A 243,793-nucleotide genomic window follows, 5' to 3' on the forward strand; every position below is an offset into this window, starting at 1 on the left:
TTAATTTCTGTGTGTTCACCATTAGATAAACTTACCTTGCTTCATTCTTTATTTTACTCCATGTGTAGCATAGACTGCATTGTTATTGAAACAAACAAAAAAGACAGCTTACATTAATTTCATATTAGAAAGAAAAGGAAGAAGATAAGATGGTAAATGGTAATGTTTCAAATACTGGCTAAACATGTTAATTAAGGTAGATGGTCATCAAAATTGTGGGTTATTTATGATTTTGAAATCTTGTGAGTTTGTTTTCCTGTGCAAAAATACATCACTTTCATGTTTGTTAATATTCTCTTATAAATGTTTTAAACGGAAATTGCAGGGTCTTTAAGGTAATTGTTTATTGCTGACATTTTTTATTGTTGTTTTCAACTCTGGGCATGCTAGTTTTCTGTGACTGTCTCAAGTCCCTCAGAAACCTTTTTTTACACCATATTAAAATGATAGAATTGCTCAATTCTGAGGCACAAGTTCATAATTTGTCTATATCATACTTAAAGTGAAGAAATCATTTGTAAATGCGTTATTTTTTTGCCATTAGTCAAAACAGTCAAATATGTTAGAGATGCTGAACACTGGAGCAGTGGAGGGAAGTTTTTTTTGCTCTTTTTTGCTTTATACTGCAGTGTAACAGACTCCAAAAAATATATTAAAGCCAAGAGGCTTTAACTTTATAAAAAGATTATATAATGACTTGGCTTTTAAAATGGAGATAAAATCTTTTATATCATCTTCTTTTGCCAAAGGGATGATATCCATTAGCTGCTCAAACCCTTTGTATTAAAAAGCTTTTAAAGATGGTTTTCCTCCTACCAGATCAGGCAGTTAATAGAAGGGCTAGAGCCCTGAAAGGCCTGGAAGGAAAGCAAAGAGTATGTGTTTCCCTCTGAGTGATTGTAGAGAAAGGCCTCAAAGAAACCACAGGTAGTTTGGGGTTTGGAATTATCCCTTCCTGGCATTCACAGCCCACCCCTAGCTCCTTCTGGTGCCGCAGGACAATATCATCCTCAGAAAGACACAGGTTTCAAGCTTGGCTTGGAAGAAGAAAACAGTGCCTTTTTTTCTCTGTGTGTTTGGAAACTAATTCTTGACACAAATATTAAAATGACATGGCAAGTCCTGTTTTATGAGGTTTTGAATAGACAATAAAATAACATATAACTTATATGGATATTCAAGATGGAGTGAGGAAGTTAGGTCCTTTATTATGGATGAAAGTTATAATATTAAAAAGCTTTAAGCTGTATTGATAATCAAGCCTCAACAAGCTGAAGTTAATTTGTTGTTTCTTTTCATAGCTTTAAGAAAGCAAAAATATGACTAGATGAAGGAGGAGTTTGTTATTTTCTCCTCCATCAAAAAAAAATGTTGAATCGAAAGCATTCATCTTCTCTAGGGAAAACAAGGTGTTTTGATCCTTTTTAGTAAGTATTTTTACTCAGACATAATGAAATTCAACAGTCATTTACTATGTGCCTACTGTATGTGTGATCTTGGGCAAGTTATTTAACCTTTCTATGCCTCAGCAATAAAATTGAGATAATAGTACATACACCCTATAGTTTTTGAGAGATTTCACTGAGTGCATCCTTGTGAAGCCTTCCAAAGAGAGTCTGACCTCTTAAATCAATTTTACTTTTTACTGGCTCTCTCATAGTTCACCAACTAGCAGTAGAGATACAAACAAATTATGAGACAATGTGATAAGTGCTGTAAGGGAGACATGTGAGATAAGTGTTAAAGAAACACAGACAAGCAATTAACTCTGTGAAGATGGCAGAAGGAAGGTAAGATAGAAAAAATGGCAACTGAACTCAGTCTTGAAGGATAATTTTAATTTCATCTGCTTGACAAAGTTAGGAAATCCATTCCAGACAGAGGAAATAATAAAATGAGCAAAAGACAGAGAGATTTGAAGGCTCATGATGTGTTCAAATCAGAGAAGTCTAATGTGGTATGGTGGGGCCTGGGAGGGGAGGGCCAACATGGCACAGAGATTAAAAAGCACAAGACTTGAAAGTTTAAGTCCTTGTTCTGTCTCTTACCAGGTTTATGATCTGAACAAGTTAATTAGCTTTTGAGTCTCAGTTTGTTTATCTATAAATGAGTGAGTAATAGCAATCACTACTTTTAAAGATTTGCTTGAAGATTAAATGACCCCAAAATAATAACTAAGTACTTAGTATGTGCCAAAGACTATTCTGGACACTTTTCATATATGAATTTATTTGGTTATCACAATAAGTAGTTGCTATTATTAAGCATATTTTACAAGCAAAGAAACTGAAGCATAGAGAAGCACCTGTACTAGAAGCAAGTGAAACATGGATGTGAGCCCTGAGCGCAGTACCCAGCCCAGAGCCAACAGTCAATAACGTCGGCTATTGTTACTGCTGCTGATTTTAACAAAGTAACTAAAGAAGGTTAGAGACTAATGGGTGTGAAGTGGCCGAGCAGACACAGAGCCCAGCCTGCAGACCTAAGCTCCACCTTGCTCTTCTCCCACTGAGAATCTAAAGGAAGCAAAGAATAGCAGTGAGTTGACTAATATGCCTCTCCCTTTTCACGTGGGATCATGTTACCACAGAAAGAGGAGAATCCATCTGATCTTCACATGATTTTTTAGAAGGGCAATAGTCAAATTTTACAAGTGGGCTCTACTCGTACCACATGGAGGATTTTACCTAGATCTGGCTCATATTCTTCCATGCTGACTCAGGGTTATCACACCCCATGAAAAATGGAGATTTTACATGATGGTTACCACAGGCTGGGCAACATCCTTTTGGAGTCTCTTGTTAAGTCTCCCCTTCAAAGGCCCACCTTTCAGTGTCACCATTCCCAGTCATGTCCCAGCTGTTTACACGTACTTGCCTACACTGAAATCTCTCCAGAGCCTTCTATAACACTAGTAGTCAAAGCTATACATAGTAAAAGGATGATTAATGAAGAATATAATAGTAGAATTACCTCATGAGTCCTGTTTGCTTGGTATTCTTATATCCACATGGTCCTTACACTTCTAACTATTGACTCATAATCGGTTGTTTATGTACCTGGTTATCCTTCACTGAATTTTGTAAAGCTGATGTTCTGCCCATTTGAACCTCCCTGCATTCATCCCAATTGAGCTTTATTCTTTTTATTTGACCTCTTACTTTACCAGTAATTGTACCAAGGTGATTCACCTTCTAAAGAGGTAGATAGCTCTAAAAAGGTAGATGGCTGCCACCATCCATCCGCACCAATTTGGCGATGTTTGTGATCTTAGTAAATATAGTTTCTATTTAATTAGCCTGTGCAGCATGGAAAAGGGTGCCAGCCTGGCTGTCAGGAGCTGAGCTGCTGACCAGCTGCAGGCCCTGGTCAATTCACCTGACCTCTTAGTTCCCTCAGTGAAGGGGTTGATCTCTTAAAGTCCCCCAGCTTGGAAAAATCTAGTTTGTCCATCTGGATCACTGATGACCTCAGGACATTAATGACATGGTTATTTCTAACAAGCATAGCTTGCCATTGTTGACACTGGTCTGCTGAAATCCACTTCCTTTGTACACTATTTCAACTAACTAGGTTCCTACCTAAGCAGTTATAGGCCCAAGCTGATTCCAGCTTTTTGATATCAGCACTAGAGAATATCTATAGCATATTCAAATACTTTCACTGGACTTCTGGTTTATTCATGTGCTAACTCTAATAGTAGCACTTTTAATTTTAATCAGGCAGACTTTATGCTCTCCTTCCATTTCAAATCACCAAATTATGGATATTTGTGCCCTGTTATTCCTTTTTATGTTCTATTTTCAATTATAAATCATGGATTTCTTCTAGAGGGCACCAAATTTGTTTCAAGTTCATATTTCAAATATGTAGAAACATAAAATTAGGGAAAATATCTTAGTACCTCCATGGTTTGGAATTACAGAATGATCTGTCTCTGAACAGACGGATAGGCACTTAATAAGCACATACTGTGTACAAGGAGTTGTAATGGGTGTTTAATAAATCTTTTAATTGAATTTGGTATTGGCTGAAGTTTTGGTGTTAAAATCTTGTAAAATGAACACAAATTTAGTTTTCTTTTTGTAGTTTTTGCTGCACCTCACATGCATGAAGAAAGTGGCTTTCAAATTCAACCTAGTATAAAAGTGTTTTCCTATTATTTTAAATCACACTCTAGGGTTAGATGTAAATGTCCATAATTAATGGTACATCTTTTATTTACAATTTCTGATTTATAGTAATAAGACTAATTATCATAAAATATTCTTTTTTATATATTTGGAGTCTGGTAGCTTGTTAGCTTTTAAGAGCATGAACTAGAAAAGATATTATTCTTACGATAGTAACTTTTTAGGTACTAATAAAGAACTTGGCTGGTAGCATGGGAAAATATTCATGCATCCTAGAATTCATAATTCAAGGAAGCAAATGTTCCCATTTTTACATGATCCTCATGCACCCACAGTACACTGGGAATTCTGTTCAATTATTGCATCAGTGCTTTTAGATTTGATACCACTCAGTTCCCTGATGCAGAAAGAACCTGTGTTCTGCTCTGTGGTGCTATTGTTTGTTATGCTTGGAAGGTCTTGAGCATTTTCTAGAGCAGAGCTCCAGTGCTTTGTACTTCCACCATGGGCATGAAAACTGTCATTTTCAGAAAGAAAAAATGAGAGAGAAAGACATTTTCTACTGTATTGAGTTTGGCTGAAAAATATTTGCTCTCATAATTTTAAGACCAACTTAAATTGTATGTACATGATAAAACATCTCATAATATTCAACAAAGCACCATTCTACTTTTAAGCAACTAAATTATACTTACATTGATAATCATGATCAATTATAGAGTGTTCATTATTATGAACAGGGGGAAATATAACAGAAATTGCTGACCCAACTTCCTGCTTAGATGTTCCTCTATGGCAGAAGATAGGAAACATAGTTAAATATATTTTACCATTCATAGCAGAAACCAAGATGGAGCAGGACACATGTATGTAATCACCAAAGTGAAGCCATATATGAAATGAGAGAAAACAGATTGTTCCAGTGATGCGAACAAATTGCACTAGGGAAAAAAAAATCGTTAGTAGATTAGTAGGAGAGGTTGAAAAATTTAAGTGTAAAGGAAGAAAGAATGGGGTTAATATTTTAAGTGGTTTAAAATTTGACCTCTAAATTTGACTGTTTAAGAACTTTCAGTGTCTCTCTACTGTTTACATAAAATCAAATTCAAAGCCCATTATCAGGACCTTTATGGCAAAGCTCTGTTCTCATCTATCCACAGTCTTTCATTTTTTGTATTTTCCATCCTTATCAACACCACACAAACACACAAAGCCACCACCCCTAACATACAGGCACACACTTCTTTTCCCCAAGGCTATTCAACTCAAACCATAGGCCACATTAATTTCTCAGTTCTCTACATGCCTACACTATATGTAATCTGTGCATGGTTTTACTTGATATGGTGGTGTTTTCTAATTGCTTCGTATTTTTCTCATAAGATCATAAGCTCATGGACCTTGTTATCTACCTATTTTCTACCCCCCACAAAGTACCCTAGCTTACTAGTAGGTGATAACTAAATGGTTAAAAAGTAGAAATGCTATTTACATATGAAAGAAGAACAAAAATATTAATCTTAGAAATTTTTTATTAGAAATCTTGTTGCCCTTGGTCCAGTTGAGATGTTAACATATATATTATAACCAAAACAAGCAGAAATAAAGAGAGGGAGAGAATCTGTAATCAAAATCTCGATAAGCCTGCCCTGTCCTTTGTATATGAATATACTGCTGATCATTTAAGGACAAATGAACTTCAAATTTTTCTTTAGTGGTGATGAAATTTGAATTATTCACACTTTCTCACTTGGCTTCCTTGTAATCAGTTTCAGACAAATGGCCTACAGAATCAGAAAGGCTAAGGGCCATTTATAATAGCTCTGCAGTTTTCACATAAACATGCTAAGCAATATTGAAGCTGTATGTCCAAATTTTAAAGATATTTTTTCACATTGGATAATATTCATAGGTGGGCACATTGTATTAATCAAGGATATCTCCTATGCTTCAATAAGAACTCAAATTAGACTCAAGTAGACTACTCATCACGACTTCAAAAATACCATCATTTAGAAATCAGTTTAACTGTAGTGGAATTTTTTTTAAAAGCATGCTAATGCATTTTATATGACTAAGAAAAGATCAAAAACAAGATTTAGGTTTATCAAGTATAAATGAAAATTATTTTCCCACTAATTAAAATAAATTTGTAAAATGTATTCTACAGTAACCCAATTTTTATCAGATGATTCAATGCAGTGATTGAAAAATCCCTCTGAAATGCCATTAAGAATATGACCCTATAATTTTGTGTTCCATTTTTTTATGTGCTAAGAATATTAACCTAATAGAAACTGAATTTTTAATGTATATTCAAGAATACTTTAGAATAATTTTGCTTCGTTTCAAATATATTATAGGCTATTAACAACAGAATAAATGCTGTTGAGTTTGGTGTATGAAGGAACTTACTATTTTATTAAATTATTGTTATCATGATCATACTAATATTAAATTAAAATAAACAGGGACAGTTTGGCTGTCAGTTGGATACAGGAGTAAGAAAGCCTTGAAATCTAATTAGTTCATCCAAGTATAGAATACTCTGGGTATTTATCAGTGATAAATAAAACTGAATAGCTAAATTTCTTGGTTTTACAGTATCTAAAGGAAAAAGAAAAAATTGGACTTATGTTTACATAAGCCCATTTCTATAATTCACGCCTTTTTTAAAAACACCCAAACCTTTAATTCAAAGGTTCTCTTGAGAGCTAAATATGAGTAAGAGCAGAGACAGATACTTACAACCCTTTATTTTATTAACCCAGAAAAACTAAAATAATGTCTCTATTCAGCTAACTGAACTTGGCTTGTGGTTTATTTCTTAAAGGGGGATCATAAAGAGGATTGTTAATTATTGTAAATCAATTTTCAAGAGCATTCATTCATTCATTCATTCAATAATATGCACCACCTACTATGTCCCGCTGTACATATTCCATGCAATAATACAGAATCATAAAACACAGACACAGTATCTGCTTCACATAGAACAGTTTTTATAAATATGTAAGATTGTACACGTTTTGTTAATCTGGACAGCTGATTATAGTTCTCTTAAAGTATTTATGTCTTCCAGTTTCTCAACTCCAAAAGAATTGTACCAATTAAAAACTATTGCCATAACAAATGTTCTCACCCTCCCATTTAAATCTGAATGATTAAAGAAAATAAAATCATGCCACATACCTGAAAACAGCTTATTTCCCAAATAAGGAAAGTAAATGCTACATCCTACAAAAAAGGATTGAATCCTGGGTACCTTAACTTCAGTAAAACATCACTCATATCATAAAACTGCATTTCACAGATAACAGGTAGTGAAGGATAACAAATAACACCACTGGGGGAGTGAAACCATTAGTTTCTAAGCTTATAGTGGTTCCCAACAGGTGGGTATATGGTTTTATGCAGTGATTTAGTGAAGTCATTTTGATGGCCAGTTCCCTAGGCTTCCTGTTAAAAGTCAAGTTTCAGCACATAGCAAGAGTATTCTTCAGGGCTGTGTGATTTGGCATATGCTATACTTAGTAGGAAGGAAATGAATTATTATTGATTTGATTAGCATGTTTTTTAAATTGCAATGAGGTTGCCAAAAATAAAAGCACAGATTTCTTTTTTAACTTTGAAGTATCTACCCTGAAGCCACCTTTTTCAAAAATAAGGTAGTGCTGGACAAGCCTCCAAGAGGAACTAACCTGTGGCAGGACTGGATTCTCTGAGAATAGTATTACGGCACAACACGACAGCCCTGGAGAAGTGAGGATGACCTACTGGTAGCTTCGGTCCTATTTGATAGTCGAATGAGTTTTCATTTTTGAAACTTCAACAAGCCAACACTGCAGTGGGAGTAAGATGAGGGAAAAATGGGCTCATGGGAAAGCAGAAGAAATTTACAAACACCTATCATTTCTCTAGGGCTAGCTCTACCTCTTCACAATTCATCTGCCATCCTTTCATAAAAGGGCTAAAGGCTAATACTAACCTGACTCCATCATGTCAATGCCAAACATATAAGCAATAATAGGAAATGCCTCTTATAAAAGTCAAGAGATTTAAATGACTGTTTTGAATGACCATGACCAATACAGACATCTCTCTATTGGTTTTGCTTTTTTCAAAATTGAGAAACTTCTATTTTGCACGATTTTGTATTGCTTTCATGTTGAATTTTATATGATTTCAACACTGTTAGTGAATTTTGAAAAATTCAGATGCAATGATACTGCTTTCACTTTAAATGAAAAATGCAATTTCCTATTTCCCTTTCCTTGTCATCATTGTACAGATTTGAAATTGTTAGGTGCTTCCTCTTTGTAAAGGATATGTCATAAAATTAGATTTTCAAGCTTACCGTGGTAAAAGGAATTTGAAATAAGTGCAACTGTGAGCAGATGCCCACAGAAGGGCAGATCAGGGAAACCAAGGCTGCCTACCCTACACTGCCCTCAGGAACTCAGTGACTCAGTCTCACACACCAACCAAAGTACAAAAGAGCATATGCAAAACAAAGGTCGTGATTCCCGCTGATGAAATAAATGGCACCATGGGATAAGTAATACAAATAGCTGTTTTTCAGTCTCTGGAAATAAAAAGGCATTTCTAAGGCATAAATGCCACATCAGGGATGAGTTAATAGGAAAATGGAGTCTGAAAGGCTCTGAAGAGGACAGACCTAATCTTGTCTAAGCTTATGAGTCTGATGAATATTCCTAGGCAATAATATCACAACAGATTGAATTCTTATTATAGCACATCACATTGTCTCAGTGAAATAAAAGGAATTACAAAGTCACTGGATAGAGTGAGATTTCAGAGGAGCAGGCACCGTTTTGTTGGTCATCCTGAAAGCCTTCTCTCAAAGTGTCTATGTCTTCCAGTTTCTATATGTTATCAGTTGACAACAAGTCACTGGTTTGTTTATTATCACAAAACAAAAAATTTTTATGGAAAAAATGCCAGTTAACCTAGGTACTTTGTGGACAAAAATATGTATGCATTATTTGTACTTTTTACTTCTAAATTAACTATACTAGAATAGGTTAGAGATAACTAGAATATGTCATTCTAAGTATCATAATAAGACAAAAAAGTAGAGTTCTATCTAAGATTCACAAGACCTGACTCCTAATTCTGATGCTGCACTCACCTACTAAGTGACCCGGCCTATGTAATCCAATCTTTCTGGACCTCTGTTTCATCATTATCAAAACAACCTGAGGCAATCTCTTTCTGCTTTGACACTCAGACACTTTCTTCCACTATTTCAACTATGCTTTTTTATTTTACTAAGACTGCCATGATGAAATTTTACCTCATATATGCTGCATCGTTTCTTTCAACTAGATTAAAGAAAAATGGATCCATATAATAACAGCAAACCTTACTTCCATAAATAATGCATAAGTGGTCTCAAAGAAATTATGGACGTTCTAAATGTGTGTAAAGGATCTACCCTACACACATAAAGCCCTCCATCTGTGGAAAGAAACTCACACAAATGATAAAATGAATGAAGAGAAAATATTTTTGATATTAGGAAGTAAGACAATGAATCATGTCATTTTAATACTTTTAAGGAGAGAGGTACAGAATGACTGAAATAACAAATTAGGTGGATGGGATGTGTGAGAGATCCAGATTCAGTTCCTGTGGGGAATTGGGAAGTGGAAGCCAGTTATTATTTATAGTTATAGGAACCAAGTAGTGACAGAAATGAATAGTGTGCAATGAAAGCTCAAGAGAATTTAGATAACTTAAAAATCATTGCAACTTTATAAGGGACTTGCAACTCAAAATTAATCCTCTATGGTGAAAAGTTACGTTACTGATTCAGTCATAAGAGAGCAGAACTATTGCAGGTAAGGCGTCAGCTTATAATATGGACAACTACTGGTTAAGACTAATCATAAACAAAGTAGATAACCATCTATAGTGTATAATTTGAGGAGCCACTAGATTCTTTCCTCCAAAATAATTTTTTCCACTTACCTAGCCTGAAATTCCTGCCCTTCAAGAGAAGTGGCTCCCAGAGGACACTGTTAAATTGTCCATGTGTGCCACTGGAGGCTTGAGGAGGCTCCATATGCCATCCACCCTCTCCCAAATTTCCAAGAGACCTTGTTCTATTAATTACTACCACTCCACTCCTGGAACTTGAACCTCTCTCTATCCCTTTCTGCTTGGCTTTCATAGTATCATGAGCAACTGGCTTTCCTCCTGCTTCCCTAGCCAGGCCTTTTCAGTCTCCTGTTCAGGTTCCACATTTTCTCATATGTTGTTGTTGATGTTTCAGGTGCTATCCTAGGCCATTCTTGCCTCTCCCTTGACACTCTCTCCTTGGAAAATCTCATACCATAAATAGCACTGATAATCAACAGTATTAGGGCCACTATTAGCTGTTTGAGCACCTTTGTACAGACTAGAAAATGATACTCCCCTTGCTTTCGTCTGTCAGATAGCTGTTATAATAAATATACAGCACAATATATGATATTAAAGGTATCAACTTAGATATGGCACCTTTCTGTCATGCACAACTCATACAAATGTGTGGGTATGATTCCCAAATATACAACTCTAGCTTCAAATATAACAATAGCTAACCTTATTTAGGACTTACTATGTGCCATGCACTTAGTATGGTCTGAGTACTGAACACATGTTAGCTCATTTAATCCTCATAAAAACCCTGTAAGGTTGGTACTATTATTATCTCCATTGTACAGATGAGGAAACTGAGGTACAAAAAAATTAAGAAATTTCTCCAAGGTAATGGAGCTTGTATGTGGTAGAGACCATATCTGAACCTGGGCAAATCTGCATACAGAGCCCTGATGTCTAACCATTTTACAATACTGTTTACTGAAGAATTCTTGTTTGACATCTCTTGGGTACCTCATACTCAACATGTACTGAGCTCATCATACCTTATTCAAATTTGCTCTCCCTCCTGAAGTCTCTGGATATTGGTCTTGCTTTCATTGTCTTTCTCACCTTTGATTATCAATCTAGCTCTATGCTAGCTTCCTACTGATAACCCATAAATCAGAAGACTGGAAAGGAAGCTTTGCACTAGAATGTAAATCCGATGACTTACAGAATTCCTCTTTTTCACCGCTATATCCTCCATGCGAAGAAAAGCTGTTGGCACACAATAGATGTTTAATAAATATTTCTGGAATAACTGGATTTAAATCTGAGTTTGCCTTTAACTTTTTTTACTTGCTTTTCAGTTGACCCTTCCAAGTACCAGCCAGATACCTGCCTTGTGGCACATAAGTACACAGTTCTTAGGACAACCAGTCAGAATCCCTCACAGAGGCTGGGGCCCTTTAGTCTCTTCAACTCATCATCCTGAAACCCAGCATAGTGCCTTCCACAACATATATATGTGTGTATGTGTGTGTGTGTGTGTGTATGTATGTATACATGTATATACATATATATGTATATGTGGATGTATATATGTGTGTGTATATATGTATGTGTGTGTATGTGTGTGTGTATATAGAAGGAATAAATGGATGCATGCATATTGAAGATTTCCTCTACTTCTCTGGCTCAATCAATTTCATTGTTCACCTGAATCACTGAAGAAGCTTTCTAACTGGATGGACTATTTCCAATATTGTCCTACTTCTAGACCATTTTCTGTACTTCAGCCAAAAATGAGCTTTCTAAAAATCAAACTTGGTAATGCCTCTGCCTTATTTAAAACCCCTGAATGGCTCCCTAATGCTCTTAGGATAAAGTTTGAACTCCTTGATGTATCTTATAAAGTCACTTGTAACCACTTGTGCTCTTCTAATACCTTATATATTTTCAATCCCTGTTTATACTCTATTCTCCAGGCACACTGACTGTTTTCTGTTACCATGAACAGTCATGCCCTGTCTTTACCCAGAACTCTTATACTTTGCTGGAACTTGTTCCAGCTCTTTGGCCTGGAACAGTGATTTCCAATCACCCCTTTCTCTTGGTTAAGTTGTTTCTTTCAGGAAGCCATCCCTGACCCCTCAAGTCTGGATTAGGTGCACATCCTATATGCTTCCCCTGCCATAGTAACCTTCGGCACATAGTGCTTTGATTATCCATTTGCTTCCCCATCTTCTCCTCTTGACTGTAAGATCAATGGAACAAGTATTGCATCCATCTAATTCACCATTGACATCCACAGAAGCTACTACAGTGCCTGGCATCTGGCAAGTCATCAGAATATATTGGCTGGATAAATAGCCTCTAACTTTTTTCCATCAGCTCAGAACTGTTTATCAAATTAATTCATTACCATGGTGGATGGCGTAAGAATCCAGACCTGAAAGGAGAAAATCAGGGAAAAAGAAGTTTCAGAAGGAGAGAGTGAGCATTAGTTTAAAAACAAAAAGTTCTTGATTAAAAGTAGAGTCAGTCAGAAGAATTTAGTCACAGGAATGGAAGTATAGCATAGGGAATATGGCTCATAATATTGTAATATCTTTTTATGGTGACAGATGGTAACTACACTTATCATGGTAAGCATTTAATAATGTATGTAATTGATGAATTACCAAATTGTTGATCTGAAACCGATACAATATTATATATAAATATATTCCAACAAATAAAAGATTTTTTAAAAAGTAGAGTCAATCAGGCAGTAGTGAAGAGGACCAGTTCAGGGGGTCAGTGGCCATAGGATGTGCCTCTAGTAACCATAGCAGGACAGAGAAGCCTGAGAGGTGCTGGGGACTTGAAGTCAAGCATGCCCATGAGAGGTGAGAGACTTTGGGGCCAGACCTAGCCGTCAGTTCTGGGATGAAGTCCAACTCTGAGATGAAGGAAAGGAAGACAACAGCCAATAATAGATAACTGTTAAATGAATAAATAACTGGGTGGGAGAAGGAGTGCAAATTTCCACCAGTTCTTTGAGTAATGTACCTGGCTTCTGGGAGACCAATGAGAGAGTAACCCTGTGTTCTCATGGAAAAGCTAACCAGACAGTGAAGAAGTCAAGGGTATAGCATGAACTTGCTGTCTTGCATCCTCTCTCCAGAGGATCTCTCTCCATATGGTGTTAAACTATTTAGGGCTATTATCTCATTAAATCCTCTGTGAAGTAGGCACTGTTATACATTTGGTTCTGTAGATAAGAAAACTGAGGCTCAGAGAAGAAAATAACTTGCCAGTGATGAATGGTGTCAGGATTCAAACATATGTTTGTGTGCCTCCCAAGTTCAATGTTTCTTGGTTTATTGCTACATAGCAAACACTATATTGGTACTTATTCTCTGCCAGATTAATTACATCAGTCATGTAATTTAGACCTCCCTACAACTCTAGAGGTAGAAACTGAGACTTAGAAAAGAATTTTGCCTAATGTCAACCAGGTAAGTTGAAGTTGGATTTTAAATCTAGGTTTGCCTGTCTTCAAAGCCTCAATGCTTATGCTCAGCACTGTTACCCCATTCTGGAAAATTAATCTTTACAGGACAGGAGTCCTGGGTTAGGACCATGTAATTAGTAAGGGTGAGTTGGATAGAGTCTCTCAGTACTAAGCTAGAAGAGAAGGGCTTTAATCCTTCCTGCAGCCACCGTAGGACATAACTGGTACTACTTGGAGCCAATCAGGTCAGGATGAGGGGTGGATGGATTGGGGGAGAGGTCTATCAAGAGAAATGAGGTGGAGGCTAGGCAATCTGAACAGATCCTGCCCAGAGAACCAAATGGGTCCAGGGATGCAGTTGAAAACTAGGCAGGTTGGATATCAGGCCAAGTATGAGTGGCTGCTGATAGAAATAATAATGGGAAAAGAAAGGATGTGGAGAAAGCAATACAAAACCATCTCAACCACTAAAAGTTTGGCTGGCAAAAGCTCTGGCAACAAACCAAAAAACATTTCCACATTTATACCTGTTTCTCTTTCTGCAATGTTGTGAATAGACAGAATTTTCCCTGCTATGAAATAATACAGAGCATTTCTTTTAAATAATATGGACACGGTCATTTACAAAAAAGAAAAACCCCATATGAAGAGACTGGAAGCATGATTTTTTTAACTCCAGGAAAATATCCACAATATGAAATGATCTAAAAAGGATCAGCTGTGTGGTGACTGTGATAGGTTTTCTCTCTCTCAACTTGCCTTGTTTTCTCCATTTGTAATGCAATTGGATTATATGAGAAATAATAATGACTCTTAATTAGAAGATTTAAATAAGGCTGCAAATATTTTTCCTTTCTAATGTGCTAATTGACAAAGAATAAAAGTCTATGTGGAAACTCATGGGGAGAATCTGCCAAATAAGGAAGAGCTTTTTTCAATGCAAAAGTACTGAAAGGCAGTAAAGTTTTTTGTTTGCTTGTTTTTTTCACAAGTTCACATGGCAAAGGGGAGAAAGTCAACAGATGATATTTTTAACCTTTTCCTTGTTAAGAGTTTGGCAACATAGTGTGATGGCAAAAGTGATAGATTTGAAGTCAGGAATCCAGAGCTGGATTGTGGGTGTACCACTACTTAGCCACGTAACTTCGGGCAAATCTCTTCCCTTCTTTAGGTTTCTTTTACCTTATATGTAAAAATACGGCTTTGAGAGAGAGGATTTCTAAGGTCCCTTTCAATTCTGAGATGCGGCGATGCTAATAACCTAATTGATTCTAACAACTCCAATATGTTACGTGTTTGAGTATTGAAATCCTGCTTGCGAGCCTAGGTATGCTACAGTAGCAGTTGCAGTAGTAACGCGTGTCACAAGAATTCCCAGCTGATGCCCATTCACCCCTTCCTTCGATCCCTAGTCCTTAGCTGTTTCAAAACAAGCAATAATGCTAGAATGGAAGTAGAAGCCAAATTCCCCATGGCACCTTGAGAGGAATCCTGTAACACCTGCTTCTCTATTCTGTTCATTAAATAAAAAAATTAAATCTCCCATGTCCATCTGGCACCATTCAAAGATTGCCAACCCAGCGTCATTCATGGGTACTAAATTCACTGACTCTTATCTAAAACAAATTTTATGCTTTCTGCTCATAGGCTCAGCACAAATGGAGTTAGGAGTTTTTGCCATAACTAGTTGGTGACATTTAATTCCAATGAACCAACCACAAATTCCCTATAACTAATTTTGTCCCCTGCTCTTCAAAACAGTTTACAGAAAGAGCAATCTAAATTCTGGGAAAATTAAGACAATCCTACCAGTGCTTACAGTTATTTTAAAATGGCTAATAATTTGAAATCTGTTAAATGACTCTGTTAGAAAAATAAACTTTCAAAAATAAAACTGGAAATGATTATTCAACTGGATGCATATAAATGTACATTATAAACTACCAATTCTATAAAATAATGGCCAATTAATTTTTTTAATAAAAAATGACTACGACTTATATACAATCTCAGAAACCTCCATAATTAAAGAGGCAATAGGGAAACAGGAAAACACTGCATATTCATTCCAATAGAAATTGTAACATAAGTATGTATAATCAACCTAATGAGCTGGTGATATGTTTCTGCAACTACTATCACTTGAAAATTAAATTTTCTATTCATTTTTAAAGCATTATTAAATATTCATTTGGGTTCTTTTCTCCAATATTTTCTGAAAAGTAAAAGTGAAAAAAACTCACTAAACTTTTTGATGATTTTAACTTGTGTAAAATTCTGTGGTGCCCCTGTGTAACCTGAGGTTTAGATGTCCTATATAAACTATATTTCTATCACATGAAAAAGGAAATCTTTTCTTGAAAGTTTTATAATCTCAACCCCCTGGAAAAACAGGTTAGGATGCCTATGAAGATTTTTCGAGAGAGAGTCCTGAGAAGCTCTTCTCCTTTCCCAAGGAGATGTCCAGTCCTGAGCAGAACCAAGACATCAGTGTGAGAGAAGTTACATTACCCTTGCTCTAAGCTTCTCAGCAGACATTGTTCCTGTGCTTAGTACTAAAGATAGCTGCTCCTCAGCAGTAATACCCTGGAGAGATGGAAGACAGAAAACACACTGCAATGTCGGTAAGTTATATAAGAATGGCTTAAAGGAGACAGCATTTCGTGCCCTCCCCACTCTACTTGCAGTGCTTCATGAAACTCAGAAGCTCATTTCTATCTCCCCAGGTAAATTACTGTCCAAATGTAAGTTTGGGGACAAAATGGTAGAGGAGACATGGGTAAGCCTGATTCATAGTTATGAATGGTTAGCATTAGAAAAAAGAATTTAGCATTATAGAAGAGTTCATACAAAACTTTTCATATGAAAGCTTTCATAAATGAAAATTATCCTACGTCTCCCTAAATAGAAACACCCACTATTGATTAAGCACTATAGGCCAGGCACTGTGCTATGTGCATTACATACACTATTTCGCTTAAAACTCCCAACCGCTCTACAAAATAACTGCTATTATCACCTCTTTAAAGATAAGGAAATTGAGGCCAAAAGAGGTTAAGCAATTTACTCAAAATCACCAGGGATAAATGGTAGAACTGGAATTCAAATTCAGGTTTATCTGATTCAAAAGCACACCCTCTATTGCTCAATAACAAAATGTCTTATCTAGTCAACATGTATGGCTCAAGACTATGAAAAAAAATCAAAGCAAATTCAATTGTAGGTTCTCTAGTTCCATCTTTCGACTCACTTAGGCAGCAAGAATAAAAAAGGATTAGAAGACAGGAAAGGAACTAAGATTAAACTGGGAGAGGCTACACTTGCAATTCCTAGACATACCTCAGAGAAGATGTGTCTAGTTAATGCATCTAGTACATTAGATAGAGTGGCCATTGCTCATTTGTTCGTCTTTTTAAGGAGAACAGAATGTTTGGCATGAATCTCTTGCTATGTTTCTGAGTGACAGGATTTTATTCATCGTTTCATTTTTGAGTTTACAGAACAGAGAAGTCAAGAATTTAACCTCCTGGTTTTGTAGTTGCATGTCTCAGAATTATGTGAGTGTATCTCGTCTTGTAGATAGGACAAAGGCAAAAAATGCCTACACTGCATATACTCTGGGGAACAGTAAATAGTATTCACAGTAAATCTACAAAATTTATCACAGACATAAACATGAAAATGGTGGCTTTGGCAGCTTTGTATACCTTTACTCATCTACATATATACAGAGAAAGAAACAGACCTGTTTTCTCATTTATCCTCACAACTTCCCTTTAAATTAGGAAATACCTTACACTAAGAAAAACTAAAGCACACTGCTTATAAAAAAATTGAACTTCATGTATTTGATTTCCTAGAGTTTTTATTTTTCTTTTGTTTTGGTTTTTGTTAGGTTTGGTTTTGGAAGATTATGCTATCATCTCAAAAAGACGAGGTTGCTATACTAAGATTTCTATGTCAAGATCTCCAGATATCTGCATAAATAATTAAACATACAGCTAGGTATCTGGCTATAATTATATAATAGTCATTTTTTAAATTATTTATTGACTCAATGTTATTTGTTTTATATCTATTACATGCAGGCAACATAGGAGATGGAAAGATAGTAACATTGTCTGCCCTAAAGAAGCTTAGAATCTACAAATACAGGACAAGTGAATGTATGCATTATAATAATGAAATAACTATTGTGGAATACCATAAGGTGTGGGGGGAGATCACTATCAGCTAGGTGATAAAAAATGGAAGTGCAGCATTTGAGTTGGATCTTGGAAGGTGGAAATTACTTGACATAGGCAAGATGGGGAGTGAAAAATAGCAACATTCAGAAACATGAAATAAAAGCAAAATGAAGTTGGGAATTTGTAATGCCTGTTTGGGGAATGGCATATATTCTACTTGAACTGTAGCCTAAGATATAAATAGAAAATATTCCCAGGAGACTTAATTTGGGTTCACTTTTGAAGGCTTGCATTGGCCGACTGCATAAACAATTAGGAGGAACACAAGAGTGGAATTATTTCTAAAAGGAATGCAATGAATTTCCATTTTTACACACTGATGGCATTAAGTCATAGAGGCTGAACCTCACCAAAGTGGAAGAAGAGATTATTTGATTAGAGAGGACAATAGAACAGAAGAATTTCTATGAAAATGCCATAATGGCTATGCAACAGCAAGTGCCTAGCTGAGATCAGATAGTATGAATGAATATTGGATCCCACAGCACTATTTTGTCACTTTATCCAGCAAAGTTAGGATGGAGAGATGGGCAATGTGAGTGACTTATTGTTGGAAATGGATATGTCAGAAAGTCAAGATGACAAAGATTTTTAGGAAATCTAAATGTTTAGGAATTCTAAATTTCCTACAGAAGATACACACCAAGAGGTCCAGCCTGGTTATGAAGACAAGTTAATACACAGGATCAGTGGTGTGGCAGGAGACTGATAAGTCCAGGGCTTAGAGACCACAAAAGGGAGGAACAGGAAGAATAGGCATGAGGGAGGAGAAAAAGTGGCTGTAGGCAGTTGGAGGAAGATTCAGAGACAAGACACTGGTCACAGAACATTATTCACGAAAATGCATTTCAAAGTATGTTTATGCCAATCATTAGGATAAAGGTGCCAGGTTTTATTTAAAGTGAAAAAAAAAAGAAGAAATAGAAAAGATAGAAGGGGTTTTTCAAGACTTAGTGGAAGAAACTAGTAGAGAAATGAGGAGGGAAGGCAAGAGGGTTGAGGTGGTGTGGGAAGGGCCAGAATGAATCAGTACACATTGCACAAGAGACAAAGGCGGGTGCACGGTGCGCCACAGAGCGGGAGGAAGCTGAAAGACCCAAGCAGGGAGCTGCAGCAAAGTTAAGATTTTTGTAATTAATGGGTTTGGAGACTTAAGTAGGCTTGGTGGACCAACTGAAATGTGGGTATATTATTTTGCTAGGGCTGCTGTACCACAACCTGGGACTCTTAAAAAACATAAATGTATTGTCTCACAGCTCTGGAGGCTGGAAGGTCAAGATCAATGTGTATGCAGGGTTGGTCCTTTCCAAGGGCTGTGAGGGGCAATGTGTTCCATGCTTCTCACCTAGCTTCTGGTGGTTTTTTGGCAGTCTTTGGCATTCATTGGCTAGTAGAAACTTTAAACTGGTATCTGTCTTCATCTTCACATGGTGTTCTCTTGTGTGTGTCTGTGTGTGTGTGTGTGTTCAAATTTCCCCACTTTATAAAGACATCAGCCTTATTGAATCAGGTGCCTATCCTATTCCAGCATGACTCCATCCTAACTACTTACATCTATGTCTCAATTTACAAATAAAGTCATGTTCTGAGGTTAGGACTTCAACATAAGAGTTTTGGGAGAATACAGTTCAACCCATAACAGTGGACTTAGCAAAATGTTGATGGAATTGGAACTGAGAGATCCAGGCTCCCTCAAGGCTATGTTTGGTCTTGCTATCTTTGCAGTTCCCAGCAGTGGGGAGGAAGCATCCAGTAAAAAGGCCAGCATCTGCATGTTCAGCCTCATGCAGACAAAGTCTTTGTATAATTGACTGCGGTATTTGCTTTTTGTCTGGATGCTTAGACATTCATATAATCATTAACACAACCTGTGTGCATATAACTGTCTGCTAAAATGACTGCATGCAAGTCATTCAAGTACAAGTTTAGAAGTGGGAATAATGCAAAGGATGGCAAATTTGTAATATGATAATCCATAAGATAGGCATTACCATTCTGTCCTGAATTCCCATGGTGTTCTCTGCAAAGCTGAAAGAGGAGTTCAGCCTCAGGCCATAAGACAATCAATATAAGGTTGATGAACCACAATTAAAACATGTCAAGATCTAAAAGCTATTGAAGACAAATGGTCTTTCATTGAAGATGTTTCTCAGAGACAGAATAAATGATGGCCCTGGGAGACCAGAAATCAGTTCTAAAAAGGTCTTAGGCTAATAATCCTTCAGGAAAAGCTGACAACATTCAAAATACCAAGGATTTTAGCAGCCCAGAAAAATATTCATCTTTAATGGCTTCCGTTTTCCAAGGAATCCCTCAAAAGTAAGATCTAAGAATTTAATGATAAGAAAACTTGCCTTTTACTGTTTCAAAAAATAATACAGAGACTAAAGTGAAACATTTATTTAAAATGTCATGACCTATGAAACTGTTGAAGGCATACATGGAGGATGACATGAAAGATTTTACTTTGATTTTTTAATTTTCACTTTTTAAATGACTCCAATTTAGCATTCAGAGAAAGAGATTAAGTCCAAACAAAATGGACCCAAACTACTCCACCACTCGTTTCTCACCTGGCTAACACCTATTTATCTCTGGGTCAGAGCTGACTTCCTGCTGCCACCCATACCCCCAATTTAAAAAAGGTCCCTGGAACTTTTCCTTAAAAATAGAGTTCCACTTGCATATGTATTTATGAAAATTGTTTAGTTTCTGGCTCTCCACACTAGATTCTAAACTTCACCAGAGCAGGGATGATGTCTTTCTTGCCCTGCACTGTACCCCCAGTCTGACTAGGTATAGGACATTTGTTAAATAAATGGATGAATAAAGACATTATGGTAGAAGAACTAAAGAGTAAACAATATTTACTGTAAATTGTCTAACTTCTTCTGATAACAGAGTGAGGATAATAGCTTTTTATAGTATTATGTAGACTTTTTCCTACATCTCTTGTCATTTCCAGGCCTTCAGTTCCCCCCAGGAGGGGTCCATACTAGGAGGGCCCTTTGACAACATCACCACTTGCTCACCAGATACAAGGGATCTCACACAGCCAATTGCAGACTTTTCATAAAAGCCCAAAATGCTGCAATACCTGTTAGAGGAACAAAAAGGAAGAGTAAATCTCTTTTCCCAGATCTTAGGTACCTAAGAATTTTAAAACAGGCTGCCCAATATTTCTATCTAGAAAGAACACAGAGACAATGTTCACCACTTCCAATAATGAAAAGAAAGTTTTTCCTCCACTACTTAGAAATACAAACTAGAAAAATGATCTCTTAGCAGATTCATGCAATTCTTGTCTGGATAGATTTTTGACTAATGAAATGTCTTCCTCTGCAATTGAAATGAATTATTCATTTCCTGTGGAAACATCCCACACTTCAAATTGCATACATTGTGAATTTCAAAAATTAATTTCCTCAAAAAAGAGTTTTTTTTATACATACACATTTTTTGTGAAATTTGGAAACTTAGGAAAACATTTTTATGTATCATGGTCCTGCTTTACTCTCTCCCTAGGTACCAGGAAAACTACTTTCCCAGTTGTGAGGAGAAAAACAACTATTTAAGGGAAACAACTGTTTTAGAGTGAGCAGACCCCATGAAGGCATATAGGACCTTGTCATGCAAAGGGAGAAAAGCGAGAGGAGGGAGTGCAAGCACTGATCTGATACATATAATGGTATAAACAGTATTAACCAAATACCTATGGCAATATTTGCATTCAAATAATGAACAAGTTAGTTGTAATTATAAGTGAATCGTATTTGATAAAACACTTATAAGATTCTCTAATATTTCAGAGTAACATTTACAATGTATATTTCATTTAATGTTAAAAAGTTTTAGGACAGGTTATAATAAAAATAAACCATAAGTACACAGGTAATAATAAAAATATGATATTAAATATGAAAGTATGAGCAATTGTAAATTATGAGAAGATACTTTCAGAATATTGGTTAAAAAATAAGATAATTACTAAGAATTGAGTGTTGAATTGGACTCTGAGCTTCCTCGTAGACAAAGCAAAAATAGAAACTTAATTTGTTGTCTAGCTCTCCTTGATTAAAAATCTTATGTATTGCACTGGAGGAAAAATATCTTTCTCTTCCTAAATTCTAGGAGAAATTTTCTGCATGTCTTCTTATTTTATAAACAGAATATTAAATAATAACATAATGTGCTCTTTTAAAATGCTTCTGAAAAACATAAAAATGTTCTTCATTGACTATTTTCTATTTTACCTTTTATATAAGCTGGATATTAAATCATAATTCATTGAAGGCATTTCTAAGGGTAGTTAAGGTAATGCAATCCAAATACTTACTTTTGAGCCACCTCAGGGATAGAATTGAAAGACCATGGAAAAATGTTATTCAAACTGTTTTAGATCAAGGAAAACTCCCTTCCTTATACCTTACTCAGAAGCCAGATGAAAGAAAGATCAATTTAGAGGGGTTGAAAAAGGGACAGGGGAAGTTTGGGACTCTGCATTTCGATTACCTCTCTTTTCCCCTTCCCATCCAGTCTCTGGCCAGCTCCATAATTCATGTAAACCTCCTCAGAGCACTTATTACAAATTATTGCCCTAGAAAAAAATAAATGGTTAATTGGTCCTTTGACTATCTCTCAAATAGAGCTATATCAGCTAGCCTTTGACAGGTTCTAAACAGCAGTCAATTTAAGCTTAGGCTTTGTGGAGGGAGTCTAGAGGATAGGTACACTGTGTTGTTGCAAAAGGCAAATTCACATGCAAGATAACACAGAATAGAAGAGCAAGGTGTCCCACTGGAGATGATTACCAAGAGGCTGCCCAAGAGAAGTGTGTTTCTACAGAGTCCCCCATTACTATAACGAAATAAATCAGAATCAAAACAATTTCCATGAGTTTGTGAAGGGGTTCAAAAAAATCCTACTTAAAAAAAATATATATATATATATGCATTTCTTTTTCTCAAAGTTTATATTTCTAATTACTGCTGAAAATTTAGAAAACTCAGAGGACACAAAGAAAAAATAAAAATGCTCTATAACCTTACTTCCCAGAGAAAACCAATGATAACATTTTATTTTACTTCCTTTTTATCTTTCTTGTGTGCACTGATACATACTTTGAAAAAAAGATGCCCCGAATATACATCTTACTAACCTATTATTTTTACATACTATATCATCAGTGTATTTTTACTTTATTAAATATTTTCCCACAGTATCATTTCTCATGGGCTTGTGGTAACTGTATGAGTGAAATGCCTTTGCCAATATCCAACAGCTGGCCATCTGTTTTAGAGTGAGCAGACCCCATGAAGGCATATAGAACCTTGTCATACAAAGGGAGAAAAGCAAGACGTTACCTATACAATTTCTGTATTATCTATTGTGCTGAAGTGCCATCCTTAGAAATATATCTTTTCTTACATTCATGACTAATTTTTCAGAAATGGAATTTCTGAGTCAAGCCACATTTAAGTCTTCTGTTATTTACCCACAAAACAAAACAGTTGCTCTCTGGAGCTAGAATGTTTATTCAGAACTGTCCTGGGTTGGACTGAAGTGGCTAGGGATTTATACTTCCATACTGATCAGTTGCTGGACGTGGGCCACCCGAGGAAAGGATGTGGATGAGACCTTCTTCCACTAAGACAGTTTCTGGATTCCTGCAGCAAGACAGCCCCAGCAGCTGGATCAATTAGTGCTTCACTTAACGAGGATCTGGGCCATACATAGTGTCCATCACACTAATATCACCAATATTTTACAAGGGTGCCTAGTTTCTCTCACTTTGATGCCACTTCCTATCATTAGTTATTTCATCTTCGCTATTTTAAAGGTGAATAATGGTGTCCTGTTTGTTGGTGATTTGTTTCTGTTTTTGTGACTTGCCTATTCATGATGTTTGCCCATTTTTCTACTAGAGTGATCTGCCAAGAGGAAAGATGATTTGTCTTTTTTTATCTCTTTTATGTACTAAGAACACTAAACCTCCCATAAACAATGCAAATATTCTTTTTCAGTCTATGATATTTATATTCAGCTTCTAATGGTATTTGACAGCAGAAGCATTTAGTTTATATGGCCAAATATTTTTGTTTTCTTTATGATTTCTGACTTCGGAATCATACTTAGGAAGGCCTTCTCCACCCAAGAGTATATTAATATTGATCTTTATTTTTACTAGTAATTATATATGTATGTATATACATATTTATTTATTTGCATATAAATACATACTGTTAATTTTTCTGGAAATTCTTGGTATATATAAGATAAGGAAATTATTTTTTCCCAAATAGTCAACTGTTCCAACACCATTTATGAATTATTTATCTTTTCCCTGATGTTTTGAAAAGCCATCTTTATCCTGTTCTAAATTCTTACATTAATATCCAATGGATTTTTAATCTATTTTCAGGGCCATCATTGGAAAATGATTCATGCAAAAATATTCTCCAATGTGTCATGCTGCATAGGATGGTGCTATGTATAAACATTCTAGCCAAAGTTTCCTCCCCTTTCTAAAAAAAGAACAAGTTGATATAAAAAATTTAAATGAAGTATCAACAGGAACGTAATTTCCAGTTTTGAATGATACCTTTTAATTATACCCAGCAACTGCTTTACCTATAGAATGCCAATATTATTTGGAATCCTTATGCACCACTTAGGCACATTTTGTTCAAATAGCTTTGATGATTCTTTCTCTATTACTCCAAACCCATGAGATTAAATCCTATTAAAAGTAGTTCACATTAGCGTCATAAAGAAGATAATCCTATTTGGCCTACATACAGTTCATTTCTTTCTTTCTTTTTAAACAGTGCAACTTAGTTGTGTGTGTCTTTTCACTAAAAGAGAAAAAAAACAGAAAAAATAAAGGGCCTCATCTAGAAAACAGTCTCCATTGCTCTCTCTGCCTTTACGTCAGGCATTCATAAGTGTGATTTTCATTGCAGCCCATCTCTGCACAATAAATTGATAATACAATAGAAACTAGACATCACTTAATAAAAAAATTCAGCTACTGAGATTCTGTCCTGTGAAGAGTATCACACTGTGCCTTTTCCCTAAATAACGATGCTCAGTCTTATACACTGGAACACTTCAGTTTGGAGGGAAGAAAATGAGTCTGGTTTGACTTCAGATCTTGGGTCGCCTGGAAGAGTTACCTATCTTTCAAATGTCTTGTGGTCCCTCAGTGAAATGAGAAATTATTCTGGCCCACTGTACTAAAATATTAACTCTGTAGTTGGTTCAATATTAGTGCTCTTTCCCAAATAAAACTTAATTCCCAATGCAATAAATTCTTCAAGATGAAATAAAAAGCAATGCCTCAGATATCCTTGCTTAGTACTTTCCCTTCTGTGAAAATGTGCAGGATAATCATGTCCATATTCCCAAGTATATTATACCAGCTTCATGACTACATTATCACATACAAAGAATACATATCTGAAATATGGCAAAATCTCTACAAAATATACTGTAGTTATCCAGGGGTGGGAAAGAGTGGAGAGGAGGAGGAGGAAGAGGAGAAAATAGGATCAAATACTTTCAAATAAACTGAAATATCTTTATTTTGCATCACAGAAGTGTAGTGCTAGCAAAGACACTAGACAAGATGATCAACTCTGAGCTCAGACATCTTCTCTTCCCATTCCTTACCCTCCAGAAGCCCCCCAAATTTACCTCCACCACACATCCTTGTTTTCTCTGCTTTTGTATCAAAAGGAAGAAGGCTTCTGCTACAAAAAAACCACCTTTCTCTTAAGCTCTCCACAGTACCTCAGCATGGGATCGTGCTCCAACAATTAGTGTCTCCTTCCCCACCTTCCCTCTCAGTACACCCCTGCTTTTGACCTATAGTACTCATGCCCTCACTCCCAGTTTATCACATGTTATTTCTCTCCTTCAAGATTCTCGAAAGAATTGTCTGTATTTGGACTTCATTTTCTCACCTACTTTTTCTTCTGTTCACTAAAATCTGTCTTCTGTCTTTAGCACACCATTGAAACTGTTCTTGCTAGAGATCTAATTGCCAAGTCCGATATATTATTTCCAGCCCTTGCTTTAGTTGTTCTCTCCATGCCATTCAATACTGGGAACTACATCCTTCCTGCCACTTTTTCCAGCCAATCTATAATGGTTCTTGCCCCTGATTTCTTGGCCTTGCTCACCGTTCAGCTGCTTTGGATGACTCTTCTTCCACTTCCCCTTTACTCAGCAGTGTCACTGAGGTTCTGTACCAGGTACTATTTTGTCCTATACACCTTCTTGGGAGGTCCCATCTATCCCATGATTTCAGCCAAATATACACTTATAAATCTCAGATCTCAATATTCAATCCAGATCTATTTCTTAAGGCTTAACCTACCAAATAGCTCCATTCAAAAGTCTCATTATTTCCAAACATAACTGCAAGAGAATTAATTACCTGTCCATTTGAGGCTACACAAAAATGTAGCCAACTTTGCTGTTTTAACTCCAGAAGTTACAGGGTTCAAAATATATGCATATAATTCATGTTATTTAATTAATAATGCTAATGTATATATACTGCAACTAGAAGAAATGCTTCATCTACTCTGAAGAAGAGATTATTTTTTACTCCTCCCTAATATTATACAATTACTTTGACTTAAGGGAAACAGAACATAAGAAACAAATGTGGAATACATAAAATTTAATAATTCAAGATACTTTTCTTTCAGAAGCATTAGGTAAGAACTCTCATTTGCATATTTTTCCAATTGCTATTTTCATCTTTCTTAAATTGGTAGGGTCACCTACCCTACCCTTGATAATAATACACTATGTCTTTAATCTGCATGAGCATAAATGCTTGAATTAGTTAAATGTCACCAGAAGACCAGATTCTATCTTGTGGATAATAGGGCTTGAGATAACTTCTTTATCTAAAAATAACCAAACACAGTAGTAGAGTTTGCTGCAACAAAAATTTATATACAATGTTCCATAAATATATCATGCAGTAGTCTAAGACGTTGATCATATCTTCTTGATATAAATGAAGGCTTGATAAGTAATTTCTAGGCAACATTATTTAGGTCAAACAGAAATAGTACTAGCAGAAAGATGCTGGAAACAGTCCAGTTAAGAAATGCAGATTTTAAATGTAAGCATTATTCTCAGTGAATCAATTGAAACTTTTACTATACAACTGTTCTGATTTTTCTACTAGAACCTTACTGTAATATCTGCTGTCCTATGTCAGCAAATTTTGATGGCTGTTCCTTCAAAATATGCACAGAGGAACACTACTCCTTGCCCCTTCCTTCACTACCACCCTAGAACAGCCACCATAATCTCCTTCTGAGATAGACTATTTCAATAGCTTGCTGAATAATTTCTCTATTGGAACTCTTGCCACCCATTCAGGATATCCTCCACACAGCAGCTAGAGTATCTTTGGAAAACATAAATAAAATCACATCACTCTTCTGCTCAAAACTTAAAATGGAATCCAAAACCCTTATAATAGCCTACAGACTCTATACATTCTGCACCCCTCCACCTTCCCACCCTATGCCACCTCCAGAACCTCATCTCCTACCACGCTCTCCCTAGATACCTGGATTCCAGCCTCACTGACTTATGTGCTGCTCCTGAAGCACACCAAGGACATGGGCTCCTAAGGACCTTGGCCATGCCTAGAATTCTTCTTCCTCAGATATAGCTAAACCTTCTCTATACTTCCCACATCTTTCTGCAAACCTAGGTTGAAATCCCAGTACCACCTACCACTACTTCTGTGACTCTGTGAATACTATCTTTTCTCCTATCACAGTCTGTCTTTATTTTTATTTTTTGGAGAAATAGAAATAATGCGAAGTACTCTGGCCTTTGCTCTTGTGTCTCTCTTTGCCCAATAACCACTGTGCCCAGATTTTTGCTCATGTCTAGTTCATCTCCTTCAGATCTCTGTGTATTTTGTTTCCTTACCAGAAACATTCTCTGATTATGCCATATAGAGTAGCATATTCAACACTCTTTCTGTCCTCCATCTCCTTTTGCCTTACTGATTTTTTTTCAAAGCATTTCTTGTCACCTTCCCTATACATAATTACTCAGTTGTTTATGATCTGTCTTCCCTCACTGAAACAAGCTCCTTTTTGATGAAGACTCACCTGTTCTGTTCATTGCTGTACCACAGCACCTAGAATTGTGCCTGGCAAATACTCAGAACTTAACAAATGGATATTTGTTAAATAAATTAAAGAATGAATAAACATGTATTTCACTTAAGATGAATTCATTCTAAAAATTAATGAGAAAGATTATGACTGAAATACTACGTGGATTTCAATAGGACCCAAGTTTTGCTTTTATTGTACAATATATATCTGAAGAGTAGTAGCCTTTACTTCTACTTGATTCATATAATGTATGTTCACAAGATAAACTAGGGGTATAGCAAAATAAGTACCAATCTATATAATTCAGACCCTCAGAGTAATTACAAAGTGGTTCAGAAATACATATTTTTATCATCTACATAATGAAGTTATGTAACAACCTTCTGAAACCTCTACTCCATCTGTGTGTGAGCAGTTTAGGACATTAAATCTAAAGGGAAGGATGTCTGGTATGATTATAAAAGCCAGGCTGGTGTGCAGGGATCTGCATTTATTGGCTCAAAGACTAAAACTATCATAGTTCCTGAGCTAAGATCAGTTTTATTTCTTGTCAGTATATATATATATTCATTATTTTCCATTAAGAAGACCTAACAGCTTATATATCTTTAAGTAAGAGACTCATTTTAATGAACTCTTTTTTTCCATATTTGAATGGTCCTACAATATATGTTTGCAACAAAAGCCAAATGAAATTTAATCATCTCCAAGATTATTTGCAGACTTTTATGTTGGGGACTCTACTTTATATTATATATATCCTTCTTTGAATTAGAAGATAAAACTCTTTCTTAAGAGACCATTTCCTTGGCTTAAACAATATGAATTCCCCAGATGCTTTCTCTAGTAGCAGATCTATAAAGCTAAAATTAAATAGTATAAAAATGGCCAACTTAATTAGATTGTTAAAATACATAACTTCAAAACTAGATATCCTGGGGAAAATGCTAAAAATTCTTTAATATTGAAAATAGACACCTTGGAGATTAGCCAAACTTATTAACAAATGTATGTTAAATTTTGCCACATTAATTTTTCTAGTCAATGTGATTATTTAAAATATTTATAATATATTGCAAGACTGAAAGAGCAACTTGGGATTGGATATTTTACAGTAGACTTAATCTTTAAAGGAAATATAAGAAAGAAAAATTATTTTTGGATTCATATAAAGTAGTTGCAACTCTATGTTACATTAATATATACATGTTTCTGACTTGCTATGTCTGTGTATAAAGTTGGCTTTTACAATGTGAATCCATTGTCAAACAAATCACTTTCATGCTGAAGATTATGTAAAGAAAATATATCAAGCCCAAATTAAATAAAACTTTATTCCATTCTTTCCCTCTAGGAATATCAGAATTCATTTAACTACCCATGTGTCCTAATGAAATCTTATGTTGCACACATAATGCAGGTGAGCCAAGCAGCGCTCCCAATTTGATCAGCTCTCACACAGCACAACAAACTACCAGGGTAGTGCCGCAGAGAGCCCTGCAGATCGCCGTACAGCCCTGGCTCTTTAGTCAACCGCATGGCTTGATTCTGTTTCCTCATGTAGAACACCTGGGAAGTAAACCAGAGGCTTTCCAGGATCTCTCCCAGCTTTAAGTTGGTTTCTTTTCCCTTAAAACAAATCTCTCTAAAACGGTCAGGAACAGAGAGTCCATTCCATCAACAATTATTTCAACAATCACATTTTTCTAAAACTACAGAAGAGAATTTCAGAGCTAGTAAGATCTACAGTTGGATTGTCGAAGTGGGGGGTTGATATTGCTGCCCACCCCTTGCTTCCAGAGTGTTTGCAGAAGTTTTCTTTACAAAATCTGATCAAAATCTGATCATGTCATTACTCTACTTAAAAGCTTTTGCTTCTCTACTTGCTCACCAGCTGATTTGGACTTCTTTAGACTTAGCGCTATAGAAAAAAATCCACATAATTTTATTGGTCTATTGAACCATTGTTGCCCCATTTCCTACCATGCTTCTCATTTTCCTTATACACCCCAGAAGACAATATCCTAAAAAGCTCTACACATCTGCACATACTATTCCTCCACCTCCAGTGTCCTTATTCCCCCTTTCTCTTAGAAAACCCCTACCTCTGGGGATGCCCTTTACTGAGGACTTACAGCTATTTATTTGTATTTCTATCATAGCCTTTACTACGTTGTATTATAACTTCTCTGCTAAAGTCTGTCTTACTCACTAAACTATTTCTTTTTATTGCAAGTATCTTACTTGTTTTTATGTTGCCAGTGCCTAGTACCATGTCTGGCACGTAGTAGGTTTTTCATAAATATTTGCTTTATGTGGAAGTGTACATAGGTTTAAGCAAAGAACAATTCCATGAACTAGGTCCAGCCTCAGTTGCTGCCTGATGTCACTATAGTGACTTAAAAAGTCACGAAAATGTCTCCATAATACATGATACTCTCCCTGATAGCAAGTATAAGGGTGAAAAGATATCCCTTGGATAAGTTCATCAGTCAGAGAAGAATCAGCATTATCTTTCCTTACGCATTTTTTTAAATAGCACAAATAGCAGGTAATGACAGAAATTCATTCAAAAACAATTTTGTTCATTCTCCGTGGATGAAACAACTCTACAGATAATGCTTAGTAATAGAAATACGGAAAATTTGAGAGATCAGTTTTCAAAAAAAAGAAAAACTGCTCAGGACATCCTTTGTCACTTGCAAGCTCCTTTAAGCCTCACCATTTGTTTGCTGATGATGAGGCGAAAGTGTAACAGAAATGGATCTCTCCCCAAAATCAATAAGTTCAACTCAAGTAAGGACTGACCTGGGCTGGAAAAAAAGTGACTTTAAACCTGTGTGTTGAAATTTATTGATACAAACTGTTACTTATTGAAGTAGTAGGAGCATCTCCAATCTTTTTTTTTTACTTTGTTTTTATTCCCCCCCTCCCTTTAAATGCAAAGCACCTATCTATTTTAATGATTAGTCTCTTACTAACAAAGAGTTCTTGTCCTAAAATGGCTCTCCAAAATAAAAAAATGGATTCATAGAAAGCCCAGAAATAAATCCATGGATATATAGTTAACTAATCTTCAACAAGGGTGTCAAGAACACAAAATGGGGAAAGGATAATTTCTTCAATAAATGGTGTTGAGAAAACTGGATATCCACATGATATTCAATGAAATTGCACCCTATCTCACACCATATCTGAAAATCAACATAAAATGGCTTAAAAACAAACCTGAAACTATAAAACCACTAGAAAAAAATGGGAAAATCTTGACATTAGTCTGGACAATGATTTTTTTGAATATGATACCCAAAGCACAGGCAACAAAACCAAAAGTAGACAAATGAAAATACATCAAACTGTAAAGCTTCTGTAGCTCTCAGCCTTGAGCCATCTTCTTAGAAACCTCAGGCCTTGAGAGCCACCTGTGGGGAGAAGTGAACGTGCAAGCTGAAGTGCAGAAGAAGGTGAAGCAGAGGTTCTAGTAAACCGCTAGCTTCTGCACACATGGAAGCTGCAGGAACAGAAATATGGAAAGAAAACTGGAGCACTGGAGTGCTGGGAGAAATTGTTGGACTACATGTTAATATCTAGAACTTGTCTCATTGAGTCTAGAATATGTATCACCAATTGAGCAACATAACCACCTCTGAAAAACTTTCCTCATACAAAAAGTCCTTTTCGGTCACTTGCTCTGAGCCTGTGACATCTGACAACTGGGCTAGTTCTGTTCTCAGTTGTGGTTGAATATAACACAATAAATCTTCTGCTCTCTTTGCTGAAGGAAAAAAAACAACCAATCAATTGATTAAAAGCTTCCCATAGCAAAGGAAATGATCAACAGAGTGAAAGGGCAACCTATAAAATGGAAGAAAATATTTGCAAACCATATATCTGATGGTAGCTTAATACCAAAGTGTATAAGGAACTCATACAACTCAACAGCAAAAAACCCACAAATAACTCGATAAATAAATGGCACAGGGCCTTAATATATTTTTCAAAAAATAAAAGTAAATAAATAAATAAAAACAACCAACAGGTGAAAATGTGCTCAACATTACTAAACATCAGGGAAATACAAATCAAAACCACAATAAGATATCACTTCATTCCTGTTAGAATCGCTGTTATCTGAAAAAAGATAACAGGGATTGGCAAGGATGTAGAGGAAAGGTAAACCTTGTATGCTGTTGATAAATTAATATAACCTTTATGGAAAACAGTATGGAGGTTTATCAGAAAATTAAAAATACTTATACCTTATGATCCAGCAATATCCAAAGGAAATGAAATCAGAATCTTAAAGAGATATCTGCACTCCTACACTCATTTCAGCATTATTAACAATAGCCAAGATATGAAGACAACCTAAATGTCCATCAGTGAATGAATAAAGAAAATGTGGTATATACATGCAGTGAAATATTATTCAGCCTTAAAAACAGAAGGAAATCCTGCTATTTGCAACAAGATGGGTGAGCCTGGAGGACATTATGCTAAGTGAAATAAGCCAGATGCAGAAAGACAAATACATAATCTCATTTATATGGTGAATGTAAAATAGTCCATCTCGTGGAAGCAGAGAGTAGAATGGAGGTTACAAGTGAGTAGGGAAAAGGGAAAATGGGAAGATGTTGGTGAAGGGGTACAAAGTTTCAGTTATGTAAGACGAATAAATTCTGAAGATCTAATGCACAAGAATGTGACTATAGTTAATAGTTTTATTGTACACTTGAAGTTTGCTAAGAGGGTAGATTTTAAGTGTTCTCAACATAAAAAAATAAAGAAAAGAAAATGGTAACCATCTGAGGTGATAGATGTGTTAGTTATCTTGATTGTTGTGATAATTTCACAATGTCTGTGTATATCAAATCATCAAATTGTACCCCTTAAATATATACAATTTTTAATTGTCAAATATACTTCAATAAAAAAAGCCAAAATGGATTATTGATCAAAGCTGCTTGGTCATTTCCTATGCAGACAGAAGAATAATGTATATTATAAGAGTTTGCCTTTAGTCTTTTCAATATTTGATTCAATTCAACATACCAAAATAAAGGCTAGCAAATATTTTCTTAGAAAAAGTCCCTATGTGGACTGTATGTGTTATAATGAATATAATATAATGTATATCTAATAACTTATATCTATTGAGCACATACCATGCACCAGGCCTAAGCTGCTCACCATGTAATATTTCAATTAATAATAACAATCCTCTAGGTAGGAATTACAATTTCCATTTTTCAGTTGAGGAAACTGAGGTACAGAGAGACTACATAATTTTTCACACCACTAGTTAGGATCAGAGCTACATTACAAATCAGACAAATCTAACCCCTGAACCAATATCAGCAATCACCCCGCCCCACTGTACTATGTATCTTCTATATAAGAGCAATTTTTAAAAATGAACAACTTTAATTGGTGTTTTTTTCCTGATAATAAATAAATCTTCTTCATTATAGACTATATTTGCAATCAAAAAAGTAAAATTATGTTTAAAAAGACAGTACATAGACCCCAAAGAGGTTGACACAGTATAAGTTGTAATGGTGGCAATGGAATTAACTGTGGAACTTCAGGAATCACAGAAAAAGCGCAGACCTCATCAAAATTTGCAACTGGTGCTCCGTTCTGTAGATTATGCTCTTCTTAATAAAAAAGTATTCAATATGATGTGGAGCATCTTTTCATGTGCCTATTGGCCAGACTGGTGGTTACCATGGGGGAGGGGTTGGGGTGGATGGGTGGGAAGGGTGAGTGGGATAAAAGGGAGGAAAAATCTCAATCATAATATGAGTTGGTCACAGGGATGGAAGTGCAGCATGGAGAAAATAGGTAGTGGTTCTGTAACATCTTCCTATGTTGATAGATAGTAACTGCACTAGTTGGGGGTGAGGATTTAATAATGGTGTAACTCTTGAACCACACTGTGTTGTATACTTTTAAAACCAAAATAATATTATGTATCAACTTAATAAATCAACTACTTCAATTAAAAAAAAACAAAACAGTCAATACGATCTGATATTTTATGCATAGGCCCAGCTCCAATACTAAAAAAATAGGACATCAGCGGTCAGAAATACCTCTCAATAGTTATTGTTCTCTGCTATGATTCACACGATAAATGCTTAACATAATGGAAGGCACTGTTGTGCCAGCAAGGCATGTAATGACTATTTCTGGTAGGCTTCTCAATTGCTTTATTTTTTTAAGGAAAACACGGAAGAAATCAGGAGCCTCAAGAATGCTCAGAGCTTTTCTTGTATCTTTGGGTAAATGCATTTTTGACTTTACATAATATGTCTTGGATAGAATGAATATGAAAAAAGCTAATGCCACGACTAAGAAAAAGATACTAGAATTGTTCTAATGACATCTTTATCCATTTTTATTCAGATATATTGTGTATCAAAATTACATAGGAATTCCTAAGCTTTTCCTAAAAGTTCTTAATATATCAGTCTATGTGAAATATGGATCAACCATAGAATGCTAGAAGGCCTCCATTAAGCACTAGAAAATTAAAAGGGCAAACCTTAAAAATTCTAAAAGACTTCATATCCACCACATAATTCACATTATAATATCAACTGTGTGTTCATATTGACCCCAACATCTTAGGTAAGTATCTTGGCCAAAAAAGTATAGAAGATTTATATGTGTATTATATGATTCAAAATACTAAAATAGAAAACTATACACTTATATATTCTTCCATCTTACAATATAATGCTGAAGGCCATAACATCCATCTTATTAACATCTAGCAAGTTATAGGTGCAAAATAAATATTACTAACAGATTTTCCAAAAGTGACATTTTCATTATTCCCTATCACAAAGGTTAAAATAAGACAACTGAAATTTGCATGTGTGATATCTTCAATAATCTGAAAATAGACTGAAATTGATTGAATACATATAAATGACATGAAGTAAAGCATCTATGTTTCTAAACTAAATTAGGATGAAATCTACATCTAAATCTATCTAATACATTACATTCTAGAAATGAAATAGTGGGCATGCAGTGATAAATGATGTCAGAATCTCTAGGCCCCATTTTTTAAAAATCCAAAGTTCAAATAGACCTTTAATCAGAATCAAAGTAGACTAAAAATCAAATGTGACAGATTTCAGTCCTTAGTCATGATTAAAGCCATTAGCATACTTTACAGAAAAAATTTCACATGCCAAGAAAATAACCCCATAGGATTTTTATTGGTATCTTTTGATTTATCTAAAATCAATGCAGTGAGCTTCATCAATTATATTGTTTTGCCAGGATAATTACTTGCAGAATGTGTCTCATCTTCAGAGAGCTTGCCATTTAACTTTTATCAATATCATCACACCTATGATGGAGAATTTAATTCTTGATATACCCAAAAATAGTTATATAGAAATAAGTATTTTTTAAATTTCTTCTTTCTTCTTTGTAAGTATTACAAACTAATGCCAAAATATTGCAGACTGTATGTTATTTCTGAGCCTTTCCTGCTTATATTTTCTGGAATTCATGTAAAAGAAGTTCTTAATCTTTTAGAAATCATGAATCTATTTAGAATCTGATGACGGCATATTTTCTTTTTACAAAAATGTGCAATTCATGTTTTCATCAAATTGCAGGGCATTTCAGAGAGGATGTATGAAATGAGTTGGACTTCTCAAAAGAAAAATGGATTAGTGAGTTTACTGAATGGGACCTTAGAAGATTTGGGGGGGTGATTATATATATGGCCTTGGAAGTGGAATTTATCTGTCTATTGAGAAGCATATCTCATTTCCATAGCTGAATGTTTTTATAGCAACGAAAAGAGCTTCCACGGGCTTATTCACCCCTTTGATGAGTTGTCTTCTCCAGATCTCTCAGCACTGACAGTTCACATGGCTCAGTGCCTCCAGTGCAAGTAAAACAATTCTTCCCCCACACCCATTCATTTATTAAACAGACTTTTTCGAGTGCCTGTTATATGTTGGGATTCCTACCAGAACACTACACTGAGGACACAGACACAACCAAGAAATACAAAGTTACCAACTCTCATGAAGCTTGCATTCTAGGCGAAAGGATGAGGGAGGATAAGATACTTCTTACTTGTAGATTATAACTTATTTTTTGCATATCAGTGGTAGAAATTTCCATGTATCTGCCCAAAACGGAGTTGCTACATTATCTGCTGTGGCTACCATTGGGTCTAAGGTCACAGGTGACAAAATAATCTTTTAAAATGTAAATCTGGTTGTTATTACCCACTTCCCTACTTTAAACTCTTAATGACTTCTTATCGCATTTAAAATAAGATACAAATTCCTTTTAATTGATATGCAAGCTCCTGTGTGAGCGGCACCCCACCCACCTATCTGACTTCATCATCTTACCCTTAGTATACTTTAGCCATGCTTGTCATATTTACGTTCCTTGAACAAGCCAAGCATGCTTTATCTCAGAGGCTTTTACTTTAATGTTCCTTCTGCTAGGTTCTCTGCTCCAAGCTTTCCACAGCTGGCTCTTCTTCATCCTTTGAAATTTCATATCCCTGTCACATTCAGTCAGTATCCCTCACCTCAGTGACTCATCACCTGGCCTTCTTTTATAGTCTTCATCCTCCCTACCACCATTTGAAATGATCTTGGTTATCCTCCCTCCTCAGTTCTCCTACAATGCAAGCTTCATGAGAGTTGGTAACTTCGTATTTCTTGTCCAAAACTAAACATGTTAAAAACTGGGTCCACAGGCAAATAATATAAGGAATTGCAAATACACATGTAATTGTTTTGTTATTCCACAACAGTAATTAAAGAGTTATGTGAGGAAATGGTGATTTCCCACATTAAGTGCCTGTTCATAGACATTGAACAAATACTAGTGTGTTGATATTTAAAACTTTTAGTGAGGTAATGAGCTTGCTTCTTGTTTGTTAAATTATCTCATCAATTTGGATTGACAGCAATGTATTTCTAAATGGTTTCCATTTTGTTTTAGTAACACTCAAAAATAGTAAAACCAGTCTCAGAAAAGAATATCGATGGGAATGAAAGAAAAGATTTTGAGGCAATTTTGGCAAGCTAGGTATATTAATTTTTAACTTTTATACAAAATGAGGCAAGTAATACATTTTCAAAATTCATCTTCAATCCTGCATCATAGCCAGGTCTAATGTTACCCTATGAAAGTATAGTTAAAGCCCAAACTGATCTATTCCTTGCTCAGTGGGTATAGACCTATCTTATGAGTCCTTTGATCGTGAACTGGGATGTCACAGAAATGTCAAATGTCTATAAAAAATTCTAAACCTGTACTTTAATTTCTGCACTTTTCTCATCACAGAATAGTTACAGACAGTTCTTAGACCCACACCAGTTTGTGAACTGTACTATAGTTTGGGGAACCTCTAGACTACCCCTTTTATGAGCAAAAGAAAGCTGTATGTTTTCAAAATCATTAAGTTCACTGTTGAGGGATGCTTCTACTCATCATTGTTGTAGATGGCAAATATTAGAAATAGCAATAAAACTCAGCATTAACTTAGAGGGATTGCTTTCCAGATGAAAGAGGATTTGGGGAAGTTTATGTGTCTGACTATCCGGCACTATTTCTGATGTCTGGGATTTCTTCTAATACAGAGTTTCCCACAAAGATCATCTATTTACAAGTAATCAGGTCACTTTCTTGCTTTGCAACCCTCAAAATATATATATACTTTATGTGCATCGCTTCCCACTCAGCATTCAGTGATGCCAAGTTGGTAGCTGAAAGCAGCCTTGGAGAAAGTATTCACACCATGGAAATCAGCAAACGCTACTAAGCAAAGCTTTTTTTGCCCCAAAGAGCTGGTTATTAAACATTTCCTAGTACATCACTGGTTGTAATTAATGTTAATTTCAAATGCCTTCAGAATAAAAAGAATTGACAAAATGACATGCAGAACCTGAAATATTTCAAGTATTGTTTTCAAGATGGTCTCATTTATGGTCTTTAGCATGAGATTAAGAACAACAAAAATTTCTTAGTTATATGAAATACTATTATTCAGTATGAATTTATATCACTGTTCCTGCTTGTTCATATAGACGCACATGCACCAAATCAAAAGGAGGAGTAACAATAGGCAGACGAGAAGAATAAAAGTGTATGTGTGTTTACGCATGCAAAAATGTTTGCAAAAGTGATTTAATAGCACTCTTTATAGTGGCCAGAAGATGCTAGCAAAACTCTAATTTCTTCTGAACAACAGCAAAAACTAGAGCTGGTGAAAAACCTTCTGAAACATTAGGAAAAGCAAAGCCTCTGTACTGACTAAAAATTATATTATTGAAAATAATAATAACATTATTATTTCCAATAGTTGTATTGGAGGCAGAACTCATGGCTCACTTCTATAAACAGGAGACTGTGCTAAAATAACTTAAATCCATTGCTGAGAAATTATATTATTTTCAAACAAAATCATTTTAAAGGAAATGAGGATAGAAGTAAGGATGTAATAAATGTTTGGCGAATGGGTAGATAAATGGCTACCAAATGAACATTTGAAGAAATGAACAAGCTGCCTCACTGATTAGCGTGTGGTTCCAAAGAAGTTAAGGGCAGGTTAGGTCACTGATCTGTGATCCTGGACTGAACACTCTGTCTGACTGTTGGCCTTGAAAACAAAAACCTAAAGCCACAGGAAAAAGTCAGCAGATTCAATGACTCACCTTCCTAGGCATCCTAATTCAATGCCCACGAATCTTGGGGGCAGTGGGGCAGTAGCCCCAGCTTTTGACACCAGAGGTTTCATAAATTATTAACATCTATCTCATTTACCTTCACTGATTCTCCTAATCAAGCAAAAGTGCAGTGAAAACCAAATTGGAAATAAGAATAATTTCAAACTTCAAGATAAAGTGTTTCTCAAATACCGTGAAAGATGTTTAGAGCAAAAAATGTTTATTATGTTGGCCTCATCCTCATCTTGCAATATTATGTGTTCAAAAGAAGTTTTCTTAAAGACTGCTACATTTTCCCTTGAATAGTCATCATTTTTTATGCTATTTGAATCTGAACTAATTTTCACAGCACAGCAAAAATAAGATCTTATGGAGAGATAAATGCTACTTAAAATAATGAAATAGAGAATTAAGGAGATATTCTTATCATAATACAGCTACCCTTCTCATTTTGTAAGGGTTTTCTTATATTGAAAGAGATCTGTTTAGTAACTAGGAATTAAAAGTCCTCTGCTTTTTAATTTATTTGAAGGGATAATCTTTCTGTTCTGTTTCTTGCTGTCTTTGTCTGTTCACGGAGGAAAAAGGCCACATCGCAGTGATGCTCACAAGTTACATTCTGAAGCCCGCTGTGTACTTGACAGCTGCGGACCTCTAGTTGCTTCAGTGATAGCTTAGTAGCCCATGGTTTCACCAGCTATCTACAGCTTCCCTAAACATTTCTAACTTTCAAAGATGAAATAAAACATGTCAATATTAACTTCAACAATATTCATTTAGCAACTTTATAATTAAAATGAAAGAATGTGCCAAACTCCAATGTAAACACAGAAAAAAAACAAGATGCCCTCTCCATTTCCTGATCTTTTTACTACTGATTCACAAATTTTTTAAATTGAAAATTATAATGACAAAAATGGTAGCCTTCTTGGAATGCTCAAAAGACTGCATAATTGTAATCAGTAGGATAATAACCTCTTCATTTGAGATGGTTTTCTTGTCATAGGATTAGAGCACACTTGCCAGAAAGCAGTAACAGAAGATAAGATGAAAGATTAATAAAGATGCTTTGTGTTCAAGTTTCAAGAGGCATGCTCCCCAGCAGAATTATATATTCATAAGTCATAAACTTTTATCTATTTCTTTACATTTTGGGAACTAATAAAGGAAATTTCATCATATGTAATAAACAATAGCTGTATTTTTTCCTACTTTGTCACATATAATCCCCACATGAAGAATGAACTATTATTCCCATTTTATGGATGAAGTAATGGGGGAAGGAAACAAAGGAAATTAAAAATTTATCCAATGCCACACAGCTTATATATAGTAGAGATGCCACATCAAACCTTAATTAAAAACCCGCATTCTTCATTACCATGATATGCTGCTTCCTCTAATAACTGTCAGCGAGTTTTAAAACTAATTGTTTTTCTCAAGTGCCTTAAGAATCAATTAGATATGAAGTGTTTGATACATATAGAGATCATAGTTCATATGTATAATGATAATTTATATGAATATAGTCATTTACACATTGTTGCACATTCTCCTTGTATAAAATCCTGAGTTTCCAATCTGTGTTATTTTAAAACTGCCTTGAAGATAATATACCCAGACTAATATTTTGGTTAAAACCACAATGTAAGCCCATGACTTGTTTCTGGGAATCTATGCCGCCCCAACTCTACCCATTTCACTAAACTCTAACCAGTGACCATCCATAATTATGAGAGTAATCTTGAAGGACTAAGCAGCAGCTTCCAATTTTGAGCCCTAAGCAGAGGAGTTGTGGAAAGTTTATTGTGACCTCATTCTTCAATTCCCAAGATCTCAAAATTTTACTATAGATGGATAATTGTCAGCCCAATTCATGTGAATTTGGCCATTTCAAGAACAGGAAGAAAAATAAAAATTTCTCATCACTTCCCACAAAAGGGTCAGGAAAGATCAAGCATTCATCTCTCTATCCCATCTTCAACAAACATGTATATTACTTTAATGTTCCTTACAAACAGGAGAATTTGTCTTAACATTATTCTTTGCATATAAGGAAATGCAAATAGCAAATACTTAGAGGGAGATATTATTAGTCTGATATGCCAGTCTAATTGCATAAGCATCAGCAAATCCTGACAGATATATTTTCTTGGTGTGTTTACTACTTTGTACCCTATATGTAATATATTGTAATAAAATGATCCTGGTCAACCTTTAAATTCAGCTGTAAATGATCAGTGAAACCAATTACATACATGTAGGTCAATCACAAAGAACTGAGTGGACCATCAACTTAGAATCTAATCGATTACATTGTACTTGGCTTTATTTGAAATAGCCAATAGGATACAAAAATATCATATCAGCAATTCATTATTTATTAGATAATCCAAAGTAAAAACCAAATTTATATTATCATGTTCAAGTTGCTTGTTTGCAACTAGATTTGTCAACTAATTTGAAAATACTTTTAATCTAATAAAAACATCTTCTATCAAGTAATTCATGCATCTTGTAAAAAATTCAGACAATACAAAGGTACATAAATTAAAGTTAAAGTCATTTTATAATATTAACTTTGTTTCTAGTTTTCTAGGCAAATCTTACTTTGCCCTTGTAAATTGGCATTTCTAGAATACCTTTCCAAGTTCCTAAGCAATCATATAATCTCAAAGTTATAAATGGAAAAGTCAATAAGTTTTGGTCTTTAGGCAAAAGCAGTGCTTGTGGAGAAAGAGAAAAAAAACAAATTCCCCTATCACTCAACAGAAAGTACATATTATTTACTCTTGCGTGTCTAATACATGATTATTATTTTTAAATCCAGTTATTACTCTGTGGTGTTAACAAAAATTGCAATTTTTTCCCATGATCACCCATTTAATTTTTATTTTTAAATTAATTTACCTGTAAGAAAATAACTGTTACAATAAAACAGAGAAGGCATGTGCTCCAATTTACATAAGTTACTGGACTTAGTTTCAAGGGACTTTATAATAGATCTCTGTCAATGGTTCTCAAACTTTAAGTGTGGGTCAGAATCACCTAACGGGCTTGTCAAAACACAGATTGCTGGGGTCCCACCTCTAGACTTTCTGAATTAATAGATCTGAACTGAGAAAGGAGAATTTGTTCCTAGGCACTTCTGGTGGGCTAGGCCAGGGAAGACATTTTGAGAACAGCTAATCTATATAAAAGCAAACATCATGTCAGATCTCATCTTTCTGAGTTACTGTCATTGAATCTTTATTTTAAAGGACAAGTTGGTGCTATGTATACAGTAGGTTTCAATAAATTCAGCTGACTGATCTAAACTCAGAGATAAAATAAATTGGATTTCATATCTACCACCTATTAAATAATCCATTTTTTCTGCTAATTTTCCAATTGAGAAAATCTTGCCTAGGTTTCAGAGAGCACAGGCACATAAAATGGTCTTTGAATACTAAATCTTTACACCTGTTTTCTTTCCCATGCACTTTTATTTTATTTACTCATAATGACAATCACAGTCATCCCCGATACAGCCAATATAATTGTAAAATGAAATGTGTTTACTGAAATATCAATGAAATTGTTGACTCCAGGAATGTTTTTAGAACAGTGTTTTGGTAATAGAGAATGATTTTTTGGAACAAAAGAGATCACAGCTTGATTTTTTTAGTTTCAGTACAACATTAAGCTCATGTTGTTAAAATCTGCAATGTGTCTGTTAGTTTGTTTTGATGTTTATCTTTCACTCTGCACAATTAATTTAAACAAGATGTTTCTTCTGTTTGCAACCCTGCAGTGATATGTTTAAGTCCTTTCCCATAGTTTCACCAGTTCTACCAAATTGTGAATGCTAGTCAAAATATCAAGGGAACTGGAAGGAAATAATGATTTTTCCTTTTCCTTCATCAGTTATGGTATTCAGATGACTCCCCCTGGTGGCAAATGTATCATGGAATGCTAATTTTTTTCAAGAAATATATACATTTCTCTTCATAAAAAGTCAATGATTCCCTCCTGTCTGGTTTTCTTCTCTATCTTACTGATGCTACCTAAAATCTCATGTAACTATTGGAAGCTGTCAAAACTGATCAGTTCATCAATACAGAGATAGACTCTGTCAAAAATCAGCCTGGAAAATAGAGTCAAATAGTTTATGCAGCCTTTTAACAATCAAACCAAAATACAAAAATACTAAAACAATTAATTAAAGAAATTAATTCCCAAACTCAGTCTCAAAACCTTGAAACATAATCCGTTTGTAGTAACACATAAATTTAGTATCTAAGAAAACCTAAGTATCTGCATCCAGAAAACACCCTTAAGAGCTTCGTACTATTGTAACATAGAGCCATTCATAAATGCATTTGAACTCTACCACTCGGTGTGTGGGTAACCTAGACAGGTTACCCAGCCTAATATATGGTTTTCATATCCACAAAACAGAATACTGTCTACTTCAGAAACCCCTCGTTGGGATTAAACAAGACAATGTATTTAAAGACCTCACATTGTGCCTGACATTTAGTAAGATACTAGCTATTATTATAGTTATTATTTTTAATTAACAAATTGAAGCAAAGGAAATTAGAAAATTGAGACCTCAATCTTATTTGCATTTGAAAGTTTTTAGAGCAACTGCCTCAGATGGAGAGGCGAGGCTCAGGTCAGACCGAGCTCCCAAAAGTGAAGAATGGCACTCAGGAGTCACCTTACCTACTGATAGTCAAGTGAAAGCACACACAGCAGAAATGAAGCTAATTTGTTATATACGACTGTGTATTTTGGTATACTAACATACCACATCGAATTGCAGTGGTGGAATATCAGAGAGCCCCTCCCCCTCACATTCAAACTTGCCTATATTTCTAAGGCTCAAGTTAATATACCAATGCTTATTTCTGAGCTAAGAAATAATGTGGATTGATGAGAAACAAAATCTTTCTTCTCAAGGAAGAAAATGCTTTCAGTACCTTTTACATTTACTGTAAGAGAAGAAGGCTAGTGGAAATAATTTCATATCTCCTGGCAAGAGTTTCTTGCATTTGTTTAACATTATTGGCCTATATAACATGAAAAATTGATTGTGACTTAAATGATACTTGTGTGCACTTTTGTTTGAACAGTTTGATCAATTAAAGCAAGTTATTTTTCTTCATTCCTGTGATTGTTGCTTTGTGCTTGTGTTACTAATTTTGTGACTGTGAATTATACATACATATAGCCATAGACGTGTATGTTTAAGGATTTTGTTGCTGAGGTTAATTGTTGCAAATCTCGTTTATGAAGACAGACATTTTGCACTGTTATGACTTACCACTCCTTCCCAGAAGTGATGCTAATATAGATTGATCAGGGACAAGAGCACCATAGTGGGCTGTAGTTCTAAGGACATGGTCTGTCTTTCATCGGGGTTTCTGTTTCTTGAGAATCTCATTGTGTCTCTGGATAACTTCCGGTGCAGCTAAGTTAAGAGGAACCAAAGCTGCCCTTTGCCCCCATCACCATCTTGAGCTCTTGTATTGCTCCTTCCTCTAGCACTGGCTTTTCTTTTTTTCCAATCAGAAAAGAACAGTGTAAGATTTGAGTATGAATTTAAGAGAAAAAGCAAAGAAAACTACATGGTTTGCTTTGTCTCCTGCCCATTTAAGGCCAAAATGTCAGACAGTAATAAAAGTTGATTTGCTGACCAGGTTTCTGTACAGATACTCCCCCTTGATGAACTTGTGTGGAGGACTGGAAGGCAATCTGGGTCTCTAGATACATCTTACAGTTCTGTATAGGTAGTTTCTCCTATGGATGCTTGCAGAGAAAATACCAGATATGACAGATTACGAGGGGGAAAGGAAGAGAGAATAGGTGGAAATAGAATTCTGTGTTTTCAAATCAATATATGCAAATTAGTTAATACTATAAAACGACTTCACAGTAATTCAGTCAGCTTCCCAGAGTTAATTATTTCTGGATCAACCTAAAATTGATAGCCAGTCCACCAGCCAAAAAAATATGAGAAAGAACATTATAAAGGATGACTTACCTCTTTTACATTCAGTAACAGGATTGTTTCTGATTCCTCCTGTTCAATGCACCACACATTTATTCACCAAGTCTTCTTGCCTTGTCTGTCTTCAAAACACTTCTCAAATATATTATCTATAGAAATTATCATCAGCAAGTGCTCCCTGTCCTGCACTCTGGATCCTGTTTCAACTATACCATTTGACAACTTCCCACATCTACTCTCCCCTCTTGTGCATCAGTCAGAGCCCCAGAAGAAAACAGATGGTACACTCACACTATGTAATTGGAGAGGACTTTAATAATGGGAATACTTGAAAAGGTATTAGCAGGGCTGAAGGAAACTATAAGAGAAATGCAGGGCCTTGGGAACCAGCATCCCTGGGCCAGAAGAGGTAAGAGCAGCAAATTGTTACCAGGTCCAGTGAGGACAGCTGTATGGAGAGGGCTGCCAGACCCTAGCTGGCACCTCTGCCAGAGGGATGCAGCCACGCTGCACTGCCCAGGTCGGCATCCGGGGGCATCAGTATCTCAACTGCATTCTTCTCCTTCCCTCTGGTCACCTACAGATGTCTCCTACTGGCCACATCTCTAACTGAAAGCTGGAGTGCAAAGTTGATGTATCCCATGTGGGGCGGCAGCAGCAAGAGAAGGAGAGAGGGGATCTAGAAATGCAGCAAAGACTTCAGGGACATCCTGCCATACCATAATTTTACTACAGGTGGTCATCCTCTCCTGCCTAGATTATTGCACCGTCTTCCTAATTGGATTCCTTGCCTCCAGTCTGACCTCCTTCCAGTCCATTCTTTCCTCTGGACAGGGCGATCTTTCTAAAAGTACAAATCTGGTGATGTCACTTCTTACTTAAAGCTATTCAATGGCTCGTCATTTTTCTTGGAACAAATTTCAAACTCCTTAAGATGTGCTTTATGAGACCTTTGACAATCTAATCCTTGAATATCTTTCCAGTTTCATTATCACTATTTCCCTGGTCACACAACCCAAAAGTAATACTGGTCTTCTAATATGCCATGCTCACCTTCAGATCTGTCATCATGATGATCCTTTTGCTTAAGTGCCTTTTGCAAATCTCTGCTGATTTAGCACCTTAAAAGTAACTTCCAAATGTTCCCTCCTGTAGGAAGCTTTCTCCATCCTCCCAGAATTAGGTTATGCACCTTCCTGGCACAGGTCCATCTGCTCCAGGCATGGCACTAATACATTTTAATTACCTATTTCCCCCTAGAGAATATAGGTTACTTGATTATAAAGGATTATATTGTTCATCATTGTCACCACCCCCCAGCATCAACCAGGCCTACATCATGTGGGACCCATGAAATTTTTACTGAATGAATAAACAAACTAAAAGAAAAAAATCCAATCTTTTTATCATGATTTTCAGACTTTCCATAATCTGACTGACATTACCTAATTAACCTCAGGTCATATTACACTATTTTCTTCAACATCTGTTACCTTCCCATCATAAAGTCATCTGTCCAATCATTTTTCCTCCATAGGAAGGAAGTCGAAGATCTCCTTTCCTTCTTTATCCCGCCTCTCCTAAAAACAGCTTAGAATGTAGGCATTGCATTCCATCTCCCTTAGACTGCAGAGGGTAGAGCACTAAGAAGGATTGAAAGATTGCACAAATGTGAAGAAGGCTCTCTGGGGCTTTTTCCCTTCCAAGACACTGGAAAGGCAAGGCAGGGCCCTTACCTGCTCCTCCATTTCCATGCAGATAGGAAGATGGGCTTGGAAGTATTTCCCTTCCTCCAAACCACACCTGGGCATTGAAGCACATTCTCAGTCTCTTGTTTCTCACTGTTATACCAGCTCATAAACCATACTGGAGTTCTAGGTACCTTAGAATTCAGTCTCCCAGGGACTAGCTCACTGGATATTGAGGTTTAATGTTAAAGCCTCAGCTTATAATCAAGGTTAGCCTACCTTGCTTCCTTTATATAAATTTCTGTTGGGGGAGAGAGTAGAAGATGGCAGTGTGAGTGAGGTGGCAGAAATCTCCTCCCCAAGCTATATATATTTTGAAAATACAGGAAATACAACTATTCCTAAAAGATAGACCAGAAGATACAGTACAACAGCCAGGCCACATCTACATCTGTGAGAACTCAGCATCTCACAAAAAGGGTAAGATACAAAGCTGTGACCTGGTGGACCTGAGCACTCCCCATACCCCAGCTCACCGGCAGGAGGGAAAGAGTCAGAGTGGGGAGGGAGTGGAAGCACAGGACTGCTAATAACCAGCCCTAGTAATCTCCACTGGGAGCACAGCCACACATTGCATGGTGTACTGGATATCAGAGAAATGGAAAAGTAAAATCCAAGATGGAGACTGTGAGCTGGTCTCCACGCTGGCTCCCCTGGGACAAAAGAAAAGTGGGTGCTTTAAAAGTCTTAAAGGGACAAGGGTCTAACAGATGGACAAATTCGTGCCAGCACACTCAGCCCAGCAGGCTGGGAACCTTAAGGAACTTCAGGCACCCTAACCCCCTGGGTGGCAGTGCAGCCCCAAAGCCCCTCACCGTGATAAACAGCCTGCCTTTCATTCCCCCACTGCCAGCAATGCAAACAAACTTGCTGACCCACCATTGCTGTGGAACAGCTGGAGAGCAGAGTTGCCCACAGCAACCACACAGTCTTCTCCCAGCGCGCAGCTAACCAAGCCAGACACAGAGGCTGTCCCCAGCACACAGCCACCTGGCACAGGCAGAGGAAGCCAAGAAAAACTCTGGAGGGAATGAAGGGGCACTGTTCCTGCAGGAGAAAGACACCCAGCACACCTGCAGCCCCCAGCAGTGCACTAGGCCATCCAGAGAACCACCCTGCCCACGGCAGCTCAGGGAATTAACTCAGAGACTGCTTCCTGTGGGCAAGTAACAGACACAGGCAGTGGAGAAGGGCAATGTGACCAGCAAGCAGGAAGGGACTTTGTTCTCCCAGCTGACAAACACGCCACCTGCCAGCAACCACTTTTATCACCATGAAAAGGCAGAAGAATCTGGTACAGTCAAGAATCACTCAAACAATGTGTGAGAGAGGCCCTGGTGAGACAGATATAACCAATCTTCCTGCAAAACAATTCAAAATGAAAGTCATAACCATGCTGATGGAGCTGCAGAGAAATATGCAAGAGCTAAGGGATGAAGTCCAGAGGGAGATAACAGAAATGAAACAATCAATAGAAGGACTTAAGAGCTGACTGGATGAGGTGCAAGAAACTGTTAATAGAATAGAAATCAGAGAACATAAACACAGAGAAACTGAGACAGAGAGAGATAAAAGGAATGAAAGAATATTAAGAAAACTGTGTGACCAATCCAAATGAATCAATATTCGCATTATAGGGGTACCAGAAGAAGAGAGAGAGAAAAAGGGACAGAAAGTGTCTTTGAAGAAATAATTGCTGAAAACTTCCCCAATCGGGGGAAGGAAATAGTCTCCCAGACCATGGAAGCCCACAGATCTCCCAACAGAAGGGACCCAAGGAGGACAACACCAAGACATATAAAAATTAAAATGGCAAAGATCAAAGACAAGGACAGAGTATTAAAGACAGCCAGAGAGAGAAAAAAAATAACCTACAAAGGAAAACCCATCAGGCTATCATCAGACTTCTCAACAGAAACCTTACAGGCCAGAAGAGAATGGCATGATATATTTAATGCAATGAAACAGAAGGGCCTTGAACCAAGAATACTGTATCCAGCAAGCTTATCATTTAAATTTGAAGGAAGGATTAAACAATTTCCAGACAAGCAAAAGTTGAGGGAATTTGCCTCCCACAAACCACCTCTACAGGGTATTTTAAAGGGACTGCTAAGGCTAAATATATGTCACCAGAGAAAACAAAATCACAGCAAAGAAAGCAGACCAGCCAAATACTAATTAAAGGCAAAAAATAAAATCAGCTATCCACAAACACAGTCAAGGGAAACACAAAAGAGTACAGAATAAAACACTTAACATATAAAGAGAGGAGAAAGAAGAATAAGAAGGGAGAGAATTAAAGAATCATCAGACTGTGTTTATAATAGCATAATAAATGAGTTAAGGTTAAACGGTTAGATAGTGAAGAGGCTATCCTTGAACCTTTGGTAACCAAGAATCCAAAGCCTGCAATGGCAATAAGTACATATCAATCAATAATCACCCTAAATGTAAATGGACTGAATGCACCAATCAAAAGACACAGAGTAATAGAATGGATAAAAAAGCAAGACCCATCTGTATGCTGCTTAGAAGAGACAACCCTCAAACCCAAAGACATACAGAGACTAAAAGTGAATGGATGGGAAAAGATATTTCATGCAAACAATAGGGAGAAAAAGGCAGGTGTTGCAGTTCTTGTATCAGTCAAAATAGACTTTCAAAATTGAGAAAGTAATAAGAGATAAAGAAGGACCTTACATGATGATACAGGGATCAGTCCAACAAGAGGATATAACCATTATAAATATCTATGTACCCAATACAGGAGCACCAACATATGTGAAACAAATACTGACAGAATTAAAGGAGGAAACAGAATGCAATGCACTCATTCTAGGAGACTTCAACACACCACTCACTTCAAAGGACAGATCAACCAGACAGAAAATAAGTAAGGACACAGAGGCACTGAATAACACACTAGAACAGATGGACCTAACAGAAAGCTACAGAACTCTATACCCAAAGGCAGCAGGATACAATTCTTCTCAAGTGCAAATGGAACATTTTCCAGAATAGACCACATACTATGCCACAAAAAGAGCCTCAGTAAATTCAAAAACATTGAAATTCTACCAACCAACTTCTCAGATCACAAAGGTATAAAACTAGAAATAAATTGTACAAAGAAAACAAAAAGGCTCACAAACACATGGAGGCTTAACAGCATGCTCATAAATAATCAGTGGATCAATGACCAAATTAAAACAGAGATCAAGCAATATATGGAAACAAATGACAACAACAGCACAATGCTCCAACTTCTGTGGGACAAAGTGAAGGCAGTTCTAAGAGGAAAGTATATAGCAATCCAGGCCTATTTAAAGAAGGCAGAACAATCTCAAATGAATAGTCTAATATCACAATTATTGAAACTGGGAAAAGAAGAACAAATGAGGCCCAAAGTCAGCAGAAGGGGGGACATAATAAAGATCAGAGAAGAAATAAATAAAATTGAGAAGAATGAAACAATAGAAAAAAATCAATGAAACCAAAAGCTGGTTCTTTGAGAAAATAAACCCCTAGCCAGACTTATTAAGAGAAAAAGGGGATCTACACACATAAACAGAATCAGAAATGAGAAAGGAAAAATTACGATGGACACCACCACAGAAATACAAAGAATTATTAGAGAATACTATGAAAATCTACATGCTAACAAGCTAGATGACCTAGAAGTGGACAACTTTCTAGAAAAATACAACCTTCCAAGACTGACCAAGGAAGAAACAGAAAACCTAAACAGACCAATTACCAGCAATGAAATTGAATTGGTGATCGATTCAATTACCAAATGAGAGAGACTACTTCCAAACTCATTCTATGAAGCCAGCATCACTCTAAGACCAAAACCAGGCAAAGACCCCATCAAAAAAGAAAATTACAGACCAATATACCTGATGAACACAGATGCAAAAATACTCAACAAAATATTAGCAAACCAAATTCAAAAATATATCAAGAGGATCATACAACATGATCAAGTGGGATTAGTCTCAGGGATGCAAGGATGGTACAACATTCGAAAATCCATCAACATCATCCATCACATCATCAAAAATAAGGACAAAAACCACATGATCATCTCCATAGATGTAGAAAACGCATTCGACAAAATTCAACCTCCATTCGTGATAATCTCTCAACTAAATGAGTATAGAAGGCAAGTATGTCAACATAATAAAGGCCATATATGACAAACCCATAGCCAACATCATACTTAACAGTGAGAAGCTGAAAGCTTTTCACCTAAGATTGGGAATGAGACAAGGATGCCCACTCTCTCCACTTTTATTCAACATAGTACTGGAGGTCCTAGCCATGACAATTAGACAAAACAAGGAAATAAAAGGCATCCAGATTGGTAAGGAAGAAATCAAACTGTCCCTGTTTGCAGACGACATGATATTGTACATAAAAAACTCTAAAGAATCCACCCCAAAACTACCAGAACTAATATATGAATTCAGCAAAGTTGCAGGATACAAAATTAATACACAGAAATCTCTAGCTTTCCTATACACTAACACTGAACTAGCAGAAAGAGAAATCAGGAAAACAATTCCATTCACAATAGCATCAAAAAGAATAAAATACCTAGGAATAAACCTAACCAAGGAAGTGAAAGACCTATACCCTGAAAACTACAAGATACTCTTATGAGAAATTAAAGAGGACACTAATAAATGGAAATTCATCCCATGTTCTTGGTAGGAAGAATTAATATAGTCAAAATGGCCATCTACAGATTCAATGCAATCACTATCAAAATACCAACAGCATTCTTCAATGAACTGGAACAAATAGTTCTAAAATTCATATTGAACCACAAAAGACCCCAAATAGCCAAAGCAATCTTGAAAAGGAAAAATAAAGCAGGGGGGATCTTGCTTCCTAACTTCAAGCACTGCTACGAAGTCACAGTAATCAAAACAATTTGGTACTGGCACAAGAACAGACCCACAGACCAGTGGAACAGAATAGAGAGTCCAGATATTAACCCAAACATATATAGTCAAATAAGATACAATAAAGGGGCCATGGATATACAGTGGGGAAATGACAGCCTCTTCAACAGCTGGTGTTGGCAAAACTGGACAGCTACATGTAAGAGAATGAAACTGGATCATTGTCTAACCCCATACATAAAAGTAAACTTGAAATGGATCAAAGACCTGAATGTAAGTCATGAAACCATAAAACCCTTAGAAAAAAACAAAAATAGGCAAAAATCTCTTGAACATAAACATGAGCAATTTCTTCATGAACATATCTCCCCGGTCAAGGAAAACAAAAGCAAAAATGAATAGATGGGACTATATCAAGCTGAAAAGCTTCTGTATAGCAAAGGACACCATCAGTAGAACAAAAAGGCATCCTACAGTATGGGAGAATATATTCATAAATGACATATCTGGTAAAAGGTTGACATCCAAAATATATAAAGAGCTCATGCACCTCAACAAACAGAAGGCAAATAAACCAATTAAAAGATGGGCAGAGGAGCTGAACAGACACTTCTCCAAAGAAATTCAGATGGCCAACAGGCCCATGAAAAGATGTTCCACATCGCTAATCATCGGAGAAATGCAAATTAAAATCACAATGAGATATCACTTCACACCAATTAGGATGGCCAACATCCAAAAGACAAACAATAACACATGTTGGTGAGGATGTGGAGAAAGGGGAACCCTCCTACACTGCTGGTGGGAATGTAAATTAGTTCAACCATTGTGGAATGCAGTATGGAGGTTCCTCAAAAAACTCAAAATAGAAATACCATTTGACCCAGAAATTCCACTCCTAGGAATTTGCCCTAAGAATGCAGCAGCCCAGTTTGAAAAAGACATATGCACCCCTATGTTTACTGCAGCACTATTTACAATAGCCAAGAAATGGAAGCAACCTAAGTGTCCATCACTAGACGAGTGGATAAAAAGATGTGGTACATATACACAATGGAATATTACTCAGCCATAAGAAGAAAATAAATCCTACCATTTGCAACAGTATGGCTGGAGCTAAAGGGTATTATGCTCAGTGAAATAAGCCTGGTGGAGAAAGACAAGTATCAAATGATTTCACTCATCTGTGAAGTATAAAAACAAAGAATAAACTAAAGGAACAAAACAGCAGCAGACTCACTGAACTCAAGAAGGGACTAGTGGTTACCAAAGGGAGAGAGACTGGGGAGAATGGGTGGGAAGGGAGGGGTAAGTGGGGAAAAGGGGCATTACGATTAGCACACATGGTGTGGGTGGGACGGCACAGGGAGAGCAATGTGACACAGAGAAGACAAGAAGTGATTCTATAGCATCTTACTATGCTGATGGACAGTTATTGTAATGGGGTATGTGGTGGGGACTTGATAATGAGGGGTGTCTAGTAACCATAATGTTGCTCATGTAATTGTACATTAATGATACCAAAATTAGAAAATTTTTAAAAATTCTGTTGGGTAATATTAAAGGTCAGGTATTTCAATTGGGGTAAGATTCAGATGTTTCTGTGTTCTTAAAGTCTTTAAAGTTGTTACTGTTTCACTTTTCTTTCATTTAAATTAGTTTTAAAATACTATATGCACATGTAAAAATTCAAAAGCCTATAGTGAGAAAAGTAAGTGTCCTTCTTTCCCAGGCTCATCTCCAGGGAATTAGCAGAAGTGTCTAATGATTATATTTTACTATGATAGTAATATCACCTCTCAATCTCAGAATTGGGCTATCATCAGAATTGGATGGCAGATAACGTGGAAAGATGTGCAGGTGGCCAAAGACACATTATCACAGGTAGTGAGTGTCCAACTTTGATTTACGGGAATCTTCAATCTCTCTAACCCTGGAAATGGGGCATGAGGCTGACAGAGCACAGAGATAAGCAGGATGCAAAGAGAGCTTGGGCAGTCCCAAGACAAAAGGCAGAAAAACTAACCCTGAACCACTACCAGCCAACTACTCCTTAGATCAGGAAAATAATTGTTTCCAGACTACTGCTGGAAGCTCAGATAAGTTTCAGAGAATAGAAAATCACGGTAGAACATTACAGAAATAGGCATTTCTGCACTAAAATATGGTTTCTATTGTATTTCATTTTTCACATGTATTTGCCATATCAATTCAACTATGAACACACTGAAGTTAAGTCCAAGGTTGTCCCTATATCTGTACTCAATAATAAATAATAAATTTATCTAATTTCCTTGTACTGACCACTCTGTTGAACTATGTGAGAATTTTATATATCAAAAGGAAGTTTATCTTTTCAACTGAAGTTTATCTCCTGAAGTGGAATACTTCCCCAAAAAATGTTTCTGAAAATTAAAATGAAATTATTTTTTCCGTATATACACATTCTGCCTCCAAACTGACAAAAACATTCAGATTACTTTGAACTCAAGCACCAGAATTAAACAGAATCCCCCATTTTAACCTTAGATCAAAATGCCAACAGTATGATTGACTGTTTAGAGGAGAAGATAATCAATTTTGGCAAGTCCAGTGTGATTAAAATCTGATGGTTCTTCACAGTTTTGTATTTCTTTTCCAGGGTTTTTATGTGTTTTGTGATTGGATACACCAGAACCATCTGATATACCAACCTCAGTGGAACCAATTGCACCACACACAAAAATCCTCCCATTAAGCCTGAAATAACTGCCAGGTGTGCTGCCTCCTTCAGAGAACATGAGCTTTAATGTCTAAGTTATTAAGAGTTGTACTTAATGAAACAGCTCTGTTACTATAACCCATTACTTCCCTGACCTCCTCTCCTATTCCTCTCCCCTCTGGTCCATTCCATTCCAGCCTCAAATAGGCCAGATGTGCCTCAAAAAGGCCTTTAAGGCTTTTGAACTGCCTTTGCCCTCCCCCTTGGACACTCTACCGTCAGATACCGACGTGGTTTAGTCCCACATCTTCACTTCCTTCACCTCCACCTTCGCTGACCCCAGGGCATCTTTTATGGCACTACCCCAATTTGTATTTATGCACTACTTTTTTTTTTTTTTTTTTGTCTAACTGAAAGTTCTTTGAAGGCAGGGACTTTGTTTTGTTCCCACTGTCTATTTAACAAATAGCCATTCAGTACCAACTATGTGCCAAGCACCATTTTAAGAGACACTGTTGTGAAAAGAGTTTACATTATAGAGGAATGCAAGCAAGACTGACAATAAGTAAAATAATGGTATTTCAGATGGAAACCAAGAAGAAAATAGAAAAAAATAGAACAGGAGGATGCAATGAACAGTGACTACGGCTTGGCAGACTGACTTCACTTGGCCTGTCATGGAGGACCTCTCTAAGGAGGTAGCCCTGAGGTGAGACAGGAAAATGATGGAGACGATCATGCAAGGCCTGGTGGCTGAGCACTCCAGGAGGAGGAAACAGAAAGGGCAATTTTGACATAAAGGGCTGTAAAGAAGTCCACTGTGTCTAGGGGCTTGTGGATGACTTGGATGAGATGAAACGGGACTGGCAGGCTGGAGGCAGATCATACAGAGCACTATAGATCACGCTAAAGCATCAGGTTACTTTGCCACCTACGAGCAGAATAAATTACAGGACAGCAAGAGCCGAAGAAGCAGGGAGGTTTGCCCTGGCAGCTCTAAGGATGACACTGACTTGTATGAGCTCTAGATAGAGACAAGTAGCAGAAATGGAAATACAGAGGTGGAATGGCTGAGCCTTGCGAGGGACTGATGTGAGCTGTGAGGGAAGGGCAGGGATTGGGGTGACTCCTGACGCTGGGCTGGATCTGTTTGGTGAATGGATGGCATTTCTATTTACTGAAGCATTTATTCAATGCTGTGGCACATAAAATGTGCTCAGTGGTTATTGAATATATCAATCAATACTGAGGTTCGGGTTGACATTTTGTTTGAATAAAACAGATCCTCTGTTGAAAACAGTTTGGAAACTACTGAAATTAGAGTGATTGGAGGTACACATGCAGTTTTCATCTCATTTGGGTGAGTTGGAGCTGATGGCTCCACTATTACAATTTCCCTTGGCAGCACCCCACAGATGGAATGGCAGTGGGTGCACACATACACAGAGCTGGCTTCTGGTGTGGCCAGGGCAATGCTCGGTGTGAGATGGGGGGTTCCAGAGAGGTTTGAAGATGACCCCCCTATGAAGCTGGGGCAGTTTGGCTGTGAATGAGTTCTCAGCTGTGAGACCAGTAGTTTGGTCAAATAAGGTAGCTGAATCAGAGTTTGGACAGAGTCACCAAAGGTTAGGTGGGTTGGCACAAGACAGAATTCAGAGTTGAGGGCCTTTGGTAATGGGCTCACTTAGCCAGTGCAGGACCACAGGCTAGAATAAAGTCAGGCAACCCCCTCCAGAATTGTCAAAACTAGAAAAACAGAGTAAGCAGAAGTTTGAATTTCATCCAGGGAAGATGAAATCATTTAAATTGTGTAAATCCTTTTTTAAAAGCTACTTTGAAGTTTTCTAGGTGTGCCAAGTTTATAGGAAATCAGTCCCTGGCAATTGGGTGGGGCGTGAGAGAGTGGCACAAGACAAGATCCTTTGCTGAGGGTCTTGTAAATCACATCACAGAAGCAGTTATCTTCTTTAAGTACAGGCAAGGCCACCCTTAGGTTTGATTGGCTGAATAAAGTAATGATGTTTTGAAGAGATTATCTGCCTTGCAGAACTGCTAGGTAGCCAAGGTGAAGCAAACCAAAGCAAATGCTGTGTCTTCTGACCAATACTGGAACGTTAAGGTTACTCAGATCTGGGTAATCTAGAAACTGCTGTTGCTCACACAGTCCAGGCAACTATCAGGAATCAGCAGTAGCCTCACAGCTGCCCAGCATAAAGACCCACTGGGGTATCTGCAGTTGAAGGTTAGACGTCCACTGATGTGGCCTCTCAGAAAGCTAGAGCTCCATATCAGCAAGATGATGAGGCTTGATTGATCAGTGCTGCTAACGGGTATACAATCTAGTTGTGGTATTCATAGTCTCAGCTTCATAGAATTGAGGTAATTTCCTCCCAAGGAAAGCTTTTGCAATTTTCTTATGGGATAGTTTTAACCTAATACCCTCAGTGGTTAAAATCATAGTAGTTAAAAGTTACTGGGTTTCTAACAAGCTATTCCCAACATATGCATACTTTGTTTTCTGTTCTTTTCCATGGATAGTCCCAGATTGAGAGTGAAATTGGATGGAGCAGAAGAAATTCAAATTTCTTCTTCAGATTTGTTTTCTGAGATAATAGCAGACAGTATTTTTAAAACCAATGGAATTTTCATTGAAAATATGCTATCATTTTCTGATAACTGTAAGAGTTAACAGTGCTGAATTAAAATTCACTCTCATATTCACTATGTGAATTTAGGCAAGTTACCTCATTTCCTTAAGTCTCCATTTCCTTGCCCACAAAATAGAGATAATAATTGTGATTACCAAATGAGAAAATGCAAGAATAAGGCAACACTTGTTTGGGAGATAAATATTTTCCACCAATTTATTATTGTTATTAAATGTTTTAAGAATTGGTTTTATCTGCCAATGAAATTATTGTGCATGTGGGTATTTCATTTGCTGGACTAAACTTAAGCAAAGCTTAAGCAAAGACAAAGCATAAGCAATGACAAACATTTTAAATGATTTTTCAACTTATTTTCTCTTACCCTTTGAGTCAAATCTAATTTGTCCAACAGAAGCCCTTATAAAATGAAGTGGTATATTCCTGCCAATTCCAAATGTCCAATCTTTTAAAGATCCTAACATGCATATATATATATTTTACTGTAATCTTTGAATTTTTCAGGGTTATTAATTAAAACGTGGCTTTTTTGGTAAGTTAGTTCTTTGTATTTACAGAAGGAAAGGAAATGCTACTCTGCTGTTTTATTGATTGAAACATCTGGGTAAAATCCTAATCTTACTGCTAAAATTGTCTTAAAGAACAATGATAAACTTACATTAAACTCTGGTGTTTAACCAGTATTCATTGCTACCCTGCTATGTGCAAAGCCCTAAATATAAAATAATTAAGTTGCTAAGAAGCAAGAGAAGCAGCTGCATTTTCTGTACAGGTTGTCTTTACCAGAAGCTGGTAGATCTTGAGAGAAAGCTGTTTTAACCGTTCAGAGAGCTTCCTCAATCTCTATATAAACTGTAAAGTAAGGAGAGTGAATTCGTAAATATGTATTGAGAACATATCACTAAAAAAAGCTAGTCTACATTTAAATCTAACAATAAAATATTTTGTAATAAATAAAATGTGAGTTTTATTTTTGGTTTAACCATTAAGGATGTGTTAAGCACTACCTTTGACCACACCTAATCAAGATTAAGTAATTCTCTGCCACAAACATTAGAAAACACAGAACAGGCTCCTCAGCAATAGGGTAAGTTCGAAAGATTCGATGGTAGTAAAGGAAATGGGTTGTGTTTGTCCTTTGGGACATGGAGAAAATTTATTTTTTATATATTTTTTTCTAAGTAGACGAAGGGGAAAAAGCCAACAAATAGTATATAAAACTGTAGCATTGAGTATTATAATGAAAATGAAATTTTAAATAGCATAAAAATTTATTCAATTAAATCCCAAACCTCTTTTTATTAATCAGTCTTCCTTTCCACAAAACATCTTATTCCTTATGCTGAATTATTTACAATATAGATGAGTAGTTTTATCTGTAAAGAAATGTGATATATTTAATGATTTTGTAGATTTTTATATATACATACATCATAATCAAAATGTGCCACTTTTATTAGAAAGCAGTAAGCTAGCAAGTTAGCCTGCCACAAGTAACACACTATCTACTTGAAAGTTAATGAGTTAGCCTTCCACAGTTTCAATGGATACTGGTAGAAGGCATGGCCCCTGGATCACAGACAAAGGATAGTTCTTTACTCAGGGCAGTAGCAATAGCTAGAGTATCAGCCTTTATACCAATGCACAGAGCCCAAATCCCCACAGGACTGTATGATAAGAGAGGAACCCTGAGCCTAGGGAACCCAAATCTTTTATAATGGGCAGTGAGAGTGCCTGCCTATGGCTCCAGACAGAGATACTATCTCTTATGTTACAAGGCTGCAAGCAACCCTAGCCTTTTTTCTAGAGGGAAACAATAAGTCTATATTTTCTCTTAACTTATAAACATCCTTGAAAAGATAGTTGAGGACAAAGGGCAATCAGTGCCTTGTTTTGCAAGACATGCAGAAATGAAAGAGACTTATGGAGTATTTTCTCAACAATTCCAAGCAGTGATTTCTGGGGAAAGAGTTTGAAGAGAGAGAGAAAGAATCCCCTTCAGTGATTTCCCTAGTGCTGAGGGAGGTGACTTTGTGAGAGTTTACCAGGGACTTTGGTGAGAGTTTAGTTTGGGTTGAATTTCTACCACCACTTGTGGACTGACAAGAAAAAAACATCCCTTCTCCTATTCTTCCTTTTTCCCCTGTCCCAGTCTCTCACTTTTCTAAGATGTTTTATAGTTGCTGTCTTGGAATATTGAGCTCTGACTTGGAAATCAATTATGTTGGAAATAATTTATTAGGGCAGTCAGATTGCCTGACTATTTCTTTCACTGCCTCCAATCCCAGTCTCCCCAAAGGCCCTATTAACCCATAATGTATCTGATTTATAGAACATTCAGTTTCAACTGCATTGTGAATTAAATAAACTTGGCTGGCTAGCTGGAGACCATAACCACCACTTACAGAGTCTCTAGTGTGGGAAAATATGTTTTATTAATGAGTGCATTTAACAAATGACTTTATGGGCCATGTCTCTTATTAGATTGCATCTTTGTGTTTAATAATCAAGTTTTTAGAACATTATTAAAAGATGTTTATTTTTGTAACTGTCTCTGAAAGATGGTACTATTTTGTGGCAGCAAAAAATTATCTTAAGCCAAAAATTCCGAGAGAAAAAGTAGATGTAGTCTCTAATAGGAGATTAAATCTAAGGGTATATGAGACAATATGCTCTTTCAGATTATCATATTCTTTTCCTAGAGAAGTGTGATGGCCAAAAAGCAGGCAGTAAAAGAAAAAAAATTAATGGTATTTCATAAAACCCTTGAAAAACAGAGTCTGTAAAGTATCAGGAAGAGAAATCCAAGGAATTTCTCTCTCACCCTGGAAAAGGAGTGTATCTTTGAGGACCTCTCTGAGCATTCCCAGTTTAGATTCAAATTCTCTTGTGTTATGGGGCTCTTGCTGTGCAATAGGACATTACCATTTGACATCAAAATATTCTCTCTGATACTCCACTTACAAAGTTAACTTCTGCTTAACTTCACCCCATTACACATGGCCACAGAATATTTTCTTATGTGCATTCTCTGTTTAGAATTTATCAAACATTTTTATCATTTTGTCATTTTTATATCAACTTTAAGATTTTATGCTTCTTTTTTTTCTCATTAAAAATTACCCAGTTAGTTATGTTTTTCCCATCTGGAGAGACTGAAAGCAGAGTAGCAAAGCCAAGTGTGATCTTCCTAAGTTGCAGCGAAAGGGGAAATCACTATTTCTGTGCTCTAACAGATTGTTAATTTTTTTTGTTTATCAAAGTGAGGAGTTTTTTGTAATTTTGCTATCTTTAACTGTCCTTTACTTTTGCTGTTCTCATAGGATCTTGCTTCATGTTGATCAGGAGGAAAAAATATCCTTTGGTTCTTTTGTAATTATGGTTCTCCATCTCTTCATTTATCTATATTATTGTTGAATTTACCTCTAGTTTTTTATAGTTCTGGGGTATATTCTTGAAATTTTACAAAATGTTGTTTTAAAATATGAAATTAATACACTAGGAATTTTTATTATTATATGAAAGCTTGTAGTCATCAACACCAACAACTGATAAGTTTAAATGACTATTATCTCCTTCAACATGACTGCCTTAGGAATGTCTACTTTTATTCCATCAATCTTGCCATTTTTAAAAACAATTTTTGAGATTCCTTCTGTGGATTTATCTTTGGAAACTGCTGTTTTGTTTTAAATGAACTGAGAAATAAGAAATCTTCATCCTTGAAGGGTGAGCTTTAATTTTTGGTTAGGGATAATTGTTGTCTATAGTCTGACAAATGGTTTGATGATCAGACTGGGAGACCAATTGGGAGAAAAAGTATCTGACTATAAGGAATGAGGATAATATTCTTGTCAGACTAAACTGGCTCTGAAGACAGCTTCGAAAAGGACTTGTAGAAAGTTTTTGAGCTTAGTCAGGAGCAGCTGACTGCCCATATGTCTGGCTCCTGTGTGGATTCCTGCCAGCCAGTGAGACCAATGCATCACACAAGTCCTGGGTGGGCTACTGTCCTGGTAGGCCATTTTACTCTGAGGGACAATGGGAGTCAGTGAAGGGTTGTAAGCAGACTGAGTGTCATACACTATTTTAAAAGGGTCACTCTGGATACTATATTGAAAAGATCCTGAAAAGGTAAGTGTAGAAGTTGGAGCTGACAATATAAGTTTAATTAGGAAGCTACTGCAGAAATCCAGGCAAGGGATGATGGTGGCTTGAGCAAAGATAGAAAATGAGAAGATAGAAAGTGAGAATATAGTTCGAAATTATGGCAGTAGTTATTTCCCAATATTGGTCCAGATTGGGTCTCAGCCAGGAGCCATTTTTCCCTAGGCCATTTGGCAATGTCTGGAGCCATCTTTGATTGTCAGGACTAAAGGTATGCTACTAATTTAGTGAGTAGAGGCCAGGGTTGTAGCTCAGCATCCCACATTGCACAGGACAGCTTCCACAGCAAAGAATTATCTAGTCCAAAATGTCAGTTCTGCTGAGATTGAGAAACCCTGCTCTGGTTGCACTTTCAGCATTACCCCAAGTTTCCCTACTGTATGCTTTAGGAGAGCTTTAAGAATTTTGACACCAAGCTAAAACTACTGTTCAGATGGCCACAGAAGAGGACAGACTGTAGCAAAATCCATTCTGCTAATGGACTGCATGCCTAAATAAGAAAGAAACCTCCCAGTGGGTCTGTTCTAGAAATAAGTAGTAAGTCTTTTTAGAAGTGGATTCATTAGCCAATGCATCCAGATGGAGGACAACTAAAACCAGGACCCAGCATCCAGCCTCTACAGGAGTCACTGAAGTCTACATTTATCAGAGTTCCTTCTCATTTTCCTGGCAGAGAAGGAGCAAAAAATAGGGACATATCTTCATTTCATGAGCCCAGGTGGAGCCTGTCCTACCAAGTGTCCCAGGCCCATTATGCCAGAGAACAAAATCTGTTGTCCATCATAGCAGGGAACCATTGGACAGGTTTGCCTTTTTAAGGATTCATCTTAAATAAAAGAATTGGGTGTTCTCACTCTCCATACACATAGCAATTCTATTGTATGTTTCAAATAATGACAACTTGGAACAGTACTCTATGAATATAAGATTCCTTTTACTTTTAGAAACATTTAGTTTGAGAAAAGGATCACAAATGAATAAATTAATCCCAATTCTAGGAAATAGAGCTACTAGGTTGAAGCTAATATCAGAGTAATGTGAGTGTTTCTACTGTCAACACATTAGAAAGGACAAAGCCACAAGATTCCTGCCCTGGCTGAGTAGACAACAAAATTATACAGGCCATTATTCTTATCCATGTATTTATTATTCAAGTTCTCAAACTTACAAGGTCTCATAGGCAAGCAAAAGTACTACGATGCAAAAATATTTACTAAGGAACTACCACCCATAAAATTAGTTCATACTCAAAAATTTTTTCCAGGTTTATACTAGCTTTTATCCTAGGCATCATTTTTATATCTTTGCCATTTTCTTACCAAAAAATGTGACATGTTATAATTATCAGGAAAACTGATAATCTTACAAAAGGTCAAAGCCTTCATGAGGTCTATAAAACTGAAGTTAGAAGACAGTTAAAATATTGAAAAATAAAGATCTGATGACAAAGCAAATCCCTCAAGAGCGGCTTTGAAGAAGCCTTTGAATATTTTGCAAAGCTAACTTTATGAGCATGCCACAAAAGTCAAATGAGAAGTGAAGGGTGCCCTATTGTATTATTCTATAACTCTGTTGGGAAAATTAACCCCTCAAAAAGGCTTTGATCTTTTTTTGTGTGTGCATCCTAAAAATCAGCACAATCATATGCAAATTCTAACCTAGATGTTCATTAGGAAATAAAATAAGCTTATTTTTATAATTTAAAGACTAGCATCTTAGCTTTTTTCTTCAACATAAAAATACATAAGCATTTCCCCCAAAGTTCCCTTACTCCTTGCCATTCCCAGCACTCACATTACAAACTCAGTTTTTAATTAAAGCTACACTTGGCTACTCTCCGCTTATTAGAGTCTGACATGTGTCTTCTACCTCAAGACTAGTACAACTTCCTTTTCTGCTTGGTGGTAAGCTGGCTGGATCAGTCACTGCCAGTAGTTGGGTACTTAACTCCAAAGAGCTTCAGAGACACCTGGCCCAAACTTCAAAGTATCTCACGAAGCCCCAGAACCCACTGAAACATCCTATCAGGTTAAGTTAGAAACAAGCCCTATTTGGAAACCTTACAACCTAAAGAAATAAGTGGTTCTTCTCAGAGATCTAGGGAACCCTAAGTCCAGAGAAGCCCCCCAAAGTGATAAAACAGCTTAAGGCTAAACATTCCAACCATATATGTCCGAGCGTTAGATGACTCTAGTTTGGTCTATAACTGGTCAGCTGTCCTGTTTCCAGAGCCAAACAAAACTCCAGAAGAGATTCTTCTTCTTTTGAACTTTATAAATTGGCTTGGTTCCAGAATGGCTTCATTCTAATTCCTTGACTGGCCTAGCTCCTGCAAATCTCCATTTCACAGATGGGGAAACTCAGGTTTAGAAGGATTCAGTAATTTTTTCAAGGTCACACACCTAGTAAAGTGGCAAAGCTGAGATGTGAACCATGGCAGTCTGATACCAGAGACTACCCATGTCACCATTCTGCAGAATTGACTCTATTGACATGAGATTATCAGGGGAAAACAGAAAAGACTAGTACTCCAGCACACCACTAAAAGAGAGATTCAGTAATAATGACAGTCTGGTGGTGAGACTTGGGTCACGCCAAGCACAACTGCCTGTAGCAGCTACCTGTGAAAATGAACACAGCTATATAGAAATTAACAAATGTAAATCCCTGGAAATTCCTTCCAAAACAAAGGCTCCCCAAAATCTTGCATAAAGAAAACAATGTGGTCTGTCTGGTGTTTAAATCTAGATTAAAATTTAAAGTAAGCAAACGAAAAAACCTTGTTACTGATCCTAACTCTTCCATTAAGTATTGAGCCTTGGGAGTATCATGAAATCTCCATGCCTCTGTATGACCATCTTAAATATATAGAAACATAAGTAATAATACTTGGCTACTTCCTCTCAGTGACATTCTGAGTACAAATCAGTGAGATTTTATTATCAATATTCTTTAAGACCAAAAAGGTCATAATTCCAATGTGACCTTCCTTTCACTAACTTTTAGCCACTCCTGCTATTTCTACACTCATGTGTATTATGCTCAAAACTTCCTTGATCACTACAAGTCATTTCTTGTACTTTGCATTATGTGCATGTACAGTTACATAAAGAAATGTATCCTTCATTACTCACCCATCACTAAATTGGTTTTATCATTAGATTAGTGAAAAGATTCCATCAAGGAGCCCATCCATGGAAAACTAGATCATTTCCTTAAAAACAGATACAACTGCTATTGTATTATATCAAGGACAGACTCTGTTGTATCATTTTTAATATAATAGAATAACCATTAAGGGTTTTTTTTCTCTTGTTATTTCTCCTATATTTGTGTGGCTTCGTCTGAATATAAGTTTTGGAGATATATGTGTGTGTGTGTGTGTGTGTGTGTGTGCATTTTTTTTACTTGTGTCTTATTTTCCTTATAGGTATTTCTTTTGTTGATAATACACTAAACATCACTTATAATCTTTACTTAGCCCCATTTCTTCATTACTATTTTTAAAAACTATTTATATATATATATATGAGTGTGTGTGTGTGTGTGTGTGTATATATATATATATATATATATATACACACACATTTGAAGTTCTCTTTTAGGAACTATTTTAATTTCATAGCTTCAAGTGACTACCTACAACTTCAATATTTTTATCACATATAAGCAAATCATGCTTTTACCAGTTAAAATTTCTAAGATTTAGGCTCTCCTCTTGCTCTACGCTCTACAAAAGTTCCATTATAGTGGTGGTTCTCAAAGTGTGGTCCCAGGACCAGAGGCATCAACGTCCTCTGGGAATGACTTAGAAATGCACATGTTTGCTCTCCTCACCCCCACCAAAACCTACTACATCAGAAAGTGTAGGGGTGGGGTCCAGCAACCTGTGTATAAATAAGCCTTCCATGTGATTCTAATGTTCAAGAGCCATTTCATCACAGAGGTTATTTTTAAGGTCCTTGAGAGCATGAATTGTGCCTTTTATATCACTCCCATGAGTGTCTGGTACTATGCCTTGCACATAATAGGTACTTAGTAAATATTCCTTGCATGACTGAATCCATTGTTTAGTCAATCATTTCTAGGGTGAATTTGGCATTGTCTTTCCTGATCTCTATGTTTCACGTTTGCCATCCATGAAATTGAGGTAATACTATAAAGAGGCAGTAAGTGTGAACTGAACCTGACTTTCACTGGACTCTGTCACTGTCTTCTCAGCACAGTACTCTCGTGGTACCCAGTGTTACTTTTAAGTTCATGATCAGTAGTTTCTCAGGATACTTAGAAGTAACCGCGTGTCAAGTAGAGAGAGCAAAAAGAAACTGCAGGATACTGAAACTGCAGGGTGACGCACTTCTATCATCATGGATATCATCTAATTTCCCTCCATAATACAAGAGGAAGTCTGTTATCAGACAAGCATTTAGCAGTTTTTGCTGCATTGTACTCAAAATATAAAGCCAGGAAGATTAACCATAATATCTGAAACTATAGGTATAATTCTATGCTCCAGAAGTAGTATATGCTAGACCTGAGAACTGTATAAGGGACATAGTTGTTAGGGCTTTTTTCCCCTCAGATAATAGAATATCTTCATGAAGCTAAGGAAAAATACTGTATGTCTGTATTTCATGAAGTATTTAAGGATAATGACAGGTTTGCTGAAATTATATAATCAGCCATTCCTAAATTGGCTCTGTTTTAATTGAGGTTTACTTGAAAATCCTCAGAGACAGACAAAAGATACATCTTCAGTTTTGTGATGATGTCAGGTTATTCTCCCGGCTGCTCTTCCAAACACCTGGGCTAACACCTATGTAAATCAGTTACTGCTAATGTGTGCATATTAATGAAGGTCAAGCTTAATGCTTCCCATAGCTTTTATTTTTTTAACTCATTTCCTCTTTTTGACAGTATTATTACCAACAGATTCTTATCCTTTTCAGACCCAAACATAACACTAAAGAATAGACACCTCCTCCCTTACACTTCTAATGCCTCATCTCTTATTTTAAGATCCTCTTGATTGCTGTTTCTAGTATTTTTGTCTGATGTGTTTTAAAAAGCCTTCTGTACTACAAGAAGCTTGGGTTTTCAGGTATTTTACTTTTTTTTTCAGAAAATTTGGGTTTCAATCCTTTAGCTACTATTAAAATCAACCACTGCTCATTGAACAGCAATTTCCACATCTGTAAAGGAAAGATGATAGCTTAGGAAAAGCTATCTTTAAAAAGTTAGTTGTTGTGGCTGCTATTTAAAAAAAGCCAAAGCAACCAACCAGAAAATAACAAGCGTTGACAAGTCTGTGGAAAAATTGAAACCCTTGTGCCCTGCTGGTGGGAATGTAAAATGGTGTAGACACCATGGAAAAGAGTATGGTAGTTCCTCAAAAAATAAAAAATAAAACTACTACATGAGCCAGCAATTGCACTTCTGAATATACACCCAAAAGAATTAAAAGCAGTGTCTCAAGAGATTTTTGTACATCCATATTCATAACAGCATTATTCACAATAGTCAAAAGTGGAAACAACCCAAGTATCCATCAGTAGATGAATGGTGTCTTGCCAATGGGTTTCAACTCTGGACAAGTTCACTATGGATTCAGTGAGACCAAAGAAATGACAGTGGAATGTTCTTGGGGTGAAAGGGTTTATACCCACCTTTCTTCCCATGGTGGCAGGTCAATCACTAGAATCCCATCCACTCAGAGTGAGTCTGCATGCAGCAAGCTGGTCTCTGCCTCTGGGCCTCTCTACCCCTGCAGCTATCTCAGTCTCTGTCCTCGGTGCTGCCACCACTCCAGTCTCATCTCTGCTCTCCTGCAGCCTTGCAGCCATGCCACTGCGTTGCCCAGGGCACTGGGCAGAGCTCTTTATATAGAGTCAATAATGATGTATTGGCCACACATGTGTAGGGAGCTAGCCAACCAGGGAAAGGTGAGAATCTTGGCCATAGGAATCTTCACTTTATCCACAAATGGATAAACAAAATGTGATATATACATACAATGGAATATTATTCAGCCTTTACAAAGAAGTAAATTCTGACACATGCTACATATAGCTAAACCTTGAGGATATTATGCTAAGTGAAATAAGTCAGTCACAAAAATACAAACACTGTATGATTTCACTTATATGAGGCATCAGGAGCAATTGAATAAAAACAGAAAGTAGAATAGTTGTTGCCAGGTGTTGGGGAGGAGAAAATGGAGAGTTCTTTAGTGGGTATAAAATTTCAATTTTGCAAGATGAAAAAGTTCTGGAGACTGGTTGCACAACGTGAATAAACTTAACACTGCTGAACTGTATGCTTCAAAATAGTTAAGAAATTAAAACAATAATGTGATATCACTATATACCTATTAGAATGGCCACAATCTGAGCACTGATGTGGGGAAAATTTAAGTTCCTATGGCCAGGATCCTCACCTGACCCTAAACTACTTGATGATGTAACTGGCCTGCTCCTAGGCCACTGCCTCCACACCTGTAGGCAATAAGCTGTTATTGACTGAGTCACCAGACAAAAAGCTCTGCCCAGTGCTCTGGGTGGAGGCAGAAACAAAGGAGGATTACACACCCTCAGATTGTTGGGGTGCAGATGAAATTCTAGTCCTCAACCTATCACCAGGAGAACAAAGCCAGGTAATAAACCCTTTTACCCCAAGAACACTGCATTGTCATTCCTCCGTCTCACTGAATCCATAATGAACTTGCCTTGGGCTTAAACTCATGGGCAAGACAGCTGACAACACCAAATGCTGATGAGTATGTGAAGCAATAGGACTTCTTATACATTGTATGGGAATGAAAAATGGTATAGCCACTTTGGAAGACTGCTTGGCAGTGTCTTACAAAACTAATATACATACTCTTACCATATGATCCAGCAATCATACCCCTTGGTATTACCCAAAAGAACTGAAAACTTATGTCCACAAAGAAACCTGCACACAGATATTTATAGCAGCTTTATTCACAGTTGTCCAAACCTAGAAGCAACCAAAATGTCCTTCAGTAGGTGCATGGATAAACTGGTATATCCAGACAATGGAATATTATGCAGTGCTAAACAGAAATGAACTATCAAGCCATGAAAAGACATGGAAGAACCTTAAATGCATAATGCTATGTAAAGGAGCTAACCTGAAAAGACTACACACTGTGTAGCTCTAAATGTATGACATTCTGGAAAAGACAAACCTATGGAGACAGTAACAAAGTCAATAGTTTCCAACTGCTTTGGGGAGGGAGGAATGCATAGGTGAAACACAGCATTTTCTAGGGAAATGAATCTATTCTGTATGGTACTATAGTAGTAGATACACTTCATTACAAATGACATTATAAATAGAATGTACAACACCAATAGTGAACCCTAACGTAAGCTATAGACTTTGGGTGATAATGGAGTATCACTGTAGATTCATCAGTAGAACTCTGGGGCTAGGAGTGGGCATGCTGGTACATGGGGAAGGCTGTGCCTCTGGGAGGGAGGGGTACATGGGTAATTTCCATACCTTCCTCTCAATTCTGCTGTGAGCCTAAAATTCCTCTAAAAAAGTAAGTCTTTAAATTGAAAAAAAATAGTTTTGAGAAATTTTATGTTCTGTGCATTTGTCACAAAAATAAAGATCAGTTGCTTTATAAAATCTAACTTTGTGAAAGACAAGATTTTGGTTTTTATTTTTGGGTTTTTTTTTCTCTCTTCTTGCCCTCTTGTCCATAAAGAGAAAACCGAAGTAGTAAATCAGGCTGGTTCTCTTTCCTTCACAGGTTAGCTAAATTGTAAAGGAGGCCAAATTTCTGTTTATCCACATACCACTACCTGCCACCACCACAGCGAGCAGCACCTTCCCTGTGTTGGCCCCATTCTCAGAGAGGAGGGATTTCCACCCGCTAGGCCAGCCCTCTCCTCACTGTTCCATATACTCTGAATACAAACACTTTATGCTCGGAAACTTCACCATCTCCATTTCTCATCTCTCTTATCCAGTAAAAGAAATTCTCTGACTGATGACAAACCAGCTAAACTGCCATACTGGTTTACACTAAGTTTTGATTATTGATTATGACTTATCTCCTGAATAATTTCCATTTATTGCATTCAGCATTTAATACCCAAATTATTCATAAGCCTGACATGAGAGTCCCAGGCACTGTATTTTATCTGACAAATGGAGGGACCAAGCAGTATTTTTAGCACCTTTCAAATCATATCAGGTGATTAACTCCTACTCTGCTGTGCAAAGAGCTGCCTTTGCTCTTTCAACTCTGCTCATGCAGTTGTTCATTCTGTAACCATTTACTAAGCCTGCATGGAATACAGGGTACTGACGAAGGCTCTTCAAGCCTGTCCTCAAAGTGAAATGCCTACAAAGACACAGAAAGAAGAAACTCACTACCACAGTGATAATCAAAATAAAAGCCAGTCTAACTCCAGTATGTGGGAAAGAGTAAAACTAAGCCTAAAGCAGAGAGAACTTGACAGAGATGTCTGCTCAGGATAAACACATAGTATTTCCTACCTTCAGTCTGTGAAGATGTCCTGAGAAAAAGGCAAGGAGTAATGAATAGTGCATTGCTTTTCAATGAATAGGCACAGATCCTAATATAGAGTCCAGAATACAGTAAAGATTTTACACAAGTAACTGTGATTCCTGATAAAAATTATTCCACATTTAATGTTGCTTTTGTCTCCACTTGGTCTGATTCTTCAGGCTTCTGCAAAGTTCATATATCCCTGGGTTTAAAATATAGTGCTATAACTGAACAGGTTTTAATTTCTCCATTTTTATGCTTATTTAATGCTCATTTAATCCTTTAAAATAAAATGATAATACATTTAACATATCGTTGCCAAATTTACATAGATAATTGCCTCACTTACGCATTCTCCTTTTGGATAACAGTGTTTCATGGCTGACTCACATCAAGTTTAATGTATGCTAATACTCCCAGAGCTTACACAGTTATTTTCTAATATCACCACGGAATATTCTACTCTTTTGCTGATTTTCATTGGTTTCTGCCAGTCTTGTATTTTTAAAATAGTATCTGAAATATAGAGCAGTTGCACAATCAATACAATTCAAGTAAATTTGTTTTTAAATGGAGAGCACCCCAAAAGTATAGTGTAAGTAAAAAAACAAAAGCTGACTTCCATTGTCAAGCAAATTTTAAAAAATAGTCTTAATCTGAAAGCATTTAAAACAAATTAACAATTACTGGAGATGACCATAAACTAACATGAAAATTATTTGAATTATTCCATCTGGAAAAAAGAAAAAAGAGGAAAGATAATCATAGTTTTAAAACATAAAGGATTATTCTAAAATGTAATTCAAATAGCAAACTTGTCCAAAAATGTTTTCTTATATATCGATGAAGAAACAGAAGTGTTAGTTACTCATGATCAATATAGGGAGAGGAATAGAAAACTTACTGAATTAGAGAGTAGTTTTTGTTTGTTTTGGGTCATGTCTCCAACCAGTATTCCACTTCTCCATTTCCAAGTCTCCCCAAATGAGCAGAATGCAAAGAATAGGGACATGAAGAGACACCTAAGGTTAAAATAACGAAAGAACAAAAAAGGAACATCTAAAGAAATAGTTTAGGTATAGCCATGTTTGCAGGCACAAATTTCATGGAAGATGAACCTTTACTGTATTCTGGACTCTATATTAGGATCCGTGCCTATTCATTGAAAAACAATGCACTATTCATTACTCTTTGCCTTTTTCTCATATAAACCATCATATGCGTACAAAGAACAAAATATTCAATAGCTGATTCTCTTTAAAATAGTGCTAGGAAAACATTCATTTTTGCAGCACTATGTCCTTTATTAGATATTATGTGTCAAAGCCCAGATGTAAATCTGACCTACCATTTTGCACAAGATAGCCCAAGAGAATGCTAGAAAAGCTAAATGTCAGGATTATGCAGAGCCAAAATTAGCTGAGCATGGATTAAAGTTTGAGAAGATAGACCCCAAATTGCTAACAGTGTTAGCCTCTACAGGATGGAATTAGAGCTGGGAATAGAGAAGTATTACTTTTATATCATGTGTTTTCTGCTTAAATATTTTAATTGGTCAGAGGGTCATATAATACTTTCATAATTTAAAAATTAATTATTGAAACTTCTGACCAGGTATCAAATAATGCTGTTGCTTGGTTCAAGCAATTTCTAAGAGAAACAGCACTTACACTAATGACCCCACAAATTCTATTACCTGACCTCCTTGCTGTACCCTTTCTTCCTTCAGTTTGGACATACCACTGCCCTCGCAGAAAAGTCCCAGCACTATTTATTGTAGGTATAGAAAAGAGGGAGAGCAAGTAGGTGGATGTTTTTAGACGATCCATGTCTATTATCAGAGGAGTAAGGGAAGAAGTTTTGAAAACTGAACAGACCCTGAATCCAGATTTCCAAACAGAATTTCTTGCTTAAATATTGTCTTGCATGTCCCAAAGCTTCTTGGTTTGTTGGTTTGTTTTAATGTCAGTTTTTACACCCCATAGAATTCTACCACAAATACCATCCTTTCATTTACACTTTTCTTTAAAATAAATAATTCTTGAAAAAGTAAAGTGCTATCCACTATTCACACTTTATTAATGTTAGTTTAGTTGTATGTTGACATAAAAGCCTCCTGAACTTAGCCTTGTGGAGGAAAGGCATACCATTTATAACCATATGAGAGAGGGTACTTGGCAATGGGAGGCCTGGAAGTTGAACTGAAGAGGACGTGGTAGAGCAGAGGGCATGAAGTCATAAAGGAAGGTGGTAGGTACCAAAAATACTGTAGGCTACTTAAAAAAGTACCTACTGAGAAAAAATAAGCTCCTTTTTGTTCCTTTCACCTCCTTCTGTTTTTTCTCCTTCCATTTTACTTCAAATACTAAAGCAAGTACTACTACACAAGTGATTGTATGTACGATCTAAATAACCTTTGGTTGAAGCTCCCTCCTCCATCCCTCCACCCCCAACCATACTCCACCACCTCCCACAGCATCAGCATGCGTTTGTCCATTGCCCAGGACAAGGTTTGAGGAAGAGTTTATGGAAGCCAGTGTCAGAAGTACATTCTGTCAATGCTATTTCTCTAGACTGAATGTTTGTGTCCCCCCGCCCTGCCCCCAGATTCACAGGTTGAAACTGAATCTTCGGTGTGATAGTATTTGGAGGTGGGGCCTTTGGGAGTTGATTTACTAGAATTAGCTAATTCACTAGAATTAGCTCTTTTGGGGTAGATTAAATAGTTGAGTGAAATATAAGGCAAAACAAAGGCTTCTTGGTGGCTTGCAATACTCCACTTAGATGTATAAAAGCATTTCTGTGTTGTCACAAAAAAAGAAAATTGTTTTGATAGGATGGTGACAATCTACATTTTTTCCTTTCCCATTATTACTATCATGCTGTTTTTAAATACATAAATATTTTGTTTCCAAGAACACACTTTGAGTTCAAGTATATACTTACTTGCCCAGATCTTCTCTCCTGCCTGGCCTGAGTCACATCACCTCTGCCATAGACTCATATTATGCTTCCCCACAGGTTTTAGGGCTCTTCAGAATGCAGGCCTCAAACAGACTCAGGGATTCTGAGATTGGGCCACTGTGCATCCCAAAGACAAAGAAAACCAGCCAGGAGCAAAGATTTCTGTGCCTTGTGAAATTCAAGCAGGACAGCCAGCAGTAGAGAACTCATTACACACACCATCAAGAAAGTTTGATAAAGTGAGCTAAATGAAAGAGTGACATTTACTAGAGGTGTTTTCTTGGTCATGCAGTGTTGCTTCTCAGTTGAGGACTTCAAACACTTTTAAGGAGGACTGTGAAGATAAGTGAACTAACACGTGAACTGTTTCAGCATTCAGCTGGATGCCATGTATCCTAGGGCATGCTAGGAAATATTTACTGAAAGCAATGGGGCTTACCTGAATACAGCTTTGTAAAAGAGATTTCAGAAATCATCAAACATGACTTTTGACCACCAATTTCCATTTCCCTCACTCATACTTAGACTTTCCCAGCTATTTCACCTGGTTCTTACTTTCAGTATCAATGCACTGAAAGAACACAGCATCCTGCTGAAGCAAAAGTAGCTAAAGCATTCTCACAGACAATGGCTTCTGCAAAAATAAAATTCAGAAGGCGGAGGAAAAACAGTTTACATAGCTCCTTTTGGGTACATGTTGGTTTCCCTTGCAGACTTTCGGATCCTAACTTCAAGTTTTATAATTTAATTAATGCTATTATTTGAAAATTTCTCTGTCCATCTAGGACATTCAGGTGATGAGAGGATTATAACTTGAGTCTCCTAATGGAGTAAGGTAAAAACATTTGAAGACCACCGGAATTATAGAATAATCGTTAAACCAGAATTAGATTGTATAGATTCAAACCCTAGCTCTTCCTCTCACCAACTGTATGACTATAGACAAGTTACTTAGGTTCTCTGTGCCTCGGTTTCCCCATTCATAAAGTCAGGAGACTAAGCACATGTCTTACAAGGTCAAATAAATTGATCAAATGCATTTGAAGTGCTTAGGACACTGCCTAAAAATAGTAAGCCTTCCATAAACTTGACCATTACTATTGGAAGGATCAGATTAACATTTGTGGCATTTTATGAGCTCCTTTGGCATGATTTCCTTGGGGTTGTCACTGGAGGGCAGGAAATGATGCTGCAGAAAAGGATTGTCCTTACTCTCATGATCCTTTTGAAAATCTTTCAGCTTATAAGTGGGGGAGTATAGAGGTTTCTTTATAATAATAATGATTCATAATAATAATAATGTGCAACCATTATAATTTAGTTTCAAGTCAATGAGATTAAATCATCTGTGTGAACACTGGAGAAAAAAAGAAACCGAAACTTCATTGCCTGTGAACTTAGTGAATTTTAGTCCTGGAAATGACTTTCCACTTCTTTGCATAACTATAGCAAGGGCATAAACATTAAAAGATTTCTGGTCTTGCATAGTTTTTGGTTCAACCATAGTTAAAGGAAACAGATAAGAATAAATGTGGATGCATGATTAAAAACTGTGCAATAAAAATACAATTTTTAACACTAGAAAAACCATTCATTTTACCTTATGATTTACTATTGTATATGAAAGTTAAGATAGAACCTGCAGACAAGACAAGTTGGGTGAGAGAATCTGATATTGGACAATTGCATGAAATGACACTTGGCAGAGAAAACCTAAGAGTGATAGCAAATGTTGTGTAGCTGGTAATTTTGTGCTGCATCAGGAGGTAAACACAGTTAGGGAAACTGAGAGGCATGTGAAGAATGGTAAAATAGACGTATGGGTCAGGAATATGAAGTTGCTTTTAAAAAGCATCAGAAATTTTCCAGACAACCTGGCTTCCCAAGTAATGCTTAAAAACAACTTTGGATGGAATAATACTCTTACTTGAGCAAAGAAGGAAGGTCTTGACATCAAGTTTTCTTGCTAACCCCAAAGACAAACACACAGGACTTCCTGTTTAACAACACAGGGGATGTTAAAACTGAAATACATGGGGAAAATTACAAAATTTAAGTAATCTTACACATTCTTATGACTATGTTTCCTGATCTGTGGTTGCTGACTTCTGAGAGAGGTCATTGGAAGAACCACCAGACTTCTGTTCTCTAAGACTTATTCTTGAAGGTGAGGTCTCCAATCTTCCCGTATTTACTAAAGCTTTAGCCCATTATCTCTTGCCTGTTGAGGGGGGCAGCCTAAATGGGAGGGACAATGACAACCCTTGATTCAGAAGGACCCCATGCAGAACTGAGGACCCAATCAAGAAAGAGCAAGTTTCTGCTTTTCCTTACAATGGGTTCATGGGTTCCTATAATTGCTATATTTGTTGTTAATTTTTTTTAAACACAAAAATGATAAAAAATCTAGGTGCATTCAAGTTGCTTCCTAACTGCAAACTGATTTGAATTAAATCATACTTCCAGGGTTGAAATAGGAATTATAAGTTCAGTATTATAATATGAGTGAATTTCAGTTAAAATATCTTAACAAAAAATCTAAATATTAAAGATAAGCAAATTTGTTCTTCTTTTTTTTTTTTTTGCTATCCTGAAGATGTGGAAGAAAAAAAGGAACTGGACATGCATAGCTCTCAGATGCTTTATGATACCACAGAGTACATAAGGGAACAAACAGAAGGACATAAAAAGAGATGACTGCGCCACATATATTGAGAAAGAAACCTATGAAATCTCTCCACTCATTGGCCATCTAAATAACAGAGTAGTCTTCTCTTTAGTTTAATCCAATAATGATGTTTTATATATACATAATATTTTTATGTTTCTGAGCTATTAACACTTCTGTTCTTTTTAATATTTTTGCCTTTTAACTTAAATTTATAAGCATAATATTTTATATTTTAAATGTTTCTACATTCATTTTTTTATTGCAAATCTTCTAATTATGTACTTGGAGTTAAGGAACCTCCAAAAATGTATTCATACCTTGAAGGGGTAGTATTGCCCTTATTTACAAAGAGTCTTTGAAATAACTGATAACAGAATTATATTTATGAGTACTCAAAGCCCAGAGTGCTAAATGAATAAATTTGTACTTTCTACAGTTCAGTATAGAGTTTAGGGGAAGCAACTATAAAATTAGTCAAAGGAGTGATTAATTATTTTATAGTTTCTCTCTATCTTATGGTTCAACATTTTATTCTGAGCCAATAATTTGAATTTGGAAACTTTAATTATTAATGTTATTTGGTAAAAACCAAACTCATTGTCCAAGTTAAGGTATCAATGTAATAAGAAACTTTAGTAATCGATATTTGGCTCATTGCAGCAATCTAGTCATTTATCCATGAGTAACTTAGATCCATTCAAAAGAACTGTATCTTTTAGCCTTGTATTTCCAAAATACATGTCTCAGGAATAGCAGCAACTGTTCAATATGCTACTAATATTATTTTATTTTCACATGCACTTTACATCAAATTGTTTTTCAATTTTTATTCTTTTCCCTTTGTTGTTAGAAAAAAAGAAAAAAATGTATTTTCACTCACCTGTATTCATGGCCAGATATATTTTTTCATAGGTCAGTTAATTTGTTCAATCCATACATTACTTGAGATCACCATTAATTCTTCCTCATTAGATACTTATCTATTCAAGGTGGGTACAGCAAATCATCGTTTGCCAAAGTAATCAAGCTAAACAAGGTGGGGTTCAAGTTTTCCTTGAATCTCCAGAGAAAAATAAAATACCACAGGCAGAGAAGCCAAAACAATGATTGTTTACAAAAGAGCCAATTAAAAACTAAATTGTTCAGAATTCTACTAAAACCTGCATGAAATGCCAAAATACATGAATAGAGTGTCTCCTTTTATGTGAATATACTCCTAGACATAAACAGCTATCCCACACCAATACTTGATATTTTACAAGTTAGGGCTCTCCCAAAGCTATGCACCCAGTAATCTTCCATCTCTAAATGTATTAACACATTATATCCGTGGAACCTAAGTCAGAGAAGATCAATGTGTACCAGATGCAGATGGAACTCAAGCAGGTATCATTTTTAAAACGATTACAGTCAGTGCTATCCTGAGGATGTGAAAAGAAAAAAGGAGGTAGCCAGGGGCACAAAACCTACTGACTGGACATGTACGGCTCTCAGATACATTAGGACACCACTGAGTGCACAAGGGCACACACAGAGGAGCATACACAGAAGGAGCAGTGATGTATGTGCAAGAGCTCATTGGCTGTTGCCATGGAGGCAGCTAGTAATGGCATATAGGGAACAACAGAAGGACATAAAAAGAGATGACTGTGCCACATATATTGAGAAAGAAACCTGTGAAATCCTCTGCACTCATTGGCCATCACTATGGAGACAGCCTTTAAAAGCCCATAGGAAATGGAAATTAGAGTCTGGTTTAAACACACACACACACACACACACACACACACACACACACACACACACACACATGCACCCCTCATAGAGGTGAGTATCAGCATGAAAATTACTTAAGGTCAATTTCATAAGCTTTTTTCAGGAACACTTACAAACATGTAGCAAAGAAAATTCCCCTAGACACAAAGAAAATATTGACATTATTTAACAATGATCAAAAATATCATTTTTCTGCCCTGGTATACATTTCAAAAAGTTACCCAGCTCATCCAATTTTATCTCTAGGTTGTATGTCAGATTCCAATACCACTGGCTCCTATTAACATGTCACACTTTCAAGTAATGAATACTAACCCCTGCTGCACAGAAAGTGCTTAAAGACCTTGAAACCCTGATGTTTGGCAGGTAGATATATTTCAAGTTTTATCAGCTCTTTATACCTTGAGTAAATATTTTTCAGTGGTGCATTATTAACAGATTTCCTTGGCACCCTGTCATGTTAAAACATAGGTTGACCTTTAACCTGCAGCTCATGAGAAATAAAGGAAATCATTATTTCTTAAAGTATTCTCTTCTGCTTCTTTTCACATTCTAGTAGTTTGGCCTGACTCAATTACCAGTAAAACCATCCTCCCTCAAATCTTTTTCAATTTCTTATTTGCTTTAACCTTCTGCTATGTGTAGTAGCTAAGCTGCTTAAAACTCAGGTTTCTCCTAGTTCCAAAAAATACATAGAAATATACACCCTGGTTTAAGGAAAATGCATATTGCAGGAAAAAATATAAACATGATGCCTTTTGAGAATATGGAAATTAGTCAACACTACTTAGAAAGTACCCAGCAAATTAAAAAGTTGAAGAGCTTGTGAAAAAAAATTAGGTTTTTTTTTCCTTCCTTTTGTGACATAAAGTTGTTAGGTAATAAAATGGGGAAGAGTTTGTGTTTGAACTTTCTTGACACTACGTATTGGGGTAGAATTGCCCCTGTCACTGAATTCTTTAGGAGGTATGAAACGGGTATTTCGAAGTGCACATTTGAAGTGACTTAGAGGTGAGATGCGTGGACCATTTACTGCTCTTTGCAAAGCCTATTCTAGCCACGGAAAGGGGCTTGAGACAGTTGCGAGTAGCAAGATTCCCTAATTTATGACCGGCAACTTTAAAGTAAGAAATTCTGCAACCAAGGGAGGCACATGCTTTTGTTGCAAAAGTCAAAATATTAATAGAGGTATAAATTACTACATAATGTTCTGAGTCACCCCTCTACCTGGGTGGAAGGATTATGTATTCTGCCTAAGAATGAGAGGGTTAGAGAAAGACCAAAATAAAGGGAGACTGCCCTCCAGCTCCCTGAAACCAAACGTCTAACACAAATCCTTCTGCCCTCCAAAGGCATAGCCACACAAGCTAGTCTATGAGAACTGAGCTGAATCCTCATTATAAGTCAGAATGCCCTATAATTACAGATTTTCTTGAGTAGGGATCTGCCTGTATTTGGAAACAATAAAGTGCTATGCATGCATTTGGTGTCAGAAGCAATCCTGAACCCAAAATGTACCTTAACAGTTGTCAAATACATCTGCTGCAAGCTGCCTACACAACTGGGTGACAGAAAAAGAAACACTAGAACTGTTAAGAGGATGAACTGATCTTATCAGTTAGACTGAAGGTGTGTTTACATGGTCTCTGAAATGTTCCACAGTGTCCAACTTTTTATTTCTTTGATGTCTAAATATGTGATTCAGCCTTCAGGTATGACTGATCTGGTACTTTTTTAAGCAAAGAGGAAAATCTGGCTCAATGTAAAGATTAAGTATTATTGTCTGTATAGATCTTTTTATACTAGGAGTTTACCTGAACTTAGCTGAAGTTGTGGGATCCGTTGTGAAGCCCAGTATCTCATTCCTTTGATCCTAAACACTGTCCTCAAATTTCATTTGCAGAGTGAGTTTAGTTTTCAAAGGACTTACAGTAAATAACAATAACAATAACATTAACTTATTTCAAGTTGTAGTAAAGGCATAAAAAAATCTTAGAGAATTGTTAACTTTCCCTGGAGTTCTAATGCTCTTATCTTTGGTTATTACAGAGATCAGTAATATTTCTTTAAGTTAATTTACTTTTCATGCTGTAACTTAGGTTGCCACTATGCAGATCTTCAGTTGCAAGGAAAAGCCCTCTAGGGATGATTTCCTTTAAGTTTCATACCTGCAGTTCCTGTAACTAGCCAGCCCAAGAAGGAGAACACCTCAGCTATGGCCTCCAGGTCCAAGCAGTCTGACTTTCCAGGGGCAGACTTACTGTGTGATGAAAATGTAACATTATTTATATTCAATTACATTATTTTTATAAAACATTTACTCATTTTTAGGATTCTATATTTCAGCAGTAAATAAATATTCCAAAATTTCAACAATCTTACAAATGTGTTCATCAAATCAGTAAGAAAAGTTGTAAAATCCACAATAGATGTGAAAGAGCATGAATCAATCAACAGATCACATAAGATGACTGAAAAAATTGTTCAACTTCCCTGGAATTCAAATATGCAAAATAAAATGAAATAGTATGAAGCATATTATAGTTAAATTGCCCAAAATAAGTAATCATGTATCTTAAAGATTACAAAACGTAGAACAAATGATAAAATAAAAATAATGCATTTTAAATATTAGATCATTTAAATCAAAGTTTAAAGGAGTAAAAATACTTGGGAAAAATTCAAGAGGCCATCTTCATTAATTTGTAACAATTACAAATCTTAATTCAAGTTTTCTGTTCCCTACAGATTTAAACAGAAAGTTCTTTCTCTGAAATTTTAGAAGTCTAGAAGTTCTTCATTTGCAGGAGTTAAAATTTTACTGCACCTTTGCTCATTTTAACAGTTAAGTATGATCTCAGCTTACCTTTGCCTTAGCTAGTGAAGTAATTCCCCAGAGCTTTAACTCCCTTTGTTTCAGAGTACTAACTTTTCCTTCCTTATAGGATTTGACAGAAAGAGACCAAGGTTAAATAGGTCCGATATTTCCCAGTATAACTTCCATGTGAGAGCATTTTTCAAATCAGCAGAAAAATTTCCTCCTCTAACCATGTTTCTTTTTCATACCCATTCTTCTCCTTTTTTGAACCAGGGCTTGTTTAATTTCAAATTTGCACTGAATACTTAGGGTCACATTACATTTTCACTTGGTAATGGGTATAGCAGGCTTTAGCTCACTTAAAAATCTACCATTTTTGTTGTTATTTAAAAGGACATGGCCTTTTCATTTCAAAACAGACAATAACATATATTTAAAGATATATAAAATTGTTTCTTTCCCTATATTAAACTGTCCATTATAGCTGCTCAAAAGCACAGATTTAATATACTACATTTTTCTAAAGCAGTGCTCCTAGAAAACAAATCATAACATTCAGAAATCTCATCATATTTCTTAATGATAGAATTATATTAAGTTCGTGATAAAATAAATACTGTTGCACATTTGGATAAAATAAAATATTTGTGATAACATAGTAGTTTACAAGATACTTTCAGTGATTGAAAATAAAGTATGTAGCTAAATTATATTTAAAATTCCTATTTAGATAGCATTTAATATTAAAATTAAAGATTCTAAAAAGAGTAAGTAAACTTGATATATTCTTCTGCATTTTGGGTTAAAACATTTACACTTTATAAAGTTTCCTTTATTCATGAGGAAAACTAAATTCTAATTTTATTATAACAGAGGAAAAAATTACTTCTCCAGCCTCATGCACTGCTAACCCTTCCCTGCCCACTATTATGTCCATCTGCCTAAAATGCCCTCAAGATTTTTCTTTACCTTTGTTAGATTCAGACCAACTCAAAGGTCCCTTATGAAGCCATCATTAACACCAGATTTAAATTATTCACTAAACTCTTTGGGATCTTCTAGGTCTCTGTCCATACTTCTTTCTAAACACTCAGAATATTTTACTGTAGTGCATCTCACATGTGTCTGTGTCTCCTAGACTGTGAGATTCTTAAGTCTATCTGCTAGACTCAAGATTCTCAAATCTCATATCATGTTTGCCTTTATATTTTCAAGATCTGGCAAAGGAGCAAGTACAAAATAAATGCCACATAGACATTTACTGAAAAAATAAATCAGTAGCATGGAAATTAGCAACACAGGCAGAGTGGTTAAGACCTAGAAGGAAGCAAAATACTTCTTCCTTTGAAACAGGAGTAAAGGAAGTTGTCCTTCTATAGTACTGTGTAAAATACTTTCCATTGTGAAAGTGCTTTCATCATTTCAAAGATAAAGTCTTGGGGAAAAAAATTGATTCAGCTAATTATGAATTTGTGTCCAAGGTCTTCATATTTTTAGTTTGGCCAAACTACAAATAGATGTGAACAGATTTCACAAGAGATTCTTCAAGGAACCAGGAATAAACAAAGAAGAATATGATTCAGAAAATTAGAGAATAGTTCAGTGGGGTGATTAGTATCCCATCCATTATAGATCAGGTTGTCCTAAGGGAGAACACATTCAGCTTAATCCTACTTTAGGACCAGAGCTGGGAAACAAGAGCCTAAGATGTTTTGAATACCTGGCATATCCAAAAATACAAGTATCTTTTTGTTCTTCAAGGGCACTGAATATAGTCTTTATTTTAGATGAAACTTTTGAGTGGGCAAGGAAGATGTGATATTGTGATTTACAATAAGAAATATATGTTTGGTCTTCATCCTGTTTCTGACACAGAGCTCCTAAACCCTTGGGATTTCCTAAGTGAGAAGAGGGAAGGTGTCTTTTGTTATTAATGAAGTGTCTTTTGGAAAGCCCTTAGGTAACTTAAGGGTGAGGGCTGATTACCAGGGGAACTAACCTTGTAATTAGGAGGTAGGAATGTTCAGTCCCATCCCCCAGCCTCCAGGGAGGGGAAAGGAGCTGGTGATTGAGTTCAATCACTAATGGCCAGTGATTTAGTCAACCAAGCCGATGTAATGAAGCCTCCATAAAAACCCAAAAAGGGCTGTATCGAGAGAACTTCCAGGTTGGTGAACACAAAGACAGGCTAGGAGACTGGCATGCTTGGAGGGGAGCATGGAAACTCCACACCCTTTCCCCATGCCTTGTCCTATGCATCTCTTCCATCAGACTGTTCCTGAGTTATATCCTTTTGTAATAAATGGGTAATGTGTTAAGAAATATTTATCTGAGTTCTGTGAGCAGCTTTGGCAAATAAATCTAACCCAAGAAGGGGGCTGTGGGAACCTCTGATCTATAGCCAGTCAGTCAGAAGCACAGAAAAACAACCTGAGCTTGCAACTGGCATCTGAAGTGGAGAGTGAGGGATTGTCTTGTTGGACTGAGCATTTAACCTGTGGAATCTGAGGCTATCTCTGGGTAGTGCCAGAATTGAACTGAGTTGTAGGCTCCTTCCCCACCGCCGATGTACTAAGCATTGCTGTTGATGTGGGAAAACCACTCCCCCGCCCTCCCCCAACACACACTTGTGTGAATTGGGTCCAGGAACCCACAAAAAGAAAGTTTTATATAACTAGTTCTTATTCCTCAAGCCAGTAAGAAACCATTCTCCAACACAAGCAATTGTAAAACTGCATATGCTCGGACCAGAGTAAACAGAGTGTGACAGCAAACACATACAGACACTTGCTCCTGTTTCCAAACCCCCTCAGATTTTTCCTCTTCTGTAAACCAATCTGTCTTCAGATATGTTAGATTTCTGAAGACATATGTTAATATCATTAATTAGATTCTAGCTCCTTTCACATTTACTCATATTTTAAATATATTTCTATACCAAATTTTCCAAACTTGGACCAATAAAATACCCATAGATTTGCTGATATAATCAGTTTTATAAAGGTATTTTTTTTCTAATATAGTGTGCTAGGTCTTTTTTTTCCCCATATATATATAATATTGTTACACAGCAGTATAACAGTATTATAATTCCTTTAGGTTCCTGGACCCAAATCCTGTGCTGGGGGTGGGGAGGGAGAGGGGGAAGGGGTCTTCCCATGAACACAACACCAAGCAATTCTCCAACACCAGCAGGGTGTCCAAGAACTCTATTCTGATGCTATCTACCCAGAGACAGCACCAGATTCCCCAGGTTAAGGGCTCTGTCTTGTAAGACTGCCCTCCACCCCACACTCCAGATGCTTCTAACAAGCCCCATGCTACAGATTGGAGGTTCCAATGACCTCCCCCTTAGGTTTCATTAATTTGCTAGAGCAGTTCACAGAACTCAGGAAAACACTTAGATTTCCCAGTTTAATAACGGATACTTTAAAGGTTACAAGTTAACAGCTGGATGAAGAGATACACAGGGCAAAGTCTCAAATACAGGAGCGACTGTCCTCATGAAGCTTGGGGTCTGGCTCTAGTTCCCAAGGCATGGAATCTCTCTCCAAAAGAGAAGCAGGATCCAAGAGACCAACAAGCTCTTCCCGGGGATTTTTTAAGGGCTTCATTGCATAGTCATGATTGACTAAATTACTGACCATTGGCTGATTCAACCTCCAGCCCCTGCGCCTGGGTTGGGCTCTGAAAGTCTCTCATGAACATGACCAAACACCCATTTCACCTTTAAGACTCTGCAGTGTTTTCAGAACTGTGGATAAAAACTAAATATACCTGGGAAATATATATTTGGTCATGTGAATGACCAAATATGTATTTCTTATGACTCATATGTCACATACAGCTTGTAGAATTTCACCTTATTTTTCCTAGTTCTGAGATCATCTCACTCTGGCCTTCTGGACACTGCCTCTCATTCTCAGTGGGTTACGTTCATTGTATCTGTACAAGTCTAATGTATAAGCCTCTGTGAAAACTCATCAGACTAAAATACGGTCCTTGGGCAACTCTTGTAATCACTATCCACAGTCAGTCAATTCCATACTTGCTGAAGGGGAAACTTTTTGCAAAACTTGACAAGACCCTAGGTAAGCAGCTTGTTCAACAAGGTGTAGGGCATCCAGTCATCATTAATTAAGGACTCTTCCGAGATTTATTTGTTCAGTTTGGACTTTCTAATCTCGGAATTTTCTAATGTATCATGGAGACACTCTTCTGGGGTTCCAGCTAGGGCAGCAGGCCTTTTATAACATGTTAGCCCTAAAAGCTACAGAAGATAAGTTCTTTTTAAAAGCCCTGTATTATTTCCTGTGGAATCATCCTCAATCTTCTTCTGCCAGAGCCCACATTGAATCCAGGAAATCTTAATGGCTTTGCCTTCAAAGTAGATCAGCATCTGAGCACCTCCGACTCCTCCCCACCCCATTCCCAAAGTAGTGCTCGCCCTGATCGGGCCACCACGAATTCTTACACCCTGAAATGCTACAATAGCCTCACACCGCTCTGTTGTTATCCTTTCTCCTCTATAGTCTACTCTCAGCCCAGAAGGTACAGAGATCATTTTAAAACATTAGTCAGCTCTCCTCTGCTCAAAACCCTACAGGAATCCTCTATTTCACTCAGAGTAAAAGCCCCAAGGCCTGTCATGGTCTACTCCCTCAACTCAACTCCCATGTTACCACTCTGACCTCTTTCCCTGGCTCACACAACCTAAACCAATTGGCGTCCTTGCTGTTCCTCAAACAAACCAGCCATTTGACCACTTAAGACCTCTACACTGGCTGAGCCATCTACCTGCACCTCCCCTTTACTTCCTTCAAGTCAGTGTTCAAAATCATCTCTTCAATCAGGCTGCATGACCTCCCTATTTTAAATGGCAGCTTTACCTTCTCCCTGGGACTATTTGTGTTATTTATCCTGTTCTACCTTCCCTTTCTCATAGGACTTATCATCTTCTGTAACCTAACTACTAAATTATTTATTAGGTTTGTTATTTATTGTGTCCACCATCTCCACAATATAAGCTCTCTGAGGACAATCTTGGTCTGTTTTGAGCAATGATATATTCCAACCACCTAGAACAGTGTCTGGTACATGGTAACTTAAATCACAAGTGTTTGCTGAATGAAAGGATAAATGAATTGCTAATAGCTGATTCTGTTATCAGCTGAATCAGTTAAGGATTTAGAGTTCAGATGCATTTAATAGAAACATGACTATTGTGACTTATATAGAAGTTAATTTTCTCATGTTAAGTAGGGCAGTCCCAGTTAGTTCCTATTTCTTATGCCTTCTACCCCATGACCCTTAGCATAGGGTTCCTTCCTTACACCCTTCTGAAGGCAGCTTCACTTTCAGGCACTGTCCCCTGAGTCTGTGCCTTTCCTACATTGTTTGTCTAATGACTTCTGATTACATCACATTGACCAGAGCTAGAACACATAGCCATTCATGATTGCAAAGAAAATTGTGAAGTGACCATATTTTTAAACGAACACATTGCAGCCCGTAACAGTCACCTCTCTTTTATTTTTCAAATTCTGAGAACGTTCTGTGGATACTTAGCCAATGAAGAAATCAATATATTATAATAGGACTTCATTGAATTAATATAATTTATACATTAAAGCTTTTCATTTTTAAATAAAAGAATGATTAAAGTCGTTAAAATGAATTTGCCTTAAAAGAACAATATTCACAATAGGATCTTGGAGTTTAATTATGCAAAAAAATCTACAAATTAAAAGCTACTTCCTTCTGAATCAGGTTCAAGCTCACACAGATAAAGTCATACTTACGTACATTTTCCCAAATACTGCTGATTTCATTTATGCCAAAATGTCTATTATGGGCCAAGCACTGTTCTAAGCATTATTCTACACTTTATGTACAAAACAATAAATGAGCAAAAATGTGTTTCCAAATTTATATCTTAATGATCATGAACGTGGAGTTCATAATATTAAAAAAAAAATCTGTCTATACTCCCAACACTCCAAATGACTTCCTAAATTAATTTATCAAATAACTTGAATAGCAGGAAACTGCTCTAAAGTAAACAATTTATTTAAAAATAGATTTCTCTGTATCATGAAACTTAAAGAAGACAATCATGCAAAGTGAATTTTTCTTATTCACTTTTACACTTGTGAAAATTAATTAGGGGAAACCTCACCGACGTGGCATCGGGAGGCCTGCAGGAGAAGCTCTCAGGACCAGCTCTCCTCATAAATCTCAGAGCCCATTGGAAGAGACAGATTCCATACTGTTTTAGCTACTTTGCTTCCCAACAGGAAGAAGGCTTCCACCTTCCACCTCCCTACTACAGCCCTGCTAATGAGAGACTACCTCAACCCAGGCAATAAGAAGCCACAAGAAGTAGGACTTGTTCTTCACTCCAATGAACTTTTTGCTTAAACAGCCCTCCCAACTGGGCATTCTTGTCTACAAAAGAGTGTTCTTCTCCTTTGTTCTCCAGACATGCCTATGGTTCTGCTTCTGCTCTAGCTTATATGTCCTGGATTGCAATTCTCTGCTATTCCTGAATAAACCTGTTTTTGCTGGTAAAATAACTGTTTTATTTTTAAGGTTAACACAATCTAAACAGGCTATTTTTTGCATAGTATATTTTTTCAATATTTGCATAGTGTGCTTGCACATTTATGCTAATTATTAAAGAAGTTGTTTTGTGTTCTGCTTTGGTGTACTATTCCTAACATAAATTTATTTTATTTCACTCATGTCTGTAAACATTTTAAGTATAAAGAGCCTATTCGTCTAGACTTAGAGATATTATTGATTTGTAAAATTATTTTTCAGAGTCACAAATATTAAGTACAATTTTTAAATGATTCAGAATATACAGGATGAGTTTAGTGAGTGGGGAAAAAATTGAAAAAGGTCACTACATTTAAAAAGTCATCATTTTGAATTTGTAACTGTCTGAAACTGATATGAACCATTGTCTATCTTAGGTTAAGTCAAGTTTCTAGATGGGAAGCAAACATTAGAGAAGGAAGTAACTCATTTCAAAAACCCTATGAGTTCTGCATATATTGGGCTCAGTCCCTTCAGGCCTGAAAATCGCTTCTCCCTATTATAGACCTATTTGGTGGAGATGGAAAGAGTTGTTTCTGCCCTCTTTTCAGTTATGAACTGGGTGTTTTCAGGTTCTGCTCAGTTTGTTCCTCTTTGCCCATGATAAAAGCAAAGAGGTTTAAAAAAAAATCTCAATTAAAAATCTAGAGTAAGGCTAATGGCCCAATTAGATTATGTTCTCAGACTTAAAGCCTGAAATAATAGGTCAGAAAGTCTGAAGAACTGGTTAACATATTACTTTTTCTCAAAACTTTTCATGAAATTGCAGTGTTTCTACCAGAGTTACAAATCCTAAGCCTTTCAGAGTTTGCCCAGTACTTCAAGCAGTAACAATGCTATAAATAGCCATAATTCTTTTTCTCTTTTGTCCAATGTAGTCGTTGCCTAAATAACATATACATATCTAATTTTTATATTCTGCTTGAGGTGGAAATAAACTTTACAAAATACTTTATACTTTTGGCAGTGAATTTTGTGAAGATTCAATAAATAGTACATATGTCTGTATCTCTACTGACTATTTCAAATTAGGACATATATGTGCATGTGTGTGTGTGTTTGTATACTTAAGGGTAACTGAAAACTAATAGAAATAATAATAAAATTCTTAAGTCCATGGGTTACACAATTAACATTAAAAGTAAATAACTTTCCAATATTCAAGCAATAACCAAATAGAAACTATACAGGAAAAATAATCCCATTTATAAGAACAATAAAAAGATAAAATGGCTAACTATAAAATTATAGGAAATATACAGAACCTATATGCTAAAACATTAAAACTGTGCTGGGAAATATATAAAAAGATTTAAAGATATTATAATATACACTATACACTTGTATACAAGGGGGACAATATTATAATTTTGTAAAAGATGCCATTTCTCCTCTAAACTACTCTATAAATTAAAGGCGATGACAATTAAAACACCAACAGGATTTCTTTTTCACCTGGACACAATTGTGCTAAAGATCATCTGGAAAAGTAAAGGTGCAAAGATAGTCAAGCAAATTCAGAAAGGGAATAATGAAAAGGGCTAGCCCTACTAGCTCTGAAGATACCATGTAGCTTCCACAATAAACAGTTTGGAACTTGAGAAGAAATAAATCAGTGGAACAGAAGATAAGAAATAGAGCACAATTTTGTGACATGATAGAGATGTTAGCTAATGCTATAGTGGTAATCATATTGCAACATATAAGTGTATGAAATCAACACCTTATACACCTTAAAGTTACACAATGTTATATATCAATTTTATCTAAAAAAAATACAACACAATAATATAAAGAGATTTCTTTTATGTAAAAGTTGGGCTTCAAATCAATGTGGAAAAACTTCCATATGATAAAAACTAAAATTCTAACTATAAGCAAAGTCAATGGATACATAAGGAAAAACTATTTGTAAAATGTAGAAAAGGATTAATTTCCTTTACTTATAAAGAATTCAAATAAATCAACAATAGAAGAAGAGAGAAGAATAAATCTTTTTTTTTTTTTGCCTGGAAGAAAGCAAGAAAATGGTGTCTCAACCTGGATATATGACCAAAAAGACTGGGGTTGTGAGTGAAAATGTTGGAAAAGATGGGAAAAGAAGGCCTTCACCATTGCATTTATATCTTTCTCTACAGCATGGATTTTTCTGCTAGTATTCTAGTATTTATTTATTATGTCATCATATACCTGAGTGATAGAATTTTAGGCCAATATTTATTTTCATTATTTTACTTATCTATAATTTAAAATACTACCTCAATTATTATTTAACATTTTAGAGAAATTGCTCTATATTGTCTGTAATTTACTCTAGAATACTCCAGTGTAGATAGTGAGACATATGATTTTCAGTTTAATTTTACCCTAGGAGTACGTAATTATCATTTGAAGTGTCCTAATCAAGGACATACACTTCATGGGTAGTTAGTTAGCTTTGAATAGCTCTGACCAAAGCCTACAATCCAGAGACTGTTACACCAGCTTTTCAAGTATCTTTATCTCTAATTAATACTAGAGGCTTTTTTAGATGATAGAAGTGGTTTTTCACTGATGAAATGAATGGTATTTAAGATGTAACTGTTAGCTGGAAATATCGTACAGATATCCCCACCTTTGAATGAATTGCCTGGTATCTAGGCAACCTAATATCCTACACCTTTTAGGAAAAAGCCCTGGTTTAGAATTATGAATAAATTATTTGGCTGTCTAAGGCAAGATTTTGTCACTTGACTTAACTAAAGGTTAGCTATATTTGACATTAAAATATAGTCACAGTCATCTGTACTGAAATTTGTGTGCAAACTTCTGTCAGAGTGGCTAAAACGATGCAGTTTACAGTGTAGTTTTATATCTTTGTTCCAATAAACTTGCTCTGTTGTATTTGTGTGTGTGGCGAATTTGGTCTTTCATCATAACATATTACCTCATGGTGAAGTTATAGGGAGAAGACCTAGAGCCCTCACAGAACTTGCATTGGAGGTCTCTCCACATGTCTACCCCAAAGCCTAATTATTATGCATGAACAAATTACCTCAGGTCAATTTGCAACAAATTTATAATAAGGTTAATGGGGTGGTGGCAATGAGAAGGAGACTCTTTGGGAACAATCTCAGCATAGTATTATCCTTCCAGTTATCAAGCCTAGTCTACAGAAATACAGACATAAAATTTGAGACATAAGATTTAATCATGACAGTAATGTGGGTCTTTATGAAGCTTACAGAGCTGTCTACCCTCCCCTGTCCTGTGTCGTCTGAGATCGTTATTATATTCCCAGTTCTCCACCCCAGTGCACCTCTTTGCCAGGGGTAGTCTCAGCTTTTATATGAAGATATGTTAAGTCTTCTGCCGGTTTCTCAATTTGCAATACACAAGGGCTTGTGTAAGCCGTTGACTATCCTGAAGAAAACATCAACTCTACTCGCTGCCCAAAATTTGGAATTTGCCATCAAAATGCAGTCCTTCATGATTTTTCCTTCCATAAATCCAAAGTTAGCATTGCTAGGCTACCTAATATAAGTTGGTCATGGGAATGGAAGTTAAGAAATTAGTCAACAATTCTGTAACATCTTCCTGCATTGACAGGCAGTAACTGCACTAGTTGGGATGAGGATTTAATAATGTGGGTAAGTGTTCAATCACTGTGTTGTATCATCAAAAACCAATATAATACTGTGTATCAACTATACTTCAATAAAAAAATTAAAAATGGAAGTACATTATCTGACATAAAAGATTATTTTACTTTTTGGGCATGTGTCACTTTAATTCTTCACACAAAAATTGAATTCATTTAATCCTTTGTGTCATTTATTAGTCAACTTTTGGAATTTCATCCCATTTAGGTCTATTTAAAAAGATGTTTTTTTCTTAAACTCTAATGTAGTCTCAAGAATAGTTCACATACCTTTGAATACCCTGCCTTCACAAATCCAAATCTGTGTACTTAATGGATGGTTTCAATCTTGGTATAACTTAGAAGTTTTCAGTCTTATCTGACCTTTCCTTATGTCCTTTAATAAAATTCTAACTCAACGAATTAATATCATATTCTTTAATCTTCAAACAAGATGTCACCTTCTACATTCTGATTTACTCTCTGGGTGGGAAAAATTACCAACCAAATTAAATTCTTTGCATCTGGAAATAGTTTATTCCACTTCACATCTTGCCATGAATTGTACATTATGCTCTCAGATCACCTGAAATCCATGAATAAAGAGGTCTAACAGTTATTAGAAACACAAAATCTGCTAAAGATCTCAGAGATATCTGGTTCAATACCCTACTTTTGGAGGTAACTATGTTTCCCATTAAAGTTTAGCAAGTTGCTCTGAGTTATACAGCAAGTTAGTGTCAAAGTTGAATTCAGAACACAGATCTCCTGACCTCCCTTAAGCCATTGCTCTCAAGGATACCACACCACTTCCTTATTCAGTTGGTTCACTTACCAATTTATTCAATTTTTCCTAAACAGTCTGGAAAAGCCAACATTCGAAATAGAAATAAAATCTATATGGGAATTTCAGAATTCCATTGTTTGGATCTAGATAAATACCCCAAGGAATGGCGACATTAATTCTTTGACATGTTTTAAGACAACAAAATCCTATCTCTTCTATATTTTCTCTTTTATACAAGAGCTGGGAGGGGGTTAGTGTTACTTCTGTTTGGCATCTTTGAAGTCATCATATAAAATTAGGAACTCTTAGTTTGACCTTGCTCTGATTGAGCCATTCCTGAAGCATCCTTTTCACATTCCATTCTTTGAGTAATAATTTTGCTTATAATATTAAAAGTTTCTACTTTCTCCCCTATTCTTGTTTTCAACCTTACATGAATTGACAAAGGATGAAGAGATAGGTCCATCAATAAGGGAGACTGGAAAATGGTTCTTCCATCCTAAAGCAAGAGAACATTTTTAGTTATAAACATTCAAAGCTTCCTGATAATTTGCAAAGAACCTTAGTGGTACAGCATCCAAATGAGTAACTGACTCCATAGCATCAGAAAGTATGGTGACAATATAGGGTCTGTTATCCATAAAAAGCAAGGGCTTCATGTCTACCAAATTATATATAAAATCTAACATCTGTTAGAACCATTCAAGATGTAAAATAACTTAGTTAAGATATACAATAACTTAGAAATGTCTGAATATTGTTGAATATTGGTGATTAAATTTTAAAAGATCTAGCTTGGCATTTTCTTGTTTTCTTTGACCATATGTTTTGTATTGAGCTTTTTAGTACCCCTCTCTAAAAAACTCAAGATATTTTTGCCCTCCAGTCTGCACTGTCAATGCAATCCCATTTCTCATTCTTCATTCTCATTTCTTATTCCTACAGTATAGTTCTTTCTGATTTTTAATTCAAGTTCCAGAAATAAACATTTAACATTTGCAGATAGCTCTATATGAGTTTCTACATGCATGGGACATGATATACCTAGAGAAATAATTATCAAAGAAGCATATTTACAACTGAATTCAGATATGGAGAAATGAAAGGTATCAATTTTAAAATATGTTTTATCAGTTCTTTGAGGAATCTCTGTGGTTAGCTTCTATGAACCTTTCTTTCCTCATCTATAAAATAGGAATGTTAAAATATATAATCTAAGACCTAATATAGGAAATTTACATAGCTACTTCCATGTCTATCCCAAGACATATCCTAGTAATATACTCAGATAATAATGTGGTCCAGCAATTTCTCAGTGAGCAAATGCATCTCCCCTTTCATACTACATACCAAAATTCAGGTTTTTAGTAAACATTCATTTCCAGCCAGCTCACACAGGTCTAATTATGAGATTTTTCCACTATGGTGGCTGGCCTACAGAATGAAGCCCCAGTCTCGTTAGTTATAAAATCACAACACATGTGATATGATAGACATTGTAGTAAGCTTAATCAGCTTCCTATAAAGTATTCAAGATTTTAAAGATGAAATAAGGTGGACATTCTTTGAAGTTGCAGCTGTCTAATACAGTTAAATGCCCCTTTTTCCTTCCTTGGATTTTAAACTATTTCCCTTGGTGACTAAAAGTAGATAAAAACTGACAATAAATGAGCATCATAATTCACCACATACTGGAATGCTGACTAAATAAAATGTCATACATCACTATTACAAAATTACATAAAATTTTGATAGTGTTGTGTTATTATGTCTTACGACAGAATGTTTATTTTGTTTAGCAAGTAGAAATATACTCATAAGAACTAAAGTGGAGAAACTAAAAACATCCCCCCTTGTCAAGAGTAAACACAAGAATGATGGTGAAAGATTTTTTATTTTATATGTCTAAAGTATGGATTTCAGTGAGGCCTACCTCTGAATGTAAACTTGAGTGGCACACATCACATTATATAAAGCCAAAGTATGCCACATTTTGAAATACAATGTTTGCGAAATTGCATTTCACTCTCAGATTTTCCATATTCTAGAGAATTTCAAAATCATTCAAGAAATCTTAAAATTCAGGCCTTATCTTCTTATTTGTGAATATGAGTGATCTCAAAATAAAAAGGACAGGAAGAAAAAATTAAGGAAAAAATCGTATTATGTGATCTAAGAGTTCTAAAGCTATTAGTTCTAAATCCTAGTAATTAACATCATGACTTTAATGATGAATAGTCAAGAAGATTTCAATCTTAATGTATTAGTCTGCTCAGGCTGCCGTAACAAAGTGCCACAGACTAACTGGCTTAAACAACAGAGGTATATTTTTTCCCAGAGTAAGTCTGTGATCAAGGTGGTGGCAAATTCATTTTCTGGTGAGAGCTCTGTTCCTGGCTTGCATAAGACCACCTTCTCAAAGTGCCCTCACATAGCCTTTCTTCTGTGTGGTGCACAGAGAGACAAAGACAGAAAGAGAGAACGCTGGTGTCTCTTCCTGTTCTGGTAAGGACATCAGTCTTATTGGATTAGGGCCCCACCCTTATGACTTCATTTAGCCTTAATTATCTCCTTAAAGGCCCTGTCTGCAAGTACAGTCACAGTGGGGGTTAGGGCTTAAAATTAGAATTTTGTGGAGACACAATTCAGTCCATAATACTTGATATCCATTGGAAATCCCTCAAAATGTTGGTTCCTCTACTTTAGGTCAAGCTAGCAACAATTGGCATGTTTATTAATTGTGACAAACACAAATTTATTGATTAACAGGAACATCTCAGCATTCTTATACTATGATTTTATCCTTTATACCCAGGAAAATCAATACTGAAACATCATAACACAAATTTGTCAGAAAATTTATGTTGAAATGAGAATTTTGCTACTCTCTTTAAATAATCTCAGTCCTCTCTACTGAAACCACACCCTACATAATTATTGTTATCTCATAAAAAGGGATTATGAAAAGATGGTACATATAGGGAAATTTGTCCTTTTAATAATGGTTACAGTATTATAATAGCAGAGTAGCTAGTGTCAGACTAAATCTCTTCTAGAAGTTAATTACAAACTCTGGAAAGAAATATACACAAAGTAAGTTTGATGCCACATACAAAGGCACTATAGAGTGATCACAAGCATATAGGAACTAGGAAGGGATTCAGCCTTTGGAAGAAGAAGGAAACTGCACTCAATGAGATCTATGTTTATACACTTTTCCCTTAAGAGTATGAAGCAATTAGCACATAAGCAGAAATCCATGGTCTTACTTCCTTAAGTATTAGAGGAGAGAACTTGGGGCTTCCAAAGTAACTGTAAATGTAAAGGGTAAATCCAGAAAAGAGAGGACCATAGAAGGCCAAGCCTCAAAGTTTTGATACAAACTACCTTCAAACATTTGGGTAACCCCCAAATTACACATCTAGGACAGATACCAAGGAAACCAGAAAAAAGCAACAGCTAGAGGATTAAAAAAACTGGGCAAAAAATCTAGCAGTTGACTACCTCCGGGAAAATGGAGCTTAGAGCTTGAGTCCGGTTAAGTTGAATGGGCCTGGTAAGCACCTCAAGCTTTCCATTGAAATCCCAGAACAATCATGACTGTTTTTAAAGATTACTTTCTGGGATTAAATCATATGTCCTAAGACTAATGGCAAAACTAATGCCTTTGATTATTTCCAACGATGTATAAATACAAGCCTCCACAAGTTCATGGTGATCAGCTACTAACTTGATTGCCTGGCCACACAAAAATCAATACTTCTCAGAGAAATGAAGTGAAATCCAGAGGCCTTACAATGGATGACCCACAATATCCACAGTGCAATCCAAAATACAAGATATGCCAAGACACACAAAAATATAATACCCAGTCAAAAGAAAAAAAGAGTTAATAGGAAGAGATCCCAAACTGACCTAGATATCAAAATGAGTAGGCAAGGACTTTAAGGAAATAATTATTAAGATGTCCATGACTTAAGAAAAAGACAATCAAAATGAGTGAACAATACAAAATTATTGGCTATATTCCCTGTGCTGTACTTCCATCCCTGTGACTGTGAAGGCACAGTTTCATTACATCCACACAAAAGAAGGCAAGTCACAAGATTTGTTACTTACAGATCCCAGAAAAGGAGAAATGCAATGAGCCAGGAGAAGGATAATCCTTCAGCCCAAGTCACGAGAGAGCCAGAGATAGAGAGCAGGACCGCAAGCACCTATTACTTACAGGGTGGTTGGGGCTGAGGTCACCAACTTTTGGGAAGCTTAACTCTAAGTGGGTTATCCTAAAAGGCACCCTGGGAAAAACAAAGTAGCAACTTGTGGCAAGAATCCTAAACTCGGGTTCTTATCTGTCTAAATTCTGTGTATGAGCAGGGTTGTCATAGTATAAAATGCCTTGGCAGCAACTCAGAAAATCAAATGCTCTTTTTCTCATCATACAGGTTAGTCAGTTCTCATCATACAGTTAGCCAGGCAACTCTGAAAACATGAAGATGGGGGAAGATTTTTTTTAAAAAACATAGAAATAATATGATCAAGTCCATCATTTAAAAAAATAGCTCTGATGACAATGTAAAGAATAGATAAGAGTAGACACTAACTAGATTTAGAGAAATAAGTCTATTTAGGAAACCATTAAGAAAAATTCCAAGCAAAAAAATAGCAGAGCCTGGATTAGGACAGCAATAATGGCCATGTAAAGGTGTGGACAAATACTAGACACATTTCAGAGGCTCAATGAACCAGTCTTAGATATAGACAGTGAGGAAAGGTGATACTAGACACATTTCAGAGGCTCAATGAACCAGTCTTAGATATAGACAGTGAGGAAAGGTGAGGGAAAACAGATTATCCAAGAGCCTGGGCCATAGGGTAAATAGAATTGCAGATAACTGAGACACGGAAGACAAGGAAAGAGCCAAAGCACAGGTTTGAGGAGACAATACTGAGCCTGAAGGTTTGCATTAAGTCCAATGACAGATGGAAAGCCCAAAGAAGAGTTGAGAAATCAATATTTGAGAGAAACATAGGTAATAGTTGGAACTTTAAGATTGCATGATATCATTCAGCAAGGTCATGTTAAGTGAGAAGAGTAGCTCCCTTTGGAAACTCCAGCAGAAGAGATGGAACCAGGAAGAAAATAAAGAGTGGTCGGGGACATAGGAGAAGAATTTAAGATAACTGTGTCTCAGAAGTCAAGACAGAATTTTCTGGGAAGGAAATGATCAACAATATCAAATTCTGCCAGGAGGAAAAATAGGCTAAGAACTGAGAAGAGGCTAAATGTGATTGTATTTGACAATCACATCATTGCTGACCTTTATCAGAACAATTTCAGTAGAGTGGTGGGGTGGAAACCAGATTAAAGTGGGCTGAGAGTCACTAAGAAAACAGGAAATGGAAGCAAAGCCTAGCACCTGTTCTTTCTAAAACCTTTGGTGTATAAAGACTTATTCTACTACAACTTATTTTGTCACTGTGTTGGCTTGGACTAAACCAAATCATTGATAAAGCTCCAGTTGAACCATGGAATCCTGACTCCTGAGATTGCCTATCTTTAGATAAATTAATTCTGTGGCCTTTTACAGAGGTAGATTCAATGATGTTATATCTCATCTTTACTTTCACTGGTTTTCATGGCATTGTTTTTAATGATTTCTCCCACCATCATTACTTTTTACTGCATCCCAGCTCTCAGACACATGACCCTTTTGCCAGTCTCATTAAAGCTTGTGCTCATTTTCTCAAGTTTCCTATCAATAGGAGTAATTGCTTCCTACACAAAACCCAGTCTCTCATTAACTGGCTCATTACCTTAAGTTAAAAGTTCAGAATCTTCTTCAAGCTGAAATCACTGAGTGTCCTGAAAAGAAACTACTTTTGAAGATGCTGACACATCTGTAAGCCATTTTTTGGATCAAATTCATCACTTTAGAGATCCAGCTTACTTCTTGTCATGTTCCTATGTGCACCAGTTTTCCTCTTTCACTGCAATGGTACCTTTATTACTCTCCAAGTCACAAAATGGCAAACAGATAGAGTAGTAGAAAACAAAATCAGTTAATGTGTTGATCAGAGTTCTATCAGCGCTGCTAGAGCTAATGTGGCTCAGAAAAGGAATGCTATTAAAGTTCCTCTAGCTCTCTCCAGTTGAAGACGATGAGGGTAATAAACATTTCTACTCATTATTTCCACGCTAACTAGTTATATCTTTGCATTTTCTAGGCTTACCTCACTAGCGCTGAACATCCTAAAAAGCCTTTGCTCCTCTGGATCAGTGAGAAAGACCAAGAGATACGAAGGGAAAAAAAATTTTTTTTCAATGTAATAAATAAAATGATCTTAACTTATTATACCTAATGAGCAATTTAAATTCTTCTTAATAGTACAGGTAAACATCTTCTCAAATACATATTTTAAAGCATCCTTATAAGTTCAAGACATATATCACTTGTAATGGAATAACATCCCCTAAAAGGAACTAAAATGTCTTAAGGTACATCCACCCTCACCATCAAACATTTATTTAGCACATATTACATGGTGAGCACTGTAACATAGAGATACTGGCCTTAATTTGTGTTCTCGTGAACCATACTGTGGGTTGAGGAGAAAGGATATGGATCCATAGAAAAGTAAAAATAATATAAGATAGCACATTTTCAGTAAGAAATGAGTAGTACAGATAGTAAGAGCCACCAGATTTCACAAGGAAGGTGTAACCACACCAATATGGAATAATTAGAAAGGTTTCATGAAGGGAAGTGCTCCTTATGCTGGATCTTGGAGAAGTACAAGATGTGGATTAGCAAAAAGACCTGGGGGAAGGCATTATAGGTAGAGGAGACAACTTAAACCATGATCCAAAGGAGAAGTAGAATTGTGCAAGATATATTCAACCAATCTGACCTAAAGAAAGTCTGGAAGTGTCTTTTGCACTCTGCGGGAAGTAAACCTCCTATAAAAAGTGAATCTACCATCCTGTGAGAAGCCCAAACTACTCACGTGCAGTGGTCATGTGGAGAATTTAGGCCACTGACTCTGAGGTCGCAGGTGAAATAGCACCAATGAGCCAGGAATGGGAGTGAAGCCATCTTGGAAGCTATCCACCTGATACTATTGCTGAGCCCTGCCTAAATTTCAGAATTTTGAGCAAATAAGTGATTGATACTATTTTAAATCACTGAATTTGGGGTTGAATAACTTCCTTTATTGTTGATATGGGTTAAAATTGTGACTTAAGCAAAGTTTATCCATTAGGATTACTCACTTTCCCAACTTTGTCTTCTCTTTCACTTACCATAAGTTTCATCCTTAAAATCACATGACTGGTTCATTTATTTTTTGAAAAAAGTTCAAGTGTCCACACTAATGTTACCTTTCAACAAAGGAAGATAGGAATATCTTTTACATGCAAGTGCTGAAAATTATGGGAGGTGGTACATAAAGAAAAGTATGTAAAAAGAAGAAAGCAAAGTAAAATCATCATATAGGAGCCCAAAGCATCCCATTTAAACTATATTGCCTCAGGTTATCTAGCTCACAATTTTTTGTTGTTGTTGTTCAACTTCTCTACTTAAAAGTACCATGTCACTTATTGTAGCTATTCTTTTTCAGTTGAGAAAAGTTACTCACTGTGGTTGTTTTATAAATCTCCTATGCCAGTTTATATAGGCTAAAATCAACTTCACAGATAAGTATTTTTAAATAACTAACAAATAAAAGACTTTTACAAAATGATTCTTTTCCTAGACATGTAAAGTAAACCAGAGAAGAAAAGAAAAATTGTATTATAATTCCCTCCCACTAATCTGCCACTAGTTATCTTTCACTGGTATGAAACCTCAATGGGAGATTGTCTTTAAAAAAAAATATTCTCCTAAAATTATGTAGCACACATTTTAATTCAACACAAAAATATAAGTAATATTTTTCAGTCCTTATCACTATCAACTATTTTTAATTAGACCAAATAAAGAATTTAAAAATTTGCTTATCATTTTCTATTTTAAAGTCATTGGTAAGAGACAAATATTCCAGATAATTTGATATCCCTTCTTCACTTTTATGTATCTTCTTAAAAGTTACAGGTATGCTAAGTGTTTGCTATTTGCACAGTAAATTGATCACTTGGTTGTTCTTGCAGCAAAAGATAATCAATCTGTATCAAATTTCACTTAATTTTATAAATAGTAAGTAAATAAGACTTTCGCTGGTTTGTATCTTCTTACTTATAACTACAAACTTTATAAAAATGCACAAAAAGTCTTTTTTTTCTTTTCTTCTTCTTTTTGTTAACCACTGAAGCCACAATACCTAGTATAATATCTGACATATAAAAGGTGCAGGATATATTGTTTTTAACAGCTTTATTGAGGTATAATCAATAAACAATAAAATGCACACATTTAAAGTGTACAGTTTGATAAATTTTAACAATTTACAAACTTATAAAACCATCACCAAAATCAAGATAAGAACATATCCATTACCCTCAAACTTCCTTATACCCCTTTGTAGTCCCTCTTACCCACCCCTCCCTACCCCATTCCCAAACCACTTATCTACTTTTTGTCACTATTGTTTGCTTTTTTAGAATTTTATATAACTAAAATCATACAATATGTATTGTTTTCTGTCTGGCTTCTCCCACTCAGCATTAATTATTTTGAGATTAAGTCATGTTATTGTGAGAATCAATAGTTTATTTCTTATTATTGCTGACTAGTATTCTATTGCATGGCTATACTATAGTTTGTTTATCCATTCATCTGCTGATGGACATTTGGGTTGTTTCCAGTTTGGGGTTATTATACATAAAGCTGCTGTGAACATTTGCATATGTCTTCATATACATATATGCTTTCATTTCTCTTGAGTAGATACTTCAGTGTGGGATGGCTGGATCATATGGTAGGTGGTATGTTTAACTTTTTTAGGAAAATGCCAAATTATTTTCCAAAGTAGTTGTACCATTTAACATTTGCACCTGCATTGTATGATAATTCCTCTTCCTCTACATCCTAGCCAATACTTGGACTTGACATCTTAACAGTATTATGTCTGCTGCCCCATGCCTGAGTATATTTTTACTAAATTAAAGAATGTTTGGAAGTTCAGTTGTGGAATGAGCAATTTTCAGAAGCTCTAGGTTAACTGGAGTATTGTTTATTAAAATATTATGGCAATGCAGGTGATATGATCTTAGAGAAAAACCCTAAAGACCACCAAAGAACTGCTAGAACTAATCAATGAATTTAGTAAAGTTGCAGGGCACAAAATCAACATACAGAAAAACAATTGCATTTTTTTGTTTTGTTTTTATTTCTTTTATTTTGATATTGTTAATGTACAACTACTTGAACAACATTATGGTTACTAGACTCCCCCTGTTATCAAGTCCCCCTCACATACCCCATTACAGTCACTGTCCATCAGCATAGTAAGATGCTATAGAATCATTACTTGTCTTCTCTGTATATACTGCCTTCCCATGTCCCCAACCCCCTACATTATGTGTGCTAATCGTAATGCCCCATTTTCCCCCTTATCTCTCCCTTCCCACCCATCCTGCCCAGTCCCTTTCCCTTTGGTAATTGTTAGTCCATTCTTGGGTTCTGTGAGTCTGCTGCTATTTTGTTCCTTCACTTTTTCCTTTGTTATTATACTCCACAGATGAGTGAAATGATTTGATACTTGTCTTTGTCCACCTGGCTTATTTCACTGAGCATAATACCCTCTAGGAATATTATTCAGCCATTAGAGGAAAACAATCCTACCATTTGCAACAGTTGCATTTTTTATATTAACAACAAAACATCTGAAAAAGAAATAAAGAAAATAATTCCATTCACGATAGCATTAAAAATAATCAAATACTTAGAAATAAATTTCACCAAGGAGGTAAATGATTTGTAGACTGAAAACTACAAGACTTTGATGAAACAAATGAAGAAGACACAAACAAATGGAAAGATATTGTGTATCCTTGGATCAGCAGAATTAATATTGTGAAAATGTCCATGTTACCCAAAGCCATCTACAGATTCAAAATAATCCATATCAAAATTCTAATGGCGCTTTTCACAGAAATAGATAAAAAATCCTAAAATTTTTATGGAGCCATAGAAGACCCCAAATAGCCAAAGCAATCCTAAAAAACAAAAACAAAGTCAGAGGCATTAGACCTCCTAATTTCAAGCTATACTATAAAACTACAGTAATCAAAACTGTATAAAAATAGAGAGCAATGGGACAGAATTGAGAGCCAAGAAATAAACTCCCACATATAAAGTCAACTAATATTTGACAAGACAGCTAAGAAGACTCAATGGGGAAAGGATGGTCTCTTCAATAAATGGTATTGGGAAACTGGATAGCCATATGAAGAAGAAATTGGACCCCTATCTTACATTGCTCACAAAAAGTAACTCAGATGGATTAAAGACTTAAATTTGAGACCTGAAGCCATAAAACTCCTAGAAAAAAGAATAAGGAAAAAGAGCTCCTTGATGTTAGTTTTGGCAGCAGTTTCCTGGATAGGACATCAAAAGCACAAGCAACAAGGGCAAAGATAAACAAGTGGGACTATATTGGACTATAAAGCTTCTGCACAGGAACAGATACCATCCACAAAATCAAAAGGCAACCTGTGAAATGGGAGAAAATATTTTCAAATCATATATCTGCTAAGGCATTAATATCCAAAATATATAAAGAACTCATACAACTCAATAGCAATAAAAACAAACAACCTGATTAAAAAACTGTTTTCCAAAGACATACAAATAACCAACAGATATGTGAAAAGGTGTTCAATATCACTGTCCATCAGGGAAATGCAAATAAAAACCATGTCACTTCACACCTTTAGAATGGCTATCATTAAAAAGACAGATAACAAATGTTGGCAAGGGTGTGGAGAAAAGGGCACATTGTGCATTCTTGATGGGAATGCAAATTGGTACAGCCACTATGGAAAACAGTATGTAGGTTTCTCAAAAAATTAAAAATAGAACTACCATATTATCAAGAAATCTCATTTCTGGATACATAACCAACAGAATTGAAATCTGGATCTCACAGAGATATCTGCACTGCCATTTTCATTGTAGTATTACAATAGCCAAGATATGGAAATAACCTAAGTGTGTCTCAATGGATAAAGAAATTGTGGTATATGTATTTAAAGTGGAGTATTATTCCAGCCATGAGAAAGAAGGAAATCCTTCCATTTGTGACAACATGGATGGACCTTGAGGGTATTATGCTAAGTGAAATAAGTCAGACAGAGAAAGACAAATAATGTATCATATCACTTATATATGGACTCTAAAAAGTGAAACTCAGAGAAACAGAGAATACTGTAGTGATACCAGTGATTGGAGGTGGGAGGGAAATGGGGGGATATTGATCAAAGGGTACACACTTCCAGTTATAAGTTTAACAAATTCTGGGGGTCTAATGTACAGCATGGTGACTATAGCTAATAACACTGTACCATATACTTAAATGTTGCTAAGATAGTAGGTTTTAAATGTTCCCACTACAAAAAAGAAATGGTGACTATGTAACAAGATAGAGATGTTAGCCAACTCTATGGTAGTAACCGTTTTGCAATATATGAATGTATTGACTCAAAAAAGAGAAACACTTAAAGGCTACTCAATTTTACATTTAATATTTTTTCAATTTCTTGAGTTGAACCAGTCCCAATGAATTTTCACTTGTTTCCTTCAAAACTATTTACTAAAATAACTATTTTTCCTTTGAACAGATAATTTTTCCAAGATTGCATATTTACCAGCAGGAATGATTTGGTTTCACCCCTTAGAGCACCTGATATAGCTGTTTCCCTTCTTTTGGGCAAACTGCAATATCCAAATATTCTATTTTTAAAATCAATGTATATTTTCTAATAAAAGATTTGTCAAACAATGACAACAACAAATGTTATGGCAGGAAATTCTAATTTGACTTTTCAAAAAACATTTATATTAATAAATGTTTACAAGAAATATTTTGAGAGAGATACTGTCAACTTTAGCAAATATATGGCAGTTGCTTCAGCCTGACATTATAGAACCTTGTAATTTCAGACCTAATGTGAAAATTTGGAGCATATTCTACTTTTAGAAAAAGAAAAAGAAAAAAATGGTGAGTCAGTAACAAAGTATTAAATTCAAAAAGGAGACTTGTGTACATTCAGTAAGATTTCCTTTTATTTACACAATGTATAAGGTAAGAATGGCAACTATCATCATTTGGCAGTTAAGGAAACTGAGGAATCCAGCAGATAACAGATCACCACAAATCACAGTAAAAGCTAGTGAAAACTGCTTCCAAGTCACCTACTTTTTTCAAGATGTCTCTTCACTTGACACCTCTATGCCAAAAGTAGAACTCACTCTAGCTATTCAAACAGAAAAAGCTTTCATAAAGGATATTAGGTGGCCACAATATCCAGAAGGACCAAGGAGGCAGACTTAGAGGCCACCCAGCCCAGATCAGCACCTAACGCAGACACTGCGACTACTCTGTGGGGTCAGATCCCACTGCTTCTGTTTCTTGGCTTACAGGGAAGATGCTGAAATGATGGCAATAGATTTAGTATCAGTCGCTGTGATAAGAAAAGACCCCACCTCCATAGTCTCCTTCAACAGACCAAAAGATCCCCTATAGTTTCTTCTACATTGCTTTGCTCTTTTGGGAATAGACAGTTCACTCCAGAGAATATGATTAGTAGAGTCTAAATCACTTAATCTGAGCCTGCATTCGTAATTGCAGGAATCCTCCAAACAAAAATGAGGAGCTGAGTAGCCACAGCATGGTAAGGAACATCTCAAAAGGCATTCTCAAAATTAATGTGAGTCACAGAACTCCAGTGATTTGGGGGGCAGAAAGGGCTCTTTTAAAGTGCCAGTGTGTTCCAAATTTTAGGCCATACTTCATTAATGGACCATAAAAATCCATGTAGTGTGCTCCACAGCTCCAAAAACTGAAATAGAATTGAACATTCCATCATGTATTGCACTTAGTGAGGAAAAGTATTGCTGGTGAAACTTTGTCTTAATTATGTATGTGCCTATATTCATATATGTATATATATGTAGTGTAAGTGTCCTGCGCCCCAATGGAAAATGTATTTCTTTTTTTAAAATGTATTTCTTACTCTGAGTCATGGCTCAAAAAAATTGAAAAACACTAGTCAAATCCAACCTCTTCATTTTATATTTGAAAGAGAAAAAGTAAGGCTCAGAAAATTCAAGTACCTTGCTCTGGTGGTTAATGCAAAACTGAAAGAAAGACAGAAAATCTCTCAGTGCTATGCTCCATTATAAGAACATTATCAATTGCAAGAATACTTCCCATTTTCTATATAGATCTCTTCCTACATTAGCCCTGTTGTGATAATTAAATGTATTTCCTCAATTAGTATATCACAAAAATATTGCAAATTTTATAGCTGCATTTGGAGTTAGGCAGTAATTAATGGTTGTCACTTGCTGTAGTTAATACTAGTCGCAACACCATTCTACATGTTAACTCTGGAAAGATGGCTAATCTGTGTTGTTTCAGAGATTTTTATATTGGCAGATATGTTAAAAATTGCAGGGGAGACATTGGACTAATAGCTATAAACAAACTTTTAAAGAAAATTATATTTGCAAAAAATATGAGGAATTTGAAAGTTGTAATCTGTCATCCTGTATGAGAATGTACCACTGAAAATATTTTTCTTGCTTCATTGTTCTCCATTATATTTGTTTCTATCAAAATATTAAATACATTTTCCAAAGAAAGTTTCTATGATTTGAAATATGAAAACAAAACTTTTCAACAGTTTCTCTATAATGTGCCCAGTTAATAATATATCTACATTGTAAAAATTTGGGTAACTAGGGAAAAAAGTACTTAAACTTCATGGACACTTTTATATACATGGTTATAAATTATACAAATAATACAAACTATTTTCAAAATAATATAGATTTCACTTTTGCAGTCCTCATTTTAACTGAATTTATAAAAATTCTATTTCTAAATAGCCATGAACCAAAAAATTGGCCAATTTGGAATATATCTTCATCTTCAATAATGAGGTTCAAGTTTTTTTGCACTATTGATGCACACCATTGTATGTTTTATAAACGTAAGTTTAATATTAATACTTCTCTTACACAGCATTAAAGCCTAATTATTTTTAAGATTTTAATCCCCAAAAAGGAGTAAATAATACCAAAATTCAGTGATGAATAAAGATAAATGGTTAATGATTTAGATGAGTCAAAGGACCCCAGTTTCTACCATATAGTCTTCTCAATTCTATAGGATTACTCAATAAAGATAGTAATGAAAAATACAATTTGCAAAAGTGCATCCAGAATCTTTTTATTTACTCAGTGCCACCATCCAGATTTTGATGTGGATTTTTAAAGTTTACTTTTTATTGCTGATTAATATTTTCTGTACTCTGAGAATAGAATGTACTTTATTTTTTTACAGGTTAACACTTCTCATTATCTACAGGAATTTGTTTCCATATAAAGAATACAATTGCAAAGAGGATAAGGTATTTTTCTTACCAAAGACATTTTTCCTATACTGCGTAGTTCTGTGACATAGGAAGTTTACTATGACACACCAAATGTGCATGGGGAAAGGTGCAAAAGTTGGTCAGATAAGGCGAAGAATGAGGATGAATAGTTATCAGGGTTTATTGTAGTCATTAGAAATGCCTCTTCCTCCCAGACTGTTTTGTCTTGCTCAGTGAATACTGTTTTATTCCAACATCCCTTTCCCCAACATCTATATAAAATAATAGAGAGAATTTTAAAAAAATGAGTTGCTTCTGAAGAAAGTGTGAAATCAAAAAACAAGTTTAAGTAAGGAGCTCTTCAAATTTGTTTGAAAAATGATAACTAGTCTTGAATAAGTTCCTGTTACTTTCTATTATATTAATATTTAAAGTTAATATGACACCAAGCAGAATAGCCAGTTAAGAAACAGCAGAAAATTCCCATGTTTCTTAAAAAAGAAACACATTTTACAAATCTCATTAATGAATTTGTAGATCGTAATACCTGTGTTTGGTAGGGATGCAGTGAAATACACATTCACATGTACTGCTGGAAGTGACAGAAACTGCTGCCACTCTTAAGAAAAGGTAATTGGACAATACATTAGGCAACACATTAAAAAACTTTAACATGTTTGACCCTTTGATTGAGAAATTCGACTCTTAGGAATTTACCCTGGTGAAATGTATAATTAAAGAAATGGAAAAACACCTGTGTACAAGGGTGTTACCGCAGCACTATTTGGAATACAGAAAAACTGGAAATAACATAAATATATAATAGCTGGAAATTGGTTACTGAAATGATAGGTTATTCACATAATAGAGCCATCAGTAAATAGTCCATTTGAAATAAATACATACAAGCAAAGAAAAATAAGTTATCTTTCAGTGGTGGGTTTCCAGGTGTCTTTTACTTTCTTTCTCTCCCCCAACCTTATTAAGATATAATTGACATGCAACATTGTATAAGTTTAAGGTATATAATGTGTTTGATACTTTTATATGTTGCAAAATGATTATACAATCAAATTAGCTAGCACTTCCCTACCATCATATAGTTACCATTTATTTTTTGTGATGAGAACATTTAAAATCTTCTCTCTTAGCACTTCTACTTTGTTTACTACTTTTTGCATTTTCCAGATTTCCTTCAGCATACATCTTTACTTTAAAAAATGACTTAAAAATTCATTTACTAGTAGTAGTATGCAGGGAAGCCTTTTTAAAAAAGGACGATTCAATACAAAGGAAATTTAATGCTCTCTTTACTATGGTTGTAACTGCCAAATATTTACACCTCTTTATACCTCCCATATAAATTATAATATGGAAAGAGCAAAAGAGGTACATTTCAATCTTCCCTTTCCTCTCAAATGTAACACCACCATATCCTCAATTTATTAGGCACGTCCGTGTAATTTCTCTTCATAATTTTAATTAGTTATTTTAAATTTATCTGTGTTTGATCTGCCTCTTCCTTGTGCAGGTAGGGGTACATCTTCTGTCTTTACATTTCACCAAACTTCTCCCTTCACTTTCCTCTTTCCACTCCTCCTGTGTCTGGAGAGTGTGTACAATGCTTTGCTCTTCAGGGTTCATTATTCAGAAGGGGGGGGGGTGTAAAAGTTACATAATGCAAGCTTAACTCATATTTCAAAAACACCGATCAAGAAGTTTTGCAAAGATTTCCAAACAACGTCAAGTAACCAACAACTGCAATGTGGAGTGGGGTGGCATACACTACAAGGTAACACAATTCATTACGGGCTCTCAGCCTGTTGAATCTCTGACACTCTGGCAGCCTCAATACCATTCTAGGAGCTAATGCAGAATCTACCTTTCTCTCTAGAGCAGTATTCCACCTCTCTGTGACAAAGTCAACAACCACACTCCCAAAGTTTTCCAAGAGAAGGGAAAGGAGTAGAGGAGGCAAAATAGGTTGCCAATACCACTCAGGCACACACTGCATAGACTAGCCACCATATTAAACAGCAGGTCACCCAAAACAACTTTAAAATCACACCAGCTCCGATGCTATTAAGACCAGAAGCCTCCTGAGACACCTGACGTAATAGTTCTTGAGGGCATCTGTTGTGGGTTCTCTCTCATTCCTTCCCTCATCCCCAGTCTTCTGTTGCTTTTCTGGCCCTCTCCTTTCCACATTTTCTGTCTTTCGTCCAGCACTGGCACTGCAAGCCCGTGAATTAAAACAGCACGTGGTAGCCTGACCTTTCCTGGGCTAATGAAAGCATTAAGCCTCGGTCCCTCGAAGTGTTAAAAGTTCCTGTAACCAAGTAATCTCAAAAGTGCTTTTCAGCGCCATGCTTCTAAAGGGAACCTGACAAGGTGCAGCGGTGGCTCAGGTATCGGACCCTGACCTCACCACACCTGAATATAAGTCACAGGAGATGGAACCACTGGAAAATATGAGAGAGCCGAGCAGTAGGACGAAGCCCAGACTAAGCAAACTCAGGCGCGCAAGCGCGTTGCTCAGAGCCTCTCCCGGCTACATCACGGCGCCTGCGCACAGAGGCCAGGCGGGCCTGGGGGCGGGCAGAGCGCGGCGGCCCATCCTGCCTACCAGCTCCACCCCGCGCAGCCTGCGAGCCTGCCTCCTCCAGCTGCTCGCCGTCCCAAACAACTGGGGGAGCCGCCAGCGCTCTGCGCCCATTGGCTCTTGGCCTTTCCGTTTCCGCCCAACCCTCCACAGTCCACCAATCATCTGTGCGTCTGGATATGGGCCGTCCCCGAGGCCGTCGCTTCGGATCCTCTGCCTCCTGCGGCCGCTGCCTCCGCTGCTGCCTCCTCCTTCACACCTCCTCCGTCAGGCGGCGTCTGCGGGGGGCCCGAGGGGCGGTGGCGGCGGCGGCGGCGTTATGGAGCCGGGGGCCGGCGGCCGAGGCACTGTCCGCGGGCACGGGGCCGGTCCTCCTGGCACTCCGCCACCCCAGGAGCAGGAGAGGAAGCTGGAGCAGGAGAAGCTCTCCGGAGTGGTGAAGAGCGTCCACCGGCGGCTCCGCAAGAAGTACCGGGAAGGTAAAAGGCGAGCTGGGCGCGGGGGAAGGGCTGCCCGAGCCCCCAGGCCCTGGTCACCTCTCCCCTCCCCCAGGGGCCACCATTGCGACCTGGAGGAGCTGCACGTCAGCCCCGCTGGGGCCGTTCCCCCGGGCTCTTATGCCCCCTCCTCAGCCGAGCCAACGTCGGCGGCAGGCGCGCTCCTCCCGCCCCCTCTTCCTCGAGGGCCCCTCGGGAGAGGCCGGGCCTGCGGCGGCCCCGAAGCCCCCACCCTTTCCTCCCCCAGACCCTGCCGGGGTGCTGAGATTGTCAGCACGCTCAGAACCTGTGCGCCCTCACGGAGGAGGGGCAGGCGGGCAGGAGACGTGAAGGGACAGCACGGAGGCAGGTGAAATCCATTTGTGAAACAGATGGAGAGAAGCCTGCGTTGCCTCTTGGTATTGACCGGCCTGTTTGATTTGCTGCCGGGTCGGACCACCTCCCAGCACCTCATTCCCGCGGGTTAGCCCGGCGTGCAGGAGCGTCCTCGCGTTGGTTTCCAGGGCTGCGAAGTCAGCAGGCCTTCCAGCTCACTGGACTAAGCCGTGTTAAATGGGGGAGGGACGCCACCCATCCCCCGCACTCCCATTCTTCAAACGCTCGATTTTAGTTTTTATTTCGGGGGTAGAGAAAGATATATGGGACAGGTTTTCAAAATACTGTTAAGCTTTGAATAGTCTGTGTAACTACCAAGCCTCCTGTGAACACACATGCTGGTGAAGACAGCCATCGCTGGAAACCCCTTCTATGGAAGGTCTTAAGCAAAGGAAAAAGCCCTAGTAGACTTTGCTTCTGCCTGAGTAGTTTTTAAAGTTGAGGGTCTACAGTTATCCTTGGTATTTTAAATACAGGCTTTTTTACGAAGCTATTTTGAAAGATACAGTGAAAATTTCCAGTTGTTTTATATGCTCAGAAGAAATTTCTTGTGTCAGAATGAGGGATAACTTTCTACTTGCTCCCGCTTTAGCTTTATTGCAAACTGAAAAGTCGACAGTCTTACAGTGTTGGTCTTAAATTTAGTATTAAAAGCAAAATTATAACAGTGAAGGAACAGACATGCAGGATCATGTTACTTTTGATTTACAAACACTTTCAGTTGCTATAGAAGATTAAGTGTCTTGTTCCTTAATCACAGTGTATGTGTTTCATTTTTCAAACTTTAAATTCGAAGTTTTCTTCCCTTGGCAATTCAACCCTAGCTTTTTAAATAGCTGCCTAAATAGTCATTCTCAAAGATGGCCTGTAGTTATTGTTTAATAGGTGGCAGTAGAAAAAGACTTATCAGGCAGTGAAGATGTTGATATTTGTTTTTTAAAAGACCGCTTTAAACCCCAACCCACAGTTTATTCAGTAAAACGAGTAGTTACCATAGCAACCACTGCATCATTCTTGATATTCACAGAATGCACTTACATAATGATATTCATTATAGATTTTTATATTTGGAGAAATAAGGAAACAAATGGACACAACTTTAATTTATCATGCTGTTTTGTACAAATTTAAGCAAGTACATCTTTTTTAAGAAAAACCATGACTAGCATTTAATTCGGTTTCCATTTTTACCTTTTTATAATAATTTCATTATTATTTATCTATAAATGAATATGTTCCACTTAAATTAACACACTACTAGTGTGTCATCGTGTCTTCAAGTGCTGTTTATACTTGCTAGTTGCTACATGTTGAAACATATCTTTAAGCCTGAATATTAACGAAGGAAACATTTGTTTATGGTGAGAATTGGTTGGTGGAAGTTACCAGAGCTAGAATAGATGCATGTAGTTCATAAGTGAATGGTCTAGTGTGCTTCTGGTCAGGTAAAGTACTGGCAGTCTGTAAACATTTGAATGAGACTGTTCTTTAAGCGTTTAAATGCCCTGAATTATACCAATGATCTAGACTTGTCTAGGCTTTTATTCCATTGATACACAAAGCCCCATCAGTGCACTACCAAAGTAAAAGATCCTATTGAGCATGCCCTTTCTACCTTTATTTTCTCACATGCAGGTTAAATCTTCAGTGTGATTTGACAAAAAGCTGTGAAAAAGCCATCTGTGGAAAAGACTGATTATGTGTATACAATCTCAACGAATAATATTTATTATTTCCCTTTGAGGTCTTCGTATTGCTATAATACTGTTTCTTGTCTGCAAGCACATTTTACAAGTCCATTTGCAAGTCATCTATGGCCATAAAATAATTATATAAATGGTGTTTAGATGCTGGGTCATGTTACAAAGGCCTGTTTAATCAGTGACTGTAATACCAATGCCTGTGGAAACTGCACTCACTGTATTACACTATGCCTGTCCAACTGATGCTCTGTGGTGATGGGCAGTGGAGAGGATGGTAACAGATGCAGTGAAAATTCCAGCTTAGGATCTTGGAATGTTTGACTAGAAGAAACCTTAGCATTTATCACTGATTCCCAAACATGACTAAGCACTTTCTTTTCTGGGTGCTTTTTAGAAAATTCCTACAGCCTCAGAATCCCTGTCACTGGGACCTGGAAATTTGCCAGTCAGTTTTTGGAGTGATCTAAACCAGCCTTGCATTTACATATGATTGAATTGAATCCCCAAAATATTATAATACTTGCTTGAAATTTGGATAGTTCATCAGTAGCACTGTATTTTATGGGAATAACTGTTTTTTCTTCCCACTCCAAGCTTAATGGTGATTCCAAATGTTGGTGGGATGGCAGGGAAAATGGGAAGCAGAAAATAGCCCTAGAATTTGTGTTAGGTAAAGGAATGTAAACTGATGGCAATGGGGCAATCCTTGGGATAGGAATGCTAAACTGTGTTGGTGTGTGTGATGTGTGGGGTTTTGTGGAGAGATGGCAGGGAAGGAAACAGGTGGAGTAGAATGAAGAAGTAGGCAAAACAGTCACTGAGAGTAAGGACAGGAGTGAGCAGTGGATAATAAGAATTGGGTTGGATAATATAATTTTCCCTTATTTCTCAGAGTGGAATTGAAAATGGAGGAGGAAAAAGAATAAAAATAAGATTTTTCTGCTCTGGTAAATAAGGATTTCTCTCTACCCTTCTTGATCCATTTGTCTAGTTGATGCTTGTTGGTGATGGGCAGGCTTTAGGTGGTGGGTATTGGATAAAATGGTTAAGACTAACAGATTTAATGCACTCTTTTACAACACTTTCCCTCTCTGCTCCATTTACGGTCTGTTCTGTGTCACACTTAAAGATCCTTTGCCAATTTATATAAGGTGAGAATTGGAGATAAAGGTCAGTGTTTTAGGCAGCCTGATATCTGAAGTAGTTACCAAAAGGAAATTGTAGGGAAATGTCTAGTGATTAGCAGGGAAATGTGGTGAGGAGTGTTTCTGGTGTCAGCTATTTATAGATAAGGGACAATCTTTTGGATTGAGTTTATATAAATGGAAATATGCTTGCAGCTATAGGTGTTTTCTATCTTTGCTGTACAGAATTATTCAAATATCATGTAAACCAAAAATATTTTAAATATATCATTAGAGTTGTAGACAGCTTTTTAATAAGAAACAGCTAATCTTGCTTTCCAAACAGGGACTTCATTGTTTAATCAGATCTGCCTCATAAGTACATATCTAATTAAAAACTGAAGTAGAACCATGTGTATTTTCAGTTGTCTTTGTATGATTTTCTTTTCCATAGTACTAATCATATAATTCCATTTCTATAGTTGTTATTACGCTTGGCATTTCTTTTTCTTTTTAAAAGTGTTCATGTAAAAATTCCAAGAAAATATAAAGGCTGCAGCTGTTGGGAATAAAAGTGGGATCTCCATTCCATTTAGTTTGATTTTGTAATCTATCTTGTGAGTGTCTTTAGCAAATTTCACCAGTTTATTCAGTCTCTGAATTTACTTATCCTGTATACCAAAACAGATTAAAACAGTTAATCACATAAAAAAAAACAAACCATAAAACTCTGGTTTATTTATCAGAGAAAAATTAAACTGTTAATAGTGATATTCTCAAGGTTATGGGATTATGGGTAATTTTTATTATACTTTCCTACATTTAAAAAATATCAATGTTATTAATAGCAATGATATTATAAAAGTAGTTAAAATAAACAAGATGGATTACTGATATTGAAGCAGAAAAGGAAACCATAGGATAGTTTGGTTCTGTAGAATAAGTCCAGAAAAAATTGAGTTAAAAGATTAACAGTTGTGAGCAGTATTTTAAGAATCAGCGACTGGGTTAGATGTTTAATTCTTATTGATTACACAAATACTTCTGCATTATTGAGGCAGAAGGTTAGCTACAATAGCAGTTTAGGATAAGCTAAAAAAAAATTTGTAACTGATTATTTTTTAGCAAACACCTAAAACAAGAGAATCTTGGGGAGGGCAGGGAGGGGAAAACCTTTGAATTAGAAATTAAACTAAAACCAAAGGTCTAAACATGAAAGAATGAATGTAATATTAGTGTTTTTCCTGAAATAACGTTTTGAAATTGTTTGTAGAATTAGAGTAATAGATTATGTTTTTAATTGAAATTTCCTAATTTTTTCTTTCCCTTAGATGTTCTTCAACACTACTTTAAAATGACCACTTCATGACCCCAAGAAACTTGGAACACGTTCTCTTTGTCTTACTTTTTTTTTTTTCCCCAAGTGAGGCTTTACTGAATTTGCTTTATATGTTCTTCCCAGTCACACTCATGCTGGTGTAGAATCACAAAGTGCTGCTTTTTGTGATAGAATCTTTGCTTAACTAGCAAAATAAGTAATGGGAAGACTGTCCACAGAAAAGCTTGTTAACTTTGCCCTAGGAGAGTTTGAACTGTCATTCTAGCAGGGGGAAAAAATGAAAAGAGTTTAATAATCAGTAACACTAAAAGATAAAGGGAGCATTGACTGATAAGTCAGTTCAGTGAGAGGCACATAGTACGTTAGCTATTTGATTTTGTTATTTTTAGTGATCTTTGTAGTAAGGTATCTTCTAAGGGGTTTTTACATTTCAAAAGATACAGTAAAAATCAAAAGTAATGGTGTAGATCCTTCAATGGTAGTATAGAAAAAAAAGAATATAACAACAAATGCAGTGGATCATAGCCTTGGTTCATCTCTGGAACTTCATGGAACACAGTCATCTGTAATATTTAAGAGCTCTGTAGAATATACAATGGACAAAGGGGTTGAGGAACACTGAGCTAAATTACTGTAGAATAGGAAGGAACCTAGATGAAAGGAAATCAGCTAGGAGACTCATTTATTTTAGAGTTAGTAGCATAGATAACATCAGTGATTATGAAAATAGAGAAATATAAAGACCTTTTGAAGGTCAAAATGATCAGTTTTAGTGCAATTAAAGGAGAGGGGTCAAAGATGATGTCAGTATTTCTTGCCTGGGAGGGAAGACAAAGAAGAAATACAGATGGCCAACAGGTGCATGAATAATGCTACACATCACTAATGATCAGGGAAATGCAAATCAAAACCACAGTGAGATATCACCTCACACCAGTCAGAGTGGCCACTGCAAAAGACAAGAAATAACAAGTGTTGGCAAGGATGTGGAGGAAAGGGACCTTCCTACACTGTGGGTGGGAATGTAAATTGGTGCAGCTGCTGTGGAAAGCAGTATGAAGGTTTCTCAAAATGCAAAATACAAAAATACCATACAACCCAGTAATTCCTGTTCTAGAAATTTACCAAAAGAAAAACTAAGTCCCTGATTTGAAAAGACACATGCACCCCTATGTTTATTGCTATGTTATTTACAGTGGCCAAGATAAGGAAGCAACCAAAGTGTCCAGCAGTAGATGAATGGGTAAAAATGTGATACATATACAGTGAAATATTATTCAGCCATAAAAAAAGAAAAATGCTGCCATTTGTAACAACATGGATAGGCCTAAAGGGTATTATGCTAAGTGAAATATGCAGGTGGAGAAAGACAACATGTGATTTCACTTATATGTGGAGTCTAAAAAAAAAAAAACCAAAATCAACAAAACAGCAGTAGTTACAGACACTGAAAAGTAACTAGTGCTTACCATGGGGGAGAGGTTGGGGTAGGTGAATGGGAGGGGGATAAAGAGGCACAAAATCTCAATCATAAAGGGATGGAAGTGCAGCATGGAGACTATAGTTGATTCTGTTAACATCTTTCTGTGTTAACAGTAACTGTACTAGTTGAGGTGAGGACTTAATAATGTGAGTAACTGTTGACTCACAGTGTTACATACTTGAAACCAGTATAATATTGTATAGCAACTACAATTAAAAAAAGGAACATTTTTTTAAAAAAGAAAATACAAAAGAATAAATCTTACCTGAGAAAATAAAAGTAGCCATTTTGATCCAGTTTGGAAACATGTTTGTGGGATTGGGGGCAGGGAGAACAGAGTTGTCAGGCAAGTTGACTTGTGATAGGGATGGTGTAATGATTTAGTTTGGAACATATTCCTTGGAAGTATAGGATTAGAAGCCCTCTCTGTAAATTGAAGCTTTTAGGGCAGATAAACTGTGATAATGTGTAACTGAGGACATATCTTAGAAGACACCAGTATTGTCCAATTTTGTATAAGTTCTCCTCTTTCTGCTTTGTGCTCCCATGGCACAAGTGTGCTCACGCTTTATAGTATTTGCCACTTACCAGTTCACTTGTCTATCATTCCCACTAGAGTTTGTTCCTTTAGTAGGACTCTGCCTTTTATTATTGTATCCCTAGTACCCAGCATCATGCCTCATAGATTTAAGGCACACACACAACAAAGCTAATACAGTTACTTCTAGACAGTTAAGTTTAATCTTTTTATATTCATAACCTTTAAATTTTAACTTCTGGATGCAAATATTTGTAATGAATTTATGGTTATATCTTTAGAGTACATTAAATTAAATGTACCTTTTTAAAAATGGTTCAGATTATCATTATGAGGATCATTTTATTTTTCTATAAATAAAACTGTAAATAATGGAGAATACAGATATTGTAAAGTGCTTTGTCCTTAACATTCAATAATTGTTGAATCAACTTGCCTTATCTTACTGTATACTTTAAATTCTGTTTCTCTTATCTGCTACTCCCCTTTCCCTCCTTTTGGTTCCCACATACCAGTGTCAACCAAAGATTTTTTTTTAAAGTTTTGTCCACAGAAACATGAGAACTATAAGGATATTTTAAGTGTAATGTGTCTTTCTGTGTGTTAGTATTAGAAGCTAATAGTTTTGTGTATATGTATTAATACACACACACATCTACACACATATACACACTTATGTACTCTAACTTCAGAGACAAAAATTTTACAACCCCAATATCAGTCTTCTAAATTTTGCAGGTGAAATTTGTACTAGTTGCAAAATCCAAATATCTGAAAACCACTGGTCAAAACTATACTAATTTATTGTGCGGTAAGTGTAGATGTGGTGATGCCTATTAGAAGAGTTATTTTTAAATGAATGGCAAATTCTAGGCCTTTAGAGGGACATCTGAATATCCCCCTTTTTATTTATACAGAAATTCCTGTACTTATACAGAAATTCCTATCCCTGTTTACACAGAAATTAGTCCCAGGAGGTTGTTCCTAAGTCCTCTGTTTACACTAAAGAAGTGATCCCTGTGGTAAAGAGATCAACTGGTAAAATTATTTCACAAGGGAATAACAAATATTGATGCCATTGATTCTGACTTAATTCTTTTCATCTCTTGTACAGGATTTATTCAAAGAATTTTATATTTTTGATTAACTGTTTTTATCATAAATATATTTATAATAAAGAGTATTCCAAACACAGAAGATGCACCATGGGCCAAATTGTGTTTGTACATACCAAGTTTTATCCATTGCAGTATTTTGCTTTTTAACTAAATTTGACTCTTCAGATTGCCCAAAGCCTCATTGTTTTGTGTATTTTTTCACCAGGCATTTGGAGTTTATAAACTTGCTGTAGACCCATTGTTTTGAGCCATGGCTGCACAGTGGATTCATGTGAGGAGCAATAAAATAAATGACCAGTTGCCACACCAGACCAATGACATGAAACTTCTGGGTGATTCCATTGTGCAGCCAGAGTGGAAACCCCTGCCAAAAAATCTAACAAATAATGCAGTTGCAGAGACTAAGTAACTGCATTTGACTAACAAAAGGCTGTTCGTGGCTAATAGAGTCAATGTATTTGCTCTACTGCAAAGCTTTGTTCATATCCATTAAAGTTCATAAATTAAAAACTCATAAAGAGTGTCAAGGTATAATAGTGGTTAGAGCATGGACTTTGGCACTTGAGTGCCTGGTTTGATGTGTATCCTTAAAGAGGTTACTTTAATCTTTGTGTACTTCAATTCCCCTATCTGTAAAGTAAAATATGTGCTTCAGGGGGTTAGTATTAGAATTTAAAGAGTTAACATTTGTAAAGTACTTAAAATAGTATCTGGCACATAGAAAGCATTAAATTTGTTAAATATGTAATTTTTTTTTTTAAGAAGAGGTGTATCTGTAGCTGTCCTGCTTGGATGCATTTAAGAACTGTAACATTTAAGATTGAATGATTCCTGGAATTTCTGCCTAGATTGTTCTGTAGTCTCTTTCCTCTCCAGTATTAGAATGGTTATAACATTTTTTTTTGCCTCCCCCTTCTTATATTTCAAAGTTTTTATATGAAAGGTCGGACTCATTTAGCATATTAGAATATTGATTTTTTTCCCTGAAAGAAATAAGACTAGTCAGAACATGTTGGGTATAAGGTAGAGGTTTTCGGGTGGTTCTTTTGTTTGATTCTCAGAAGCTGCTTAAGCACCAAACACCTTGAAGGTTCTGTTCCACTTTTAGGTGTGTCACTATATATCAGGTGCTCAAGAATGTTGAGAGGGCTGGTCTGTGTGTGTTTTAACTATGTGAGACAGTCTGGTCCTGGACACTTTGTTTAAATGCCTCAGAATGGCTGCTAAATTTGTTTCCACTTGGTCATGAATTTCTCTGCTTAACTCAGAAGAAATTTTAAATGTTCTTTTACTTGAATTTGGTAATCTAGTCATCTATAGATAATGCATCTTACAGCCCGTATTTATTAATACACCTAAATGAAAATGAAATAAATTGATAGTTCTGAATTTCTAGAAGTTCAAGATTTGTTTGTGATACTCAAAATAAATCTTTAGTTTGTTTTTTTATTAGAGAATTTGATGACCCTTGAATTTAATGAAGTACAATTTTTATTTTATAACTACTATGCTTATGGACATCATTTTTTAACATGAAACTTGTTGAGGTACAATTTATGTACAGTAAACTGCACTCATTTAAAGTGTATAATTCAGGGGCTTGGGACAGTTATAGACAGACACCTCTGAAACCATTACCACAGTCAAGATACAGACTATTTCTCTTGCCCCTCAAATTTCCTTATACTCCTTTGCAATCAGTCTCTCTCTGTACTCCTGGCACAACTGTTCTCATGTCAGTGTAGATTAGTCTTCTTTTATTAAAAAGTTTTATGTACATGGAACATGTATGTCCTTTGCATTGGGTACAGGTTAAAAACCACAGTAGTGCAATGTTTATCTTTAGTATTATGACTTGTAAGGCTAAACTGCCAAGAATAATGACATGCTATTCTTAAATTGGCCTTAGATTTACACTTACTAGATTTCTTTTTAGTATTTTTTAAAATGAGAATGATGATAGAGTTATTGAGAAAATATTATTTCTAATGTCCTTATGCACATCACATGATCCTGGCATGTAAAAATGCATGGGCATTCGTACTGCCTATTCTTTTTTTTCATGTATGTCTTTATTTAGTGTCATTACCAATAATTTCTCCTTAAGCTTAAAGTTTTTCTGAAAAGTTCTGTATACTATAATTAAAGAACTTAATGGAGGTAACTGCACTTCCAGCTGCAAGTTTCCCTTTTTATAGTAACATGAAGTGAAAAAATATATATAAATTAGCTTAAAACAGTGCGGTTTCCAGAAAATTGGCTTTGACCCTGTTGTTTTTCTAAATGTAACTCTTATTTTGAGAACACTGTTTTGAAGTATTCAATTTTATTGCTTTTGATCACTATTTTCTGTTCACATTTATCAACTATAGTTTGAATTGTACTCTAGCAACTAATTTAATTATTGTAATTTTGGTGTTTCCTATAATTTTTGAGCATGGTGAAAATTTAAATATTTTCTCCCTCAATGGGGCACTGTGATTTACTTCTATAGCTTATACAAGTTATAAATCAGAAGTAGTCTTTGCCTTTCAATTAATACTTTCTAACAGAAAACCACACTTGGTTTTAATAGATAATATATTGACAAAGTATTATAAGGATGGTAGATGCATATATGGGGGAATTATAAGATGATCAAGTGAGAGGCAGATAAACCTCCTTGAAGAGGTTAATGTGAATTCTGTTATGTTTTTTGATGGAAAGAAATTTGCTATACTAGATGTCTGCAGAGAGGTTAATTCAAAAAGGAAGTATAGCATTAGCTCTAAGAGATAGTTTAGGGATTCCATTAGTTCACTTCAGTTTGCACCTATAATACAGCTGTTCTTGACGTTACCAAGTAAAAACAAAAATACATAATTCCTTAACTTCACTATACTTGGTTCTTACAAAGACATTTGCAACCAATAATACCTTAAACTAATCACAAAATAATTAAAAATGAATCTTTTTTTAATGCCCCCATAACTTACTTATTTTATGACCAAAAGTTTGTGCCTTTGACCCCACTCCTGTCTCTGGCAGCTACCAGTCTGTTCTCTGTCTGTGAGCTTGTTTGTTCATTTGTTTTCTTTCTTAGCTTCCATGGAATTCTTTTCCACTAATGAATTAGTGAAATGTGCTGTTAATTTTTTCCTAATTAGTTGTTACTGTCTTTTCACAGGAAGTAGTTCATATTTATCCTTTAGTTGTGATATGTAATGTTTGTGAAGGTGAAGTTAGTCAGTAATTACGTGTTACCTTGATATTAGGACCATGCTTCAGAATAACTTAGTTCATTGGTTTCCATATTGAACTTGGTTTGGCAACTTCAAGTTGACATCACTTGTGTTTTAAGTTATTAATTAGTTTTTTAAATTAGTGTTTAAGTTTTTAAATATAAAAGAATATAGTAAGTAGAAGTCATGTTAATGGGAATTTTGTTCTAGAATTTTATAAGACAATCTAATGACTTTACCTTTTAGACTTTGTATAGCTTTAAGTTGATTTTAAAACTATATATTCAAAGAAATGGTTACTGATTTTTTCTCTAAATTTGTTATTTTAGTTTGACCATAAAATGTTTATTAATTTCAAGTTAGACTGCAGGACATAAATAGTTTTAATTGTGCTTTCTAAAAATAATTTGAATTCTCCATACATACCACAAAGGTATGTATTGAGTGGAGACTTTCTTCTCCTTCCCTTCCTTCCTCTCTCTTTCTCTCCATTTTAAGATACATTCATAGTTTTATAGGATGCTTATAAGAAGTGGGTAAAAAAGTAGATAGTAACCACAATGACTTTGCATCATTGCAAGTAACAATATATTAAAATCGTTATAAGGCTAATTATTAATATATTGAGAGCTCTAATTGAAATTGAGTACTTAAGCATTTCATGTACTGTTGACTAGACCTTTGATGCAAATCTTAGGAAGTCTTACTCCTGATTTGCCTTTTGATGGTGAAAAAATATTATCCTTTCATATAAGATAATCTTAAAAATCAGTTGATCTAATAACTAAATGATAAAAAATCTATCTTAGAAATGACTTTTAACATATTTTCTTGTGTGCACAGAATTTAGAAGGGTTTAGAATATGTATACAGGGCACTGGTCAACCTTAATTGTTCTTGGCTTTTAGAACCCAACCATAAATTATTTTGAAAATACTTTGCCTTAAAAGATAAATAGCATTATTTTGAATACTACAAAAACAAATAATGGGCTGTTGTTTTTTACAAAGTGAATTTTCCCATTCTTTTTTTGTCTAATAAGTTTATTTTAAAATACTTAAATAAAGCTTTCCAGAGTATTTTGGAAAGTAGAATATTCTTATAACTAAAGGCTATGTTTATTGTTCAACTTTGTAACTACTAGACATATAACAAAGTGTATACCTACTAATCGGAGTTTGATAAATTTTTGTTGAATAAATACATGATTTAAAAGTTCTGGGTCCAGAATGCCTTACATGGGATATAGAGAACATATTAGGCTCATACCTCTATTTTAACATTTTTACATCTCTTTGATGTCAGTGTCTTGCTCATTAACATTGTTTTTCTCCGTGGTGTTTGACATAGTTTTTTTTCCCCTCAGCAAACCTGTTGAAAGAATGAAAAGTATAAACAATTGCATTGTTAAGTCTCAGTAATCTATTACTTAAATATATAGCCTTTTTACTAATCACACATCAATTTCAGTGCCAGCATACTTAGAGTCTGGAAACTCTTAAATGTTAGTGAAAACATTAAATTGAAGTTCTCTGCAAACAGTTTAATTTGAATAAGCTTTCAGACAAAATTTGAATCCTTCCCCAAAACTTCAGTGGAGCAGACTAGTAAGCCTTAAAAACTCTGTAAGAAATTGGCAATATTTAAAGAGAACTTTGTTAGGTGTGAAAACTAGAGGTCTTCTAAAAAGTTCAAGGGCAGTAGCTTTCTGTGTATATATGCAGTCTAATTCTAGAATAAATAGTTCCACAGTATACAATTACATATTAAGGACCTTTCCACCTTTCTCTAACACTGCTGGAACCCACTGAGGGTGTTCCTTATGCAGTGCCCAAGTACAGACTGGAAGAACAGGTTGTTAACAACCCTCAGTTACTGAGGGACAATAACTGATAGATAAAGGCTCCAGCCTCCCATCCATTAGGTACACAATTCCAGAGGCACGCAGTCTACTTCTCTGTTGCCTACAGCAGCAGCCTCAATAACGCCTTTGTGTTAGCATTTTGTCTTCCTTGGGTCATTGTTCCTATTCCCTCACTCCTCTTTCCTAGGACTCTCTCCCAGATAAACTATTTGCATCAAGGTCCTTAAGTTGTACCTTCTGTAGCATCTGAACTAAAAAGTCTTATAGGAAGGAAATCTGTTTAAGTATGTTAAACATATCTTATCCCAGACATATTTGATCATAGAATTTTTGTTTGAATGACTCTAATTTCCAGCAAATGTAGCAAATTTATATATTTGTAATATGTACATTGTATAGGACAGTGAAATTTACAAGTTCAAACCAAAGACCATTTAAAGATACCCATCTCAACAAAAGATGAAGCACCTTTAAAAGGATGCTATACCTTAATGAGCCATTTGGTATCAAATCTGATGAGTAAAGTCAGGAAGTGTTATGAACCATCATAGGTTTTCTTAAAGTATCATTAATTAAAATAATTTGCTTCAAAGACTTTACTCCCTGCAGTTCTTTTTAGATGCTTAAATAACTATATCTGAAAGATATTGCTAAAACTGATAAAAGGAGTTTCTCGGAGAATTTCAAAATAATTTGTTTGCCTACTTGTTTTTAGTGTACAGTTACTGCCATTCTGCTATATAACAAGTTGAGAGCCCTGTAACTATACAAATATTAGTGATGAGTGAAAATATTATTGTGTAAGAACATAATCCCTCAAAAGAGAACTTTTTGATCCCTTTTGAGTGTAAAATCAGTATTCTGTCCAAGACTGAACTGATACATACTCAGCCAAACAATGTGCCTGTAAGGGCATATTTGTGCCTTTATTGTTCTTTGTTCTTTCTTCATTTGATCAAACTAGAACGCTGATAGTTTAGTTTTCGACTCAGTACTTAGTGGACTGTGTATATAAAAGAACCAATGAAGTTTTTAAAATTTTGAATAGATGTTATATTTGAACTATTATAATTCCTTTACTGTTTTAAAAAAAGAACAACTCTTTAAGTACTGGAATCTAATAGTCTCACTTGGATAAAGAATTTGAGTATAATTATCGTCCTCCAATTTGGCTGTTTTATTTAGGTTTCCAACTTTATCCTGTCACCAGACAGTTGTGTGCATTTGGATATGAGGCAAGTGAACCTAAGCCTTATATCTAAGGACATTGAATGAAGCCATCTTGATAATTTTTGTTTACTTTTCTACCCTTATAATTTTGTTAATGTTCATTTATTCATCCATAACATCCTTATGCCTTTTTTAAAATCAGAACTCACATTGCTGTTTCAGATTTCATATTAAATGTGATGACTGATTTAATTGAAAAAAACTTTTAAAGGTGATGGCTAGCAGTAATGGCCAGATAATGTGGTCAGCTTGTAATTTTTATTCAGAACATTTTATAAAGACTCAAAACTTTGGAGAGGCTCCCAAGGTAATTTCTCTCCCAACATTTTGTCCTAGGATTTTAATTTTTTAAAGTGGTATTCCTAAAGCAAGTCCCAAGTGTATAAATAAGAATATTTAACTTGCTTACTCATTCATGTTGCCATCTCACCTACCAACCCCTTCTAATGCAGGAAATTGATAAATATGCACAGGTTCAAGAACATTGCAGGAAGGAGCAGGCATAGGTGGTCCCACTCCTGTTGCCACACTGCCATACTGCCCAGTGGTAGCTGTACATTCAATACCTGAATGCCCAGGTGTACCTGTTCCCTACCAGCACGTGTCTGGTTTAAAACTGGTAACTCATACGTGTGTACTTACATGTATTAGTTCTATTCAGCTTCACAAATCCATTAAAATGGTAAAAGTTATTTGGTTATCAAATCATCATAAAGTGATACAACTGTTTACATAAAGGCGCTTTTAAAATCATGAAGTTTAAACTTTATGAAATTCTACCTCATGATTTTGCTTTTACTCATCTTTAAGTAATTTTATGTTTTTCTGAAACTTTTAAAAGCCTGACACATTTTTAAGTAAAGTTAACTTAATTCATTTTTCTCATTTTCAGTGGGAGATTTTGATAAGATCTGGCGAGAACATTGTGAGGACGAGGAAACACTTTGTGAATATGCTGTTGCAATGAAAAATTTGGCAGATAATCATTGGGCCAAAACTTGTGAAGGCGAAGGTCGTATTGAATGGTGTTGTAGGTGAGTGTTTTTTTATGAACTAAAATTTTAGTTTCTAATGTATTGTTTAAACTCTTAAATCTGAGTAATGCTGTGTATAATTCATTGCACCAAACTAGAAATGGTTTAAAGCAGATGATGTCTTTTAAACAACGTCTCTCCCTCGCCTTTCTCTCTAGGTTTGTTTCATTCTTTTTTTTTAATTAGAGTATTTTTCATAGACATAACTTAAGTTTTCTATTTCAACTTTTTAAAAGTAGAACTTTAAATAAATTTAATGTGCTTAAACATTAATATATTTAAAATATGAAATTTAACACTTGGCTCATTAATAAGCTATAGTATAGAAATTTCTTTAGATAATTATCCATATTTGGATTCAAGTAAAATGAGTACCATTCTATAACTTAAAATCCAAAAATATCTTAAAAGCTTTAAAACCCTATAAGTTCTGATGTGTGATTGAGGGTATTCTAGCACTTATATTGACCTTGGATAATGTTTATTTTCCATAGTATAGATTCTAATGTTAAAAAATTAAGAAAATGAAATAACTGCTGGTCAGTTCTCTCCAGGGGATAAAATTAGAAGAACAGTTATGTATGTGACTGAGTTTAAAAATGAATTCCCAGAATTTTTTCTGTATAGACAATAAATTTATGGTAACTTTAGATTTATTTCATTTCAGTTATTTTTTATTCAGACTTTCTGTTTTTATCTCATTTAAAAATTATGTAACAATGTATTTCATTCATTCATTCAACAAATAGTCCAGAAAAAATATGTACTTTAGTAACTTTATTTATTTAATAAATAAATTTTAATGAATGTCTTCTGTGTACTAGTCACATCATAAGCACTGGGACTGGGAGTAGAACAATCAGCCAAACAGACAAAATCCTTGTTCTTATAGAGCTTACATGCTAGTGGGAGTTAGAGGCAAGAAACAATACAGATTAAATACTAGGTCAGATCATGATAAATGTCATGAGAAAAATAAAGCAAGAAAAAATAAAACAATTTTAAGTAGGGAAGACAGAGAAGGCCTCACTAAAGTGATGATATGTTGAAAGGAGAGGAAGGAAGCCCTAAAAAGTCCAAAGTCCTTAAGGCAAGAGCATGCTGGCATATTTCTGAAACAGCAAGTAGACCAGTATGGCCGGAGAAGAATGAAAGTGGAACAGAGGTTGAAAATAAATAATGAACAGCTAGATTTTGTAGGGACTTGTGGACCACTGTAAAGACATTGGCTTCTATTCTGCATGAGATGAGAGTTGTTGGCTATTTTTAGAAGAGGAGCAATAGGATTTTATCAACCCTTTAAGATGTGTCAAGAGACTGTTAATTAAAGTAGACTGTAGGAAGGGACAGGTATAAGTAAGAAAACCAGTTAGGAGGCTAATGTGATTATCAAGGCACAGAATTGTAGCAAGACACTTTTCTTGGAGAGTGAGAAAGTGAATGGACACAGCTATGTAGGAGGATTAAAGCTCCTTTGAGTATGATGACTCAAGAAAGGGGCAAGGGAGATGACAGTGTATACATTGTGGTGGTTATGATCTGTAAGAAGGGAGTTGAATGTATGAGGTAGGTGAGGAGCTGTGGAAAGGTGATATCATCAATGGATTGTTAAGTCTAAAAGTTATAGGGTTTAGGAACTAAAGGAAGGAGCCAGAATAATAGGAAATGGGATTCTTTTTTTTAAAGGTATTATTGATATACACTCTTATGAAGGTTTCACATGAAAAACAATGTGGTTACTACATTCACCCATATTATCAAGTCCCACCCCATACCCCATTGCAGTCACTGTCCATCAGTGTAGTAAGATGCCACAGAGTCATTATTTGCCTTCTCTGTGCTACTCTGTCTTCCTCATGATCCCCCCCACACCATGTGTGCCAGTCATAATACCCCTTCTCCCTTCCTCCCCACCCTCCCTCCCCCACCCCTCCCCTTTGGTAACTTCTAGTCCCTTCTTGGAGTCTGTGAGTCTGCTGCTATTTTGTTCCTTCAGTTTTGCTTCACTGTTATACTCCACAAATGAGGGAAATCGTTAGGTACTTGTCCTTCTCCACCTGGCTTATTTCACTAAGCATAGTATCCTCCAACTCCATCCATGTTGTTGCAATGGTAGGATTTGTTTCTTTCTATAGTATTCCATTGTGTGTATGTACCACATCTTCTTTATCCACTCATCTACTGATGGACACTTAGGTTGCTTCCATATCTTGGCTATTGTAAATAGTGCTGTGATAAACATAGGGGTGCAAATGTCTTTTTGAATCTGAGAACTTGTATTCTTTGGGTAAATTCCTAGGAGTGGAATTCCCAGGTCAAATAATATTTCTATTTTTAGTTTTTTGAGGCACCTCTTTATTGCTTTCCACAATGGTTGAACTAGTTTACATTCCCACCAGCAGTGTAGGAGGGCTCACCTTTCTCCACATCCTCACCAGCATTTGTTGTTCCTAGTCTTTTCTATGTTGGCCATCCTAACTGGTGTGAGGTGATAATGTCATTGTAGTTTTAATTTGCATTTCCCTGATAATTAGCGATGTGGAACATCTTTTCATGTGCCTGTTGGCCATCTAAATTTCTTCTTTAGAGAAGTGTCTATTCATATCCTCTGCCCATTTTTTAATATGGTTATTTGCTTTTTGGGTGTTGAGGCATGTGAGTTCTTTATATATTTTGGACGTTAACCCCTAGTCGGATATATCATTTACAAATATATTCTCCCATACTGTAAGATGCCTTTTTGTTCTGCTGATGGTGTCCTTTGCTGTACAGAAGATTTTTAACCTGATGTAGTTCCATTTGTTCATTTTTTATTTTGTTTCTCTTGCCCAAGGAGATGCATTCAGGAAAAAGTTGCTCATGTTTATATTCAAGAGATTTTTGCCTATGTTTTCTTCCAAGAGTTTTATGGTTTCATGACTTACATTCAGGTCTTTGATCCATTTTGAGTTTACTTTTGTGTATGGGGTTAGACAGTAATCCACTTTCATTCTCTTACAGGTAGCTGTCCAATTTTGCCAATACCAGTTGTTGAAGAGGGTGTCATTTCCCGGTTGTATATCCATGGCTCCTTTATTGTATATTAATTGACCGTATATGCTTGGGTTTATATCTGGGCTCTCTGATCTGTTCCATTGGTCTGTGGGTCTGTTCTTGTGCCAGTACCAAATTGTCTTGATTATTGTGGCTTTGTAGTAGAGCTTGAAGTCGAGAAGCGCAATCCCCCCTGCTTTATTCTTCCTTCTCAGGATTGTTTTGGCTTTTCAGGGTCTTTTGTGGTTCCATATGAATTTTAGAACTATTTGCTCTAGTTCATTGAAGAATACTATTGTTATTTTGATAGGGATTGCATTGAATCTGTAGATTGCTTTAGGCAGGATGACCATTTGACATGTGTTCTCATTTATTGGTATCTTTAATTTCTCTCATGAGTGTCTTGTAGTTTTCAGAGTATAGGTCTTTCACTTCCTTGGTTAGGTTTATTCCTAGGTATTTTATTCATTTTGATGCAATTGTGAATGGAATTGTTTTCCTGATTTCTTTATCTGCTAGTTCATCATTAGTGTATATGAATGAAACAGATTTCTGTGTGTTAATTTTGTGTCCTGCAACTTTTCTGAATTCTGATATTAAATCTAATAGTTTTGGAGTAGATTCTTTAGGGTTTTTTATGTACTGTATCATGTCTTCTGCAAACAGGGACAGTTTAACTTCTTCCTTGCTGATCTAGATGCCTTTTATTTCTTTGTGTTGTCTGATCAGCACCATCATTATTTAAGACCATCATTCTTGGCTTTTAGCAGCACTGCTTTTAAATTAGTATTCCAGTACATTAGGCAAGCTCTCAGACTTTATTTCTTAAATGGACTTTAATATGTGGTATTCTCATAGGAGCATTTGCTTGTACCTTCAACTTGAATAATGAATCTACCTCACATTTGACTCTTCTTCTTCCTTAGCTTTGTGTTTTGATGGATAGTTTTTATATGTACATATGTTCTGAAAGAGGTCATTTTTAGGTCAAAGTCCCGAAAAAGAACATTAGAAAGAATTTAGATCAGACTGCTGAAAAAGAACAGTGGCAAAATATGGTAAAAAAATTTTACCATCAAAAGTAATCCCAAGAGTTTTATAATGTCTTTAAACTGAAAACTATTTGGGGGAAAATGGCTTCAAAGCAATATTGACTTTTGAAACTTGAGTTATCAATAATTCTATCCTGTGTTATATGTAATTCCCTTCTCTGCTGACAATTGTAAGAGAGTACTTTGAGAGCTAAAGTGGGCTTTAAAAAAGGTTTGACTAAAGTTTGTTTCCTGGTAGTTATACTTAAAACCATATAGAAATTCAGTATGTGACTGAGATTTTTGTTGACTTTTTAGCTTGAAGAAGTCTACATAAGATGTCCTTCAAAAAAATAATAAAATTTTATTTGTAATACTAAGTTTTAAAAACTAGAAAAAAAGGTAATATAAAAGTGTAGTTGTACCTTTAATAAAGGAATTTTCCTTTTCTAATGCTTTACAGAGAAACATATCAACACACTAATTCCTGAGCCATTTGAAAGTAAATTACAGATAACATATTTCTTCCCCATACATCTCCTAAGAATGACATTCTTCTACATAACCACAATACCATCATCACATTAAGACAATTAGAAATTTCCTAATTTCCTAAAATACCCAGTTCATAAATTCAGATTTTTTTCTTATTGTCTCCACAATGTGCTTTATAATTTTTTTCTTTTTCATAAATCCAGTCACAATTCATGCCTTGCATTTTGTGGCTACATTTCTTTAGCTTCTTGTTTTTGTTGTCTGTAATTCTGAGCTTTTAGAGAAATGTCAGTTCATTTGTTGACTGCCCCACATTCTGTATTTTGTGGTTGTTGGTTCAAGGTAGTTAACAATAGCCTTGTTCAAATACTTTATATATACTTGTTGGTTTTTCCTTTTGGCTTTTTGTTTTATCAGTTACCAGAAGAGATGTTTCCAAGATACCATTTTTGTCAGTTTTTCTATACTAATTTGGCTCTTCTTCAGAAATTTTATTTTTTATTGAAGTTCTCCATATTTCCATCTATTTGATTAATCTTTTTCTCCACTAAAAAACATTTGTAAGTTATTTTAAAGTCCTTATCTTCTTATTTCACAGTTTATCTGTGGATTTGTTTCTTTTGCTGTTTTTTTCTTTTGGTGATGTATCATTTTTTCCTGCTTCATCATATGTGTGGTAATTCTTGAGATACATATTTACTAACATAGTGTTTAGAAGAGACTGGTGTAAATATTTTCCCTTAGAAGGTGTGCTTTTTTCTCTGAAAGGCAACTAGGATGGATGAGAGACTGAACACTTTGATCCCATCAGGATTTAAGCTGGGGTGAAGCTGGAATACCTCTTTAGATAGTCTGAGTTCACCTCTGGTTTCAAATGCTTTGAGAGTAAGTCCTCTTCTGTGTATCTTACAGGCACCAGCCTCTAGCAGGACTCTGGGAACTAAGCCCACTGACAAGTGTAGAGAATTTTTCTGCTTTTTAGTCCCACTCCAAGACTCCAGTGCCTTTTTGTACTTAAAAAAATACCCATTGGAAGGATGCAAGAATGGAATGGGGAGAACAATCTATGCATTTGGATTTCTTGAAGATGCTACACCATTCTACACAGCCATTAAAAGCTTTGCTGGTTTCCCTTCAGTTGAGCAAAGTCCCTCTACCATAGAAAACTTGATCCTCTCCTTTTTCAACAAATACACTAAGTACCTGGGAACCTTCTCATCTAAGAAGGGCTTCTCTCTCTCTGTGGAGTTTAGTTCCTTTAGACCTCTTTGCATCATCAGCTCTCTTGATTTCTTTTTGTATAGTTTTTTTTTTCTAGTTACACCATAATCAGGGATCTGTTGTGATTGTATCCTAATCCAAAACTAGCTTTGTGTCCTATGTTTTGGATTTATTTGTTTTCTCATGGTACTGTTTACTTAAATCTCCTTTATTTCTTATAAACCGAAAGTTGGCTCTAAATTGTTGATTGGTTTCCATATTTTTGCCAAAATTTTTAATCAATAAAACTGCATACTTCATCTTGCAATATATTTAGCAGGTTCTTACTGTCAGGTTATTCCAGCAGCAGAGATACTGAATTTTGCCATTTATTAAATAAATTATTTCCTTTGGGGTTGCTAAAATGGTTTTTTAAATTGTATCATTCATTGCATTTATAAACTGTCATTCTATAAATGAAATCTTTCCTTTCTAAACAGGGAATGATTATGTGATATTCAAAAGAGCTAGGTACAAATAAACATAAAAACATAATTCTTTCAGTTTAATTACCATTTTCCATAATAAGGAGTTGATGTAACAGTGAATTCCAATTATGATGAGGTGTTTTTGTAATTTTTGGAATTTCACTGTAAGTCCTAGATTGTTATTTACTTTTTCCATCAGTCTTCGATTTTTTGGGGGGGTTGGATGTTCGAATTATTGCATATTTAACCAGTGGGAGCCCTTTCAAAGCTGGCTTCTGTGTTCTGATAGCTCCTTTGAGCATGTTCTTGCTGTTTATTGCAAAAAGAGCCTTTACTTTCCCTGACCAAGATCTAGAATCAAACTGTTTCTTCAAGGAGACTTTTAGTGGGAAATGTCATTTAGAACTTAAGATCTGGACACTGGATTTGCTACTGGGTGTCCTTTTTTCTAGAAATTTTCAGTGAAGAGAATAAAAAAAAGTAGTGTTAAAATCATAATTGGTATTTTCTATTCAAGTGTAACATTTTGCCTAACTTCTTTATTGTATATTTGTATCTCTTCTACTGAAGGACTTAGTTCTGAATAACAAACACATTTGATTTGTCCTACAGTTCACATAAAATTGTTTCAAAAAAAAATTCCAATTTTACCTTTAACAATGAATGATTGAATAGAGTTTAAGACTGTGTAGTTCTTTTTTCTTTAGAACATACCCTACTAAGGGTCAGAATACTGTGTTTGAAACTTACTTGAAACAGTTGTTCTGTGTATAGTTGTTATGTTACCAGTTTGCTCTACAGTTGATTTCACTTTACTTACAGTTTTATGGTTTTATTTTCTTCCTATTTTAATTCTAGAGAATATAAAATATTTACATGGTCAAAAAGCCAAAATTTTATAAATAGGTACACTCAGAAAATAATTCCTTCTATTTTCTTCATTTTTTTCTTGTTTACTCTTCCAGTGTTTCTTTCTGTAAAATAAGCGAATTCACACACACACAAGTGCATACACACGTGTATCTACCTTTTTATCTGTTCAAGTGGTACATGTTACCAGCTGTTTTGTACCTTCCTTTTTTGACTTAATAATATGTCACAGAGATCATTCTAATTTGGTATTGTATTAGTCAGCATTATCCAGAGAATTGGCTCACATGTTTGTGGGACCCAGGGGTCTTTAGGGTGAGTTGACATGCTGGAGACCCATTAGTCCTGAGGCAGGCTTGAGACCCAGGAAGAGCTGATGGTTCAGTTTGAGTTTGAAGGCAGAAAAAATCCAGTGTCCCCTTTCAAAGGCCATCAGGCAAGAGGAATCTCTCATACTCTTGGGGGAGGTTAGTCTTTTTGTTTTATGCAGACCTTCAGGTGATTGGATGAGGCCCACCCCACCTTATGGAGGACAATCTGCTTTACTTGGTCTATCGATTTAAATGTTGATTTCATCCAGAAACACCTGGGATGTTTGACCGGATATTTAGGCACCCCATGGCCCAGTCAAGTTGACACACAATTTAACCATCACAAATACATAGATATCTTCCTCATTTTGATAAGTTATTTACAAGCTTTTCCTGTTACAAATAGTGCTATAATGAATAACCTTGTGCATATTCATTTTGTATTTTTGGCATTATATTTTTGTAAATTCCAGATATGGAATTGCAGGGTAGGTAAAAGAATAAATGTATATGTGATTTTGTTGGATATTGACAAGTCACCCTGCATAGAGGTATATCACTTTACAATTCCACCAGCAAAAACCAAGAATACTTATTTCTTCACAACCTCACCAACAGAGTATGCTACCTACCTGTTGAATTGTTGCCATGTCTGATAAATGGGTATTTGTATTTCTGTGTGGTTTTACTTTTTATTTTTATTCTGAATGAATTTGAGTTTAGGAATTATTTACCTTTTTTCCTGCGGAATGTGTGTTCATGTTTTTGACACTTTTTCCTCTTGGTTTTTGGTTCCTTTTTTCTTGATTTTTTTAGAGATCTTTTATAATTTACAGATATGTACCCTTTTTCTTTGACTTTGTTTATATATTTGCCCTGAAGGTTTTGGTTTTGCCATGTAGAAGGTTTTTGTAATCAGATATATGTCTCTTTTATTGCTTTTAGATTTTAATTGTCTTAGAAAAGCTTTCCTGATTTCAAGACTATAAGAACTCCTATTAATAATTCACTCATGTTATCTTCCAGTACTTTTATATCATTTTTTTACACTTAGATCTCTGACCTGTTTGGAATTCAGCCTGATGTTTGTTATGAAGTATAGATCTAACATTTCCCCCCAAATGGTTATCTGTTTTCCCCATATCATTTATGGTCCACCTTTTCTACAGTGATTTGACATGACACTTACATGATATGCCAAATTTCCCCACATAGTTGGTTGTTTTAAGACTTTGTTGTTTCATTGTATCATTTAACCCATGTTATTCTATAACATCTTCCTATCCCCAGCACATTATTTCTCATGGTTTCCTTGGTTATTCTTGCTCCCCACCCTAAATTTTTTTAAATTTTTATTTTTATTGGGATTACATCAAATTTTTTAATAACTGGGGAAAATTGGCACCTTTATAATGTTGAATCATTGTGTCTATGGAAAAGGTGTATATCTTTCTATTTGTTCTGGTCTACTTTTCAGTCTTTCTAGAGTGTTTAAGGTTTTTTATATAGTGATTATGTATATTTCTTACTACATTTATTCCTACTTTATCATTTTGTTACTGTTACAAATGCAGTCTACCTTCCATTATTTATTCTAACAGGCTATGTTTTGTGTATATGTGGAAGCTTTTGATTTTTGTATGTTTTACATCCTATTTTACTGAATTTTCTTACTGTTTGTTATTAGTTTGATTTATTTTGGGGTTGTCTAGGTATACTATCATATTGTCTGTGAATATACAGTTTTCTTTCTCCAATTCACTTGACTAATTATTTTCTCTTTTCTATTATATAACTGTGTCTTTTTCACTTAACAATAATATGTGTAGTATGTCCCCATTAAATGGGTTGTTGGCTCTTCAGCTGATATGTATGTATAATTTTACAATTAGGAAGTGTTCACCATTTTCTGTTTTAATGGGTGTTTTTATTAGGAATAGGTGTTGAATTTTGTTGCATGTCCTTTCAGCATCTATGGAAATTAATGAGTTTTCTCCTTAGTTTTATGAATATAGTAAATTATATTAATGTATTTTCTTATAGAGAATATTCTTTGCATTCCTTAAATACATACTCCTTGGTTATGTTTGATTCTGTTTTCTAAAACTTCATTTCATATTTTTACATTGATACTGATAAGTGATACTAGGCTATATTTTTTTATAGATATTATCAGACATAATTATCATTGTTATTTTGCTCCCTAAAAATGACTTGGACAATGTTCCTTTGTTTTTGTGGTCTTGAACTGTTCAAGTAGTTTGAGGGTTGTTTCATTTGTACTAATGGGATTTTAATTTATATAAGTGACTGAGTGATGACATGGGTCAGTGCCTTGGAAAGAATTATTTACATTTCCTGAGGGAGTTGGGTATGCCATGTCACACAGGGCCATAGAGGACACACCAGATTTGGCAGCAGGCAAAATCAGGAGTGGGAAGAAAGAATAGATTAGAGTCTTTATGGGGTTTCCATGGGAAAGGCAAAATAAAGTAAATATTTTAGGATTGCCAGGTTGGAATAATTCTGGCAGACTTTGGGGTATAGAAGCTGTCCCTGACTGCCCTTCCCTGCCCCTCCCAAAGCTAGCTAAATTTCTGTTCCCAGAGTTAATAAGCAACTTATATGGGAGCCCACCTCTCATATGCAAGTAAACTATTTCCTTTAACTCTCACACACCAAGCCAGTGTTTCCCCTGCTCTAAATCTACCCAGACCCAGATACCAGTTTCTCTTTGGTGTGTAAGGCCCTCCAAGATACCAAAACATCATAACAGACCGAAAATAAAAAATATGATTAATACAGGGATTATCTTGCTTTCTGGTGAAGTCTTTGATAACTCTGTGTCGTTGGTGAATTTTTGTTTTGTTTAAATTTTCCATTTCTACCAAATCCAAGAGTTGTTTGATAAATTTTTCTATAGCCTATAATTAGTATATTTTCCTAGAAAATTATGTTTCATCTAAGTTTTCAGCTTTATTTGCATAAAGTTATTCAAATTAAAGAACCAGTTTATTTATTGATCCTGTTTTCTTCTAACTCATTAATACTGTCCTCCTTTCTTTTGGTTACTTTTTGTTTCTAATCTTTTGAGTTATATATTTATTTCATTTTTTTAAATCTTGCATTTGCAATGATGTAAGTATTAAAGGATCTGTATTTTTCTCAAATCACTATTGTAGTTCATTCCTTAGATTCTGACTTAGTGTTTTCATTATTGTTAATTAGAAATACTGTGATTTTATTGGAATTTTTCCTTTGACCTCAGTTATTTAATTCTTAAAAAAAATTTTTTTAATCCAGGTGAATAGATTTTTTGTTTTACTTTGTTATTCTGGTTTTATTGCATTGTGATTGGATGATTTTGTTTTTATTTTTCCTGTAGCTCTTAGTGTGGTTTTCTTCATGACCTAATGAATATATATGGTAATTTTCGTGAATATTCAATGTGCACTTGAAAAGAAGCTATACTCTCTGTTAGAGAGCAAAGTTTGCTGTACAGTGATAAGATAAACTTTGTTGTGCTCTTCAGAGCCTCTTTAACCTTACTTATTATTCATTCACTTAATTGAGAATAAAGTTTAACTGTTAGTTATGTCTATTTCTCCAGTATTTCCTGGAATTTCTGCTGTGTAAAGATGACTGCTATGGTGAATGGTATATGAATATTCATACGAATCTTCAGTGAGAATTGTGGCCTTTAGCATTGTAAAGTATTTTTTATTCTTTTAATGCTTCTTATTCATTCCAACCTCTTCACTGACATTTCCCAACCATCTCATGGATGAAATTTATTTTCCAGTAGATTCTTTATAAACATCTTGTAACTATGTTCCCTGAATTCTTCCATACCAAAACTGTTTTCTATAGTTTTGTTACAAAATGCACACAGCTTGGGTAGATATAAATTCCTCAACTTTCTTTCCTTTGGTTTCTGAAAAAATATGACTAAACCCTATTTCAGTCTTACTTTGCATCTTCTTTTCATTTTCTCCCCACTACCCATCCCCTTTTCCATTCACCCTACTGAATCATTTGAATGTCTGTTGCAGAAATTGTAAGACTTGCACTCTTGAATACTTCAATGTGTATCATTGCACGTGTTCCTCTTTAGTTTTTTTTTTTTTGGTCTTTGTGACACAGACATTTTATAAAGTCAAAGTCTTATAGACTCTCAATTTGTGTGGTTGTTTCTTTATGATTAGATTTGAGTTAAGCATATTAGCAAGAATATTACACACCTATTTTGTCCTTCTCAGTGTATCACGTAGGAGGCATCTCATACCTTTTCTGAATTGGACTTTCTTTTTTCCTTTCAAATAGACTTCATTTTTATTGTATTTTTAGGTTAATAGCAATATTAAGCAGAAAATACAGATAGTTCCCACATACACCATGTCCCCACACAGTCTCTCCCACTATGAGCATCCACCTAGAGTAGTACATTTATTATAATTGATGAACATGAATGGGACAAATCGTTATCATTCTAAGTCCATAATTTACATTAGAGCTCAATTTTGGTTTTGTACATTCTGTGGGTTTTGACAAATATATGATAAGTTTCCACCATTATAGTATCACACAGAAGAGTTTCATTGCCCTAAAAATTTTCTGTACTTCACCTGTCCATCCTCTCTTCTGTGCTTTCCCCAGCAACTAGGATTTTTTTACTATCTCCATAGTTCTACCTTTTCTAGAATGTCATATAGTTGGAATCACAGTATATAGCTCTTTCACATTGACATCTTTCACTTAATCTGTATTTAAGTTTCCTCCATGACTTGATAGCTCATTTCTTTACAGCACTGAATAATATTCCATTGTCTGGCTTACAACAGTTTATCCATTGACCTACTGAAGGACATCTTGGTTGCTTCCAGGTTTTGTCAATTATGAGTAAAAGTGCTATAAACATCTATGTGTAGGTTTTTGTATGGAAGTAAATTTTCAGGATTGGGGACAAATGCCAAAGAGTGTGATTGCTGGATTGTATATTAAGAGCGTGTTTAGTTTTTGTAAGAAACTGCCAAACTGTCTTCCAAAGTGACTATCATTTTCTATTCTGCCAGCCATAAATGAGAGTTCTTGGTGCTCTGCATCTTCACTTGGTGGTGTTAGTGTTCCAAATTTTGACCATTCTAATAGTGTATAGTTGTATCTCAACTGCTGTTTTAATTTTCATTTCCCTAATGTGGAACATTTTTTCATAATGCTTATTTGCCATCTATATATGTCTTCTTTGGTGATATTCTTTTGCCCATTTTGTAATTGGGTTTTTGTTTTCTTACTGTTAAGTTTTAAAGAGTTTTTGTGTAATTAGGGTAATAGTCCTTTATCAGTGTCTCCTGCAAACATTTTCTCTGTCTTCACATTCTCTTGACATCATCTTTTACAGAGCAGAGCAGAAGTTTTTAATTTTAATGAACTATAGCTTCTCAATTCTTTCTCTCATGGATTGTGACTTTGATTTTATATCCAAATAGTCATTTCCAAACCCAAGTTTATCTAGATTTTCTCCTAGGAAATTTACAAGACTTTGTAGGAGTTTTATAGTTTTGTGTTTTACATTTAGGTCTATGATCTATTTTGAGTTAATTATTGTGCAATAGGTTCTGTATCTAGGTTCATTTTTTTGGTATGTGGATATCCAGCAGTTTTTCCAGTACTATATGGTTAAAAAAACCCAAAAAAACTATCTTTACTCCATTGTATTGCCTTTGCTGTTTTGTCAAAGATCAGGTAAGAATATTTTTGTGGGTCTATTTCTGTACTCTCTTTTCCATTGATCTGTTTATTATTTCATCAATACCACATTGTCTCAATTATGGTTTATATATAATAAGTCTTGAAATCAAATAGTGGTGAGTCCTCTGCTTTGGTCTTCTCAGTATTGTGTTAGCTCTTCTGGGTCCTTTGCCTCCATTTGAACTTCAGAGTCTATTGGTATCCACAAAATAATTTGCTATGATTTTGATTTGGATTGTGTTGAATCACACAAATTGGGAAGAACAGATTATCATAATAGTATTGCATCTTTCCTATCCATGTTCTTGGTATATCTCTCCATTTATTCAGTTCCTTAATATTGGTGTTTTTTTTTTATTTCAAATTTGAAATGTTCTTTCATATCTGCAATTGCTTAATCATATATAACTAATATTGAAGTGAAATATTACAGTTTTCATCCCTTTTATGGCTGTTTTTGTTTTCTGTATTTTTGAGAATCTTCATCCACTGGAAATATTTGTCTTTCTCTTCCATTCTAATATAGGTGCTGGGTTCATGGGGTCTTCCTTTAATGTACTTGTCTATTATGTTACAGTGTTTCTAGACATGTAGGTGTAGGTGTTTGGGGGGCTTACTTTTTTTCTTTATTCCAAAGAACCTTGCACTTGATTGCTACAAATACAAAAATGGACTTCCTTTAATAAATATTGCCCTCTTTTGGTCTGACTTACAATTTCTTCATATTTATACATTATAACATCTCAGTAAGTTTTTATCCTTAATTTGCTTCATTATTTCCCTTTATTACCAAGCCTCCAGAGATACCTTCTTTCTTCAAGTTGCCTCTTTTCTTCTCGAGAAGCAGTATCTTCTCAAGGCTCTAATTTTTTTGACATGTATTTTTCAAACTCTTTCTTTTAACCTTGCAGAGGCTAATTCTTTGATTCGCTATTCACTATGTCCCATTCTCTTCTGAAGATTTTCCGAGAGTTGGACCTTCTCTTAGTGGTGAAAGTTAGCTGGAATTAATCTGGGTTTTTTTTTTCACTTCTAAGACCCCATCATATCTTAGTCTCTTTTACAGATTCCTCATCTGACTATCCTTTATGTGTTTCCAAAGTCAACTCAGTTATAAAAACTTATGTTCAAACTTTTGTTTTCTCTGAATGTTTACCTTTGTGGTAGGATACCATTATACCTGAACTAGATTTGTATGCCCTTCTTTTAGAGCAGATAAGAAGATAATGAATCTTAATATGTTGACAACCTAATTTTGTTTTAATAAACCAGGAAGGATCTGAGAAACAACTATTGTGGTATTTTTCTACTACCAATAATACTGGCTCATAATTAATTATACTATTCTTCTTGGATGCTATCACTGAGTCACAGTTATCTGAGCTCTTCTGGAAGAACTTAGTTTTAGTTCAGAATGAAGTTCAGCAAAACATATAGGCACATCTGTACTACTGAAAAGCATGCTTTTTCATATTAAATATAATTTGTGATTATGTTTTTGTTGTATGGTAATTTTAAAATTTTGCAAGTACTACCAGGTGCTCAAATTTCTCTCTGTGTAACATTTTCAAAATAGGATTCTGTAGTTTGAAAGTTTCTCATTTTGATTAATACAGGCTATTGTTTTTCCATTTTATTTTATATTCATACCTAGTGTTTTTAAAAATAACTTGCATTGCCTTGTAGTGTATGCAGAGAATATTTCCAAAATGGTGGGAAGAGAAAAGCACTTGAAAAAGATGAAAAAAGAGCTGTACTCACTTCTAAGACCACTCCAGCCTTAAGTACACATGAGTCTTCTAAACTTGACGGTCATTTAACCAACCTCAGCTTTACAAACCCTGAATTTATAAATGAGTAAGTATACTTTTTTTAGTTATTAATGTTATCTTGGATAGCTGTGTTAATATCATAAAGTAGTGTAATGATTTATAAGTAATGGGCAGTTTGCTTGATCCCCTAATATGTTAGGTAATGTTATCTTGGATAGCTGTGTTAATATCATAAAGTAGTGTAATGATTTATAAGTAATGGGCAGTTTGCTTGATCCCCTAATATGTTAGGCTGAGAAATGCAGATTTGTAATATTATTAGATGGAAAACTAGCATAAAATTTTAAGAGGTATCTGGAATGCTTATGGTTCTGTAATAGATTATCCTTAAAATAAGAAAGAATCGTTCATTAAATGTAATATTCTTATGGAAATACAAAGAATCAAAATAGCTAAATCCAGTTAAACTATGTTTAATTTAAAGTTGCTATCCACTAAGAAATCACAAATAATAAAGGGAAAATTATTAGTAGAACCAATTCCCATTATTTTACTGTCACTATGAAAGTCTGCCTACTTAGCAATATATATAGATACAAATTTTATTGAATATGTGCATGAGTATTTTTCCAGTTTTATTGAGATATAATTGACATATAACATTGTATATGTTTAAGTGTACACATATTGATCTATATATGTATTGAGAAATTATTAAAAGTTTATTGTCATCTCACATAGTTAGAATTTTTTTCCTTGTGATGAGAACTTTTAATATCAAGTCTCTTAGCAGCTGTCAAGTGTACAGTTCAGTATTGTTTACTATATTCGTCATGTACATTACATTCCCAGAACTTATTTATCTTATAACTAGAAGTTTGTACCTTTCAACCAATTCCCCAACCCTTCACCTCTGACAACACAAATCTGATCTCTGTTTCTATGAGTGGTTTTCTTTGATGCCACATATTAGTGAGGTCATACAGTATTTGTCTTTCTTTGACTTACTACTTCACTTAGACAGATGCCCTCAAGATCCATCCATGTTGTCACAAATGACAGGATTTACTTATTTTTTATGGTGCTGAACTTGAATAATCTAGAAACATTTTTGATAGATATTGAAAATTAACCATGAGAATAAAATTAAATTAACCTCTTACAACAGTTCCAAATCTGTAGATATCAACTTTGATTGCTTTGGTTACTTTGATTTTATGTATTGAAAATATTATCAATTGGTTATAAACAATTTTATTTCAAAATTAATGTACCTTTGAATTAGTTCAGTGGGAAAGGATAAGGCATCTTTACTTTTATTGAAAAGTTACTACAAAGCGTACATGCCATAGTGACTTACTAAATATCCTATGACCCAGTTGTTATGAACATTAAGTATTTTTAAAATATTGACCAATATAAGAAATTATAATTAAACTGCTGTCAAAAACAGGTACATACAGAAAATATCAACCCTAGAATTTCTTTATGGTTCTTTCTTATAGTCTCTGTTTCATTGTTGAGATTACCTTATTTGTTGAGTCACTGTCATATTTTCCTTTAATTCTTTAAACACATTTTCTTTTAATTGAGGTCTTTGTCTGCAAAATTCAACATTTGGACTCACCTAGATTTTATTTACTGCTCTTTTTCTTGAGTATGGACCATGCTTTCCTGTTTTTCTTTGCATGTCTCATTTTATTAAAAACTGTATTGATACATTTTTGGTAATACAGAAACTTTTATTTCAGATTTTCCCCCAAGGAAGGGAATGGTGGTGGTAGTGATATTTTAGTAATTTGCCTGGACTTAATGTGTGGGAATTGTCTCCCTTGCAATTTGTACATGATTGGTATTTTACTTTTTAGGATAGTTTGCTAGTGTCTTCGTCTACATAGTTTAGTGGTTAATGAGAGGTCAGAGGTAGTACTCACAAACCACTAAGGCTTCCATTTTTTACCATGGATGTGTTTTGATTTGGGAATGCATTTCAAATTGAGGCAGTTTTCAAGTCTGCCTCATCTTTTATTTTTCACAAGGTTCTCATGGGTCTGCTGTGCATATTCAGTTAGCCTCCTGATCAGCCAAGGCTATATGGGAAGTTTATCTAGCTGCTCTATGCCTCTCATTTCCAGGAGCTTTCTATTAAATTTCTGACTAGTTCTCCTAGTCTGCAGCTCAGCCCAACCAAAACTCCAACCATAGCTGCTATCTTTCCTGTTTGGTTCTACAAAATTTGCTGCTTTTACTGACAGTGCTCTGTGTGGAATTTTCAACCTTTGATCCAAATCAAGCTAGCCTCTGCCAGCAGTGAGGCTGCTGCTTTTCATAGCCAGTCCTCTCCTTGAAGAACTTCCACACCAATTGAGCAGGAGGGGTGGGGGTTACAAAAGAAGCTTCAGGTAAGACCACCACAGATCCTCACTGTTCTTAGATTCAGCTTATTTTCATGAATAAATACTTCTCAACTTACTTACCTTTGAGTCCTGAAATGGTTGTTTTTGACAATTGGATCCAATTTTATAGTTGTTTCTTGGAAAGTGGATTTGCCAGCTTCTACCATGTCATAATTAAGACAATTCTGTCTCTGGTTTAGTTTTAAATGAGAAAATTTACTTTGGTTTTATGTATTTAAAGGAAAGTACCCAAATATGGTTGTTACAGTTCAGGACTTACTTAGTATTGAAATTAAGCATTTAAATGACTTACCTAGGATGGCTAGGTTTAGATTTTCTTCTTTCTGAAAACTCTAGATTCCTTCATATAGCATATGGCCCCAACGTGTGTGTAGACTTAGTCCTCCGGCTCCTTGCCACCATTTTGCAGCCAATATTCTAGTTATATGGAACTAGTTAAATTCCTTTAGTGGTTCATGCTTGTTCTCACTTTTTGACAATTGCAAGTGCAATATAGGCTCTTTCTGATAACTATTGCTATATTATTTTAAGCTGTATTTAAGCATCATCCCATCCAGAACTTAATTTGAACTTCCCAAAAGAATTGATGCTCTTCGTGGGTTCTGTGATTCTGCTGCTGTTTTGTTCCTTCAGTTTTCCTTTGTTCTTATACTCCACATATGAGTGAAATCATTTGGTTCTTGTCTTTCTCCGCCTGGCTTATTTCACTAAGCATAATACCCTCTAGCTCCATCCATGTTGTTGCAAATGGTAGGATCTGTTTTTTTCTTATGGCTCAGTAATATTCCATTGTGTATATGTACCACATCTTCTTTATCCATTCATCTGTGGGGGTGGTATGGGGAGGGCTGTACAACACAGAGCAGACAAGTAGTGATTTTACAGCATCTTACTACACTGATGGACAGTGACTGTGAAGGGGTATGTGGGGGGGACTTGGTGAAGGGGGAGCCTAGTAAACATAATGTTCTTCATGTAATTGTAGATTAATGCAAAATAAAAATAAGTAAAAATAAATAAATAAATAAAATAACTTTTAAAAAAAAGATTTGATGCTCTTGGGTACCAACATTAAACCCTTTTTATACCTCTATTATACTACTTATCATACTATATTAAAATCAGTATTGTGTATTTTTCTGACTAAAAATGAAATAAGAGAATCTCTTCCACCCTCATACACACATTCTCTTTTAGAGAGGGTAGATGAAATAGTGAATGGTCAAATGTTTATTTATAGATATTATTATACAGGAATATATGTAGTCCTTACTATCCAAGTCTATTTGACTTTTGACTTTGGATAGCAAGTTTAGATAGCAGGGGTTAACTTTTTTCCCAGTCTAATCTCAAAAATATGTATTAAAAGTAATTTTGATTTCTGGGTTCAGATAGCAAGAGCTTACATAGCAAAATAACTTTCTTTCCTTTTTTTTATGTTGCACTTACATTTCATGAAAGTCTAATTTAAAACCAATGTTTGTTAATACTAGAGTCACTTTTAAAGTCATCTGTATCTCAAAATTGAGATGTGTGACACTTCAATATGGATATAATATGATTGGTGGGAATTTTATTCCAAGCCCAATCTCTACCCATTCCTCCTAACATTAAGATAACTGTGTCCTGACCCTTCCTCATCTTGTAAATTATATACTTGTAACTGATTCAAAATAAATACTTACTTTGCTGCATTTTTTAAGGTATTTTTATTTTTTTAAAACATTCACCAAATCGACCATATTCTGGGCCATAAAACAAACCTTAACAAACATAGGAAGATAGATCATCTTTGAAAGTATTCTCTCAGACCACAGTACAATTAAACAAGAAATCAGTAACAGAAAGAGATCTAGAAAAATTCCAAAATATTTACAGAAAATCCCTACGTATACAGCACAAACCCAAGTAACACATGGGTCAAAGAAGTCTCAAGAGAAATTTTAAAATATTTTTCACTAAATGAAAGTGAGAATGCATCTTATAAAAATTTATGGAATGTAGTGAAAGCAGTGTTTAAAGGGGAATTTATAGCATTGAATGCATATCTTAGAAAGAAGAAAGATATAAAATCAGTAATGTGTAAGCTTCTCTCTTAGGAAACTAGAAAAACAAGTGCAAGTGAGATCCAAAATAAGCAGAGAAGAAATAATAAAAATAAGAGCAGAAATCAGTGAAATTGAAAACAGGGAAAACAAAAGAGAAAATCACTGAAACCAAAGCTGGTTCTTTGAAGAGCAATAAACTCGATAATCCTCTGGCCAGGCTAACCAAGAAAAAAAAAAAAGCAACAGCACAAATTACTAATAGGGGCCATCACTACTAATCCCATTGACAGTAAAGGAATAATATAGGAATATTATGAATAACTATGTGCCCAAAAATTTGATGATTTAGATGAAATGGACCAATTTCTAAAAAGAGACAATCTACCAAAACTCACACAAGGAGAAATAGATAATCTGAACAGCTTTAGATATCTATTTTAAAAAGTTAAATCAATAATGAATAGCCCTCCAAAACAGAAAGTACCAGGCACAGTTGGTTACACTGGTGAAATCTACCAAACATTAAAGGTAAAAATGGTAATTCTGTGCAGCCTGTTCTAGAATACAGAATCAGAGGGAACACTTTCTCATTCATTCTGTGAGGCCAGTAGAATGTTAAAGATACTGAACCAATCTTCCCATTTTCCAATCTGAAGTAAAACTGATGTGTTCCTGACTGATTATATAAACATGATTAGATATTGGCTATATTATCATCTGTATTTAGGGGGTATGCTATGCTGTAGTTTCTTGTGATTGATACAAATCTAAGGCTAGTAGGAGACTAGAAAATTCATCTAATTGCCTGATGATGTTTTTTAATGACTTTATTATGAAAGCATCTACCAATTACAATTAGCTGTAGTTCTGCTTATGATTACTAAAGTTGTACTAAATTTCTTTGCCTCCTTCCCCCCTTTTATGGCCAAGTTCATTAAGTGGTCTATCATCAAGCAAACAACCCAAGCTACATTGTTTAAAGTCATTTCAGGCTAGTGATACTTTTTTCAAATACTACTTTATTATTCAAATAGAAGAAATTGAGAAGACTCAATGATGAGAGACTTTGTAGGAACTCAAAAATAATACCCTCTTTTTAAAGGATGATATGGTAAAAAGAGTACTGCTTTATAAACATCCCTTTGTTGGATATTTGGATTGTTTTCTTTCTCACAGTTTTTTCATTTCAGCATTTGTGCTTGAATTTTCATGTTCTTGTGTTGCCAGGCAACTGTGTCTGGGGAGGTCTCTCCCTGCACACCAGGTGAAACCTCAACCTGGACCAGGGAGGGTTCTTGACTCTGAACGAGAAAGAATTCTTGAACAGGTCCGAAGAGTGTAGATAAGGAAAGAATTCATTAAAGCAAGAGAAGCAGGAAATGACAGTTCCCTTGCAGGCAGCAGAGAACAGGAAAGTGCAGAGGAAAAGGGGGAGAGTTCTTGGGGGTGGGGAGGGGATATCTTTCTCCCAGCTGGGCAAATTACCTTTGAAACCAAAATCAGGGAGAAATAAAATGGGAGAAACCTGTTTATTGCTTACAAGCAGTCATCTACTTCTGCTCTGCTTGCCTGTCTTTCTCACTACCCGGCTACAAAAAGGGACCCCACCAAACCTCTTTGGTCCAGATATACTCTCCCTTCCCCCACCCTTGTAAATCACCCATTGATAGGGAGATGGACAACTTGTCTCCACCCTTGGAAATACCTATTGATATGGAGATACACAAGTCCAGGCTTCTGGAAATAATGCAATTTTACCCACATTGGCCTGGGGCACATTCACTTGCCAACTCCTGAAGCCAGAGTCGCCTGGCATCCCATGTCCGCTTGGGTCTGCACAGCATTGGAACTAGCCCCTATTACCCCAGGATTTGGAGGAGCTGCAGAACATGGGATGGAGTGAGATTGTTCTGAGAATGTCTCAAAGAAAGGAGATTTTCAGGCAGGCTCCTGCAGCTGCAGTTCCATCTGGGTCATCCAGCAATAGGAATTTGCAGGCCCAAATCTGAGCTCCCAGCCACCCCATCCTACTTATCAGTGGTAAAATGGAAACTTGGAAATGACAAAAGAACAAAACTCAGTAAGTTAAGTGTAACTTAAGGGGTGGGGGAGGGTAATCCTGGGGCAAAATACCTTTAAAACTGAAATAAGTCAAAGAGAGAAATAAAGTTTAAGAAGAGCTCCATCCAACCTCTCAAGTCCAGATAAACCCTCACACACTCTTGTAATTGCCTATTTATATGTAGATGGCTAATGTTCTTCACCCCTCAGAAACACTTATTGATATGCAGATGAACTAAAGCCAGGTGAGAGATTCTGGAAATACTGCAATTTTACCCACAGCCCACCCCTCCAGAAATTTCACCTTACAATCTGCACATTTCCCATCTTCTGCATGGGGACTAGCCCCTATGTGAGAAAACTGGAGCATTGTTACCAGGCTGATAACATAAAATAGCAACAGCAATAAAATCATGATAATCCTCAAGCTGGAGGCTTTAGCTAGGTTCAAAGTCCTAGGCAGATAAAGTCCATGGCTCGCTCATTCCACAGGCAGTCAGTAGCTGAACAGGTAGGGAGTTTAGAACAATCATCACGCAGCAGCTGCAGCCATGGTGTGCATCCAGGCCATAAGGACTGTAGAAGAAAATAACTGTATACATGTTTTAATGACACCAGTGTAGACAAATCTTGCTCATCAGGTAGGATACATGCAAGAGAGTGGTTCTGTGATAGGACAGTGTTAGGAATGGGATCTCATTATGGTCTAGTATACCAGACTTTCACTCCTCTCCCTTTGGGGGTTACTGATGGCTCTGTATGTAGGGCTATGGGAGGCACATGCACTGGCCATAGTGGTAAGACAAAACTCCCCAGTAAGATGCTCTTAACTTCCGGCCTTTTGATTACACTACTGTCATCTTTGGGGGCCACTCTGCTGTTACTCCAGGAACACAAAGGAGACCAACTTCCAGGCCTTGTCCCCAAGGTGCCAGAAGAGCCAACTGTTGTTGGTCCATGTGTTGAAATGTCCAAGGCCACATAGTCTCCAGGTTGCTGTGGAACTCAGTCACACAGTACACTTCTGACAGGCCTCTGATGACCTCTTCAAAGGTCAAAGGCAGGCCCCACTGACAGGCTGCAGCCTATATTGTCTTCTGCCTGAGGCAAGCTATGCTGCTAGCCAATGCTCCTGGGCCACTGTGAAAGGCAAATGGTCTACAAGGCATTGCTGAGGCCACAGCTTACAGTCATCTTCAGTCACATGGACATCCAGCTCACAGATCCCTGATGGGTCTGTCTCACTCAATACCTTCATGGCCTTGACTGTCCATTTTGCAGCAGCGGAGACCAATGCATATGTTTCATGACAGCCCCACCTGATACCCTTTGGTACCAAATGGCATAAGGGCTTCAGAATTTGTGCCAAGTGCAGAATAAACACCAGTAGTTTACAAGACCCAAAACCTCTTGCAAAAATGCCATATTTATCTGTAAGGTAATCAGACATGAGCATAAAATCACAGTATTTGATGCCCTGTTCCCAAGGGGATTTGGGCTTCTTCCACTCAGCACCACTCTGCAAACGGTGGGGGTAGAGGGCAAGGAGGTCCCTGGAAAGCCCCCTGGAGGGCCAGGACACACTGCACATTAACTGGGGACTAATAAATCATATGGCCTGTAGTCCACCACGTCTCCTAAGGTGTGGGCCTTGCCCCTCCCCTCAGTCGAACCACAACACCCAATTGTAGTCCTGTGGGGATGAGGGCCCAGGCGGAGCCTGAGTACTATCTCCCAGGAAGTCTTAAAGGGACACAGGCCAGACATGAGGCTTTGCCTCTGGCTTCTGTGTCCTGGACCTCAGTGACTGGAACTGCTGCTCTGGCTTTAATTGGTGCCACAGTTCTAATAGGATCCTATTGGGCTGCCCATCAAGTTTTTCTTTTCATTACCCCAGCTTTTATCAAATCAACCCACATCTGGATCCTCGAGACCTTCACAGGGCCTTTTGAACCTCTCATTTCAGTCATAGCCTAAATACTTCCTTCCAGGGTCTTATTGTTTCCACTGCCCCAGATCTGCTGAAATACGAATAGCCTCACTTATGGGTTGCCCTATGTTGGGGGCAAGAATAGTCACTAGGGATCCAAAGAGAGATAGGGGAGCTGTATGGAGCACTAGATTTCTCATTCCTACTGTGAACAACTCCTCATAGGGCCCTGGAGGTCCATATTATAGATGATATTTTTCATGCCCAGTTGCTCACAACACCTATTGGAGCTCTGCATATGTTTCCCAGCTAGTGGGTAAGTATGGTAAATCACCCTGATTAGGCTAAACTGCCCTGATGGCTGTTGTCAGCCAGTCCAGAAGCACCTGATTCCCTAAGGTGTGACGGGCACTTTGCAACTGCAAAGGTGTGACAGAGAAGGGTGCGTCATCAGGGAAACCAGTCTACTCATTTCAGAACCCAACATAACAATGTTTCCCACCTCCATATCCCAGAGATGTTAAAGCCATGTAGACAGAGGTTCTGATGGCTTCTGCCAATACCAAAAGCTCATGTCCACCAGCTCATCCTGGGTATAGAGGTGGAGCACTCCCTCCACAACTGGGGGAGGGGTGACTCCTACACCTCAAGAGCCTGTGGTTGTGTTTTTACTTTCTTAATTATAACCAGGTGGGCCTTTAATATGGGAGAGGTTGGTGCCTGGGGCAGTGGTCTTGGCAACAGATTGGCCCTCGGCCCCACCCCCTCATCCTCTCCCAAAGCCACCTCCACCATCTCCTGAGCTGAAGGCACTGCTCTTTCCTCCCCCTCCCCCACAACCTTCTGCAATGTGGACTCTCCTACTGCCTCCCCACCTTGCTGCTGCTAAGGAATTTTCCAGGAGCGTGACCCGTCTTTTCAAAAACTGTCTCTCTTCCTTAAGGGCGTCCCATAGGTCATTGCCCAGCTTCTGCAAGCAATGCTGAAGTGTGTCTCTCTCCTCAGTAACCCTCTCTCTCCCCTCAGTAATCTCTCTCTCCTCAATAACACATTCCACTATCTGGATGAAAAGAGATCCTACAAAGCCAGCTGCTACACAGCCACCCAGGGCCTGTAAGCAGTCCTCTGTCTGACAGAGGGCTAATTCTGCAGCTTCCTGTGTCTCCACTCTTCCCCAATTCTGGGGAAGGCCCCACCCATCTAAGAGGTGCTTTACCCTAGACCAGTTCCCCACTAGGGGCTCCCCGCTTGGAAGTCCCACATATAGGAGGTTCCTGAGTGAAGCTTTATCCAATACCGCTGCAGCCATTGGGGCCTCACCATCATCCCTAATGGCAGCCTACCCAAGGGTCACACCCATTTAGACAGATTTCGGGTTCAGAGGTCCTGCTGACCTTTTCACACAACACTCTAAAATGTCATTACCAATTAATCAGCATGAGAGTAGAAACTCATTTGCCCTTTGTCTCCATTACTCTTGCTGTAAATAGGACCACAGTTTTGACTCTTGTTTCTTGGCAGCTAAGCCAGGACTATGAATGGGATCATTTCTTTATCCTCTAACCCTTTTTTTTTTTGAGAATTGTCTGTTCATGTCATTTGCTTACTTAAATAATGGGATCTTAAGTGTTCATCAATTTGTATGAGCTCTTAAGTACTCAGGATATTACTTGATAAGTATTGGAGTAGGGGCTTGACACATGCTTCATGGATGGCAGGAAAGGAAAGAAGGACATACTTAAGACAACAGAGTCATGTTTTTATCATTATGTACTTGAGGCTTGTCGATTGGTGGAGAAAAGGAAGAAGGAAAAGATGGTGGCATTGAATAAAAGGAAAGACAATGAAGACTATTAGGTGGTCACTGCCAATCCAGAGTCTTTCTATGTAGGCTTTATCTCCATTCTTCCTTACATCATAAGATGTTGGACATATTCTTACGAAGTGTGTGAGAGGGAATATAATATATGATGATAGGTAATGTCTAATAAAAGAGGACCTAATCAGACATATTAATGACAGTTTGGGGAGTTCAGTTCATAATAGTGATTTTGTATACCATTTTAGTGCTCTTTATCTTTTTTTTTAAGTTTATTTAGCAGTAGTTGATTTCTATTTGGTTTTAGCATTCTTTTTATTTTCTTTGTTTTTTTTTAATGTTGAAATTTTTCCAGTAAGTAAAAGATATTACAGTGGTAAAGGAAGAAGTTAAATGTCTTAAGTGTTTCAGTAGTTTTGCTTTTAGTTTGAAATGAATTACATGTGAAAGTATGTGTATATAAATATAAATTTGTCTCCAAAAGTAAAATTTTTCATTTATTTTACTGAAATGTTAATATGACAAAATGATGTTTACAAATCTCAGATATGGAGTTTTATTCTTATTATGAAGATATTAAGTCCCAGTTAAAGCCATGTATATTGTAATTAAGCTATTTCTACAGAAAGAGTGTGTATTAACCAATTTGAAAATGTAAAGTTTTCCTCCACAGGTTTTTTTTTGGTTTAAAATACACATATTGAAGATTATGAATAAGCTGAATGTAAATAATACATGCTTATTATTTGATCATTTCTAAAAAGTCAAGAGTTTCTTTCCCAATTTTAACATTGGCTCAGAAAATATCCTTCTGGAAATACCTAACATTTTTGAGTTTCCTCTCCTTCATAAAAACAAAATAATACTGTAAAGTCTTATACCTATTTTTAAAAATGGGAAGAACTATGTATAACAGCCCCAAGCACTGAGCTTTCAGGTAATGACATAAAATCCTAGATGTTGAGAATGAAAGTAGTGATATAGGTTCAAAACATCATTTGGGTAACAGGTCAGTTAGTAAATGATTGTGAGAAGAATGCCATGATTGGAACTTCTGTAGTCTAACTCTATATAAAAGAAAATGATGACTACAAAATATTTTCTACCCAAAAATTGTGTCTGGAGAGATTCTTAAAGTAACTGTGCTTCCTTAGTAAGATTTAAAGCATTCCAAAAAAATTATGATGACCTCAGTTTTTAAGATTCTTAAGGTATGTTTACTGTGTCCTTTACTGTTAAAGATTTACTATCTAAAGTTGTTTATTACTTTAGTAACTGTAACTGAATCTAATTTGATCTAATAAAAATGTAAAGCTAGTTGTTTATATGCAAAATTATAGAAAGATAATTAAGGATAGAGTCTTTATAGTGTTTCAAGTAACAAATTTCTATTTTGGAATGAATAACTTAAAGCCTAAAGTCCTTCCTGAAACAAATATCAATGTTTTTCATTTTATGGGGTGGCAGAGCATGTACTATCACCTGTTTTATGAGTCATAATGGTACTAAGCAGTCTTCTAAATTACCATTTAGGGGTTATTAACAGTCAACTTTGTCCATATTCTTCTCTTCATCCTGCATTGTTATCTTTACAAAATCAAATCAGCCTTCATCTTAATCCATGTACTATGAAAACATGCCTTTTGTTAGTCTATTAACTTGTCCTTTTCTAATAGCAGTGCATTCCCTTTCTCTCCCTGTCTCTTAAATAGGTCCTGGGTTCTCTGTTCTTCACACTGCCTGTCCTCCCTTGGTAACTTAATTCACTCCCATAGCTTTGGTTACCATGTATATGCTGGTGATTCCAAATCTGAAGCTCCATTTCACACCTCCAACCTGACCTCTGTATATCTAGCTGCTTACTAGACATCTCTATTTGCTTTTGTGCCTGCAAGATAGGATGAATGAGCTAATTTTCACCCCTTTCCTATGCTCTGAACTGCCCAAATCTATTCCTCTTCTAGTGTTCCCTGTGCCTTGAATGCGTATTTAGCCCAAGCCAGACACTTTGAAGATTTATTCTTGCCTTGACACTCCTTCCTCTATCTAAACCCTCCTATCAGTTCTAATTTCTCAATATTGCTTCAGTCTACTTCCCTCTATCTTCACCTCTCAGTCTCCTATTTCCAGTCTTGTTCCAGTCAGTTCTCCACAGTTCATACTGAGAATTTCTTCTGAACTACAAACCTGTTAATGCTGATTCTCTTACTTAAAACTTCAGTGATTTTCTTTGCCCTTGAGGTAAAATCCAAGCTCAATATAAAAATATCATTCTTGACTGCTGTTTGTCTCCCTCCCTTCTCAGTACCTTTTCTTTTTAACTATATTACTGAGTAATATTGATCTTTTTAGTCATAGAAAATTCTAGCTTCTGTTTAATGATTTTCCTTCTGTCTAGAACATTCTCTCACAATCCATAATACATTCCCTTCACCTAGATAATTTCATGTTAATCCTTACATACAGTCTTAAACATTCAGTTTTCTCAGGAACAACTTCCTTTACTTCTAGACCTGGTGTAATCAACAAGGCTACATACTCCCCCTAACACAGCACATCTCACAGTATGGTCCATGTAATTCTAGGTTTCTGTAAGGCTTTCTTGGGGAGGTCTGCAAATTTCAAAGTATTTCCATGTTAATACTAAGATTATTTACCTTTTTACTATTTTGCCATTTGTACTGATAGTTAAAAAGCTATGGTAAAATTTCTGGCACTTTAGCACAAATCAAGGCAGTGGCACCATATTTATTAATAGTCATTGTATTCTTCACCAGGCTTTCAAAGAAAAAAACCATTTTCACTTGATTTTCATTGATGAAGCAATAAAAATTATAGGCTTCATTAAATTTAACCCTTGAGTAATAGTCTTTTTAATATGCCATGGGATGAAATGGGAAGAACACAAAAACTATTTCTGTCACATACTACAATAAAGTATGAAAGCAGAATGATTAGCTATTTTCTATTCAGAGATTTCAAGAAAATAAAAAACAAAACAAAGCCACTCTTCTCACAAAATTTTGGGGAAGATATACTTACTAAAAAAGTTATTAATAGTTGTATATGATTTTTTGCTATGTTTTATAAATATAGTTTATAGATATATATAGATAGATAGATACAACCCATAAAAGCAAAAGTTCTTTGGGGTCTTCAGTAATTTTTAAGAGTACAAAGGGATTTTGAGCAGAAATTTTGACAGCCCCTCCTCTGACATACTGTATTTCCCTTAGGTTGTTTATGGTTTGTCTTTTCTCTTAGACCACACTAAACTCTGTGAAGATAAGATCCACATTTGCCTTGTGGGAAACTTAACATCTAGCATAATGCCAGCACATAACTAGGCCTCCATTAAAAACCTGTTAAATTAATGAATTCAGCAAGCATGTATTGACTACTGTCTTGCATATTGTTGAAAATGAGTCTGGAGCTAACAAATTAGTTCAAAAAACCAGAAAATGTATATAGAGATATTTCATCTGCATTTTTGTGAGCTATTTTGACTGGTGAAACTACATGATATCTGGGTATACAGAATATAACCTGAATCAGCCTCAAGAAAGATGGTAGAGTAGAAAGAGAAGGAAAGAAGGAAGAAATCTTAATTATGGAACTTTAGGGAATGCTTACATATGAAAGGAATGATGAGGAAGCTACAGTGAACCTGAGTTCAAAAGAATAATCACACTACAGATTATTATTAAACCTCTTTGGAGGTTTAGAGAGTAATGATATTCTTAAGAGAAGTGTGATAGCAATTGGAAAGGTTAAGTTAGAGTATCTTTAAGGAAATTCAGATAAGGAGTTCTACCCAAGTGACTACAACACACATTTTATTTTGTACATGTAAGTCTATAGAGTGAATCTTTTATTATCTTGAATCACCTCCATAAGAATTTAACTGAATTTATTTTTAATGCTAATACAACACCCTTAACAAAATTAGACGGTGGAGAGTACCATGTGGCTAAAGCTAAGGAACAGAAAATGTATATATATTAGGTAGGTTACACAGTAAATTGTGTTATTAGTCTGCAACTTTAATCATCACCTTGTTATCCCCAGGAGGATCATTTTCTTAATAATAATCTCCTATTTAGTATTTCTCAAAAGAAATACTTGAAGGGCCTGTTATTATTCCCCCCTTCTTTGTAGTTAAGTCTTTCTGGAACATTTTTTTTTCTTTCACTTAAAAAAAAATCACTGATTATGCTCAAAGCCTCTTAATTAGGATAACATGTTTCTTGATATTGAACCTCAGAAAACATTACTAATTTTAGATGGCGTGTTGGAGACTGATAGTACTTAATGTTTTCTTTGCCTTTTTTCCCTTAAATCACTTGCATTTTGATAAATAACTCATTCCTTATCACAGTATTTTTATATAAAAATAAAAATACTGATGTGATAACTGTCATGGTTAAAGATAGTACTATGCAGATTTCTACTATTTATGCTATACATACAACACTAATTTTTAGAGGTTTTAGATTAAAGTACATTTCAAGGTAGAATATATTAAATATAGTTGGTCACAGAGAGAAGCTGATTCAAATGTATTACAACCACCTTTAAAAAGAATCAAAGAAGAAAAGATGGTGACATGAGAAGTGAGGCAGAAACCTCCTCCCAAAAACCACATATAATATGAAAATACATCAAATACAACTAATCCTGAAAGAGACCAGAAAGAAGACTGCAACAGATGGCCTGCATATGGGGGAAAGAGAAGACCTCCTGGAAAAGCATAAAGTAGCAAAGCCATGATCCGGCAGGACTCAAGCTCTCCCCCCACCCAGCTCACAGGCAGGAGGAAGAAAAGTAGAGCAGGAAGAGAATAGAAGCCCAAAACTGCTAAACACCCACCCCTGGAGATCTGCTTTGGGAGCATGAACCCACATTACATGGTATGCTGGAGGTTAGAGAGGTTAGAAAGCAAAGACAGGCAGAATACTTAGGGAGACTGAGATTCCCAGAACTGGCCTCTGCAGAACAAAAGAAAGGTGGGCACTTTAAAAGACTTTCCAGTAGTGATAGAGCTGCAAAAGGGGCAAGGATTACACAGAGTTTGCTCCTCAGGAGAAAGGACAGATGGAAAAATTATCATGGTGCACTTAGGTTAGGAACTTTCAGGAGCTTCAGGCACTGCATAACCCTGGCTGGCAATGCAATGCCAATGCCCCCAACTGTGATACACAGCCTGCTGCTCCTTCCTACTGGCCAGCACCAGTTTGTGAACCTGCTGCCCCTGCCATCACACCAGGCAAGCCAGAGGGTGGCCCCACCTACAGCAACTACAAGGGTGTAACACACAGGCTCCTCCCTACATGCTCGGACCACTGGCCTTGGTAGTGAAGTCAGAAAGTATGAAGAGAGTACTTTCCTCTCAGCAGGCACTGGTGCCAATCACCTGCAACTCCACCATCTCTGCAGGTGCAAGGCAGCTCCAGAGAATAGACCTTCTGGGCACTAGAGGGCATCACCTGCAGAAAGTTATTATTCCATAGTGATCATTAGAAATATGAAACAGCAAAATAATCTGGTACAAACCAAAATCCTGCAAACACCACAAAGTAGGCTAAATGAAAATGAAATCAATAATCTTGATAAAGATTTCAAAATAAAATTCATAAACATGCTCACTGAGCTATAGAAAAATATTCAAGATTTCAGGGAGGACTTCAAAAAAGACATAGAAACTTTGAAAAATATATCTGAAATGAAACATACAGTGGAAGGATTTCAAAGCAGATTAGATGAGGTAGAGGAGATGGTAAATAAAATAGAAATTAGAGAACAGGAATACAAAGAAGCTGAGGCACAGAGTGAAAAAAGGATCTCTAGGAATGAAAGAATATTGAGAAAACTGTGTGACCAATCCAAATGGAACAATATTCACATTATAGATGTCCCAGAAAAAGAGAGAAAAAATAGGATAGAAAGTTCCTTTGAGGGAAACATTGCTGAAAACTTCACCAATCTGGGGAAGGAAAATAGTCTCTCAGGCCATGAAAGTGCACAGATCTCTCAACACAAGGGACCCAAGGAAGACAACACCAAGACATATAAAATTAAAATGGCCAAGATCAAGAACAAGGACAGAGTATTAGAGCAGCCAGAGAGAGAAAAAGATCACATACAAAGGAAAACCCATCAGTCTATCATCAGATTTCTCAGCAGAAACCTTAGAGGCCAGAAGGGAGTGGCATGATATGTTTAATGCAATGAAACAGAAGGGCCTTGAACCAAAAATACTCTCCCCAGAAAGATTAACATTTAAACTTGAAGCAGAGATAAAACAATTTCCAGATAAGTAAAAGTTGAGGTAATTTGCCTCCCACAGACCATCTCTACAGTGTATTTTACAGGGACTGCTGTAGATGGAAGTGTCTAAGCTAAGGCTTAAATGTCACCAGAGAAAATAAAACCACAGTAAAGGAAGTACACCAATGAAGTACTAAACAAAGGCAAACTTAAATCAGCTACCTACAAAGTCAATCAAGGGATACACAAAGAGTACAGAATATGACACCTAATATATAAAGAGTGGTGGAGGAAGAAAAAGAAGGGAGAAGAAAAAAACATTTAGATTGTGTTTGAAATAGCAACTGAGTTAAGTTAGACTGTTAGTAAAGAAACTGCCCTTGAACCTTTAGTGACCACGAATCTAAAGCCTGCAGTGGTGATAAGTACACATCTGTCGATAATCACCCTAAATGTATATGGTCTGAATGCACCAATCAAAAGACATAGAGTTACAGAATAGTTAAAAAAACAAGATCCATCTGTGTGCTGCCTACAAGAGACTCATTTCAAACCCAAAGACATGCACAGACTAAAAGTGAAGGAATGGAAAAACATATTTCATGAAAATAACAGGGAGAAAAAAGCAGGAGTTGCAGTACTTGTATCAAAGTAGACTTCAAAAAAAAAGAAAGTAAGAGATAAAGAAGGACATTATATAATGATAAAGGGGTCAGTCCAGCACAAATATATAACCATTAAAACATCTATCCATCCAAATAAGTAGGAATACCCAAATATGTGAAACAAATACTAACAGAATTAAAGGGGGAAGTACAATGCAATGCCTTCATTTTAGGAGATTTCAACACACTAGTCACTCTAAAGGACAGATCAACCAGACAGAAAAGTAAGTAAGGAGACAGAGGCACTGAAAAAACACATTAAAACAGATGGACCTAACAGACATCTACAGAACACTCCATCCAGAAGCAGCAGGATAAACATTCTTCTCAAGTGCACATGGAATATTTCCCAGAATAGATCACATACTAGGTCACAAAAAGAGCCTCAGTGAATTCAGAAGGATTGAAATTGTACCAGCCAGCTTCTCAGACCACAATGATATGAAACTAGAAATAAATTATGCACAAAAAACAAAAAAGCCCACAAACACATGGAGGCTTAACAATATGCTCCTAAATAATCAATGGATCAATGACCAAATAAAAACAGAGATCAAGCAATTATGGAGACAAATGAAAACAACAACTCAACACCCCCAAGATCTGTGCAATGCAACAAAGGCCATTCTAAGAGGGAAGTATATTGCATTACAGGCCTGCCTCAAGAAAGAAGAACAATTCCAAATGAACAGTCTAAACTCACAATTAATGAAACTAAAAAAAGAAGAACAAATGAGGCCCAAAGTCAGTAGAAAGAGCAGAAGTAAAGATTAGAGCAGAAGTAAATAAAATTGAGAAGAATAAAACAATAGAATCAGTGAAACCAGGAGCTGGTTCTTCAAGAAAATAAACAAATTAGATAAACCAATAGCCAGACTTATCAAGAACAAAAGAGTGTACACACATAAAGCAGAATCAGAAAAAAAAACTGAAAAATGACTGCAGATCCCTCAGAAATAAAGAATTGTTAGAGAATACTATAAATATATGCTAACAAATTTGGTAACCTAGAAGAAATGGACAACTTTCTAGAAAAATACAACCTTCGAAGACTGACCCAGGAAGAAACAGAAAATCTGAACAGACCAATTATCAGCAACAAAATTGAACTGGTAATCAAAAAACTACCTAAGAACAAAACCCCTGGACCAGATGGCTTCACCCTTGAATTTTATCAAACATTTAGAGAAGATCTAATACCATCCTCCTTTAAGTTTTCCAAAAAGCAGAAGAGGAGGGAATACTTCCAAACTCATTCTATTAGGCCAGCATCACTCTAATACCTAAACCAGGTAAAGACCACACACAAAAGAAAACTACAGACCAATATCCCTGAGGAACATAGATGTAAAAGTCCTCAACAGAATATTAGCAAACCGAATTCACAACTACATCAAAAAGATCATCCATCATGATCAAGTGGGATTTATTTCAGGGAGGCAAGGATGGTACAACATTTGAAAATCCATCAACATCATCCACCACATCAACAAAAAGGAGGACAAAATCACATGATCATTTCCATAGATGCTGATAAAGCATTCGACAAAATTCAACATCCATTCATGATAAAAACTCTGAACAAAATGGGTATTGAGGGTAATACCTCAACATAATAAAGGCCATATATGACAAACCCACATCCAACTAGATACTTAACAGCAAAAAACTGAAAGCTTTTTCTCTTAAGATCAGGAACAAGACAAAGATGCACTCTCTCCACTTTTATTCAGTATAGTACTGGAGGTCCTAACCATGGCAATCAAACAACACAAAGAAATAAAAGACCCTAAATAGCCAAAACAATCCTTAGAAGGAACAACTTCAAGCTCTACTACAAAGCCACAGTAAACAAGACAATTTGGTACTGGCACAAGAACAGACCCATTGATCAATGGAATAGAGAGTCCAGATATTAACCCACAAATAAGTGGCCAATTAATACATTATAAAAGAGCCATGGTATACAATGGAGAGTTGACAGCCTTATCAACAACTGGTGTTGGTAAAACTGGACAGCTACATGTAAGAGAATGAAATTGGATTACTCCATATACAAAATTAAACTCAAAATGGATCAAAGACCTGAATGTAAGTCATGAAACCATAAAACTCTTAGAAGAAAACATAGGCGAAACTCTATTGAATATAAACATGAGCAATTTTTTCATGAACATATCTCCTCAGGCAAGGGAAACAAAAGCAAAAATGAACAAATGGGACTTAAACTAAAAAGCTTCTTGACAGCAAAGGATACCATCAGTAGGAAAAAAATGCATCCTACAGTATGGAAGAATATATTCATAAATGACATATCCAATAAGGGGTTAACATCCAAAATATATAAGGGCTCACAGGCCTCAACACCCAAAAAGCAAACAACTCACTTAAAAATGGCAGAGGATCTGAACAGACACTTCTCCAAAAAAGAAATTCAGATGGCCAACAGGCACATGAAAAGATGTTCCACAGCACTAATTATCAGGGAAATTCAAATTAAAACCACAATGAGATACCACCTCACACCAGTTAGGATGGCCAACATTCAAAAGACAAGGAACAACAAATACTGGCAGATAAAGGGGAACCCGTCTACACTGCTGGTGTGAATGTAAATTAGTTCAACCTTTGTGGGAAGCAATATAGAGGTGCCTCAAAAAACTAAAAATAGAAATACCATGTGACCCAGGAATTCTACTCCTAGAATTTACCCTAAGAATGCAGGAGCCCAGTTTGAAAAAGACATATGCACCCCTATGTTTATCACAGCACTACTAACAATAGCCAAGACATGGAGGCAACCTACATGTCCATCAGTAGATGAATGGATAATGAAGATGTGGTATGTACACAAATGGAATATTATTGAGCCATTAAGATAACAGATCCTACCATTTGCAACAACATGGATGGAGACAGAGAGGGAATTATGCTCAGTGAAATAAGCCAGGTAGAGGAAGACAAGTACCAAATGATTTCACTCATTTGTGGAGTATAACAATGAAGCAAAACTGAAGGAACAAAACAGCAGCAGACTCAAGGACTCCAAGAAGGGACTAGTGGTTTCCAAATGCAAGGGGGTGGTGTGGGTAAGTGGTGAGGTAGGGAGAAGGGGATTAAAGGGCATTGTGATGAGCATGCATAATGTAGAGGAGTGGGGTTACAGGGAAGGCATCATAGCACAGAAGACAAGTAGTGACTCTGTAGCAGCTTACTATGCTAATGGACAGTGACTGCAATGGGGTGTGGGAGGGGACTTGATAGTATGGGTGAATGTAGTAACCACAATGGTGCTCATTTGAAACCTTCATAAGATTGTTTTATCAATGATACTTTAATTTTTTAAAAAAATCAAGGATTTGAAAATAAAAATGTATATATATAATTGGATATTTCTAACCAAGACATGATATATCATACTAGTTATTAAAAGGGAAAGTCCTTTAAGACAGATTTTAACTGGTGTAATACTTAAGCATCCATTTATACTATGATTTTTATTTTGTGACTCTGCCTGTAGGTAGGGTGGCCATATGTCATGGCTTGTCTGGTTTGTGTAAGTGCTTGTTTATGCTTGTTAATAGTGCTGCCTTTTATTTTCAGAAGTGTCTGACTTTGAACTATATATGATGGTCCTTCCTATGAAACGCAAAACTCCTAATATGACCATAGCTCAGTTAGAAATGTACAGTAAGAAAACTTAGATTTAAAGACTGTACAAAAGAGATAAATAAATGGATATCATGACCTATCAAGTGACTTCATTTTTCCCCAGCAATAAAAACTGCGTAATTTTTTTTCATGGCTAAGAACAAGCAGAAAGAAAAGGTAGAGACTATTGGAATAAAAACAGACATTCAGTCTGAAAATGTGTAATTGAAAACAGAAAAACTAATGACCAATAGGGTGAAATATCAAATGGACCCAGTAACCAGAACATATAGTCAGGTTTTTTTCAGTCATTCAAAAGAAATCATACTTGCTAGTGCTACCATATTTCTCATTCCCTGTGCTAGGTAACATGGAAAACGGAAAAGGAAGGGTAAATTTTTTTTAATTCACATAATACTAAAGGAGACAAGTGATGTAAAAGTACTAGATGACCTAATTTTCATTTAATTCTTTTACTTATATTTCTGTATCTGTTATTCTTGGTTGCTTAATAGTAAATGCAAGTTTGTAAGTGTAAGGTGTTCTTAGAGCAAAGCCATTATTTTCCATATTTTGCTTTTAAATATTAATATTCAGTAATCAAACTGATTTACTTGCATTTTAACTTAATTTAAATATAGTTCTTAAGTAAGTGCAGGAAAGAAAAATTTTGTGCTTTCAGAATCCTTATGCCATGTTTTATGTTTTACCCATCCAGGGCTATTATTCAAAAACACTTTGATACATGCATATCATAGTATAGTAGCAAGGAAAAGAAAAATGGAGCAGATTAATTTCACTTAGACTCTTAGTGTACTAAGTAGTATTGGACCTGTAGACACTGTAACCTCTTTGTGTACAGGTAGTTCCTCTTCATACATAAAGAATTCCTGAAAAATGTGTAAAGGAGTCAGATTCATATAAAGTTGGACAGTTAGAAGAGGTCTTTTATTCCCATTCTCTTAAGAGATAAAAAAAATTTAATTTTACCCCATGCTTTATAAACAGTAACAGTATATTTCTAGTGTCTCAGACATGTTCTTTAATAATTATTTAATAGTTATATCTTTAACATGCATAATTATAAGATTGAGTACACAGTTTAATTTTAACTTCTCAATTACATGTCCAGTGAGTATGAAATTGAGAGGTTTGACAATTCACTGGTTTAAGCTGGCTTGATGAATCTTATCTTTGTCTAGTTGTACTAAGACCAATAAAACTAAGGTCCTTATTACTGGCATTATTTTAATTTTCCAGTTACTTATATAACATAATGGTTAGTGCATTAAATGGTGAAACTGACAATAGCATATATAGGGGAAAACATGAACTACATGAACTACAGTTTTTTAAATAACTTCATCTGGTGTTAACAGTTAACTACTTTGCTTACAGTTTCATTCTTTCGAGAAAGTATAGCTGTAACATTGTTTGAAGGTATGGTTAATAGGGAAGGAAAAAAAGAAAACTTTGGGTAAGTTTGAAGACAGCTATTAATTATAAAACAGAAAGGAAATGTAAAACTCTTCTGAGATCTGGTTCTCAGGCCTGGACATAATATAATATATAGGTTTGAGACCTGTGGTGAAGAATAGTCTTTGGCTTCTTAAACTTTCTACCATGAAGTTTATGATAAGCTTCTAAAGAGACACAATAGGAGCTGAAACTTAATCAATAAGCAGCCTTCTTGGCTTTCAGCCCTCTCCCTCCCTCACCTCTTCTGTGTCACCAGGCAGCAGTTGCAGCCACTGGAGCTCATTCCCTTTGTCTCTGGCTCTGACCCATTCCCTGCTTCAGGGAGAAACAGGGAGACTCCCTCCCTATCTGTGGATCTACCAAAGTTAAAGCTGGCTTCTTTAGTCACGGTATTGCACAGAATTCCAAAATGTGCCCGTGCAACAAATTGAATAACACATTATGTACTATATTACATATATATATATATATATATATTATGCTTCATATATGCATTACACTGATAATAGCCAATAGAAAAGTATATATACAATTCTTAAATCATATTCATGATTCTTTTTGAAGTGGTAGTCCTCATGTAGTACTTTATATTATATTATATATGCTTCTACTCACTTCAGCTCTACTTATTCAAAGACATGAAAATAATTCTTGACATTTTATATATATATATAGTAATTACCTAAACTATATTCCTGCTGTGTAAATTTAAGAGTAATAACTTTTCCTTATCACTGTATACTCGACACCTATGGAATACTTGACACATGATAAGTAGTCAGTACAAATTAAAATCTGTGAAAAATATAAAAACAATTGAACAGGCTGATACAGAAAGTTTGAGCATAATTGCTTTTTTTCTGGAGAATATTTTAAATTAAGAGGATGGCCTTAAGAACTTGACCAGAGATAAAAGGTCACCCTCAGGTGGAAACCTTTGAAATACATTAAGTTGTTGAAGAACCTTAGCCAGCTGGATTCTTTTCCCGCTTTAGTTTTCCAAAGAAGTGGTTTTTAAACTTCAAAGAAGTATTGTTACCTGTGTTAATTTTTATCTAAGCCAGCAGTCATAGAGGTCACAGCACAGAATTTGTAAGCTATAAATGTGAGTGTAGTCAAGTATGTCAGAATGACATTGTCTCCCTTCTCACTGAGCTTCTAAGCTTTTATTTGCTTTAATAACCATTGAAGAGGAAAAACCTATTTCTCCCAAGATCTTTGTACTGCTATGGATTAACTCTTGATTGAATACTTGTTCTCAAGGGTAGAAAAAATTTTGAAAACCTGGGAAAGTGTATGTATCAAGTTCATGTTTGATATCTTCTGTCATGTTATCCTTAAGATAAAATTTATAATGAGAGTGCAAGTTAAAGGGTGTGAATATTTCAGTGTTCTGCTAAATATTTGTTTTGTTTTACAAAAAGTTATAAAAGGTTGCTACAAATAGTATTCAGATTGTATATTGTACCATGAAAGCTCACCGTATCCGAGGAGGAGCCATTCACATGGTAGGCATACTAACTCAAAGAAGAATGGGTTGTGGTCTTGCCTCCTGGCCTAGATTGGAGCAGCAAAAAACAATACAATCATTCATAAAGCACTATTCAAACTGTCACAACATTGCCTTTGTAATCTCAGCCATACTGGGCATCTCAGGGGTCACCTCCCTTGCCCACTTGCTGTTCTTGGAGATGTGGTATTTGTTCCCTTCCCACTCTGACACTGGAAAGCTAATCTTGCAGGTGCCATAGAGATTGTAATAGATTCCTAGCAATGGGTGCACTTCAGGGTTTGGGTACGTGACCCACATATTTGCATAGCCAGGTTGCTTCTCATGTGTTCTGGAAACCCTCTCTGGGCAAAGCCAGGCTGAGCCTTGCATTCAGTTATTTAGTTTGTGCAGTAATAAACTAACTTAATATATTTTTTATTTGAAGGAGGGGTACCTTTTCTCTAAATCAAAGACACTGATGTGGCCATTGCTGTATGGTAATGATCACTAAGATAGCAGCACAAAGAATGTCCATAAGAGCAAGAGTCTGGGCATTCCGGTGAAGTCACTGCTGAGATCTCTTCATTAATTCTTTATACCTCTCTCTAATCTGTATATATGGAATTTCTGGCTTATCCTCTCCATTTTTTTCTTCAGGTGCCTTCTTAGAAACTAGATATCCATGCCTTTGTTATACAGCTTCTATTCCCGTATCCTGATCTCAAAGATTCCCAGAGAAGTTCTGTAAAGTAATCAAAAAGAGTTTGTCAACAAAAGTAATCTTGGAAAACACTGAACTAAAAGAATTAAATTGAGTTTCTTAATTATAGAGCTACCATGTGATTACATGCCTGTAGTTCTTCAAAAAAGTAATATGTTTCCCACATTCACTGACCTGTTAACAAAAATAGCATCTTGCAAGACTATTTGATGAAATGCACTTTAGGAAAAAAATGTCCCTAAATAATTAACTCCATGAGCCAACATTTGTCTTCTCTTTTACTTGACTTCCACTACTTAAAGCAGATTTTATTTAGCCCGTAATTTACTTTTAATCAGCATACTTAATCTCCCTGCAAAATATTTTTTGTTCTTTCTTGCCAAAATGTGGAGTGGAAGTGTCTGGCTGCTAGGCATTGCCATCAAAGTCAGTAATCTTTAGCAGTCAGAAATTCAGGGATTTGAGATACATATAGAAGTGAAATGTATTATATGAAAAGTGTTAAGAATGAATTGCTAAATAAGTGAGATTCTGATCAGTGTCAGAAGTTGTCTTTTTTAACTTTTTCTGCTTTTCCTTGAAGAAATGATGGAGACAAGAGGAAAGTTGGAACTAATGTTTTTATGTGCTTCAAGGCATCTTGTAATGATTTTAACACACTTGTCATCTGTCAGACCTAAAAGTTGGCTTTAGAAAAATTCAGAAAATGTATTTGACTATCATAAGTTCAAGGAGTGACAGTGCTGTTTACGTACTGACTCTCAAAAATACATTTTCTTTTTCTCTCCCCAACCTTTAAAAGATATGAGATGAAAATTTGTTTTTCCTCTTGCCCTCTTTCAAACCAGCAGGAATAATAAGGGCTAGATCATTGATTTTGACCCTTTTAACTATAGAACCTTTTCTTCAGAGGAAACATTTATGTTCTGGTCAATGGATATAGAAGTTGTAGCCTTCCATTATCTCCTATATCTGTTTTTGTTGGCCCTTAGAATTTAGAAAACACCTACAGTTCTGTAGAGAGTACTTTGGGAAAATCACTGTTTAAACTGCATACTTGGGTAAATATTGCCAGGTTATTTTATGTAATGAGCAAAAAAATATACTTAGTGTTTACAGCTTCCTCTTAATATGTCTTGAAAAGTTCAAGATGCTGTTGTGCACACTGGCAGCATTCCAGACAGAAAATTATGTAGGAAGTAAAATTCTGTATTTACTTATTAAGCCACTTAAACAGCAGGATGGGAATTGAGGAAGAGAGAGTAAAGAAATGTGGTCTTATAATATAACTGTTTTGGAAAAGAAACCAAAGATAACATTGAGGGAAAACAGCATAGGAAATTTAAATAGAAAGTTGCCAATTGAATAGCCTGGATGTTTTTATATATACATTTTTCTTAATTTTTTCTTAAAACTTTTCTATTGTATAAAAAAGAAAAAATGAAGCTAAAGACCATGAATTCTTACAGTTTTTTAAATGTTTCCAAATACAATTTTAATATTCTGTGCATAAATTTGTCTTAAAGGTACTAAAAGTGAAAATTTACTGAGGATTGCAACTTAACAATTTGAAGATGCGTTAAAATGGGAAGGAATCATAACAAACTTTTTAGCCAAACTGTTTTCAAATCAGTGTTTTATCACTTTACAAAATATAAATGAAGAGAGGTACTGTATATGTGCTAAAAAAAAGGAACCAATCTTAACATTTCACTTAGTTGTCATTTGCTTTCTATTATTTAGATTTTCTTTATTAGAACTAATTTTTTCCAGATATTTGCCCTACCAACATTAATAAATTCAGCCATTCCTTTTTGTTTCTCATAAGATATAATGACAGATTCTTATTACTTATTTATTGCTCAGTTTTTTTCAGAATCATATTTTCCATGTCAGTAAATGACTTTCAAATATAGGACTTACATACAGCTTAGTGCACATTTAGAACAATGTGATAAAATGCCCCAGAGTAGTCTCCTGAGAACAGATATATTCTAACAATGCTGCCATAAACCACAAAATTTAATAAAACTATTTAATGGAGTTACAATACCTATACTACATTCCTTTTGAACATTCTTAATGGTGGTAAATTGTCTATTGTAGTTGAATTTGGTATTAGTTTTTAGAGAGATGTTTTAGTAGAAAATGATAGGCTGTGGTAAGCCAGACGTTGCTATGGGAAGAGGGATGAAACATGAAAAGGATAAACTGAGGAAGGGCTGTCTTAGGGTTACAGATGTCTTGGAAGGGAGTTTAAAGAGCGTATCCTGACAAAGAGTGCTAAACATGAATTCAGAGATAGAATCGCAAATATTACTTAAAATTCCTAGCTTGTATTCTGATGATGTATATAAATACTAAGTAAACTGAAGTAAAAATAATTATACTTCAATAATATAGTCCAGGGATACAGGACTGTATCTGTTTTAGTCACTGAAGTCCAGAAATTTTATGTAGGCACCTGAGGCAGCTTTCTGCTAAGAGAGATCTGCTTGGCAACTTTTCTGTTCCCATGAAGACCAATTTTGCTTTTAAAATTTGAATTCCTTGAGAGATATCTTTTAATATTTAAAGTAAATCTGCATTTTGCTTAAGTTAGTTTAATTTTCTGTTCCTTGCAATTAAATCAGACCAAGGAAGTGATTTTGTAAACTCATGTCTTTATCATCACCGCTTATGCATGGAAATTCAGCTGGCCCAAGCAGAATCTGTGAACTACCCCTAGTTGTATCAAAATGTGATTTGTGTGTCACATGTGCATTGCTTTCTACAAGGAAAAGGCTGTAAGATTTCATCAGATATTCAAAGAAATTTGTTACTGAAAAAGATGAAGACCTAGTAGGAGAAAGCCTTAGAGAGAGGTCCCCACAGAGTCCCTCTTCATTGTGTCTTCATATTGAGGCAGTTAAAGACTTTGGCTCATTATCACTGGATATGACAGTGCCATAATTACACCAGTTTTTATTCTGTGTATGGCATATTGAAAAAGGAGCCCCTTGGAGCTTTATTACTATTAGATACATATTAACAATCAGAATAGATTCTTATGAAATTTGGCCATAAAGAAAATTCACTAGGTAATTTTTTTTCCAAATAAGTCTTAATTTTAATCATTTCATTATTTCTAGCTGAAAGTTGTTATATAGACTGGTTTGAATTTGGCAAGAGAGTAGTTTTTTATTCTGTCAAGAACTGATCTAAAATTTTAGAATAGTCTTTGGAAGTCATCTGATCCAACCCTTTCATTTTACAGTTGAGGAAACAGACACAAAGGTAAGTAAAATTTCTAAGGTCATTTAGTAGTGAAGCATGAGTAAAGATAGAGTTCTATTATCTGTCTTCGGAGCCTTTTTACTGTACCAGACTTTTGATAATTGTTATTTCTTTTCTCCATTTATAATGTATAGTTAACTCATTTAACCTAACAACACTATAAGGAAGGTGCTATTATTATTCACATTTTAGTAACTTTTCTATCTCTTTGGGGAAAGGACATTGTGATTGTTATATTAAAACATATAAGTCAGTTTGTAACATTGTTACATACATATATGTGCTTATTCATGGTAGTTGAGTTAGATATGAGATATGAGTGGTAGATAAATCAAGGAAAGAGCCATTTCAGATAATACTTTCTTCTTTATTTTCTAGGAAATATGATTAGAGGCTGTTTTGTTTACTTGCTTGTTTTTGGAAATCAAAGTGAGTTTTAAAACAATGTTAAAGACAAAAAATGGCCCTCTGGCCTTAAAAAATTAACTACAATATATTAAAAACAGTAGCTGGGCCACATTTCAAAGGGTGCTTTATGAGTTTCAGAGATTCTATGGAAAGTCTACACATACTTGGAAACATATACTTTTACACATTATGCTTTCTGAGTGGAATGACAGTCACCCACCTCAACTGTCTTCCCCTTTTTTACTGCACTCTCCCCTTCCTCTTTTCTCCTGGGAAAAGCCTGCTAATCTGCAGGTCCCAGCTATGGGTTTCCCTTCTCTCCCACCATTGTTCTTCTATTCCTATAACATTTTATATATATACTCCTCTACTGTTCAGTCATTGAGTTGTTTTCATGTTCTATATTTGCATGTGTGTCATCTTTACTGGTGAATTCCTTGGATGTCAGAACTCTCTTTAATAGCTCAAGCTCTTAAAAGTAGACAGATACAATAGATTATTTGATAAATATTTATCAGATAATCAACATGTATAGATTTTAAAGCTGTTTATTTTTAAATGATGCTAAAGGTACTTGGATTTTTTCATAGAAAATTTGAAATTCTGCTTAGATACATAATGTCAAATTAATGACTTTTAAGATTATGATTAAACAGTCTTAACTATATGATTATAGCTATTTAATATAATCTTTTAAAAATTACCTTCTAAAATCTAATCTTATTTCTGAATTTAGAACTTGAGTTTTCAGATTGATAGCCCCATACTTACACACCAAATATTAGAACACGTGACCTGACAGATATTTTTTTGTTTCGTATTCTGTGAGTGAAAGGTACTCCGAAATATGGTTTAAATGCCAAGATACTAGAATTCCCAGATCCTTCAACCACAATGAGGAAGAATAGTTCAGTTGGTACCATTAGGAAAAAATCAAGATCCTATTATACCATTTAAGTATTTCTTTTGTTAAATGATTTTTCCTTACTTTATTTTTGAATTCCAGGTATTTAACCACCATTTAACTTACAAATACAAAGGGCTTTTCCACCAAGTCAATATATACTATGAGAATTTGCATAAATTTAGTAATTGTTGAATTTTAAGTATTGGTGCTTCAAATACAGAAATATTGGTGTCTGGATTTAGTCTTTATCAATAAAAATCATCTTTGGACTGTGTGATTACTAATCCTGTAAGAATTTGTTAAGGGTAAATCTGAGATAGACTAGGATAGCTTTGCATAGAGTACTGATATGAAAGAATTGTTTTTCTCTTGCAGAAAAAATTTAGTGATGAAAATGAGAAAATTGGGTAACTCAAAGTCATTTTAGTCATTCAACTAAGTAAAATGAACCTATCTCTGATTTTGTCACCTACAAAAATCAGGTATTTAGGCATCCTAGTTATTGTATATATCTCAGATTACTTATTCTCATCACTACTTTGAAATTATAGTTATTAGATTTGCTGTTAGATCCTTATTATTTAATGTGTTATTAAAGAAGAATATGCTACCATACCAGCTTTTTAAATAATATTTTGAGAATTGGATTTCAGTATATGATTTCAGTATATTCCTTTGTAATTCAGTTAATTCATTTAAAAGCATTAGTTTGAAAAGGAATCCATATACTTGACCAGACTGCTGAAGGGGCTTATGGTCCAAAAATATTTAAGAATCTCTGACTAGAGGAATAAAGTACACCTGGTTGTATGATGGTAGATTCTTTTTTTCAGAATTCATGGTCATTCAAAATTTGGATCATGTAAATATTCACGGGAATTCAGCAAGTACATTAATTAAAGTCACAGTTACCTCTTGCAGAGAAACTAATATTTGAAAACATTTAGGAGCAATGAACCTGTATATCCAGGTAGTTCCTCTTATTTTGTGTTATTACAAGTAGCACTGTGATGTAGTGTCTACTTTTTTAATAATTTAATGAATTGACTCTAAAGTTAAATTCCTGTTACATGTATTGCACGTTAATACATAAGTAAAGGCCGTCAGTTAAGATCACTCAAATTTGACTCTCTAGCCTTTTTTGATGAAGAAACTTCCAATTCTTTAATAGATTAGAGCCTATTTTGCCCTTAGCACACCTAATGTATTCACATAATATAGTACTTCTGTATCAGTGGACAATAATGAAACAGTACTTCTACTTATTTAAATAAACTTAAAAAAAATCTCTCAAATTTCTCAAAAATCTCTTGCAGTTTTTTTTTTTTTTATTGTTAGATAAGTGTTTTTAGAAATGTGAAAGAGCTGATAAGGCGAAAATGCAAATTCTGGCAGGTAAACTGAGAGGAGAGCACAGAGCTGCTTTTGCCCTGAGAGCATCTGTCCAAATAGGCAAATTTTAACTATGGTTTTTATATTTCACTGATAGAGTAAAAAATAATTACTAAGCATGTATGGAAATAAGTGACCAGGATATAAAGCCAGAAGACAGCATCAGATACTAGAATTACAAGTCACAATTTATAAAATAAACTTTTTTCTTAAAAAAGAATTGCTTGAAAATTTCTGCAGGAACTAGAAACTTTAAGGACTTACTAGCCATTTGAAAAGCAAAAATTAAAAGATTAAATTCTAGAGATGAAAACTAAAATAATTAGAATAACTCAGTGTATGGCATGAATTGAAGAGGAAATTATTTAACAGCGAAACAGATTAAATGAAATTATCCAGAATTTAGCCACATATAGACAAAATTCAATATAGAAAAAAATTTAAATGTTTAAAGACATGGTAAGTAAGAAAGTCTAACTTCTTATTGGAGTTGCAGAAGGAGATGAAAGAATGTGAGAGCACAAACCATTACTAGATTCTAAAGATATATTTCAAGCAGAAGGAAAATGATCCCAGAGGGAAAATCTCAGGCAAAAGGAGGAATAAGAACCAAAAAAACTAGTAACTCTGTTGGTGAATCTAGATGAAAATTCATAAAACAGAATACACAAAAAGGCTTATTATAAGCCGTATAATTAATAGAATTTATATGTTCTCAAGCATTTGTCTGGTCTGGGAGATGGCTAAAATTAATCAGTAGTTGAGTAAACATTTTGTTAAAGGAATAGAAATAGAACTTTAAAATCAGCAATATGAAAAAAACAATGGAATTTTTAAAATTTAAAAGGAAAATTCTAAAACCACTTTTCAAGTTTGGCTATATAATATATTCACTTGGGGGACTTCTAAAAATCCTAATGCCAGACTCCATCCTACATCAATTAAATCAGGATTTCTTATTGATTTTAAAGCACCCAGGGTGATTCTAAGGATAGGAGTGGAATAAAGAAACAACAGATATAAAGTGCAAAGATACTAGATACAAATCAACTTATGCCAGTAAATCACATTAAAAGTAAATGATATAAATAGTTAAAAGACAGATTGTCAGACTGGACTTAAAAATCCGATTTATGCTGCTTATAAGAGACATATGTAAAACATAAGACTTTAGAATAAATATTTCTAAATATAAATGTTAAGACCTCAAGCTCTTGATTAAAAACATAACCCCTACTAATTTCATTCTTTTTCTGGGAAAAAAATCAACTTCACATTGTTTTGACGTGCAGTGTCTCTTTTGGGAACTTAACCTACTGTCTGTAGTTTATTCTCCCTAATGGGCCCTACAGAAAATATTAACCAAGGTATAAATGAGAGAAGCTGGACAGGTTCTTTCTGCCCTTTCAACTTCAGAGAACCAATATTCTGTTTTTACCCAATTATTTCTCTGTATTTTCTTTATTTTTTACAATGTGTACTCCAGTATTTTAAAGAAAACTATCTTAACATCAATGAAAATGATGTTAAACTTAAAAATAAAACTGTCAGTTATTTTACCAACAAAAATATGTTTACTCAGGAAGAGCATAGAATTGCAATTCAGAACCAGCAAGCTATGGTCCACAGAAGGAAGGAGAGGAGTGCTCTTTGTTTTGTTTTGTTTTTATTTTTTATAAAGTTATCATTGATATACACTCTATGAAGGTTTCACATGAAAAACAATGTGGTTGCTACATTCACCCATAGTATAGAGCCCCCCCCCTTACCCCATTGAAGTCACTGTCCATCAGTGAAATAAGATGCCACAGTCACTACTTGTCCTCTCTGTGCTACACTGTCTTCCCCATGTTCCCCCCCCACACCATGTGTACTTATCATAATACCCCTCAAGGAGTGCTTTTTTATAGAAGAAAAGGGGAGTTGGGAGGACTGTTTTAAGCAAAAAGTCTGTCAGAGGAAATTGGGAGACCCATGTGTCATGGCTGCTGCTCGTGGCTTGAGTTGTGACAGTCTCTATTGGCTGAGCTGTTTCCAGAGGAGATAAAAACTCTTCCTTCCTCCTACTGCATAGTAAAGTAGCCAAAATAGTATGCTACTTTTAAGGTGTCTGTCTCTTCCTTCCTGTGAAGTTTGCAATTGACAAGGAGTGGTGGGCTAGAGAGCTCCAGTTTCAGGCCTCTGGCTGCTATGTCAGGTTTCCCTTTATTAATGGCATATGTCTGAAGTTTAGTTTTATTGTTTCTTTATTGTCTGAACATCAGATTAGGACTGTAAGCTTGGGGCTTAACTCTTGTTGTATATAAATCCATATGAGTTGAATGTGACTGACTTTATAAGATGGTTGTTTATGATTTTGTTCACCCTTTTTTTCCTCTCATCTTTTTGGACATGAAGCTCATGCACACAATAAAAATATTCATAACTTAATACTGTTTGTTTATGTTTTTCCCTTTGGTCCTTTTAAGTCATTGAGACAAATCCAAAAACATTGCTATATTGATTGATACTGTGAATTGATTTGCTAATGGATTCTTTCATGTACAAAGACAGTTTTCAAAGTGTGGTTTGGGGGTCTGAGACCCCTGCAAAGTCTCTTGCAGGGAAGGGGGTTATTTCCAGAATAATATTGAGATGTTATTTGCCTTTTTTACTGCCAGTTCTCTCATGAGTTTGGAGTGGAGACTATCAGAGACTACATGGCACATGATGTTGCAACAGTTTGAATGCAAAAGCAAATAGGAGAATTCATCTGTCTACTGTTAAGCTGGGACATAAAAGAGACTTGAAAAAATATGAAACACTCATGTTTTACTACCTTTTTAATCTAGATTTTTCATTTAAAAAGTATAACTTACATTAGCATATGCAATAAGTTAATTTTTCTATAAATGAATCTTTCATAAGATTATTAGGTTTTTAACATCAAATATGGTATTGAGAACTATAACCCTCATAAATGAAAGCTCTTCAGGGCCCTTCATCATTTTTAAATGTATAAAGGGATCCTGAGACCAAGAAGTTAGAGAGCCAGTAATCTATATGATGTTTTATTCTCAAATGTTTGAATTCTTCTTACACTATTTTGTTTGCCTTTGATAAAATAAAATAATCTGTTTTTAGGTTGCTACAGACCTCAGGAAAGATCAGATTACTTGATGTTGGCAGCTGCTTTAACCCATTTCTGAAGTTTGAAGAATTTCTAACTGTTGGCATAGACATTGTACCTGCTGTAGAGGTATACACAATTCTGTTTTGGTTTTGTTTTGAGACTTGAATATTTTACATGTATATTTACAAAGGAAAAGTACTGTCTTTACATTCCTAATATAGCAAATATATTTCTTGTGTACAAGTTGATAAGAAATTTCTGTTCAAATTTAAATGTATATTCTGTGAAAATTTTTAAGCAGTTAGTTAACCAATATTAATTTGACCAGTACCATGTTTGTCTTTATTTTGTTTTATTCCCTATTTCTCATCTATTGTTAGAAACTTCAGTAGATTTCAGAGATTTCCAGATAGCTGTAGTGTTTGGACTTTTTGTTTTGCTATTTTTTAAGTTCATCTCTCTTGGAAATGTACTGTGATGTAGAGTCATTATGGACTAACAGAAAGAGCAAGGGCTTTGGAGTCAGCCAAAACTTTTTTAAATCCCAGCTATTTGTACTTACTACAAGAAAATTACTTTATTTAGAATGTTTCTTCTACTTTTAAAGTTAGATTTTTTTCTCAATGAAATAAGTTCATAATGTTTATCATTTTACTTTTGATATAGCACCAGGCACACACACACACACACACAATTTACAATTTGAATTTTTTTTGTTACAAAGAAAATATGTGTTTGAGTATAAATTCTTTGGGCTAAAATTTTTTTCACCCCCCACTGCTATGTTCCTAGTATCTAGAAAAGCACCTGGTATATTAAATATTCAGTAATACTTCTTTAATAAAAGAATGGAATCTTAACTTTCCTAGGTTTGAATATCTGAGCCTCAGTTGTCTCAAGGACTTAGAATGGACCATACCTCATAGGATTATTAGAATTGTTGTAATGTGTACTTGAGAAAAAGTATAAAGCCCCTAGCAGAGTGCCTGTTACATAGTGTGTGCTATTAATGAAAAGTTCCTGCATGAAAATTCATTTGACTTTCATATGAATCTTTTCTTTAATTTTGATGTGTATGATTATCCACATTGAAAAGAAAGTAACATTGAAGAACAAGGAAAGAACGAGTAATAAAACCATTACTATTATCTCAACTTCCTAAAGATGGACAAATGTTTGCTTTATGGTAAAACAGCAGTTCTTAGCTTATCACTGAAGAGAATGCCTCTGCTCTCGGGAGCTGTAGTTTTAAATTGCATAATTAAAATATCAAAAGTTAAAGATGAGGGAATTTAAAAAAAAAAAAAACAATTTGTTATATTTAAGGGAACCCCATAAGACTATCAGCAGATTTTTTAAGTAGAAATTCTACAGACCAGATGGGATTGATATGATATATACAAAGTGTTGAAAGAAAAAAAACTGCCAAGAAATACTCTACCTGGCAAGTTATTACTCAGAACTGAAGGCCAGATAAAAAGTTTTCCAGATAAGCAAAAGCTAAAGATCACCACTAAACTGAGCTTATAAAAAGTATTAAAGGGACTTCTTTAAGCTGAAAACAAAGGGTGCTAGTTAGTAACTAGAACACGCATGAAAGAATAAATCTCACTGGTAAAGTAAATATATATTAAAAATCATAGATTAATCACTTATAAAGCTAGTAGGAAGGTTAAAAGACAAAAAGTAAAAGTAACTGATTACAGTAATTAGTTAAGCGGTAAACAACATAAAAAGATGTAAAATGTCATCAAAAAAATAAAATGTGGATGGAGAGAGTAATAATATTGAGCTTTACACATGAGGTCAAACAAGTTAAAATAGACTGTTACAGATATACACTGTTACATGTAAACCTCATGGTAACCACAAAGCAAAAACCTATAGTAAATACACAAAAGCTGAAAAGAAATACAAGCATACCACTAAAAAAGCAAGTCATCAAACCACAAGGGAAGAGAGCAAGAGAAGAAAGGAACAGAGGAACTACAAAAAACAACCCCAAAATAATGAACAAGATGGCAATAAGCACATATGTATCAGTAATTACTTAAAATGTAAATGGACTAACTTCTCCTAGCAAAAAAATATACAATGGCTGAATGGATAAAAAACAAGACCCATGTATATGCTGCCTTTAAGAGACTCACTTTAGATCCACTTTAGATTTAAGGACACATAGATTGAAAGTGAAGGGTTTGTTAAAGATATTACATGCAAGGAAACCGAAAGAACGCTGGAATAGCTATACTTACATCAAATAGACTGTAATAACAAGGGTGTAACATAATGATAAAGGCAGTCAGTCCAACAAGAAGTCCAACAATTCCATAAATTATTTGTAAATATTTATGTACCTGACATAAGTGAACCTAAATATATAAAGCAAATAGGAAGACTTAAAGGGAGAAAAAGCAGTATAATAATAATAATAGAGGACTTTATCCCACTTACATCAATAGATAGACCATTCAGACAGAAAATTAATAAGGAAACATTGACTTTAATTGGTACATTAGACCAAATGGACTTAACAGATTTTTAAAACAGTCTATCCAAAGGCAACAGCATACACATTCTTCTCAAATGCACATGGAGCATCTTCCAAGATAGATCATATCTTAGGCCACAAAAGAAATATTAATGTAAGAGGATTGAAATCCTATCGAGTACTTCTTCCAAACGCAATGGTATGAAAGTAGAAATTCTGTGAAGAAAACTGGACAATTCACAAATATATGGAGATTAAACAACATGTGTCAGAGAAGAAATCAAAAGAGAACTGTAAAAATGACATGAGACAAATGAAAATGCAAATGGAACATACCAAAGTTTATGAGATGCAGCAACAAGGGGAGAGTTCATAGCAGTAAGTGCCTACTTAAAGAAACAAAAAAAATCACTAATAAATAAACTTTACACCTTGAGGACTTAGAAAAGAAAAACAAAGCCCAAAGTTAGTACAAGGAAGGAAATAAAGATGAGAGCAGAAATAAATGAAATAGAGATTTAAAACACAACAGAATAGAACAATGAAACTAAGAGCTGGTTCTTTGAAATAGATTAACAAAATTGACAAACATTTAGCTACACTCATTAACAGAAGACCCTAAGTCAGAAATGAAAGAAGAGATGTTACAACTGATACTATAGAAATACAAAGGACCATAAGAAACTGATGAACAATTATACGCTAATGAATTGGACAACCTAGAGGATATGGATAAATTCCTAGAAATACACAAGCTACCAAGATTGAATCATGATGAAAGAGAAAACCTGAACAGACTGATGATGAGTAAAGAGATCGAATCAGTAGTCAAAAACCTCCCAGCAAACAAAATAACAGGACCAGATGGCTTCACTGGTAAACTCACAGAAGAGTTAATACCAATCCTTCTCAGTTCTTCCAAAAATAGAAGAGGAAATTTTTCCCTCATTTTATGAGGCCAGCAATATTATCCTAATACCAAAACCAGACAAGGATTTCACAAGAAAAGAAAATTATAGGCTAATATCACTGGTGAACATAGATGCAAAAATCCTCAACAAAATGTTAACAAAATGAGTTCAACAATACATTAAAAGAACCATACACCATGATCAACTGGAATTTATTCCAAGAATGCAAGGATGGTTCAATATCACAAATCAGTCAATTCAACATCACAAATCAGTCAATGTGATGCACCACATTAACAGAGTGAAGGATAAAAGCATAAAATAGCATGCAGAAAAGGCATTTCACAAAATTCAACATCTGTTTATGATTTTTAAAAAAACTCAAGAAAGTGGTTATGGTTGGACTATATCTCAACATAATAAAAGCCATTATGACAAGTTCACAGCTAACATCATACTCAATGTGAAAAGATAAACGCTTTTTAAGATCAAGAACAAGACAAGGATACCCACTTTTACCATTTTTATTCAGTGTAGTACTGGAAGTCCTATCCAGAGCAATTAGCAGAAAAAGAAGTAAAAGGCATCCAAATTGAAAAGGAAGAAGTAAAACTGTCACTGTTTGCAGATGACATGATACATACAGAAAACCCTAGACTCCATCAGGAAACTTAGACCTAATAAATGAATTCAGGAATGTTACAGGATACAAAATCAATACAAAAATCTGTTGTATTTCTATACACTAATAATGAACTATCAGAGAAACTAAGAAAACAATTCCATTTATATTTGCACTGAAAAGAATAAAATGCCTAGAAATATATTTAAGGAAGTGAAAGACCTGTATACTGAAAACTATAAGACATTGTGGCTGGGAAAATTGGACAGTCACATGCAAAAGAATGAAACTGTACCACTAACACTATACACAAAAATCAACTCAAAATGGATTAAAGACTTGAATGTAAGATCTGAATCATAAAACTCCTAGAAGAATACAAGCGGAAAGCTCTTTGAGATCAGTCTTGACAATGATTTTTCTGATTTTTCTGAAAAGCAAAAGCAACAAAAGTAAAAGTAAACAACAGGGACTACATCAAAGTAAAAAAATAAAAAGCTAATGCACATCAAAGGAAACCATTAACAGAGATAAGCCAACCGACTGAGTGGAAGAAAATATTTTTAAGTCATACCATCTGGTAAGGGTTAATATCCAAAATATATAAAGTCTCATATGACTCAATAGGAAAGAAAAACTGTGTGATTTTAAAATGGGCAAAAGATCTCAATAGACACTTTTCCAAAGAAGGCCAACAGGTACATGAAAAGATGTTCTATATCATTCATCAAGGAAATGGAAATCAGAACCACAATGAGATATCACCTCACATCTGTTAGAGAGTCTGTTATCAAGAAGACAAGAAATAAGTGTTGGTGAAGCTGTAGAGAAAAGGGAACCTTAATGCACTATGGGTGGGAATGTAAATTGGCATAGCCACTGTGGAAAACAGTTTGGAGACACCTCAAAAAATGTAAGAAAGAACTAACAATATGACCCATCAAATCCAAAAAAAACCCCACTAATTCAAAAGGCTATTTTCCCCCTCCCCCACTGTGTTCATTGCAACATTATTTAAAATAGCCAAGATATAGAAGCAACCTAAGTGTCCATTAATGGATAAATGGATAAAGCAATTATATATACACAATTGAGTATTATTCGGCCCTAAAAAATGAGTGAAATCTTGCCATGTGAACATGGATGAACCTCAAGGTCATTATGCTAAAGTGAAATAAGAATAAAACAAAAACCATATGATCTCTATTATATGTGGGAACCTAAAAATAAATATCGTTATTTTTTATAAACTAATTTCGTAGATACAGAGAACAGATTGGTGGTTGCAAGAGGTTGAGAGTAGGGTTGGGGAGAAATGGATGAAGTGATTTTTAGTTTAAATATATTGAATTTAAAAGAAATAGATATAGCTTAAATTCCCCAAATAAAAGGGAAAGATGGTCAGACTGAATAAAAAGCAACACTCAAACATATGCTGACTATAAAAAATTCACTTAAATTATAAACACAGAAATAAGGGATGAACAAAAAGAAAGCTGGTGTGGCTAAATTATAATCAGGCAAAGTAAATGACAGAACAAAGAATATTATGAGCAATAAAGAAAGATGGTCATTCCATAATGATAAAAAGGTCAGTTTATCACACATACAAAATAATCCTAAACCTTCACACATCTAATAATAGAGCTTCAAAATACTGATAAACCAAAAACTAATAAAACAGCAAGGAGAAATAGACATTTATAAAATTATGGTTGAATTTCAGTACCCCTCTCTCAATAATTGATGTAACAATTAGAACTTCTGTCAATGAAGGACTCACAAGGGAATTTAGACCGTATTTTGGAATGAAGGTAAATAAAAACTTAAGAGACCAAAATGTGTAGGATGCCACTAAAGTAGCTAAAGCAATATATAGGGGAACTTCTATAGTACTAAACTTTATTAGAAAATATGAAAGGTCTCAAAGCAATGATATGAACTAAAATTAAAAAATCAGAGTGGAATTCAGTGAAATAGAAAACTTTTAGAAAAACCAGTAAAGAGAATTGATGAAAGCAAAAGCTAGTTCTTTGAGTAGTTCAATAAAATTGATAAACTTCTATCCATATTGATCAGGAAATAGAGAAGGGACATCATTACAGATTGTACCAATATTAAAAAGACAATTAGTAAGCATTATGAACAGCTTTATGGTAGTAAATTTCACAACTTAAATGAAATGGACAAATTCCTTGGATGACACGTACTACCAAAGCTCACTTGTGAAGAAATAAGTAATTTGAATGGCCCAAGATGTATTAAAGAAATTAAAATTGACAGTTAAAAACCGCAAAGAAAATTCCAGACCCAGAAGGCTTCATTGGTAAAATTTACCAAATAGTTAAAAGGAAGAAATATCAGTTAAACACAAAGCCTTCCGTAAAACTGAAATGGATTGACTGTGTCCGAGCTCATTCTGTGAGGCCATTACTCTGATGCCAATATCAGAGACATTATAGAATTAAAAAATTGTATGCCATATCCTTCATAAGCCCAGATGCAAATGTTATGTACAAAATTTATGCATATTGAATCCAGCAGTATTTCATAAGCATGGTTAAATTTGTTTTATTCCAGGAATGCAAGATCGGTTTAATATTTTTAAAAAATCTTTTCACCATAGTTAACACATTTAAAAAGAAAAGATGATTTCAGTAAATAGAGAAAAAAGCATTTAACAAAAAGTCAAACATTCTATCCTGAGAAAAACTCTCAGAACAGAATTTCCTCAACCTGATAAAAGGTATCTGAAAAACCTGCAGCTAACATCATACTTAATAGTAAAAGGATAATGCTCTTCCCACAAGAATTAGAACAAAAACAAGGTAAGGATAGCTATTCTCACCACTTTAATGCAGTGTTCTCTAGAGGTTCTAACCAGTGCAATAAAGCAAGAAAAAAATGAATAATGGGCATCCAGATTGGAAAGGAAGAAGCAAAACTTTTTATTCACTTTTTATTCACAATAGATTACATTGATCATCTATTAGACTATTCCATGGAATCTATAGAGAAATTACTTGAACTAATGAGTTTAGGAAGGTTTCAAAGTATAAGAATAATAAACAAAAATCAATTGATTTATATATACTAGTCACAACCAATTAGAAATTAGAAATAGTACCTTTTATAATAGCAACAGAAAACATTTAACATATGAACATATTTATATGAAACACATATTTCATAAAATCTGGCCAAAGATGTGGAAGAACCTGTGTATTGAAAACTATACATTACTGAGAGAAAGACCTAAATAAGTGGAGAGATATACCATATGTACAGATGGAGAAAGTCATTATTGTCAATATGTCAATTTCCCCCAAATTGATCTAACAGATTCAGTATAATCCTGATCAGAATCCTAGCAGGTTTCTTTGTAGAAGCTGAAAAACTTACAAAGGAAACAGAATAGCTAAAATAAACTTTTAAAAAGGACATTGTTGGAGAGTACCACTACCCAATTTTAAAATTTATTTTAAAGCTATGGTAATTTAAGACACTTTGGTATTGGTATCAAGAGTTATCAATGAAATATAATAGAGAGTTCACAAATAGGGCCAAACTTATGGAATACTGGTGTTCAACAAAGGTGGAAAGGATAGGCTTTTCAGCAAATGGTTTTAGAACAGATATCATAAACAAAAGAGAAAACTTAAGTCCATTCCTCATGTGTCATGTACAAAAATGAACTCAAAATGGATCTTAGACATCAATGAAAAAAACAATAGCTATAAAACTATTAGAAGAAAATTTTTATGACATTGGGTTAGGAAAAGATTTCTTAGATACAATACCAAAAGCAGTCCATGAAAGAATAAGTCGATAAATTGGCCTTTGTCAAATTTTAAACTTCTGCTCTTCAAAAGACACCTTTTAGAGATTGAAAGGACTAGCCACAATCTGAAAACATTTTCAAGTCATATCTAATAAATTGTATCCAGAATAAAGATCTCTCAAAACTCAATAGCAAAACAGCTAAACATTTAAAGCAACCCAGTTATCTTCATATGAGCAAAAGATTTGAACAAATACTTCACCACAGAAGATATATATCTAGCAAATAAGTACAATTGACCCTTGAACAATGTGGGGGTTATGGGCACCTACCCCCACACATTTGAAATTTCCCCCAAAACTTTTGACTACCTAAAACTTTACTAATAGCCTACAATTAATCAAAAGCCTTACCAATAACATAGTCGATTAACACTTACTTTGCATGCTATCTTTATTATATGCTGTATTCTTAGAATAAATAAAGCTAGAAAAATCTTTTCCACATTGTTCCAAATCTCCAAAAAATGTTCCAATATATTCATTGAAAAACATCCACATATAAGTGAGCCCATGGCAGTTCAAACCCATGTTGTTCAAGGGTCTGTACATGTAAAGAAAATAGACATCACTACTCATTAGGAAAATGCAAGTTAAAACAACAGTATACCACTACATACTTGTTACAGTAACTAAAATGAAAAAGGCTACCCATACCAAGTGTTGATGGGGATTTGGAGAGACTGGAATTCTCATACACTCCTAGTGCAGATGTAAAACTGTTAAACCACTTTTGAAAACAGCTTTGGAGTTTCTTTAAAAGGTAAACATGCACATACTATATGATCCAGCCACCCTTTCCTAAAGTTTACCCAAGATAATGAAAGTATGTCCATTCAAAGACAAACAGGAATGTCATAACAGCATTATTTCTAGTAGCCAAAAATTAGAAACAATCCAGATAGTCATAAACAGGTATGTGTAAACAAGCTGTGGTATATCCTTGATTGACAGTAGGATATTCAGCAAGTAAAAAGGAGTAAACTGTCAATATATGCAAAAAAATAGAGGATGAATCACAAAATACATCTGCTGTGTGAAAGAAGCCAGGCAAAATAAGAGTACATTATTCTGTCTTATTCCATTTATTTAAAATTCTAGGAAATACAAACTAATCTCTAGTGATAGAAATCACATCAAAGATTGCCTAGTGGCTGGGGAAGAGCAGGTGGAGTATGAGGAAGGGATTATAAAGATACACTTTTGGGGGTGTATTCATTAATTTAATTATGGCAACAGTTTTTGAATGTGTAAATGTCAAAACTTAATAGTGTGTACACTTTAAATATGTTTATGCGCCAGTGATACTTCAGTTTGTACATCAGTTACATTTCAGTAAAGTTCTTTAAAAAGTAGGGTAGGAGGAGAAAAACAATGTTTTTCTGTGTAATAGAACTTTGTGAATCATTTTCCCTAATAGATAGTCCAAGTGATTATGTGACCAGCTTGTCTACCTACTAACAAGAATGAGGGACTAAGGTATTAGCCCCTATCTTTGTTAATTAATAACTACTGTATGAAAAGGGTAACTAATTTTTATCTAATTTTAAAATTTTCTTATTCTGGATCATGTCCATAGAGTTTAATATGCAGCAAATTATACAATGCCATTTATTCCTTTAGTTGTAGTGCTTCCCATGGTCATTTGACTAAGTTAGTTAAATTTAATATGTAATTTGTTTTAAACCAGGATTAACTTTTTAATAGAGTAAGCATAACATTACAATTACTTTTAAAACATTAATTTTAACCATCCTAAAAGACATTTTTCATGACTTTAAATGGTTTTCTGCTTTTACAGACTTAGAATGCTTCTTTAATTATCCTCTTTGACTTCTTTGATGCATCTTTATGTCATGGTATTTCTTGTTTCAAGTTGTTTTTATATTAGCCTATTTTCAGTAACTGTAAATACTGAAGTGAATGTAAATATGACTCAATTTAGAAATAAATCATTCCTATAAACTCTTACCCAAACTAATTTCAGATAAGGTTTTATTATTTAAAAATATATGCTTTAAATAAATATTTCTAATTTCAAATTGTTAGGGAGAAATACAATTTTTAATGATGACTAAAAATTCTCTGGGCTTAGTACTCTGATATTTTTGTGAGTAAAAGTTTTGAATAAGTCTGTGCTAGCAGAATAATTAGAAGGGAAAGGTACAAAATTAAAGCTTATATTATATAGAATTGCTGTGAAATAGTTTGATGTAAAATCCATATAATAGGGTAGAAGTAATCTTGAAATTCTTAATATGCCTTGTTTTTCCCTTTCTGCAGAGTGTATATAAATGTGACTTCCTGAACTTGCAGCTTCAGCAACCACTCCAGCTTGCACAGGATGCTATAGATGCCTTTTTGAAGCAGCTGAAAAACCCTATTGATTCTCTTCCTGGAGAACTTTTCCATGTGGTTGTTTTCTCTCTCCTTCTTTCTTATTTTCCATCACCTTACCAGCGATGGATTTGCTGCAAGAAAGCCCATGAACTGTTAGTGTTAAATGGTTTATTGCTTATCATCACACCTGATTCCTCCCATCAGAACCGTCATGCTATGATGATGAAAAGCTGGAAGATTGCTATAGAGTCCCTGGGCTTTAAACGTTTCAAGTATTCAAAATTTTCACATATGCATCTGATGGCATTTAGAAAAATCTCCCTAAAAACCACAAGTGACTTGGTTAGTAGGAACTACCCAGGGATGTTATATATCCCTCAAGATTTCAACAGTATAGAAGATGAGGAATATTCTAACCCTTCCTGCTATGTTCGATCAGATACAGAAGATGAACAACTAGCATATGGTTTCACAGAGCTCCCTGATGCTCCATATGACTCAGATTCTGGAGAAAGTCAAGCCAGCTCTATTCCTTTTTATGAGCTAGAAGATCCCATATTACTTTTAAGTTAATATGAAAGCAAAAGGCTCTTTCAGTCCAGATTCCTAAACTAATTGCTTACACTAATCAGAAATACTAACATGAACTCAGTACTTAAAACCTGGTTTGCATAGAAGAAATGCAAAGGTTTACAGAGTTTGTTATTTTTTTCTACTTCTGGATTTTAAAATTTATTCTTATATAGAAAGCTTAAAGTTTCATGCAGAGTGACTCCTGTCATAGAAACCTCTGTTACTTTAGTATTTAGCACTAAGATATCATAGAAAGGTACCTTTTTCCTCTTTTGTGCTCTTGTGAAACATAAAGCATAATTTGATATGTATTTCCCTTTTTTCAACTTCAGTGTTTAAACCATTGAAATGAGAAAGATATGTAGGAAGCCGTAGATTGCACTTTTGATGACTCATAAATTAAATGAGACACAGATAGATTGGTTTAGTTGTTTTGTGGTGCACTTAGTTTAATTCTTTTTTCTAACTACATTACCTGTTAACAGAAAGCCATTTTCTGTTGTGTTGTCTGATGATCCATTTCCTGAACTTTTTTGGAATCGATAATTCTTTTTTCACTCATTTGACAGCATCAGACATTGGGGGAGAGGTTCCCTCAAAGTATGTATTCCAGTTTCATTAGTACAGTAAACACCATTGCCAAAGTAGAATTTTCATATCTTGTTGATTTGGGCCTTGGTGTTAAGTATATTTAACTGTGAGAGTTCATTTTTATCTTTTTTAAATTTAGGGGTCATTTACAAAATTTTCTATTTAAGCAAGGGACAATATAATAATACTGACCTTAAAGACCTTTACGAAGGGTTTGCACTTGTGAGAGAGTTTATGTTCTGTCTAGGCCAACCTTGATCAGGTCCTCACCTTTTTGTTAAGGAGGTGCTGCACTGCAAGTCTGGAATTACATAGTAAAATTTTAAATTACCTCTGCTGGTAATCTCATAAAATGGTTTTGACCTTTCAGTATTCTAATTTCTAAATACTAGCAGAAATTTTTCTTTGAATATATAAACCATTAGTTAACTGTGGGAATTTTCCCTTTCCACATTGATAAATGCCTTCCTGTGTTTCTGAATCAGAAGCAAATGATTAGGGAGAAAAATAAGTCCAAACAAGACAAGGTTAGTTTAAATAGCTAAGAACATTTAGTCCACATTGTCTTGTCAGCCAGCAATTGTCATGTAAACTATCATTTTTAAGAGTGCCACTGTGTGGATTTTTTTTTTCAAGTGGTTATTACATTAAAATTACCTCATACTGAGGTTTTTGCACTGAAATATCACAGTTTCAGATTTCATGGTTAATGTTGTATGTATGTATGTTTTTAAAAAAAACTTTTTTCAGTAGTTGATCCTAAATTTCATAAACTGCACTTCTTTACTCCGGTAAAACTGATGTTTTTGTGCTTATTGTGAATTGCTGTAGTTAACTTTGAATGTCAAACTTTATTTAGAAATACAAAATTTACCCTTTAAGATGTAAGTGGTTGGGTATGTGTACCCTATAGTTCAAATTTAATTTCACATATAAGTAATAAGATTGTAATTAATCTAAAAAAGTCAATTGACTAAATGCAATTAATATTAGTTGCTCAAATATGCCAGGAGTAACATAAAATTTTTCATTTACTTTCAACAGCATAAGCTTCCTTAATAATTAGGATTGACTTTTTTTCCAGCTAAGCACTACAGGTCATATCTTGTAGCACTCCCAAAAGAAGAAGAAAACAGGACAACACAAAACTTTGTTTTGATAGTAACTCTTTTACCACATCATACTGCCCATTTTCTTTCATTTGGCAAAACACTCTCTTAAGGGCAAAGAAACAATATACCTAATGAAAGTGCTTTGAAAGTAAATGAAAACAGTGGTTTTGAGAGGTTTGTGTTAAGTATGACATTGGAGTCAGCCTTTGTGTCATAGCTGAAATGTTGGTGCTATAAATTCTGATTGTTTACAGATGTTGATTCTGCTTATGCTCCAAAGTATGCACGATGTATTTTAAGTAGTACTTTAAAGAAGTCTCTTTATAAAACCTAATCCCACTTAGTAGAAATTTGTTTGGATTTATAAATATCATTTGTTTCTGTAAATTCAGCTTATTCAAATTAGGTTGGCACAGGATTTAAACTCATACATATTCCACCAAAGCCAATTCGATGTATAAGTGTTAAAATATCAGCAGTCGTGTGGCTTGGTGCCAGATGATAGATTGAATGACGAGAAGTTAATAGAGCCTAATTCTGTATGGGCACTCTTGAGAATGATTTCATTTGGTTGTAAAGAAGGGGCCTCCTGTCATATTAACAACAGGATTCTCCAAAATAATTTGGTGTTTCAAAAACAATTGATCGTTTGGCTAGATTCTTCAGGATCATGACTAGATCAAAAGTGGTTGATATCATAGTTGCCAAGTAGTAGGAGGTGGCATACCTGAAAATGTTTGTGTTTGTTGTATTTTTTCACATTTTGTGAACAAAGCACATTTATTAAAAATTTTAAATTTTCTAATATGCACTGTGTGTTACTTGTAAACTGAAAGTTTTGTGATCTCTGACCTGTCTTAACTGATTGATTTCAGAATTGGGAGGCAATTTAGAATTTGAATGATAGAATTTTCTAGCTGTGTTCATCTAGTCAAATCCCTTAATTTCATATCATTGAAGAGATCCAGAGAGCTCGTTACTTCCCCATTGTCTTGATTATCATGCTGTTTATCAAAGAACCACGACAACAGCCAGCATTAACTAGTTCATTTATGTCTACTTTCCTTGAAAGTTAACTACATCAGAGATAATTTAGTTACATTTATCAGTTATTTTAGGGCAGCAGATGGCTTTCTCATGATGTGGAAGTTCTTTATTCATTGAATGAATGAACTCTACCATGTGCAGCATACTGGGGAAACAGCAGGGATTGGGGTGGTCATAACCTCTGCTCTCATGGAGCTTATGATATAATAGAGAAGGACAAGCTTGGAGCTAATATCTCTATCTAGGAATGTTTGCCTACCAATCCTATACTTGTGCCCCCACTCAGGTCCCTTAATTTGTTTCCCAGAAATGGGACAGGAGGCAAAAAATGTTTTAAACACAACAATCTGTTCAGCAAATTGTAAACACATTGTGAAAAGGGGTGTATTGTTACCCTCTAGAAAAGTGCAAGCTAAAAACCAATTCTCTGACTGTAAAAGGCAGGGGGAAAACATAATTATGAGTTTTTGCAACATTTTCCCACACTTTTCTGAGCACAGTGCTGCAGTGGTATTCCTCTTTAAGAGCCCACACATTAAGGTAAGCAGAACATTGAAGATTTGCTTCCTCCTTGGTGTTGCAAATTGTTAGATGACAGCAAAGGTGTAAAAGAAGTTCTAAATTACTATTCCAAAAAGCATACTGCAAATGTCAGTTACAAAGAATGTCTGTGTTAGAAAAATTTGATTCTTTCCAAAACACGGAATTGAAATAAACTCCATGATAGTTCACAATAAAAATTTCATTTCCAAAATCCACTGCAGATACAAAGTTCCCCAGGATTATTGATGGTGGCCTCTGTTACATAAACTCCTATAACACATCTGTTTGAATAAGAGTTTGCAGAGGGCATTTACAAAATAATGTAGGAAAGAGCAAAAAACAGTCATAGTACAGTTATGCAAGATGGGGGGGGAGACTGGGCAAAGCATGAACCTTGTGTCTCAGTGTTACTTCTTACAACTGCATGTGAATCTGTAATTATCTCAAAATACAGCGTATCAGGGAACCAAAAAAAAAAGTCATAGTGTCCAAACTGTCACAGGTCTTTTCACTAGGAATCCAAGAGATTCCAAAGCCAAGCATGAATCAACATTCTCTGAAAATAAGGTAGCTGGGTGATTGCAAGAAAGAAGAGAGGTTGGCAGGCCAAATTCCTGGAGCCTGCCTGCAATGTTTAGAAACAGACCCAGGACAGCAAGAGAAACTGAAGGCTTAACTATAAACAACTTTGTGCTTTCCAACACACTGAATCATTAGCACAGATTAAAGTACCTGTCAGAAGGTTACTGTGGAAATAGTAAGAACCTGGTAATTTGAAAGTAAGAAAGTAGCATTTTGATAGGAAAGGTGATATTCTAGAGCTTTTGTAACTAAAAGTAGTTCAAGATAGGGGAACCCTAGTGACCTGGAAAATTTCCTATTGGGGAGCTACAGAATGGGAGTTAGGATGTCACAGACCATCTCTTTAGTCTTGCTTGGGGCTGTATGTATATTAAAACTGCTATTACCTATTTTATACTTCCAAAAGTTCAAACAACCCTTTATAATGTTTTCCTCCCTAGAATTTCTCAAATGTAAAGAAGTAACATTTTAACATAATTGGTGTAGAGATAGTATTACAGACAAACCTAAGTGCATAGTAACACTTCTGTAGATATATTTCACTTCCCAAAGGATGTGAAGCATGAAATTCAGAAGAGAGCAAGTACAGATCTTGTGACAGCTCATTTTAGATTGTATTTAGTATTTCTTTGGAAATACACTTAAGGTTGTTTTTGAGTAATAAAGTGTTTTCACTAATCCACTAGGCATTGTGGTTCCCTTTTATAACTGAGGGTTATTTGTCAGATAGCTCAAGTAAGGGATACAATTTCTGGCAACAAAACAAAGTAATTTGACACCAATCAATATTGATTCATTAGTTGAGGCTTAATTTCTGCAGTTACATTGGATGAGATACTATGAGGACTAATAGATGTCTGCTGTGCCCTTCAGGGTTGACAATGTAACTACCTATTAAGTATGAAGGAGGTGGCATATAAAATGTATGGAAATGTATAGGATATGTATTTAGGGATATATAGGAAATATGTAAATATAAAGGATGACACTTAATATGAACTAGGAGAATCCCGATTTTATTCAAGAGTAGAGATTGGTGATACTACATCATAGAATGGAAAGAAAACTCTTGAAAAAATTTTGTTACTAAAGTACTGTCTCTAGCACTACATGAGCACACCAGCTGCTGCTCCATCACATTCCAAGTCATGGACGTGACCTCATCCATGCAGAGTGCTTGTCTGGAAGTTATGGCACTGCAGAGGCCTTGCACACAAAACAGACTGGAGACTCATTCCCTTTAAACATAGCCTAGGAAATTACAACAAGAACAACAGAAAAGACACACTTTTGAAAGTACCATTCAGTTCTACATAAAGTTCTTTCAATAGTCATTAACAAGTATCATTTACTAAGTGACTTATGTTATCAGGTATTATGCCAAGTAAGAACTCTAAAAACATTGCCTCACTTTCATCCTTTCAACAAGTCTACAAAGTACTATTATCACTATTGTACTAGTGAGGAAAATGTGTCATTGAAATGTTAAGCAGTCATCTATAGTTACAGAGTTAGAAGAGTGGCTCAGCCAGAATGTAACTTTGGTGTGACTTCAAAGCTTATGTTCATTAACCACGTTGCATGAGTTGCTAATAACGTGGCTGTCTGAATGAGTATATATTTTTGAAACAAGTTTCATAAACACTGGACACTATATATGGTGCTGTGAGAATGCAAAGTTGAATAAGATAGGCATGTAACTGTTCGCATTGTGCTGTGCAAGGCATTTTTTTTACATACTGAGTTCTGATACCAAATCAGATTATGCTTTTAGAAAGCTTCCAGTCTAATAAGAAAGACAAATTACATACATGGAAATTATAATACAAGGTAGAAAACAGGATGTCACAGAAAAAATTGAAAAGGGAATCATATTTTCTCCTTTAAAAAGGCATGAGAGCCAAATTTCACAGATGAGTTTTATTAAACTTCTATGAAAGATTTTTTTTAAGTCTGCTCCAAAGAATTAAAAAGAAGTCAAAAGTTCAAAAAGAAAAGTGGAATTTTCAGCCCTACCTGATTCAAACTTGGAGGGCAAACAGACAAAATCACATGTTGTATTAATTTTCCATTGCTGTTGTAACAAATTGCCACAAAGTAGCTTAAAAAATACAAATTTATAAACAGTTTTAGGTCAGAAGTCCAACATGGGTCTCGCTGGGCTAAAATCAAGGTGTGCCATTCCTTTGTGGAGGCTCTAGGGAAGAGTCCATTTCCTTGCCCTTTCCAGCTAGAGACAACCTGTGTTCCTTGGCTCACAGATCTCTTCTTCCATCTTTAGGACCAAATCAAATCCTCACAAGAATTTTGAACTGCCCTCTACCATCACTTCTCTCTCTTCTTCTAACTGCAGCTGGAAAAGGCTTTCCTCCTTTTAAGAACTCATGATTAGATTGGGCCAATGAGAATAATCCAGAAAAATCACCATATCAAAAGGTCTTTAACCTGAATCACATATGCAAAGTTCCATTTACCAAGTAAAGTAGTTTATTTACAGCTTCCATGCATTAGGAAATCCTTGGAAAGCCAATATTCTACTTACCTTACAAACAATTTCGTTCATAACTGTTAGTGCAAAATGAAAAAATAAAGTACTAGAAAAAAATCAAAGGTAACATATTGACACAATTCATTATAACAAAAGAAGGTTTTTTTCTTCCAAGAATGAATTCAGGCAAGTAATAATATAAGCCACTATAACCACCAATTAAAGAGAAAAAATACACGATCATCTGCATGCTAAGAAAAGCATTAAATCCAACACCCATTCATAAATAAACTCTTAAGTTTAATAGAAAAAAGTCTCAACATGACAAAAAAAATCTACCAAAAAACCTATAGAAACACTCATAACTAATGAACACTAGAAGTCTTTCATTAGGGCAAAAAGAAAAACAATGGTGCCCAATTGCACCATGACTATTCAATGTACAAACGGGCTTAATTTAGTAAAATGAGATAAATAAATAAGGTATATACTGGAAGGGAAGAATTAAGCTCATTATTTATAGGTGATACCATTGACTAGAAAGTATAAATGACAAACTATTAGAATAGGAAAGCTTAATACATTGGCTTTCCTATAAATCATCAAAAACCAATTAGCAAATATAATGAAAAATAAACTCCATGCATGGTTGCAAAAATAAAAACAAAGAAAAATATTTAGCAATAAACCAAATATAAAAAAGCATTGAGATCTGTTAAAAAGAAAATACTACAATTTACCAAAGAACACAGTATTGAATAGCTTCAGACATGACTGGTTCCTAATGGGAAGACTAAATGTCAGAGACACCAAGTCTGATATACCAAGATTTGGAAAATGTCAAATCTCCCCAAAATTAATCAATAAACCATTGCAATCTCAATCAAAATCCAAATAAGATTTTTGTATCAACTTAATAAGTTGATTAAAATTTCATAAGAGAAAATGGGCAAGAAAAAACAAAAACTTTTTGAAAAATAAACAGGATATTGATATAAAAACATACAAGCTTATAATACTATAAATAATAAGGCATAAGTGAAAAAAATGAATAGAACGGAGTAAAAAGTCCAAAAACTTTCCAATATACATACAGTTATTAAGGAAAAATGTGACATTTCAAATCAGTAGAGAAACAATGAACAATTCAATAGTGCTCAAGGTAGATGACTGAATAAATGATAATAAATATGAACAAAAAATAGGATCAGACATCTCACATAAGGAAGAATACAAGTGGAAAAAATTTAAATGACAAGGGGTTCAATTCACTAGTAATGAAGATAAGAGCAAATTAAAACAACAGATACTAATTTTCATCCATCAGCGTAACAAAAATGAAAACCCATAATATGTGCTACTGATAGTGGTATGGGAATAAAATATTCTCTTTCACTATTGTCAAAAATTTGTTATAAATTCAAAACTCTTTTTGCTGAACAATTTAGCAGTATTTACATTTTAAATATGCACATCCAGCAATGTCTAATCCACAGACATACCACTGTGTCTGCAAAGGTCACATATTCACTGAAGCACCACTCTTAGTAACAAAAAATTGTAAAGTCTAAATGTCCATCAATAGGAAAGTAGTTACTTGAATCATAGTATATACAGTTGTTTAGAAATTTTTTAAAACACAAACTCTACAGTGAATCTGTCCTATTTTGAGAACATCTCCAAGATGAATTGCTAAAAATAAAAAATTCAAAAAGCAGTACAAGGAACATAACCAAACAAAAAACAAATTTATACATTTGTATAAGAACTATTAACACATGGAAAGATGATAAGACCAATGATTCACAAAATGTAGTATGATTAAGAATGACCAAAAGGCAATTTCCTATGTCCCACTTCCATGAGATTCTGATTCAGTAGGTCTCAGTTGATGCACAGGTGCCTCTGTCTTTAACCAGCTCCCGCGTGATTGCAGGTAGGCAGTCCCTGGCCAATATGATGAGAAACACTGACTTACAAGGAGACGGTATATCAAAGAACAATACTGTTTTCTCATAGGTTTGGAAGTAGCTTTGGCAAAGTGCTGAAGGGGAACTTTCTGTTTTTACTCTCTGTAGCTTAACGTTTGAATTGTGTGATCGGGTGTAATCTGTACATTTTAAAAACAATTAAAACAAAAAAGGAAAATACAAAGAAGGCAAGTGTCTTCAGTCCCCTAACAGATAAAGTCATTGAGAAATCAAAGAAAGAAAATAATATTTTCACCCGGGGCACATCAGGGAAACCTTAGAAGAAGTGGCATTCGAAATCAGCTTTGAAGGAAAAGTTAAGGTCGGGACAAGTAAAACTAAGGAAAGAAGTATTCTAGACAGAAGAATGAGATAAAGGGACAGAAGGGATGAGGCTTCTAAGTGTAGGAATACTTCCATCTGATAGAGTTCAGGGCACTGGAGAGAAATTATTCAGAATTAAGAGTATACTAATAATTAAGGCAATATTTTAGAGGGTGTTGGTTATCAGGCTAAAGAATAAATAACTTTCATAAAAATTCTTACCACACTGAAAGAAAATTATTAAATTCTTAGGATATGTGGGAAAGTAGTGATCAGATAATGGATGGAGAAAGGTGAAGGAAAGATAAATCTCTTTACATGTAAAAGTCAAAAGTTATTGTTTTGTCTCTGTTTTTATAATTAGATGTGACAAAGATATAAGAAAGAATATTTTATTATGTGTAGGCTTCTCCCCTCCTCCCTGCTATTTAACAAGGTTTCTGGCCTCCTGGCTTAGTTCTGGGTATTAAATAAGGAGCCAGTTGGAAAACTGAAGGAGAAGGAAGATTGAAAGAAGTCCAGAGAGGCTAAGTTGATCTATATAAAAATGAAATGGTTAACAATTGAGAATTTTCTAAGTGTCAGGCCCTGTTCTAAATACTTTACACATATTAACTCATTTATTCTCACAAAAAACCCTATGAATAAATGCTATTTCTATTTTACACATGGGGAAACAGAGCTAGTAAGCATTCCAAATTCACATTCAAATGCAAACTCAGTCTGACTCTAGGACTCTTGGGTTTAACCACTACCCTATAATGCTTCTCAGAATAAACACCTAACAGCTAAGTCAGGGAGTGAGGCACAAAAGAATATAAACTACCGGAACACCTGGGACAACATGTTTTGGCAAGTATATGAATACCAGAAAAATAAAATATCAAATAGGTTCTTTAAAGTTAAATTTATAAATTAACAATATAAAATGATCGGGGACACTTCTAAAACTGCCTAGTAAAATAGGAAATCTTGGTTAAATGGTCAATATTCTGAAACATGTTCAGTTACTAAAATAAACCCAAGAAAAATAAAAACTTGAAAGACCAATAGCATGTTTTAATACCAAAGAAATACCTCTCAAAAAGACCCCACAAAACACCCTAGAACCACATGCTTCAGGACTGAGTTCCTTCAAACACATAAGATTTCCATACCAAATAATCTGTTGCACAAAACAGAAAGAAAAAAAAAAGGAAAGCCACCCAATTTGTTGAACAAACATACCACATATATTAAACCAAAAAGATAATTCTAGAAAATAAAATAGTGCACTGTTTTCACTTAAAAAGATATGAAAAATAAAATCTTGGATGCTGAATTTAAGTGCTTATTTAAAAACTGAGAATTTATTCCAGAATCAGAAAGATTAACTAATAATAGTAAAATGAGAGGTTAATATAACAGGGCATCAGTATGGGAAAACCATGAGAACATCTCAAAAGATCCTTAAAAAGAATTTGCTTTAATTGAAAACCAGTTACTGAAATAAAACACAATGAAAAACTTCTCTTCATTAACTATGAAAGCATATATTCTTTAAATATTTCCATTAAATTAATCAAGATTATACTCAAGGGTGAAAATACTAAAAGCTTTTCCATTAACCTCAGGAACATGCCAAGAATGACTGTGAGGAGGAAGCCCTGTCCCTGAATGGAAGGGCAACAAGAGGAAAGGTATCAGGAACTTTACTGCTAACTTTACCATCTGCTCTGAACACCCACTTCTTGACTGCTTTTATGTGAGGCACAAACTGCTATTAAGCCATAGTTACTGAGTTTCTGACACATGCATCTGAACCTGATCTTAAGATCTGGTTTCTGATTCAGTAGATCTGGGAGGAGGGCCTGATATTTTGTGTTTCTAACTAGTTCCCAGGCAATGCTGATGCACCTGGTCTAGAGACCACACAGAGAGAACCACTGCATTAATGGAGATAATAATTCAGTGGTTCTCAACCCTTGCTTTACATTAAAATCACTGGGAATGGGGTCAGGGAAGGTATTTAACAAAACCTGGGACTCACTCCAGAAGAGACTAATTTCATTGCTCTGGGTTGGGTCTGGGTAGGCATGTAAGTTAAAATCTTTCAAATGATTCTAAGAGATATACCAGAATTGAACATTGTGGTCCTTTTCCTACTTACTGTGAACAGCAGTAAAATGAGCTTGAAATACTGTATTCCCCTACAGAAGGGAATGATATTAAGAAAGCTGCACTTGATAGCCAAACACTTGAAGCCAAAAGACTAAGGTTTAAGTCCCTGCTCTGGAACACTAGTTTCTCTGGATCTTGGTTACTGAGATAATGAGTTATAAGAAATACATATTTGGTCATTGTCTTGCCAATGGGTGTCAGCCCCAGGAAAGTTCACTATGGATTCAATATGACCAAAGAAATGACAGTAGAGCGTTCCTGGGGTGAAAGGGTTATACCCAACTTTATTTCCACGGTGGCAGGTCAATCACCAAAATCCCATTCACTCAGAGCAAGTCTGCACGGAGCAAGCTGGTCTCTGCCTCTGGACCTCTTGGCCTGCACAGCTATCCTCTGAGCCTCTGTCCTCAGCACTGCCACCACTCCAGCCTCTGCTCTGCTCTCCGGCAGCCTTGCAGCTGTGCCACCATGTCACCCAGAGCACTGGGTGGAGCTCTTTATGCAGAGTCAATGGCAACATATTGCCCACAGGTGTGTAGTGAGTGAGCTAGTCAACCAGGGCCAGGTGAGAATCCTGGCCACAGGAACTCTCATTTTATCCACAGTCATTCATATGACCATAAACATACTTCTCAGGTATATTTGGTCTTCATCCACAGTTTCTGAAAACACTTCAGTCTTAAAGGTGCAGCAGGTGTTTTGTCATGTTAATGAAAGATTTTCGGACGCCCCCCCCACCCCAAGAGCAAGGGGCTGGAGGTAAAAATCAGCCAATGGTCAGTAATGTAGTCAGCCATGACTAAGAGCTTACTGTGCTCTGCTCTGCTCTGTTGGATCTGTTTCTCTGTCAGGAGAGAGAGCTTCTAAGCTTTGGGAACAAGAAAACCTCCATGTGCCACCGAGCCAGGCTCCAAGCTCCATGAGGATAGAAGCTCCTTTATTTGGGACCTTGCCCTATGTCTGTCTTCATCTGGCTGTTACCTCATATTCTTTACAGTGTCCTTTATTAAACTGGTAAATGTGTTTTCCTGAGTTCTGTGAGTCACTCCAGCAGGTTAATCAAACCTAAGGGGAAGGCCATTGGAACCTCTAATTCTGTAGGTCAGAAGGACAAGTAACTGCCTGGGGCTTGTGACCTCTATCTGGAGTAGGGGGCAGTCTTGTAGGATGGAGCCCTTAACCTGGGAATCTGGTGCTGTCCCCAGGCAGATAGCATCAGAATTGGGTTCTCCAACACCCTGCTAGTGTTTGACAGTTGCTTGGTGTTAGTACATGTGGGAAGACCCCCTCCCACATCTGGGGACCCAAATGGAGTTATACTACTATTACTGCTGTGTATAATATTGTTATTGCTATACATATATGTAGGAAAAAAAGATACCATTCCATTTGGTGTCAGAGGAGTGGGAATAACATTAACTTTACCTTCAAAATGGTGATGAAAATATTTACATCATTGGGATTGTGTAAAGATTTGATTATGTGATATACATGAAGGCATTTTATAATCTGTGTTAAAAAAGAAATAAAAAAGGAATAGGTTCTTATACATGGAAAACCTGAGTTAGTTTTTAGTTTAGCTCTAGAACAGGGTTGAAGAATTGAAAGAAATAGGAGGAAAAAAGAGAGAGAACATGGGAAGAAACAATGTGGAGTCATCTATGACTTCCTGCCACAGACAACTGAAATGGCTGATCAATTTATTCATTTCTCCCGCTGTAAGTGCTGCCCTCTTCCTTTCCTTGGTTTTTAAAACTCATGATTATATTTTCAACATGTGTTTCTAATCAGAAATAACTCCTTTGGGTGTAATTGCTGCATGGAGTACTCAGAACTTGCCTGCAGAGAAGCAAGTGTTGAAGAATAGATATTCCAGTTATTAGGATCATTGCACTGCCGTCAACAACTGCAGCTTGAAATCTCCTGCCGCTGAAATGGTTCCCAGGTGGCCGTTTTATATCCAGGTGTTTGGCTGAGCATGTACCAGATGTCAGAAACTGACCCGCATACTTTCAATTTCAGGATAAATAACAGGATAAATCAATTTCAGGATAAAAAAACAAAGGGGTTTAAATCATGCCCTGAGGGCTTCAGGTGCCAGACTGAGGAGTTCGAACTTCATTATGTAGCCTGTACAAGTAGTTGGTTTTAACCCAATTGTAAGTGAGACAGAGTGGTACTGTGGGGAAAGTTGGGGTTCCTATGGCCAGGATCCTCACTGAACCTAAACCACTTGATGATGTAACTGGCCTCTTGCTAGGTTACTACTTCCACACCCCTAGGCAATAAGCTATTATTGACTGAGTCACTACATGAAGAGCTCAGCCCAGTGCTCTGGGCAGAGGTAGAGACGCTAGTGCTCAACCTACCGCCGGGCCTACCGCCGGGTGAACAATCTGGGTAATAACCGTTTTGCCCCAAGAACGTTCTACTGTCATTTTTTTTGGTCACATTGAATCTATAGTGAACTTGCTCAGGGCTGAAACCCATTGGCAAGACAGATGCCCTGAGAATGTCAGCCACTGTGATGGGTTAGACTGGGGTGAGGCTGACATCAAGATGACCAGCCATAGAGGCCACTGAAGTAATTCAGGTCTTAGGACCTCAGGGTAGTGGCAATGGAAAATGAAAGGCAAGAAGTATGGTAGATGAAAATGATCAACACTTGGTCTTTATAATTGTCAGGTTGTTTTATAAATTACTGGCAGCCTTCTGCAACTAAAGATTGATGAGACCTACTGTTTCTTCCATTCCTATTAGGTAGTGACCTACAATCAGAGCAAATCTCAGACTTAATGCAATTACACAAATATTTATCAACAAACAAGCACAAAAAGCAGTACACAAACAATATTTTGTGGCAAAGTACGAAACAGAGGTCTAGACTTAGGGAGCCATTCTGAAGGAGTCAGTCTGCTAGACTCAGAAGATTCACATGTGCCACATTTATGCAAGAAGTGTCTGTACAATATTCAGGCCAGCCACATATCTTGAACACCTGTTATCTCCACAATGAAGAATTATTTATAATTTGTTATGCTAATTACATAGCTCTAGTGCAGATTTACATAGTGATATTAGAAGTACTTGTGCAACCAGCTTTATACTGAAGATTTCTGATTAGTCTTTCAAATGCTAATTACCCAACCTGGAGTATGCAGATTAAAGCTAACTCTCAAATACATACACTTCCACTGAAGTATTCTAAAGTATACCGACAAGATAACAAGCATCAGAAATAGTTTCAAGGTCACAAGGCAGAGGATCATGTTTTGGAAAGATGCAAAAGCACTGCTTTAATGAGGGGACTAGTGCTAAGGCAGAGAAAACATCTGTGGCTGTTTTAAGCAGAAAAGCCATTAGTAGCTTGCTGGAAACAGAGGCTTTGACCTACATGGCCAGAGATAACAACCAATAACAGACCACAGAACTGAGGGGAGAGGGCTCTGGGGTTGCCATAGCCATGCATGGGCATCTAGAATTATTGACCACTAATCCTGGATGTTGGAGGCTACCACTAGGACCACTTTCACTACTGTCCCAAAGTGAGGTGCGGGATTCTCCAAACACGGAATGGCGGTTGTCTTGCCAATGGGTGTCAGCCCCGGGCAAGTTCGCTATGGATTCAGTGTGACCAAAGAAATTGACAACAAAACGTTCTTTGGGGTGAAAGGGTTTATTACCTGGCTTGTTCTCCCGGTGGTAGGTCGAGCACTAGCGTCCCTGTCTCCGCCCAGAGCACTGGGCCTAGCTCTCTATACAGTGCAATAATAGCTTATTGCCTAAGGGTATGGAAGCAGTAGCCTAGCAGCAGGCCAGTTACATCATCAGGTGGTTTAAGTTCAGTGAGGATCTTGGCCATAGGAACCCCAACTTCCCCACAGGGGTTCAGGAGGTAGGAATGCAAAAAAAAACTCCTCCCCCAAAAACTTATAAATATCTGTTAACGACAAGTTGGATTAGAAATGATGTCAGTATAATCAAGTGAAAACATCTAGCACATAGTTAACATGACATTGTGTTCTGCAGAAAGCCAGAGTTACAGGTTTGAGAGCTGGGCACTGACCACATTTAGAGTTATCCATGAGACTGGAGATAATCTGACTCAAACTTTTCATTTACGTGAAAGGAAACTGAGTCTGACAGTGCTTCATCACTATATATATGGTCCCACCCTGACCCCCATCTATTAAATGAAAATGAAGAAATTCACACTGTATTGGGGAGATAGGACAAATACACAGATGACACTAATAGAAAATATGTAGGAGGAGAGAACTAGCAATTGAGGGCAGGCCCGGGCTACTGAATACTATTTTACTTAAAAATACTATATAATGTATATTTGATATATATATAATATATAATCAACTATGTACTAGGCACTGTGGGAGGCTGATTTAATGGTGAGCAAAACTGAACCATGTCCTTGTATTTGAGGAAATGAAAGTAGACTGGTGTGCAGAGTTGAATGGAGATTTATCCTAAAAAGGATAAATCATCTAAAGATTTTAAGGTATTTTTTCACATCCATGGTCTCATTTAATCCCTACAACAATCCTGTAAAGTAGGTTTTATTAGCATTCCATGTCCATATGAGAAACTGTAGTTTACAGAAATAAATTGACTTCCCTAAGAGCTCCAAGCAGTAGAAAATAATAAGGATAGAAGGCAGAGATGCCTTCTTAGGGAAGGGGAATTCATAATTTGTGAGGGCCTACATCAAGCCAGAAAAAAAATACTGGTTCACTGGATGTTCACAATAACTTTGCAAGGAATATTTCATTACCATTTTTTAAATGTAGAAACCGAGGTCGCACATAGGAAAGGGAGGAACCAGGATTCAAACTCCAAAGCCATCCGGCTCCACAGCTGTTGTGAAACGCTACCTCTAAGTAATATCCCCTTACGTTTACTCAGTGAGTTCACAGTACAAACGAAAATAAGCGCTGGAGTTTGAAGGCCTCGCATGATGCAAACCCAGTGAACAGAGAAGGGACAGGATGTAAAGAAGTGAATGGATCAGGCCAGGGCTTGGGGCGGGGCGAGGGTGGAGCTTAGGCTTGCTGTCAGTGGAGTAGAGCCGGGAACAGCGCATTAAAGGGACTTAATTAGAAAAGAAAGAGGGGAGGCTTTGAAGGCGAGCCTAGGAAGCTTGGGCTTTAGCGGGTCACAGAGCCATCATTTGCGTCATGGCTATTAAAGAGCAGCAACGCCTCCTGCAGTCATTCACAGCCCCCGTGTGGCCGTCCTGCCCCGGCTTCGGTCCGGCCCGGGGGGCCTGATCCCTCGTGGTCTCACGGCTCCCCGTTCTCCAGGTGCGGGAGGCCACGGTCAGGCCGTTCGCGCTGGCGCCGCGCGGGCCCCACCGGGGGCGCGGCGGCGGGCGGGTGTGGGCGCGGAGGGGCCGGGCCTCCGCCGGCCTCGCGGAGGGAGCGCGCCGTGCTGCTTGACCCCGGCGGCGTTCCGTACCGTCGCGGATTCGGGGGCGAGAATATGGCGGCCGCGGCCGGGCCGGTAACGGGGAAAGTTTCCAACGAGCCTGGCTGCTGCTAGTGCTCGCGGCCTCGTGCCCTCAACCCCCTTGACGCGCCACCTCTGCGCTCCGAGTCGCAGGCTCGGCCCCAAGGCCCTCCCTGACTGTCCTGGCCGCAGAGCCACCTCCGAGGGTGCGAGAGCGCTGGTGGCGGCGCCGAGTCAGGTAGGGGCCGGGAGAGAACGGCGGGCGGGAGGCCCAGGCGCGGCGGTGAGGCTGTCTTTCCTCCGGGAAGGTGAAGGTGGCGGGGGCGGACGGCAGGCGGGGGCGCCTCTCCGTCTCCCCAGCGGCTCCCAGTCGGCTGGGCGCCCAGTTCTGGTCACTTTCTTCCAAAGTAGAGAGGTAGTCGGGCCTCCCACGTCTTGTTAGATGGAAGAATTGCTGCTTTTGTGCCCTGTTGCTAAAGGATTTAATACTCGAAGTACTTACTATTCGGCTCGTATGAGATGGGCCCGAAGACTAACGAATTTATAGAATCGAAACACTGGAATTTCCCGACCCAGGCTGCTGAGCACGGTGCTTTCAGCTTTTGACACTTCCCCTAGATGCGACGAAAATAGTTTGCGTCAAGAGATGATGCACGTAATAGTGTGTTTTGGACTCGTTAACGAACCATTCCCTCGAGGTGGGACATGGAAGAGAAGTTACTGGTTTGGAGAATTTTGGATGAATTAAATCAAGGCTGGAGAACAAACCAGACATTCATGGAATCGCCCTTCGCTCTACCACTTGTTAGCTGTGGGATATTGGGCAACTTGTTTAATCTTGAGGTGATTTAAAGTTGAAACCTAAAGAAAAAAGGTGAACCAAGTGTGAGGACTAGGGTGGAGCCAGGAGGAGGGAATGGAGTGTACCCGAAGAGGGAATAGCATTGGTGCAGTTCAGAATTGAAGTCAGTATGGCTGGAGTACAGAGTTCAAGAGAAGAGGGCTAAGACATGAGGCAGGAGAATTACTCATATCAAATGTGGAGAGCCTTATAAGGCATTTTAATGAGATTAGACTTTATTGTTAAGGGTGATAGCCATTGGAGGGTCTACACTGTGGGATGACATGATGAATTTTTGGTTTTAAAAAGGATACATCACAGAGAAGGGCAAGAGGATACAGGAAGATGTTCAAGCATGAGACGGTGGCCAAAATTGGGATTGTGACCATGGGGATGGGAAGAAGTAGAAACATTTAAGAGGTCTATAAGAAGAGTGGACAGGACTTGGTGAGGATTAAACATAGGCAGTGAAGGAGAGGAGGGTGCAAGTAGTATATGGGGTTTTATAAAACACACACTGGCAGTAATTAGTTAACTCCCTCCATATGCAGGTTGACTCATGTGCTCCATTTTTATCTGTCTTTCAACTAATTTCCCACTGAATCAGGTGATGGCAGACCAGTTGGAAAGTATTGTAGTGCTTTGTCGTTTTACTCTCTGATTTAGGCTGTTTGTTTTTCGAAGGTTAGAATGGGGAAATACTTAAGTAAATTGGCCATTTAAAAATCATATACTGCCTTGTTCGTTTTGGCCCATAAGTAGGTAGGTGGCTACATATGTTCCATGATATGGATGTGTTGGGCTTTATTATTTTCATGTTTGCATTTACTTTTTTTAGGTTTTTACCTCTATTAACAGTACAAAACTAGTGCTTTTGTTTTTTATCAGATTAACATATATATATGTGTGTATGTAATTAGGGAGAGAGAATAACTGAAGACATGGAAATAGGTGAGATTGCTCTAGAAAGTATATAATGAGTGAAAAGCCTAGGTTTCAGATTGAACATCCAAAGGACGGGTTGAGAATAAAGACCCTGGAAAGAGACTGAGAAGGAGAGACCAATGAGCTTGGGAGAAAATCTGGAGACTGGTCTTTGAAAGCTGAAGGAAGGGCAGGCTTCACAAAGGAATCATGTCAAAGGTTGTTCGAAGAATGTGCAGGATAAGGAGTGAAAAGTACTCATTAGATTTAGAGACTTAAGGGTCATTTTAGAGCTTGGTAGAGCAGTTGTGTGGTGCAAAACATGGTTTAGTGACATGAGAAGTGAAGCAATCAAATATTAGCTGTCAAAAGGACAGAAGATCTAATTTGGTAGAGGAGATGAGGATGAGTGAGGATTGGTTTTGTTTCTGTTTCATTTTTGGTTTTTGCTACTGTTTTTAAAAAGAGTTGCGCAAATGTTTGAGTGCTAATGGACAAGAGAAGAATGGGAGTTTGAAGAGAGGAGAGAGCATGAAGTTCTGGAAGAGACCGAGGGGAAAAGATAACAGTATGGCTGAAAGATTTAGCCTGAGGTAGGGAAGGGATGCCCTTTTGTATCAGGATGTCTGTATGTAAGTGGAGGTGGGTTTGTGGGGTTGGAATCCCAAGCTGCCTTCTCTTGGAGACAAGTCCTCTGGTGAGAATGCAGTGTGAAGTGGGTATCAGATTTGAGTCTAGGGAAGAGAGGTTTGGCTAGTCACAGAGAAGGGGAGAAGGTGTTGACCAAAGAAACAGAGAAGGATGTCTTATGAATGGAGTGGAAACCATTTAACCTGGTGTGGTATGTGATTTTCCCCCCACCTCCAGCAGTGTTCAGTCACCGGAGCCAACCATACCACCAATGCTTTGAGGATGTATATTCCAACATATTTGTTGAATGATTATATAACACCCAGGAGTGATGTTAAAAAAAATACAGTGCACTCTAGATTTTACCAGTTTCTCATACTTAAGTAAAAAAGATAAAGCCAGAATATACCAACATTTTCTTTATTAGTATATAGTATCTCAAATAAGAAATTATTGAAAGAAAATGTGATTGAGGAGAATCAGTTAGAATACTTAGTTAAATAGATATAGTTGTAGAAAATGTACTTGTTGAACATAATAGAGGTAGATTTAATAATAATACTTGGAACCTCCCAGAGACTCTAAGGTTGTCACCAAGTGATATTTTTCTCCAGCCAAATGGGTAATTATGCATTAATTCCAGGTTATCTCATATGTTTCTGTTGGGGGTTTCTTTTAGTGTCCTGCTATTAAGAAAGTATAAATAAACTAATCATAAACCAGCTACTTTTCGAATTTTTATCAGGTTTAGTTCTCCATGGATACTCTGTGTGACCATGAGCCGTTGCATGGATCAGTTCTTCTGAAACAGTATACTAGATAATTTGAAGATATATCTAGTAGATAATTAAATCATTTTGTGATCACTGTTGTGTTTTAAGTGCAACTTGTAGGGGCACTTAGATTGAAATACTTATCTGGGTCTTTTAATAAATAATCATTGTAGTAACTTTAAAAGTAAAATTATGAAGTTTTTAATTTACTGTATCATAACAATTGGTCAGCATTCCAACTTTTCAATTTTGACTAGGAAGGTCGGGAATTGGTTTGCTACAGAGATGGTATTTAGATTTGGAAAGTGGGTTTTATAAAGTAATTTAATAGAGATAAAAGTACAGTGAAAATTATGAATCAACTTTAGGAACTGAGTAACTTTATACAGTTAAACTTTACTTCTAGTAAGATTTTTAAAGACTTAAGACTATAGTATTTTAGAGCTGCCTTGTAAAAAGATGTAGAGGATTTTATGCAGGGAGTAATGGTCACTTTTATTGAATACTGCTGCTTTTCAAATAAGACGATGAAAGTCCCTCATTGTGTTTAAAAACTGAGTAGCTTTTTATTGTGGCAAACCCATCTGCTATAGTCTAAGCTAAATAGAATATTCACATTAGCTCTTGTTGAAAAAGCAGATACTGGAATAAGAATGGATTAGACTAATTCCTCACCATCTCTCGAAAAAGTTTCATCAATGGTGATTTAGTCATGCAATCCTAGCATATTATGAATAAGCACCACCATTATTGTTTGGATAAAATGGAGAGTTTCTAAGCCAGAAACAGTATCATTAAGGTATACGCAAGTCAGTTTCAACTGGATTTTAAAACAAACTTTATTTCTCACTTACTATTTTGTATAAAAAAGATACATGTGAGAGGTAAATTATGTAAAATTAACACTGAAATATTTTTTTCTTTTTAGATCACTATAAGGAAAAACTCCACCCAAGAAAATGCTGAAATAGGAGTTACAGTACATTGGATTTGCTGGATGAAATACAAGGAGTTAACTTTTGGAACTTGGCAAGAAAGCCCAAATTGCCAGATTACATGTGTAAATCACTGCGTTACTGCTTTAGTCATTGTCTCTATTTAGTAATGACAAGACTGGAAGAAGTAAACCGAGAAGTGAACATGCATTCTTCAGTGCGGTATCTTGGCTATTTAGCCAGAATCAACTTCCTGGTTGCTATATGCTTAGGTCTTTATGTAAGATGGGAAAAAACAGCAAATTCCTTAATTTTGGTAATTTTTATTCTTGGTCTTTTTGTTCTTGGAATTGCTAGCATACTCTATTATTACTTTTCAATGGAAGCAGCAAGTTTGAGTCTCTCCAATCTCTGGTTTGGATTCTTGCTTGGCCTCCTATGTTTTCTTGATAATTCATCCTTTAAAAACGATGTGAAAGAAGAATCAACCAAATATTTGCTCCTAACCTCCATAGTATTAAGGGTATTATGCTCTTTGGTGGAGAGAATTTCTGGTTATGTCCGTTATCGACCCACTTTACTAACCACAGTTGAATTTCTGGAACTTGTTGGATTTGCTGTTGCCAGCACAATTATGTTGGTGGAGAAGTCTTTGAGTGTTATTTTACTCGTTGTAGCTTTGGCCATGCTGCTTATTGACCTGAGAATGAAGTCTTTCCTAGCTATTCCAAACTTAGTTATTTTTGCAGTCTTACTGTTTTTCTCCTCATTGGAAACTCCCAAAAATCCAGTTGCATTTGCATGTTTTTTTATTTGCTTGATAACTGATCCTTTCTTTGACATTTATTTTAGTGGACTTTCAGTGACTGAAAGATGGAAACCCTTTTTGTACCGTGGAAGAATTTGCAGAAGACTTTCAGTAGTTTTCACCGGAATGATTGAGCTTACATTTTTTATTCTTTCAGCATTTAAACTTAGAGACACTCATCTCTGGTACTTTGTAATACCAGGCTTTTCCATTTTTGGAATTTTCTGGATGATTTGCCATATTATTTTTCTTTTAACTCTATGGGGGTTCCATACCAAATTAAATGACTGCCATAAAGTATATTTTACCCACAGGATAGATAGCAATAGCCTTGATAGAATCATGGCATCTAAAGGAATGCGTCATTTTTGCTTAATTTCAGAGCAGTTAGTTTTTTTTAGTCTTCTTGCAACAGCAATTCTGGGAGCAGTTTCCTGGCAGGTAAGTTTATAGTTTGTTTATTATGTCAGTGTCTCTGATGTGTGAAAAATGCTTCCTGCAAGAGTAGAATTATTAGAATTGAAAGATCAAGTTCCTGATTTTTAAAGGGGATTCTTTTTTGGCACTTAATTTTGTTCATGGAATTGAAGTAATGAATATTGATGAGATAATTTGGTTTGATGTCTAGCAAAGAGGTACTGAATGTTAGGAATACTCAGCATGTGACGTGCCTCCTACCTTGTGATTGTTCATTAATGAAATACTCAGATTAAAGATCCTTAGAATATTAATATTTGAAGGTGGCTTAGAGATTACACTCCAGTCCTTTTTCACAAGGAAGCTGAAAGCCCGAGAAGACGTATCCAGTCACTAGTTCTATCCAGAACCAGGTTACCTAGCTTCTGTCTAGTCCATTGGTCTCCTTACTATGGGACGTTTCTCTTACATAGTCATTTCCCTAAAGAGTTTTTATAACACAATTTTATATAAGACATGATTATAACAACAACATATTAGGTTCTTATTTATTGACTAGAGGTTCTCCTAAGAAAGAAAAAATAGATTTTGCAATACATTTTCTGCCCACAATATGTTTAAAAAGAAAAAAAGGTGTATTGTAGAAAAAGATATTCAAACTGTCTGTCTGGAGTTTATAGTATTAACGTGCCCAAAGGTCTGTTGTAGACAAAGACATTCAAACTGTGTGTTTGGAGTTTATATCCATAGTATTAACAAGCCCATTCTTTCATCCTTTGAATATGTATTGACTGTACTGTGTCAGGTACTGTATTGGGTGCTGAAGATCTCAAGATGAGTGAGAAATGTCTCTGCCCTTAGTGTGATCTCTATAATGAGAGGGGGTCAGAGACAGGCATGGAAACAATTATTACTACAGTGTGATAAATGTTATAATTTGACTACCTCAGGTTGGGATGTAAGGCATAAAGGAAGGTCAGCTCTCTGTCGTGCACTTCTCTGCTTTGCACTGGGTAGTTGCTGCAGAGTGAGCTCTAGCTGTATTTGAAGGGAGATGTGGAGACTTGCCTGGGCGTGTGTGTGTGAGGGTGAGCAGGGCAGGGAGCCTGTATGAGAGCCAGCCAGATGACAGAAGCATCATGGGTGTTGCCTGAGGATACCCTCCTCACTTTACCTCACTTGCTAGGAACTATTAGAATGATGACAACGGTGATGGATGATATCGGAAACTTTAGCAAGAGCTCTCTTCCTCGCCTTTCTACCTCCTGTTAGCTCCTTTCCCGTCACTACTCCTGTTTTCTTTTCTAAATCAGCCTCATTCATGCTTAACAACTTTGCCAGATCATCAGTTCTTGTTAACCAGATATTTTCTAAGTTACCAAATTCTTGTTTTCTGTACAGTGTTATGTACCACTGGTGGTACACAAAAGCTTTCCAAGGAGTATGTCAACAAAGACACTTTAAAGACAATCAATTTCCATATTCTTACCTTCCATACTACTCTCACAGATGATCTGCTTGAGAATGCCCCTCAATTTAGGCGTGGAATAGTACCTCACTGTGGTTTTAATTTGCATGTCTCTAGTTACTAATGACAATGGTCTTTCGATAATCTTTTAATGTGACTACCAGTCATTCACTTACCTTTGTTGTTAAAGTATTCAAATCTTTTGGCCATTATTAAAATTGGGTTATATTTTCTTATAATGGAATTTTAAGGGTTCATTTTATACTCTGCATACAAGGCCCTTATCAGACACATGTTTTGGAAATGTTTTCTCCTAGTCTGTGGCTTACCTTTTTTTTCTTGATGATGCCTTTTGAAGAGTATAGGTTTTTAATTTTATGAAGTAGAGTTTATCAATGTTTTCTCTTATGCGCTGTGCTTTTACAATTATATCTAATAACTTTTTGCTCATCCCTACATCACATAGATTTTTCTCCTGTAGTAGTTTTCTTCTGGTAGCTGTATAATTATAATCTTTACATTTAGGTGTATAATCAATTTTTAATTTTTGTTTATAGTATGATGGCTTTCTAATTGTTCCAGCACCATTTATTGAAAAGACTGTCTTTTCCCCTGCTGAATTGCCTTGGCATCTTTGTCCAAAATCAATTAAATATAAATGTAAGATGAAAGGTACAGCATAGGGAATATAATTAAAGAACATACATATATGCATATGTATGTAAGGTTTTATTTCTGAGCTTTTTTGTTCCACTGGTCTACCTGGTCTATACCAATACTATGCTGTCTGACAAGATATTTTCTAATTTCCTTGAAATTTATTTGACCTAGGGTTATTTAAAAGTTTGTTGTGTGATACTGTAATATTTGGGGGATTTCTCACAATTCTTTTTGATACTGATTTCTAATTCCATATGATTGGAAAACATGGTTTGTATGATTTTAGTCTTTTATTAAGACTTGTTTGTGACCAGGCTTGTGTTTTATTCTGAAGAATACGCCATGTTTACTTGAAAAGAATCGAGTATTCTGCTCTTTCTGGATATAGTTTTATATAAATATCAGTTAGGTCAACTTGATTGGTTGGTTTTATGCATATATCTATATCCTTGCTGATTTTGTGTCTGATGGTATCAATACTGAGAGAGAGATATTGGAAATTCCATTCCAGTTGCTAAATTGTCATTTTGTTCCCTCGTGTATTTTGGGGCTGTGTTCTTAGGTGGTGGTATATACCTTTACTTATACCTTATTAATTAATTTATTTTTTGGTATCATTAATATACAATTACATGAACAACATTGTGGTTACTCTTCCCCCCATTATCAAGTCCCCACCACATACACCATTACAGTCACTGTCCATCAGCATAGTAAGAAGCTATAGAATCACTGCATGTCTTCTCTGTATATACTGCCTTCCCCATGTCCCCAACCCCCTACATTATGTGTGCTAATCATAATGCCCCTTTTTCCCCTTATCCCTCCCTTCCCCAACCCCCGTCCCCAGTCCCTTTTCCTTTGGTAACTGTTAGTTCATTCTTGGGTTCTTTGAGGCTGCTGTTGTTCTGTTCCTCCAGTTTTGCTTGTTGTTATACTCCACAAATAAGGGACATCATTTCGCACTTGTCTTTCTCCAACTGGCTTATTTCACTGAGCATAATATCCTCCAGCTCCATCCATGTTGTTGCAAATGGTAGGATTTGTTTTCTTCTTATGACTGAATAGTATTCCATTATGTATATGTACCACATCTTCTTTATCCATTCATCTACTGGTGGACGCTTAGGTTGTTTCCATGTCTTGGCTATTGTAAATAGTGCTGCGATAAACATTCTTGGTTATTGTAAATAGTGCTGCATATGTCTTTTTCAAAATGGGCTCCTGCATTTGTTAGGGTAAATTCCTAGGAGTGGAATTCTTGGGTCAAATGGTATTTCTATTTGTAGATTTTTGAGGAACCTCCATACTGCTTTCCACAAAGGTTGAACTAATTTACATTCCCATGAGCAGTGTAGTAGGGTTCCCCTTTCTCCACATCCTCGCCAACATTTTTTGTTGTTTGTCTTTTGGATGTTGGCCATCCTAACTGGTGTGAGGTGATATCTCATTGTGGTTTTAATTTGCATTTCTCTGATGATTAGTGATGCAGAACATTTTCATGTGCCTATTGACCATCAGATTCTCTTGTTGGGAGAAGTGTCTGTTCAGCTCCTCTGCCCATTTTTTAATTGGGTTATTTACTTTTTGTTTGTTGAGGTGCATGAGCTCTTTATATAATTTGGATGTCAACCCCTTATCGGATATGTCATTTATGAATATATTCTCCCATACTGTAGGATGCCTTTTTGTTCTATTGATGGTGTCCTTTGTTGTACAGAAGCTTTTTAGTTTGATATAGTCCCACTTGTTCATTTTTGCTTTTGTAGTTATACCTTTTTAATATATTACCTTTTTATCATTTTCATAAAAGCAAAATTGAGGGATGACAGCATGAGAGGTGAGGCAGAGACCTCCTCCTAAAACTGCATATAATACGAAAATATAATTAATACAACTAATCCTGAAAGAGCAACAAGAAAGGTGGCTGCACCAGACTGCAAACACCTGGAGAAAAGGGCAAACCTCACCGAACAGGGTAATGTACCAAAGCTTTGACCCAGTGGGGCCCAAGCCTTTCCCGCACCCCAACTCACCAGCAGGAGAAAGCGAAACAGAGTGGAGAGGGAGTTGAGGCCTGGAACTGCTGAACACAAAGCCCTGGAGATCTGCTCTGGGAGCATGAACCTACATTGCATGGTGCTCTTGTGATTGAGTAGGGTTGGAAAGCTAAGACAGGTGGAATACCTGGAGACACGGAGATTCCAGCTGCTTGTGGAAAACAGGGATTCATATCCAGCTGATATGGGTGGGCAGTCTGAGAGACTTCCTAAAAGTCTCTTCCTAAAAGTCTCTTCCTAAAAGAGAGGGCTGCTAAAGGGGCAAGGATTGCATAGAGCTTACTGCTCAGGATGAAAGAACAGGTAGACAAAATTGTCTGGGTGCGCTCTGCCCAGCAGGTTCGGAGCTTAAACAATCTTCAGGCACTCCATCCCCCTGGCTTGCTATGTAGCTTGAAGGCCCCCCACCATGATATGCAGCCTGCTGTGTCTTCCTCCTGGCTAGCATTATCTGACTCAGGCTTGCAAACCAGCAACCCCTGCCCTGGCATCAGGCCAGCCAGAGGGAAGCCCTGCCTATGGCAGCTATGAACACAAAGCATAGAGGCTTACAACTCTGTGTTCAGCCCACTGGCTCTGGCCCACTGGTTCTAGCAGTGGAGACAGGCATAGCAGCCAGGAAACAGGAAACAGCTCTTTCCTCCCTCCAGGCACCAATACCGCTCCCCTGCGACACCCAACATTGCTTCAGGGGCTGAGCAGGTCCAGAGAGTAAAGCTTCTGGGCACTAGAGGGCACCACAGACAAATTAATGAAACGTCAAAGGAACGTAGTTCAGAGCAAACTTATGAATACACCTGAGAAAGATTCAAATGAAATCGACCTCATGAATCTTCCTGAAAGAGATTTCAAAATAAAAATCATTAACATGCTCATGGAGGTACAGAAAAATATTCAAGATCTCAGAAATGAATTTAGGACAGAGATCCACTTGTTGAAGAACACAGTGGAAGGTATCAAAAGCAGATTAGATATGGTGGAGGAGTCAATAAATAGAAATTAGGGAAGAGGAATACAAAGAAGCTGAGCCACAGAGAGAAAAAAGGATCTCTAAGAATGAAAGAATACTGAGAGAACTGTGTGACCAATCCAAATGGAACAATATTCATATTATAGGGGTACCAGAAGAAGAAGAAGAAAGAAAAAGAGATAGAAAGTGTCTCTGAGGAAGTAATTGCTGAAAACGTCCCCAGTCTAGGGAAGTAGATAGTCTCTCAGGCCATGGAGGTGCACAGATCTCCCAACACATGGGACTCAAGGAGGGGACAAGACCAAGACATATAATAATTAAAATGGCAAAGATCAAGGATACGGACAGACTATTAAAAGCAGCCAGAGAGAGAAATATTTTATCCAAATTATTCAAATACTTTATTTATTCACTTTGGTTGCTTCCTTATCTTGGCTATTATAAGTAATGTGGCAATAAACATAGGGGTACATATATCTTTTTGGATCAGGGATTTTGTTTTCTTTGGGTAAATTCCCAGAAGTGGAATTACTGGGTTGTATGGTATTTCTATTTTTAGTTTTTTGAGGAAACTGTATTATGTAGCTTTCCACAGTGGCTGCACCAATTTACATCGCCACCAGCAGTGTAGTAGGGTGCCCATTGCTTCACATCTTTGCCAACACTTACTTCTTGTCTTTTGGATAGTTGCCATTCTAACTGGTGTGAGGTGATATCTCATTGTGGTTTTGATTTGCATTTCCTTGGTGATGATTGATGTGGAGCATCTTTTCATGTGCCTGTTTGCCATCTGTATTTCTTCTTTGGAAAAATGTGTGTTCAGGTCCTTCACCATTTTTTAATCAGGTTATTTTTGGGGGTTTCATTTGTTCTTTCTTTTCTAGTTTCTTTGATTGTGAGTATAGACTTTATTTGAGATTGTTCTTTTTTCTTGAGGTATGCCTGAATTTCTGTACTTCCCTCTTAGAACTGCTTTTGCAGTGTCCACAAATTTTGGACTGTTGTATTTTTGTTTTCATTTGTCTCCATGTATTGCTTTATTTGTTCTGATTTGTTCATTGATCCATTGATTATTTATTATTTAGAAGCATGTTGTTTAGCCTGCATGTGTTTGTGGGCTTTTTGTTTTCTTTGTGTAATTTATTTCTAGTTTCATTCCATCGTGGTCTGAGAAGTTGCTTGATACAACTTAAATCTTTTTGAATTTATTGAGCTGCTTTTTGTGGACTAGTATATGATCTATTCTGGAGAACATTCCATGTACAATTGAGAAAAATGTGTATCCTGCTTTTGGGTGGAGTGTTATGTAGATACCTGTTAAGTCCATGTGATCTAATGCATTGTCCAGTGCCTTTGTTCCCTTATTTATTTTCTGTCTGGTTGATCTACTGATGTGAGTGGTGTGTTAAAGTCTCCTAAAGTGAATGAGTTGTAGTCTATTTCCTCCTTTAATTTTGTTACTATTTGTTTTACTTATTTAGATGCTCCTATATTGGGTACATAATTATTTATAATGGTTATATCCTCTTGTTGGACTGACCCTTTTGTCATTGTAATGTCTTTCTTTCTTTGTCCTGTTAGTTTCTTTGGTTTGAAATCAATTTTATCTGATAATAAGTCCTGCTACTCCTGCATTTTTCTCCCTATTTTTTGCATGAAATATATTTTCCCATCCCTTCACTTTTAGTCTGTTTATGTCTTTGGGTCCAAAATGAGTTTCTTGTAGGCAGCATAAAGATGGGTTTTGTTTCTTTATCCATTCTGTCACTCTGTCTTTTGGTGCATTCAGTCCATTTACATTTAAGCTAATTATTGATAGGTATGTACTTACTGCCATTTTATTAATTATTTTGTAGTTGTTTATATCATCCCTCTCTGTTCCTTTCTTCCTCTCTTATTATACTCTTGTTATTTGATATTTTCTTTAGTGTTGTGATTGGATTTCACTTTAATTTTTTGTGTATCTGTTTTAGGTTTTAGGTTTGTGATTACCATAAGGTTCAAGGATAGCTTTCTAAGTATATAAATGTCTATATTAAGTTGATGTTTGCTCTATTTCAAACACAATCTAAAATTACTACTTTTTTTCTTCCTCCACACTTTGTGTTGGATGTCATAATCTGCACTTTATGTGTATCCCTTGACTGATTTTTTGTATAGTTGGTTTTACTACTTTTGTTTTGTTTAAATTTTATACTTGTTTGGTAAGTAATTGGCCTACTACTTTTACTGTGGGTTTATTTTCACTGGTGAAAACTATTTAGGCTTAGGAACATTTCCATCTATAGAAGTCCCTTTATCATGTCCTGTTATGCTGGTTTAGTGGTTATAACTTGAGCCTTCATTTATCTGGGAATCGTTTAATCTCTGCTTCATATTTGAAAGATAATCTTGCTGGACAGAGGCTTCTTGGTTGAAAGGACCTTCAGTTTTAGTACACTAAATATTTCATGCCATTCCCTTCTGGCCTGTAGTTTCTACTAAGAAGTCTGCTGATAGCCTAATGGGGTTTCCCCTATAAGTAATCTTTTTTCTCTCTTTGGCCGCTTTCAGTACTCTCTCCTTATCCTTAATCTTTGCCATTTTAATTATTCTATGTCTTGGTGTTACCTTCCTGGGGTTCCTTTTGTTAGGGACTCTCTGTGCCTCAATGACCGGAGGGTCTATTTTCTTCCCCACACTAGGGAAGTTTCCAACAACTATTTCCTCAAAGAAACTTTCTAACCCTTTGTCTCTCTCTTCTCCTTCTGGCACCCCTATTACACAAATATTGTTTCATTTGGCATTGTTCACACCTATCTTAGCATTCTTTCATTCCTAAAGATTCTTATTTCTCTGTTCCTCAGCTTCATTGTTTTCATATTTCCTAATTTCTATCTCATTGATTGCTACCTCTGCTTGCAGCAATAATATTCATTCGATTGTATATTTCATTTGAGTTACAGTATTCCTCACCTCTGGGTGGCTCTTTTTTAGCTTTTCTCTCTCTTTGTTGATGTCCTTCCTGAGATTGTCAATACTTTTTCACAGATCAATGAGGAATTTATGACTGTTACTTTGAAATCTTTATTAAGATTAGTGATCTCCTTTCCATTTAGCCTTTTTTCTGTTGTCTTTTAGTTTTGTTTGGAACATACTCCTCTGCCTCCTCATTTTTTTCAGGGTTTCTTCCTTTGTATTAGATGGATCTGTAGTGCTTCCTGGTCTAGAAAGGAATGGCTTTATGAAGAAAACATCCTGTGGTGCCCAGAAGCTCAAGACTCTTTATGGGAGTTCCTGTTCTCCCATATGGGAATTCCTGGTTCTCATTTGTGTATGGGAATTCCTGGTTCTCATTTGTGTTGGAGGCCAAGTTGCTATTGGTGGGCCATGGGCAGGACCACCTTTCTGTCTGCCTGCAGTGGTCTATCTCTTGTGACTCATTGCTTTTCTCTCACAGCTCTTAAGATTCTCTCTTTGTCTTTGATCTTTGGCATTTATTGTATGTCTTGGCGTGGACTTCCTTAGGTTCATCTTTGGGGCTTTCTGTGCCTCCTGGACTTGGATGTCTGTTTCCTTCTGTGGTTAGGGAGATTTCAGCTATTTAAATAAATTTTCTACCCCTCTTCTTCTAGGATTCCCATAATGCAAATATTAGGGTGTTTAATGTTGTCTCTGAGCTCCATTAACCAATTCTCATTTCTTTTGTTATTTTTTCTTTCTTGTCTTCCGCTTGAGTGACATTATTCTGTCTTCCAAATCACTGATTTCTTCTTTTGCATCTTCTGATCTGCTGTTGATTCCCTCTAATGTAATTTTCATTTCATTTTTTGTATTATCTCTGATTTGTACTTTTTTATGTTTTCTGACTTTATTCATTCTTCTCTCAAGTCTGGTGAATATCTTTATAACCGTTACTTTAACCTCTTTGTCAGGCAGATTGCTTAACAGTTTAATCTAGTTATTTTTCTGAATTTTTGTCATGTTCTTTTGTTTCAAGTATATTCCTGTGTTGTCTGTCTCTTCTTTTTTTTTTATTTTGTTTTCACGGTTTATGTGAATGGGCTACTTCTCCCAGTCTTGAAGGTGTGGCTTTGTGTAGGAACAACCCCTCTGTAGACTATGTGTGCCTGGTAGTTTTGGCTCTCTGGGTGGGTGTGGATGGTGGTTTTCCAGGGCATGGGCTGAGAGTCTTTTGTGTGCTTGCCAACCAGGGCCATGTTGGTGGTGCAGCTGGTGTCAAAGGGGTACAGTCTGGGGAGCTCCCAAGTAGGTAATGTTCTGGCAAACAGACTGGTGGTAGAGGGGCTCTGTCTGTGGGTCTCCTGAGGAGGCACCAGCCAGGGCCACACTAGTGGGGCAGCTGAGGGTGGATGTATGCAATCCAGGGCTCTCCCTGCACCCTTTGGCACTGGGATGGATCCATGTAAATGGAACAGCCAGGGATGGAAGGGATGAAGTCATGGTGAATCCACATGAACGTCGTGCTATTACCACCTTGTCAGAACTGCTAGATCACTGACAGGCATGTTTAGGTGTGAGCAGGGAATGGGAGGCTATCTGTCATTACTGGAGTTGGTGTGTTCACCCTGATCCTGCTCCCATTTGCACCAGTAGTGTCCAGTGGGGATACAAATGACGGCACTCACCAGAACCTCTGGTACCCAAGAGAGTTCTAACAGTTCCCCTGCCATTCAGCAGTCAAGTTTAAACCCTCCAACTCACAGCTTGTTTTCTCTTATGCAAGTAGGCAAGTCTGTGCTCTGGTAATTCAGCAATATCTTTCATGGCTGCAGGGCTGTACTGGGGGTGGGGCTCCCCTCTGTTACCATGTCTCTCTCTTGCTGTTTTTTTATGCTGTCTTTTTACCCCTTGTTATACAGAAAGGGTAACACTGTTGTTCCCTCAGGTCTCTGTTTTTCCTGAGGATGATTGCTCTGTGTGTGGGTATAGATCTAATGTATACATGAGAGGAAGTATACTCAGTCTTTTTCTATGCACCCATCTTGGACTGCTTTATTTATTTTTTAAAGTATGTTTTTAGAAGGTCAAATGTATCCTAGTTTTAGTACCAGAGCACTAAAACCAACCAAAAACATGAGATTAGTCTGCCTCATGAAGCACAATTGTAGTTTAGATCTTAATTCCCAAAAATGGGTTAGCTATTTCTGCTTAGTTTAAGCTTTTTTTTTTACATGTCTGTAGTTTTGGGCTTTGTTCATTTTACTTAGCTTACTAACATAAAAATTCTTTTTATTAAGGAAAAATTTGCATATAGTAGTATTCTTCATCCTACTTGGTACATAGTTCTGCACATTTAACAACTGTGAATAATTGTGTGATCACCACTACCACAATCAAAGCAGTTCCATCACTCCCCAAAATTCTTCCCTCTTGCCCCTTTGTAGTCAGTTCCTTCCCCAGCCCCCAGGACCTGGCAACCGCTGAACTGTTTTCTGCCTCAAGATACTTCTTTTTTCCAGAATATCATGTACATGGAATCATACAGTATATAGCTGAGTTTGGCTTCTTTCACTTAGCATGATTCATATGAGATTCATCTATGCAGTTGTGTATATCAGTTTATTTTTTTGTATTGCTGAGCAATATTCCATTGTATAGGTATTTCTGTGTATCCATTACTCAACTGAGGTACATTGAAAGTAGTTTTTGGTAATAAAAGCTGTAAATATTCATAGACAGTGTTTTGTTTTGACAAAGTTTTATTGCCATATTGCTGGATCTCACAATAAACATATCATATTTAACATTATAAGAAACTGCGAAACTGTTTTCCAAAGTGGCTACTTCTCACCAGCAGTGTATGGAAATTCCAGTGCTCCACATACTCAGCCACGTTTGGTATTATCTATTTTTTTTTAACCATTCTGATAGGTGTGTATAATGGTAACTCATTGCAGTTTTATTATATGTTTCCCTAGTGACTATCTTTTCATGTGCTTAATTGACTGTATGTCTACTTTGGTTCAGATCTTTTGGCAGTTTCTAAATAGAGTTGTTTTCTTGAATTCTTTATATACTCTAGACATACTTTCCTTATCAAAAATGTGACTTGCAAATATCCAGTGTGTGTCTTGTCTTCTATCATGTTTTTTGAGTTCTTAATTTTGCTATAGTCAAATTTATCACTTTTCTTTTCTTGATTCATCTTTTGATAAATCTAAGAATCTTGAATCTCATTTGAGTTGAACCTTTGGGTAGCCCCACATGGATAGCTTTGTTTTTTGTTAGTTTTACTCAGTTTAGTTACATTTTCAGAATAATTCAGTAGTATCATTCAAGTCATTTACATGAAAAAGCTGGAATTTTACCATTAACTTCTGTTGTTTTGTTCATAATCTCATTCCAGTTTTAAAATGTGACATTACAGCTGTTGTTTCCTGCAGTTCGTATTATGTTCATTAAATGTGCTACTTGCTTTCCTCTTCTATACTTTTTTCCTAAAATAAGTCAATAAGAAAGACATGCACGACCATAGCATTTGGTGCTAGTTTTATTGCTCAGCTATAGGATTCTCTGAAATTACAATAGTTGCTAATTCAAATAAGATAAACAGAGAAGAAAGTGTCCAGATACCCAAGGAAACATAGCCCAGTGGCTCATTTTTATTTTTAGAGATTCTCTCTGAAACTTTTCATGTGAGATTATTGATATGCCATTTCTTGCCCAGGCATTGTCATTTACAGATTCCTTGGGGGTTTGATGCAATTTTTTAGTTGAAGTCCTTTTGGTCCAAACCAGAAAAACCGTAACCACAGCTGATTTTTCTATAGGGGAAGCAGTAGCTTCACTGGATGAGACAGATGTAAGAACATCAGCCTCACATCCAGGGAAGGGATAGAATCCACAGATGCCACATTGTGTCATTTCTAGCAAGACAGCAGGATCACCATGGTACTTCAGTTAGCATGGGGAGCAGAGAGTTTTCAAATCTGTTGCCAAAACTAGAAATGCATATTTCATAATTCTTTGTTGTGTTCCACTTATCTTCCTAGTGTTTTGAGCTGTTTTAGTCTAGATAAGAATGGGGATTAACTCTTTTTAGCTTTAAGGTATGCTTAAATGATGTTTTATCACTTCTGCTAGAACACTGTGAAACAGGAGTAGATGCTTTTTTTTCTGAAACATTTCAAAAACAATGATTTGAATACTTTATGAAAATATGTTATTTCTTTTTTCCCCCAATTTTCCAGCTTTCAAATTTTTCTTAAATTTTAGTGACAAGAAGATAAGTTTTTATATTTTAATAAGATTTACCATTCATTGTATCCCATGTATTTTATATGTATTAATTTAATTATTAAGATACTCTGAGATCAGTACCATTATTATTCCTATTTTATAGGTAAGAAACATTCTTGAGAGCTTAGGAAATTTGCTCAAGTCTTCATAGCTGGAATGGATTTGGGCAGTCAACCTTCACAGACTTCACTCTTAGCCACTTAGTTCCATGTATATTTAGAGTTGAGCACAGAGGTTATTTAATGTAACCTTCTTGTTTTGCCAATAGGGAAAAGATTCAGTAGTTTGATTCTAATACCAGTTTGTTTGACCTTTATCAGGATTGTGATCTAAAAATTTTCTATTTTTTGCTCTTTGAAGTTGTTTAGGAAAAAAAAAGATGGCTAATGCATCTACTAGTGTCTTAAACTCTACACTAACATTTCCCTACATAGCAATAGTCTTAGATTTCTTAGGTTTTGCTCATAGTGACTCCATTTCAACTTTAAAATACTTACTTGCAAATTACAGCGATCATTTTTTTAAATATTGTTAATGTACAATTACTTGAACAACATTATGGTTACTAGAATCCCCCTATTATCATGTCACCCGCACATACCCCATTAGTCAGTGTTCATCAGCATAGTAAGATGCTACAGCATCACTACTTATCTTCTCTGTATATACTGCCTTTCCTGTGTCTACCGCCCCCACTACATTATGTGTGCTAATCATAATGCCCGGTTTTCCACCTTATCCCTCTCATCCCACCCATCTTCCCCAGTCACTTTCCCTTTGGTAACTGTTAGTCCATTGTTGGGTTCTGTGAGTCTGCTGCTGTTTTGTTCCTTCAGTTTTTTCTTCTTTTATTCCACAGATGAGTGAAATCATTTGATACTTGTCTTTCTCTGCCTGGCTTATTTCACTGAGCATAATACCCTCTAGTTCCATCCATGTTGTTGCAAATGGCTGAATAATATTCCATTGTGTATATGTACCACATCTTCTTTATCCATTCGTCTACTGATGGACCCTTAGGTGGCTTCCATGTCTTGGCTATTGTAAATAGTGCTGCGATAAACATAGGGGTGCATATGTCTTTTTTCAAAATGGGCTCCTGCATTGTTAGGGTAAATTCCTAGGAGTGGAATTCCTGGGTCAAATGGTATTTCTATTTTTAGTTTTTTGAGGAACCTCCATACTGCTTTCCACAATGGTTGAACTAGTTTACATTCCCACCAGCAGTGTAGGAGGGTTCTCCTTTCTCCACATCCTCGCCAACATTTTTTGTTGTTTGTCTTTTGGATGTTGGCCATCCTAACTAGTGTGAGGTGACATCTCATTGTGGTTTTAATTTGCATTCCCCTGATAATTAGCAATGTGGAGCATCTTTTCATGTGCCTGTTGGCCATCTGAATTTCTTCTTTGGAGAACTGTCTGTTCAGTTCCTCTGCCCATTTTTTAATTGGGTTTTTTGCTTTTTATTTGTTGAGGTGTGTGAGCTCTTTATATAATTTGGATGTCAATCCCTTATCAGATATCTCATTTATGAATATATTTTCCCATACTGTAGGATGTCTTTTTGTTCTACTGTTGGTATCCTTTGCTATACAGAAGCTTTTTAGTTTGATATAGTTCCACTTGTTCATTTTTGCTTTTGTTTCCCTTACCTGGGGAGATATGTTCATGAAGAAGTTGTTCATGTTTATGTCCAAGAGATTTTTGCCTATATTTTTTTCTAAGAGTTTTGTGGTCTCATGACTTACATTCAGGTCTTTGATCCATTTTGAATTTACTTTTGTATATGGGTTTAGACAGTAATCCAGTTTCATTCTCTGGGGTGTAGCTGTCCAGTTTTGCCAACACCACTTGTTGAAGAGGCTGTCATTTCCCCATTGTATATCCATGGCTCCTTTATTGTATATTAATTGACCATATATGCTTGGGTTTATATCTGGGCTCTCTATTCTGTTCCACTGGTCAGTGGATCTGTTCTTGTGCTAGTACCAAATTGTCTTGATTACTGTGGCTTTGTAATATGGCTTGAAGTGAGGGAGTGTAATTCCCCCTGCTTTATTCTTCCTTCTCAGGATTGCTTTGGCTATTCGGGGTCTTTGTCATTCCATATGAATTTTCGAACTATTTACTCTAGTTCATTGAAGAATGCTGTAGGTATTTTGATAAGGATTGCACTGAATCTGTAGATTCCTTTAGGCAGGATGGCCATTTTGACAATATTAATTCTTCCTAACCAAGAGTATGGGATGAATTTCCATTTATTAGTATCGTCTTTAATTTCTATTAAGAATGTCTTAGAGTTTTCAGGGTATAGATCTTTCACTTCCTTGGTTAGGTTTTTTCCTAGGTGTTTTATACTTTTTGATACAATAGTGAATGGAATTGTTCTCCTGATTTTACTTTCTGCTAGTTCATTAGTGTACAGGAATGCAACAGGTTTCTGTGTATTAATTTTGTATCCTGCAACTTTGCTGAATTCAGATATTAGATCTAATAGTTTTGGAGTGGATTCTTTAGGATTTTTTATGTACAACATCTGCAAACAGGAACACTTTAACTTCTTCCTTACCAATCTGGATGCCTTTTATTTCTTTGTGCTGTCTGATTGCCGTGTCTGGTAGACATCCAGTACTATGTTGAATAGAAGTGGGTAGAGTGGGAATCCTTGTCTGGTTCCCGACCTTAAAGGAAAAGCTTTCAGCTTCTCGCTGTTAAGTATAATGTTGGCTGTGGGTTTGTCATATATGGCCTTTATTATGTTGAAGTACTTGCCTTCTATACCTTCTGTTGAGAGTTTTTATCATGAATGGATGTCGAATTTTGTCAAATGCTTTTTCAGCATCTATGGAGATGATCATGTGGTTTTTGTCCTTCTTTTTGTTGATCTAGTGGATGATGTTGATAGATTTTTGAATGTTGTACCATCCTTGCGTCCCTGGGATGAATCCCACTTGATTGTGATGGATGATCTTTTTGATGTATTTTTGAATTCAGTTTGCTAATATTTTGTTGAGTATTTTTGCATCTATGTTCATCAGGGATATTGGTCTGTAATTTTCTTTTTTTGTGGTGTCTTTGCCTGGTTTTGGTGTTAGAGTGATGTTGGCCTCGTAGAATGGGTTTGGGAGTATTCCCTCCTCTTCTACTTTTTGGAAAACTTTAAAGAGGATGGGTATTAGGTCTTCACTAAATGATTGATAAATTCAGCAGTGAAACCATCTGGTCCAGGGCTTTTGTTCTTGGTAGTTTTTTGATTACCAGTTCAATTTCTTTGCTGGTAATTGGTCTATTCAGATTTTTTGTTTTTTCCTGGGTCAGCCTTGGAAGGTTGTATTTTTCTAGAAAGTTGTCCATTTCTTCTAGGTTATCCAGTTTGTTACCATATAATTTTTCATAGTATTCTCTCATAATTCTTTGTATTTCTGTGGTGTCTGTAGTGATTTTTCCTTTCTCATTTCTGATTCAGTTTATGTGATTAGACTCTTTTTTTTTCTTGATGAGTCTGGCTAGGGGTTTTTCTATTTTATTTTCTTGAAGAACCACCTCCTGCTTTCATTGATTCTTTCTATTGTTTCATTCTTCTCGATTTTCCTTATTTCTGCTTTAATCTTTATTATTTCCCTCATTCTACTGACTTTGGGTCCCATTTGTTCTTCCTTTTCCAGTTTCATTAATTGTGAGTTTAGACTGTTCATTTGGAATTGTTCTTCTTTCCTAGATTGCAATATATTTCCCTCTTAGCACAGTCTTTGCTGCATCCCACAGTTTTTTGTGTTGTTGAATTATTGTCATTTGTCTACATATATTGCTGATCTCTGTTTTTATTTGTTCATTGATCTAGTAATTATTTAGGAGCATGTTATTAAGCCTCATTGTGTTTGTGGGCTTTTTTGTTTTCTTTGTGTAATTTATTCTAGTTTCATACCTTTGTGATCTGAGAAGCTGGTTGGTACAATTTCAACCTTCTTGAATTTAATGAGGCTCTTTTTGTGGCCTTGTATATGATCTATTCTTGAAAATGTTCTGTGTGCACTTGAGAAGAATGTGTATCCTGTTGCTTTTAGATGGAGTGTTCTGTAGATGTCCGTTAGGTCCATCTGTTTTAATACGTTGTTCAGTGCCTCTGTCTCTTTACTTATTTTCTGCCTGATTGATCTGTCCTTTGGAGTGAGTGGAGTGTTGAAGTCTTCCTAAAATGAATGCATTGCATTGTATTTCCCCCATTAATTCTGTTAGTATTTGTTTCGCATATGTAGGTGATCCTGTGTTGGGTACATAGATATTTATAATAATTATATCCTCTTGTTGGACTGATGCCTTTATCATTATGTAATGTCCTTGTCTCTTGTTACTTTCTTTGTTTTGAAGTCTATTTTGTCTGATACAAGTACTGTAACTCCTGCTTTTTTCTCTCTGTTAGTTGCATGAAATATCTTTTTCCATCCCTTTACTTTCAGACTGTGTATGTCTTTGGGTTTGAAGTGAGTCTCTTGTAGGCAGCATATAGATGGATCTTATTTTTTAATTCATTCAGTGACTCTGTGTCTTTTGATTGGTGCATTCAGACCATTTACATTTAGGGTGATTATCGATAGGTATGTACTTATTCCATTGCAGGCTTTAGATTCATGGTTACCGAAGGTTCAAGGGTAATTCCCTTACTTTCTAACAGTCTAATTTAACTCACTTCATGTGCTATTACAAACACAACCTAAAGGGTTTTTTTTCCTTCTTTTTCTTCCTCCTCCATTCTTTGTATGTTATGAATCATATTCTGTGCTCCTTGTCTATCCCTAGGGTGACATCTGTTTAGCCTTAGGAACACTTCCATCTATAGGAGTCCTTCCAAAATGCCCTGTAGAGGTGGTTTGTGGGAGGTAAATTCTCTCAACTTTTTCTTATCTGAAAATTGTTTAATCCCTCCTTCAAATTTAAATGATAACCTTGCTGGGTAGAGTATTCTTGGTTCAAGGCCCTTCTACTTCATTGCTTTAAATATATTATGCTACTCCTTTCCTTCTGGCCTGTAAGTTTTCTGTTGAGAAGTCTGATGATAGCCTGATGGGTTTTCCTTTGTATGTGATCTTTTTTCTCTCCGTAGCTGCTTTTAAAAGTCTGTCTTTATCCTTGATCTTTGCCATTTTAATTATTATATGTCTTGATGTTGTCTTCCTTGGGTCCCTTGTGTTGGGAGATCTGTGCATCTCCATGGCTTGAGAGACTATCTCCTTCCTCAGATTGGGGAAGTATTCAGCAATTACTTCCTCAATGACACTTTCAATTCCTTTTTCTCTCTCTTCTTCTTCTGGTACCCCTATAATGCGGATATTGTTCTGTTTGGATTGGTCACACAGTTCTCTCAATATTCTTTCATTCTTAGAGATTCTATTTTCTCTCTGTGCCTCAGCTTCTTCGTTTTTCTCTTCTCTAATTTCTGTTCCATTTACTGTCTCTTCTACTACATCTGCTCTGCCCTTAAATTCCTCCATTGTATGTTTCATTTCAGATATGGAATTTATTAATAATTGAATCTCCAACTTAAATTTGTTCCTGAGTTCTTGAATATTTTTCTGTACCTACATAAGCATGTTTATGATTTTTATTTTGAACTCTCTTTCAGGCAGATTGGTGAGTTCAGTTTCATTAGGCCCTTTTTCTGGGGATTGTGAGATTTTGGGTTGAATCATGTTCTTTTGTTGTTTCATATTTCTGTGTGGTGCCCACTAGTGCCCAGAAGCTCCAGTCTCTGGAGCTGCTCAGCCCCTAGAGTGAGGTTGGGGGTCGTAGGGGTGCCTGGGGAGAGGAAAGATCTGTTTCCTGATTCCCATCTGTGGTGCCTGTCTCCAGTGTCAGAGCCAGTGGGCCGAGCACACAGGTGTAAGCCTCTGTGCTTTGCATCTCTAGCTGTTGTAGGCAGGGCCTCCCTCTGGCTGGCCTGATGCCAGTACAGTGACTGCAGGTTTGTGAACTGGTGTTGGCAGGCTAGGAGGAAGGTTCAGCAGGCTGCATGTCACAGTAGGGGGCCTCAGAGCTGAGTAGGCAGCCAGGGGGATGGGGCACCTGAAGCTCCTCAAAGTTACCAACCAGCTGGGCAGAGCGCCCCAGACAACCTTATCCAGCTCTCTCCTCCCCCATGCAGCAAGCTCCATGCAAACCGTTCTCCTTCAGCAGCCCTCTCGCTGCTAGGAAACCTCTCAGATTGCCTGCCTTTCCCGTGTCCCAGAGCAGCCAGGTGTGGATCCCCTCTTCCACAAACAGCCGGAATCTCAGTCTCTCAAGCACTTCACCTGTCCGAGCTCCCCAACATCCAGGGCACCACACAGTGTAGGTTTCTGCTTCCAAAGCAGACCTCCAGGGCTGGGTGTTCAGCAGCCCTAGGCTTCCACCCCCTCCCCCGCTCCATTTCTCTTCCTCCTGCTGGTGAGCTGGGGTGGGGGAAGGGCTTGGGTCCTGCCTGATAAAGGCTTTCCTACAGTACCCTGTGTTTGTGAGGTCTGCATGCCATCTGGTTCAGCCTTCTTTCTTGTTGCTGTTTTAGGGTTAGTTGTAGCAATTAACTATATTTTCATACTATTTGTGGTTTGGGGAGGAATTCTCCATCTCACCTCTCATGCCAGAATCTTGAATCTACAGCTACCATTTTTTATGCTACATATATTTCACGGATCACTGTAGAATAAGCTCATAAAATAGTAGACCCCTTTACAGATTCAGACTCAAAGGGTTATTAATTTGTTTAAGTAGGACTGAACCAAAGTTGGAGTCCTTTCTACTGTACCCTATTGCGTCTACATAAATCACCGGATTGGAAAGTTGCTTTCATAATGTTCTTAAATTTACTGAATTAAGCAAAGTGTTATAGAAGTTATCAGTTCTTTCTTAAATATTTGTTTCTCACAGTGATGAGCATAATACTTCCATTTATATATTGCTTTGCAACATACATTTATATATCGTTTCTTAGTTGGGTTTCATTTTCTTGACATCTATTTCCCAATATTACTTTAAGGGAACTTACACAAAAATACATGTAAACAATAATTGTCTCTCTTTTGTAAATGCCAGATTTTTTTGAGAAATGAAATTGTCATTGAAATCTGTATGTTGCATATAAGATTTTATTACTATTACCTGAGATTTTTTGGAATATGAAATTGTTGAATATTTTGACCATGACTTGAAAGCCCACATGTACAGATAACTAATAGTTAATAACTACTTTTATACAAAGGATGTTACTTAGTTGTTTATTGGTCTGTTATGTTCAGTTTATATCTGCTTTAAAAGTTGAACCATGTGTTACAATTTGATAGTGGGCTTAAAGTGATTTGGAGAAGCAAAGGAAGAAAAGTACCAACAATTACTAGTCTTGATCAAGTAAGTTGATCTTATTTGTAACAGGGAGTTTGTAAGTTAAGGAATACTCCAAAGTCACAAGTTATTTTTAGATTGAAGCTATAGAATAAAGGTTTGCATGTTAGGAAAACTGAAGCTTTCTGAAAGTGGCAAGTGGATAAAAAATCCTGAATTTATTTTGGCTCTCCCAGGACATAGTTGCCATCTGTTCAGTTTAGATTGCTAATTTTTTGTATTGCCAAACTATTCACTCTTATTTGTGTATGTTAATCTTGATAGTATATTTAATTATTGTTTCTATAGGCTTCCTTACTCAAAATAACCTAATAGAAGTATTTATTGATATTTTTATTATATATCTACTTTTAATGATATAAAACTCAATTTTTTACTAAGATTATAAAAAGCAAGTAATAGATCATCTGTTGCCTATGAATTGTGATCAGTAAACCTCTGAATATCTGCTTATTAGTCTCATTAACCAACTTGAAGGTATTGAATAACATACTTATATAATTAACATTTTAATTGGAATTTAAAATCATTTAATTAGGCTTCTCATCTATAAATTGGAAATTGAACTTTGTTTTATGTAGTTCACTGCTAAATTGTAAACTGTTTTAAATGGTAAAAACTATATCTTTTAATTTCACAATAAAAATTTTAGCACTAGTAGCTTTATAAAATTCTTTAATGTAATGCAGAATAAGTCAGTGGTAACTATTGGTATTCTATACACATGTACATTCAAAGAAAGGCCAGTCTCTACATCTGACATATTTAGATAAATAGTGCCAAGTTTAAAATAATATTTCTAAGCCTACTTTCAGGAATGGGAATTTTCATTCTCTTTTCTGTATGAAATAAACTGGTAGATAGCAAATTAATAGTCTTAACTAAATAAAAATGGTTTGACTACACAGAATGAAAAGTGACAGTTTTTTTATAATACAACTTTCTAATTTTTAACCACATACATGTCAAAATTTAGTTTCCCACTTTCAGTAGAATATCAAATTTCCTTCTTGTTTGTGTGTGAATTTTACATGTATATATAAATTTCTCTGTCATGAAATATCCTAGTAACTCATGATACAAAAAGGCTGTTTGTTTATATACCTGAACTTCTCATTCTTGCTTTTAAAAACTATCCTGTTGAGGATTAATGTGCAGGGACTTTTTTTTTTTTTTTTTGCTATACAGTTTTATTTGGCGAGAATGTTTTAAATGCCTTTATGTAGCGGGGCACTTTCCTTTAGAATCCTTACCACTACATACTACTTGTACAGCTACTCCATATATCCACTTTTCTGATCCCTGAAGGCATTTTGAGTTTGTGACTCTTGCTATAAATTATACAGTGAATTATTTAGTTTCTTATATTGCTCTCTTGATCACAAAAATACTAGTTACATAAAGTTAAAGGTAGAAATAACTAAGTTGTCATATATTGGTATTATTACTTTGTAATTCTTTTTAGTGATTCTTTTATATGAATGGCTGACATAACTTGAAAGTAATCCTTTTGTGTGATTAAGGGTTTAATTGATCAAAGCATTTTATATTCTAATAGTAACATATGCAATAGAAGGTATAGAATTGAAAAAGAAAATAACAAAATTGTCACCATATTACCTGGCAAACCTAAGAGTTAATTGAAAAACCCATGGGAAGTGCTACAGTAATATGGAGACTTATGTTGCAACTTTAAATCTGTAAATATCATAGGGGGTTGATTTTGCTTACTGATATAATTGTCATTAACCCAACCAGTGTAAAAACTATGTAAATTATCTTGGACTCATATAACATATGTTGTATAAGGTGAAATACATGGTGTTTATACTGGAAATATACTTTTTAATACCACTTAGGTAGCAAATAACATGAATATGCAAAAAATATTCTGGAAATGATTTTATTCATAGAACAGAAAACAAACATAATAACTAGAAATAAGATTCATAAGAAACTTATGAGGTTTTTATAAAGAAATATAAAACTCCACTGAAAGTTATAAAAGATGACTTGAATACATGGAAAAACATACCTTCTGGGAACAGGAAGACTCAACACTTCGCCACAGATATTTGTTAGTAAAAAGGAAACAGTTTTCAAAGCTGAACTGTGCTGCTTGTGCCATCAGGAGAGAATCAAAAATCAAAGCCAAGAGCTTCAGAAGTGGACTCCAGTAAATTACTTCCCATGTGTAATTACTTTCTCATGACGCACTGAAAGAACAGGGTGGAACCATGTACATTACAGTTCTCTCATGGACTTGCATCCTGACCTATGTTAGTGATCCAGCTTGGATTAAGATATGTACATGGGTAATAATGCCCCTAGTTCCCTGGAAGAAACAAACAAAAGTCCTCTTGGAAAAGGTATTATCCTAGGCCTGAAATTAGCCATAGACTTTTTTTCCCTTTAGTGTTCAATATTAAATACATATATTCAAGTATACACACATAGCATCCAAGAAGTGGGTAGAACCAGTGCGTTACAGACCAGTCTTGAGATATGTTATTATCAGAGACAACCATTATGCCTATGAGGCTGAAGGAAAGGAAAGCAAAGATAGTACGTAATAGTGGGAAGTTGGAAATGATTAAGTGACAAGGCAGATTTGAAAAAGAAGTAAATAAAATGAAAGACACCTAAAATTAACTCATTATTCAGGTTTAACAAAGCTGAAATGTATATTAGCAAACTGGAATATACAGTTCAGAAGCAGCTATGCAAGGAGTACAGAAAAAAAAAGGTAGGGAAAATACTATACAGAAGAAAAGTATAAGACTCAGAACGATACAGTGAGATCTCATCTGTGTTTTATTGGACTCCCAGAAAGAAGAGAGGAAATAAAGGCCAAAGGAAATATTTGAAAGGATAGACAAATGGACCAGTAGAACAGAAGAGAGTATAAACACAGATCCCAGAACCCAGAATACTTGATTTATGACAAAGATAGCACTGTAGAATAATGGTGAATGATTGAGATTTTCAGTAATTGGTAATTGGACAATTGAGTGTTCATATAGAAAAAAATGGACTATTTTCATAAAAATCAATTATGTTTGGAATACAGATCTGATTGTTCAAAACAAAGTCTGTGGTGGATAATGAAAAATATCTTCTTGAGCTTTGGGTAGAGCAAGGTTTCTTTATCAAGACAAAATTACTACAATTAAGAACTTATATCAGGCAAAATATAGGGAGTCACAGAAGGGGAAGGGTATTTGCAGTACAGCCCACAAAAGACTTTTATCTAAAATAATTTGAGTGCAAAACAAAGCTGTAAACTAAAAAAAAAGGCAGCCCCATTGGAAAAGTGGACAAAATTGACCCTTGAACAACATGGGTTTGAAGTGCACAGGTTCACCTATATAAGGATTTTTTTCAGTAAGAATTTGGAAAAATTTTTGGAGATTTGCAACATCTTGGAAAAAACAAAGTGTAAAACCTAGAAATACTGAAAGCATAAGAAAAGGTATGTTATGAATGCATAAGATATGTAGGTACTAGTCTATCATTTACTATAAAATATACATAAATCTCTTGCAGTTTCAATTTATCAAAACTTATACAAACTGTACATGGCACCATTCTCGGTCAAGAAAATGGTAGAAAGACAAAGATTCAGTGTTAATCATAACTGCATAAAAGTAACTAGTACATGCTGTATTACTGGAATAATTTAGTAGCTACCTCCTGTTTCACTGTGGTGAACTCATATGTTGTAAGTATCTGCTTAAAACACTGTGACACAAATCATCTCCAGATGAGCAGTTCAGCTCTCCAATAAATTGTGTTCTGTAGTAAAAAGTGAACTTTTGTGGTTCTCCTGTATTTGTCATCTTGTTTATTTAGTGCAATACCATAAACCTTGTGACACTGGGCCCATATGAAGTGCCACTTGTGATACTGGAAGAGCTCCCAAGAAATAAAGTCATGACATTACAAGAAAAAGCTGAATTGCTTGATGTGTACCAGAGATTGAGGTTTGCAGCTACAGTTGCCTGTCATTTCAAGATCAATGAATCCAGCATAAAGACCCTTGTAAAAAAGGAAAAGGAAACTCAATGAAGCCATTGCTGCAGCTGTACCAGCAGGTATGAAAAGCTTGCACTGTTCATGAAATGTCTTTTTATCTCATGTTGAAAATGCTTTTATGTGGATGCAGGATTGCTACAAGAAAGTCATGCCTGTAAAGTCATTATGACAACTTAAAAGCAAAGGAAGGATAGGATCTAAAGCTGGAAAACTTAATGCCAGCAAAGGATGGTTTGATAATTTTAGAAATAGGTTTGGCTTTAAAAATGTCAAGATAACAGGAGAAGTAGCTTTTGCTGACCAAGAGGCAGCCCATAAGTTCCCAGATGCCATTAAGAAAATCATTGAGGAGAAAGGTTGTGTCTGTCTGAACAGGTTTTTATGCAGAAGTACCCTATTCTGGGGCGGAAGGGAAACACCACAAAGGACATTTTAGTAGTAAGGAGGAGAAGCAAACACCAAGATTTAAGATTGGAAGGGATAGGCTAACTCTACTGTTTTGTGCAAATGCAGATGTGTTTATGATCAGGACTGCCCTATCTATAAAACTGCTAACCCCTGATACTTGAAGGGAAAAGATGACAGCTGCCAGTTTTCTAGTTGTACAGCAAGGTAGCCGGGGCCATAAGAACCCTTTTTCTGAATTTTCCGTCAATGCTTTCCCTCTGAAGTCAGGAAGTAACCTTGCCAGTAAAGGGACTGCCGTTTATAAAGTTCTTTTGATATTGGACAAAGGCCCCTGGCCACCCAGAACCCCATTAGTTCAACACCAAAGGCTTTGAAGTGGCCTGTTTGTCCTCAAACACAATGTGTCCAATTCAGCCTCTAGATCAGGGCGTCATAAGGACCTCGAAGGCTTGTAACACAAGGTACTCCATGGAAAGGATTGTTCACGCTATGGAAGAGAACCCAGTATAGAGAACATGAAAATCTAGAAGGATCACACCATTGAAGATGCCATTGTTACAGGAAAAGATGTGAAAGCCATCAAGCTCTAAACAAATTCCTGCTGGCGAAAACTGTGTCCAGATGTTATGCATGACTTCACAGGCCTTGTAACAGAGCTAATCAAGGAAATCATGAAAGAGATTGTAGAAATGGCAAAAAAAAAAGTGGGAGGTGAAAGTTTTCAAGATACAGATCTTAGAGAAATTCAAGAGCTAATAAACCACACCAGAAGAATTAAGACCATTTGGTGGAGATGAATTACTTCCAAACCAGTGTCAGATGAAGAAGAGCTGCCAGAAAACAAATTGACATTAGTGTGGCATAAGGGTCTGATTATTCAAGACTGCTTTTAACTTTTTACAACATGGACCTAATGTCTATGATACAGGCACTGAAACTAAAGCAAACAATAGAAAAAGGATTGGTACTGTGTAGAAACATCTTTGGAGAAATGAAAAAGCAAAAAACTTAGAAACTGCAATTTATTTCTGTAAAGTTACACTGAGTATGCCTGCCTCTCCTGCCTCCCCTTGCACCTCCTCCATCTCTTCCATCTCTGCTACCCCTGAGACAGCAGGACCAGTCCTGCTCTTCCTCTTCCACAGCCTCCTCAACATGAAGATGATGAGAATGAAGACCTTTATGATGACCCACTTAACAAATTACTGAATAGTAAATCATCATGAGTACACTTCATAAACTTATCTGTTGTGTATGTGTGTGTCTTCATAAGAACCTTCTAACTGCAGCAAAAATTGTATGAGCCGTTTTGTGTCGTCATTGTCACCTAAGTATTCTGTAGAACATCACTTGCAAGACTTGTATGGAAGTCAATAGCCTATCCTTATATAGGCATAAGATGAGTGATATTTAATATAAAATTAATAATGTTTTCTTGCTGTTTCACAACTTTGCTTTCAAAGAATTGCATTACCATATGTATGCGTCTCACATAATTGGAGAATCTGTATATCAGCCTATCATCACAGGTAGGTGGTTACATAGAAATGTAACAATGTTCCCACACTGTGTTATGACTATGAGTGTAATACATAAAGATTTTATAATGATTTGTGTAGAGGCTGGGTTACTGTGAAGCACTGTATTGATCATCCTAGGCTACCATAAAGCAGTCATACTGCTGCTTACTCATTTTGGTGCATAAATCATATCTGTAAATAATTACAAATTTTTACTTCTGATGTCTAATGTTAGTAATAAATTATTTTATTTCAAATACAGTGTTTTGTATCATATAAGATGATATTGATGTAGGTGGTGACAGATGATGCATCTTATAAACAGATGGTGTAAACTTGCATGAGTAACTACAATATAATACTGTAAATGTATTTTCCCTATGATTTTCTTAATAACATTTTTTATTTAGTTTATTGTAAGAATGCAGTATATAATACATATAACCCAAAATAATCAACTCTTACTATTCTGGTCAACAGTAGTTAAGTTTTGGGGGAGTCAAAAGTTATATACAGATTTTCAACTGTGGAGGGTTGGCACCTTTAACCCCATGTTGTTCAAGGGTCAACTGTATTTAACACTTTACCAAAGATGAAACCCAAATGATCAAAGGTATTTAACAGAGAATTCAATACTTATTCTGGTTTTGTTTATCATAATGGAAAATTAAAAGGAATCTAAATAACAATGATAGGGAGTCAGCTAATTCGAATATCATATATATAATAGAAATGTCCTTCAGTTATTACAAATGATTTATAATTTTAACTGGCTTACAATATATTAAAAATGTACAGAACATTACATGTCATCCACTTAGGTAAAAAATATATATTTCATGAAGACCAGAAATATTTTTTAAAGTGACTCTATGGATGATGGTACTTGGAATGATTTTAATCACATATATCTTAACTGGTATTATCTAGTCTTTCTAAACTGGGCCTGTACTGTTATGTAACTGATAACATAGAACGGTATACTAAAATTCGGGCATTATATCCAGTTTTCCATTGTGAGAGTAAACTTTATAGTTATTGAAATTCTGACCAAGTGAACTATCATTGTGAGAAAAATGTGTTCCTACACATAAGCACGTAACTGTAGGATGTGCAGTAACAACACAGAAGGTGGAATACTATAGTATATAAGACACAATGACAGCTTTCCCCCGTTTTCTTTTCAATTAAATGGTCCTCTAATTCTGTTCTTTTTTAGCAGTTATCCCCTTTTAATATTTCTTCTCCCTTTTTCCATTCTTCCTTAGGATCTTAAATTTTCTTTAAAATTTATTCTCTTAATTCATGGGAAAAAAAACATGCTTTCTAAATTACATTTGATAAAGTAGATGGGTATATTACTTTAAAAATTATTTACAGCATGTGGATTTTAATAGGAAAGGATTTGATTTCTTTTTCACTGTCATCAAGAGTGGTTTTTGTTTTTAGTTTGGGTGTGATATTATCTGACAAATTAAAAAACTACTATTTGCTGTATTTGTTTTGCCCTACTCCCAAGAAGCTTAGAGGTAAATTTAGGGTCCATTACCCATCCATATAGGTCTGCTTCAACTTATAATTGTTTTTAGGTCATTAATTGCCTTCTTAACCTTTTTGAAAGAAGGGGAAAAAATGTGAATAAATATGCAGTATATAAATATATGTGTATATACACACAGACAAGTGCAGTCTCTTACACTATGTAAACACTGTTTTAAATCTCTTTTAGCCAACAAATGGAATCTTCTTGAGCATGTTTCTAATTGTTTTGCCATTGGAATCCATGGCTCATGGGCTCTTCCATGAATTGGGTAGCTGTTTAGGTGGAACTTCTGTTGGATATGCTATTGTGATTCCTACCAACTTCTGCAGGTACAGTGATCTAGTATAATTAATAATAACTACTTGACTCTAAACATCTTCCTAATATGTGTATGACTATGAATATAAAATAGCTCATTTTTTCAAAGCTATAGTATTTTCAAAGTATAATACTCTGTTGCATTTTTTTCATTCATCCCAGATTCTTAAAAGCCTTTATCTACTCTGAGTAACAATAGAATCTTCAGGGTTCAGTTTAAATATCTTTTTGATAGATGTAATTAGCTTATATTTTAGCTAAAAATTAGAAAATACGAATTTTCTAAGGAAAGGGATATCCTGTTTAAAAAAATGTCCTGTGAAACAATGTGGTGAAATATAATAGAACATACACTGGACCTGAGAGTCCTAAATTTCAGTTGTTACCTTAGGCAGATTGTAACTTCTCTGACCTCATTGTCTCCATCTAAAATGCAAGTGACAATAGCTATTCTGCCCATCTCAGAGGAATGTTATGAAGAGCAAATGAGAATATGAATGTAAAATTTTGCCCATTGGAAATGTCACACAAATACCAGGAATTCAAAAGATTGGCAATGAAGTTAAATATGTATTTGTTTGTTTGCAGTTTTATTGCAAAATAATTTTTTACTCCAAATGTGTGGCAAATCTGAATGTATGTATTGCCACATTATAATTTAAGTACCTTTTAAATAGAAAAACTAGTTATTTGCTATTAGTGAATTCTGATGACCAGATATTCATCAGACTTTCCTTGGTTTATGGAGTTGTTAGGAGGATCTGAACTAAAGTTTTTATCTGATTTCAAATATTTGACATAAAATACCCAAACAGATTATTCGTAGTAAATATTTTCCTCTATGTGAAAGGCTTGATAAAAGGTGAAAAGTCTCATGAGAAGTAAAAGAAATAGATTTAGTAGTGTCCCATAAAGTAAGATGTGACAACTTGCGGGAAGAGTAGATAATTTGCATGGTCAGACTTTTATTCCATTATAATTTTTGTTTATGTATTGCTTATTCTTTTACCCTCTGTGACTTAAACATTATAAATATGGAACAAAATGTTTCATCCTCTTAATGAAAACTACTGTTATTAGAATAGTGTTGGTAATACATGAAGCAAAATAGAAATTTTCAAAATTCCTGATAAAAATCCCTTTTCTAGACAGGAGTGATGATTTTTTTTCCTCCCTCAGTATTAATAGCATTTTGAGTCTGCTGATTCTAAGATTTTGTTCTATCATCTTTACTAGAGGACTGTTTTACGTTTGTTCTATGATTAGATCTAGATCTAATCTTCAATTAGTGTTCAACAATATAGGGCAATGAACTAAATAATTGTTTTAAAATGCCACTAATAGGTATTTTTATACTATCATTTATGTATCTTAAGTTTGTAAAAATTATGTACCTTCAGTAAAACTTGAACTTTATAGACTCAATACAGAAATTTAAGATACTGCTTCCATATTTTGTTTAAATTTTTTTCTCAAGAAAAATTCTTGAGCCATTGGGTAAAATCAGCATGATCTTGCTTTTAAAAAGTCATGTTCACATTTCTCCCTTTATTATTATTATTATTTTTATTTTTAATAAAATGCTGAAGTGGTAGGTAGATGCAAGTACTGTTCACCATGTAAGAACTTATTCACTATGTAAGAATTTGTTCACCATGTAAGAACTTGTTCATTATGCTTCAGAAGATTGGAGACTGACGAGAATTAGGCTTGGGGTAGATTAAAAATGCTATTTGATTATGCATTGAGCATTGACTCCCCTATACAGAATTTTATTGTTGTTAACAATCATTTGATCAATAAATATGAGAGATGCCCTCTCAAAAAAAAATAAATAAATGAATGAATGAATGATTTAAAAAAAAGTCGTGTCCAATATCTGTCATTTAGTAAGATGATAGGAATAAAAAACAAAGTAATATTTGGAGATAGTCTCACAGCTTTCAGTTTGGTTATTGTTTTATTGATAAATAAAATTTTTTGAAACTAGGCTTTAATGTCCCAAGTTTAGTTGTTAGCACTACAGAAATTTTAGAAAAAGTGATTTAAAAAAAAAATCCTGCCATTTAGTTAGCAAAACTCAGCATTTTTAGATAATTAGTTATAAGCAAAGAATAAGAATGTGACAGAATGAATACTACTTAAACACCAAAAAAACTTTTTTTTTCTCCTCCTTCAGCCCTGATGGTCAGCCAACACTTCTTCCACCAGAACACGTACAGGAGTTAAATTTTAGGTCTACTGGCATGCTCAATGCTATCCAAAGATTTTTTGCGTATCATATGATTGAGACCTATGGATGTGACTATTCCACAAGTGGACTGTCTTTTGATACTCTACATTCCAAACTGAAAGCTTTCCTTGAACTTCGGACTGTGGATGGACCTAGACATGATACATACATTTTGTATTACAGTGGGCACAGCCATAGTACAGGAGAGTGGGCTCTTGCAGGTAAGTTCACCTCTGGCAGTTTCACTGTTGTGAAGATACACCTGTTTGTGGAAATCTGTCTTTCACATGGACACATTACATTTCCAGAATTCTCAGTTTCCTACTTCACAACTTACCAAATATACATGTGACTGTTTTTTCTTTTCTCCAGCATACCTGTTTAGCATAATTTTAGTAATCTCTAAAGGTTTTGAGAAATATGTCTCAGTAATACATTTACTGGAAGAAAAATCTGTCATGATCTGAGAGTTATTAAATAGTTAGACTTTTCTAAAACTAACTTTAACTACTACTTCTAAGTCTTTAAATGTTAGAAATCTGATTTCAGTAGTCCCTTCACTTGGGCAGTTTTATTTATGTTAGAAAGCTCGCCAAAATATTAAATAGCAAGTGATGCCATATCATGAGGGTAAGGCTTAGGTTAAACAGACCTTGTCTCTTAACACTGTTGTGGCAAATTAGGACATTTTAGGCAAGTTACTTAACTTCTCTCAGTTTCAGTTCTCTTATTTATAAGATGAGGGGTACTATGGAATCACCTTCCCAAACTAGATGTAAATTTGTGTGTTGGTCTTCCCCACTAGAGTAGAGACCCAAAGTCAAGGGCTTTGTTTGATGAATTATTTACCTAGTGCCTCCAACAAAACCTGGTAATAGGGGATCCTTATGTAATTGATAGGCAGATGAAATCAGTGAATGAATCATGAAAAAAGGTAATTTTCTTATTTTAGATTAGAAATAGTTCTTTTAATTACATCCTGCTTTTTTTCCATTAAATTCTGTTTTACCTTAAGAACACGTAGAAATAGATATTCAGCTGAAAAAATACCTAAGTATTATGGAAGGACAGAAGCAGAGCTGCCAATACAAGCTCCAGAAGGAAGAAAGCTAATTCAAGGTTAAAGCAGAGATGATTTTTAAACCATCACGGTTGCACTTATTTCCTGCCAGATTTGTAACCAAAGTTTTTATCATAAGACATACTTCTGTAGTTTTTTGGTTTTGCAAATAAATATTGAATATCTCAATGGCTGTCTGAAGTCAAACACTTACTGAGCACATTTGAAGCTCAGCTACTATGCCTGGTAATTTATACACATTGTTAAGATTTACCCTTCGCTTCAAATCCTTTGAGGTAAATACTGTCACATCCATCACCTTCATTTTTCAAAGGATGAAAGGAAAGCAGAAAGTAGTTAGAAAACTTATCTATGGTCATACTACTGCTAAGTGATGGAACTGTGATTTAAACCCAGGATCTGCCTGACCCATAATGTGTATGTTTTCCCCATTGTATCATTTTGCTGCTCAAGGCAAAAATCATGAAGGTAAAAAAAAAAATGGCATGTTCTGTTTAAGTAGATATTTTTGTTAGCTTGGTTTACCTTTTTTCGAAATACTAGAATACAAACAAAGGTAGTCAACATTAGAGCTTCTTGAATATAGTTTATGAAGTCATTTACTTGACCTATAACTTTTAATAGCTCACTGTAGAAAACAACTTTTTAACATTTATGGCTATTTTAATTCCAGGTAAAGTATGGCAGTCTGTGTACTTTTTCCTTCAGAGCACAAAGGAAAATTCTAGTCGATTCAAAATCTTCAGAGAAATAGAATTTCAGAGCTGAAAGCAGGGATTGAGTATTGAAAACTTACTGTAGTGCTCATAATAATGAACTCTTCCTGAATCAATGGGAAAAAAAGACAGTCTTGGTAATCATGCATCTGTCTGTAGTTATTTTTAAGTATTATAATGAAGTGGTTTTAAAGGTAATATTTAATCTTATGTATTTACATAAGGATTTTTAAATAGATTTTCAAAAAGTTTGCATTTTTTTTAAAAGATGGTTTTGGAAATAAATTGCAGGTGTTCAGTTTAATATTTATATCTGTTTTTTCTTTTCCTAGGAAAAGTAATGTACACCAAGAAAAATAGCATATATATCATTGTTCTTAAATTGTCATTCACTGTGAGTGAGGAATAGTTTATAAAGACTTAGAAACTTTAGAGTTACATTTTAGGTAATGTCTAGCAATTACATTCTAAAATACTATCTTGATCATTAATTTTTCGAACTATGTCACAGATATGCTTAACCATTATAGAATTCCTCAATTAGCCAAGATTTGTTCCTGTATGCTCAGCTTTCTTTGTCAGAGACTTCATTGTGAAAAGTTGAAAAAAACAATGGAGAGAAAACACAGCTTGACATGGCCCTCTTTTCCCTGAGAGGGGTAGATTTTGTTCCCTAATTCAGCAGTCATATCCTGTCATGGCCTGAGGCACCTGGCTCATTTGCAGGTAACCAGGTTAAGACAGGCACAGGGACTGAGCCTTCTTTTCAGTCAGTTTCTGCCGTGGCCTGCCAGAGACAGCTCTCCAAGCCAAGGCTGATTCTACCTCAGACACAATTACTGCACATTCCTGCCCTGAAGAATACTTCATTCCAACCCAGGAACAAAAATTCTGAGAGTTTACCAGTAGTTACTAAAAAACTTCTAAAGTAGGAAAAACCATGACTGGATTTTACTTGAGTTAGCAAATTAAGAGTCAATCCAGAACTAAATATCACTGTGAGGACAAGAATCTATATGCCCTTTATTCTATAACTTTACTCACAGTATTTCTTAGAATATGTAGTCTTCACATGTATGGGGTTTCATAATATGAAACCTGTATTTTTGCCTCATACCTGAAAAACATGGGTAGAAACAATTATGGTAATGAAAAGAAAGAAATGAAAAAAAAATGCAGGTTATCTATAAAGCAATTCATTACAGATAAACAGAGCTTTAAAAAGCAGTCTCAGTTACTTGAACTGCATCAGATGGCTGTTATGTGAGATACATGTAAGTACTTTGCATCTGGGCCAAAAGCCACGTGCAGCATAGAACCAGTTCATAAGAGAAAGGGCAAAACAAGGGAAGAGAAATAGTCGATTTAAAAGGCTTTAATGCTACTTTAAGTCTCTTGATATCTAAAGAGCATGTATATAAGAGAATTAGTATAGAATGTGAAGAACATTTATTGAAATAGTTATAGAAGGCAAGGTAGACAGTGATGTTTTTGTGCAGATGGAATTTGTATAATAGCTCTTATAATTTGTCTCATCCTTTGATCTCCAGAGCAATTTAATAGAACTGGTAGTAATGAAAAGTTAACATCCAACCATTTTGAAAAGTTGTCCTTTGGAGGTCTCTGTGAAGTAGCACATTAGTAATGTGTGTGGACCATGTATTGAAATTGTGCCTCTGAGATGATATGCCTTGGTGTAAGAGCAATTCATGAGACAAATGTTGGAGCCTAGGATATAACAGGCTGATGAATAAAATATTAATTATTCATAAAGAATGTGCTATATACCCTGGCTTCACAGGTCTTAGGTTTAATAGAAAGAGAATTCTAAAGGATTCTCTTTCTCTCCCATGTTGTCATTCTGATTGCTAAGTGAAGAGGATTGTTTCTCGTGGTAAAAATGTATACTCTGATGTTAGGTTGTCGGAGCTTGTGCTGGGAAGCTGTAGCATATTAAAACTTTTCTAATTATGAAAGGAACATATATGCTCAATGTAAAAATTTTGGAAAATAGAGAAAAGTATAACAAAAACTACCTGCCAAACACCCAGCAACAACCACCGCTATTATTTTTGTAGATACATTTCTATGTCATGCTTTTTCTCCTAGTATCACAGACATTTTCTCATGAAGGAATTTTCTTATAAAATTCCTTCGTAATTTATTTCCATTCCCCTTAGTTGATTCTGATTTTATACCACCTTAGATACAGTGGGAAGAAGATTTTTTATTTTTGTCTCCATTTCTGCCTTTTCCTTAGAATAAATTCCTGTGATTGGAATTGTTGTTTTAGTGTACCACTGAGCCAGAACCAGGACTAGGGTAAGGTGAGGAAGGCAGTTTCCTGGGGCACAAAGTGCAAGAGGGTGCCAAAAATTAAATCAAGATAATATTTTGATGCAGTATATTTGAAAATCAAAACTAATGCGAAAAACTATCCACAATGAACCAGATGTAAAGCCTACTAAGCTGTAAGACAGATTTCTAGGTCACACTTATGAACTTAGACCTTTCTGGATATATTGTATACCTGAAAAACAACAAAGGATTTAAAAAATTATTTGAAAGTTTATTCTAAACTCATTCTTGTATAGGTAGAAAGAATGTTTCATTTTCATTTAGTAGGTTCCTGCATATGAGGATAGGGAAACACCACTTGTTTAGTGGTGTAGAACAGGTGTCAGCAAATTTCTGTGCTGTAATAGTGCAAAAGCAGCCATAGAAAGAAATGTAAATGAGTGTTATTTATGAAAATAATATGAAATGTAAACTGTCTGATTTTCACATGTCATGAACTTTTGTTCCTTTTTCCTTTTAACCATTAAAATGTAAAATCAACTCTTAGCTGTCAGGCCATACAAACACAGGTGGCAGGCAGGATTTGGCCACAGACAATCATTTGCTGCCCTTTGAATATTAGCTTTCCTTTGTGATTTTAATTTTCATTAACTTTATAAAACAATTTTCTTAATGTATCATAGCAGATTCCTTTTTTAATATAACAAGGATGATTGTCTTTTGCTTTTTGTTTTTTTTACCTGAAGTCAAAAGTCTTTTTTTAAAAAGTCTCTTAAAGTATCTTTGAAGGCTCCATCTATTTTTTTTTTTTTTTTTGCTTAACATATTTAATTCCAAGACTTTCAAGAAAATACACTTAAAAATATATTCTTAAAAGAGGTTTCAAAAGTTATTACTCTGTTGCATTTTCTTCTGTTCCCAGGTGGGGACATACTACGCCTTGACACACTTCTAGAATGGTGGAGAGAAAAGAATGGTTCCTTCTGTTCCCGACTCATTATTGTATTAGACAGTGAGAATTCAACCCCTTGGGTGAAAGAAGTGAGAAAAATCAGTGACCAGTATATTGCAGTGCAAGGAGCAGAACTGACAAAGATAGTAGACATTGAAGAAGCTGACCCACCACAGCTGGGTGACTTTACAAAAGACTGGGTAGACTATAACTGCAACTCCACTAATAACATCTGCTGGACTGATAAGGGACGCACAGTGAAAGCAGTATATGGTGTGTCAAAACGGTGGAGTGACTACACTCTACATTTGCCGACGGGAAGTGATGTGGCCAAGCATTGGATGTTACACTTTCCTCGTATTACATATCCACTAGTGCATTTGGCAAACTGGTTGTGTGGTCTGAACCTGTGTTGGATCTGCAAAACTTGCTTTAGGTGCTTGAAAAGATTAAAAATGAGTTGGTTTCTTCCTACTGTGCTGGACACAGGACAAGGCTTCAAACTTGTCAAATCTTAATTTGCAACCCAAAGTGTAAACCCATTATTGGGAGTTCATACTACCAGTTGTCACTGACTTGCCATTTTTTTGTATATTGTGTTTTGTTTGTGAAAAATACCTTGCTACTCTGTAGCTGCTCTCACTTTATCTTTTCTCAAGTAATTATGCCATATGTAAGATGTTGGGAATAAGCATTATTTTATACTAAAAGTATGTGGGGAGTCATAAATGCTGACTATATAAATGCAGAAGAGAGGTTAAAAGTAGCAACGCACTTTGAGGAATATTTACATATGCCTCTGATTAGAAAGAAAACATTTGACTATGCTCTGCAGTAGCCAATGAAGAATTACTAATGCCTTATTTTCTAGGCATAGATTAGAGAATATAGATCAGTTTGTTTACTTTATGAAAAAACTGCCAATTTGCTTACAGAGGATTATTTTTTGTGAACAGTAGATTTGAGTCAAAGACCATTTGAAGACTGTACAAACTCTTTCTTAGAAAAAAAGAAGTCTGCCTGAAATGAATATAAAATTTGCTTATAGTCCATCACATTCAGGTGTCTTCATTGTGACCTGGTACCAGTATAGCAAAGAAGCCCAAATCACCCTTTAGATCAAAACATTATTCATTAGGGAACTGTTAAGAAGTTAAAGCCTACAAGTTGCCTTTTCATGCATTGGTGGGGGTGGGGAATGATCTCTGAAAACACTGGCAATTTTTAAGTCTTTCTCAGGGTAACAATATTTTCTTCATGAACAATGTTTTCAGCTACAAATTCCTTCCAAATTGTCTTCCCTTTCAAAAAAAATTTATAAAAGAAATTTAGCAACTTCTCATTTAATCTATTTGCAGTATTCAGAAATGACTTTGATCTCTATAAAGCTAATGCTCTGCAATGAAAATTATTTCACAAATCCCCCATTAGTGATAATATGTTTTCTACTAAAGGTCAAAGTATTGGAAACAGGTCATTTTTTTCTTGTATTATGTAAAAAGTATTCATATTGGCACTTCTTTTAGTTATGCATAATGGTGTGGTTGTAATGTTTAAAACTTAATTCAGTGTTTTGTCTGATTAGAGCAGGCACTGATCAGGGTATCTCCGAAGAAGTGATTTACCTCCTATTCCCTTCCAATAATCCTTATAGTCTAAATTTTCATCTCAAAGATGACATAACAAGAAGGGAATAGAATTAAACCGGGGGATAATCTAATCTTTTTGTTGTTTAAATTGTGCAACTTCTCACCATTGAAGCCATTTTTCCAGCCTCTGAGGGAGGAAATATGCCTCTACCTTTTTATACCTGGTGACTTGAAAATTGAAGTTTTAATTAGAAGTCACTTAGTGTCAGGGAACTGATATGCCACAATCTATGCAGCATTGTTATAGTCTTATTATTTCTGTGTTTTGGATATGATTTTCCTAATGCTTTGAATAAAATTTTTCATGTAACATGCAAATAAGTTACTGAATATTTTACTATATTAAAAGTGATAATCATTAAAAATGCCCATATATTAGATTTCATGGTTCATAGAGGGTGATTTGAGAATTTCCAATATTTTTGGTTAATTTTATATCAACACCATCCAAATGAAATAGTATAGTGTTCATTAATATTGAGGAATAGTATAGCAGAAAAGCCAAGTGTTAAAATTATGAGCTTACAACTTCAAAAAAAGAGAAATTAACTTTCAGTAAAATCTCCTTTTAAATTACTGTGATAATATTGAGCAAATAGCTTTTAACTAAAGCATAACTCTTTACTCTGAGAAAGTCAAATGTTGAGGTATATTCTATATTCTTTATAAAGTAGTAGTAGTAAAATGGCACTGAAAGTCATATTCAAAAGTTAGCAGACAGTTTTACAGCCACAAAACTAATGTTTTCTCTGAAAGTACAACCAAAAAAGGTTTGGGCTAAAAATGTGACTTCAGCCAATTTATTATTTGTTGTTAATAAGTTTTGGAATATCCACTTTGATTAATTCTCCTACTCAAACAAAAAAGTACAAATGACTCTTAGGAGACTGCATGCTAAATTAAAGCTGTGAATTTTAAAACATTAAAGTAACTGATACTATAAAGAAGGAATATTACAGGAAGGAATGAATTGATTTATACTTTTACCTAAAGATTAATAGATCTGACAGTTAATAAGACCAGTTTTCTTATAGCTGTTATTTTATATATCATATGTTAAAGAGTTACTTGGAGTGATAGGAATTATTTTAGGGCAAAACTTTACCATTCCACTAAAAAGAAATAGATAATGTGGAGATATTTTTCAGCATAATGCTGTCTTGTTTCCTTGTATATACCTTGCTGAAACCACAAAAGCACTATTCCCAAAGAACATCTTTTTTAAAAGTGTACACTGTGGTGTGATAAATTAAGGAAATTCTTTTTCATCCCATTATTTTTCATATATGCTATTATTTCATTCATACATTTTGTTTTAATTTGCTCTGACTAATCTCTTCTTCCCTGGGATAATTGGATTTATCTTTGCATAGCTTTCTACCTTGATCTTAATAAATACAAAATTGTACAGATCTTTTTCAGAAGACCATTTTTATGACCAGTGTTTTTATATAAGTCCTATGCTTTTAAAAAATTACATTGCTAATTAAAATATACTTATACTTAATGCATGAGTGGATAGTGTTTTTTTTCCTTAAAGCTTCATTAGAATTTAAAACTACATTTGGCTTAAATATATTTGCTGTTTTGGATACTGCCTTTTTATATGTATTCATTCACATTTCAGACTAAGTTAAGTTTCTTTCAAAGTAGTGTTCTATATTACCTTTCCACAAGTGGTGTGATAGTTAACATTATATGCCAGAAGAAAATGGTTTAAGAATGTGATTAGGTCTATTTGATAGTAAATGCTCAAAGGAATTAGATCTATCATTACTTTTGAACATCTTTTTGGAAATCACTAGTCTCATTTCTTCACCAGAAGAGGCTTACACCGCTTAGTATTTCTGGTACACAGTTAACCTAGAACAGTGCCTTGCCCATAATAGGAGGCATTTTAAAATATTTTTGAGTGAATAAATTTAGAATCGTAAGGAGAAATTGGAGTAACTTAATGGTATTTTCTTTACAATTTTAAGTGGATATTATTTCAAGATCATTAAGTTGATTACTAAAGACTATTACAGAATCAGTGAAAGGAAAACACATTTGTAGTTAATAAGTGTCAGGGAGCTGGGGAGGTAGATGGCAGAATAGGGGGTCACTGTGATAACCTCATACACTTACACAATGGGGAAGCAACTGTTTCTATACAAATAACTGAAAAGGACCTGATGATCTACACAACAGATCTATACCTTGCTAAAAAAAAAGAGAAGATCACATTGACAAGGGTAAAGAGGCAGTGCTGCAATCAGTGGAGATGTAAGTTCTTCATCCCAACCTACAAGGGTGGGGATGGGGGACAGAGGAGATAAATGCCTGGGATCTTAGCACACCTGGCTGACCCTAGGGATCTGCTCCAGAAAGACAATTCCCCATAGCATTGGGCCTATGAAAATAAACAGGGCTGGATGCCAGGGAGAACTGGAGGGCTGTGGGGGAGCAAGTATCTGTTGGTCGATGACTGGCATGCTCTGTCAATTGTTCTGAGACCCAACATAGAAAAGCAATTTGAAAGGAGACCTACTAACTTTGGGAAATGTGCCAGAGGGGTATGGGTCTGAGAAAGGGCTAGTGGATAACATTTTTCCACATTTCCTCTACCAAGCTGCCAATTTTGAAACTCCACATTAACCCTGCCTGCCCTGCTCTAGCATTCCCCTGAAGACTTGCCCCGCCGAACACAAAGCCCAGCAGTAGTTGGATTGGCCATTTCTGGTGGCCAAGCTGAGAGCAGGCCCTGCCCACAGCCCACCAACAGCAGTTGTGGGTCAGCCACAACAGGAAAGTGTGCATAGCCCACACAGGGGACACACCTGGAGCCCCTGGCTCTGATGAGCAAGGGATTTTGCACTTCTGGGTACCACAGGGTACCTACTGCATAAAGCCAGATTTCAAGATGAGGAGATACAGTTGATCTTTCTAATACATAGAAATAACATAGAACCAGACAACATGAGGAGGCAGAGGAATGTGTTCCAAACAACAAAACAAAACATGAGAAAAAAGTGCTA

At 35.7% G+C, this 243,793-nt stretch overlaps 3 protein-coding genes across 8 annotated transcripts in view; all 3 read left to right on the forward strand.

Annotated features, from left to right (window-relative positions):
- Positions 1–4,181, forward strand: part of GPR85 (G protein-coupled receptor 85) — a 12,282-nt gene extending 8,101 nt beyond the window's left edge. For all 3 annotated transcript variants that reach the window (XM_073238576.1, XM_017656627.3, XM_017656630.3), the window contains one exon: positions 1–4,181. This exon is cut by the window's left edge and continues 5,391 nt beyond it. The gene's annotated coding sequence lies outside the window, so the exon portion shown is untranslated.
- A 103,427-nt stretch (positions 4,182–107,608) lies between these two features.
- Positions 107,609–185,154, forward strand: SAMTOR (S-adenosylmethionine sensor upstream of mTORC1). Its single transcript, XM_017656636.3, has 5 exons — positions 107,609–108,227; positions 123,133–123,274; positions 138,137–138,307; positions 171,879–171,993; positions 182,015–185,154. Exons 1-5 carry the CDS (start codon positions 107,618–107,620, stop codon positions 182,642–182,644), a joined length of 1,668 nt encoding a protein of 555 aa, XP_017512125.3. The 5' UTR covers positions 107,609–107,617; the 3' UTR covers positions 182,645–185,154.
- A 12,723-nt stretch (positions 185,155–197,877) lies between these two features.
- On the forward strand, positions 197,878–242,283 carry TMEM168 (transmembrane protein 168). 4 transcript variants are annotated; one of them, XM_017656632.3, is made up of 5 exons: positions 197,878–198,779; positions 203,021–204,276; positions 231,716–231,858; positions 234,027–234,301; positions 239,098–242,283. In XM_017656632.3, exons 2-5 carry the CDS (start codon positions 203,149–203,151, stop codon positions 239,643–239,645), a joined length of 2,094 nt encoding a protein of 697 aa, XP_017512121.1. In that variant the 5' UTR covers positions 197,878–198,779; positions 203,021–203,148; the 3' UTR covers positions 239,646–242,283. The 4 variants fall into 4 exon arrangements, with proteins under 4 accessions (XP_017512121.1, XP_017512120.1, XP_017512123.1 ...); XM_017656631.3 differs by lacking the exon at positions 197,878–198,779 and adding an exon at positions 198,796–199,162; XM_017656634.3 differs by lacking the exon at positions 197,878–198,779 and having other exon boundaries at positions 203,148–203,343; positions 203,880–204,276.
- The last annotated feature ends 1,510 nt before the right edge of the window (positions 242,284–243,793 follow it).

Source organism: Manis javanica, chromosome 6 (genome assembly GCF_040802235.1).
Source record: "Manis javanica isolate MJ-LG chromosome 6, MJ_LKY, whole genome shotgun sequence".
In the NCBI taxonomy this organism is placed as follows: Eukaryota; Metazoa; Chordata; class Mammalia; order Pholidota; family Manidae; genus Manis; species Manis javanica.

Bases quoted from the DNA above. Each gene is read 5' to 3' on its own strand.
- SAMTOR (XM_017656636.3), top strand. From the start codon at position 107,618: ATGAGAGAGCCGAGCAGTAGGACGAAGCCCAGACTAAGCAAACTCAGG. The intron at 138,308-171,878 runs GTAAGTATACTT...ATCTGTTTTTAG, and splicing joins AACCCTGAATTTATAAATGA to GTTGCTACAGACCTCAGGAA. The intron at 171,994-182,014 runs GTATACACAATT...CCCTTTCTGCAG, and splicing joins ACATTGTACCTGCTGTAGAG to AGTGTATATAAATGTGACTT.
- TMEM168 (XM_017656632.3), top strand. From the start codon at position 203,149: ATGTGTAAATCACTGCGTTACTGCTTTAGTCATTGTCTCTATTTAGTA. The intron at 204,277-231,715 runs GTAAGTTTATAG...AATCTCTTTTAG, and splicing joins TGGGAGCAGTTTCCTGGCAG to CCAACAAATGGAATCTTCTT. The intron at 234,302-239,097 runs GTAAGTTCACCT...TTCTGTTCCCAG, and splicing joins AGGAGAGTGGGCTCTTGCAG to GTGGGGACATACTACGCCTT.